We start from the raw sequence: 288,358 nt of genomic DNA on the forward strand, positions 1-288,358 counted from the left end.
GGAAGAACTTGCTGCCTACGAGGGAGGTGGAAGTGGAGATGATTAATGATTTCAAAAGGTAATTGGATGAACACTTGGAAATAAACTTGTTAGATTACAAGGATAAAGCAGGGGAATGGAACTGAGAAGATTGCTCTTCAGAGAGTTGGCATGGACTCAATAGGCTGAATGGCCTTGTTCCGCATCTGTTATGACTCTATGAATTTATTCATAATATTCTAACAATAAATTGCTCAAAATTTGACTTTGGTACCTATAAGGTATTGGATGATAGATGATCAGGAATAATTCGACTGCAAGGCTTGTCATTATCAAATACAGCTCCTCAAGTCATCCTCTGTTAATGAAACGCTACAAAACATAAAGGAGTGAGTCTTTTTTGAACATTTGATTGCCTTGGCAACAGAACAAAAGTTAAGCTTTTATAAAAAAAAGCATTAGAGTGTGAGTCATTTAATTTCACCAAGTGACAAAAGGTTCATGCTCTTTGGCTGCAAAAGATTCTGCTCGTTCATCTTCAATGCTCCAGTGATAAACAATGAACACATCAAGCCATTAGATTTTTGCCTAAAGGCACATTTCAATTCAGTGCTGATCACGGCTTATTGCTTGCTCAAATTTTCAAACTGCTGGAACAGTTTTAGATAAAATCATGGATGTGCAATAGAAAATGGCAGTTTATTGGGCAAATTTGTTAAAGTATTGCTAAAAGCAATGAATTATAAAACCATGCAGCATTTCACTGTTGCAGTCACTTTACCCCAGGCTACACCTGACATTACTGATCTTAATGAAGAGGAAGGTTTCAAAACCTTACTATCATAGTGAGAAAAATGAATAGTACACAAATGCGTTCTCCTCCAGCCTGTGAGTCTTTAGCATAGCTATAATAATGCATTAAAAGGAAGAGTAGGAGATGAAAATCCCTTTGATAGAGACATCTGATTTGTTGCACCTAAGCCCAGTCTATCTACCCTGAGTGTGTTGGAAGATTGCTGCGCAAGGAAGCTCAGTCCCTTAAGGGAGATTATGGCAGAGATACAGCATCTGGTAACTAAAAACATTGCATAAAGGCAACTATCCTCAACATGTGAACAATAACAGATAGGGAAAAATCCACTGCTCCATCTAAATCGCCCTATATAAATGTGAGGCAATATGTATTGAGAAACACACAGTGCCACCTGCCTAGGGTCTTGCAATTTCAAGGCAGATGCAAAAATTAAGATTTTAATCCAGGCCAAATATGAGATAAAGTCTCATCCTAACATCCATGTAAAAATAAACAGAACAAGAATCCCATTTCTCACTCACTCACAGACTTAACCCTCTCAATCATTGAGTGATGGACACAGTACTGACCCTCTCTGTCATTCAGTGAGTGATAGACACAGCACTGATCTCCCTCTGTTATTCATTGAGTAATGGATGCAGCTCCAACACTCCCTGTCATTCATTGAGTGATGGACACAGCACTGACCCTCTCTGTTATTCATTGAGTGATGAACATGACACTGACCTTGTCTGTCATTCCTTGAGTGATTGGCACAGCAATGACCCTTTCTGTTATTCATTGAGTAATAGACACACAGCATGGACCCTCTTTGTTATTCATGGAGTAAAGGATACAGCACTGACTCTTGTCTTGTTTTTGCTTTCAACGATGCACACAGGCAGTCGACACTGTAGCTGAGCTAACTTTACTGATAACACATTGTCCTAACATAAACACATATCTGCAGTAACTGAATCCTACCAATACAGGCTTCAACATGTGCTATCTAATCTTCAACCCCCAGTCAGGTGATCCCATCTCTTGTAGAGAGCTCCATGTTGTGTCGAATACTGGAGTCCACTACCACAATCAACTATTATCATGACATTTCCTTTCTCTTAAAAAAACAAACTTTTGTGTAACTCAAGTGCACAAAGTCTCTTATCTATCCTTTCTCTGATTTTGATCAGTCTGTTTTGTGCTTTACTGATAGAATCACAGAATCACACAGTGCAAAAGAGGCCCTTGAGTCTGCACCGACATGTGAAAAACACCTGACCTACCTACCTAATCCCATTTATCAGCACTTGGCCCATAACCTTGAATATTATCATATGCCAAATGCTCATCCAGGTACTTTTTAAAGGATGTGAGGCAACCCACCTCCACCACCCTCCCAGGCAGTGCATTCCAGAAAGTCAGCAGCCTCTGGGTAAAAAAAGTTTTTCCTCACATCCCCCCTAAACCTCCTGCCCCTCACCTTGAACTTGTGTCCCCTCGTGACTGACCCTTCAACTAAGGGCAACAGCTGCTCCCTATCACCCTGTCCATACCCCTCATAATCTTGTACACCTCGATCAGGTCGGCTCTCAGTCTCCTCTGCTCCAATGAAAACAACCCAAGTCTATCCAACCTCTCTTCATAACTTAAATGTTTCATCCCAGGCAACATCCTGGTGAATCTCCTCTGCACCCCCTTCAGTGCAATCACATCCTTCCTATAATGTGGTGACCAGAACTGCACACAGTATTCCAGCTGTGGCCTCACTAAGGTTCGATACAACTCCATGACCTTCCTACTTTTATAATCTAGGCCTCAATTGATAAAGGCAAGTGTCCCATATGCCTTTTTCACCACCCCACTAACATGCCCCTCCACTTCAGAGATCTATGGACATACACGCCAAGGTCCCTTTGTTCCTCAGAACTTCTCAGTGTCATGCCGTTCATTGAATACTTCCTTGTCAAATTATTCCTTCCAAAGTATATCACCTCACACTTTTTAGGGTTAAATTCCAACTGCCACTTATTTGCCCATTTGATCATCCCGTCTATATCTTCCTGTAGCCCAAGACACTCAACCTCACTATTAACCACCTGGCCAATCTTTGTGTCATCCGCAAACTGACTAATCCTACCCCCCTACATAGTCATCTACATCGTTTATATAAATGACGAATAATAAGGGACCCAGTACAGATCCCTGTGGTACGCCACTGGACACTGGCTTCCAGTCACTAAAGCTGCCTTCTGTCATCACCCTCTGTCTCCTACAACTAAGTCAATTTTGAATCCACCTTATCAAATTACCCTGTATCCCATGTGCATTTGGTTTCTTTATAAGTCTCCCATGTGAGACCTTGTCAAAGGCTTTGCTAAAATCCATATAAACTACATCAACTGCGCTACCCTCATCTACACACCTGGTCACCTCATCAAAAAATTCAATCAAATTTGTTAGGCATGACCTCCGTCTGACAAAGCCATGCTGACTATCCCTGATCAAACCTTGCTTCTCCAAGTGGAGATAGATTCTCTCCTTCAGAATTTTCTCCAATAGTTTCCCTACCACTGATGTGAGACTCACTGGCCTGTAGTTCCCTGGCTTATCTCTACAACCCTTCTTAAATAGCGGAACCACACATGTTCTCCAGTCCTCTGGCACCTCCCCCGTGGTCAGAGAGGGATTAAAGATTTGGGTCAGAGCCCCTGCGATCTCCTCCCTTGCCTCCCTCAGCAGTTTGGGAGGCAAGTCATTTGGACTTGGAGATTTGTCCACTTTTGAGCCTGCCAACACCACCAATACCTTGTCACTCCCTATATCAATTTGCTCAAGAACCTCGCAGTCTCTCTCTCCGAGTTTCATAACTTCATCCTCATTCTCTTGGGTGAAGACAGATGTGAAGTATTCGTTCAACATTCTAGCGTTGTCCTCTGGCTCTACCTATAGATTGCCCCCTTGGTCCCTTATGGGCACTACTCTTTCCCTGGTTATCCTCTTCTCATTGATATACTTATAGAATATCTTGGGATTTTCCCTACTTTTACCAGCCAGAGCTTTCTCATATCCCCTCTTTGCTCTCCTAATTGCTTTCTTAAGCTCCACCCTGCACTTACTGTACTCCACTAATGCTTCCACTGATTTGCTCCCCCTTGCACCTGCTAAAAGCCTCTATTTTCCTCCTCATCGTATCCTGAACATCTCTGGTCATCTACGGTTCTTTGGGCTTGTTGCTCCTTCCTATCACCCCAGAGGGAACATGTTGAGCCTGTACCGTCCCCATTTCCTTTTTGTATACCCCCCACTGCTCTTCTGCAGATTTCCCCACATGTAGTTGCTCCCAGTCTGCCTTGGCCAGATCTTGCCTTATTTTGCTACAATCCGCTCTCCTCTAATCCAAAACATTTTTTTGCAACTTGTCTATTTCTTTGTCCATAACAGGTTTAAACTGTACCATGTTGTGGTCACTATCACTAAAATGCTCCCCCACCACCACCTCAGCCACCTGTCTGGCTTCATTCCCCAGAATTAGGTCCAGCACTGCGCCATCTCTTGTTGGACCCTCTACGCAATGACCTAAAAAGTTCTCCTGTACACATTTCAAGAAATCTATTCCATCCAAGCCCTTAATGTTGGGAAAGTTGAAATCACCTCATATAATTACCCTATTGTTATTGTTTTTATACACCTCTGCAAATTGTGCACATTTTGGCTCCTCAATTTCCCGCTGACTATCTGGGGGTCTATAATAAACACCTAACAATGTGGCTGCCCCTTTTTTATTCCTAAGCTCTATCCACAAAGCTTCATTCAATGCTGCCTCCAAGATATCATCTCTCCTTACTGCAGTAACTGACTCCTTAACTAATACTGCAATTCCTCCTCTTCTTTTACCCCCCTCCCCTGTCTTGCCTGAAGATTCTATACCCCGGAATGTTAAGCTGCCAATTCTGCCCCTCCCTCAACCATGTCTCTGTGATGGCTACTATATCACAATTCCACATGTCAATTCTCACCCTTAACTCATCCGTTTTACCTGTAATACTCCTGGCATTAAATTAGAAGCCATCCAGCCTTGACTTACTCCTTTGAAACTTAATGCAGCTGTACTCCCTCTGACTTGATTGTTTTACTGTATTATGATGTGCCCCTATTCTGCTAACATTCTGTGTCCCCCTCCCCCTGCTGAATTAGTTTAAACCCTTCCCAATAGCACTAGCAAACCCTCCCGTAAAGGATGTTAGTCCCGCTCTGGTTCAGAAATAGACCGTACCGCTTGTACAGCTCCCACCGTCCCCAGAAATGGTCCCAGTGATCCTGGAATCTAAAACCCTCCCTCCTGCACCAGCTCTTAGGCCACGTATTCATCTGCGCTATTCTCCTATTTCTGTGCTCGCTAGCACGTGGCACTGGGAGTAATACAGAGATTACAACCCAAGAGGTCCTGCTTTTTAATCCACTGCCTAACTCCCTGAATTCTTGATGCAAGACCTCATCCCTCTTTCTACCTATGTCATTGGTACCAACATGTACCATGACCTTTGCCTCATCACCCTCCTCCTTCAGGATGCCCTGCAGCCGTTCAGTGACATCCTGGACCCTGGCACCAGGGAGGCAACACACCATCCTGGAGTCACGCTGATGGCCAAAGTAGCACCTATCTATTCCCCTAACTATAGAATCCCCTTTTACTATTGCTCCTCCTCTCTTCCTCCCCTCCTGTACAGAAATGTTGCTTATGGTGCCAGAAGCTTGGCTCTGTCTGCACTCCCTGGAGGTGCCTCCAAAATGGAATACCGATTTGTGAGCGGGACCCCAGGGGACTCCTGAACTACCTGCCTGTTTCTCTTGGACTGCCTGGTGGTCACCCAGTCCCTTCCTTCCTCAAGCCCCTTCAGCTGCGGTGTAACCAGCTCTCTAAACATGCTATCCACAATGCTTTCAGACTCGCGGATGCTCCACAGTGTCCCCACACTGTTCCAGCTCTGAAACCCGAGCTTCCAGGAGCTGCCGCTGGACACACTTCCTGCACACATGCTGGCTCCGCACACTGGAAATGTTCCCGGATTCCCATATGGAGCACGAGGAACCCACCACGGCTTTGAGCTGTCCTGCCATGACTTATCCCTTAAATTAAATCTTTTAAATCAATTACTCTAGGGCCATTCTTTCCTGATCCTCATTACTACAGAATATACAAACTATAATCCACAAAAACACCTTAAACTATAAGCAATAAAAGTAGTAAATAATTACCCGACCTTACCCACTACTTACCAGTCATTCCTCTCCCTTGTAGCCTCTACTGCTGCAGCAGAGCAAGACCACTCTCTGAAGATTTAACAAGTTGGATAGCAAAGAAAAAATGCAGAACACCTCTTTCCCTCTGCGTCGAATTCCCACTGTGCACCAAATTGCCAATTCCCACACTCACTCACACGTGTCTCACTCACGATGAGGTCTCTCCCCCTCATGTGCAACTACACTGATATAATGCTTGGCCTAAATAGCCAAATGGTTATGGTACTGGGCTTGTAACCCCAAGATCAAAAGTTCAAATCTCACAATGGCAAACAATGTAACTTTATCTGAAAAACAGATGGAAACCTGTTTGTACTCGAAAGAGTTACATCTTAACTTTTAGTTCTGGTATGATAGCCAAGTAGTTATGGTACTGGGCTTGTAACCCCAAGATCAAGAGTTCAAATCTCACAATGGCAAACTATGAAAAAATGTAACTTCATCTGTTACATTTGGAACAGATGGAAACATGTTTGTACTCAAAAGAGTTACACTGATACAATGTGCTTCTAATTGTCCCTTTCTTAAATCAAGCTGAGATGACTCACACTAGTTAAGCTTCAAATAGTAATCAACATCTATTCAGGCCTTAATTGGACTTCAGGTGATTGACAGTTAACTGTCACACAGTCAGCTGTGGTTTTTGTCACAATTCTTCCACTGGATATTCTGAATGGTAACACAGGTGATTTTGAAGGACAAGAGGCCTTCCCCAGCTCTGTGTCACTTTCACCCCTTGGATTGTTTTCAGGACTCTCAGGCTTTGCCTGGTTATCTGTTACTTCACTGCTGCATTCTGGAATTTGATCATCAGTGACTCTTTCTGGTTCAGAGCAGGGTTGAGGCTCGTTTGTTTTCTGTAAGAATTTCCAGTTTCTTCTGTACTGTTGTCTGTTTGGAGTCTGCGTAATGTAAGACCTTGGTTCTCCTGTGATTCCTGTGACAGCAGCAGGATTCCAGATCCCTTCATGTTGAATACTCATTGTCTTTCCCATATTCAGGTCAGGCAGAGGTCAGGTGCCTCGATTGAAGTATTATTTCTGCTTCTGCTGTCTCAGTTTGAGCAGGTCCTGCACACTGTAGCTCACTGGCTGTGGGAATAACAGTTGGGGCGTAGTTGGATGCTTAGTTCTTAGTCTTCTTCCCATCAGGCTCTGTGCTGGAGATGATCCAATGCCCTCTAATGGTATATTCCTGAAATCCAGCAGAGCCAGGTAGGGGTCTCTTCCATCCGCCTTCAACAGGTGTTTTAAGGTCTGTGTGGTATGTTCCATCATTCAGTTGGATTGTGGATATTTGGGACTTGACACAATGTGGCAAAACTCCCAGTCCTGTGCAAAGATGCGAAACTCAGTGCCTGAGATTTGTGGACTGTTATTTGAGATGAGCATTTTAGGTATGCCGTGGTGAGCAAAAATTGATTTTAAATGATCTATTATAGTGATGCTCTTACTACCATTTCTCAGCAGCACAGACTCAAAACACTTCGAGTAATAATCTACTGTTAGTAGGTACTCACTGTTGTCAAATGTGAACAAGTCCACTCCAATTTTCTGCCAGAGCCTCTCTGGAACACTGTGTGGTTGGAGAGGCTCTTTTTGTTGCGATTTACTGTACTTTTGGCACACTACACACGCATTCACCATTTCCCCGATTTGTGCTCCTATTCCAGGCCAATATATGACATCTCGAGCTCTTCTCCTGCATGTTTCTATGCCAGGGTGACTTTCATGTATGTGCTGCAGCATTCCTTTCTTCAGTGAATTATGATCTTTTCTCCCTTGAAAAGTATTCCTTCTGCTACATGAAGTTCCATCAAAAGTTCCATTACTCTTGAACAGCTGAAGGGGCTCCACTCCAATGTGTGGGCCAGTCAATTTTCACAATCTGCTGCAGTTTCCTCAGGGTGACGTCGTTCTTGGTCTCATCCAATTTTGTTCCAGCCACAGGTAAGTTCCTTGTCAGCATGTGAACCTGTGCTTCCATTTCTTTATCCTCTTCCTCCGTAATGGGTAGATATGTATGTGACAGAGTGTCTGCGATGTACATTTCTTTGACCAGTTTGCATTTAACTCTGACCTGGTACTTCTGCAGATGCATTAGTAATCTTTGGATTCTGGGTGGTGCACAGTTCAGGGACTTTTTAAGTATAGCTTCCAAAGGCTTATGGTGACACTCTACCTCCATGTCTTTGCCATAGACAAACTGGCGGAAGCGTTCTAGGCCAAACACAATTACCAGCATTTCATTCTCTATTTGGGCATACCCGCTGCTGTGTTTCAGTCATTGCCTTTGAAGTGTATGCCACTGGTGCCTCATTTTGCAAGAGGACAGCTCCCAGGCCAGTCTTTGAAAAATCTACTGAGATTTTGACTGGCTGACTGACATCGTAATACTTTAATACTGGTACCTGGTCAGTGTTCTCTTCAGACTGGTCAAAGCTTCCTGGTGACTTTGTTCCCAGTGCCATTCCACATCATTTTGTAGAAGTTCTCTGAGGGGTGCTATCAGGTCTGACATGTTTGGAATTAATTTCCCTAGACAGGTCACCATTTCCAAAAACCTCTCCAAGTCTTTCTTACATTCTGCGGGTAGCATGTTCAAGACTGCTTTGATTTTACTCTGGTCCACTTCAGTCTTTCATTTGTTAGCACATGTCTCAAGTACTTGATTTCATGTAGTCCTATTTTGCACTTTTCCTTCTTCATTTTGAGGTTCCTTTCTCTAGCTCTGGCCACCACCTGCCTCAGTCTGTGGTCATGTTCTTCTTGTGAGGCTCCTCAGACCAGCACATCGTCCGTATAGCTTTCCACGCCCTTTAACCCTTCAAACAGCTGACTCACTGTTCTGTGGAACTTCTCCAAAGCCGAATTAATACCAAAAGGTAAGCATAAAAACCTGAATCACCCATATGATGTGTTGAAGGTACAGAGATAGGAGCCGCGTTCATCCAGCTTGACCTGCCAGAAGCCTGCACTCACATCCAAGGCTGAATAGTATTTAGCATCAGCTAGCTTACACGTGATCTCTTCTACTGTGGGCTGCTGGTTACTCTCTTTGTACTGCCTGGTTTGGGTGTCTGGGATCCAGACAGACTCCCAGATTCCCATCTGATTTTTCTACAATTACAATTGGATTAACCCATTTTGTCGGTTCTTCAATGTCCTTGATGCTGTGAAGTTTCTCCATTCTTCCAACTCTGGTTTCAGTTGGTCTCAGCATTACTGGTACTTTCCTGGTTGGGTGTATTTTGGTGTCACAATTTCATCAATCTTGATGGTGTGTTCTCCTTTTAGGCAATCCCCTGGAACATATTTATGACTCAGGATGTCATCAGTGGTGACAATCATTATTCTCTTGATTAGCTTCAGACTTTCACAAGCTTTGATTCCAAGAATAAGTTTTGCATCAGTTTTCACCACTATAAATGGAAATGCTTGAAATTGTTTTTTGTACCATAGAACCATAGAAAAGTTATGGCGCAGAAAGAGGCCATTCAATCCATCATGTCTGTGCCAGCCAGAAAAAGAAACTAGTCACTCATTTTAATCCCACTTTCCAGCACTTGGTCCATAGCCTTGCAGGTTACAGCGCTTTAGATGCAGATCCGAGTAACTTTTAAATAGGTTGAGCATTTCAGCCTCAGCCACTGATTTTGGCAGTGAATTTCAGGCACCCACCACCCTCTGCGTGAAAAGGTTTTTCCTCATGTCCCCTCTCATCCTTCGACCAACCACCTTAAATCTATGCCCCCTGGTAATTTACCCCTCTGCCAAGGGAAACAAGTCTCTACTTTCTGCCCTATATAGGCCCCTCATAATTTTGTACACCTCAATTAGGTCACCCCTCAGCCTCCTCTGTTCTAAGGAAAACAACCCTAGCCTATTCAATCTATCCTCATATCTACAATTTTCAAGCCCTGGCAGCATTCTTGTAAGTCTTCTCTGTACTCTCTCCAGAGCAATTATGTCCCTCCTGTAAGCGGTGACCAGGACTGTACACAGGATTCCAGCTGTGGCTTAATCGGTGTTTTATATCATTCTATCATTACATCCCTGCTTTTGAATTCAATACCTTGTCCAATAAGGAAAGCATTACATATGCTTTCTTTACCACCTTAGTCACCTGTCCTGCAACCTTCAGGGACCTGTGGACATGCACTCCAAGGGCCTCTCACTTCATCAACTTCTCTCAATATCCTCCCATTTATTGAGAATTCCCTTGCTTTGTTTGCCATCCCCAAATGCATGACTTCACACTTTTCCAGATTGAATTCCATTTGCCGTGTTTCTGCCCACTCAAGCAAACCATTGATATCATCCTGGAGACAACAGCTATCCCCTTCACAATCAACTACATGGCCAATTTTTCTGTCATCTGCAAATTTCCCAATCATACCTCCCATATTTATGTCCAAATCATTAATATATACAACAAACAGCAAGGGCCCCAAAATTGAGCCTTGTGGAACGCAACTGGAAACCATTTTCCATTCACAAAAAACATCTAACAACCACAACCCTTTGATTCCTGTCACCGAGGCAGTTTTGGATCCAAATTGCCATCTTCCCCTGTATCCCATGGGATCTCGCTTCTCTGACCAATCTGCCATGTGGGACCTTATCAAATGCCTTACTAAAATCCATGTAGACAACATCCACTGCACTACCCTCATCAATTCTCCTTCCTCAAAAAATTCTATGAAGTTAGTAAGACATGATATTCCCCTGTCATAAACTCTCTTTCTCTACTTTATCTTGGCCTGTATGCTTCTGGATAACCAGGGTCTCCAGATTTGCCAGTACCATCCATTTTTGAGGGGACATGTCTACTGTGCCCATAGAATCTCGCTTTTGAATGCCTCACATTGATTTGACACTGTTTTCCCTTCTAAATGCTGTATCCAGTCCACTCTTACCAACTCACCTCTGAGCTTCATAATATTTGTCTTCCCCCAATTTAGAACTTTCACTCTTGTTCTTTCTTTGTCCTTTTCCATAATGATGCTCATTGGGCTTATTACGTGCTGGCTAAAAAAGTTCTCTTGAATGCAGTTCAAGAATTTTGTGCCCACTGTGCCTTTCACACTGTTCATATCCCAATTGATATTAGGGTAGCTGAAGTCCCCAACTATTACTGCCCTATGTTTTTGCACTCAGAAATTTGCCTACATATTTGCTCTTCTAACTCCTTTCCATTATTTGGGAGTCCATAATACATTGCTAGCAGTGTGGCTGCCCCTGCTTTATTTCTGAACTCAACCCATATGGCCTCATTTGATGCCTTATTTAATACATAATCCTCTTCACAGCTGTAATTGATTCTTTAACCAATAACTCTACACCCCCACCTTCCCCAGAACTGTTCCCAATGCCCTATTGCCGTTCACTTTAAGAGTGCACTTACCTTCTACAGCAATATTTTCACCTGTATAAGTAGACAGCTTCACTTTTGTTTTAGTTAGCTATTTTTCTTTGCTTATATTATGATACAGGCTTATGGCAATGGCATTTGCTTGTGCACCTGTGTCAAGCTTGAAATTCACCATCATGTTGGCAATTTTTAAATCAACCTCCCATTTGTTGTCACTGCACCAGCAAAAAGTTCAGTTTCAATATCTGTGTCAATTGTGTGCACTCTCTTCGATGTACACATCTTACTGAAGTGATTTAGTTCATCACAGTTCTTACGCTGCTTTCCGTTGGCTGGGCAACTACGTGGCAAATGCTATGTTCTGCATTGGCTGTATTTAAATGTTTCAGTAGAAATTTTTACGTTCAGACTTTGTTCTTTCCTAGGGCTGTTTCTGTTTAACTACATCCAACTGCTTGACCACGTGCAGCTTATCATTTTCTGTCATCTGTTTAATCTGGCATTTTGTTGTCTGCCACCCTGCAGATATTTATTGCTTTCTCCAGCGTGAGATCAACTTCTTGCAAAAGCCGTTCTCTCAGAGAGTAATTTATGATTCTGCAAATTATTCTGTCTTGGATGAGTGATTCTTCAAGCTCTCCAAATTCACACGATATAGCCTGTTTTCTTGGCTCAGTTACGTACTGACTAATGTTGTCACTGCTTCGCGTGCAAGTAAAAAATCGATATCTTTCATATGTGATGTTTTTCTTAAAGGCTGCAGTAGGCTTCGAATATTTCCATTATTTCTTTCAAATCATTTCGTTTCTTATCACTTTCAAATGTGAATGCGTTATAGGCTTCCAGGCCTGTTTCCCCTGCTACATGAAGGAAAATAGAAGACTGTACCAGAGGGTCTTTTCTATCACTCTCCATTGCTGTGAGGCAGAGCTCAAATTGCTGCCAGAACCTCTTCCAGTTTTATGTGAGATTTCCCTCCAATCTGCCCTTTCAGTGGTTTCAGAACCTCCATTGTTTTGTTTAGTTTACTTCTGACACCATGTCTTGATTTTGTTTTCAATGATGCACACAGGCTGTTGACATTCTACCTGAGCTAACTTTATTGAAAACATAATTTCTTAACATAAACACATATTTGCAGTAACTGAATTCTGTCAAGGTAGGCTCCAAAATGTGCTATCTGACCTTCGATCCAAGGTCAGGTGAACCCATCACAGAGTACTGTATGATATCTAATACTGGAGTCCAGTACCACAATCAACTATTTTCATGACAACCCTCTCTGTTGTTCATTGAGCAATGGACACAACACTGACCCTCTCTGTCATTCATTGAGTGATGGACACAGCACTGATACTCTCTGTTGGGCATTACCCAAGTTGCCCTTAAAGAGTTGGTGATGAACTGCCTCCTTGAACTGCTGCAGTAGGTACACACACAGTCTTGTTGGGGAGGGAGTTCCAGGATTTTGACCTATCAACAATGACGGGACAGTGATTGAATGATGGACACAGCACTGATCCTCTCTTTTATTCATTCAATGATGGACACAGCACTGACATTCACTGTCATTCATTGAGAGGTGGACAAAGCATAGACACTCCTTGTCATTCATTGTGTGATGGACACATCACTGACGCTCTCTGACACGCATTGAGTTATGAACACAGCATTGGCCCCCTCTGTTATTCATTGAGTGATGTACATGGCACTGAGCCTCTCTGTATTCATTCAGTGATGGATACAGCATTAACCTCTGTTATTCACTGAGTGATGTACACAGCACTGAGCATCTCTGTCATTCATTGAGTGATGGATACTTCAATGACCCTCTCTGTTATTCGTTGACTATTGGACACAGCATTGACCCTCTCTGTCATTCATGGAGTTTTGGACACATCTTTGTTATTCATTGAGTGATTGGCATAGCACTGATAATCTCTTATTAATTGAATTGCTATTAATTGAGTGTTGGATACAGCACTGACATTTACTTTTATTCATTCAGTGATGGACACAGCATTGATCTCCTCTGTCATGCATTGAGTCATAGACACAGCACTGATCTTTCTGCCCTTCAATGAGCAATGGACACAGCACAGAACATATCTGCCATTTAGTGCTGAACACAGCAATGACACTCTCTGTCATTCATTGAGTGATGGACACAGTACTGATCCTCTCTGTCATTCATTCCATGATGGTCACAGCGCTGATTCACTCTGTCATTCATTGAGCGATGGGCACAGCACTGACATCGCTGTCATTCATAAAGTGATGGACAAAGTGCATGATCTTCTCTGTTATTCATTGTTTGACAAGCACAGCACTGACCCTTTCTGTCATTCATTGAGCGATGGATACATCAATGACCCTCTCTGTCATTCATTGAGTGTTGGACACAGCACTGATCCTCTCTGTCATTCATGGAGTGATGGACATATCACTGACCCTCTATGTCATTCATTAAGTGATGACACAGCATTGACCCTCTTTGTAATTCATTGAGTACTCAACAAAGCATCTACCCTCTCTGTTATTAGTTGAGTGATGGACACAGGACCAAACCCCTCTGTTATTCACTGAGTGCTGGAAGCAACACTGAACCTCCCTGTTATTCTTTGAGCCATGGACACAGCACTGAAGCTCCCTGTCATTCATTAAGTGATGGACACACACTGACAACCTCTGTCATTCATTGTGTGATGGACACAGCACTGCACCCCTTTGTTATTCATTGAGTGATGGATACAGTACTGACCATCTTTGTTATTCACTGAGAGATGTATACAGCACTGAGGCCTCTCTGCTCATCATTGAGTGATGGACACCGCACTGATCCTCTCTTTTATTCATTCAGTGATGGACACAGTATTGACTCTCTCTGTCATTCATTAAGAGATGGACACAGCACTGACTGTCTCTGTCCTTCATTGTGTGATGGACAAAGCACTGACCCTGCCTGACACTCATTGAGTGATGGAATCTGTAGTGATCGTCTTTGTTATTCATTGAGTGATGGAATCTGTAGTGACCCTCTTTGTTATTCATTGAGTGATGGATGCAACAATGAACCTCTATGTTATTCAAAAGTGATGGACACAGCATTGACACTCTGTTATTCATTGAGTGATACAAAGCACTGATCCTCTCTGTCATTCATGGAGTGATGGACATTGCACAGAGCTTATCTTTCATGCATTGATTGATGGAATCAGCATTGAACTTGCTATTATTCATTGAGTGATGCACACAGCAATGACCCTCTCCATTTTCCATTCAGTTTTGGGCACAGCAAAGACCCCCACTGCCATTCATTGAGAGATGGACACAGAACTGATCATCTCTGTCATTCATTGACTGATGGATACAGCCCTGACAATCTCTTTTATTCATTCAGAGATGGACACAACACTGATCCTCTCTGTTATTCACTGAGTGATGTACACAGCACTGATACTCTCTGTCATTTATTGAGTGACGGAAACTGCACTGACCCTCTCTGTTATTCATTGATTGTTGGACACAGCACTGAACATATCTGCCATACAGTGAGTGCTGAACACAGCACTGATTCTCTGTGCCATTCATACCATGATGGTCACAGCATTGATGCTCTCTGTCATTCATTGAGCGAAGGACACAGCACTGACATCTCTCATAGAGTGATGGACAAAGTGCATGATCCTCTGTGTTGTTCATTGAATGATGGACACAACACTGACCTTTTCTGTCATTAATTGAGTGATGGATACAGCACTGATGATCTCTTTTATTCATTCAGTGATGGACACAACACTGACCCTCTCTGTTCTTCATTGTGTGATGTACACAGCACTGATACTCTCTGTCATTCATTAAGTGATGACACTGCATTGACCCTCTCTGTAATTCATTGAGTATTCGACACAGCATTGACCCTCTCTGTTATTAACTGAGTGATGGAATCAGCATTGAACCTTTCTGTTATTCACTGAGTGCTGGAGGCAACACTGCACCTCTCTATAATAATAATAATAATAATATAAAAACAAAAAACTGCGGATGCTGGAAATCCAAAACAAAAACAGAATTACCTGGAAAAACTCAGCAGGTCTGGCAGCATCGGCGGAGAAGAAAAGAGTTGACGTTTCGAGTCCTCATGACCCTTCAACAGAACCACTGAACCGCTCTGTCATCCATTAAGTCATGGACACAGCACTGAAGCTCTTTGTCATTCATTGGGTGTTGGACACAGCACTGACACTTTCTGTTATTCATTGAGTAATGCAAAAAGCACTGACCCTCACTGTCATTCATGGAGTGATGGACATGGCATTGAGTCTATCTTTCATGCATTGAGTGGTGGATACAGCTTTGAACTCTATTATTCATTGAGTGATGGGCACAGTATTGACCATCTCCATCAATCTTTGAGTGATGGACACATCACTGACCCTCTCTGTGTTTCATTGAGTGATGGATACATCTTTGTTATTCATTGAGTGATTGGCATAGCACTGATCATCTCTTATTAATTGAATTGTTTTTAATTGCGTGTGGGATACAGCACTGATGTTAGCTTTTATTCATTCAGTGATGGACACAGCAATTACCCTGTTATTCATTGAGTGACAGACACAGCATTGATCTCCTCTGTCATGCACTGAGTCATGGACACAGCACTGATCTGTCTGCCCTTCAGTGAGCAATAGACACAGCACAGAACATATCTGCCATTTAGTGCTGAACACAGCAATGACACTCTCTGTCATTCATTGAGTGATGGACGCAGCCCTGACCGTCTCTATCATTCATTCAGCGATGGACAGCACTGACATTCTCTGTCATTCATTCAATGATGGACACAGTACTGATCCTCTCTGTCATTCATTCCATGATGGACACAGCACTGACTTACTCTGTCATTTATTGAGTGATGGGCACAGCACTGACATCACTGTCATTCACAGAGTGATGGACAAAGTGCATGATCATCTCTGTTACTCATTGAATGATGGACACAGCACTGACCTTTTCTGTTATTCATTGAGCGTTGGACACAGCATTGACCCTCACTGTCATTGATTGATTGATGGATACATGACTGACACTCTCTGTCATTCTTTGAGTGATGACACAGCGCTGCCCCTCTCTGTATTTCATTGACTGATGGATACAGCAATGACCCGCTCTGTCAATCTTTGAGTGTTGGACACAATACTGACCCTATCTGTTATTCATTGAGTCATGGACACAACACTGACCGTCCCTGTTATTCATGGTGTGATGGACATGGCACTGAGCCTTTCTGTCATTCATTGAGTGATGGAATCAGCATGAACTTGCTGTTATTCATTGAGAGTTGGACACAGCACTGACCGTCTCTTTTATTAATTCAGTGCTGGACACAGCACTGATGATCTTGGTTATTGATTGATGAGGGACACAGAACTGACCCCTTCTCTCATTCATTGAGTGAAATAGACAGTAGTGAGCGTCTCTATTATTCATTGAGTAACGGACACAGCACTGAGCCTCTGTTATTTGAGTGATGGACACAACAACAACCCTCTCTGACTGTCAGTGAGTGATGGACATAGCAATAACACTCCCTGTCATTCATTGTGTGATGGACACAGAACTGATTCCCTCTGTCATTCATTGACTGATGGATAGAGGACTGAGAATCTCTTTTATTCATTGAGTGATGTACACAGCACTGATTCTCTCTGTCATTCATTGAGTGATGGACACAACTCTGATCCTCTCTGTTATTCATTGACTGATGGACACAGCACTGAACATATCTGCCATTCGGTGACTGCTGAACACAGCACTGCTCCTCTCTGTCATTCATTCCGTGATGGTCACAGCACTAATGCTCTCTGTCATTCAGAGAGTGATGTATACAGCACTGATACTCTGTCATTTATTGAGCGATGGACACAGCACTGGCTCTCTGTTATTCATTGAGTATTCAACACAGCATTTACCCTCTCTGCCATTCATTGATAGATGCACACAGCACTGACATCTCTAGTCATTCACAGAGTGTTGGACAAAGCGCGAATGACAGAGAGGATCATGCGCTTTGTCCAACACTGTTATTCATTGAGTGATGGACACAGCACTGGATCTCTCTGTTATTCATTCAGTGCTGAACACAGCACAGACCCTCACTGTCATTCATTGAGAGATGGACAAAGCAGTGGCCCTCTGTTATTCGTTGAGTCATGGACACAGCACTGGAGCTCTGTCATTCACTGAGTGATGGATACAGCACTGAGACTCTGTTATTCATTGAGTAATACACAAAGCACTGATGCTCTCTGTCATTCTTTGAGCAATGGACATAGCGCTGAGCTTTTCTGTCATTCATTGTGTCACGGAATCAGCATTGAGCTTGCTGTTATTCATTGAGAGTTGGACAAAGCACTGACCCTCTCTGTCACTCATTGAGTGGTGGGCACTGCACTGTACCCCTATGTCCTTTATTGAGTGATGTACACAGCTCTGATCCTGACACTCGATGAGTGATGGACACATCTCTGTTATTCATTGAGTGATAGACAGGGCACTGATGATCTCTGCTGTTCCTTGAGTGATGAATGCAGCACTGACAATCTCTTTTATACATTCAGTGATGGACACAGCACTGACCCACTTTGTCATTAATTGAGTGATGGACACTGCACCGATGATCTTGGTTATTCATTGAGTGAGGTAAACAGCACTGACCGCCTCTCTCATTCATTGAGTGAAATGGTCAGTAGTGAGCCCCTCTCTTTTTCATTGAGTGATGGACACAGCACTGGCCATCTTTCTTATTTTGTGAGTGAGGTACACACCCCTGGCCATCGCTGTCATTCATTCAGTGATGCACACAGCACTGACACTCTCAGTTATTCATTTTGATCAATGGACACAGCACTGACCCTCTTTGTTATTGGTTGAGTGATGGACACAACACTGGCCCTCTCTGTCATTCATTGAGTGATGGACACCGCACTGATGATCTTGGTTATTGATTGCGTGAGGTACACAACACTGACCACCTCTCTCATTCATTGAGTGAAATGGACAGTAGTGAGCCTCTCTCTTTTTCATTGAGTAATGGACACAGCACTGACCCCCTCTGTTAATTATTGAGTGATGGATGCAGCACTGACATCTCTGTCATTTATTGTGTAATGGACAAAGCACTGACAATCTCTGCCATTCAGTGAGTGTTGAATACCGTGATGACACTTTCTGTCATTCATTGAGTGATGGACACAGCACTGGTCATCTTTATTATTCCATCAGATGGACACAGCACTGAAGTTCTCTATCAATGGACACAGCACTAACCCTCTCTTTCATTCATTGAGCGATGGATAGGGCACTGAGTCCCTCTGTTATTCGTTGAATGATGGACACTGCACTGACCCTCTCTGTTCTTTGTTGAGTGACGGACAAAGCATTGATCTCCTCTGTCATGCATTGAGTGATGGACACAGCACAGGCCCTCCTTGTTATTAATTGAGTGACAGACACAGCACTGATCATATTGGTTATTGATTGAGTGAGGGACACAGCACTGACCCCCTCATTCATTGATTGTGTGAAATGGACAGTAGTGAGCCTCTCTCTCCTCCATTGAGTAATGGACACAGCACTGACCCTCGCAGTTATTTATTGAGTAATAGACACAGCACTGACCATCTCTGCCATCCAGTGAGTGTTGAATACTGTAATAACACTCTGTCTTTCATTGAGTGATGTACACAGCACTGGCCACCTTTCTTATTCTGTGAGTGATGGACATGACCCTGACCATCTCTATCATTCATTCAGTGGTGGACACAGCACTGACCCTCTCTGTCATTCATTGAACGATTGATACAACAGAGTGTCTCTGTTATTGATTAAGTGATGGACACAGCACTGACATCTCTGTCGTTCATCGAGTGATGGACACAGCACTGGCCATCTTTCTTATTCTGTGAGTGATGAACAGCACTGACACTCTCTGTCATTCACTGAGATATCCACACAGCACTGAAGCTCTTTATCAATCATTCACTGATGGACAGAGCACTAACCCTCTCTGTCATTCATTTAGCGATGGACTGGGCACGGAGTCTCTCTGTTATTCAATGAATGATGGACACAACACTGACCCTCTCTGTTATTCATTGAGCGACAGACAAAGCATTGATCTCCTCTGTCATGCATTGAGTGATGTACACAGCACTGATCATTCTGCCTTTCATTGAGTGATGGAGACAGCACTGGCCCTCTCTGTCATTCATTGAGTGAAGGACACAGCACTGATGATCTTGGTTATTGATTGAGTGAAGAATACAGCACTGACCCCCCTCTGTCATTCATTGAGTGAAGTGGACAGTAGTTAGGCTCTCTCTTTTTCATTGAGTCATAGACATAGCACTGACCCTCTCTGTTATTTACTGAGTAATGGACACAGCACTGAGCATCTCTGCCATTCATTGAGTGATGCGCACAGCACTGGCCATCTTTATTATTCCGTGAGTAATGGACAAGCCTTGACCATCTCTGTCATTCATTCAGTGATGGATACAGCACTGACATCTCTGTCATTCATAGAGTGGTGAACAAAGTGCATGACCTCTCTGTTATTCACTGAATGATGGACACAGCACTGACCCTGTTATTCATTGTGTGATGGACACAGCATTGACCCACTCTGTTCTTCATCAAGTGATGGACACAGCACTGACCATCTCTGCCATCCAGTGAGTGTTGAATACTGTAATAACACCCTGTCTTTCATTGAGTGATGTACACAGCACTGGCCACCTTTCTTATTCTGTGAGTGATGGACATGACCCTGACCATCTCTGTATTCATTCAATGGTGGACACAGCACTGACCCTCTCTGTCATTCATTGAACGACTGATACAACAGAGTCTCTCTGTTATTGATTAAGTGATGGACACAGCACTGACATCTCTGTCGTTCATCGAGTGATGGACACAGCACTGGCCATCTTTCTTATTCTGTGAGTGATGGACAGCACTGACACTCTCTGTCATTCACTGAGATATCCACACAGCACTGAAGCTCTCTATCAATCATTCACTGATGGACAGAGCACTAACCCTCTCTGTCATTCATTTAGCGATGGACTGGGCACGGAGTCTCTCTGTTATTCAATGAATGATGGACACAACACTGATCCTCTCTGTTATTCATTGAGCGACAGACAAAGCATTGATCTCCTCTGTTATGCATTGAGTGATGCACACAGCACTGATCATTCTGCCTTTCAATGAGTGATGGAGACAGCACTGGCCCTCTCTGTCATTCATTGAGTGATGGAGACAGCACTGGCCCTCTCTGTCATTCATTGAGTGATGGACACAACACTGACCCTCCCTGTCATTCATGGTGTGTGGGGCACAGCACTTCCCCTCTCTGTATTTCATTGATTGATGGTTTCAACAATGACCCTCTCTGTCAATCATTGTGTGTTGGACACAGTGCTAACTCTCTGTTCTTCATCAAGTGATGGACAAAGCAGTGGCCCTCTCTGCCATTCATTGAGTGAAGGACACAGCACTGATGATCTTGGTAATTGATTGAGTGAAGAATACAGCACTGACCCTCTCTGTCATTCATTGAACGATTGATACAACAGAGTGTCTCTGTTATTGATTAAGTGATGGACACAGCACTGACATCTCTGTCATTCATCGAGTGATGGACACAGCACTGGCCATCTTTCTTATTCTGTGAGTGATGGACAGCACTGACACTCTCTGTCATTCACTGAGATATCCACACAGCACTGAAGCTCTCTATCAATCATTCACTGATGGACAGAGCGCTAACCCTCTCTGTCATTCATTTAGCGATGGACAGGGCACTGAGTCTCTCTGTTATTCAATGAATGATGGACACAACACTGACCCTCTCTGTTATTCATTGAGCGACAGACAAAGCATTGATCTCCTCTGTCATGCATTGAGTGATGCACACAGCACTGATCATTCTGCATCTCATTGAGTGATGGAGACAGCACTGGCTCTCTCTGTCATTCATTGAGTGAGGGACACAGCACTGATGATCTTGGTTATTGATTGAGTGAAGAATACAGCACTGACCCCCCCTCTGTCATTCATTGAATGAAGTGGACAGTAGTTAGCCTCTCTCTTTTTCATTGAGTCATGGACACAGCACTGACCCTCTCTGTTATTTACTGAGTAATGGACACAGCGCTGAGCATCTCTGCCATTCATTGAGTGATGGGCACAGCACTGGCCATCTTTCTTACTCCATGAGTAATGGACAAGCCTTGACCATCTCTATCATTCATTCAGTGATGGGCAGCACTGACATCTCTGTCATTCATAGTGTGGTGAACAAAGTGCATGACCCTCTCTGTTATTCATTGTGTGATGGACACAGCACTGACCCACTCTTTCATTCATTGAGTGATGGACACAACACTAACCCTCCCTGTCATTCATGGTGTGTGGGGCACAGCACTTACCCTCTCTGTATTTGATTGATTGATGGTTTCAACAATGACCCTCTCTGTCAATCATTTTGTGGTGGCCACAGCACTAACCCTCTGTTCTTCATCAAGTGACGGACACAACAGTGACCCTCTCTGTTATTCATTGAATGATGGACACAGCACTGACCCTGTTATTCATTGTGTGATGGACACAGCATTGACCCACTCTGTCATTCATTGAGTGATGGACACAACACTGACCATCTCTGTCATTCATGGTGTGTGGGGCACAGCACTTCCCCTCTCTGTATTTCATTGACTGATGGTTTCAACAATGACCCTCTCTGTCAATCATTGTGTGTTGGACACAGTGCTAACTCTCTGTTCTTCATCAAGTGATGGACAAAGCAGTGGCCCTCTCTGCCATTCATTGAGTGAAGTGGACAGTAGTTAGCCTCTCTCTTTTTCATTGAGTCATGGACACAGCACTGACCCTCTCTGTTATTTACTGAGTAATGGACACAGCGCTGAGCATCTCTGCCATTCATTGAGTGATGGGTGCAGCACTGGCCATCTTTCTTACTCCATGAGTAATGGACAAGCCTTGACCGTCTCTATCATTCATTCAGTGATGAGCAGCACTGACATATTCTGTCATTCATTCAGTGATGGATACAGCACTGACATCTCTGTCATTCATAGAGTGGTGAACAAAGTGCATGACCCTCTCTGTTATTCATTGAATGATGGACACAGCACTGACCCTGTTATTCATTGTGTGATGGACACAGCATTGACCCACTCTGTACTTCATCAAGTGATGGACACAGCACTGACCCTCTCTGTTATTCATTGAGTGTTGGACTCAGCATCGAACCCCTCCATTATTCATTGATTGATGGATACATCACTGACACTCTCTGTCATTCTTTGAGTGATGTCATAGCACTGCCCCTCTCTGTATTTCATTGACGGATGGATACAGCAATGACCCTCTCTGTCAATCGTTGTGTGTCGGACACAGCACTAACCCTCTGTTCTTCATCGAGTGATGGACACAGCACTGACCCTCTCTGTTATTCATTGAGTAATACACAAAGCACTGACCATCTCTGTCATTTCTTGAGTGATGGACATAGCACTGAGTCTTTCTGTTATTCATTGAGTGACAAAATCAGCATTGAACTTGCTGTTATTCATTGAGAGTTGGACACAGCACTGACCCTCTCTTTTATTCATTCAGTGCTGGACACAGCACATACTCTCACTGTCATTCATCAAGAGATGGACAAAGCACTAACCCTCTCTGTCATTCATTGAGTGATGGGCACTGCACTGACACCCTCTGTCCTATATTGAGTGATGTACACAGCACTGATCCTGACATTCATTGAGTGATGGACACATCTTTGTTATTCATTGCATGATAGACACGACACTGACAATCTCTGTTATTGATTGAGTGATGGACACAACATTGACCCCCTCTGTCATGCATTGAGCAAAGGCAGAGGTAGATATATGCTTGATAAGCAAGGGGGTGAAAGGTTATTGTGGGTAGGTGGGAATATGGAATTGAGGTTACATTCAGATCAGCCATGATCTTATTGAATTGCAGAGCAGACTCAAAGGATCAAATGTCCTACTCCTGCTCCTAACTTGTATGTTTGTATGCCCGTATGTTAGAAGACCGGTGCAGTTTGAAAGGATGGGAGCATGCAATGGGGCTGAGATCAGCTACAGCAGGTTTGTTTTCCTTCTTGCACCATTGCAAGTGTTGTTGAAATGAAGGATGTAATACAAGTGACATATTTCTCATTGCGTCCCTGTTGATAATTGCCTCAAAGGTCATGGTGATTATAGGTTAAGTGCAAGAGTGATTGATTGCATTAGTGAAACTGTATTATTTGAAAACTGGGCAGCTTCATAATTTTAAAAATTCTTTGGCTAGGACCACTTGTGCAATTATTTGTATCAAGTTGTTGCATGCATTCATTCCCTCCGCTGGAGGGGCTGGCCTCAATGCTACCTTAATTGATGCTAGAGCTCAGTAGAAATATTTTGTCCCTTATATGTCCCTTACGCTGCAGCTTTGTGTGGAAGGTGTTAATAGAAGGAGTCCCATCACATTTAGACACTGAGGTACGAGCAGACAAAAATCTGAGCCAATACCTAATCTAATGAAGTAAGGAGCAGCATTTGCAGGGAAGTGCAGGTTATGAAATGCTGGAGATTTTCCAATCTGAACTCTCTCTCACTGCAAGCATCTAATCATGGAAGCAGTTCGGTTGTCTCTCCCTCGATAGTGCCCATGGTGAAATATTCCATACTCGATTAGACATTTGAGTAACAATATTTCTTCTGACTTGCTGTTTCATTTCAGGAATTTTTGACCACTTTCTACAGAATGTATTTGGAAAAATAGTTATTTTTAATGCAAGGCTTCTAAAACTAAAATTCAATAAATGGGACTGCCCAGATGAATAAACTAAATGGAAGCAGTTTTAGCCAAAAGTTATATAATAAATGATCTGTTAGCTTTTTTGTGCTTACAATACTCTTAATTATGATTGTTTTCTTCATTCTAATTTCATAAACAGATACCAACATAGACAAAAGAGAAATAAAATCTGCTATTAACACATTCCATCTTGCTTTTAGACAGTGCTGACCTTTATTCCACTATTAATACCTGCTTTAGTCTTTAATACTACCATTACTCTTTGTCTTGTGTCTATGACATCTTTGTCTCCTGACTTCCCACCTATCCTGACCTTCTATTTTGCTCCATCTTTTCCATCCGCTCCCCCCCGCCCCACTTTTCAACAGCTTAAAACCATCACATTTTTATCTCTCTTCAGCTCTGAAGAAGAGTCAAACAGACTTGAAATGTTTCTTCTGACTTGCTGTTACCATTCCAGGAATTTTTGAAAATGAGCAGAATTTTACAGCCCGCCTGTCAGTGAGATCTTCCATTTTCAATGAAGTCAATGGAATTTTGAACAGTTCACAGCATTTTACGCCCCAGCCCCCGCTGCAAGAGGGCTGTAAAATCCCATCCGTTAACTCCATTTCTCTTTCCACAAATATTGCCAGACCTACTGAGTTTTTACAGCATTTTCTGTTTTTATACCAAAAAAGACACGGAAGCAGATAAAGGTTAGATATTCTACCCTGAACTAGGGACAAAGTTCAGATAATATAACTGTTTTACATCAAGCTAGGAAAGCTGTGTAAGTGTGGGAGTAGCAATTTCATTATTTTCATATAATTGCATAGAAGAATGAAGTATGAATTAAACTAAGCAAAACTGATCACAGTTACTGATCTGTGCACTTATTTATTTGTGGAAACAAGCAGATTAATACTTTGAATCAAGTTCTTGCTCGTTGAATGACTGCTGGGCTTACAATTACAGAAATTGAAGAAATACATGTAAAAGGTTGAGCACTAGCTCAGGTCACAAGCTCAGGTCATTGTTATTCCATTGGATTTTGTTATCATATGTGTAAACATAGAGCAGTGTGAATCAATTTCCATAAAAAATACCCATTAAGCTATCTATATCAAACCCAAATTTATAACACTTCTATTTTTTCTTGTGATAATTTGAAGACAAAACTTTGTTTTCCACCTTGACAAATATTTCATTGTTTTATCTTCTCAAACACTTATTTCATTTCTAAAAGCTGATGTCACAACCTATTCAGAATTTTATTGTTTTCACTAGCAATCTGACTGAGCCCAAATTTCACAGTGCCATTTGACAAAATGTTGCTTCTCTGAGTTATGACCCTTGTGCGTCTTTCCTATTGAACAGTCAATGTGATGATCCTCAATCACAGGCTCAGCACATTGGCAAATCCATTGACTTTGGCTGGACACAGCTCCAGTATAACACATGAGTACTGCACTAGAGGTAATGAGAATGATCATTTGCAGTCTTTAAAAAGCTGACAGTGACTGAAGATATGCAACAGAAATCTGGGGGAGCACCAGGTAAGTATTAAATGACAGGCTACTGGAAAGATAATCTTCAATGTCACAGGACTCACCTCCTATGAAGAGCAAGCCATAAATTTGGTGGACAGATGCTGAGATTGTGCAGGCTGCAGCTTAGGGCACACAGGCCTAGAAATGAAACAGTACTAACCAGAACCTTGTCTGCTTTCTTAATCCCGTCGTTAGTTTATCCATTATTTTCTGCAGATTCATCACAGCACTGGAGACAGAGAATAAAGAAGAGAAGGAAGTTGATCAAAGGAAGGAAGAATAGAAAGGAATAAATGTTTTCTGTGTTGAATAAGAAAGGGGTAAAGAAGAAATTAATGTTGAGGACTGGGCTACAAAGATTCTCTGGGGCAAGGTCATGCCTGTGATCCTTAGCTCTTTTTGCTCTCACCTGCATGTCATTTACTTTCTTAAATCAATGAACTAGCAAAATTATTTTCACTTGGGGGAATTAGATAGGGTTATCTATTTAGTGGCATCAATGAATTTATATAACATGAAGGAACCTGAGGCATGGGGAGCGGGTGCAAACGTGTCACTTTCTGGTGCCAGGGTTTAGGACATCTCCTCAGTGCTGGAGTGGAACTTGGAGTGGGAGTGGAGGGATCCAGTTGTCGTCATCCACATTGGTACCAACAACATGGATAGGACTAGAAAGGAGGTTCTGCTAAAAAAATTTGAAAAGTTAGGAGCTAAATTGAAAAGCAGAACTTCCAAGGTAATCTTGGGATTACTACCTGAACCAAGGGCAAATTGGCACGAAGTAAATAAAGTCAAAGGGTTAAATGTGTGGCTGAAAGATTGATGTGGAAGGAATGGGTTTCAGTTCATGGGACACTAACAGCAGTACTGGGGTAGAAGGGAGCTGTTCCGGTGGGACAGACTTTACTTGAACCATGCTGGGACCAGTGTCCTGGCGGATCGAAGAACTAAGGCTATAGAGAGAGTTTTAAACTAAATAGATGGGGGGAGGGTTCTGGAGCAGGGTAAGTAACCTTACAAAGCAAAAGGATATGGCAGCATTGCAGGGCAGCTATTTAGGTAATGTTACCCAGAATGGGACAGGAAGGCAAAGAATGCATAAACATAAAATAAAGCAGCAAATAGGGTCAAAGGGGGAATAAATGGTAAAAAGGCAAAATTAATGGCTCTTTACTTAGTATTTGGAACAAAATAAAGGAATTAACAGCACAAATTGAGGTTAATGGTATGAGCTTATAGCCATTACGTAGGCATGATTACAAGGAGATCAAAGCTGGAAACTAAATATTCAGGGGTATGTGACTTTTCAAAAGGACAGGCAGGAAGGAAAGGGTGGTGGGGTAGCTTTGTTAGTATGAGATGGAATAAGTACGATAGCAAGAAATGATCTTGGATCAGAAGATGTAGAATCCATATGGGTGGAGGTAAGAAATAATAAGGGGAAGAAGACACTGGTGGGAGTAGTCTATAGACCCCCTAACAGTAGCTATACTGCAGGACAGAACAAAGGGGATAATGAGGGCATGTAAAAAAGGCAGCACATTAATCATGGGTGATTTTAATCTTCATGTAGAGTGGGAAAATCAAATTGGCAGAGGTAGCCACAAGGAAAAATCCGTAGAGTATATTTGGGACAATTTCCTAGAACAATATGTTGTGGATCCAACCAGGGAACGGGCTATTTTGGATTTTGTAACATGTAATAAAGCAGGTTTAATAAATGATCTCAGAGTAAAAGATCTCCTAGGAAACAGTGACCATAACATGGTAGAATTTAGCATTCAGCTTGAAAGTGAGAAACTTGGGTTGGAAACAACTGTGCTAAATTAAATAAGGATAATTACAAAGGAATGAGGACAGAGTTGGCTGGGGTGGACTAGGAAAGGAGTTTAGCAGAAAAGACAGTGAACAATGGCAAACGTTTAAGGAAATAGTTCATGACTCATGCCAAAGATGGAAGGCTTCCCAGTGAGGAAGAAGAATTCTAGGAAGGGGATAAACCAACCATGGTTAACCAAGGAAGTTAAGGATAGTATCAAATTGAAAAAACAACATAGAATGTGACAAAGATTAGTGGTAAGCTAGAGGAGTGGGAAAGTTTTAAAAACCTATAAAAGATGACCCAAAAAAAGAGGGAGAAAATAAGCTTTGAGGGTAGCAAGTAATAGAAAAAACATACGGTAAGAGCTTCTTTAAATATATAAAAAGGAAGTGAGAGCCCAAAGTGAACATTGGCTCCTTAGAGAATGAGGCTGGGGAAACAATAATGAGAAACCAGGGAATGGCAGAGGAGTTGAATAAATACTTTGTATCAGTCTTCAAGGTAAAATACACTAAAGCATTCCAAAAGTACTAAATAATCAAGGGGCATAAGGTGGGGGAGGAAATGAATACAATAGCTAACACTAGAGAAAAAGTACTAGGGAAACTAAAGGTGCTAAAGGCAGATAAGTCCCTTAGATCTGTTGCATCCTGGGATACTAAAGGAGGTAGCTGCAGAGATAGTGGATGCACTGGTAGTAATCTTCCAAGGATCCTTAGATTCTGGAAAAATCCCAGAGGGTTGGAAAACTGCCAATGTAACACCCTTATTCAAAAATAGAGGGAGACAAAAAAACAGGTAAGAATAGGCCAGTTCACTTAACGTCTGTCATTGAGAAAATGTTAGAGTCTATTATAAAGGATGTAATAGAGCATTTAGAAATACATAATATAGTCAAGCAGAGTCAGCATGGCTTCATGAAGTGGAAGTCATGCTTGAAAAGTTGATTAGAATTCTTTGAGGAGGTAATAAGCAGGATAGATAAAGTGTATTTGGATTTCGAAAAGGCATTCAGTAAGGTACCACACATAAGTCTACTTAATAAGATAAGAGCTCATGCTGTCGGGTGTAGGACATTAGCACGGACAGAGGATTGACTAACTAATAGAAGACAGAGAGTTCGGATAAGGCGGACCTTTCCAGGATGGCAACCTGTAACTAGTGGAGTGTCGCAGAGTTCAGTGCTGGTTCAGTGCCATAATTATTTACAATATATAATAATGACTTGGATGAGGGAAGTGAATGTACTATCGCCAAGTTTGCAGGTGACCCAACATAGGTGGGAGGGCAAGTAGTAAGCCTACAGAGGGATATAGACAGGTAAAGTGAATGGGCAAAAACTTGGCATATGGAATATAATGTGGGAAAATGTGAGGTTATGCGCTTTGGCAGGAAGAATAGAGAAGCTGAATGTTACTTAACTGGAGAAAGACTGCAGAAAGCTGCAGCACAGAGGAATTTATTGAGTCATAGAGGTCTACAGCACAGAAAAAGGCCTTTCGGCCCATTGAGTCTGCACTGGTCAAACAAGTACCTAACTATTCTAATCCCATTTTCCAGCACTAGGCCCATAGCCTTGTATGCCATGGCATCGCAAGTGCACAAATACTTCTTAAATGTTATGAGGGTTTCTGCCTCCACCACCCTTTCAGGCAGTGGGTTCTGGATTCCCACCACATTCTGGGTGAAAAAATTCTTCCTCACATCCCCTCTAAACCCCTTATCTTAAATCTATGCCCCCTGGTTATTGGAACCTCCACCAAGGGGAAATGTTCCTTCCTGTCTACCCTATCTATATCCCTCATTATTTTATACATCCCAATCATGGCCCCCTCAATCTCCTCTCCTCCAGGGAAAATAACCCCAGTCTATCCAATCTCTCCTCGTAACTAAAACTCTCCAGCCCAGGAAACATCCTGGTAAATCTTCTCTGCACTCTCTCTAGTGCAATCACATCCTTCCTATAATGTGGATTCCAGAACTGCATGCAATACTCTAGCTGTGGCCTAACCAGAGTTTTATACAGTTCCAGCATAACCTCCCTGCTCTTATACTCTATGCCTCGGCTAATAAAGGCAAGTATCCCATGTGCTTTCTTAATCACCTTATCTACCTGTCTCGCTACCTTAAGGGACCGGTAGACATTTACACCAAGGTCCCTCTGATCCTCGGAACTTCCCAGGGTCCTACCAGTCATCGTGTATTCCCGTACCTTGTTTGTCCTGCCCAAATGCATCACCTCACACTTATCTGGATTAAATTCCATTTGCCACTGATAAGCCCACCTGACCAGCCCATCTATATCCTCCTGTAACCTAAGGCTATCCTCCTCCCTATTTACCACCCCACCAATTTTCGTGTCTTCCACGAACTTACAGCTCAACCTTTCTACGTTCAAGTCTAAATCATTTATATATATCACAAACAGCAAGGGACCCAACACTGATCTTTGTGGAACCCCACTGGACACAGGCATCCAGTCACAAAATCACTCTTTGACCATCACCCTCTGCTTCTTGCCACTCAGCCAATTCTGGATCCAATTTGCCAAATTGCGGGACCTTATCAAAAGCCTTGCTGAAGTCCAAGTAGACTACATCAAATGCATTGCCTTCATTTGGCGTCCTTGTGCACGAATCACAAAAAGCTAGCATACAAGTTCAGTGGGTAATAGGGAAGGCAAATGGAATGTTGGCCTTTATTTCAAAGGGAATGGCATATAAAAATAAGGAAATCTTGATAAAATTATGCAAGGCAAAAATAAAAATACTTGGAAAAACTCAGCAGGTTTGACAGCATGTGCGGAGAGGAACAGAGTTAATGTTTCGAGTCCGTATGACTCTTTAACAGATCTGTTCTGTTGAAGAGTCATACGGACTCGAAATGTTAACTATGTTCCTCTCCGCAGATGCTGTCAGACCTGCTGAGTTTTTTCAGGTGTTTTTATTTTTGTTTTGGATTTCCAGCATTCACAGTTTTTCGCTTTTATCTTTTAAAATTATGCAAGGCACTGCTCAGACCACACCTAGAATACTGTGAACAGTTTCGGTCCCCGTATCTAAGGAAAGATATATTGGCACTGGAGGCAGTCCAGAGAATGTTCACTAGATTGTTCCCAGGAATGGAGGGATTTTCTTACGAGGAGAGGTTGAGTAGGTTGGGCCTGTACTCCTTGGAGTTTAGAAGAATGAGACATGACCTTATTGAAACATATAAGATTCTTAGGGGCTTGATAGGATAGATTTTGAGAGTCTGTTTCTTGTGGGAGAGTCTATGACCAGAGAACATAATCTCGGAGTAAGGGGTCTCCCATTTAAGACAGAGGTGAGGAAGAGGATCTCAGAGAGTAGTCAATCTGTGGAATGCTTTACCGCAAAGAGCTATAGAAGTTGTTTCGTTAAGTATATTCAAGGCTGAGATAGACAGATTTTTAGTCAGTAAGGGAATCGAGGGTTATGGGGAAAAGGCAGGAAAGTGGAGTTGAGGATTATCAGATCAGTCATGATCTTATTGAATGGCAGAGCAGATTTGATGGGTCAAATGGCCTACTTCTGCTCCTATGTCTTATGGTCTTATGGTCTTTCCAGCAGAAGTCGAGCCTAATGCTTCAGAAACATACAACCCAAAACTCATGGGTTGAAGAAAAGGGTGTTTCTCTGCTGTCTCTGAGGTCAGTGTCTGAGAATGTGTGGCAACTAACAGGTGTGGCTAGAGTCTATAAAGCTCATATATGAGAACTTCAGGAAACATCTTTATTTCCGACTTCACTGATGCATGTTTCTGCTTCACTGGAGACTGGTACAACTCTTCAACCATTTGTTACCTCTGTTTCAATGGCTTCAAATGAAACATGGGCAAGTAAACCTCCTGCTGATAACCACCTGCCCTCTCTCAGCTGATGAATCAGTACTCCTGCATATTAAGCAACACTTGAAAGAAGCACATAGGGTAGCAAGGGTACAAGATGTACTTGGGGTGGATGACTTCAATACTCATCACCATGAATGGCTTGGTAACACCATCACTGTCCAAGCTACTCAAGTTCTGAATGACATATCTGCCAGACCTAACCTGCAGCAGGTGGTGAGAGAACCAACAAGCAGAAAGAAAACCTGTTTGACCTCATATTCACCAACATTGCTTGTCGCAAAATCTTCTGTCCATGACAGCATTGGTAGGAGTGACCACGACACAGCCTGTGTCAGGTCCTGTCTCTACATTTGACGATACCCTCCTTTGTGTTCTGTGGCACTGGGCGGAATTTTCCCAAATTTGCACCAACTGCAGTCCTGGATGTTTTACCTGCCGGATGCGATGGTGGGTTTTTAATGCAGTATTGTCCCAAACCTGCCTCATTATTTAGGCACTCCTGGAAAAAACGCTGTTTCCATGGCAGGCAGGCTCTCATTCACCCACCACGCCATCACCTTGCTGCCACATCTCGCCAGGCACCATGTTTAAAGTCCAGCTGCAAGCACACATCTCAGTGCTTCCAGCTCATCACTGCTGCATGGAACGCATGACCCTGAAACTGAAAAAGACTGCAGCCCCAGGTTCAGTGTTGCATCTCTCAAATGATTTTTGGATGCCATGGGGGGCCCGCTGGGATGTCTTCTATACCCACTATAGCCGCAGGAGGGCAGCAACAGCGCTAACCCAGCTTGGGTGGCGGTGGCAGTGGTGGTCAGTGCCACCTCCCTGCAAAAGAGGACAGCTACCCAGTGCCATAAAAGGATGAATGATCTCCTCCGTTCCACCAAGGTAAGTCACTCAGCTCATCACTCACAAACCCATCACACATCCACAGGGCCCGCACTCACTGCCAGTTCAAGGGACATCACCATTGACTATCTCACACTCACTGTCATTGTCCTCATCCCGTCCATGGGACCATTCAACACCTGCACAGGCCAAGCATACTTGTCATCTGGCCTGGCCAGTGTCCTGCTTACACTTTCTCCATCTCTAGTTATGCAGGAGAAGAGAGAGAGGTCGCAGACCGGTGGCAGGATGCCCGAAATTAAGTTCCTCACGGACTTTGAAAACAGAGACATTAAGCTGGCCAGTGAGGATCTAGACTGGTCCTGTGCTGACAGTGAGGTTAGTGCTGCTTTACCAAGTGAGGATCCAGCAGTGCAACATCCATCAGACAACCATGCTTTGAGTGATGTGTCCTGTTTCACAGGCCACTGCCATGTATTAATTATCTCCCCTTGCCTTCACAGGCACATCTGACAAACAGATGACAGAGTCCATGACCCAGGGCCTCCAATCAAACTCCAAAGAAACCCCTGAAGAGGAATCTGGAGGCACCCACCCTGAAGTCCCATCACAGCGCTCACCCATACACTCCACCAGCACAGAGACACATACCTCGGTGGGACCTAGCTTCAGAGTACAATCTGGGTACATCGCACTGTCTGAACCACAGCAGACAGCAGCAGGGATTCCCAAGTGTCCAACAATCGGAGGACTGCTGGAGGCTAGAACATTGATGACTCTGAGTCAGATGATGAGCCTCTGAACTTGGTCATGTCACAGTTGCTGGAGCTGCAAAGGCGAGCTTGGGAGCATCAGGAAGGGATGTCCGCCGCACTCCTCAGATTGCAAAGCATGATGGAGGAGTCCGTCCGCCTTCAGTCTGAGGTGATATCGCCGGCATGCCAATGCACCGAGGTCATCACTAGTAGGATGGCGGCTGCCATGGAGACCTTGGTCCAGGACTTCACTCCTGCACTACTGCACGGGATCAACTCCATCGCCGATGCCATTGTTGGTTCCAACAATGTTTACGTGAGAGTGGTGCTGGGCAGCTCAATCTCACTCTAGCTACCCCTGCTCCTCAAGGAGTCAGCCTAGGGCTCCTGGGCACCTATAGGGAGGAGGATCCGCAGGTGCACACTCCAGGCCCATCCATCCAGATGACTCCGAGAGTGTCCGGCCCGTCCGACTCCCCTCTTGCTTTGACCTCAGCAGCTCCAGCTCCACAGGCCGAGGAGGATGCCACTACCACACAGCAGTACCCTGAAGGCAGGCCGGGGCCCTCCAAGTTTCAGCCCTCCAGCGGATGCCCACCAAAGTCATCACAGACAGGGCATCACAGTCAGCAGGCTGCCTCCACCTCCACTGTAAATGTCCGGGGACCAACAAGACGTAGTGGCAAGGTTAGGACAGTTAAAGTGAATTAGTTTCACAGCTTGGGCATGGGTGTTAATCACTTGTACATACTGTTCCCTTTGGTCAACAAACTCCCAAGAATGTCTCCCTGCCTATGGCTCCTTGTTCTGATGAGCAGTGTTCATGTTACTCTGATGTGAAACCTTTCTGCACAAGATAAAGGCAGGTATCTCAGTCCAGTGCCACTTCCCTTTGCTCTGTGCAGCCTTCAGACCAAAGTGATGGTCCGGCCTCACAGTCCCTGGAAACCTTACTGATGCCTGCACCTCGGCAGTGCTGGTCATTGCTGCCAGAATGTAATGGGCAGGCACCACAGAGTTCTCTCATTCTTTCAGTGTGCTCTCAGCACTGTTAAGGAGGGGCTCTCCCCCATCTTTTCAGTATCTGTGACCACTGATGCTGTGCTCCAGCTCCCGAAGGGCTCAGGTGCTGAAGGTGGACGCAGCATCAGATGCTTCTAATGTTTAATGGTCATGTCGCTATGATATGACCCTGATCATAGAGTGCAAGCGAGCTACCCTTGGCCAGACAGGGGTCAGACATTCTCAAAGGCCGTGTGAAGATTTATGGAGTGTCCTCACTGCGTGTTGTCATTATCCTCCTGCAACTGAGTGACTATTAAGGCTTCCACCACATCTCCAAGACAGGAACATTATCACAGAGGGTATTCATGCTACCATAACCCAGTCTGGAGTCAAACATTCACAAATGTGGTGAGGAATTATGGTGTCTCCTCACTGCACATTGTCATCATCCTCCACAAATCTAACAGCAATGAAGGCCTCCCGAGAGCCGCCTTCCTCGTCTAGCCATTGTGAGGGCCTCACCCCCGTCATCGTTGCCTTTGAGGACCGCCTCAGCCTCATCCCCATTGGTGTCCTCATTGGAGGAGACATGCAGCTCCCCATCTCTTCCTCAGCCAGCTCATCTCCCCGTTGCAGCGCCAGGTTGTAAAAGGTGCAGCAGACGATGATGATGTGTGACACCCTCTGTGATCTGTATTGCAGGGCTCCCAACAGACTGGCCCAGGCACTGGAACCTCATCTTCAGCATCCTAATGTTCTGCTCCACCAAGTTGTGAGCTGCAGCATGAGCCTCATTATAGTGTCGCTGTGCTGCAGTCTGAGGCTGCTGCATGGGTGTCACCAGCCATGGCCTCTGTGGGTAGTCCTTGTCCGTGAGGAGCCATTCCTGCAGCTTCTGTGGATCAAGGAATACTCTAGGAATCTGTGATCAACTGAGGATGTAGGCATCATGCACATTCCTTGGAAACCGTGCAGACACCTGCAGGATGTATCTGTGGTGGTCACATACCAGCTGCACATTCAGCGAATGGAAACCCTTGCAGTTGATGTAGTCCATTGTGTGTTGTGACAGAGATCTGAGCACTGCATGAGTGCACTCAACCACACCCTGCACCAATGGGAAACTCGAGATCTGGGCAAATCCAATCGCTCTTGTGTCCTGGCTGCCCTGGTTCCGGACAAAATGCATAAAGTTGCGTGCTCTCGTAAAGATGGCACCTGTGATCTCATGGACGAATTTGTGGGTGGAGGCTTGAGGGATCCCACAGAGGTCACCTGTGGAGCCTTCTTCAAGAATTAATTTTTCAGCAGTGTGAATGATCCAAAAACATCGTTCTCAGAGGATTTTAACTGTGGAGGTGAAGGCCACCAGAGTCCACATCTTTGTAGCTCTGATTCCTTTTAGCCATCCACTGTAGCTCTGCAATATCAGTGAGTGAAGTACAAAAGCCTGCATTCAACATGTGTCACATGCCTTCCTCATCTGAATTCTTTCAGTACAGCATGACTGCTATGGAGCAAAGGGACAGGGCAACCAATTTCTACAGGACTCCTTCGGGCACAGGGCCAATTGATGGAAATCATGAGATGCTTATGTCTCCAAATAATGATGCAGTCACATTCTTTAATGGTAAGGTGTTAAATATGTAAAGGGATCCGCATGTCAACAAAGAATATCAGGGAAGCTGTCAAGCCACCTTCATCATAGGGACATAGAAACAGGTGTAGGCTATTCAGCCCATCAAATATGTTCCACCAGTCATTTAAATCATGGCTGTTAGCCATGACTCAGTGGATCAACCTCATCTCTGGATAAGGTTGTGGTTTCTGGTCCTGCTGAAGAGAGCATACAATCCAACACTGAGGGACTGGTGCACTGTTGGAGGTGTGTCCTTTGTTTGAAATGTTAAACTGCCTTTGAGGTGGATGTAAGAAATCCCACTGCACTATTTTGAAGAAGAGCAGGGAACTTTTGACCAATATTTGTCCCTCATGAACATCACTAAAAGACAGATTATTATATCATTGTCACGTTGCTGTTCTTGGGACCTTACTGTGACTTGATTGGGGGCCACATTTCTTACATTACAACAATGCTTCAAAAGTGCTTCATTGTCTCTAAAATACTTCAGGATGCTCCAAGGTAATGAAAGGAACTATGTAAACACAAGTCTTTCTTTTTTATGGCTGATCTATATCTTAGCTGCATTCACTGCCCTTTGGTCTTCCTTGATACCCTTGATTTTCAAAGACCAATTGGGGTGGAAAAGGAGGCGGGACAGCCTGAAATGTCCAGTCATTGGCTGACATATTAGTTTGCTGGCATGGTTCTGCCCCCAAGCCATTTTCAATAAGACTGGGTTGGGGCAGGTTGGCTACCTGCCTGTAAGGAAGAGGTAGCTAGTAAAGGTAATTAAAGGGGGCCATCAAGGCCCCTCTCCTATACAAACAGGAATTTTTCAGTCGTCAGGCAGGTCTCCTGCAGTGACTGAAACACAGCAAGTAAGAGGATGCTGCCTCTTGGCAGCAGATCAGCAACACTCCAGTGGGCTTTTTCAACCCCCTTCCTGCAGTCAGCGTCTGCGGCCGCAAGACACCCATGGCTCCTCTTCCACTAAGACAGCCTGGCAACTGTGGCCTCTTTCTATTTTTAAAAAATGTTCAGCAGACACCTCAAGATGGAGGCACCCTCTCTCTCTCTTATGTATATCAGCAGCTCCCACCTTGGACAGTGGGTCTTTCAACGTGTTGTTGCAAGTGGGCCTCTTATTGACCCTCCAGCCTCAGGAGCCTTCGTGCCATTCTTAATTGGATTATGAGTGTGCTCGCTGGCCATTAATTGAGCTGCATTGAAAAATCACAACAGGAGTCGACTTCTAATGCAGTGGAGGGTCTGGGTGAAGAAATTCTCCCAACGTCGGGTCCCTGATCCCAGAAGGATAATACTGCCCTATATATCTCAGCCTTGAAAATATCAAATAACTTAGCCAAACCCTTTATAGGGGAAAGTGCCAGATTTCCGTTACCCTTTGTTATTTGGCTGTTACCTACATTTGACAGAGGAGGGATTACTTTGTGATGAATCCTGGAGACAAAACTCACCCCCTGAAGTCATGGCTAATGACACTTTTCTACATCACCCATAATGCCACACAAGAACAGTACGCATGCAGTTTCAATGATAATAAAGTGGATCATCAGGGCCCTGAAAGCCACTTCAGATGCCTGAATAAATTGTGGGTCTCGTACAGTGGGTCCCTGAGAGGAAGACGAAGATTGTTTTGGCCTGCTGTGGAGTACAGAACTTTGCATTGCAGGAAGGGCACTGAGAAACTCTTGATGTCTTGAGGGCCTGTCTGTCATGGAAGAGCTGAATATCAAATTCATAGTGGAGTGGCCTAGCAAAGGCATTGACTCACTTGCCACCGGCAAAGCTCTAGGTGCTGACGCTTTATTACCTGAACTCATCAAGCACAGGAAAGCGATACTCCTGTACAAACTTCCCTGTCTCTGCTGGAGGGTGCAGTGCCTCAGGATATGCATGATACAAAGATTGTGACATTGTTCAAGAACAAGGGTGACTGGAGTGGGTGTAACCATCTCCTTACGAAACAGCATGGGAAGAGTATTTGCCCATGTGGCCTTTGTCAGGCTGCAGATCTTGGCTGAATCTCAGAACTGAAAGCTCCACAATTGTTATGATCCCAGCTGATGTTACGACTGGACAAGCCAGAAGCCAGGATGGAACCTGACTTGATATATCCTAACTTTTATTTTTTGCTCAGAAACATGGGGCTGAATTTTGTGCTTGACAGGCGGGCGGGCAGATGATCGCTGCCGCCGAAACGGGCTATGCCGCCATTTTGCACGGGTGGGCCAATTAAGGCCCCCACAGCGGGTTAGCGACTCCCGTGTTCATCAGGAAAATTAAATCGGGAGCGGGTGTGTTCAGACCACCAGTTCCAATGGGGAACCAGCAGTCTGTATAAAGAGCACCAGGCTGCCTCCTTTAGGTTGTTCACCATGGCCAGTTACCAGGCAGCACAAGATGTGAGGACAGAGGAGGAGGAGGAGGGTAGGCCAGCAGGGGGCCACTGTACCCCTCGCTTCTCAGATACCTGCCTTGCTGTCCTACACGAAGAGGTGTCGAATCATCGGGATGTCTTGTTTCCGGAGGATGGGAGGCAGGCGTGGCAGGAGGTGGCAGAGGCCGTTAGCTCTCATGATACTGTGTAGAGCACAGGAACGCAGTGCCGCAAGCGCTTCAATGATTTGCTGCGCTCTGGAAGGGTGAGTACCATGTCAGCCTTGGCCATTTGACCCAGCAGGTAGCCTTAGCCTTTGAGCCCCCCTCACCAACGATTTAGTGTCGTTACTGCATTGGACATTTGGCACATGCTGAGTGGGCAAACAGATAGTGACCATGCTTACATCAGCCTTAGTGGTTGAGGAGAAGATGGGTTCTCCCACAGCATATGTTGGTGTTTGTCGCATTTGAGTAGTCTGGGGGCAATCTGCAGGGGAGGCAGCTAGACACATACTCAGAACTCCAACACATGTCATATTGATGGTGATGAGATGGTGGAAGGGGAGCCTCAAGGTGTCGTGGACAAGAGCCATCTGCTGGCCTTGGTGCCACACCCAGTTGTGCCTCCTTGCCATGGGCGCTAAGACCCGTGTGTTATTTAAAGTGATGGACGCCAAATGTGTCCAAGGTGGCCATTGGGGGAGGGGGTTGGGACCAGCTGTGCTATCGTCTGGGGACTGATCACCAGTAGTGTGGACAGGAGCAGCTGGAGGCCTCAGATGGGCCACTGTGGTTGGGATGCGGCGTGCGCGTGCAGAGTACATGAGCGATCAGCTCCAATAAATGCTCTTCTATGTTCTACAGGCAAAAACTGAGAGCAATATCTGGGAGCGGCAGTGGACTGGTGGTGGGCACGCCGTGCTGCAGCACCTCACCAGGTATGAGGAGCAGGCCATGGAGCTGGCGAGGAGGCAGGCGACAGGTGTCAGCGAGGCTGGGGTGCAGCGGCCAGGTATTTGAGGTCCACAGTCCCATCCACTCTGTCTCCCCACCATCCAAACCACTGATGATTGTTGCAATCGTTAATGCAGCAACACTGCTCATTCACAGACTGATACAGTCAGACGTGTGGGTCATACACAAAGGTCCCTTGTCCCCTTGAGGATGCACATCTCTAGCAGCTTCCAAAGTCACCTTATCCCATTTGAGACCACTATCCCCATGGCCTAACATGCCATGGCATCGCTGGTGCACAGCCAAAGACGTTTTACATCTTAGGAGGGTTTGTACCTCCACCACCTTTTCAGCCAGTGCGTCCCACATTACTCTGTCCAAAAGGTCCTCAGCACCTCATCTGTCAACCTCATGGCACTCAACTTAAATAAATACCACCACGTCAGTCATCCCTGCACCAAGGGGAAATGTTGTCTTCTGTCCAGCCGTTCTATGCCCCTCATAGTGGTATGAAGGTCAACAATGTGACCTGTCAATCTCCTGTGCTCCAAGGCAAATGTTGCAAGTGTTTGCAATGTTTCCTCATCACTCCAACTCTCCAGGCCAGCATGCATCCAGGTCAGGAACCTCTGCACTCTCCACACTCCAATGTCATCCCTCCCGTGAAGCACAGGTCACAACTGGACACAGAAGTGTAGATTGGCCTTGACAGCGTTTTCTGCACTTGCAACATGACCTCCCTTTTCCTACATTCTATTCCTCGGCTAATGAAGGCACGTCTGACTTCGACCTTGTTAAACGTCTTATTTTCCTGTTCTGCTACCTTAATAGGTCTGCCCAGCAAGGTCCCTGTGATCGTTGTGACTTCCCACGGTCCTACCATTACTCATGTATTCCCGTACCTTGCTTGTCCTGCCCAAGTGCTTAACCGAACACTTATCCACATAACATTCTATGTGGCATTCCTTAGGCCATCTGACCAGCCTGTATGCACACGTAATGTTTGGGCCTCCTCTTGACCACCCCACCAATGTTTGTCTCCTTAGGTTCTTGAAGGTTGAGCGACTTATGAGGCTGGGGGGGAAAGGGAAGAAAGGTGTTACTGACTGAACGCTAACTGATGCACTGTGCTTGTTAATTTCAGCATCACCACTGCATGGCTGCCACCAACAAGTCCAGAGCACCCCCCTCCAAGCCTGAGGGCCAAGAATGCAACTTGCATCACATCCTTTCAACCAGCCAGGCACAAGCGCAGCGACAAACACTTCGGTGGGGAATGTATCGTTGGCTAGTGTCCCGGGTCACAGTGGAGGAGGTACTTCACAATCGCTCGAGGAGATGGCATGGACAGAGAGTGCCGATGGCGCCAGCAGCTAGAGGACTGCAGGGGACCAGGCACATGCTGAGTCAGGCAGTGATGATGTGCCTCTGGCAATGTCACCAATGCACCAGCTGCAGGACAAGTGACAGCGTGCACGGGAGCATCTGGCAAGGTTGCATGAGGGTGTGCTTCAGTTGGTCTCTGTGGTGGAGGAGTCCAGGCAGAGTGTAAGTGAAGGTATGAACCTCAGGACAGAGCGTCAGGCTTCCTCCATTGAGAGATTGGCGACTCTCATGGAGAAGGGCTTTGATCGGATTGAGACTTTTCTGATTGGGTTATGCTCTGACCTGCAAGCCCTCACAGCGGTAATGGCCACAGGTGGTCAATCCCAATGTGGGAGATGTTCTGGGCACCAAGTGTCACTGCTCGGTGCCCATCCACATGCGGTGAGCAGGGAGGTCCGATGTGACCTCACATCGGTGCAGCAGCTGCCTGTCATCGCTGTGGGCTCCTCTCAGGGCGCTCCGGATGAGGGCAGCAACTCGTCCGCCCCTTTGCCAGTTGCATCCGTTGAGGCTGCGAGAACTGGGGAGGTGCCAGTTCTGGAACTGGCCACTCCCTCCCAGGCAGGGCCAGCACAGGCTCCACAGTCCGCCAAGGTCTTTGAGGCCAACAGGACAGCAGAGCCAGCAGGGTGTCTCACAAGCCACTCCGACCGATGGGGCAGCACCTAGACATAGCACCCACAAACAAAAGCATAAGGCACGTTGGGCACTCCACGGGTTTGTCACTAGATGTGTTGGCCCTAGATTAGGAAAAATATAATTATCTGCATCAGAGTGAAGTTTGTGCCTTATTTTGGTGGAAATAAAGTCCAATTTTCTGACCATGGCTGAGGGTGTTTCCTTTGTGCTGCATTTGTATGTTTCACAGACATCTCATGAGTGTTTGAGTGGACATTGATGTTTCTGTACTAAGCCCTTAGTTGCAGCTGGTGAGGTGGAAGATGTAGCATCTAAGTGCCACGTGTGGAAGCGCCAGGCAATGCTGGTCCTGCAGATCCATGTGTGTGGGGCTAGCTGATGTTCGTTGGATTAAATTGTCCCGGGTGTCCCTGCCTCCTTGGTGTAGTAGCGGGTCGACATGCTGCCCCTCATCATTCCCCTGTGCTTCCTCATCCTCTGTGGCACTGCTGGATTCATCATGTGCAGCCTCATCCAGTGCGTCAAAGTCTTCATAATCAACTGCATCCCCCCTTTCCAGCGCAAGATTGTGCAGAGAGCAGCATACAACCACTATCACAGAGACACGATCTGGGGGATACTGGAGTGCACCCCCTGAATGGTCCAGACAACGGAAGTGCATCTTGAGAAGACCAATGGCTCTCTCCACCACAACACTTGTGGAGGCGTGGCTCCTATTGTAGCGCTGCTCAGCTTCTGTTCTTGGACGGCAGAGAGACGTCATGAGCCACCATCTGAAGGTATAGACCTTATCACCCACCAGCCAACCATCCAGCTGAGCCGGAACACTGAAGTGCGTCAGCACCTGGTAGTGTCTGAGGATGTAGGCATCGTGGGAGCTGCCTGGGTACCTTGCACAGACTTGCAGAATCTGCATCTTGTGGTCACACACTATCTGCACGTTCATGGAGTGGAAGCCCTTCCTGTTGACGAAGACACCGGGCTCATCTGCTGGCGCCTTGATGGCCACATGTGTACAGTCTATTGCACCCTGGACGTGGGGGAAGCCAGCAATGGCCGCGAAGCCTCTGGCTCGCTGTGTCTGACTTGCCTGATCGCAGCGGAAGTGGATGAAAGTCAATGCCCGTCTGAACAAAGCGTCTGTAACCTGCTTGACACAAGTGTGGACCGCTCTTTGGGAGACACCACAAAGGTCACCCACCAACCCCTGGAAGGAGCCAGAGGCATAAAAGTGGAGGGCAACTGTGACCTTCGGAGCTGTTGGCATGGGATGTCCGTCCACAAGTTAGGAGAGATCTCAGGGCCAATCATCTGACAGATATAGTTGACTGTCTCCCTTGCGAGTTGGAGCCTCCTTCGGCACTGCACTTCACCGCGTGTATACCCTGGCAGCAGGATAGTGGCATCTTCTGCAGCCCCTTCCACCTTGGACAACCTCTTGGCTCTGCGCCCCTTGTGCCTGCGCCTGGCCTCCCAAAGCTTGCTCCCCTGGAGGCTGATTGGCCAGTCCTGGCCTCCTCCTTATTCTATCCCTCCCTTCCTCCTCAGAGGAGCTGCCTCCAGTGGAGATGACAGAACCCATACCCCCAGGCTAAATGGAGGCCTCCGGAAAGCTGCAGGCCTGATAAAGATTACTGTCTGCAGACTGGTGAGTTGAATCTTCAAAGTACAGAGAAAGCTATTGGAAATCGATCTGAACTGCTAACAATCACACAGGCAAGTTTTAAACACTTCCTGCATTAAATACTTACGATAAAGCATGAACAACGGTCTACCCCCAGGGTTTTGAACTCTCCAATGTCCCTTCCCACTGGATTGCCACGTGCATTCAAACCTTGCCTTCCACGCACTCTCTCTCAAATACTCAACTATGCCAACAGAACACCACTGCTTCACATGCCTCCTTGGATCTTCTGGCTTCTCACAAGCCTATTTTGCTTTAAGCTTGTGTTAAGCTTTCTTCCCTTAAACTTGGAGACTTCCTCTGCTCCTCCCTCTTACCTTCACTTAACAGGATCTTTTCCAGATTCCTGTTATTTTCCTTTGACTAGACTGTCCTCTTAGGGCCTTCCCTGTTCCACTCCCTGGTTTAGGGACATTCTTCTTTAGTTTTTGCAACCTGCTTCCTGCAGTTCCCTCTCCTGTATCCTGCTTCTCCTAGCAGCTGGCTTCAACTCCAGTTTGGAACTTACCAACTGTCCCTCTTCTGTGCCTATTCTGCTGGCAACTCCTTTCTGAAACTGAAACCACTTTTATGTTTCTCTCTGTGCCCAGATATCCCTCTCGTGGATGAGGTCTGTTAAAAAATCAGTTACCCACCTGCCCGTTGGGCCCATCCACCGAGGTGAAGATCACACGGGCTCCTCAAAACCAGCGTCAATTGTCGAGTTAAGGGCCTTAACAAGCCCTTTAATTAATGGCGGGCGCGCGTTGTGCTTCATAGCGCTCCCGCCCAGCTAAATATCAAGATGCTGTGCACTGATGTCAGGATGCTCGTGTGACATTTTAAGTGCTGATGTTTGGGCTCCGCCACTCACACATCAGCCATAAAATTCTGACCATGGAGGGCAGTTACTGAACAGAATCACAGGAATCAGCTGATGAACTTTTAACAAAAGAATAAAACATTTATTAAGAAAGAAAAGATGAATTATATTATAATATTCCTTCACCCACAACTGTGCTTTTACAGATATATACAAGTTCGTAAGGATAAATCAAGTTACATGAGCTATTTTATACTCTCATGTTCACAGTAAGTACACAGTCCATGTAAACCAATAGGTGACTGTAGTCAGGCACACCACATTCTGAAACCAAGTGACAGATACCACCCTAAACAGATGCTTTGGATCTCCCATCACCTCTCCCCAGACACTTGTCACACTATGAGCCGATTGGTCTCACTGAACTCCGTCTTTCACACAAGGATCTCTGCTCTCGAAGAACTCACTTAGGAATCTTCTACCAAATGATGTTTTCTCTTGCAAACCTTTCACAACGGTCTACCCCCAGGGTTTTGAACTCTCCAATGTCCCTTCCCACTGGATTGCCACGTGCATTCAAACCTTGCCTTCCACGCACTCTCTCTCAAATACTCAACTATGCCAACAGAACACCACTGCTTCACATGCCTCCTTGGATCTTCTGGCTTCTCACAAGCCTATTTTGCTTTAAGCTTGTGTTAAGCTTTCTTCCCTTAAACTTGGAGACTTCCTCTGCTCCTCCCTCTTACCTTCACTTAACAGGATCTTTTCCAGATTCCTGTTATTTTCCTTTGACTAGACTGTCCTCTTAGGGCCTTCCCTGTTCCACTCCCTGGTTTAGGGACATTCTTCTTTAGTTTTTGCAACCTGCTTCCTGCAGTTCCCTCTCCTGTATCCTGCTTCTCCTAGCAGCTGGCTTCAACTCCAGTTTGGAACTTACCAACTGTCCCTCTTCTGTGCCTATTCTGCTGGCAACTCCTTTCTGAAACTGAAACCACTTTTATGTTTCTCTCTGTGTCCCTGTTTGGGCCTCCTATTGCTAGGTAACAGCAGTTTTTTTCTCCCTGTATTATTTGTTTTAATTCCCTTTCAAGGGCCATGAGACCTCGTTAGAATGCAGGCATCTTTTAAAGTGAAACTAAAACTCAAGTCCCCCCTTTTCTTAACACACCAACACAGACACACAAATCAAACTTCAAGCTAAAACTCATTTCTAATGCCCACAAATACACATATAACTTACTTAAACTATCTCTAGTTCCTAACGTAATCAACATAATCTCAGTTTGGCAGCTGCAAGAGAAATGCCCTGAACAAAGGACATATATTGCCTTCATTTATCTCATCAAGTCATTCGATCATGTGAGCAGCTATTTAGCTGCTGAAGAAAATTACCTGCCCATATGAGCTGCTCAATATAATCTCATCTTTCCATGGCAATAGGATGAGTAAGGTCAGCTACGACAGGGCAACATCAGAACTATTTGAAATCTGCAAACAGAGTCAAACAGGTTTCTGTTCTGGTGCCAACACTCTTCTTCTGTTCACCGTGGTCAGATTCCTTCAGTTCTACACAGAGTGCCCACTTACAGAACTAGCAGCAAGCCTTGCTTATCTGAGATCCAAAAGTGCACCATCAGAGAGTTGCTGTACGCTGATTATGCCTCACTAGCAGTCCATACTGAGGAACGCATTCAACAGCAAATGGACGGACTATCCCACACCTGTGAAGAGTTTGGATTGATCATCAGTATCAGGAAGATAAAAGTCATGGTCCAGGATGTTGCCAATACCACCATCAATCAGCAATGACAATGTAACACTGGAGGTTGTTGATAGATTCACATATATAGGCTCCACAATCACCAGCAATCTGTTAGTAGATGCTGAAAGCAACATGTGCACTGCAAAAGCTGTAGATTTATGTCCAAGCTGAGTAAGACAGTTTGGGACAATAACAACCTGACTGAGAACATCAAACTCCAAACAAGCCTGTGTCCTCAGTGCATTCATTTTTAATGGTAAGACCTAGACAACATACACAAGGTAAGAAAAGGCTGAACAGTTTCCACCTTCACTGCCTCAGATATATCCTCAGCATCTCTTGGCAGGTTACTAACTCAGAGATCAGAGGTCCCTGGGGTGAAGGGCTGGCATATCCTATGAAGAAAAGTTGAACAGGTTGGGCCTATACCCATTGGAGTTTAGAGGAATGAGAACCTTACTGAAATATATAAGATCCTGAGGGAACTTGCAAGGGTGGATACTGGGAGGATGTTTTCTCTCGTGGGGGAGACTAAAGCTAGGGGACACAATTTAAGAATAAGAGGCCTCCCTTTTAAGATGGAGTTGATGTTAAATTTTTAACCTCAGAGGGCTATGAGTCTATGGAATTCTCTTCCCCAGAAAGCAGCGAAGGCTGGGTCATTGAATCTATTCAAGGCTGAGTTAAACAGATTTTTGATCAACGAGGGTGTCAAGGGTTTTGCGGGGCAGATAGGAAAGTGGAGTTGAGACCATGATCAGATCAGCCATGATTTTATCAAATGGTGGAACAGGCTCGAAGGTCCGAGTAGCCTATCCCTGCTCCTATGTTTCTGTAGAATCGTAGAAAGTTTATGGCACAGGAAGAGGCCACTTGACCCATCGTGTCTCCTGTGGCCGAAAAATGAGCCACCTAGCCTAATCCCACTTTCCTGCATTTGGTCTGTGGCTCTGCAGGTTACAGCACTTGAGGTGCATATCCAGACATCTTTTAAATGAGTTGAGGGTTTCTGCCTCTACAATCCTTTCAGGCAGTGCATTCCAGACCCCCACAACCCTCTAAGTCAAAAAACATTTCCTCATCTCCCCTCTAATCCTTCTACCAATCACTTTAAATCTCTGCCCCCTAGTCACTGACCTCTCTGCTAAAGTGAATAGGCCCTTTCCATCCACTCTATCCAGGCTCCTCACAATTTTGTGAATCTCATTCAAATCTCCCCTCAGCCTCCTCTGTTCCAAGGAGAACAATGCCAGCCTATTCAATCTTGCCTCATAGCTGCAATTTTCCAGTCCTGGCTACATCCTCATAAATCTCCTCTGTACCCTCTCTAATACAATTAGATCTTTTCTGTAATGAGGTGACCAGAGCTGCACATAGCACTCAAGTTGTGGCCTGACTAATGTTTTATACAGTTCCAGCATAACCTCCTTGCTTTTATATTTTATACCTCGGCTAGTAAATGAACAGATTCCATATGCCTTCTTAACCGCCTTATTCACCTGTCCTGCTAACTTCAGGGACCTGTGGACATTCACTCCCTCATTTCCTCTACATCTCTCAGCATCGTTCCACTGCTTGTATAATCCTTTGTTTGACCTCCCCAAATGTATCACCTCACACTTCTCTGGGTTGAATTCCATTTGCCACTTTTCTGTCCATGTGTCCTGAAGCATTCTAATTCCATCTTAGGAAATTCATTAATAAGCCAACATGCTGGTTCAGCCACTTTTATCAGATGGGTGATGGCCATGTAGCCGAATACCTTCTGTGCAGTGAACTGGCCTCCGCTACAACAACACCTGCAAATGAGATGAGATATGAAGATGGTGGACGTTGACACAAACAACTGGAAGGGCCATGACCTCTGGAGACTGACCATTTGGAGAGCATTGGAGTGGGAAAGGTGAAACAGAAAGCTCAGCTTGCTGAAAAGAGAACCCAGAGAAAACAGAGGCCAACGAATCCTGCATCTTCTCAGCCCACTGACTTCATCTGCAGCAAATGCACCAGAGACTGCCATGCCAAAATGAGGCTCCTGACCCACACCAGGCAATGTTTAACAGAGTTGACCACCAAGGCACAAATCATATTCTCAAAAGATGGAAGGCTGCCAAAGAGGCGGGAGGGCACAACCTCAAGATGTGAACAAGGTGCCCTTGGAATGTGAAGATTTTGACCTGCAGTCCGTGGAGCCCAAGGATTAAAACTGCTTAGAAGAGCCAATGTTTAGAGCTGCCAGGGAACTCAAAGTTTGGATCTTGGTAAAGATAATCTCCAACTTCAGCACCACTTTCCAAGGCATTGGCAACTGATATTAGCATATGAACACGTGCGGGCCATTCACTGTGTCACTGTTATCTCAAAGACTGATTCATCAAGCATGTTAAGAAGCAATTACATTTTTAGTCAGCAAACAACATAAAAGGAATAGGCTCTCATTAGTCACAATGCACAGAAGTGAAGTTTTACCCAGAAAATACTGAATGTAAGTTCCCGATTAGTCTCCATAAAACTGTATAGTAACAGAACAGGTGAACTGTTATAATTCAGACTGTCAGTGCAGGTAATTCAGAATGTGAAAAATATTGTAAATTTGAAAACAAACACTATTGAAATATTTGTCCAAATTTCTTTGGACAAGCAAGGTTTCATCCATGAGTCAAAGCAGATTAATAGCTTTACCACAGCCAAGTATTGCAGATGCTGGAAACCTGAATTAAACACAGAAAATACTGGAAATCCTCAGCAGGTCTGATAGCATGAAGAGAGAACCAGAGTGAACGTTTCAGGTTAATGACGCTTCTTCAGAACTATTAGCTTTATCAAATTCTGCGCGATTGCATGTAAAATTAATATCAAAGGACTGTTTAAGGTCCCATATACTAAACTGGAGATTACATGGTGGGGAGGGAGCTCTGCTTGGGATTCTGTACAGCCATCAACAAAACTTTGTATTTGAATTAATAGAAAGCAAACAGGTGAATCTAGTAGAAGAAGGAGAATTGCGCCGGCTCCACATTATTCACAACAACCCCCCTAAATTTCCGCACTGCTGATCCAAGCGGTCTTCCATCCAGATATTTACATTGGATGCTATAGGCAGCTCTTCCAATTATTGTTAAACAGGCTCAGGACCAAGTTTCTAGTTGGCCACAGTCCTCTCAGTTGCGCTGGAAATGGTCTGGGAACCTCAGTCCTCTGCACTTTTGAACTCCTGACAATAGGAGACAATTGAAAAGCTAAGTGGCACATTTATTAGGGTGACGTCTGTTATGAGGGAATATAAATCTGAAGGAATACTTAAAAAGTTGCACCAATTTTCATTAGAAGAGATTGAGGGGAAATTTGATTGATTTATTTAAAATTACAAATAAATAGGACAGAATCTTTAAAAACATGCTATTTACAGTGGTTGAATGAGTGGACATAGATATAAGGTTAACTGACAAAGATCAAATGAAATCTTTTACACAAATGGTTGTAAGGGTGTACAATGTACTACCAAAGTTAAAGGCAAAGCAGTGACCATGTCAGCATTTAAGAATAGGTTAGAGAGATGTGTGAAGGAAATGGGGTTATGGGGACACAGTGTGAGCAGTTGGACTGCAGCATATGTGGAGGGTCAATAACACTGATTGGTTAGGCTGAACCGCCTGTTTCCCTCATCTAATTTCTATGCAATCTCCTTTGGGCATTTTATATATTAAAGAAGCTACTTAAATGAAAATATTTATTGAACAATCAGATAATCTGTCTTTTGTGAGGTAGGCTGAGGGGAGAATTTGCCTGGGATACCCAAACAATTGGCTGCTGTGTTACTTGACTTTGAATATTGCTAACATTTTCCAGAGGAACTACAAAAAGTAAATTATTCTGTTTGATCAAACATGCTTGCATGGCTGGTCTCTTACCTATCTATGTTACTGTTGAATGCTGCAGGTGTAGCTGCTGCTAAGTCTGCTGTTGAACGGATGTGGTGCATGATGAAATGAAGCAAAGTTAAAGCTAACGTTAGTGCTGTGGCTCATTAACTAGCTGTTGAGCACAGCTTCCTGTACTGTAGTGATACTGTGGAACCACAATTGCGGAATAAACCGTGATGATCTGACATGAAAACTATGGCTACACAAGCAAAACATGGCCATCCTCCACTTTGTCTCTTTGTAGTGATAAATCTTGTTCAGGGTAAGTGTTCCCATTTTCCTTTGAACTCTTTTTTCATGTAATGAAAGAAATGCAGACATTTGTGTGTACTAATGGTTTCTTCTCTGAGGGAGTTGAAGTTACATTCATCATTCTCTAAATGTGTGTTGTACGATGTTAGGTCCATCAGTGATTAGAAAACATATCTGTGACACTAACGTTCTGTATTTTGTGTGCTATGATGTTGCTCTGATTTTCCTGGTAGGAAGTTATTGGTCATGCCTTTTTGATGTAAAAATCTTACTGATGGCACAAGGAGAGAAGACAGAGCAAGACAGGAAGAAGGACGTTTCCTTCTGGCTCTGTGATGATCAACCAGATCATGAACAAACTTGACAAATGAGGACAGTTCAAGCTCTGAGCAGTTTCAAAGAACAATAACATAACCAAGAATAAGTGAATACATAACGTATGTTTGTAATTATAAAAGCAGCATTCAGCTATCCCAGTATGAAGAGTGTAAACCAGGTGTAAGGTAAAATCAGTATGAAACTGACATTAAATGATACGGTTAATTTGATATAATTGTGATCACGCCCAGGGACAAACTAAATTTTCCTAAGGAAAATGTCTAATGATATTAATTTCATCATGCTCTATCTCAAACACACATACATTTAATGGGATGACAAGCATGAGTGTATATAATACAACATAAAGTTCTGTAACCGAGCATGCATTGATTGGAATCAATGTTGAATCATTGCAAGGAGTTTTAGTGCAAATAGGAACAGAGCAAATTGTCTGCATTTGTAACAAAATGCCAGTTACCATTTTGCAACAGCGGAGTAATTTATGTTGTTAGCTCTTTAGTGTGGTCTGGTCAAGTAGAGCGTGGTTATGTTGTTCCAATGGGCTACAAGAGCGGATCAGAGGCTGGGAATTCACCTCCTGACTTCCCAGCTGTCTACAAAGCACAAGTCAGGACTGTGATGGAATACTGTCCACTCGCTTGGATGAATGCAGCTTTGACAACACTCAAGTAGCTCAATACCATCCACAACAAAGCAATCCAGCTGATCGGCACCCACCCATCATCTTAAACATTCATCCCCTGCATTGCAAGTGCACAGTGGCAGCACTGTGTATCTTCCACACAATGTACTGCAGCAACTTGCCAAGGCTCCTTTGACAGCACCTTCTAAACCTGCAGACTCAACCACCTAGAAGAACAAAGGCTGCAGACACATGGAAAGATCACCACCAACAAGTTCCCTTCCAAGTCACAGACCATCCTGAACTGGAACTACATCGCCATTCTTTCACTGTCACTGTTCTTAACAACATCATGGTGTACCCACACCACATGCATGGACTGCAGTGGTTCAGGAAGGCAGCTCACCACCACCTTCTCAAGGAGGAGTGTAAACCAGGTGTAAGGTAAAAATCAGTATGAAAGTGACATTAAATGATACAGTTAATTTGATATACTACTGATCATGCCCAAGGACCAAACTAAATTTCCTAAGGAAAATGTCTAATGATATTAAATTCAACATGGGCAATAAATGCTGGCCTTGCCAGTGATACCCACTTCCCATGAACAAATTTTTAAAAATCAGTTTTTTTTTTACTCCTGCCAGGAGTTCTGTTGTCATGGCATTCCACATTTTGTGCCATCCACACACATTCACTGCAGCTCATTTGCAACCATTCTGTGACATCCGCCATCCAACACTACTCTCTACTTTGCCCTCCAAAGGAGACTCTGTAGCTTTTCAGCTTTGATCAAATGGCCTCAATACAGACATTTTCTTTTCTGGATGCCACTTTTTAAGAGTTCTTTTTGCTCTTGCTATTTCAAGCACCTCTTCATTTTCTCCTGTATACGGAATTTTAAAAATACGTCTTAGCGTCGACATTTCAAAGGCCTCTACTTTCTTCCACTGATCTTTACTTATTGTCCATGTTTCTGAGGTATACAGGAAAGTGGATAGAATGTAGCATCTTATAGGAGTCTCTACCTTGTTACAAACGTAAGTTTTCTTGTTGTTAGCATATCTTTTGTCTTCACATTAGTACTTCTAACTATTTCTATACTTCTAACTTTGCTGAAAAAAGAGACAATTTTTGTCAAAGTTTTCATCTTGCTTGAAAGAACATATCTATACTGTGTGAGAAGAGAATGCTGATTGGTTGGCAAGTGGACTCCGGTTGGACAAAATATTGACCTGTGGAATGAACCTGCGAATGGCTGCCACTTATTTTGTTTAGGGCCCTGTTCTTTGCAGACAGAAAGAATATGTACACACATTGCACCTGTTTCAGCTAAACAAAATAAGTGGCAGTCATTTGCTGGTACATTCTCCAGGGTACTGTCCTGATCAATCAAAGTCAAGCTGCCTGGTTTAAATTTCAAACAATGCTTGGCAGTTAACTGTTAGTCACTATTAGCTGGTGCATTCTCCATGGCAATGTCTCTACCAATTAGAGTCCACTTGACAAACAATCAGCACTCTCTTCTCATAAATACGTTGTTTCCCCTGACATTGGTGTTTTCTTGTGAATTGTCCTGATGAGTGCAAGACAAAAAGCTTCAACAAAAATATATCTCTTTTTTTCAGCAATACTCAAGTCCTGTGCTACCAAATGGCTATCTTCCAACTTTGGTACCACACCTACCATCTTCTATTATCATCTATCCTATATATACATATTTATCAACTTGTTCTAGTGTGACACGATCTACTTCAATCTTTACTCTAGTTCAGGTTTGTCCAACCCACGGCCATGAAGCCCCTCCATGTAGCTCCCGGAACGATTGTTGAAAATGCCAATAGGACGGCTGAGTGAGTTTGAAGATTTCTTCAGGGGCCTGTTCCTCCAGTCACAGCCTGTTTTTCTCCCACATTTGCTGCTGATCGCCTCACTATTGAGTCTATCAGCATCAAACATGGGAGAGAAACAGACTGTGTTTGGAAGAGCAGCGAACACCAGCAACTGCGACTATTTGAAGATAGAGAAAGAGAGACTCTGGAGTGCACGTTCATCATGCTTTCCCGTGCCTGCCAGTGTTCTGATCTGGCTGCTTTCCCCTGGCTCTCCCACCGTTCCCCTGGCTCTTGGCCCTCCCCTCAGTGGGCACCCATGTCCGGGCACTGCTAGGCCTTAGGCCTCACTCAAGCTCCCATCGCGCCCCAGCCCCAAGCCAATTTCGTGACTGATGGTGAGTAAGTGAGTGTGAGGGTGGATGAGCAGGTGAGTGTGAGTGTGGGTGTGAGTGAGAGACGGTGAGTGCATGTGTGCACGTGCGTGTGTAAGAGAGGGTGATTGTGTGCATGTGCGCATGTGTGTGAGAGACAGGGTGAGTGTGCACGTGTATCTGAGAGAGAGGGTGAGCATGTGTGTGTGTGAGAGAGGGGGAGGTGAGAGGGAGGGGTGAGTGTGTGTCTGGCTCACTCCCACTCTCAGGGTTCTCATTCACTTTCACCCACTGCAGGGGTGAGGGTGAGTGAGTAAGTAGTACCCTGAGGGTGGAAGTGAGCTAGACACACACACACTCTCATTCTTTCACACTCAAAGTGTTACCTTTATTTATTACTCATTTTTTAATTGTCAAGTTATTGTTGTGAGGTTTTTTTGCTCAATAAGTTGCTCCTTATCATACATCAGATTTTTTTTTTAAATTCATGTTTAACGTTGTACCAAACCTTATCTTTCCAAAATTTGCTCATCAGTCCCCGAAGTGTGAGAGAAATTGAAATGTGGCCCCCACCAACAAGAAAAGGTTGGACAAGCCTGCTCTAGTTTCTTCTAGTGATTTCTTTCTAATTACCATTATTTTTTGTCTTCTTGGCGTTCATACACAATCCATATTCTAAATTTCTAGACTTTAGTTGACCCACAATACTTTTTTAGGGCCTCTTACAATTCTGCAAGTGGCGCTGTGTTGTCAGTATAACGCAACTTTGTTATGTTTTTGCCTCCAATTTTTATCCCTGGAAGTACATCTAATTCTCTGAATATTTGATCTGTGTACAGATTGAATAATTTTGGTGACAGTACACAGCCTTGTAGTACTCCTCTCTTCGCTTATAACATGCCTGATTGTCTCTCTTCTAGCCTGAGGCTCGCTATTTGGTCCCCATAACTTCACATCTTTACTGTCAATGCCAAACTTCAGCAACATGTCTATTAGCTTTTGGTGGTAAATGCAATCAAGTGCTTTCTCATAGTCTATGAAGTATATATAAATATCTTTTTTACTTCCAGATATTTATCGAAGATTGTTTTAGGTTAAATATTTGTTCTCCTGTTCCTACTCCATGTCTAAATCCAGACTGTGTTATACCAATTTCCACTTCATATGTATTATTATTTCTTTCTATTATGATTTTCAAGATCGCTTTAATGAAAATGATTCATTGAGCTTATAGTTCTAAAATGATTGCTCTCTATCGCTTTAAGTTTTGTAGGTAACAATGAATAATGAATGCTTCAAGTCACTTGTAATGCATCCTTTGTATATATTTGATCACAAATTTCTGTAATCACTTTTAGATGTGTTTTCTGTACTTATCGATTTCAAAGCATTCTTCACCACTGAGATCATAATGCATGTTCCTTCATTTACCTCTATATTTTGAGGACTCCCTCGATTTGGATCATCATAAAATTCATTTATATGTCCTGTCCATTTTTTTTGCGACTACATCCCTTTCAAACAATATTTTCCCATCTTTGTCTTATATGTCTGTTGTTTTCCCTTTCTTTTTAACTGTCCAAAATTTCACCTTCTGGTGCAGAACTCCTATTTTGTGATTTCTTTTCAGCTCCTGTACTTCATGGCACATCTCATTATAGCACTTCTCTTTAGTCTGTATTCTTTATTTTCTTTTCAATTTCATCATACTCTTTTCTTTCCTTTTTCTCTCATCATGCTAATATCTCATCTGTTATCCACTCTTTGTCTCTTTGGCTTTTATATTTTTGGTTATATTTCCTTTGCAACATGTTGCATATTCTTTTTCATGTTTTTCCATTTGCTTTCGATTTCTAGTTTGGAGACCTCTGTTTGTTCTGTTTTTTCAATCCTGAATCATTGATGGTTGTTTTTACTTTGAGAGTGAATGCCTCTCTGATGTTCTCATCCTTCGACATGTCAAGGTCTAAGTGGTCACACATCTTTTTCTTTCTTGGAGTTTTCAGTTTCATCTTAATTTTTGCCACAAGGAGGAAAAGGATCTGAGTTTATGTCCACACTGGGTTATGTATTAATGTTCTTTATACTAATTCTAAAGCATTGATCCACCATCACATAACATATTTGATTTCTATACACATTGCCCGGGCATCTCCAAGTCTACAGCTTTCTTTTTGGTTGCTTAAAAACAGATGTTTGCCACCATCGATTTTTTAATGAAATTGTTTCAGTCTGTCTCTTCTTTCATTTCTCAATCCAAGGCCATATTGACTGACAAGTGTTCCTGAAGTTCCTTCACCAGCTTTAGCATTTAAATTGCCCATTACAATTGCCATATCAGTTGATTTGCTTTGATCATAACACTAAGGGTGTCACCATAAAATGCATCTATTTGATGCTCACTGTGATCTTGTGTCAAGACATAAACTTGTATGACAACCAGGTCCAAAGGCTTTTCTTCGATCTTAATCATGATCACTTTTTCTGTTTGGCCAGTAACTTTGAACTTATCTTTTGTATCTTTTGAATGTTGGGATTCCTACTTCATTCCTGTGTTTCCTACTTCCTGAGAAGTAAAGCTCACGACTTGTCTTAAATTAAAGCAAAATACTGAGGTTGCTGGAAATCTGACATAAAAACAGAAAATGCTGGAAAAACTCAGCAGGTCTGGCAACATCTGTGGAGAGTGAAACACAGTTAATGTTTTGAATCTAATATGACCTTCAGAACTGGAGAAAGGTAGAAATGTGATGGATTTTATGCTGATAAAAATGGGGGAGAGGACAGGTGGAGCAAAATAGATGGTGAGGGATAGGTTGGAGGGCAGGAGAGATTAAGTGACAAAGATGTCATGGACACAAGACAAAGGGAGTGATCTTGACAGTATTAAAGACTAAATGCGGAATTGTCCCAGATTTGCACTAATATTTGCAGTAGCAGGTGTGAAAAGGGACATTTTAACTGCTGGCCGCAATGGTGGTTTTTGCATCGTATTGCTTTCAGGCGCGTCCCATCTCGTTAATAATGCATTCATGGGAAACACACCAGATCATTGCTAGGCGGGCTCAGATTTGCCCACCATGCCGTGACTTAAGTTCTTCATTGCCCCAGGTGCTTTTTTAAAGCGCACCAGAGGGCAGCGTACTTCATGTCTGCAGACCAGGACTGCTCCAGGCCACAGGTGGCCCCAAAAACCAGGGAGACAGCAGCCTCCAAATTATGATGCCTCTCTGGGGCATCTGCTGGACGCAGTGGAAGGCTACTGTGATTTCCTCTACCTATACTCTGGCTTCAGGGATCACCAATCGGCCTGGGTGGTGATGGTAGCAGTGCACAGGGGAGGTCAGCCATCTTGTGCAGGAAGAGGATGAATATTCTCATCTGTTTCACCAGGGTAAGGCAACTGGCTCATCAGTTTCAACTCACACTCTCCCATACCCATCACACATCCACAGGGATCTCACAGCTCAAGGGACAACACCATTAACTCTCACACCCACCCTCACATCTCCAAAAGGCTCATATCCTCTGGAGCTCACATCCTCATCAAGTCCATGGCTCCGTTCACCACACAAACATTCCATGCAGTGCCATGTGTCCTGCTCACACTCTCCATCTGGCTCACAACAGCAGGGAGAGGCCCCATCTGGGGGTGGAGTGGCTCACATTAGACCTCTCACTCACTTTGAGTCAGCTATCATGCTGACTGGTGAGAATGTGGACTGCGCCTCTGCAGCGATGGTGAGGTCGGTGGCAAACACCCTTGTGAGGACCCTGCACCACATTATCTCTTTCTCAATGTAACTGTGAGTGCTCTCTCTCCTGCTTTTGACTCTGCAGCCATACACTAATTATCTCTACTTTGGTTCACAGGGAGCTCTGCCAAGCGACCAACACCATCAGCCGGCCAGTCCCTCAGCTTCATGCAGGCCCTCACCTCCAGCCAAGAGGACACATCCTCCATTGAAGAGCTGGAAATAACCAGTCTGGAAGACCCATCACAGTGCTTACTCACACCCTTCACCAGTGCAGAGACACACACCTCAGTGCGACTCAAATCTAGAGCAGGCTTGGGTTCACAATCTGGTGGTCAACACATGGACACGTGTCCACAACAGGAGGAAGCAGGTCAGCTGAGCTCCCTGGCACTTGGAGCACTGTTGGGGAAGAGGCACTTGTGAGGTCCAAGTCAGATGATGAGCCTCTGGATTTAGCCTTCTAACTCATCATGGAGAGCCAGTTTAAGGCAGGGGATCATCACACAGAGTTGTTGGAAGCCCTCAAAAGAGCAGCACATGCGTTGGAGGAGTGCATCAGCCTGCTCTCTGATGAAATGGTGTCCACTTGTGTGCGTATGGAAATCTCAATGGGAATGATGGCGGACGCCATGGAGACCTTGGTCCAGCAGAATGCGGAGATGTGCGCTGACCTGCACTCCATCGTGGGAGCTGTGGGTGAGTTCCTGCAGTGGTAATGCGAGAGGGAAACAGGGCACCTTGAGATCCCTCCAGGTTCTCCTTCCCCTCAAGGAGTCAGGCTGGGACCCTCAGGCACCCAAAGGGAGGAGGAGCGGCAGCTAGACACCCCTTGGTCACCCACTCAGGAATCTCAGAGGCTGTCCACTCCCTCCAAATCCCCTTTGCCTGGGAGCCCTCAACCTCATCCTCTGCCACCGCAGAGGGAGCAGCTGGCCCACGGCAAAACAGCCAAAGCAAGCCGGGGCCCTTAAGGCCTTGACTCTCCAGAGGATTCACATCGAAGTCATCAGAGACAAAAGGTCCTCCTGTTGCATAGGCTGCATAAGCTGCCTCCATCCCTGCTGTGGATGTCATGGCAGCACCCAGAAGAAGTGGTAGGCCTAGAAAAGTTAAGAAATTCTGATCACTAGTGGTTGCACGGGTGATTGCACAGATGAACACATTTTGTCACTTTATAATCTAAAAATATATTCACTTTCACTGAACAATGGCTAACGTTGTCTTTCAGCTTCATTATCAGGCTTCGTGAGTCTTCCCACTGCATCCCCCCTGCCACTAGCAGTTCAGCTGCAAGCAGTTGGACCATGACAGATTCAGGAGGGATAAGTGACAGGCCCTTTCAGAACCTCGTGGAAGCATGCTCCCACACACTTGGAGCCTTCCTCCATCACACTCGTCATGCTTGTGGACTAAGCAAAGGTGTTCCATAAAGCATTCACCCAGTCTGTGTTTAGTCTCCCCAATGGAGAGGAAACCATATTGTGAGCAGCGAATACAGTGCAATAAATTGAAAGAAGTACGAGTAAATCTCTGCTTCACCTGGAAGGAATGTTTGGGGCCTTGGCCGGTGAGGAGGGAGGGGGTAAAGGGACAGGTGTTACACCTCCTGTGATTACGTGGGAAGATGCCATGGGAAGAGGATGAGGAGTTGGGGGTGATAGAAGAGTTCACTAGGGTGTCACAGAGGGAATGGTCCCTTTGGAATAATGACAGAGGAGGCGAGGGAAAGATGGGTTTGGTGGGGGCATCATGCTGGATTTGGTAGAAGTGGAGGACGATCCAGATAATCAAGACATGATTTGCCTAGCCCATCTGATCAGATTCTTCTGCAAGTCCTAGGAATTCAATATTATGTCTATCCATTACCTCTATGCAATTATTTAGCTTTTCCGACTGGCATATATGGGGGATGTTTGTGAAGGCTAGTATCCTTGAGCCCCTGCCAAGCCTCACACCCACGTCAAAAGGGGTGTGACTAGGGGAAATACGTGTCCCACAATTGAACACAAAAGGCCATACCCCAGGATCTCGAGTTGTCATCCATGCAAAACTAAGTGAGAGGCAATCAGCTTTTGGCTGGACATGTCGCCCTTTCTAATGTGCACAAAGACTGTGTTACGATCCCAGCTGATTTTAATACTGGACAAATCAGATCCCAGAGTGAAACCTGGCTTGATAGATCCTAATTTTTTTTGAAACCATAAAGCATAAACCATAATCACATATTTACTAAAACAAGAAAAATGAACGATAAGACAATATGGCCAGCCGCCTGTGAAGTATCTGGGACTTCACACAGTTTAAGCCCTATGTTTAGTCATGGCAAGTCAAAAAGAATAGGAGATACAGAAGAGTTTGGGCCCCGTACAACTGATACTGTTTTAAACAGTGAAAAGTAATGTGAAGCTCTTGCCCAATGCAGTAACAAGCAAATTTATGACAACATTGACCTAAACTCAGAAGAGGTCAGCTTCTGAGCCCATTGATATGTGGTTTTGATGCATGATGCTGTATACCAGGAGCACCAAAGGGAAAGTTTACTCCAAACTCTAGAAGGTGAATTTTGCACAGTTTGCATTCATTGTGCAGCTGGTGCAAAGTTGAATCTGGATATAAGTATCACAACTCAAACTGAGATCTGAGTGCATCAAACCATTTCTTGGTTTACATGTTTCACCTACTCACTGAGTAAGCTGATTGAGGCTCTGAGGAATGTTCCAAAACTGTTGACTGTGTTGAGATTCATATAGAAACCATTGTGTTGTACAATGCTGTATTTTTATACAATGGTTGTTTATTATTAAGATTTTGATACAATTGAAAGACAGATTGATCCATTGGCCTCCTAATTCCATGGTTAATTTTGACCAACAAGAAGGTTGGAGAAAAAAACATTTTGTCATGAATAAACTTTGACAGGTATGACTTAAATCCTACACATTGTTTAAATTGGCTTAGAACCTAAAGTATTGAAAATGTTTTTACTGACTTTTCAGATCAATTTGTACTCAAATCCCATAAACAGTAAAGAGAGGAATGACCAGTTGACCTGTTTTTTGTCATGTTGGTAAAGGAATAATTGCTGATGAAGATACAGGGCGAACATCTCTGCTTCTCTTTGAATAGGGACATTTAACATCCACCTGAGCAGCCAGACAAGGCCTTATTTTAGCATTGTATCCGCAGGGCATAGCCTGATACTTGCAGGTCAGTATCTGTTCATAGTGTGATATCTGTAGGATGAAGCATGCTGCAAAGTATTTTTTTCTTAATAGAATGTAATTTCTTGAAGAATCACTTGGTCATCAAGAATAATTGTACAACTGTGACATCCATCAATTTGTTTAGAATGAGTTTATTCATCAACCATAAAACTTGATATTCTAATTGCCTGCATTGGCAAAAAGTCTAAGTTTGCATTCACACATTCACCTGAGATGTCTGTGGTAGTTTCTCTGATTTATTGCTCTAACTTGGACTGTGATCATCAGGTCTGTGAAATTCTAAGAGAAATGGTGTAATCAGCTCAAAGCGGCTTTCTCCATTGTTCCTCCTGGGTCTTCAGCAGTCTTAGTTAAAATTACGATAAGATATTTGGCAGAATCTCACAGAGATTATACTCCATCTCTTTAGTATCACAGTGATGTGGTTCCTGGGAAAGATGGCATGAAAACACAACTAAAGACACATAGGAACGGCCTCCAGACCTGACTGCTTACCCTAGCACCTGATGATTTAAGATGTTAACAATAGCTCTCAGAGAGTGGTGTGAACAAGGCCTTCTGCAGCTTGCACCCCAAGTTCAGCAGGGATAGGGTAGAAAACATTTCAACAATAACTAAAATTGACTAACCTGGTACGCATGCACTATGGCATCACATGACACAATATTTTTTGTGCTGCCACTCTGAATCCTTGACCATGAAGCAAACACAAAAGTGATTCATTCTGAGTTTGAATGTCGGTATGACTATGCAGGAAATACAGCACCCATATGTTGGACCCTTTAGATAACCAAACTAATGCTTTCCATCGGGAAATTCCGTGAAAGATAACCCACCCACTATCTTTTCTATCCTCTCTCTATCATTGTCTCTGAAGCATGATGAAAATAAAAATCACCTTTGTTAGGAGTCAATAAATGGATTGTACATAATGAGCAGAAACCACCAACAGGGCTGTCTTCTTTTTAATTAAGACCAGAGCAATGGAAAATATGATCGATCTGAAATTTCCATTCATATAGCATCAATCTAGGTATTTCTCAGTTTTGGGCTTGTTCAGCATTTAGAACTAACAAGCAGTTGAGGTGGAGGCTGTGGTGTACTGGTAATGTCATTGGACTAATAAATTAGAGACCCAGGTTAATCCGCCGGGACAGGGGTTCAAATTCCACCATGGAATCAGTGGAATTTAATTTCAATTAATAAATTTGGAATTAAAAGCTAGTCTCAGTAATGGTGACCATGAAATCATTGTCAATTGCTGTAAAAACCCATCTGATTCACTCATGTCCTTCAAGGAGAGAAATCTGTTGCCCTTGCTAAGTCTGGCCCACATATGACTCTAGATTCTGAAATAGTCAAGCAAGTTGTATCCAACTGCTACAAAGTCGAAAAACAATGAAACTGGATAATCCATCCGGCATCGACCTAAGCACCAGAAGCAAAAATGGCAACCTGTCAACCTTGCAAAGTCTTCCTTACTAATGCCTGGGGGCTTGTGCCAAAATTGGGAGAGCCATTCCACAGATTATTCAAGCAACAGCCTGACATAGTCATGCTCACCAAATCATACCATACAGACAATGTCCCAGGCACCACCATCACCATCCCTGGGTAGTTATGTCCCACCAGCGGGCCAGACCCACCAGGGGTAATGGCACAGTGGTATACAGTAGAGAGGGAGTTGCCCTGAGCGTTCTCAATGTTGACTCCTGACCCCATGAAATCTCATGGCAGCAGGTCAAACATGGGCAAATAAGCCTCAATCTGATTGCCAAATACTGAGGCCCCCCACCCCCTCCACCACCACCACCCACTCAGCTGGCTAATCAGTACTCCTCTATGTTGAATGCCAATTGGAGGAAGCACTTAGGGTGGCTAGGGCAAAGAATGTACTCTGGGTGGGGGAACTTTGATGTCCATCACCAAGGGCTGAGTTTTATGCCTTGCGGGCGGGTGCGCGTCCAACCCAATCGGGTGTAAAATGACCAGAGATGATGTCGGGAGAGTGTCCCAAAATCACCCTGCGCTCGCGCGATATTTCAGTTGGCGGGTGCGTGCAACAGTCAGAAACACACGCACTGACAATTAAGAAGGCAATTATGTCCATTAATGGCGCAGTTGACTCCGATTTTTTGTTGTCTGTCCAACCTTACAGTTGGCGGATGGGTGAATCGGCCAGGGAGCCTTTGCAATTCTCATCAAACCTCGTACACAGGCAGGGTGAGATTTCCTTAATAAAATAAAATATTAAAAAATTTCTGTGGATATCATTTTCATTAGCTAAATTTTCAGGTGATTGATTGTGATGCATGGCCACTTTTTCACCTCTTGAAACCTTTACTTTTGCTTTTTCAGGTCTTCAGCTCCCTGGGGCAACTCTCTGCCTTCAGGGAGTTTTCTGTCAAAGCTGGCCCATGCATGCATTGACACCATTGCCTGCCCTCTTCCACCTCCTACCCTGGCAGCGCTGAGCTTTTCAGTGCGCATTTCATGCTGGCTGGCCGTTAATTAGCCAGCCAGCATGAAATCACGGTCGGCGGTCCATTTCCCGTCTGATCCACCCACCTGCCAATCACGCCCATCCGCCAAGCTGAAAATTCAGGCCCAAGAATGGCTCAGTAGCACCACCACTGACCGAGCTGGCTGAGTCCTAAAGGACATAGCTGCTAGACCCGGTCTATGGCAGGTGGTGAGGGAACCAACAAGAGGGAAAAATCTACTTCACCTCATCCTCAGCAACCTGCCTGTCATGGATGCAGCTGTCCAGGGCAGCATCGGCTGGAGTGTCCTTGTGGAGACAAAAGCCTGCCTTCATGTTGAGGATACCCACCAATGTGCTATATGGCACTGTGTCAGATGGAATAGATTTTGAACAGATCTAGCAGCTCATAACTAGGCATCCATGAGGTGCTGTGGAACATCAGCAGAAGAACTGCATTGAACCACAATCTGTAGTCTCATGGCTTGACACATTTCGCACTCTACCATTACCATCAAGCCAGGGGACCAGTCTTGGTTCAATGACGAGTGCAGGGGGGCATGTCAGGAGCAGCACCAGACATACCTAAAAATGAGGACTACTTGCATAACAAACAGCGGAAGCAGCTTGTGATCCCACAGCCAATGGATCAGATCTAAGCTCTGCAGTCCAGACACATCCAGTTGTGAATGGTGGTGGACAATTAAACAACTCACAGGAGGAGAAGGAGGGTCCACAAATATCCCCATTCTCAATGATGGAGGAGCCCAGCACATCAGTGTAAAAGATAAGGCTGAAGCAGCAGTTCATGAAAGCAATACACCACCACCTTCTCAAAGGTAATTAGGGATAGACAATAAATGCTTGCCTAGCCAGCAACATCTGTACCTCGTGAATGCATAAATGAAGAAAGAAAATAACTAATAATGTCTTCAGAGATTAAACAGAACATTGTATATTAATTCATAGAAATATAGAAAATTGGAGCAGGAGTAGGCCATTCAGCCCTTCGAGCCTGCTCTGCCATTCAGTATGATCATGGCTGATCATTCAATTTAATAGCCTGCTCCCGCTTTCTCCCCACATCCTTTGATCCCTTTCGCTGCAAGAGCTATATCTAACTCCTTCTTGAAAACATACAATGTTTTTGCCTCAACTTCTTTCTGTGGTATTGAATTCCACAGGCTCACCACTCTCTGGGTGAAGAAATTTCTCCTCATCTCAATCATCAGACTGTGACCCCTGGTTCTGGACTCCCCCACACCATCGGGAACATCCTTTCTGCATCTACCCTGTCTAGTCCTGTTAGAATTTTATAAGTTTCTATGTGATTCCCCCTCATTCTTCTGAACTCCAGAGAAATAATCCTAACCGACTCAATCTCTCCACATATGTCAGTCCCACCATCCCAGGAATTAGTCTGGTAAACCTTTGCTGCACTACCTCCATAGCAAGAACATTCTTCCTCAGATAAGGAGACCAAAACTGCACACAATATTCCAGGTGTGGTCTCACCAAGGTCCTGTATGATTGCAGCAAGACATCCCTGCTCCTGTGCTCAAATCCTCTCACTATGAAGGCCAACATACCATTTGCCTTCTTTACTGCCTGCTGCACCTGCATCAGCGACTGTTGTACGAGAACACCCAGGTCTCACTGCACATTCCCCCCTCTCAATTTATAGCCATTCAGATAATAATCTGCTTTCCCGTTTTTGCTACCAAAGTGGATAACCTCACGTTTAGCCACATTATACTACAATTCATCACCCCAATGATCCAAGCGGGAGCATGGATCAAAAAACAGGGTCTATAGTTTGAGCTGCTCCCCTTTGGGTGCTTAGGATGGTTAAATATTCATTATTGTTGCATATATCTAAAAGTCAGCAGCACAACCCAGCCGAATGACGACAGCACAGAAGGAAACTCAAACATTCCACAGTTTATGGAGAAAGTATTAGACAGATGGGGGTAAAATTGATTATTGATCAGATTCATAATGAACAGTGCACCAGCAGTGGGCACACCAACTTAACCAGTCCAGAGAAAGCTCAAATTTCAACTGCACCATTATTGGATGAGCTGTGGGTGCCTGTCATGTATATACAGAGCCCAAGCTCCTTCATTCTTCTACTCTTGGCTCTGTAGCAAAAGTTTCTTATGTTTTTAAAACAAAATTATCTTACCTTTAATTTGTGATAATAGTGACTGTTAAAGAATTCTAAGCAGTCTTGGTCCCTCTGCTGTGTATCACTAAAATAAGTACTGGGTCATTCATTTGTATATTTAAATCCCTCCACCGCCTTGTACATCCCCATCTCTGTAATCTCATTCAATCCCATAACCCCACTTGCGCTCCACCAATTTTGGCCCCTTGAGCGTTCCTGATTTTACTCACTCCGCCATTGGCAGCTTTGCATTCAGCTGTATACACCCAAAAGTCTGGATTTCTTCCCTGTTTCTCTTGATCCCTTTACCCCTCTTTCCTTCTTTAAGATTCTCCTTAAAACCTACATCTATATTGGTGTTGACAATTCCAGCTGGACATATTCCGGGAGATGTTAGCAGAAGTGACATCATGGAAAAACAGTGAGGGTGATGCAAGCGACCTCTAAGGAAACACAACATAGGAAAACCCATCAACTTTAATTAGGCAAATGAGATGAATTTGCAGCAAGGGTGAGTAATGTTTGAAGCTTAGAGGACGAAAAAGCTTTACTCACTCATAAGAGGTTCAATATGCAAGATCTGACACCATGGTTTCAAATCACGATATTAAAAGCTGCTAAAACTCTCGCTATCTCTGAGTTTTTAATGAAAAGATCTGAAGTGATCCAAACCCCATCTTGTGCCAATTACACTCGGAATATCGCTCACTGGTCACACCTGATCTCTCAATGAAATGCAAACCCCACCAATCCCATGGCAGGCTGCCAAAGTTCCATCCAATTGGAGTCCTTTTTCCCGCCAGTTTAACATTTGAATTTGACTGGGCAGCTCTGGGCCAGGTGTGCTGTCAGCACATGGCAATGCCTCATGATGGGAGTTGCAGTTTCTTTCCCTTCTTGGTGGTTGCTACTGATGATTGGTCCAGCAGTGGCTCAGAAGTACAAATTATTTGACTGATTTGCTTAAAGCATAATTTCAAATCTCCCGGATTGTTTTCTTTGGCTACCGGAGACTGATACCAATTCTGGTAGACTCCCAGTTATTCTGTGAAGGTTGGCAACCGTAATTTTTGACCCAGCTTTTTGTCACTTGGCCTAATAACTCCTTACATGGCTCAGTGTCTGGTTATGTGTCATAATGCTCCTGTCAAGCATCTTGGGGTGGATTATTACATTAAAGGTGTTTGTTGCAGTTCCAAAGGAGAGCCATATTGGGCTCGAAAAGCTAAAACATTGGCCAGAATTTTACATCCCACGCGCGCCTAACCTGAACCGGTGTAAGATCACCCAAGATGACGTCAGGCGAGTCCAAAGTCAGAAGAGCGCCACTGACAATTAAGCGGGCAATTAAGCTCATTAATGGCCCAATTGTAAGCAATTTTCTGTGACCCATCCAACCTTAGAGTTGGCGGATGGACCAATCGGCAAGGCGGGCTTTACATTTTTGATCAAAGTTCATCCAAGGGCGGGATAAAATCTCCACTAGGAGTTAAAATAAAAAAAACTATCTGGATCTGGGGACTGTTTTTTTCATGAGGTATGTTTTCAGGTGCTTGATTGTGCTGCATGGACATTTTTTGTAGCACTTTTGTGCTTTCTTTTACTATTTGGAGGTCTGCAGCTCCCTGAGGTATCTGCCTGCCTTCAGGGAGCTCAGTGGAAACGCTCACCAGCACCCTCGTTGATGTCAGTGCCCATCCTCTTCCCACTCCCACCAGCAGTGCTGAGCCTTTCTCAGTGTGCGTTTCACGCTGACTGGCCATTAATTGGCCAGCCAGCATGAAAACGTGGTCAGAGACCGATCACAGTCAGGGGACGGTTTTCCATCTGCTCCAGGGCCCGTCAATCACGTGCCTGACAAGCACAAAATTCAGGCCATTAACTCTCCTTCTCTCTCCACAGATGCTGACAGACCTGCTGAGCTTTTGCAGCACCTTGTTTTTATTTCAGATCTCCAGCATCCGCAGTATTTTGCTTTTGTTTATGCAAATTTTTGTTGTACTTCTTTTAACTGGTCACTCAGGATACCTGGAAAACTGACCCAGCATATTGAGCAGTGCTTCAAATCCAGTTGCAAATAGGGCACAAGCTGTCGCACTGCTAAGTTAGTCTTTTTTTTTACCGGTGTGAAAGTTTATTCCTTAGTATATTACGACATTATTTCCTTTCACTGGTGTGAAAGGAAAATGATTACTTCCAATCAGCAATAATCTTGTTCTGAACAGGAAAGATTTTTGGTCTTAATCTTTCCGAAGAGACAGTGATTCCTGTCTAATTCCATCTTTTGTAATGATGCAAATCTTCAGAGTGTCACCGGTGTAAACATCTCTCTTGGCTGCAGAGATAAAAACATCTTTTACCAGCTGTAGGGCTTTTTCCAGTGTAAGAGGGACATGTTCCATGTTCTCCAAGTTCTTGGATCCAATCTGGTTGTCTAGAAGTGGCTGGAGCAAGGCACTGGCCAAACCGCCAGCTTTGTACGCATCTGTTAGGATCCTACAGGGTCAAAGCTGTACACTGCACCCTTACCTTCCTCATCAAGGCCACTAATGATCTTGTAAACATAATAAGGGGAAAAGTGTCAAGAGTACAGAATTGTAGAGAGCATTGCTCCTATTGCCCCACTTGTCATTGTCTTATTGTTTAAATGTTTGTACATCTTTAATCCTGCATCAATAGTCATTGTTGCACTCATGTCACAACCAAAAGACAACGTATATGAATAGATTAAGTGAGGGCCTAACTGAGATGCCAGCACTAATGCCTACACAAACAAATATTATGTGTTTCACTTTCCCTTGGTTTATGCTAATGATACTTTGCAAAACATTGAAAGGAATGACTGGGAAATTTTAAAATTCAAAGCTTTTTTCAATGTAACAAAAGGAATGTACTACCCAGAAATGAAAGGTTTCTCCCAAAAGTGCTGTGGGAGGAATAGGAATATCTAAAAACTTACAGAAAAAATTTTGGGATGAATGCACTGAACATTAACTGTAAGATCAAATAAGCTGCAAATCTCCCCTTCCGAAACATCATTGGTTTCCATGACGCATGGTAGTGGTTAATGGGGCTTTAGCTGTTGCTATGTCAGAGAGTATTAGAAGTAGCTCAGAATTCAAAGCAGGATGAATTGAATCAGATTTGTTTCATTAAAGGATTAAATCTGATTAAAGGAGATGGAGGAGTATAAACCATCTAATCAGATTGGCTGTACACTTCTATCACCTTTAATCGGATTGAACATTCACATCATCTGGCACAGCTCAAATGCACCTCAGCCAATTCTTAACCCAGGAAATACATCTATTGGTTATCCCTTGCTAGTAAGGCTGATTGTTTTACATGAGTCCGAAAATGGCTGATGAGGCTAATTTGGGGTCTGTAGACTTTGTGGCACTTAGGGCATTTGTTGCCATGTGAGATGTCTGGTTGTGTGTTATCAGTTTGGGTCATGGTGTGTTCTTTTCATTGATCTCGTTTTTTGTCTTTATTTTGTCATTGTCGAGTCTCAAAATACTGGGATCCTTCTCAAAGACTCTGCTGCCATTTGGTTCGGGCCAAAGTGTTCCAGGAGTTAATGTCAACATTACATTTCTTCCTGCTGACTTTCAGCACATCCTTGAAGTGCTTCTTCTGTTCCTCCTCTGGTGCATCTGCCATGATTGAACTAGGAGAAGGAGACCTGCTTTGAGAGCCTGGTATCTGACATCCAAACAATATGATCAACACAACAATGTTGATGGTGGATGATCATAGCCTTGATGCTTGCTTGCTTGTGAAGAGGACACTGATGTTGGTGCGCCAGTCCTCCTGCTTAATATGGAGGAGTAGCTGCAGGCAGCATTGATGGTATGACTCCAGTGTTTTGAGATACCTCCTACATGTTGCCCATGTTTCAGCCCCACACAGTAAAGAAGGGATCATGACCGCATGGTAGACCAGGAGCTTTTTTTCACTTTTGATGTCGTAATCTTCAAACACTCGCTTTTTCAGGCGGCCAAAGGCTGCCGAGCAGATTTCAGGCAATGTTGGATGTCTTCGTCAATTTCAGCCTTCTGTGAAATATAACATCCAGATTAATGGGAACATTCCACGTTTTCCAGGCACCCATCATGAATCCCAGTCATTGGAGCTGGGGCATGTGCATTTGGAACTTGCTGATGGAGGACTTTGGTCTTCTGAACATTAAGTGTAAGTCCCAACTCCTTGTATGGCTCAGTAAATATGTTGATGATTGTCTAGAGATCCATTTCTGACACAGAATTTACTGCAGCATTATCAGCATATTGGAGCTCAATGACAGGTCAGGGTGGTCTTAGTATTTGATTGGAGTCATCGGAGATTAAATAGTTCACCGTCCATTCGATAATTAAGCTGCACTCCAGCAGGGAGCTTGTCTCTAGTCAGATTGAACTTGACAGCACAGAAGATCGAAAAAAGAGTTGGAGAGATGACACAACCTTGTTTGACTCCTGTCTTAACCTCAAAAGGGTCTGTAATAGATCCGCTGCTAAGGATGACTGCTCACATATCATTATGAAGCAGGCGAAGGATGGTAACGTGTTTTGGAGGACATCCATGTTTCAGCAGAATCTTCCAGAGTGCCTCATGATTTACAGAGTCAAAGGCCTTTGTCAAGTCTACATAGAGAGGTTGATGTTGTTTGCGACATTTTTCCTGCAGTTGGCGAGCTGTAAAAACCCGCATTGTGGTTTGGGGAGTAGCTCATGAGCAAGTGCAATATGTCGGTTCAAAAGGGTTCTTGTAATGCTCTTTCCTGTGATGAAAGCAGGGAGATGCCTCTGTAATTTCCACAGTTGGATTTGTCCCCTTTCTTGAAGATTGTCACGATAATGGTGTTGTTGACATCATTCAGGACTTCTTCTTCATTCTAGATCTGTAGAATAAGGATGTGGACCTATAATGTTAGTTCGTGTTGTAGCGTGGCTGAGCCACCTAATTGTAATAGAGTTGATCTGCAGACAACTTTCTAAGTGGAAACTTTAGGTTTATTTACAACATAGCCACTACACATATGCTTTCAACTCCACCTCTATCTCTCCACTGACTGTGGAGGTAGCCCGTGTTCATGTGATCTTACATCACAGGACTATTCTTAAAGATACAGTCCAACATTTAACAAAACCATAATTACTACAGTTTGTATACTCCATGCTTAAAGATTTCAATGGGAGTTCCATTACCTCCTGCTGCTTTGTTGTTCCTCATTTGTGTGATGACTTTCATCACATCCATAGGCATTGGCAGAGTTCCTAGCATGTCTCTAACAGGGTGTTATGGGATGGAGTTGAAAACACTCTCATCAACAATTGACTCTTGATTGAAAACGTCTTCAAAATGCTTCCCTTTCCTTGATCAGATCTCTCCCATCCTTAGGCCTCTGTGGACCTGGTCCTTGAGTACTTAGCCCATAGCCATAGATACCATTCATGTCAGAGAGATGTTGAATTTCCTTTGTCTGATCTGCCCACCACATGTTCTTCATGTCACAGGTGCACCCTTGTACCTCAGCCTTTACTTGTTGGTAAGCCAGTTTCTTTTGCTGTGAGTTTGGGTCATCGCACCAGGTGCAGCAAGTCTTCCACTTGCGATCAAATTGTTGATATCCTGGTCATTTTTATCAAACCAAACCTGATGTTTCCTGACAGAAATTCCAAGTGTCTCTTTGCAGGATTTGATGATATTGGACGTAAGGACATCTCCAATATTGTGGACACTTCTTTTCTTGATTGAAGTTTGAAATGTTTTCCCGAAAGCATTGTTGGAATTGACCTCTTATCATTAGATCCTTTAGCATGTCGATGATGATCATTCGTGGACACTTCTTCTGTTGCACTCGTCATTTGGGAGTCAGTTTGATGGACAAAATTGAACAAATAAGTTAGTGATTGGTCCAACAGTCATCAGTCCCTGTCACTGGTCTGGTGGTGTGGGCATCTTTTCAGTTCAAGGCACGGACAATGACATAATCAATCAGGTGCCAGTGCTTGGACCATGGGTGTTGCCAAGAAATTTTATACCTGTTCAGCTGGCAGAAAGCTCCTTAAGCAGACCCTCTCCAGCTGGATGATTCTCACTCAGAGTGGTGATGTTGATCTCATAACACTGGAGTTTTCAGGGGACAAGCGCAATATGGCACTCTGTGGTTGTGTCCATGAGGGTCCTGAAGTTCCAGGTCTCAAACTTTACTATTTTTGTCTTTTGTGTGTTTCTACCAGAAGGTGATCCCTCTGAATGTGGCTATCCAGTTGGAAGAGATGAGGCAGATTATGTTTAGGGCACCTTTTCTAGTCCCCCCTCCCCCACCCCCCCAAATAAGGGATGACCCTGAAGCTCAGTTGCAGTTTCAGCTGCTGAAAGGCACCCCTGCCTCATCCGAGTGCTAGACAACCATCTTGTAACTGCTGCCTCTGTGCCAGATCATGACTAGAAGCTTCCAGGCAAAACAATCTTGCTCCCGTTGTCATTTGCTGGTTGCCACAGGGCTTGGGAGATGTGATTAGAAAGAAAATAGCCCATGGGTGACATCTTTGAGCGTGGGCAACCATTGCACACCAGCTTCCAATTGTGTCTTGATAGAATGAAACCTTGATCCAATGGCAAGGAAACCATGATGATTAAAGATTTCATTCTACTGCAGGCTTCGTCCACCAGAACAGCCTCTGAGATGCTTGGGGTGGCACATCTTCCTCTACCTCTCCTGCTGCTGAGGACTTTGTTTTCCAGAGCCCCATCTGCTGAGTATTTCTTGGGTTCCTTAATGGTCTTCATTATTACTGAAGTGGCCTAGACATAAGGAGTCCCACCATCCTTCACCCTGTTTGAGTGACACTTTCTTACTCATTTCCCAGGTTCCATGGCAAGGATGAGGGGGTGGACTTTGGAACTTGGAAATACATCTGTATATAACTGAGCAGCAAAGTATCTATGGGCACTGAATACATATGAGGATGAGTGATAAGTTGTGGCAACAATTGGTTGCATTAGGATAGAATTAAATATGAATAAAATCAATCAAAGTCGATTCTTACAAATTGGGTCCCTATTGGGGTGGGCACAGAGGCGGGCAGATGTGAAAACTAGCGCCGCTGGCTGGCATAATGGCTTTACATCGCTTTTTCGGCTGCTAGTGATTTCCCTCAGGACGGGAGCAGATGGGCCCAAAGCCCGCCAATTTTGAAATGAGGCCATTTAATCCTGTTAATGAGCTTATTTGAAGCACATTAAGGGCCAGGTTGGAATTTAGGTGGATGTGCATGGGTTGTGTGATGGATCAGGGACAGACCCTAGCCAGAATTTTTCGCTCAGCGTGCAGGCATGCGCATGACATGGTTGAGCATGAAATAGTGTGTGATGACGTTGGGCGAGCATCCCAACATCATCGCGCACTGTCACGACATTTCAGTTGACGGATGGAAGCAAAAGTCGGCAGCAAGCCCGCTGACAATTAAGAGGCCTATTAAGGCCATTAGAGTAGCAATTGACGGCGATTTTCTGCTGTCCATCCAACAATACGGTTGGCAGGCGGGCAAATCAGCCAGGCAACTTTTGCCATTTTAAGGAAACTTCATCCACAGGCGGGCTTAGGTTTCCGAGCATAATTTTTTTAAAAGATTAAAACGTTTGGACAGAATTTTCAGCATCCATATATTGAGGTGACTGATGCATGGTAAGTTTCTTTTTTACGGATTTTAAATTCTGTTTTTATTAATTTTAACTTTGTCAGTTCCCTGAGGCAGTTTTCTGCCTTCAGAGAGCTTTCCTTCCACGCTGTCCGGCATGGAGCCTTTCAGCGCGCCTTTACGCTGACTGGACATTAATTGGCCAGCCAGCATGAAATCACGGTTGGGGGCTGATTATGATCAGTAGTCCGTTCCCCAGTCCACCAATCGCGGCCGGCCGCTGACCCCAAAATCCTACCCGTGTGTGTGCAAGCAGAAAACACAGTGCAGGATCCAGTCATGGATAATAAGTGGGTCCATGAAAGGGATCACGGCTGAGAAAGGCATGAAGCCAATGGCGCACAGATGTCATTGGATGCATAAAGGTTGCGGGAGAGTTGTCTGTTCGCCCTTGGGCAGTGAAGTGAGTCATGACCCTCTTGACATTGTGGGCACATTAGGGGATCAGCTTACAGTTCCAGATATTGTTGGGAGTGCAGCTGAGTACCAGTAAGGCAACCACTGGTAATGGAAGCATGATTCTCAGGTCAAGTAATAAGATCCCATATTCTTTCTTAACAATCCTCTCAATACACCTTGCTACATTCAAAAATTTATGCACATGAATCTTTAGGTTCCTCTGACTTTATACCTTCTTTAGAACTGTGCCATTAAGTCTATATTGCCTCTTCCTGTCCCTTCTGTAAAATGCATCACCTCACACTTCTATGTATTAAGTTCATCTGCCAGTTGTCTGTCCGTTCTGATAGCCTGTCTGTATCCTGTTGCAGATTATTGGTATCATCCCCATTGCTTGGCCACACTCCAAGCTGGTATCATCAGCAAGTTTTGAAATTCTATTCTGTATTCCAATACCCAAGTTATTTCACCTTCTTGAGCTCTCTGTCCGAAGGCAGGTCTGACCCATAACACCATAAGCTCCACCACAGGTAGGGCAAGAAGTTAGGTCCCGAATCCACACCAGCCAAAATGGAGATTGAACCCCGATCCATACTGGTTGCCCAGCCAACTGGGCTAACCAGCCTCCCAAGGAGTCCAAGCTGTTGTTGCAACACTCCCCATTACATATATAGAGCTATAGCTAGTGATTGTGGAGACTCCAATTTTTTTCCATTATGTGGCTGACCAATAATCTCTCATTCTCTTACCACATGACACTGGTGTATGTTGGAAGGATTTAAAGTTGATATTTAACCTGTTTGGTCATGTTATGTTCCTTGGCCATCATGTCCAGGAGTGGGACTTGAACTTGAGGCAGGGGCCTACCACAGCGTCCTCACAGTTTACATATCAAAAAAATCAATGGTCCTAGTACTGAACCTTAGGGAACACCACTGTTCACCATCCACAAGTTTGAAAAACAATCATTTACCACAACTCACTTTTTTGTCCTTAAGCCAATTTTTTTATCAAAGCTGACACCAACCCTTCTATTTGGTGAGCCCCAATTTTGTTAACCATCCTTATGTATTGTATTTTATCAAACAATATTATTCCAATTGTTGTTCCAGTTCATTGAGATACAGAAGTTACTGAGCAAGCACAAAATCTCGGGCTTCATGAAAAAATTTTGTGAAGATGATTAAGAACAAAACTTTTCTGAGAATGAGAGAACCTTACATTCCTTATTTGCTCAGGAAAAAAAGGAACAGTATGAAATATTTAACTATTTATAATGAATGATGGGTGAAATTAAGTTGAAATAAGTGAGAGCTACTATAACTGTTACTCTGTACACCCATTTACTGACTAAAATAAAGTAGCTTGCCAAATTGTGTCTGGCCTTGTATCTCTAAAGAGTTAATCAGTGTGACTTTTGGAAGTTAAGCGAAGCACCGCATGCTTTCCCAAGAACTGAAAGGTAGAAAACATAACCTCGCTACTTAAGAGAGGAAGTAGAGAGAAAATGAGTGAGAAAAGCTGAGCCTAACACTTATAGTTACCAAAATGCTAGAATCTACTATTAGTAAGTTGTAAACAGGGTACTTAGATCATAATATTATGCAGAGCCATGATGGATTTGTGAAAGTGACATTGTGTTTTGCAAATCTGTTAGGGTTTGCTGAGAAGTGGGATGGAAAAGAAAGGGTCAGTGAACGTAGTATTTTTAATTTTCAGAAAAAAATATTCAATAAAATGCCACTAGAAGTTATTACACAAAATTAGGACTCAAGGTACTGGGGTTAATATACTACGATATATTGGCATTACGCTTGGTGAATGGACAGAAAACACACCAGGAATAAATAACACATTTCAAAATGGTGGGGTGTAGCCAATGTAGTGCAAGGATCTGTTTTTGTATTTCAGCTATTTGCAATCTATATTAATGACTTAGGTGAGGGGAGAGAGTCTAATGTATGCAAGTTTGCCAATGATACAAGGGTGGGGAAGCAGTGAGGAGCACAGAAAGCATATATGGACTATACGCTATAGGTTAGTGGACAAGAACTTGGCAGATGGATAAGTTGTCACAAAACGTTAAGTTATCCACAATGGTAGGAAAAGTAAAATCAAAACTATGGCCCCATGGGGTTTGGCGTTTATATGGTGATAGCCCTTTGATAACCTGCCAACCTTGATGTGAAGAGCATGGTACTTTAGAACCCCTTTAACTGTCAAGGCCGAGTGTAAGAAAGGAATTAATCTACCAGTTGGCTCAAATATACATTTACTAGAACTATAACTAGTTCAGAGATTTTAACCTCTTGAGAGTAAGATTTAACTTGAAAGTGACTTTTTAATTTGAATGCTACCAAGATCCTTCCATGGAAATATAATCAGTATTCCAGAAACAGATCATCCATCGATATGGAGAAAGCAATAGTTTAATGTTGGACCGAAATATAGAGTGGATTCGGTGAAAGCCAAAGATTAGGCTGGGCAATGAGATTGACACAGAAGAGCTCGGGGGATAAACACTAATTATTGGTTAAGACAAGGCATGTTAAAAATTAAATTGAATTTAATTTTTTACACAAAAATAAGACTTTTGAAAACGCCATGAATTTAATATGTGGCAGGATTCCAGCAGTATTCATATCAACATCCTATGGAAAGGCTTGGGTGCTGAAATTCAGCAGGGCTGTTGTGAAGATTGCCAGGTATGTAGTTTTCTTCTTGTTAGAGGAGATTATGCTCACTCATTTTACCAGTGTGATGTCTTATTCCTATTACGAAGTGTGATTAAATGATGACACAGCAGTGCTGATAAAATTGTGGTACAGTCAAAGTAAACTAAATCAGAAAAGACAGGAATGCAATTATCATGTCTGGATCCTATACTGTACTGCTCTGCAGTATACAAACATAAACTCCAGTCGACATTGTATGAGAAGTGTAACCCACTGAACATGCCAGTCCTTTAATGAGCCCTTGTATTGTACCAGGCTCCGCCTCACTGAGTGTACTTCTGATTTAGCCAATACAGCTACTCACATTTTCTCTTCAAAGAGGGCTGCCACATTATTCACATTATTCACTGTGGTTCACAGCAACTAGATTATTTTTCCAGTTTATCTTTCTGTATTTTCCACATTCCTAACTCATTTGCAATTTCTTGGATTTCTTTCTTCTCTCCCATTTTATCTGATTCTTTTAGTATGCATTGCACCTATGTCTTTGCTCACACACTGCTCTCTCATTTCTACTTACTATGTTTCCAGGCTGTATCCCTGACATGAACTGATTCAACTTCGCTTTTTACCTAGATACCTAAACTGCTTTACTTAGCTGTGCTGGATTCTTCAGACCAAAGCTACCTGTGGATGAGGTTGTTTGTTGTTATTAGAGACCACAGTTACCAATGTCTCAATTGCTGCTTTTTCCTCAGAGCATTGGTTTTACAACAATTCGGTTTGAATTTTTTTCTCATGTTTATTGTAATAAACAATTGTGAAGAGTGCAGCACTAATGAAGACTTTTTGACCCATCGTACCTATGTTGATATTTACTTTTTGATAGAGCTGTCTACTGTAATCCCATTTCCCTGCATTTTCCCTGTATCTTTTTATATTCTTTTTTAAACTGTTATCACTTTGGATCTAAGAATAATAGATCAGAGTATTTTCTAAATGATGAGAATCTTGAAACAGCAGAGGATCGGAGAGATTTATGGATTCGAGTTACGTGTAGTTCTGATTAGAGTGCATCCGGCATACTGTGCTCAGTTCTGTTCTTTAATCTGATCATTTTGTTCTGGGATCTATTGCATGCTGTTTTCACTATTTGGGATGCATGTTGCCTGTACTGTGAATTGTGTTGTAAATTCACAAGGTTGGCATCTCATTTTTAGGTATGCCTGCTGCTGCTCTTGGCATGTTCTTCTATATTTCACATTGAACCAGGATTGATCCCTTGGTTTAATGGTAATGATAGAGTGAAGAATTTGCCAGACCATTACATATTGTGGTGTAACACATTTGCGCTGCTGCTTGATACCAAGATTTGAACTGCAGGATCTGTTCTTTATCTATTCCAGTTACTATGGTGGTAGTACAATAGATTAGATTGTTAAAAACTTTTAGAATTTTACACTACACTTTTAATACATCCTTCCAAAAATACTACTCTATGTGTGGTCTTATTCAACAACATTTAATAATTTCTCAGCCTTTTTAAAGCATCCTTTTTTCTATCCTTCCTACCAAAGTGATTAATGTCACATTTCCCCAAATTAAACTGCTGTCTATATCCCTCTGCAGGCTCCTTGAGAGGCATTTCTATTTCCCAGACCTGCAGGGAGTGGGTCGAATGGAAAGTCATAGGGATCCCACAATTGCGATACCCCTACATGCTGTCGAGTTAAAACTCCACAATGTGTCAGTGATATTATCAATCAGTTCTTGCCGAGGCATCAGCCTGATTTGAGTGGGTGAGGAGCTTATTGGATGGTTGGATGAGGGGCTTTATTAGAGAGGTTGGAGGAAGGGGGTTCATTGGAGGGATTGATGATGGGTGTTGATTAAGAGGGTGAGGGGTTTGATTCAAGAGGGTGGTGGGGGGTGTTGATCAGAGGGGGCTTGTTCAAGGGTCTTTGATCAAAAGAAGTTTGGTTGATAGGATCTTCGATCAGACGATGATTCTATTGAGGTTGTTGATCAGAAGAGGGTTCGATTGAAGAGGAGCTGATCGGAGAGGGAAAGGGAGAAAGGGGTTGATTCGAGCAAAGCGGTCAACCATGGCTGGTAGTGGGTGGGCTCTTGTTCTGGGAGGTAGGGAGACCTGTAGGTGGGGGTAGAGGTCACAGGCTTCATGTAGCCTCAGGGAGAAGGCCATTTCTGGGTGTCCAATCACGGAGGGTCTTCAAGCTTGCAAGCATGCACCGGAACCCAGGAGGTAGGTGTGAAGATCATTACCTCCTGAATCCAATAAGTCCTTGCCTCGACACTTGGGAAATCCAAGTTAACGTGGAAAACCTGAATGACAATGGGTCTTTAAAGTTTAAAATTCCAACCCACCTCTTTGAAGTTGTGTGGTAACCTGCCCTCCCTTTAGCTCAGTCAAAGCTGGAAATGGGTTGGTTTGGAGTGAGGTTTGGATTGGGAAACATTTCTCAGACTTTAATGCTCCCATCCAGCCCAAAGCTGCCTTTTTTAGGTTAGAATTCTCCCCCTTGTGACTCCTGACAGCTTAATTTCCCAGATAGCTTTGCAGTGTCAGCCAACTTGGATACATTACACACAAGCCCTTCATCTAAATCATTAATACAGAATGTTAATAGATGAGGCCCCAATACTGATACTTGCAGCATGTACTAGTAATAGCCTGCCAACTCGAAAATGGCCCATTTACTCCTACCCTCTGTTTTTTGTCATTTAACCAACCCTCTGCCCAAGCAAATGTATTACCATGAGAAGTTAACTTGTGTTTGTCCCTTTTGTGTGGCTCCTTGTTGAATGCCTTTTGAAAATCCAAACATACTACTCATTCCCCTACTACCCTACTAGTTACTTCCTTAAAAAAAACTAATAGATTTGCCATAAAAATGATTTCCCATCCACAGAACCATATTATGATTTTCTAAGTGCCCTGTTAGCACTTTCCTAAAAATGGATTTCAGCATTTTTTGGTGGTCCTCTTGTTATCTCTCACCTTCCTTTCTTGAATGAGGTGTTACATTTTTTATCTTTTGATCTACTGGAACTGTTCCAGAGTCTCAGGAACCAACATAGATAATTGCCAGCTGACGTCAATTTGAAGTAGAATGATTACTGTGAAACCACAGTTCTGTTTATATTAAACTCACATGTATTCCTTCCAAGTATAATGTGTTGTGTTCATTCCTAATTGTTTTTCAAAGTATTTCAGTTGTTTTCAGAAAGGCTAACACATTGACCATCAGTTTTTGCCAGTGGGAAAAACAGATCAATAAAAAAGATTATCAATTATATATGTATGAGATGCAGATTGAATGTACATATTTTAACAATGTTATGTAATTGTACAGCAAATTTACACACATTGAGGAATAAAGGGAGCACTTTTCTACTTTACAGGGGTTAATAGAATAGACAATAATTTCTTCCTGCAATATGTGACCCTTGCCTAGGAAGGGTATAAATCCAAACACTGCACACAATGCTTTATGACGAAGCTAGCAGATATTCTTATGAATATATAACTTATTGCACTGAAAATCTATTTAAGTAATCAATACAGAGCTTCAAGCTCACCATATTACACAAATTAACTTAACCAGAGCCTCCTAATTTAAAAATGTACAGAAATTAATGATATGTCATCAATTATGTTAGTACATTTCTTTGCAGAATACATATCTCTGGGAATATTGTTTATATGCACATTCTGATCTGTAGGAACAATATGGAATTATCGAGGCAAAAGTTCAGAATTCGGAGGCAACAAGAGAGCTGAGCAGACATGTGAAATATGGCTTCAAGTGGTGTTTTAATGCTACGCCATTTTGCGGTTAACTGCAAGCCCCTTATTTTAAATATATATGAAAAACATGTTCCCAATCACAGGACATAATCCGCTGATCTGAGCCACAGTCTCATTCTTTCCAACAAGTTGCTACATCTGTGTTTTGTGAACACTATCTGATTCAGGATGTGGTCAAGACACTAATGTCCTGAATACGTGGAACAGACACCATTAGCAATAGCAAGCTCAAAGGTTTGACAGGAAACTGTGGTGACTAGCTCATTATTGGTTTCATCCTGAAAGAGTTCAACTTTGTTATAATTTGCATTATATTTTGTGTTAGCGCTAGTTCAAACATATTTCAGCGCAATGGTTGTATGGCAGTAGACTGATCAGAGTTAAAATAAAGGTAATAAAGAATTATTAGGGAGCAGTGGCAAATCTCTGTTCATTATTCAAAACAAAATTGTAACTGCATCAGGAAAAATGTTGCCATGTCACTGGCTACAACAAAAATGTAATTGCCTGCTTTGTATCAGTTCCCAGCATGCACCAACCACCATTGTGTACTAACCCCCGAATAGCTTCCCGCTTCATACCTTCTGTAAATGTGAGCTCATTCAAAACTCTGCTGCCTAAATCCTAGCTTTCATTAAGTCTCGTTCAACTATCACCCCTGTTTACTAACCTACATTAGCTCGCAGCCTAGCAGTACTTTGATTTCAGTATTTTTATCCTTGTTTTCGAGTCCCACCATGGCCTCGCTCCTCCTATGTCTGTCACTTTTACCAGCCCTATAAGCTTCTGAGATCTCTGCATTTCTCCGATTCTAACCTCTTGCACGTCGTCGATTTTCTTTGTTCCACCTCTAGTGGCCATTCCTTCAGCCATCTGGGCCTTAAATTATGGAAATTCCTCTCTGGGCCTCTTCTCTTCTTACCACTCTCTTCTCTTTCAAGATGCCTCTTAAAATCTACTTCTTTAATCAAGCTTTTGGGTACCTGCCCTATTAATGTATCTTATTAGTTCAGTGTCAAATTTTCTTTGATAACATTTCTGTTAAGCACCGCAAGATGTCTTACTGCAATAAAGATGCTATATAAATGCAAGTTATTGTTGGATCCATCCCCTTGAAGATACCAGTACACAGTGGTGTGCCTGCCCTACCGCCCATGTGTACTAATCCCCTGAATGTACTAATCCCTAGTGTGTAACTGTGCCCTGTCTGTATTAACTGCTAGTATTTGCTCACTATAGAATTTTTCAGTCATCAACTACAAAGTCTTTTTTTGATCAACATGCAGTAATTATTTCTCAATCCTGTGGGCCTGACCATGTATGGACAGGGCAACAGCAGTGATCACAAGATTTTATACTTTCCAACAGAGTTCATATCTCAAGAAATCATTGACTTGCAGCCTTGGGAGCTCATGAGATGATTCCTTTGTGAGCACTGCTCCCAACTGGCAGCTCCAGGTTGTGGATTTCTTGCATTAGTAGTCAGCAATCCACTTTGACTTGTGTTGTTGGCATAGAACATACCTAAAATAATGAACACACTTAACAAATGAAAAGGAAATATTAGGGATGGATTTCCTTCCAGTTTCTTTCACTCCAATCCTGTAACTTCAGTAAGATGTATGGCACAAACCCTATTTATGCATGCAAACAGTTAGCTCCAGTGCACTTCCATTGGATTTATGACAATGGAGTGGGAGAAAAGCTGAACAAATTCACTCACATTACTAATGATAACAGCTTCTGAGGGATGACATCACAGCAGCAAAACTTGAATAGTTTTAAGTTGTTCCAGTTTTACTTTTATAGTTTATGATGTGTGCAAACCACAGTATTAAATAGCCAATATAATTCCTTTGGGCTTCCTTCTTTCCAACTGATACCATGAAGAAGAAGAAGAAATAAATGGGTAACAATGGGTGGAAGTTATGTTATAGTTATATGAATTTCTGGTTAAACCTCATTTAGAGCATTGTGGTCAGCTCTGAGCACTGCATCTCAGGAAGGATATATTGAGGTGGGGTGCAAAATGATACCATGGATAAAAGGACAGATTACCATAGACCAGGGCCAAGATTTTATTGGGACCCAGGGAGTGTGCTGGGAGGTGGGGATGGAGTGGCAGGGTGTGTAAAATCAGTTATAATGGCACGGGGTGGCATTTTACTAATGGTGGGAAGGTGACAAATGACCCACCCATCTTTAAGCCAATTAAGGTCCTTAGGTGGCCATTAATGCCCATATAAGGGCCTCTTCCCATCACCACTGGTATTATATCAGTGGCAAATGGGCACCATGGGGAGACCACCAGGTATATCCTGATGGCCTTTTTGCAGGCTCGGGTGGGCGCCTTCCTGATCAGGCACCCTGAGGCAAGGGCTGCCCTTGCTGAAAGATTTACCCCTGTCCTCACAACTGGCCCACTTCCTACCCTCACTGGGGCCTGTCTAACTGGTCCTGCCGAGTACCACAACTCATCTTAATTCTGGGGCTTCCTCAATGGTGGCTGCTGCAGGTCCTAGCACAATTCCAGTATTGGCCACCACTCCAGGTGGTGCTGCTGGAACTAAGGCGTTACTGTCATTCCAGCACGACTTTGTGTTTAAAGGGGAAATTCCTAACTGCAGGCAGTTAGCTCTTTGATAAAAGTAAAATGCAGTCGGTGTTTCCATGACCTGCTGACATGGGATTGCCCTCATCTTTCAAGGGCTATGGGGAGTTGATGCCACAACCAGATCAGCCATGATCTTATTGAATGGCAGAGCCGGCTCAAAGGGCTGAATAGCACACTCTTGCTCCTAAGTCCTATGTCGTTTCCAACCAGTGATTGGCTTCAACTCCTTTGAGCACAGAAGAATGAGTTGATTTAATTGAGGTGTTTGAGATGATTAAAGATTAAAGAATAAAAATAAACTATTTCCTTTGGCATAGAAGTCTAGAACAAGGGGACACAACCTTAGAGCTCTAACTAATTAGTTAAAGCGAAGAAGTTCAGAGATAATGTCAGTCACTTATGTCCAAAAAGGTAATGGAAACTAAAACTCATTCGGCAAACAGCTGTTTAAGCTCAGTCAATTGAACATTTCAGAACTGAGTTTGGGGTTTGTTAGGCAAGGTCTTTAGAGATTATGGAACCAAGGTGGGTAAATGAAATTAAGGCTTAAATCAGCTATTATCTAATTGAATGGTACAAGCCAGTGGTTGAATGGTTTATTCCTCTTCCTCTGTTTCAAAGATACTAAATAAACAGTTTTTCCCCGAAAGAGCTTTTACTGCTGCAATAAGTACAGGAAATCCTGAGTACTAACTCAACAAACTTTGCTGAGTAATATGTTGTTTTTGTAATCCTTGTGTTATTTTGAGATTCTTCCTGAGCTCTGTGTTCTGCATCCACTGGTCTCTGCAGAGCAGACAAGCTGGGGGGTTTGGATCAAAAGTTAAAAACTATAAAGTTGCTCCCTTACAAAATGGTCATTGCATCATGTTAATGTCAGCTATTTTGTGACACATTGTCAGTATCTTTGTGAGAATCGCAAGAGACACTGGGGTAAATTTTCAATTTGTTATCTAGGTGTGAAATTGCATATTGGTCACCCATTATAGAGAACATGTTCCAAGGTTCTCTGATGCAGCTCGGGAAACCTTGGTACAGGAGGAGGAAATAGATCTTCCCTTAGGGGCCAGGAGGTCCTCCAGGCAGAGGTTAAGAGGGCAGTGAGGGAAGCTAGCTGTTGGGTCAATGGCAGCAGTCTAACCTCCAGGACGTGCAGACAATACCAAAAGAAAATTAATGATCTGACACAAGTGGTCATCTTCACAGGTAATATCTTTGCAAATAAACTTCCAACCTCAGACACTTCTCTATTCAATATACCCACTTCAGTCACCTACCAACAATGTCCAGCACCCTGACTGATACTTCATATTCGTAGTCTTGCCTCACTCTCACACACTTATGGCTGCTGCAAGCCACACACTCATATTTCACAACCTGCACACATTTCCAGCTATTCAGCTTTGGCAGGGACATCACCCAAACATATTACACCACAATCACTGACACAGTTCTGTCTCTCTTGCAGGACAAGGTGGCCTGTATTTTGGTGGGGTGGGATACAGGAGATCACTGATCAAAATACAGAGAGAAACGTTTGGCACATTGGCTGGCCTGCTAGTAATTCTGCTGTTACTGGCAGGGAGAATAGAGGAGCCCAGTTTCAACTTGGCAGCGCTTGGAAGGATCCTTTCCATTGTGGAAGTGATGATCAACATCATGAGAACATCACTGTTGCTGAAAAAGGAGGCATGTCAAAGCTTTTCGTCTTGCGCTCATGAGGACACTTTGCGAGAATAAGGGAAAACAACAATTTATGCTGTATCAGATCTAAGCTCTGCAGTCCTGTCATAACCAGCCGTGAATTGTGGTGGACAATTAAACAACTCACTGGAGGAAGAGACGGCTCCACAAATATCCCCATCCTCAATGGAGGAGCCCAGCACATCAATGCAAAAGATAAGGCTGAAGCATTCGCAACAATCTTCAGCCAGAGGTGCTGAGTGGATGATCCACCTTGGACTCCTCCGAAGGTCCTTAGTTTCACAGATGCCAGTCTTCAGCCAATTCGATTCACACCACATGATATTAAGAAATGGCTAAAGGCACTATATAGTGCCAAGGATATGGGACCTGACAATGTTCCGGCAATAGGACTGAAGACTTGTACTCCAGAAATTGCCGTGCCCCTAGCCAAGTTGTTCAGGTACAGCTACAACATTGGCATCTACTCAGCAATGTGAAAAATTGCCCAGGTATGTCCTGCACACTAAAAGCAGGACAAATCCAACCCATCCAACTATTGCCCCATTAGTCCATTCTTGATCATCGGTAAAGTGATGGTAGCTGCTCTACAGTTTATTTGGAACTTGCATGTGGCTGACAAACCTGTGATAGACTGTACCATTTGGTGATTCATAGTTCTCCAAGAGCTCTGATCATTGATCTCATTGCTGTTTGTGCTGTTTCCTCTAAGGGCCAGACTTTTGTGTGTGTGGGAATTGGCAAAGCTGAGGACATGGGGCTGAAAAATTGAAAAGGAGCTTCACACAAACTTCCCACAGGCATGAAGAGGTTCAGGTTCAGTTGAGGTCATTACCCCACACGCAGGTCCTGTGAGGTCAGAGTCACCTCTGACAGGCCTAGAGAAATGTTGTTTTTAATACCCCACAGTGTTTTTATTGGGTTGGACAGGTTTTGGAAGCCTTTAGGAAACCTGCCAGGTATATGGGTTCAGGACCCTTGGGGGAAAGCCTACTAAGGAGTTGGGAACACACTGAAATGTAAGTATTAAATGTCCTGACAACATCAAATACCATTATTAGATGCTATCATATAACTTGGGTGTGTTTTTACTGCAGTGATTGACCATGGGGTGCTGTCCTGAAAAGGTATGTTGGTCATTACAATAACCAGCATTGTGTAGGTTTTGAGGTGCTTTGGAATACTTTTCCCATTCAAAAAATTGCTACTGTTCATTCAAAACTTTAGAAAATGGCATTTTGGAACTCTAGTGTCGTTGATATGAAGTGATTTGAATGTCCACAATGCTTTAACTTTGGAAAAAAAAAGCCTGCTGCTTTAACTTAGAGAAAAAATAAACTGCCAACTGCTCCTGGAGTTCTTGGCATGACAGGCCATCTTGTGTAGAAAAAAACTGAGACATCTGTTCTTTCAGTTTTAATAAGTTCCAATGTTTGGAGCTGTAATGGTTTGTTTTAAAAGCTGAGCCTATTGGGAATGCTTGGCTACAAAGGCCATATCTCAGCATCTGGCTGTGTACATTATTTTATTAAAAGTTTTAAGAGTTTATTAAAGGATTATCTGTCTTTGATGTGGTTTCTGTATAAATGCTTGCTTGTTTTTACAACTCAATGACCACTTGAGGGAAATTAACTTTTTTCAGTGGGTCTGTTGATTTTATTTCTGTGCAGTATGAATAGAGGTTGTTTAATAGCTTTATTAGATTGTTAGAGGATTATATTTTTTCATATTAATTTCAAAGCCTTCCTATCGCTATTACTTGGCTCCTGAGATCTATCCAAAGTAGATGTTGCATGAGTGGCTATGGAGGATACATGGGGCACATGGAGGGGACACGGGGGTTATGAAGGGGCATGAGGTTGGGTAGGGGGTATGAGGGGTGATGCAGCATAGGAATTATATGGAGAGCTTGGCCAAAGCCCTTGAGAACTGAGGGGTGCCCTATAACCAGCTCACCTTGGTGTCCACACTCACCTGATGCAAGGGCTTCCATTCACTGAATGTGCAGCTGGTGTGCAAACAAATATATGCTGCAGGTCTGCGCACAGTTCACAAGGAGTGTCCATGACTCCTACATTCTCAGTAGGTCTCAGATCCCTGATGCCTTCCAGGGTCCACAGAGGCTGCAGGGCTGGCTCCTCGAGGGCAAGGGCTACCAGCAGAGGACATGGCTGATGACACCTGTGCAGCGGCCACAGACTGCAGCAGAGCGAAGGTACAGTGAGGCTCATGCTGCAATGTGCACCTTGGTGGAGCAAACCATTGGGATGCTGAAAATAAGGTTCTAATGCCTGGACTCCACAGAGGGTTTCACGCATCGTCATCGCCTGCTTTACAACCTGGCACTGCAATGGGGAGAGGATGAAGAAGAGATGGAGGAGCTAGAGGTCTGCTCCAATGAGGAGGACATCGATGGGGATGAGGGTGAGGAGGTCTTCGACGGTGAGGGTGATGGCAATGAGACCATCACACTGGCCAGACAAGGCAAGCAGTGCAGAAGGCCCTCATAGCTGCTAGATTTGTGGAGGATAATGATGACATGCAGTGAGGAGACACCATAGATCCTCACATTGCACCTGTGATCATTTGACTCCAGTCTGGCTGACGACAGCGCACACACCTTGTGTGATAAGGATCCTGTCATGGAAATGCAGCAAAAGCCCTAATAGTCGCTCGATTGCAGAAGATGATGATATGCAGTGAGGACACTCCATAAATCTTCACATATCATCTGAGAATGTCTTACTCCTGTCTGGCTGAGGGCAGCTCACTTGCGCTCTGTGATCGGGGTCATATCATAGAGATACAGTCATGAAACTTTAAATGCAACTGTGTCAGCCTTCAGCACTGACTCCTTCAAGAGCACAAGATCAGTGGTCACAGATTTCAGGCTTGAAGCAGACACTTAAAGTCCAGAATTGGGTGATTATCTTTGCATGAACATGGCAAATTGGTTATGGGAAATTATTTTGATTACATTCGCAAAGTTGTGTTCTCTTGCATATTGAATTTAATTAACCCTATCTCCTCATTAAGCTTTCTGTATCATCGTGTACCTTAACATATTTTCTCCCTGATTGGTGGAATGGGCAGATAATTGGCAGATAAAGTTCAATGCAGAGAAGTGTGAGGTGATACACTTTGGTACAAAGAACATGGAGAGATCCTAAAGGGTGTGCAGGAGCAGAGAGACCTGGGTATATATGTACATAAGTCATTAAAGGTGGCAGGACACGTAGCAAGAGCTGTTTCTAAAGCATACAGTATTCTAGGCTTCATTAATATGGGCATGGAGTACATAGAGCAGGGAGGTTATGATGAACTTATATAAGAACTGGTCAGACCTCAGCTGGAGTATTGTGTACAATCCTGGCTGCCACTGTATAGGAAGGATGTGAATGCATTGGAGAGAGTGCAGAAGATGTTTACAAGAATGGTTCCAGGGATGAGACACTTCAATTATGAGGAAAGATTGGAGAAGTTGGGACTATTTTCCTTGGAGAGGAGAAGGCTAAGAGGAAACTTGAAAGAAGTTTTCAATATCATGAGGGGTAGATAGGGAGAAACTCATAAGTGGATCGAGAACCAGAGTGCACAGTTTTAAAGTGTTTTGCAAAAAGTAGCAAATGCGAGGTGAGAAAAAGCTTTTAGACACAGTGAGTAGTTAGGGTTTGGAATGCACTGCCTGGAGGTATGGTGGAGGCAGGTTCAATTGAAGCAATCAAGAGGGCATTGGATGTACCAAAAAGAGCAATGACCCTAATACAAGAACAAAAATGCCTGGAAAAACTCAGCAGGTCTGACAGCATCTGCGGAGAGGGATACAGTTGACGTTTCGAGTCCATATGACCCTTTATCAGAACTAAGAAATATAGAAATGAGGTGAAATATAAGCTGGTTGAGGGTGTGGGAAAGGTAGAGCTTGATAGCGGGCCAGTGATAGGTGGAGGCCAAGAAGAAACTGCCAAAGATGTCATAGACAAAAGGACAAAGGAGTGTTGACGATGGTGATATTATTTAAGGAATGTGCTAATGGGGACATTAAGGGTAGCAAGCAGGACAAGCTAGTGGAAGATGGCCCTAGTGGGGGTGGGGTGGGGGAAAGGGATTGAAATGGGCTAAAAGGTGGAGATGAAACAATAGATCAAAATAAATTTAAAAATAGGTGGGAAAAGAAAAATATATTTGTAAAAAAATTGTAAATTATTGGAAAAAAGGGGATGGGAAAGGAAGTGGGGATGGAGGAGAGAGTTCATGATCTGAAATTGTTGAACTCAGTATTAAATCTGGAAGGCTGTAAAGTGCCTAGCCAGAAGATGAGGTGCTGTTCCTCCAGTTTGCGTTGAGCTTCACTGGAACATTACAGCAGGCCAAGGACGGATATGTGGGCATGAGAGCAGGGTGGTGCGTTGAAATGGCAAGCGACAGGGAGGTCCGGGTCATGCTTGCAGACAGACCAAAAGTGTTCCGCAAAGCGGTCACCCAGTCTATGTTTGGTCTCTCCAATGTAGAGGAGACCGCATTGTGAGCAGCGAATGCAGTAGACTAAATTGAGGGAAGTGCAAGTGAAATGCTGCTTCACTTGAAAGGAGTGTTTGGGCCTTTGGACAGTGAGGTGGGGGGAAAGTAAAGGGGCAGGTGTTGCACCTTCTGCAGTTGCATGGGAAGGTGATGTGGGAGGGGGTTGAGGTGTAGAGGGTGATGGAGGAGTGGACCAGGGTGTCCCGGAGGGAACAATCCCTGTGGAAAGCCGCCGGGGGTGTGAAGGGAAGATGTATTTAGTGGTGGCATCATGCTGGAGTTGGCGGAAATGGAGGAGGATGATCCTTTCAATGCGGAGGCTGGTGGGGTGATAAGTGAGGACAAGGGGGACCCTATTATGGTTCTGGGAGGGAGAGGAAGGTGTGAGGGTGGATGCGCGGGAAATGGGCTGGACACGGTTGTGTGGAACATTCTGTGTTCCAGTCCTACTCAGGCCCGCAACCTCCCACAACTCTTTCTCCGGTACATTGATGATTGCTTTGGTGCCGCTTCATGCTCTCGTCTGGATTTGGAAAAATTTATTAATTTTGCTTCCAAGTTCCACCCCTCCATCATTTTCACGTGGTCCACCACTGACACTTCCCTTCCCTTCCTTGACCTCTCAGTCTCAATTTCTGGTGATAGACTGGTGATATTGATTACAAGCCCACTGACTCCCACAGCTACCTCGATGACAGCTCCTCACACCCCGTTTCCTGTAAGGACTCCATCCCATTCTCTCAGTTCCTTCGCCTCCGTCGCATCTGTTCTGATGATGCTACTTTCCAAAACAGTTCCTCTGACATATCTTCCTTCTTCCTTAACCAAGGTTTTCCACCCACAGTGGATGACAGGGCCCTCAACTGTGTCCAGTCCATCTCCCGCGCATCCGCCCTCACACCTTCCTCTCCCTCCCAGAACCATGATAGGATCCCCCTTGTCCTCACTTATCACCCCACCAGCCTTGGCATTCAAAGGATCATCCTCCGCCATATCCGCCAACTCCAGCATGATGCCACCACTAAACACATCTTCCCTTCACCCTCCTAGTGGCATTCCGCAGGGATCATTCCCTCCGGGACACCCTGGTCCACTCCTCCATCACCCCCTACACTTCAAGCCCCTCCCATGGCACCTTCCCATGCAACTGCAGAAGGTGCAACACCTGCCCCTTTACTTCCCCGCTCCTCACCGTCCAAGGGCCCAAACACTCCTTTCAAGTGAAGCAGCACTTCACTTGCACTTCCCTCAATTTGCTGCTCCCAGTGCGGTCTTCTCTACATTGGAGAGACCAAACGCAGACTGGGCGATCGATTTGTGGAACACCTTCGATCTGTCCATAAGCATGACCCAGACCTCCCTGTCGCTTGCCATTTCAACACACCACCCTGCTCTCATGGGCCCGCATGTCCATCCTTGGCTTGCTGCAATGTTCCAGTGAAGCTTAACGCAAACTGGAGGAACAGCACCTCATATTCTGACTAGGCACTTTACAGCCTTCTGGACTTCATATTGAGTTCAACAATTTCAGATCATGAACTCTCTCCTTCAACCCCACCCCCTTTCCGATCCCCCTTTTTCCAATAATCTATAATTTTTTAACAAATATATTTTTCTTTTCCCACCTATTTTAAAATTTATTTCGATCAATTGTTTCATCTCAATCTTTTAGCCCATTTCGATCCCTTCCCCCCACCCCACCCCCACTAGGGCCATCTTCCACTAGCTTGTCCTGCTTGCTACCCTTAATGTCCCCATTAGCACATTCCTTAGATAATATCAACACTCCTTTGTCCTTTTGCCTATGACATCTTTGGCAATCTCTTTTTGACCTCCACCTATCACTGGCTCCCTATTGAGCTCTACCTGTCCCACCCCCCTCTACCAGCTTATATTTCACCTCATTTCTATATTTCTTAGTTCTGATGAAGGGTCATACGGACTCGAAACGTCAACTGTATCCCCCTCCGCAGATGCTGTCAGTCCTGCTGAGCTTTGCCAGGTATTTTTGTTTTTGTTCTAGATTTCCAGCATCCGCTGTATTTTGCTTTTATCTTAGTGATCCTAATACCCTGTGGAACCATACTATAATCTCCCTCTAGCCTGTAAAACAATCATCCAACACTACTCTTTGATTTCTTTCTCTTTAGCCAATTTCATACCAATATTTCCACTGTTTCTACAATCCCATGAACTTTAATTTTGCTTATAAGTCTATTATGTGGTACTTTGTCAAATGCCTTTGAAAGTTCACATACATAACATGAACCACATTAACCACACCTCATCCACACACTCATTTATTTCATCAACAAACTCAAATGTGTGATTTACATTTATTAGCTCATATTTGTTCTGGATTAATGTTCCTAAAGGTTTCCCCACATTAAGCTGACTCATCTAAACTGACCTATCTCTCTCCCCTTTTTAAACGAGGGCTTAACGTTTGCAATCTTCCAGTCCTGAAGCATTAGTTCCATACCCAAGGAGGATTGAAAGATTGTGCCAAAGCCTCCCTAATTCTCACCCTTACCTTCCTCAGTAACCTAGAATGTGTCCTATCAGGACCAGGTGATTTTTCTCCTTTAAAGATTGCCAACCTTTGAAGTATCCCCATTATCTATTTTTATCCTATTCATGTCTCCTCTACCTTCTCCTTTACTGTGACATTAGAAAGGAGGATACTGCCAATGAAAACAAATTGGGGAATTTATTACCCCAACTGTGCCCTCTGCCTGCACAAGAATATCTCCATTTTTGCCTTTAATCATTCTCATCTTCTTTTGGCATTCCTTTTACACATGGTTATATGGGTGGAATTTTATGCCAAAGGGGTTTTACGGTCAACAGACTTTTGAATGGCTTGTTGCATTTTACGGCCCCCCCACCCTTTCCCCACCGCAGTGATGGGGCAGTAAAATTCCACCCTATATTTATATAAGACTTTTTTGTTAGCATTAGTCTATTCTTATAGAGTGTCTTTGCCCCTTATTCCTTTTATTGGATCTCCCCAGTACTGTCTACATTCAGCTTGGTTGTCTTCTCTATTAAGAACATTGAATGGCTTGACTATAAACTTGGTGATAAAGTTCTGAATTTTCTGTTTTATTGTTGAATTCACCATGCTATCACATTCCATATTGCATCATATTGCTAAATGAATGCAGAAGGTGGGATTTTAACTCCTGGGTGGAAAGGACAGGTTAGACAGGAGTGTCAGTGCGCAGTGGAGATACTTAATGAAAACTTTGCCTCACTTGTCACTCTTGAAGACATAGTTTAACTGACAGTGTAAGTGGTGCTCTTAACAGAGTTTTTCTTTGGTTTTAAAACAGCTGATGATATTGTTTTAGATAGAATATGGAACATTAAATTAGGCTGCTAGCTTAGACAATGTCCACTTAAGGCCCTTAGAAAAATAAGATGAGAGCTATTGAGTTCCTTGCCCTTACCTTTACTAGCTCATTAGATTTTGGGATTACTCCCTTAGTCTGGCAGCGACTAAATAGTTCCAATTTTTCTTAAAAAGATGATAAAGCAGAGTCAGGTAATTAGCTTGACTTCAGTAATGGGCAAAATGTTTGACAATGTCAGTAGAAATGCCCTTTTTGACATTAGATAGAGAAGGCCAAATTTGGAACATTCAACCTAGATCCTGGAAAAGGAAGTCCTGCCAACAGATTAGTGGATGAAGGTAACTTGGGAGATATTGTCTATCAGGGTTTTTAAAAAGCATTGTGAAAATATCTCATGAGCGACTTCCATGCAGGATAGAATCTTATGCAAATAGGAGCAATCTGCTATTGTGGATTGAAAATTGGCTGAATGCCCATAGCCTGCAAATCATTATGAGCGGATTTGAATGGGTGACATGCAGAGATTGTTTTTCAGATCTATGTTGTTCACTATTTTCATGAATGATCTAGATATGGGTCTTTGGGAATGAATCACAATTTGTGGATGATATCAAGGTATATGCGAGTGTTAGGACTGCAAGTGCATGCTTAACTACAGCAAGCAGATTTTTATTATGGGAAAATGGACCCATGATTGGTAAATGATATTTAACTTAAAAAGTGTTATGGCAGGACTAATGCTAAATATACATACACTTTAGAAGGAACAGAACTGAAAAAGATTTGTATATTCTAGTGCTCAAAAGGTTTTATGTCAGTGGCGGGCGGCTATAAATAAAGCAATTCCAGGTCCTTGGTTGTATACACACAAAACAATTCATCATAAAACAAAGGATGTAATTTTTCCTCATACAAGACATTGAGCAGAATCGCCCCAGATTTGCACTAAGTGCCATAGCAGGTGGGTAAAATGATGTTTCACCTGTCAGCAGCGATGGCGGGTCTTCATGCCATATCACCCCAAACTGCTACATTATTTATGCATTCCCGGTAAAAATGCCATTTCAATGGCATGACGGGCAAATGGGAGCCTGCCCACCATCAACTCACCGCTTCATCACACCGGGTGCCATATTTAAAGTCCAGTCATGTGCACACATCTCAATGCTTTTAGCCCAGGACTGCTGGAGATAAGATGTCCACTAAAGGCAAGAAGTCTGCCATCCCTAGGTTTAGCAAAGCATCTCTGGAATGCCTTTTGGATGCAGTGGAGGCCCGCTGCGATGTCCTCTAACCCCCCCCCTCACCCCCCATTCTGACCACAGGATGGGCACTGGCAAGACCAACCAGGCTTGGGAGGTGGTGGCAGTGGTGATCAGTGCCAGTGCCAATGCTGCACAGAAGAGGGTGGCCATCCAATACAGATAGAGGATGAATGATCTCATCCATGCAGCCAGGGTATGGTAACCATCTCATTACTCTAAACTCACACACTCAAACCCATCACACATTCACTGGCACCTCATTCACTGCCAGCAGAAGGGACATCACCACCCATTCTCACACACATACCCTCACATCTCCATCTGGCCTCATCTCCTCTGGCACTACAGTGCCTCCTCAGCCCTCACCATTTTGAGGCCACTTGCACAGATCAAGATGTGCCCCCGCCACACACCCTGGGTTACCCCCCACCTCCCCCAGTATAGCTCTCTCTAGTCCTGCAGCCTCTTCCTTTGCCTGAGGCCACTTCTCCCCCTTCAACAAGCAAGCCCTAGCCCTGCAGCTATTGAAAAGCCACCCATATATGGCTGATCTGGTAGGTAGAGGCCTGCATGTGATCGTCCCATAAAAGTGATGTGGTCCTGTCTGTGAAGTCTGGTGCTGACGACTGTGAGCGCTGATCGAAACAAGGTAGGCAAACAAACCTTGAATTCCTGAGCTAAGTGCAGCCTGCCAGCTGCAAGTTGCTTATGTGCTGTTGTGAAACACGTCAGCGTGTTTTTCCACCAACGTGGAGAATAATTCCAGCAGGCTGGCCTAATAATGATATGCTGATGTATTACAATGAGGTTCCCGATGTCAAATGGCATCAATGGGCTGACCGGATGATCGCAAACTGGTTTCACGTCATCATGAAACCAATCGCGCCATATTGTCTACTCACGCCCCGAAACATGCCCGACTCCAGTGGACATGGAAAATTCCGGCCTTTGACTCAGCCTTGTTAGAATGCCATACCCAGTTTTGATCTTCTCACAAGGTGGGGGATTTTGCAGTTTTGGAAACTGCAGAGGCAGCATTACAATTATATAAGACAGGCTATATGGACTGTTTGGTCTTTTCCTGTCAGCTATTTTCATATGAATATAAGTAAGCCTGCAGAATATGTGGACCAACCAGGTGCTGAGAGAAGCTTGGTCCATTTTGATGGCTGGACCTCATTTAAATGCAGCAAATGAGTTCCTGCCTAAAGTGGGCATTCAAGGGCAGCTCTCTAGCTTCCAGCAGCTAACATCTGAGCCCCTGGACCTGCAGGTAGATAAATTATCAGTGGGAGGCTTGGGGGTTGGGGTGGGGGTGAGGGAGTGGCGGTGGTTTCAATTATGGAAGGGAGTGAATCTAGAGAGTGGAATCTGCATTCTTTGTGGGGCAGAAACATTCCTATTTCTCATGGCCCAACAAAACAAGCTTTGCACTTAACTTTTGGGGCCGCTGCTCTGCTTGGACTGCTCCGACTGAGTGGATGTCCAAGGTGGACACCCCAACCTAGTAGCCATTAAAATGGCCTTGAGGTCCTACTTGGATGAAAAGTCCCCTATTTCTATATATTCGTGAAACCACCACTTGAGTTAGGTAGTTACCTGAACCACCCAGGAAAACAGCAGTCTAGAAAATGCTGTGGGGCAAAACTAGAGCAGTAACTGTGCCACTTTCATTGATTCCTGATCTGCCTGATTTCCACCAGGTGGAGAGAGTTAAAATTCTCCTTTTAATGTATCATTGAACCAGCACATAATTGTTGGATTTGTTCTTTTCAATTTAGCCTCAATTCAGATGGATAATTTATTTCAGATTAATGCCTGGCATCTTTCTGCAAATGGTTTGATGTAATAGTATCTTTTTCATTTATTCATTCATGGGATGTGGGCATCGCTGGCTAGGACAGCATTTTTGCCCATCCCTAGTTGTCCTTGAGAAGGTGGTGGCGAGCTGCCTTCTTGAATCGCTGCAGTCTGTGTGGTGTAGGCCCACTCACAGTGCTGCTAGGGAAGGAGTTCTAGGATTTTGACCCAGGGACAGTGAAGGAACGACGATATATTTCCAAGGCAGGATGGTGTGTGGCTTGGAGACGAACTTGCAGGTGGCGGTGTTCATTGTGCTTCTAGGTGGTAGAGTTGTAGGTTTGGAAGGTGCTGTTGAAGGAGCCCTGGTGAGTTGCTGCAATAGTACACACTTCTGCCGCTCTGTGTCAGAGGTGGATGGGGTGAATGTTTAAGACAATGGATGAGGTGCCAATCAAGCGGTTGCTTTGTCCTGGATGGTGTTGAGCTTCTTGAGTGTTTTTGGAACTGTACTCATCCAGGCAAGTGGAGGGTATTCCATCACACTCCTGACTTGTGCCTTGTGGACATGCTTTGGGAAGTCAGGAGGTGAGTTACTCTCCACAGAATTCCCAGCCTCTGATCTGCTCTTGTGGTCACAGTATTTACTTGGCTGGTCCAGTTCAGTTTCTAGTTAATGGTAACCCCTAGGATGTTGATAGTGGTGGATTGAGCATGCTGAGGAGAGGGTAGATGGTTAAGTTCTCTCTTGCTGGAGATGGTCACTGCCTGGCACTTGGGTGGTACGAACATTACTTGCCACTTGTCAGCTCAAACCTGAATATTGTCCAGGTCTTGCTCCATATGGACAAGGGCTGCTTCAATATTGTCAGTCAGGAGACATTTCTTTGGACTGAATAATAGGAAACATTACTAGTTTTCAAACTTACACAGAGTCTCTTTTCAGTATGATACAAATTGACTGTAGTAGGCTCTTGATTTGATTTTTTTTGTGCGACAAATAGTTCATGAAGTTTCAATCCAATTAAACAAGTCTTTTCTCTGGTGTACTTGGTTATTGCAGCTGCTTTGATTAAGTACCTATGTTAACATATATTATTGTTTTTTCAGCTCTTCAAGGACTCAGCATTGAGCATGATCGAGCTGTTGCTACATCCCCTGGTGAGAATATCACTTTAAAATGCATCCTGCAAGGAAAACAAAATACTGCAGTTGTGCAGATTCAATGGAGCAAAGAAACCAATAATAACTCAAATACCTTTATAGTTGCTAATCATAGATTTGGCACCTTTCAAGATATGAAGTCTGTTAAGTTTGAATCACAATTACCAACCAATGGAACAGGAAGCATTCATTTCACAAATGTACAAGTGTCTGATTCTGGAACATACACGTGTTCGTTTGTCACTTTTCCAACTGGAAGTCTAAAGGTGTCAACCATTCTCACTGTTGTTAAAGAAGGTAAGGCACTCAGTTTATAGAACTATTATTACTCAGCACAGGTTGTATATTCAAGCAAATAATTGTTCAATATAAGTAATGTGCAATGTGAATTATTTTCCTCAGCTTCAAGAATAAAGGGTGATGTTTGATAAGTTGAGAGAACGTTAGGTAGACTTTTTCCGCATTTACTCTTCACAGAATCATAAAAGGTTACAGCGCCCATTGTGCCTGTGCAGACTCTTTGAAACAATATCCAATTAGTCCAGTTCCCTGCTCTTTTCCCAGTTTATCATTAATATTTCCCACTGAACTATTTATCCAATCCACTCCTGAAGTTTCCACCGCCCTTTCAGGCAATGCATTTCAGGTCATCATAACTTATATTAAGAACATAAAAAATAGGAGCAGGTGGAGGTCATTTGGCCCCTTGAGCCAACCCTGCCAATCAATAAGATTATGGCTGATCTGATTATGGCTTAACTCCACTCGCCTGTCTGCGCCCTCTGCACCATCACCCCCCCCCCACCCCCGCGCCCCACCCACCCCCCCCCCCCACCCCCCCCGCCACTCCCACTGGCCCACTTAACCTGTGACTCCACAACACTCTGGGAGAAGAAATTCCACCTCATTTCCATCTTAAATGGGACACCATTTATTTTGAAACTGTGCTCTCTAGTTCTAGATATCTCCATGAGGGAAAACATTCTCTCAGCATCTACCCTGCCAAGACCCCTCAGAAACTTTTAAGTTTCAGTAAGATCACCTCTCATTCTTCTAATCTCCAATGAGTATAGGCCCAAAATGCTCAACCTTTCCTCATAAGACAAACCCCTCACTCCAGGAATCAGCCAAGTGAGCCTTCTCTGAACTGCTTCCAATGCAAGTATGGTGACCAAAGCTGTACACAGTATTCCAGGTGTGGTCTCACCAATGCCCCATCAGTCTACTCTTGATCATCAGTAAAGTAATGGAAGGGGTCATCAACAGTGCTATCAAGTGGCACTTGCTTAGCAATAACCTGCTGACTGATGCCCAGTTTGGGTTCTGCCAGGGCCACTCAGCACCTGACCTCATTATAGCCTTGGTTCAAACATGGACAAAAGAGCTGAACTTCCCAAGGTTAGTTGGGAGTGATTGCCCCTGATATCAAGGCAGCATTTGACAAGGAGCCCCAGCAAAACTGGAGCCAATGGGAATCAGGGGAAAACTCTGCTGTTTGCAGTCATATATAGCACAAAGGAAAATGGTTGTGGTTGTTGGATGTCAGTCATCTCAGCTCTAGGACATCACTGCAGGAGTTCCTCAAGGTAGTGTCCTCAGTCCAACCATCTTCAGCTGCTTCAATGACTGTCCTTCCATCATAAGGTCAGGAGTGGGGATGTTCATTGATGATTGCACAATGCTCAGCACCATTTGCAACTCCTCAGATACTGAAGCAGTCCATGTCCAATTGCAGCAAGACCTGGACAATATCCAGACTTGGGCTGACAAGTGACAAATAACATTCACACTGCACAAGTGTCAGGCAATGACCATCTCCAACAAGAGAGAATCCAACCATCGCCCCTTGGTGTTCAGTGGCATTACCATCACTGAACCACCCGCTATCAGCATCCTGGGGGTTACCATTGGCCAGATACTGAACTGTACTAGCTATATAAATACTGTGTCTAGAAGAGCATCAGAGGCTAGGAATCCTGCAGTGAGTAACTCACTCCCTGACTCCCAAAGACTGTCCACCATCTACAAGGCACAAGTCAGGATTATGAAGGAATACTCTGCATTTGCCTGGATGAATGCAACTCCACCAACACTCCACCAAGAGGGACCATATCCCTCTTTCTGCCTTTTTCCTTTGTACCAATATGGACCATGATTGCTGGCTGATCATCCTCCCCATTCCGTGTGCTCTGCAGCTGTTCAGTGACATTCTTGACTCCGTCACCAGGGAGGTAACACAGCATCCTGGATTCATGTCTGCAGCTGTAAAAATGCCTGTTTTTTTCCCCTGACTAATCAGATCACCTGTCACTACTGCTCCTCCAGTCTTCCTTGTACTCCCCTGTAAAGCTGAGCCACCCATGACGCTATCACTTGGCATTGGCTGCACTCCCTAAACATCAGTATTCCGAACTGAATACTGATTGGAGTGTGGGATGCATTCAGGGGACTCCTGCATTACCTGTCTGTTTCTACTTGACTGTCTCATTGTCACACATTCCCTCTCTACCTGCATACTCGACCTTGAAGTTGTACTGATGAAGAAAATCTGACCATCTTGTAGACACATAGAGGTCAATGACGGCATCCTGATGTGGCTAACAATGTAGTCAGTGTTTGGTGATCAGTCTGGAGATACATGTGCCAATATTCACAAGCATAGATGCAGGATATTTGCATTAAATTTTCAAATAAGGGTGTGAAGCATACTTGCTTGCTTCAATGCACTGTGAAAGTATAGCTCCAATAACATTTCCTGATGCATCTGTTGTGTTATATGTTTCTGAATATGGGTTGAAATGCTCAAGAACTGCTATCTTCACCTTTAACATGTCAATTTTTTTTGCTGTGCTATTGGTCATTCCCATTGTGCATCTTAGCATAGTAGTTTTCAAAGCTGCTTCACGAGCTCTGCATACTTAGGAATGAATTTGTGATAGCGATTGGTAGCATCAAAGAACAATGCCCACTCTTTCATGTTTGATGGGGCCAGAAGTACATGAACGGTGTCGACATTGTTATGTGTAGGCTTCACTCCAGTTGCTGTTACTCTGTACTCTAGAAAAACAAATGAATGTGCATTTGTCCTTATAGAGCATCAAATTGTATTGTCGAGTGAGCACCGCTGATAGCCACTGATCATGTTCTGCTTTGTCCCTTCCATGGACAATGTCTCATCAAGTAGGTGGCATGTCCTCTCAGTGTCATTGAAGACTGTAGAAATAATATTCTGGAATGTACTAGATTCTGAACTTTAGTCCATTGAGCATTCTGCAATACTGAAACACACCTTTGAGAGTAACAAAACCTGAAAGATATTGACTTTGCTTAGCAAGTGGTAACCTGAAGATAGTTCCATCACATGTCGAGTTTTGTGAAGACTGTGGAGTCTTGCTGATAATTCTTGACTCATAGGAAGTGTATACTTGTGTGAATGATTGCTTTATTTACCACCTTAAGGTCGACATAGTCTTAAGTTCACCATTTCTGTGTCATGCAATGACTAGGCTCGATATCAGTGGGGATGAGTTGATTTGCTCAATGATACCATCTACTTCAAGTCATTTCTGCTCCTGTGACACTGTCATGGATTGCAAATAACAACTGCCTCAAATATATGAAATTGGTGGAATTGATGTGTTGATGCAAGGAGCATGACAGTATCTCTTAATCTCCTCAAACCAGGTAAGCAAGGAAGGATATGGGTGTGCATAGTCAGTGTCATCAATCATGTTAATAGAACAAAGAAAAGTACAGCACAGGAAGAGGCCCTTCGGCTCTCCAAGCCTGCGCTGATCATATTGCCTGTCAAACTAATGGGTCTCCAGATTTGAAGCTAAGCTTATTGAAAAGGTTTACTCCCATATGACTTCTGCCTTTAGCTACATGGAACATGACTGGGTGACATTTTTGTAGCACCTTGTGGAACAGTGATCATTCCCAAAACTGGAATAATCGATTCAACATAAGCTTGAAGAATGTCTGTCGCAGAGTAAAAGCTGTGAAAGGTAACAATATCAGAGGCTGTCACTCAATATTGACACTTTCACACCAGCATTGATGAGGTGTGACACTGCAATGGCCTTGAAAACTACTGAGTGTTCCTTAAAATGACCTGATACTTTACAGTTTGTGATACTCTACACTTACTGTACTTCACCCTTGGGAATAGATTCCTCCATGTGTTGATTACACTTTTTTCCCTCAAGCTGGACATGGTGTTGCAAATCAATGGGTATGTCCACAACTTGGGAACATTTTTGAGGGTATCTGACCATAATGGGGCAAGTGTTGATGAGCTTGCTGAGGCCTCTTTGTCCGTAATCTTTTCACTTGAGCTGATTGGGCAAGCTGTGTCAGAAAACCTGATTGTGAAGGTGTATTTCTGTGTAACCCCTTTGAATAAAACATGGCAAATACGATTAGGACTGCTAAGGTCATGGTTTTTTACCATGGTTAAATCATTATCCTCCATGAGGAGACATTCCCTAATCATGGAATTGAAGTTTTTTAAACAAGTTGGTCACAAATTAGTTGGTTGGTTTGTCTGCCAAATCTACATGAGGAAGGAAACTGCCACAACCCTGCCTCATATTGTTTCATGGACTCACCATTTCCCTGGCACTTTGGCAGAATGTGTATCATCCAATCATATTTTTCTTTAGCCCAAAGTATTTTTTGAGAGCACTTGCTGCTGTAACAACATAGATGTGTCTTCAGTGATTTCTTGAATGCCCACCAGCCTTCTGGACTGAGGCAATGGGCAATTATCACCTTCTTGTGGGTCACTGCTACCTGCAGCACCGTCCTCTGCAAGAACTGCAAACAGGAAGGGCACCAGACAAAAAACTGCAAACAGGCTAGATGCTGCAACCTGTGTGGCAAGGCAGGTCACCTCTACAGGACCTGCCCCAAACACTGCCGTACTGATGCACAGGCAGCCAAAGCCAATGAGGGGGAAGCAGAAGAAATGCTTCGTGTCATTCCAACCACCAAGGCCCCCAGGGAGAACAACGGGACAAAGGAGGACACAGAGAGAGACAAGGTGGAGGAAAAGATTGAGGCAACAGACAGCCAATCAACAGCACTGCCCCCTGAACCTCCCGCTCCTCAGAAGAGCGAATCAATGGAGGAGGAGGAGGCAGCAGTGGGAAAGCAGCAGGGGGAGTGGCAGATGGTGAAGAGAGCCAAAAGGAAGAAGGGGCTAAGAAGGGACCAAGCCATTTCCCAGACAAGTGGCAAGAGGCGTCTCCCATCCAACATGGATGACAAGGGCAGCAGCTTTTCGGACGAAGGAGTGCCGGGGGGCACCGACAGAAGAAGCGGCAAAGCTCTAGGGAGTTGGAGGATGAGACACCCAAGCTCCAGAACATTGGAGACAATGAGGAGACCAGCGCACCCCAACTTTGCCTACAACCCGAAGAGACCAGGGCACCACAGCCCCAGGAATCTTGGAGCAGTGAGACGCTCAGCGCACCCCAGCTCCGGGAAGCCGGGAGCAGCAACGCCCCAGAGGGGGAGAGGATTGGAGAAGCTTCTCCAACAAAGGTCATTTCAAATCCCGCTCTCTGCACGAAGCCCCAGATGCCACCTGAGCAGAACACCGCCAATGGGGAGTTTCAGGACAGTTTCCTCAGCCCATCCAAAGTGAGGCAATTTGTGCACCCTATGGGTATGAAGGAACAGACTGAAGGTCTGGGACTCTCAGAGAAAACAGGTTTGGTAAGAGAATAAATGCTTTAAAATGGGTTTAAGGATTGTATCCATAAATGTGCGTAGCATTAAATCTACAATGCAATGTGTTGCGACCTTGGACTACCTTGCCAAGGTCAAAGCTGACCTGTTGTTTCTGCAGGAGTGTGCGATACCGCACCTCAGCTCCTACAGGCAATGGTCACGATGGTGGTCCCACAGGCCATCGATCTGGTCGGGCGGAAACGACTCTCGTTCCTCCGGCCTGGGTATTCTGCTGCGGGGAGGCAACTTCACCGTCTCCCAGGTTAAGGAGGTGGTGGGCGGGCACCTCTCATAGCAGACGTAATGTACAAGAATGCTCCACTCCGGTTAATTAACGTGAACGCCCCGTCACAAGGGGCCGAGCGGCTGGAGGTTTTTCAGCAGCTCCCACTGCTGCTGGCGACCTCCAGACCGGTTATTCTGGGCGGTGACTTCAACTGCCTCATTGATGCGGCTGGACGATCCAGTAGGGCCGACAGCAGATTGGACGCTACGTCCAGATCCCTGATGGAAACAGTTAAGGATGCCAAGCTGCATGACGTCTTCAGCAACCTTGCAGACGGAGCGCAGCGTAGATACACCTGGTCGTGGCCAGACGGGTCCATCTGTTCCAGGATAGACTTCCAGTTTGTGTCCCGTGCATGCGCAGTCAGATCCACCGACGTCAAGCCCGTGTTCTTCTCTGACCACTGCCTCCTACTGGCTGACTGCCACTTAGAGAAGGCCCAGAGGGTGGGCAGGGGGGTATAGAAGCTAAACGTGCAACTGCTGACCCCAGAGAACATTGAGGAGCTCAAGAGGAATTACAATGGTTGGAGAACCGTGAAACCCCTCTTTGAGTCCCTGACACACTGGTGGGAAGCGATCAAGGGAAACATCAAGAGGTTTTTCATCCTCAAAGGCACCCAGAAAGCTAGGAAGGAACAGAGGGAAATGTCCTGACTCCAGAAAAACATGCAAAATCTGCTCCGGCTGCAGTCAACGGGGGTCAATGTCAAGGAGGAACTCCAAGAGGTGACGAGCCAGCAAGCCTCGCTCTTTGCTTCGGAGGCCTCCAAGATCATCTTCCATTCCAGAGTCCACTCTGTGGAGCAGGATGAGATGTGCTCACATTTCTTCTTCCAAAAGGTACACAGAGAGAGCTCTATGATCAGCAGCCTGAAGGAAGAAGATGGCTCAGTAAAGTCATCACAGTCCGATATTTTGAGGATCAGCAAATCCTTTAAAGCCGGATTGTATGACGTGAAGCCCACAGACAGCACGACCTCCCAGTCCTTCCTGTCCTCTATCATGGAGGTCTTAGATGACAGTACACGGGAGAGCCTGGACAAACCGCTAACTCCTGACGAACTGACTAAGGCCCTTGAGTCCTTCGAGAAGATCTAATATTTGGTGAGAAGCTCTGGGTCTGGATTCTTGGTCTACACCTCTGCTGATACTGGAACAATCTGAAATTCTTGCAAGTGAAGAAGCTTTTTACAGCTTTTCCAGGCAAAGTCCCTATTGTTCTGTTTCAGAGGATCTGCTCTTGTGGATGCTGGCTAATGGGAATTCAAGAGGGATGTTAGGCAATCAAATATGAATTATTCTACATTCTCTGACATCACCTCATGTACTGATGGCCTTGCATGGATTTACTCTGATCTTGTGACAGTTTGATCCTGCTTTATTTTTTGTGGCTGCTCGGTGCTCTCTTGACGTCGACATCTCCATTTTATTTTTGCCAGGCAGAATCAAAAGCAAGGCATGGCCAGAAAATCAACTGTTGTCACCATTGGTCACCGAAACCCCATCTGGTGTGATTATGGTCTGCTGCAAAGCTGGTTTTCTTACTGAATGGTCCCGCATTATCTGACTGAACTATAGCTAGGAACTGTTGATCACTGTACATAAAGAAGCTCTGAAGAATCTAGTTAAAGTCCACAATTTCTGCCTGATTATAAGGATAGAAAATCAGGCAGATCTCTTACTGCTGTCTACTTAGCTCTTCAATTTTCCTGTATCTGTTGCAGCAAGGTATCAAGTACACTCAGGGGCAGGAAAAGGAAATTCCACCTTCTAACCAGTGATTTTCTTACTCACTAGACAAATATTTGCACTGTGCAAGTGTATAGGTTGCACATGAATTAAAATCTTGCCCACTCTGCTTGCCATGATGCCTTTAAATAGGAATACGAGACTAGAAATTACCATAGGCCATATCTGCAAGTAAACATGTAATGTGATGGACTGCCATTTCTGTATGTAAATATGTTAACATCTGTTAAAATGGGGGCCTGTGGAAAATCATAGGAATGCATTAAGTGATTATCAGTAACATGAATTTTAAAGTTACATCTTTCACACTACATTACGACTTTTTTGTGACTAAGTTTTCTGGTTTGCAGTGAACCTTTATAACAAAAAACAAAAATCATGCAACAGGGTGCATTGTTGCTTTTAAAATTGAATGTTGCTGATAAAAGAGACATGTCAAAGCTTTTCATTTTGCACTCATCAAGACACTTCGCAAGGATACCAAAAAAGGGGCAAAACAACAATTTATACTGTATGAGAAGAGAGCACTGATTGGTTGGCAAGTGGGCTCTGATGCTAGAGTCATTGCCCTGGAGAATATACCAATTGGTGGTGACTGACAGTTTACTGCCAAGGATTGTTTGAAATTTAAACCAGGCAGCTTGACCCTGATTGGTCAAGGCATTGCCCTGAGGAATGAGTCAGCAAATGGCTGTCTCTTATTTTGTTTAGCTGAAACAGGCACAACGTGTACATGTTCCCCTTGTCTGCGAAGAACAGGGCACTGTGTATTAATATATATAGCTTCTAATACTCCCCTTCCTTGAAATACTAGTTGAGAAATCTGCCAGGGGGTTCTCTACCATGGTCTACTGCAAGCTGATCAATGTATGTGTTGGGATTCTTACAGTTCCACATGCTATAAGATTGGTCTTACTGGCAACCTTGTAAATAGGCCCAAGCCATTTGCTCACCATGCAAGCTGGATGCTGAAATGGGGCACATAAAAGGCATCCTGCAGGATAATGGCTACCCTGATCAGATCATTTTGTTTTGTATATCATGAAAACTCATGAATGGGCCTAAGGCTTTCACTTTCAGCCCTGAAAGTGCCCAGTCTACCTCAGATGACCCTGAAAGTGCAATGTATCTCAAAAAATTTTTTTGAGCAACAGGTGAAGCTAGCTGTTTCACATTGCTACTGTACTGTAGCAACACAAGTGGCATTCGCCACTAACAGGATGCTGCTGTAAAGCCAAAAATATGTTCTGCCTATCACGCAAATGAATAATGTGGTATATGGATTTCAGTGCCATTGTAATGCTAGGTATGTAGGTTTTATGTCCCAAAGACTGGCAGATTGTATCAAACAGCATGTCTCTGTTGCCTTTCGCAGTAAGCAGGGTACAGACCATACCCAATCAGCCTGTGCCTGTAAAACACAAAATACAATGTCCAACATTCGATGTGATTCCATGATTGGACAACATTTGCTAATTAATCCTCAGTGTGCTACGAATTACACTGACAATCAATTTAAGATTGTCAGTTGGGCTTGCAGTTTGGCGCATGCATGTAGTGAAAGCTACATATATTAATACACAGGGCCCTGTTCTTTGCAGATGGAAAGAACATGTACACACATTGCGTCTGTTTCAGTAAAACAAAATAAGTGACAGTCATTCACTGACTCATTCCTCAGGGCAATGCCCTGACCAATCACAGTCAACTGCCTGGTTTAAATTTCAAACAATGCTTGGCAGTAAACTGTCAGTCACCATCAATTGGTGCATTCCCTCTGGAAACCCCTCTACCAATCAGTGTCCACTTGCCAACAAATCAGCACTCTCTTCACATACAGTATAAATTATTGTTTTCCCCTTATATTGGTATTCTTGAGAAGTGTCCTGATGAGTGCAAGATGAAAATCTTTGACATGTCTCTTTTCAGCAATATTCAAGTTCTGTACTACCAAATGACTGTTTTCAAATTTTGTAGTGTTGGGCCAGTTTTTTTACAATGTGTTTAACCTTTATATATTTTTGGCTGTCTACTGTGCAGCAGCATTTCATATGAAACCTAGCCTTTTCTGGCTGCTGTGTGTCTGTGCACACTCATAGCTTAGCAGAGACATCGATAAGTGTGCACAACTATACTTTCTCTTAAGATTTTTGCTTATGCTATTCTGTCAATCTTCATCCTTGCAAATTGCAAGGTCTATATTTCCCATTTAATATCAACTGCCACAAGTGTAATTGCAGGCTCTTGTCACTGGGTGATTCAGTGGAGTAATTTTCTGGAATTGTTTCCTCCTTAATCGTCTTGTACTTATCAAAAAACTTAATTCCAGCTATGGCAGGGCAGGGTGATCTGGATCAGAGAGAGATACACCAGGACTGGACAAACAGGGAGTACATTGAGGTTATCACCAGCAGCATCAAGAAGATCGCAGATTTCCTCAATTTCTTCAACATGTCCTGCCATTTCCGGTTATCTACACTGAATGAAAAACTGACAGCACTAGAACGAAGGATTGAATACATCAAACCAAGGGGGAGACTCTGACTTAAAACAAGTGCATCTCAAGAACTGCTTGGAGTGTGGACTTGATGTAATCATGTCTGTGATAAACCAATACCATCACAAGTCTAGCCATCAAACGTCTGTCCCTCTCTCTTAACTGATCATTGGAAGCTTTTTACAAGAGTTTGAAATAATGAGGACTGCGAATTCCATACTACCCTGGTTAGCTCCCACAATTGTAAAAAGGGGGCACTGAATTAAACGGGTGGGAGGGTATTGTGCCAACTGTGTTTGTGGTGGTGTGTTTTTTTTTTAAGTTTCTAGAACTGTGTTCTAGCTGAGTCCTTTCTTTCCATTTTATTCTTTGAGTAATGTCTAACTATTTATAATGTTCAGCCTGCTAGCTATCCAGCTAGCTCCCGGATGATGGAATAACTACACTGTTTCTTAGCATTACATGTGTAACAATTTTTTTGGCAGGGGAAGAGGGTATCACACATAAAGTATCATGTTGTGGTTTATTTTCATTGCTCCAGTGTGGTTCATTGTATATAGAAAATAAATACGTGGAATAAAACTTTTTTTGGTTATTAAAAAAACAACACTGGGTCTTCAAAGCTGAGCATGGCTTTAGGTAGGGCTTGAAATCCTCAGCAATAACTTATCTACTCCTGTTCAGCTGTTTGCTATTGGGAGATGTCATTAATTGAAGTGCTAGTTACTAAAATGATGTCCTGCCTCTTTAATAAGCGCTAGCAGGCAAGTTAATTGCCAATCAGATCTCCACTGCTCCATGGGGTGGCATGAACTTGAACTTCTTTACCAAGATGGCATCTTCTGCTAAACAAGAACTAAACAGATGTTAGCGTTTAAGACCCCATCTTGTGCACCTTATAGACTAGCCAGTGACTATCGTATCTGGGGAGAATCACTTTCTTTGTGTTTCAGATTTTTGGTTGAATGTTTAATAAGCTGAGCAAATGCGCATTCTCACCACAGTCACAGTTTTGTTTTAAAATCATTTCTGCACACTTACTAATTGTGGATCTTTCCTCAGTTATTTCACCGATCGCACTTGAAGTAATGCTGAACAGCAAAATACAACTCCCCTGTGGCTTCAACATTCCTGCAAAGCACGATATTAGACTGACATGGTTTAAAGTATGTGACTGCACTTAACAATCCTCTACATAATATATAATAATATTGAAGAAATGTTACAAACAAGAATACTTTCTGCATGGTTCTATATTAACTGTTTCATTGAATCACTATAGCAACTGCATGAATTGGGAAGTACTGAAAGGTTTGATTAGTGATTGGCTGAACGTTAAAATGTGTACAGTGCTTGTGTTACAAGAAGACAAGGGTATTTGGAGCTGATGTGGTCTTTTGATATCACCTAAGGTTATTGTTTCAGATCCAGTACAGGCACTAGAAATAGACAGATAGTCACCTCTCCAACTAGGATAAATGCCTCTGCTTAATCCAAGATATTCATTCATTTAAGATAACATTCTGTTACTGTTTCATAAAAATTGATATAAAGCCAGGTGAGCCAATTTAAAACCACTTAAAGGATGCACCTGGAAACCATACATTTTCTGCTTGCCTCAATGTATTGCCAGGGCACTGCATTGTGGGCAATGGTCTGCATGCAGCCTGTGGTTTGCCATTCATTAGCGTTAATAGACAAGAAATCTTGGGAACCAAGTGTACAATCCCCCTGACTGCTCCCTGCAATGTGCTTCTGCTAAGCAAAGTTCTGTATCAGGAGTACAGAATTGTGTAATTCCCTTTGTGTGTTAAAAATATATTTGACGGTTTTAAATAAGCCAATATTTTCTTTGAAATTGACTTACTATTTCACCATGTGGCCTTAAAAGAGAGACAACAGGGACACACATTGTCTCTATATCATGTTAACTGGTTGCTTCTAATTTGATGTTTAGAACCAACTGCCATCATTTATCTTATACATGAAGGAAGCATTTCTTGAGATGCAAAGGCCCCAATATTTTTGTTTGGGTAGGTGGGTGGGGGAAATGTGGGTAGGGGTGTTTACACCCAGAAATGCTCAGAACACAGAGATCCTACCAAATTAATGGCAGGACCTCATAAGCAATTTTTTATTTTTTACTCAGTTTCCCACCTTGCATCTAGTCAGATTGACAGAAGATCAGGACATGTTGGGGGCTCAGAACGTTGAAGCAAGGAAGAAAGAAGAGGGGGAAGGTTCGAGGCATATGGGGATGCGACGGGAAGATGATGCTGGGATTAGAAGATCAAGAAGTTTGCTCTAAAAAACGCTTAACTACTATAGTCAGGAGCTGTCTCTCTTTAGCTGCCAGAATCTCTAAGCCCTTGGAAGCTCAGTGGTCCAGCTTTAAAAATTTAAAACGCTGCCAAAATCTGAGGAACAGTGTCTCATTTAAATATTATAACCACAGACCTGTCTCTCCAGAACAGGTTACTTGGGCACTCCAAAACCCATACCAAATTAAACTGGAAGTTGTGCTAACAGCAGGTCAGGTTTCATATTTACTGATTAGCTCCCCCCTCAACCCTTTCATGGTAGTCAAAGGGTGTGATGGGTTATAGATATCGCAAAAGTATCTGGTATCTGAAAGTAAAGTTTTGAATTAAACCAGATTATGGTACTCTAAATGTAATGAAGACAAAAGGTGAAAATGTAACTTCTTTGGAATCTATAGATTTTTACTGTGGTAACTGAGCTGCTGAACTTGTTGTGACCCAATGATGGCAGCTCCCACCAGCTTCTAACAGTTTGAAGAAGGCGGTAAAACGTTTTTTCTCTGTTTAATTTTACCTATCTCACCAAAATCACAACTTTGTGGGCAGAGTTTAAGCTAAACCCAGGAAGGCAGAATAAGATCACCATTGCAGTCAATCAACATATGATAAGCTAAGGCTGTGGCCACTTAAGGTACTGCAAGTCAGGGAGCCAAACTAAGCTCTAAAGGCCTCAAAAAGCCTGAATTGTGGCTCCTGTTCCAGATAATCTTAATAAACCTGCAAAAAGCCACAGGATGACCACAACATTTCTAACACTCGATTGGAAGGCAATGGACCTACTGTCTGAGTTCACTTTGTTCCGACCACACAAACAGTTCCTTTTTTTGTAGCTCAATGATGCCAAACTAGATAATCAAGTCATTAAGGTTAAAATCGCTATAGGCAATGGAGACCTCCACATACTGAACAATTCAGTTCTGTCAGATGATGATCTTAAAAATCCAGATATGGTCAACGCTCAAAAGATTAATTACAAATGCAGCTCAACTTCCAAATACACCATCTAGAATTCATGTCTTTTAGGCAACAACTGACAGAGACCATTGAACAGTTCTTAAGTGGATGCTGAGATAAAAGGCGTGATTATGACTTAACGGTGTCACAGCTAGTTAGCAGAATAAATTGAGATTATGCTCTACCTTAATAGAGGCATTCCAAAAGGATGTCTTGGAACAACACAAAGGTTACAACATGGAAGCACTATTAAAAAGTGGATGCAAGTATGAAGCCAGACAACTAGGTAGACAGTCGACGGGCAGGATTTTCTCCTCATTGGTCGGGTGCGGCAGGCTGTGAAATGGACTGCCACCTACGATTTGGCCCCAACTGCAATTTCCTTCTGGTTAGCCAATTAATGGCCATCCAGCATGAAAGGCATGTGCTGAAATGCTCGGTGTTGCTGGGGTGGGGGCAGGAGGGGCTCAAGCACTGAAGTCTGCACATGCGCGAGGCAGCGCACACTGAAAACTCCCTGAAGGCACAGAGCTGCCTCAGGGAGCTGAAGATCTTTAAATACAAAAACAAAATATAGCAAATTATATAAACATGTCCCCACATGTGACTCAGTCACATGAAGAGGGACATGTAAAAAATGTTTAAAAATTTTTTTTTTAGTAGCCATTGGAACCCTCATCCTGCCTGTGGATGAGGTTTCATAAAAAATACAAAGGCTGCCTGGCTTATTTGCCCACCTACCAACCGAATGGTAGAGCGGGCAGCGAAAAATACAAATCAATTAATTGCTTAAGGGCCTTAATAAGCCTCTTGTCATTGGGCTTGCTGCCACCTCTCGTGTATGCCTGCCAACAGAAAGATTGCAAGAGTGCGTGATGATGCCAGGATGCTCGCCCGATATCATTGCGCACTGTTTCACTCCTAATTGGACCAGGTGCATGCCTGCCCGTGGGACAAAGAATTCTGCCCTGTGTGTAATTCATCCACCATTGCCAATATAGACAAGTCTAGGAAGGAATGTAGCTGTTGTGGCCTCACACATGCATCCAGAAATTGCCCAGCTTTTAATGATATATGCAAGGCATGTGGCCCAAAGAACACTGGAAGTACCAATGCAGAAAGCAAAGACTTGAGTAAATGGTTTGATATCAAGAGAAGCCACAACCAGAGGCTAGACATATACAGCATTCAAATCAGCTAAGAGCACGCATCAGACATTGTTAATATATGATCCATGAAATGTCTAGCCAAGTTACATGGTCAGATGTTGTGGATAACCAGACCATCAATACACAGAGTGAGCAGACATCTGCACAATGAAAATCAAAGAATATATGCGCACAGTGGTATCTTTGCCACCATCCAGATTATATGCCCACAGATGCAGGTTTGGTAGAAATTTTATGTAAAATTGGATACCGGTGCAGGTGCAAAATGCCTTCCACTTCGCACACTGAAATGTTCATACCCACAAAAATGGCAAGTGATGCTTTAACCAACCACAACCAAACTCACTACGTACAATGGCTCAGAGATTCCATCCCTGGAATCCATTACACTCAAGTCTCGCTAAAATAACTCACCCTGTCACCCCAGATATTTTATATTGTGAGCACCAGTGGTCCAGTGATTATAGGCTGACCAGCATTTAGGGACTTGTCCTTGGTGACCATCCATGATATCATCAAGACAATGACAAAGACCACAAGAAGCATCATTGGAAGCCCTGTGCCTGTGCATACACTGGGAGAAAGCCACCTAACTCTGCAAATGCAGATCATCCACCATCAGGCTACATGGCACAGTTGGAACTAAATATGCACACCCATTCTGAACTTCCAACCTTCATCAAACTGTGGAATTAATGTGGAGTTATTATTTGGTAGACAAGTGCGGATAACCCACCCTCATCATCACTCGTTGATGCTTCCAGGCATACAAGATACATTAGATAGTGGAATTTGAATTCAATAAAAAGAAAGTCTGGAATTAAAAATCTAATGATGACCATTAAAAAAAAGTCTATTGTTGGAAAAACCCACCTGGTTCACTAATGGCCTTTAGAGAAGGAAATCTGTGATCCTCACCTCGTCTGGCCTACATGTGACTCCAGACCAACAGCAATGTGGTTGACACTTAAATGGCCTCTGAAATGGCCTAGCAAGCCACTTAGTTCATGGACAGTTAGGGATGGGCAATGAATGCTGGCCTAGCCAGCGACACCCACATCCCATGAATGAATGAAAAAAAATGGAAAAACAGGGGACTGTAAAATGTGCCCATTTGAATAATGAATTACCCAACTTGACCATCAGACAAAAAGGTTTTGAGTACAACACCCAACTGATGGAACATGGAATCCAGCAGAAATTGTCAGCATATGCCCAGAAACAAGATCAAATCAAATACAAACAGTATGCAAAAACAGAAGCCAATACCACAGCTAAAAACTAGAGTAATTCTATTGCGAAGGGAATATGGATCTAAGATGTAAAACTACACTCTTAAACAGCCGTGGTGATATTGTAAGATTGTCAATGCAAACAATGAGGTGTATCTTTAAGAAGCTGCATAGTGACATTACTGTGACCTCACCATGTGAGAGACTGGTGTATAAAAGTACAGTCTCAGTGTTAGATGCTCACTACTGCCTGTGACCCTGTATCAGCAAGACTAAATGTGCGCCTTATGAGTCAGGCATGTAGAAGTAACCAGCCTATGTAACTCTTAGGTCCCATGCCAGATCAAGACATGTGCAGAGGTGCACATAGTTATTGCAAGTAATAAACTTCAGATACTTGCGTTTGACCAGAACCCTCATCAGTCTCAATATCTTTCTTACTATAGATAGCATAGAGACAGATCCCTTGAGGTCTACCTCAAGATCCTCAAGATATACAGTGATGACAGATTGGACATAGCATGTTATCAGCAATCTGAAAACATACTGCAGCCTCCAGCCAAGATCACCATAACTAAGTCTGGATGCAAAAGCAAATTGCTGATAAGTTTCAGAGACTTGTAAATCTATTGCTTTGTATTAGGGTATATTCAGACATAATGTTGTTTTCTTCAGCTTTCCTGTAAATAGTTTAATTCTTTAAGGGTAAACTTCTAGTTTAGATAAAAAGGGTATGTTGTGGTATGATGTGCATGTACCTGTAAGGTCACATATCTTAAACTGCTGTCAATCATTACTCATCTCTAGACAGAATGTGATTTAGTAATCCCATGATTCTGTACTCAGCATATAGTAGCAGCCGTCAAGGCAGATGTACCTCCTCAGACTCACAGTTAATACTGTATCTGCATAGTTCTAGCTTCTAATAAATAATCTACATTATCGTTTTACCGATTGGTGTCATATCATTGGTACATTTATGATAAACAGAAGAACGCAGCAGACTCTGATTACATGGGCCTGATTTTCAAATACCAACAGGTCAGAATCCAGGATGGACACTATCTAAAAATCGCAGTCCTGGAGGTCATCTCTGAATCCTGATGCCTGTTGGGCAGTCTGGCATTTGTAAAGTGAATCAAAATTCTGGAACTCCCTTCCTAACAGCACTGTAGGTGTACCTACACCAAATGGACAGCAGGGGTTCAAGACGGCAAGTCAAAATCACCTTCAAGGGCAGTTAAGGCTTGACAACAAATGCTAGTCATGCCAGCAATACCAAAATTTCACAAAAGAAAATAAATTTATAAAATGAAAAAAATAAACTTACAAACAGCCAAATGTGGAACCCTTCCCTTAGATTGACTTATTGTCATTTACTGGAGTAATTGAGGTGGTTGTAAATTTTAAATATTCATATGTTGTAGATATTGGAGTTATTAAAGGATTAAAAGCATTCTTTTGATTTACCTTTTTAGTTCTTAAGAAATGCTGGTTGGCCTTCCACTTGAAGTGCTGCTGTTACTCTCAAGATGGGTTTAATTAGGGAATTCCAGAATAATGAAGCAAATTGAATTCTGGAGTAATTCATTGTGAATGAGCAGCAAATTTGGGATGGCATGTGGCCTGTAGTGAAACATGAGGTGATTTGTGCTGCTCTGGTAAATGCCTATTTTGACGAACTCTGATCCCACTATCAAATTTTAAGCGCTGCGTCTAAAGATTCCCTGATGTTGATGTGGTTAGAATTTATGTGATGTAGAAACATCACATCAAAGGATAGTGATGACTGCAAATCAAGAGAAGTTACCTATGGCCTGAATTTTCAGCTTGGTGGGTGGGTGCGATCGGGAAATGGATCACCAACTGTGATTGGCCCCCGATCACGATTTCACACTGGCTGGCAAATTAATAGCCAGCCAGCTTGAAACGCACGCTGAAAAAATCAGCACTGCCAGGGTGGGAGCAGGAGAAGGGTGGGCAAAGATGTTTCCTGGGCACAGGTGAGCGCTGAGAAAGCTCCCTGAAGACAGAGAGCTGCATCAGGGAGCTGCAGACCCGAAAACAATGAAATAAAGTTATGAAAATCAGGAAAAAACTGTCCAAGCATCACAACCAGGCAGCTGCAGGCACATAAACATATCGATGATAAAAATGCTGTCCATAGATTTTTATTTTACTTAATAATGGAAACCTCATCCTGCCTTTGGATGAGGTTTCATGAAAAATGCAAAGTCCGCCTGGCCGATTTGCCCATCTGCCTACTGAAAAATCAGAGTCAATTGTGCCTTTAATGGGCTTAATTGCCCTCTTAATTGTCAACGGGCGTGCATCCAACTTTTGCATGCGCCTGAGTGCAATATCGTACAAGATGACGTTGAGGTCTCGCCCAATGTTTTAGGGCACAATTTTATGTCCCACAGGCAGGACATAAAATTGTGCCCTGTTTGTTGCGTGTCCCCAGAATGTAATATTATGGAGAGAATATAGTGTATTAGTATTGAGCACAGTGCCACATAATTGATAAATTTATGCAGAAGAATTATAGAATCCTTAGTGATGGTTGAATATTTGTCTGATAATTAACATAGCAAACCTGATATAACTTACATTTTCTCTTCTTTATTTTAATAGAAAAGCAATGGAACTTTTAAAAAACTTTTTCATTCAAATGGTCTTGGAATTGAAATTAATAATTCCAGTCAATACAAAGATAGAATTCAACTGGATGCAAATTATAGTTTGGAGATCAATCCTGTCCTGGCAGTGGATGATGGAGATTTCATATGTCAGGTGGTGACATTGCATGGTCAAGAAACCAACATCACAACTAAAGTTTATGTATTTGGTAAGTCGGTTGAAAAATAAAATATTTAAATTATACTGAAGTTATTGCAATGGTAAATGATCCATAACTGAGTTTGAAAGTGATTCAGAAGACATATTTGTGATGTTGATAATGTTTTGGGACCAGCTTGACATTGTCTAGCCCTCTAGGGAACTTTCCATGGTCCTGCTTCTAATAGGGAATATTGCTCGATGGCAATGCACATCACGGAATGGAGTGTAGGGGTCATCATGCATAATTCACAGCACCCCTAATTTTCCAGGATTAACTGGAAAATCAAGAGCACCACAAACCAGATACATGGACCTCCTTTCACAATTCTCTTCTCCTTGTTTTTGTTGAGCAAGACTTGAAGCTAGTAACAAAGATTGCTGGGAACTGTAGTGTAGTTATTATGCTACTGAACCTGTAATCCAGAGCACAAGAGATCAAATTCTACCATGGCAGTTTAAATTCAGTTTAAATAATTTGGATGTAAAAATGCTGTTTTTGTAACCATTGCCATGAAGCAGTCAGCTTGTCATGTAGAGAAGGGAACCTGCTGTTCTAATTCAGTTACGCCTATATGTGATTCCAGTCCCACACCAATCTGGTTAAACATTAATTGTTCTCTCAAGTGATCCAGCAGACCATTCATTTCTATCAAACTAGGGATGGGCAATAAATGTCATCCTTACCAGCGATGACTACATCCTGAGAAAATGAATAAATTTTTTAAAAAGTGCATTCTTGTGAAATAAAAACAGAAGATGCTGAAAAACTCAACAGGTCTGGCAGCATCTGTGGAGAGAAAAACAGAATTAACATCGAGTCCATATGACTCTTCTTCAGTCTACCTTCTTTTGATGTTGATGCACAGACACTCAGCCTTCTCATTGCAGTTAAAGGCACACTGCCCAACAATTTCAACTGCACAGTTGATGAATTCACTGCCCATTATGCAATTAAGACAAGTGGAACAGGAGCCGCCAGCATCAATTCCTGTCCTCTCTGTAGTTAACCGATCATAGCTGGAGGAGGGTAAAAAAGGAAAGGGCCTTACAATTTTAACCTTATTGCTCAGGCTAAGGAGAGTAAACATTAACCCAGATTGCTATCTAGCAGGTCTTGCTGGAAAATCTATGTGTGGATATCAGGGGGAAGATTTTTGCTTTGATCATCTGGGCAGTAATCTAGCAGAACAGATCACCCACCTGTTAAAGCACAGTCTATTTTCATTGCATTCATTTCAAGGAATGAAAATTGAGAAGATTTTATAAAGGGCAGAAAATCTGCTCTGCCAAATTTTCAGCTGGGGAATGAAGATGAAAATCTATTCCATTGTGCTGTTATGACAAGGTGAGGAGGAATTAGCTAGATTTCCTTTCATTCAACCCCCTTGGTTGGTCGCGACAAATTTGTTTAAAATTATTTTCCCTGTGGATACCTTTTCCAGTCTAAATTTAACTTTTAACAAGTAGTCAATCAAACCAGGTTTTCCTGAGTCAAAGAAAGAATAAGTTTATTAGTTACTCAAACCCAAGGAAAAATAATAAAGGACGCGATGACACACACACAAACACACATAGACACGCATGCACAGACATCAGAAATAAAGAAGTTAAGAGTCCAAGTAAAAGTTCAAAGAACATACGGGCAAGTCCTTGTCTTGTGCGTGAGTCGTAGCTAGTGGAATGGTGTGGCCGTTAAGTTAGGTGATTTGGGTAGAACTCTGGAGTTGGCTTTGTTCAGTTTTGCACTCTGTCAAAGAAGACACTCTTTGATTATTTCCACGGAGGTTTGTGTTTGAGAGATGGTCTGCTCTGTAGGGTTGTTGTCCTTTACTTCCTTCTTGCTTGTTTTGTTTTTCAGAGCCAGTTTTTAAACTCATCTGTGTATTCCCAGAAGGGAATTCAATTGACACATCTTGCATCCAATTCCATTTCAATCTTTCATCTCTGGAACCTTTTGACACATTTTGAGATATAAATCAACGGGAGATGGGAGTTCTGTCATACTCTACAAGGGTTTTGAATGTCTGGTGGTGTGTAGCTGGCTGTCTGGCAGTTTCCATAGTCTTCACAGAATTTCAGTGGATTTCAGCAGTTTGCATTTTTTATACTTTCTTTTCAAGCATCTACGTTTGAACTGGGCCTTGATATGCCCACTCCTCTCCCCCCACAACCCCACCACCCCACACGCAGGTGCAAATTCCATGCAACATCTCAGAATAGGCCTGTAGTACAATCCAAAAGAACTTTCCAGGAATGGTCATTTTACAGTATCAGCCATCTTTTGATCTGTGTCTTTTCTTGTACTTTTTAAAAAAGATCTTCTTTAAAGGTCTGTGGTTAGTTAGTTAGTTGTAGTAGCTCCCACTCCATCATTGTTATGACAGTGTGGGCAGGAATAAACTCAATTAAATTAAGATTGTGATCATAGTCTTGGAGTTGGTTGAGGGATAAACATTGATCAGGATATTGGACGATTTCACTGCACTTTCTTGTATAGTGCAATGGGATCTTTTTTATCCAGCTGAGCAGGCAGGCAGGATCTCAGTTTAATGTTTCAACTAAAGGTGGCATCCCTGACAGTGCAACATCTGCCAGTACTGCCTAGGTGATATGCTTAAATCATGGGGTGAGACTTAAACCCTTAACCTTCTGCACAGAGACAAAAGTGCCACTACTCAGTCAAGCTGGCAAATGCACAACTGGCAGATAATTTTCTGAAGCAGTTCCCTCCAAATGTCTCAAACACACAAAATACTGTAAGTGGTGTCTTTTATCGGAATTAAGAGCAAATTGACAGTTGTCATTTGGCTTTTCCCATGGCAGTATTTATGTCTGTTAAGTGCAATTAGATTATTTCTGTCATGAATAAAGTAACACCTTTTTGAAAATATAAATTTTGGAACATTCATATTTCAGCTGAACCAATGAGTCCACAGATTCATGGGGAATTAAACTATTTTCCTTTGAACAAACTACACTTGGTAAGTATTGTAAACTTCTCCACTAATAAAGAACAACATGAAAGTAGCACAATATTAAGAGTCCCCTCACAATTTGTATTGATGTGATTGACCTCTATTGCTGATGGTTGTACGTAATAACAGATGTTATGTTTTAAAAGTCTGTGGCAGTTTTGTTAATCAGAAAGGTCCAGGGCATGCTTTACACGCACATTCACACAGACACACTGGTGCATATAAATGTGCACACACACACACAAAACTGGTATTTAATGCCAGCAACGGGGTGTCTTACCCGCCGGCTGAAGAGTGGTGAGAGCTCAAGGTCGTCTCCGTTCAGGAAGGCCTACCATATTCAGTACCTATCAAGCATATAACTGGGCAATAGTGGGCTTTCCCTGGGATCAAGTATTCTGGGGGAGGAAGACCCACCCCGCTGAGTGTTGCTGGCCCGTCAGAGGCTGTTAGCTCTTCATTGTTCAGCAGTGTCATTAGGGAGGCAGTGGCTACTGCAAGTACTGCACCTACTTGAGGCATAGGATCACTGATGAACCATGCCGCAAGTGAGTGATGGCAGGACGGGCGTCGGGGCTGTGGATTGCTAGCAAGGGGTGTGGGTTCAGCAGTAAGAGTGTGGCTCTCAGTGGGCCCCACCACCCACCTTCCCAATGTCAGTTCCCTCAATCAGGCACTGAGTCTCTTTGAAAGAGCAAGCCCCTCCCACTGCCTCCCCCTCCGGGAGCTCACATGGAATTCTGACGGGGTCTGTTTTTCATGTTTCTTACATAGCGAGACCCCTGTCTGCCACTGATATTCACACAGATGAGGACTCAATTGGGGCAGTGGTGGAAAGGTGGTGATTTCCCCATCCATCACACCCCACCACCAAACTCGCCAGAGGGAGGGTATTAAAATCCACCCGCATACACACACACCTCAGAGGAGAAAAAGGAATCAATTCAATTGGACAATCGCTTTCAAATAGCCCATCCCCCCCATCTCTCAACCTTTTCCATCAAGGTTGCTGTAATGTTAGTGCACTATGTTTTGACTACCAAGCACTGTCTTGTGAACTGAATGTTACATTACATCTGACATTTCATGTTGCCCTCCTCTAGTGAAAGGCACTCAACAGTGAGGTGATTGGCATGACAATATTGCTGATGTTGACAGTTCAGCAGCTTCAATATTTCAATGTTATATACCTTTGTTTAACAAGTGAACATTATTTGTCAAGGCACATTGCCTTTGCTAACTCAGTCTTCAGGAATATTTGATAATTCGTTAATGTTCAAAGTTTATTATTTTGTACACAACCTTCATCATCTAATGACAATTGAAATTCCACTCCCAACAATGCACTTCTTAGACGAGGGATCCCAAACAATGCTTCGCACAAGCTCCAAGATAGCAATGGTGGCTGCGGAGCAGAGACTCAGATTTGACAGTCCAGGAATTGGTCGCGAGGTCCCTTTAAATCTGTGATTTTTGTGCCTATGCACATGGCCTAATCCAATGAGCTCTGAGGCCTGACTGCTGACACCAACAGAGCCTGAAAAATGGCTGGTGTCTTAGTTGTTTTCTGTGCCTGAGGCCCTCCTGTTTGAAACAATCACCCCCACCCATGACCCTTGCTCAACAACTCTCCGCCCGCCCCTGCCCCCCAGCTCAAACCCTGCCTGCTGCAAATTTCACTCTGGGATTGCACGAAGCATGAAACATTAGAATGGGGTTGCAGCAGAAGAAAGTTTGGGAAGCACTGTCTTAGACGATTAGTGAAAATGTAATACATCAAATTATTCTGTTGGAATTTTAAAATTCTCTAATACATCTGAAAACTTAAACATACAAAAGCACTACCAATTGCACTATTCTGTTCATTTGAATGTTTTCCTTGTAATTATAAAACATTTTTTTTTGATTCAGAATGCTACCTGTATCTCACAAGAAGCATATCCAGAGCCAAATATCACATTCTACTTGGATGAATTTCCTCAAGATGGGGATAATGGTATGAAAACTTTGCATTTTACTATAAGCATAGTTATTAGTGATTGTATAAATATTACCCAGCCATTCATTGCATAAACAATGGTAAAAAATGTAGCGACTATCCCCCCTCACCTTTCTTCACCTGCATGATGCTTTGACATAAGTGACCACACGATCCTTCTCCTACAGCTCCCCACTTTCACCAGGCTGGTTGGAGCTGCATTCAACTTGGTCCATTCTTATTTAACTAATCCTAGCCAGAGTATTACTTGCCATGGCCTCTCATCTGCTCCCGCAACAATAACTCATGTGCCCCACTCCAGGAATCTACCCTTGGCCCCTATTAGTTCTCATCTGCATGCTGCCCATCTCACAGAACTAGTATTCACATTCAGCTCCACCTCAGCACCACCTCTGAACTTCACCACTGTTGCTAAGTCATACTATTTATCCAATATCCAATATCCAATAATGGATAAGCAGAAATGTTTCTAATTAAATATTGGGAAGGCTGCAGTAATTGTCTTTGGACCCCACTAAAAATTCCATTCCCTAGCAATTCCTGTGCTGGTAACTGTGTGAGAATAAACCAGAGTGCTCACAACCTTGCTGTCATACCGGACCTCAAGCTTCTGACCACATATCCATGCAATCATTAAGCCCACCTAAGCACTGATTTCCAACTTTTTAGAATTGCCCAACTTCACCCCTGTCTCAGATAATCTGCTGCTAAAATCTTCATTCATGCCTTTGTGACCTCTAGACTTGACATTTCCAGTGCATTCCTGGCTGGTCTCCCACATTCTACCCTATGTAAACTTGAGGTCATCCAAAACTCTGCTGCCCATACCTTTACTTGCACCATGTTCTGATCACCTATTTTCCTTGTGCTCAATGAGCTACTTTGCCTTCCAGCCAAGCAATGCTTTGATTTAAAGTTCTTATCCTTGTTTACAAATTGCCCTTCCCGATCTCCTCCCCAGCTCCACAACCCTTTATAATATCCGAACTCATCTAATTCTAGCCTCTTGAGCATCCCAATTTTAATTGTCCTACCATTAGTAGCCATGTCTTCAGCTGCTTAGGTTCTAAGCCCTGGAATTCCTCTCTAAATATCTCTGATTCTCAACCTCTTTGTTCCTTGAAGATGTTTTTTAAAACCTTCCTCTTTGGCCAAGCTTTTAGCCATTTGCCCTCACATAGCCTTATGTGACTTGATGTCTAATTTTGTTTTACAATGCTCCTGTGAAGCACCTTATGAAATTTTATTGCACTAATGTCACTATTTTTAAAATTCTTTCATGGAGCACTGTTGGCAAAGCCAGCATTTGCTGCTCATCTCAAATTGCCCTTGAGAAGATGGTGGTGAGCCACTTTCTTGAAACACTGCAGTCTATCTGATACAAGTGCACCCATTGAGCTGTTAGGAAGGGAATTCCAGGATTTTGATCCAGTGACAGTGAAGAGACAGCAATATTGATCCAAGTTGAGATGGTGTGTAGCTTGGAGGAGAACATGTAGGTGGTGGTGTTCCTATGCGTATGCTGCTCTTTTCCTTCTAGGTGGTAGCGTTTGCAGGTTTGGAAGATGCTGTCAAAGGAGGCTTAGAGAGTTTCTGCAGTGCATCTTGTATATGGTACAGACTGCTGCCACTGTGCATCAGTGGTGTGCAGAGTGAATGATTAAAGTGATGGATGTGGTACTCATCTAGTGGGCTACTTTGTCATGGATTGTAATGAGTTTCTTGAGTGTTGTTGGAGCCACACTCATCTAGGAAAATGAAGACAATTTCATCACACTGACTTGTGCCTGGTGAATATGGACAGGCTTTGGGGAGTCAGGTGATAAGTGACCATACTTACTGCAGAATTTCCAGCCTCCTGAGCCTATTATACCCTCTGCACTCCTTGGAAAAACTCACCTTCTCCTGCACTGTTGTGGTGAAAACTACTTCCATGTCTGTTGAATACTCAACTTTTAATCTCTTTTCTTAATTGTGCCCAGTGAACTTAATACGCTCTGAACAACCATGCTTTATATTTTTTAAAAACATATTGTGGATATTCCTTAAATGTAGGGATGTCCAAATCATTGTCTTCATGATCTATGTATCTGTGTACCTTGGAGCCTCAGGGGTCAAATATAAAAGTTAAATCTTCCCAATGACCTGAATTTGCTGATTCTAACTGACCTAGGTATTCTGATTTAAAATTAATTCACCAAAACAATGCTTCTAAAAACTGTCCCTTCCCAAACGTCCATGCACCAGGCTCAAATTCAAACTGGACAAAACACCAATGCAAAAAAAACCCACAAAGGATTGTGTTGCCAGAGCTGGAAGTAAAATGTGACCCTAAACCTTTAGATTTCACACTCCTACTTTAATCCCTTTAGGAATGAGAATGCTCAAAGGGACACTAAAACCTGATGAAGAGTCTTCTGCTGCTTTCTAGATTTATTCCACTATTTTAAAATTGTACTTACTATTTTGCTAGTTACTGAATTTCGGCTTCATTACCTTGCAATTCAGCGAGCAAAATATTGATATGAAAATACAAAAAGGGCAAGCAACAAGCAGTAGGTTCATCAAACTCATCCAATCCAATATATGGTATATATATCTGCCTACCTAGCCTCTAGAAGTATTAACTGCTATGACGACCGATAACCTGGAATAGCTTATTCATGTGGTGGCTTCTAGCATACATGGCTTTTGAATTTTTCACGTGATGCATGCACAAAGATTTACCCTTGGCTCTCTAGTGTCATTCTCACCTTTGAGTCAAAAGGTTGTCAGTTCAAGTCATACTCCAGAGGCTTGAGCACATCATCTAGGCGGACATTTCAGTCTAGTACCTTAAAATAATGCAGTTAAGTTTTTTAAACCGAAGATTCCATATGCCCCCTCAGGTAAACATGCAAGATCACATGAAATTATTTGTAGAAGTTTAGGAGACTTCTACTGGCCTTCTCACCAATTGTTGTCTCCCAACTAGCATGTTAAAAAAAAGACTATCTGGCTATCATTTTCCTTTGTGCAATTGTCAAAAGTCAGGGACACTTCCAGTGTTCATTGCGACCAAGTGTGTAGGAAGTGTCTCCAGCTGCAGCTACTTGAAACCCACGGTTCGGAGCTGGACCTGCATCTGGAGTCACTGTGGAGCATCCACAAGGATAAGATCTTTGTAGGTAGCATGTACAGCGAGGTAGTCACATTGATGGTAAAGATTGCACAGTCAGAGAGGGAATGGGTGACTGCCAAACAGAGTAAAAGCATTAGGCAGGGGGTGCAGGAGTCCCCTGGGTCCATCTCCCTCTCTAACAAATTTTCCATTTTGGATACTGCTGGGGGAGATGGTTTCTCAGGGGAATGCAGTGAGAACCAACTCCATGGCACCACAAGTGGGTCAGCTGCATGATGGGGTTGGGGGGGGGGAGGGGTGGGGGTGTGTGAAAAGAGTGGGATCCTATCATAAGCAGAACAGATAGATGTTTCTGAGCATGCAGATGTGATTCCAGGATGGTATGTTGCCTCCCTGGTGCCGGGGTCAAGGATGTCACTGAGTGGTTGTCGGACATTCTGAAGAGGAAGGGTGAAAAGCCAGAAGTTGTGGTCCATATCGGTACATAGGTAAAAAGAGGGATGAGAACATAGGGAGCTAGGAAATAATTAAAAGCAGGATCTCAAAAAGGTAGTAATCACAGGATCACTCCCAGTGCGATATGGTAGCAAGATCAGGGATAGGAGAATAGACCTGATGAATGTGTGGCTGGAGAGATGGTGTAGGAGAGAGGGATTATGTTCCTGAGGCATAGGGGCAGATTCTGGGGAAGATGGGACATGTACAAGCTGGACAGCAGTACCGCGACCAATCTTCTCATAGCAGTATTTGCTAGTACTTTGGGGACGGTTCAAGCTAGATTGGTAGGGGGATGGGAACCTGGGTGGAGAGACACAAGAGAAGGAAGCAAAGATAGGGATGCAAGACAGAAAAGTAGAAGGCAAAAGTAGAAGGCAGAGGAAACAAGGGCTAGCAGTAAATAGCCATAGTACGAAAAAAAGGTATAAAAATGTTACAAAAGTCTAAAGGCATTGTGTTTGAATACATGGAGCATTCGGTATAGGGTAGATGAATTAACAAAGCAAATAGGTGTAGATGGGTACGATATGATTGCGATTATGGAGACATGGCTGCAGGGTGACTAAGGCTGGAAATGAATATCCAAGGTACACGATATTTAGGATGGATAGGCAAAAAGGAAAAGGAGGTAGCATAGCATTGTTTGTTAAGGATGAAATCAGTGCAATAGTGAGAGAGGATATTGGCTCAGAAAATCTAGATGTAGAATCAGCCTGGGTGGAAATAAGAAGAAACAAAGGGCGGAAAACATTAGTGGGAGCTGTCTATGGGCCTCTAAACAGTAGTGATAAGGATTGTCATATGAGGAGAGATTGGGCTGCCTAGGCCTGTATTCACTGGAGTTTAGGAAAATGAGAGGGGATCTCATTGAAACATATAAAATTCGGACAGACTGGATGCAGGGATGATGTTTCCTCTGGCTGGAGGCTCTAGAACAAGGGGTCACAGTCTCAGGATACGGGGTAGACCATTTAGGACTGAAATGAGGAGAAACTTCCTCACTCAGACGGTGGTGAACCTATGGAATTCTCTAACACAGGAGGCTGTGGAGGCCAAGTCACTGAATATATTTAAGAAGGAAATAGATTTCACGACTCTAAAGGCATCAAGGGGTATGGGGATAGTGCAGGAGTATCAGCCATGATCATATTGAATTGCGGAGCACGCTCGAAGGGCTGAATGACCTACTTCTGCTTCTATTTTTCTATTTTATTGCTATTTGTGGAATCTTGTTGTAGACAATTTGGCTACCAATGTTCCTGCATTACAGCAGTGCTCGAACTTCAAAACAGTAGTGCCATTGGTTGTAAGGTGCTTTGGGATCCTAAGGTCATGAATTGTGGATTCGTCCTTGGCCAGACCCCAAGTTGTTGGTGAAAACACTTTATTTAAGTTAAAGAAAGTTTGAGATCCAAGACATTAAGTGAATAAAGCCACAAGATTCCATGGGTTTTGAACAAACAAAAATAAAACTTTACCGTACAAGCTTAGAAAGATAAAACAATTAACAATATCTATCCTATATAACATTCGGTGTATGAGCTATGTGTGAATTAACAAGCCCACTGTGGTCAAACACACCACATGACACAGTAAATGCCAATTGCAGCCAAAACAGATTCCATGGATTTTGCAATAACCCAGACCCCTGTAATACTGTGAGTCAACCAATCCCACTGAAACTTAGTGTCTCTTCTGAGAGTTTCCAATCTTCACCTTCGAAGATCTCACCTTAGAATTCTCTCCAAAAGTTCCTCCGACTCTGATGGCTTCAATGACAGCCTACCTCACAAGCTTTCAAGCTCGCCATCTGAGATTTTATTCCCCTGTATTCTGGAGTACACTCAAGCATCAATTTACAAGCACAATTTCAGAACACCACTGCTCCAGAGGGGTGCCCTCGTCCCAATGGCCTGCATCATAGAGTCACCAACCTTTGGCTGCCTTCTCGTATCTTCACGACTTCCCTGAGCCCACTTTAAGTCTGCTCCCCAAAGCCCTTTTTCTAATTGGAGTCCGTTTCTCTGCTCCTCTTTTTATTAATTTAACTGGGACCTGCTGCTGTTCCTCGTCTTTGCCCCTCACCTGGAACACTTGCTGGCTGACTGACTATAAAACTGATTGCATCAGACCTGCTGTTCACTGACATTTTAACTAATCTGGTGACCTATCCAAACACTCCCAAGAATGTCCCGCCCTTCCTACTAGGCAGGAACAAATGTAACAAACATTGGGACACCCTATACCTTAAATATTACAATCTCCACAGACTGCTAACTTAGGCAGACAAAAATGGATTTCATAACAGGCTATATAAGTGCAAATTCATTCCTTCTTCTTTACCCTACACATTATATCTAGTTTGGTTGGAGCATTGAAAAAATACTGAACCTTGGCTCAAATGTTTTTCAGATTCTGTTACAGTATCAGAAGTCTTCCAGGACTCAAACGGCTTTTATGATGTGAAGAAAAGATTGTCCATAGAGCTTAAAGCAGACCAATGGAGGTTTGTTTGGTGTGATGCTGTGTTCTCACTGCCGGGAAATAAGAGCAGAGTTATACAGTCTAAAAAGATATCCCTCAATAACTGTGAGTATTGATTACTATGAAATAGCTACAATTGTTCAGTTAGTAATGGAACATTGAAAGATTCGCTTATTGTCAAACCTTGTAGTTTCAATATAATATAGCAAAAGGCTTTCTCAAGGTCCTTGATTCCTGCATTCCTTGTTATTTCTATACACCATTGATGTTTGAAAACTTTGGGCCTGATTTTCATCTTGGAGGTGGGAACAGGAAGTGTAGGATTCCCAACATCGCAATCCTGCTTCCTGACTGGCAGTGCCACTCACACTATTTCATGGTGGACAGTCAGGGGCGAGCTGGAGTTGAGCCTGCTGTCTCCCATGGAAGGCCCAAAGAGGAAATGATGCAGACCTGTGCCAAGGTGATCAGGTTATAAGGCCCAATTCCATTCGCTGAGACATTGGCTCAGCTCTGGAGATTAGTGTGAGGCCTCCTGACCCTTACCCCCTACCCCTCTCACTCCTTGGTGCTTCCCTTATCCCTTCACCCCCTCAGCCCCTTGCCTAATAACCACTCTTACCCCATATTCCCTTACTCCATCACCTCCTTACCCACTCACTCCCTTACCCTTGACACACTTCTCAACCCACTCAATCTAGTATTCAGTATAAGCAGAACTTACAAGCCTTATAATAACACTGGGATGTTATTAACAGGGTCCTAACTCTGTTAAAACAAACTGTACTTGAAAAAAAAATGCTGAAAACCATAATCCTCTTAATAGTTCATATATCTGTCAAAATGACCAGGCTCACATTCCCCTTGACAGTTGTGCCAACAACTCCTACTGAGCAGTACCCATTTGTGACTTTGGAACTCAGACAAGCATTAATAATGAGTTCACTGAATGACATGACATTATTAACAACTCCTAATGTGATTAATCCATTTGTGGGTTTGGAACTCAACCAAACATTCATAATGAGATTCCATGGAACAATTGTAGCAACAAAACATCTTAAGCTGACTATATTGAAGCCTTTAAAGCCAATCAGAAGCTCAGCCATTTATCACAGTTTTGGAATAGCCAATCAAATGGCTCAGCTGAATTTCAAGGAAAACATGAAAGCAGAGGGGATGCTTCACACAATAAAATCCAAATTTCACTGTTGTGCAATGCAGAATAGCACTCTATCAAGTGGATATTGCAGCTGAAGATTTATCCACTTCCACAATGCTGTTCAAAACAAAACCCTATAATCATTATGTTAAAAACATATATATCTTAAGGTACAGCAATTAACTTTGACAAGTAAAGTTGTCAACACCTTTAGAACTTAACTTTCATATGGTTCCCAACTATAAACCCTTGTTTTGCAACACCTCTGAACTGATGTGAAATATGTTGCCTTCTGAGGCTACTTGAAAATTATGAAGGATCTGAAACACCCACTCTTGCACTGGAGCTGGCAAAGTAGGGACAGCTGGGTGTGGGCTAATGACCAGCCCCCTTTCCCATGCTGATGAAAATTGCCAGCACCAGAATGGAGAAATTCTGTAATGAAGTCCTGCCTATCATTTTTCAAATCCAACTGACAAGATTCAGCAGTGCATCAGGAAGGAACAATCCAGGGCACTATGTTTATTTACATTGTGCAATTGAGAAGCAGTGTCATTTTTGCATCATAGTTATATTAAGTTAATAACGTAGTTGAGGTAATCTACAACCCACCTAAGCCTTGTGTCATTAAGGCATATGAAATGCCTGAGAAACCTACTTACCAGTCAAAATCTGACTTTCTGGAAATAGTACCTTGGGGTCATTTATATCTACCTGAAAGGACAGACTTGGATTTAAGCTTTGTCAGAAAAGTTCTTTTGTCACTGCAACAAACAAGCATATTGCATTCTGCACATAACTATTTAATGTCTGCAGCTATATCATAACTTCGGTTTAAGAGGATTAACGTTAGATCATGGGAATGTGGGTTTGTCTCCTGACATTTGAGTATTTACAATAGTATTTATGTTAGAAGATTGATTACCATCCTCTCCTGATTTCACTGGACATAAGTGATTTACAGGGTTTTGTGTCAGAGATGGTTTAGAAATAACTTGCTGCTGTTTTCACCTTTAACTGATGACAAAGGCAACTAAAAATCCCTCCTAAACTGGCTCTGGAAACTTCAAAGTGAGACATCACTGCACCCATCTGAGAAAACAATAAATGGATAGATGCTTTCCAACTTGATTTGTGCGTGTTGTGCCAATGGTAGTATGTTACAGTGTTAAATTACCAAATACCTTTTGATGAAATTAAAATATTTAAATGGGTGTCTTATCTTTCCAGTTCGTAGTCAAGAAAGCAGATGAAACAGAGGAAGTTACTTAAACTGCCACCCAAAACTAGACCTCATAATATAATCTACTTTGACCAAATAAATATTGTTTATAACACAATTGATATAATTGTTGTCAGTCCACGTAGACAATGAAGAGAATATTTTCAGATCTGAGATTCAAATATCATAACTGCCTTCAGGTATAAGCAGATTACATAAAATCGCTTGGAGACTAGGAACAACGGGGAATATTGTCATTGGCCTCAGAACCGATAGGATGGATGAGAAGTCTCATTTTAATTCCACTTTTGGAATATAACTTCCATCAGCCAGGTTTCCCAAGCATCAGGAAATTGCAAGTTCCCCATGATTTTCTGACCAACCAGTTGGTCAGGTAAGTCAAATTTCACTCCTAAATCTTTCTGCCTCTCTCCATGTCTCTGTCCACCTTTAAGACCATCCTTAAAACTCAGTTTCTTAACCAATTTTTTAATCACCCATATTCTGTGTCAGCATCCATTTTTCCCATTCGCCTTTGAGAAGTGCTTTAGAGCGTTTTTCTACATTAAAGGCTATACATTGTATAATGCCCATTGCTTCTGTTATGTTTCACCACATTATTTTGCCGATTTAACAGCAAACCGCTCTGACAGATACACTGTATTAAAACAATTGTCTCTTTGATTTATGGTGGTGTTAGTCAATATTAATTTGGCTGTACGAGGATAACAAGGGTTAACGTGGAGCAGTACAGTGAGAATCTTCATCAGCACCACTTTCAACTTAATTATTGTACCTTTGAATATAATCCTCATGCATGTTACAGAAAAACCCCGTAGGGAGATGTGGAAAAAATTCAAATTACAATCTATATCTAATCTTGTTAATGGACATGTTCATGAGGCCCTCCTGGCCTTTATCATTATGATGCATTCATGTTAATAGAGTTGGTTTAAAATGCAAGCTGCTGCTGAACAACTTCAGGGATTTACAAAGAAGCCCTTTAACACCATCCACTAACAATAAAGTGATGAAATAAAAACAGAAAATGATAAAAAAGCTCAGCAGGTCTGGCAGCATCTGTGGACAGGGAAACAGAGTTAACGTTTTGAGTCTGCACGAGTCTTCTTCGGAGCTTTTGCTTTGATAATAAAATGATGGATGTAGTTTAAGCTGCTGGGAGCTTTGTACCAGTCAGTGCTGTACCTGCAAATGTTCTTCAGTTAAATAACTCCTTGGGTTTCAGAAGTGTTGTTTATACAATTTGTCTTTAAGCATCAGTTAAAGTCAAGTTTAGTGAAGTGCCAATCAGCTAGTTTCCCTCTATTAAACAATCTGATAAAAAAAGGAATTGCATTTATATGGTGCCTTTCATGATCTCAGAAAATCCTAAAGTACCCTACTGTAAGTGAATTACCTCTAAGTTACAGAAACCAACCAGTTAAAGTATCATTTCAGAGGCTTGAGCACATTATCCAGGGTGACACTTCTGGGATTTTTAAGGGAGTCTTATAGGTGGTATGTTAAACATAGTCTGCTCTTTCAGGTGGATGTAAAAGATCCATGGCACTATTTGTGGAAGAACAAGACAGTTCTTATGATATCCTAGCCAATATTCATCACTTGACAGCATCACTCGATCAGATTATATGGTCATTATTTCATTGTTGTGGGACTTTGTGTGTGCATCTGGAGCAAAGATGGCATTGAACCTATGGAGAAATCCATGGTATTCACTCTGCTGCTTAAAAAGAGACATGAAGATATCGTAATGATTTACAAAACATTGTACAAAACATGTTTACATTGTTGTTGTAGATTATTCCCCCCATTGGGCTGTTGTCTAAAATCAGCAGCAACCCCCTTGTAGGATGAACAGATCTATTGACAATCATATGCACCAATGCATTATGCTGCTTTTAGCCTGTTGCCCTGCCACTTTGCCCCTGTATTAAACAAAGTTCAGCCTGCCATATCAATAAAATGACAGTTTTCACTTGTGTTTTTTATTCACCATCAAAATAGCATGCTCACAGCCACAAATTACAAAGCAGCTTCACTGCTTTTCACTAAAGCAATATCTCTATATTGTGGCCATACAGGAATGTGCTGCAGAAAATCTGGTTACATAGACCGCTTATTAAAATGTATTGGTTCTAGGATAGCACGCAACTTGCATAGTACATAAATTATGGGAAAGTCTTATAACTCACTGAGGTGGATTTTAGTAAGGGATGCAAAGAAGAATCATGCAGTGAGCACTACACACTAGTAATGGAATTAAGTTAATGGAGGAAATCAGATTTTGGGGGTGTAATTCTCCCACCAAATTTTCTGAACTTATTTCTACGTTTCTGAAGTTATCGCACCTTGTGTTTTACACTCTTTGCTGTGTCCCCTGTACCTATCAGCTGCATTTCTTTAATATATGGTCTTGACCATTGTTTTCAGATCTGAGTAACATTGAGTTTACTCCTGAGGGTCCCTATGAGGTGTTTCTTGAAGATGCTCTGAACATTTCATGCCATGTCAACTGTTCAGTGATTCCACGTTACAGATGGACAAAGGTAGTGGTCTCATCAGTGTCAAAAAGGAGAATACTTTAAAACCATTAAAACATGAATGATGTAGTTTTACATTCTGGAGAAATCATTCACTATTGTTGCTTTTTTGTTGGTCTAAGCAGATGTGGATTAATATGGAGCAAATACAGGATCTCCAGAACTGTTACTTCAGCACTCAAACTTTTGTTATTTACAGGAGATTACAAAACACTGGAATAGTAGTTTTCAATATAACTTAACCTATCCCCTGGACTAATGAGAGATTTATTGCATTATTTCCTTTCTATTAACATTTTAAATTAATGGTTTATTCACAGCACACATTTAGTGCTGGTATGATGCGGAAATGATTTTATATTAGTATTGCTGAAAAAAATAGAATTTTTTGTCTAAGCTTTTTGCCTTGCAATCATCAGGACAATTCACAAGAATACAAAATGTACAGGGAAAAACAATTTATTAGTTGATATTACCATATATTAATACACAGGGCCATGTTCTTTGCAGACAGAAAGAAAGAACATGTACACATATTGCACATGTTTCAGCGAAACAAAATCAGTGACAGCTATTTGCTGGATCATTCCTCAGGGCAATGCCTTGACCAGAGTCAAGCTGTCTGGTTTAAATTTCAAACAATGTTTGGCAGTTCACTGTCAGTCACCATGAACTGGTACATTCTCCATGGCAACACCTCTACCAGAGTCCACTAGCCAACCAATCAGCACTCTCTTCTCATACAGTATAAATTGTTGTCCCTATTATATTTGGTATTTTGGCAAATTGCTTTGACTGCAAGATGAAAACTCTAAACCAAAAAAAGTCCTTTTACAGCAATACTCAAGTTCTCTACTACCAAATGACTATTTGTATTTCACATTAATACTAAAGCTGTGGGGCACGAATCTCAGAATTTTAACAGCACAGAAGGAGGCCATTTGGCACATTGTGTCTGCACCGGCTCTCCAAATGAGCATTATGACCTAATGCCATTGCCCTGCCTTTTCCCCATACCCCTGCACATTGTTTCTGTTCAAATAATCATCTAATGCTCTTTTGATTGCCTCAATTGAACCTGCTTCCACCACACTTCCAGGCAATGCCGAACCACTTGTGTGAAAGAGTTTTTTAATCACGTCACATTTGCTTTTTTTGCAAATCACTTTACATCTGTGCCTTCTTGTTCTTGATCCCTTTACAAGCAGGAACAGCTTCTCCCTATCTATTCTATCCAGACCCCTCATGATTCTGAGCATCACTATCAAATCTCCTTTTAACCTTCTTCTCTCCAAGGAGAACAGTCCCAACTTCTCCAATGAAGTTTCTCATCCCTGGAACCATTCTTGTAAACCTCTTCTGCAATCTCTCCACTGTGTTCATGTCCTTCCTATAATGTGGCAGCCAGAACTGTACACAATACTCCAGCTGAGGTCTAACAGTGTCTTATATAAATTCAGCATAACCTTCTTGCTCTTGTACTCTATGCCCCTATTAAAAAAACCCAGGATATTATATGCTTTATTAACTGCTCTCGCCACCTGTCTTGCTACCTTCAATGATCTATGCACATATACACCCAGGTCCTTCTGCTCCTGCACCCCCTTCAAAATTTCACCCCTTATTGTATATTGTCTGTCCATGTTCTTCCTACCAAAATGCATCACCTCACACTTCTCAACATTTTACTTCATCTGCCAACCATCTGTCTACTCCACCAATTTGTCTATGTCCTTTTGAAGTTCTATACTGTCCTTCTCGCAGTTCACAATGCACTCCCAAGCTTCGTATCATCCGCAAACTTTGAAATTGTCCCTTGCACAAGATCTAGATCATCAGGAAAAGCAAGGTCCCAATACCAGTCCCTGGAAAACTCCACTACAAACCTTCCCCCAGTACAAAAAAAAATCATTGACCATTAGTCTCTGCTTCTTATTTTTCAGCCAATTTTGTATCCACGTTGCTGCTGTCTCTTTTAGTCCGTGAGCAATAATGTTTCTCACAAGTCTGTTGTGTGGCATTGTGTCAAATGCCATTTGAAAGTCTATGTACACCACATTAACAGCATTACCCTCATCGACTTTTTCTGTTAGCTCTTCAAAAAACCCAGCAAGTTAGATAAACATGATTTCTCCTTTAGGAACCCATGCTGGCTCTTCCTTATCAACCCATATTTTTCCATGTGACTATTACTTCTATTCCAAATAATTGTTCCTAGAATCTTGCCCTCCACTGAAGTTAAACTGACTGGTCTGTAATTGCTGGGATTATCCTTACAACCTTTTTTGAACAATGGCATAATGTCAGCAATTCTCTAGAATCAGGTGCCATGATTTTTGGGAAGGCTATGAAGGGCTTAGAGGTGGTGCAGTAAAGATTTACAAAAATGGTTCCAGCGATGAGACACTTCAGTTATGTGGATAGATTAGACAATCTGGGGCTCTTCTCTGTAGAGAAATTTGTGAGAATATTTGATAGGGGTGTTCAAAATCCTGACGGTTTAACAAAGAACAAAGAAAAGTACAGCACAGGAACAGGCCCTTCGGCCCTCCAAGCCTGCACAGATCATGTTGCCTGTCAAGCTAAAACATGTTGCACTTCCGGGGTCCGTATCCCTCTATTCCCATCCTATTCATGTATTTGTCAAGCTGCCTCTTAAACACCACTATCGTACCTGCTTCCACCACCTCCTCTGGCAGCAAATTCCAGATACTCACTACCCCCTGCGTAAAAAACTTGCCCCGCACATCTTCTCTAAAGTTTTCTCCTCTCACCTTAAATCTATGTCCCTGAGTATTTGACTCTTCCACCCTGGGAAAAAAGCTTCTGACTATCTACTCTGTCCATGCCACTCATAATTTTGTAAACTTCTATCAAGTCGCCCCTCAATCTCCATCGCTCTAGTGAGACCAATCCGAGTTTCTCCAACCTCTCCTCATAGCTAAAAACCTCCAGACCAGGCAGCATCCTGGTAAACCTCCTCTGAACCCTCTCCAATGCCTCCATATCCTTCTGGTACCAGAATTGCACGCAATATTCCAACTGTGGCCTAACCAAGGTTCTATACAGCTGCAGCATGACTTCCCAGCTTTTATACTCAATACCCCTGCTGATGAAGACAAGCATGTCATATGCCTTCCTGGGCTCTGAAGAGCAGATAGGACAAGATTGTGGAAGAGTTGTGAACCAGAGGACACCAATTTAAGGTGAATGATAAAAGAACTAATGGTGACATGAGAAAAAAAGTTTTTTTGCAGTCTATATTTTGTATCTAGAATAAACTATCTGATCTAGAGATTTGTCTTGAAGTTTAAGTAATGGAGTTATGGTTATTTCCTTTGGCAGCTTGTTCCACAGGAAAAAGGATTATTGAGTCACCATCTTGGAAACAAATGGCCTTTGCAGTTTGTATGGATGGCTAGAGTGGTTTTGTCATTGCTAGAGGGCACTTCAGAAGATCAGCAGGAAGCCTAAAGTAATATCACTAACTAAAACTATGACAGATTGTTGGGACTTATGAAAGCTTAGGGTAGATTAGTATCATAAAATTGTACCTTTTAAAAAAAATTACGAAGTAATTTTATCTTTTGCTCTCCAGGTATGGAGTGCCACCCACTGGGATTTCAAATTTGACAATCCAGATATTTCACTTGAGAAAGTTGGGAGAAAAATCACACAAGATTGTTATGTTTAAAAAGGCAACATTATAGTTCATTCCTTAATATTACCTGAGGTGATATTGGTGGAAAAGTTACAAAATTCAAATGAAGTGTAAGACAGGAAGTGACAACCAAGTGAGGAGTTGGGGAAGAATCATTTAGAGATAGGATGGATGTTTTGGTTGGCTTGACCTGAAATATTAACAATTATTTTCAATCTACATGTGCTGCCAGGCCTACTGAATATTTCCAGCATATTCTTTTTCCATTTCAGATTTCCAGCATCAGGACAATAGTGCTTCTCACCCTAATCTGCCTTCATTGAGCTTTGACACAGACCAAAAAAACTAAATTTGTAGTCTGAGTTTTTTTTTATTAATTTAGATTTGATTTGCAATCCTTGTGACATACCAAGCTCTTCTGTGGGATGAATTACAAAATGAGCTAAGGCAGCCAAGGTTGGGAAAATTCAGTGTTTTGGCTCGACATTGTGCCCTCCCTGCTGGGGACTGATGATAGTGACAGGCTGAAACAAATTCAAACTTCTCAACTCTTACACCTGATTCGATTGTTGAAATATAAGACTCCATTTTAGTTCCTTTTTAGCACTTACATATAAATTCTTAATTTTTTTGAAGGTTAATGGGACAGTATCAAATTCCAATCTGTTGATCTTGAAAAATATAACTGAAGAGACTGCTGGAATGTATATCTGTGATGCTAATATTCCAGGGACGAATCTACATCACAGTTCTTACATTAATGTCACCATTAAAGGTAAGATCTGAGGTGTTAGTGTCAGTTAGGACAAAGAAGCATTTGGAGAAAAATCACACATGATTGTTATGTTTAAGGAGGCAACATTACAGTTCATTCCTTAATATTACTAGGATGATATTGATGGAAAAATACAAAAAACTGAAGTACAAGACAGGAGAACCAAATACGGACATTTCTTATGCAGACGTTTAATGGGGACTTATTACAATATTCAGCTTGGGGTTCTATGATGTATATAGGATCTTAACACAATTTTAAGGTACCAATTGGCAGGATGTGCTCCATGCATACTCTATCCATTGCTATTGAAGCAGATCAACCTAACCAGGAGTCCATAAAAGAGATACCTTTAATGGGCATTTGACCTTAAAACCAATACTCAGCTGAGCCTTGTTCTCCATTGCATGAGAAAATAGTTAATAGGATGCCCCTTCAATTGGCCCAGTAGTCCTGAACTCCTCCCACATGCCATGAGACCCCTCCCATATCATTACTTTCAAGCTTGTTTATCCAAAGGTATCACTACTCAGTAAAGGTGAAGGTTGTGCTGCTAACATTTGAGAGTGTGATTAACACCTTCCAACCTCCCCATCACCCACCAATTTCCTCCACAGTCACTGCCTCCTAATTCCACTTCTTCTTGTGACCATCTAGCCTCTCTCCATTACCCCAGGCCCCATTATTCTGGTTCTCACTCTATTTCCTTCGAAGTTGATGTCCCCATTCCCTTTGTTTATCTGACCCCTCCTTTTCTTGAGGCCACCTGCACCTTTATTTTCATGGACCCTCCGCCATGATGCCATCACATATCTCCCTGTGGCTTTAGAATTACCAACTTACTGGGTACAAACACCTCCCTTGAAATGTTACTGTGCCCTCAGCGTCCCAGTACCAGGTCTTGAATCCCCAGGACCAAATGCCTTTGTTGACTGACTGCGCCCAACACATCATTCTGTGCACGACTGTCACTGCCCTGAGAAAGGGTCCTTCCACTACCCAAGACTGGAACCAAGATATGCATGATATGCCAAGCCTTCTAACAGTGGCCAGTGTGGCTTCATTCATCAGACAATCTCTTAAACATCCCCCAACAGCGTGGCCTCATTCCCAGGACAGTCTGTTAAACTTGCCCCCGGAAAGTGTATCACCCCTTCCCGGACAGTCCATGATAACCACCACCCCATCCCCCCCAACCCTGCCCACCATTGTCCATCCTCCATTACACATTTCCCCCTCTGGTCCATTCTCCCCCTGCCACCTGTAGTCCTGCCTCAGTCTCACCCCTCCCTGCTGGTTGTGCCTCCCAGCCCAGTCTTGGCTCAGTTCTTGCTACAGGCACCTGTTATGTATCAGTAATGGTGTAAAAGGAAGCCAAATGCAACTTGTCAGGTATGTGCCACTTATATGTGCCAGGTGTGGCCTCATGCCCAGGACAGTCTGTTAAATTTGTCCCCTGGAAAGTCTATCACCCTTCTAATTAGCCACTGACGGGGAACTTAATTTAAAGAGGAACATGATTCCAGTGAGTTGGCCTTTTGATGAGCTTTCATCAGACTGAAAATGAATGCAAATGGAGTCCCAACATTGCTCAGCAGGAAACATGACCTACCATTAACCCACCTCAAAAGTTGGGAGAACAAAATTCCAAATTAATTTCCTGCTGTTGAAAATTATTTTTTTCATTTATGCCAAATTAAATGCCCCGCCCACCACAATTCCTGCTGTTGGGAATGGAAGATTCTGCCCATAATTTTCCCTGAAGGAATTTTATCCAAAGACTTGTAGTGACTCCCAAAACTTTATTTATTTGCATTGCTCATATTATGAAACATATAGGGCACAATTTAACAGTGGCCCACCACCAAGGATTTGGCAGGAAACTCATCCCCACTGATGTCAGCCATTTAATTCAGAGGAGCATTAATTGGCTGGAGGTGAAATTTCCACCCCCTCACTCAGGAGAAAGGCACACCTCAGAATTGCCAGCCAATCTGATTGCTGGGACTACAGAGCTGCCAGCCAGAGTCAACAAATGCTGGCCACTGCTGGAACTGCAAGCAATCCCACGAATCAGACCCTGAGCCAGGATAGAGGTAAGTGCTGGGCATTGGCAGTGGTGCTGTGGTGTGGACAGGATGGTCTGGGAGAGAGATGGGGTTAAAGGGGGATGGGGTCTTGATGGAAATGCTGGGGGCAGAAGACAGACCATAGGAATGGCCCTCCAGGTCAGGAAAGGGGGTCCATGATGGAGGCATCTCCCTCACCTTCTTGCCTGAGGCCCCAGTAGGCTAACCTGTTGGACTTCCCCAGTGTCCCTAAAAATTTAGGCCAGTGGGAAGTGGCACTTAAGTGGTTGTTAATCAGTCACTTAAGGGTTTCAACTGCAACAAGGTGGGCAGGCTGTCCTCAGCCTCACTCACCACCTGTAAAATTGAAGACCAGTCAGGGGCAGATCAGATGACAATGGGAAGACAACCCTGGTAATCAGCACATTCACTTGGTGAAAAGAAATAGGATATGACTTTCTCTATTCTTAAATAGAATAAAGGCCATATGTAATAGATTGTCTATACTCTGCTGTTGAACTTGTGAAGTTTCTACTTGGTGATCAGCCAGTGATCCTTAGATTCCAATTGAATCCCATCACTGCATTGAATGATAAGTATTGACTCTTGTTTCTCGGTGAATGCAGTGTCATTTTGTTCATCTTTCCTGGTTCTGGAAATTCACTAAGCTGAAAGTACAAAAGTAGGTGTCAGTGGTAAGTGTTTTGATGAGAAAAACTCCCATTAAAAATGAAATAAAAGTAAATAAGTTGGTTTGTAGCAAACAATGCTTCCAGCAATGCCAAGGGAGAGCTGCTCCTCTTCTTAAAAAATGAAGAAATTCATGCTTGAAAGCTGCAAGGTGATCACGCTGAAATATTCAAGACCTAAAGAGAATGGAAAGATAAACATGAGAAATATAGTCACAGATTCTGGAACAAGCTGGCATAAAATTAAACTGAGGAGAGGTTAAAAAGACAGATTATAAACTATATCAAAGGATATTGAAATCATAGGATGGACTGCCAAGCGAGGCATTGGGCTGACCATATCAGCAAGGTGAAGAGATAGTTGTATACGTATCTGATGGAAGATGTGATTGAAAGGTGTCAGAGTATTGTAGAATATATGTCCTAAACTCTCATGGTCAGATTTTTTTTGGATAATTTAAATTAATCTCTTTTGATTTGTACTTTTACAGAAAACTTCACTATATTTGCATTCCACTACATCAGGGTCAATTTAATCTTACCTAACCAGTAGAAAACAAATTGGTCAAATTTGTTACCTGCATTACTCTCCATTCCAATTTAACTTTCACTTGAAGTCAGTAAAATTGAGGAGGTTTAAAGCAAATGAATCTTCCCAGTCCTGCAGGGGCATGCTTGAGGGGGGACCGAGAAATAACTTGGAGTTTAGGGTGTTGGGTCAGCAGTCCGTGCATTCTCATCTATGGGTCATCTTGCCAAAGGTAGTTGAACATTGGCAGCAGCTACCTCCAGACATTGATACCCTCCAGACATTGACATGAGCCAATAATGTGCCATTAACATTCTAATGGGGGAAATGGGGAGGACTCAACCAGAATCTTCCCACCATTAGAGTGGACTCCCACTGAGTGCTGAGCCAGGCAGCTCCATGGAAGTGGCCTCCATGCCCCAACAACTGGGCTGCAGGTATGAAAGGCCATACCTGTGGCCCAAACAAATCCTATGGAGGCTTCATTCCTATTCATATTTCAAATTGATGCCTCCTCCTAAGCCCAGGACATCTCAATGTTCTGCACTCTCCTTGCTGCCTGAGCAGCACCCACCTCTTTCAGTGGGGCTGCCAGCCTTCCAAAGCTGGGAGTCTTTTGGCCTGCAGCCTTAGGGACCAATCCATTATCTGCAACTGGATGGTGGATGCGGAGGTGGACAATGAGGAGACTACTTCCCAGAAGATCGTGCTGGAGTGTACACTGCAGACTAGTACACAGTCGAAACCTGGATATGTTCCCACTTCCATAAAGAAAACCAACATAAGATTCTACACATGGTCAGCTTCCTGTTGGACAGGTTAGATTAAAATTATCCTCATCTACTAGAACATTTGTAACCAGAAAAACATAAAATCAGAAGTCTCAGCTGTTGCAAGAACTGTTTCCCCATGTGACTGAAACACTCCCTTTCTCATTGCAGCCTTCGTTGTGTCACCACAGTCCCAGCATAGTCCTGCCCACTGACCCAGATTCTGAGAAATAATAAATATTCCACATTAAAAAATGTCTAATCAATGAATTCTAGCCTAGATTTGTTTGTAAAGTTTTTCTATTTAATAGATGTTGCTGTATAACTGTTACAATATTACTGGTTAAATATTACTGGTTAAATATTACTGGTTAAATATTACTGGTTAAATATTACTGGTTAAATATTACTGGTTAAATATTACTGGTTCAACAACTTTCAGGCCATCTGGACAAGGGAATCACCTCCATTTAAAACCTGCTGAAAAATCTGATTGATTTACAACAAAAACTTCCTTTATTCTTGCAAATCTCCCATGGCACTGAGCTGAGTGAATTGCAAGATACTATCCACTATCCACTAAATTTGACAGGGAAAGTGTGAAAGGAAGAGAGCAATAGAGATCCTTTCACAAAGTCAGCATAATTTTTTTTTTAAAGAATACCACCCCTCCTCATCACACTGCCACGTACTGAACAGGACCAGTGCATCTGAAATGCACCTGTCAGGTTAAGCTGTGGATAGTTTTTGATAGCTCAGCCCATTCTCATAGCCCAAGGTTTGTCCACAGCACAGGCCAGGCAGCACACACTTGGCTGCCTGCCTCACATCCCTCTAGGGATTGCTGGAGAGCAGAAGAATCCACTGCATAAGGAACTATTTGAGAGAGCATTAATAATTCTACTTAATGAATCTCTCCTCTAGCTCTATATCCTTTTTGAAAAATTTTGGCTTAATTAAAAGGGCCCCTGGTTAAATAAATGCAAGCTGTTGCAAGTATTGTCATTTCTGTAATCCTCAAGCTTTCTCAAGCAGTCCTGCCTTATACCATTTGGCCTTATGAGAATGTGAGTGGCTCCAACATATGCCTTAATGTCTGGCAAAATAGAGGTGGGAAAACACTCCCTACCATTTCATTAGTGTTTTAGTGATGGGACTGTATCTATTGCAAACAGAGGCCCAGCTCCACCATTCAATACAAACAAGGTTGATCTTCTAACTCAATTCCACTTTCCAGCACAATCATCATACCACACAATTTCTTAGTATCCAAAGTCTATCCATCTCTGACTTGAATGTATTCAATGGCTATGCATCCATAGTTCTCAGGGTAGAGATATATAACCCTTTGTGAAGGAATTTCTCCTCACTTCACTCAGATGGCCAATCCCTTATTCTGAGACTGTAATCCCTAGCTTTAGGCTTCCACTCAGGAGAAACCATTTAGGATCTACCCCATTCAGCCCTTTAAGAATTTACATGTTTCAATGAGATCACCTTCATTCTTCGAAATTCTAGGGAATATTAGGTCCAGTTTACTCAGCTCTCCTTTTAGGACAAACCCCTGATCCCAGGAATCAGCCTAGTGGACCTTCAGCATGGAGGGTATGTGGGGCCATTGGTGGTGAGTAGAGGGACATGAGTTGGCATGGAGGCAGCTTGGGGGAGGTAGGTGAGACGGTTTCACCTTGCCTTTCAAATGGGTAACCCAGCCACACCATGAGCAGAATTTTCTGTGCTCGCTGGCATTGGATGTGTTCAGCAACGTGAGTGAAAAATATGATGAGAAGGCTAGAAATCAGTTTCACAATGTCATAACACCAGTTTGCAATAGTGCACTCAGCCAGTTGTTGGCTGTTTCTCATCATCGGATGTGGGATCTAGATTGTAATACATCAGCATATTATTATAAGACCAGCCTGCCAGAATCACCCCCACTGCTGCTGGATCGTCTGTCCATGTCAGCATGATTGCATGCTGGTGGAGAACACATCTTGACAGGTGTGACATGCAGAAGTCAGGACTTACCGCCAGGGTCTTGCTCACATCATGGACATCCGAGTAGCAGAAGATGCTGGAGCCTGATGGCCTGGGCAATAGAAATTGGCCAATTGGCAGTTTAAACTTCCCATGCAATTACCACGCATGTGTCGGGTCAAGACTTCCAAAGGGCACAAAGCGCAACAGTGGTGAACATCTTAAAATTTGCAGCTGTTGGCAACAGAAGATCGGCTGTTTCAGGTTCATGACCTTTCATTAGAACATCTGCATGAATTTGGTGACTTGTCCCTAGTTGATGATTCTAATCTTCAATGGATGCTGTCCTATTTCTATTTGTGGAGAAATACTTAATTTAAATCAAACACCTCAAAAGGGTTTATTTTTTGTGCTTTGCTTTACATCAGATCTGTTTGTCTGTTTTATCACAGGTCACTTGAAGATCAGATTTTACTGGATAACATTTTCAAACTGGAGGTATTTTCCCCCCAGAATACCTTCCGCACAAACATTATAATTACCTTCATGAAAGAACATAAGATCAGGCAAGGTGAACGAAAGGTCTTTCAAACCCAGTTGCAGTCATTTCTGATATCAAATCATACCCAGCCTTACACTTAAACAGCCCAAATATATTGAACTCTAGTACCCTGATTTACAGGGCGTTTCTATACATTTAAAGCCCTTTGAGTAAAGAGCATCTTTCAAAAATCTACTTTAACTTTATGTTCTTTTCATTTAAACTGATGTCCATGAACACTCCCCTCACTTGCCCGATTTAGTTTTTATATATTTTGTGTTCACCTTGAACTCAGTTTATGTTAAAATAAATCAGGCAAAGAGCATTAATACTTATAAACCTCAGTGAAGTCACTGTTAACATTTTTATCTTTACAGATTAGGCCTTATGCCTTCCTCACAGGCTCATATAGGCCATTCATATCCTAGGAATCATTCCAGTTGCATTTCTCTGCACCATCTTCAATGGTGGAGATTATTTTATGTCTTGTGCTCCCAGCTCTGAAAATTGTAAAATGGCCTTACATATTGGATTATCAAATACAGAGTGTAATTGCCTTGCTGGAAATTGGACTAAGTAGTGACTAACCTGAAGGCTATGCTATCCATTAAATCTGGTAGTTCAGTATACGCTCTGACGTTCCATATTGAGAACTCCACAGCAACCAATATATTATGAAGGAGAAGAAAAGAGTTGACGTTTCGAGTCCTCATGACCCTTCGACAGAACTGTTCTGTCGAAGGGTCATGAGGACTCGAAATGTCAACTCTTTTCTTCTCCGCCGATGCTGCCAGACCTGCTGAGTTTTTCCAGGTAATTCTGTTTTTGTTTTGGATTTTCAGCATCCGCAGTTTTTTTGTTTTTATATTAATATATTATGAAGCCTCAGCACCAACTCTGAATGCTTGCACTGCACTGATCTGACCAGCTATCTGGATATCTCAAAATATAGATTAATCTTGGGCAGCCTGAGATATGCCTGCCTAATATTTGGTTCCAAAGATATTGAGCAGAGCAATAAAATGGAAAGCCAACATTATTGGTTTGTGTTGTTGTTCATGATTAATTCCTGCTCTTCCATTCTAGCTCAACTGCTGTAGGACTGCCAATTGCATATTTATGCTAGTTTTATGTCTTCCATTTATCAGTCATTTTATTATATCAGGTGGGTGTTAGATATCAAAAGGGGTCGCTACGATCCTCCCTCTCAACTCACATTTCAACTGCTGGCAGCCCACCTTTTCAGACACAAAATGGATGGCTGCAGGTTGAATTTCTCCCTCCTCAACTAGTTCACTAATGTCCTTCAGAGGAGACCTGCCTTACAGGTGATTCCAATCTCATTGTGGTTAATTCTTAAAGCCCTTGAGAAGGCCTGATAGCAAGTTCAGGTAGCCAAGGATAATAAATGTGGCCATGCCTATGATGCTGATATTTTGAGAATGAGACTCTTACTTTAGTATTGTAATTGGTTTAATCATTTACATACACAAGAAATAACAGCACAGTCTTACAATATTTTCACTACTGGAACATCAGTCCTTACATCCACCGCTGAAATCTTTCTCCATACTTTTGATCAATTTTATTGCATCAGTTCCTTCCTTGTTCTATCCTGATTATTCCTATTCCTTTGCCAGCCTCCTATCCTCCAATCTCGGTCCTGCGATACCTGGGATGGGGGATCTGGTAGTAGGGTTATCTAAATAGGAAAGGTTGGACATGCTGGGCCTGTATCCATTAGAGTTTAGAAGATTGAGAGATGATCTTATTGAAACAGATAAGATCCTGAGGGGGCTTGACAGGGTGGTTGCTGAAAAGATATTTCTCCTTGTGTGAGAGACTAGAACCAGGGGACAGTTTAAAATTAAGGGATCTCCTATTTAAAACAGAGTTGAGAAGAATTTCTTTCCCCCGCACCCACCCACCCCACCCCACCCCAAGAGGGTTGTGAATCTTTGGAACTCTCTTCCCCAGAGGGTGATGGGGCCAGGGTCAATGAACATTAAGGCAAAGGTAGATAGATTCTTGACTATCAAGTCAGTCAGAGGTTATCAGGGTTAGGCTGAATGTGGAATTTTTAAAAATTCATTCATGGGATGTGGGTATCATTGGTTAGGCCAGCATTTATTGCCCATCACTAATTGCCATGAAGGTGGTGGTGAGCTGCCTTCTTGAACCGCAGCTGGCCATGTGGTGTTAGTACACCCTGTGTAGTGCTGTTAGGGAGGGAGTTCTAGGAATTTGACCTTGAGGCCACAGTCAGATTAGTTATGATCTTATTGAATAGCAGAGCACGCTTGAGGGGTTAAATGGCCTACTCTTGGTCCCAAATCGTATGCCCCATATTGTGCAAATGCCACCACCTGCAAGTTCCCCTCCAAGCCACACACCATCCTGACTTGGAAATGTATTGCTGTTCCTTCACTGTCACTGAGTCAAAAATCTCTTCCTAACAGCACTGTGGGTATGCCTACAGCACAGACTGCAGCAGTTCAAGAAGATGGCTCACCACCATCAGCTCCTCAAGGGCAATTAGGGATGGGCAATAAATGCAACCTATCCAGTGACACCCACATGCCATGGATGATTTTTTTTTTTTTAAAAAGGGTCTAATTTTCCCCAACACTTCTGTCCTCCCCATATCAGTCTGCCCCTCCAAAAATATCCCTATCTTGTATATCAAGCTTTCAGCTATTCTCTTAATTGCTCCTTCATTGGGTCCCTACCTTGAAACGTATTCAAGCTTCTCTTCTTCATCATCTTTAAATCCCTCCACAACCTTGTTTTTGCAGCTTTCCCAGTCTTATTGCTCCCAAATGATATCCCTCAGCTGTCTGACCTGGTGTCTTTGCTCATTTCCCAACTCCCCCCTTCATTCCTGAACAGTGGCAGAAACTGCCAATGACATTCACTCCTTCCCCTCCACATTCTGGATTCTTTGTCTGATGCTTCATCCCAAGCTGTTTTCTTGGCAGGTTGCATCTGCTTTTCCATTGCCTTTCATGCTGAGCTTGAAAAGGAATCAAAGGCTGTTAGCATTATTCTGAACCACATGCTAGCCATTCTTGCCAGCCCCCTATACCATGTTACTTTGAAATTTATAGCAAGATCAAAAGGAAACAAAAAATCTATTAAGTTAAAGCTGCCAATCATGTATTATCTGGAAATACATAAAACAGCAGTTAGGTGGATTAGACAGACTGAAAACCTTCTCGGCACTGAAACTGTTGCTGTTATTCTGTTGCATGTACTTAAAGACAGGCAAAATTTCCATGGAAGCATCCTACCACTAGCCCACCATACCTGGAGGAAGATCAGTGAGATTGGCCATTTATGTCATTTCTCCATGGACTCAATCTTCCGCAAAAGTTATGGCGAATAATGGAGAGAATTCCTGTGGAAATTTCAAATAGCCAGGAGCGTCCACTATTCTAGGGACTACAACTCAGTATCAGTGTCTATTGAACATGTATTCCGCAGATTCATTTGTTATCCAACTGGAATTTCCTTTCGCTTTAATGGTCATTCGAACAAAGATGTAATAAAAACATTGAAAATATTCTGGTGTTGTCAAACTAAACAGCTTTGCAGTTGACCAGCATTAAAATATTAAAACATGAATTGATCACATCCAATTCAGATAATTGGCCAGAATTTTCCAGCATCCCCACGGCAGGGCCAGCAAGCCATTGAAATCTGTTTACATCGGCAGGACCAGAACATCCTGCCAGTGGGAGGGGCTGGAAATTCCAGCCAATGAAACGTGGAACTCCAAAGCTGGTTAATTTCTTTAAGCAAACCTAATTTAATGTGAAGTGAAAATTAAAAATAAAATATACAATAGATAAATAATGCATTGTCTCACCACATGCTGCTGTAAGTTCTATGAATGAATATATTTGCTCATTTATGAAAACAGTTTACACAACTGATATTATTCATCTTTAGATGGTCCATGGGATTCCAATACAACTAGTCCCAATAAAATGGATTACTGTTCACATGGGGCATTTGTCCCAGGTTACTTTGAACAGTCATGTTTTTCTTCATAGGCAGCATGAGCTTCCATATGGAGATAAAGTTTTGTAACTGACTAGGAAGAAAGCATGTTACCTGAAGTAAGCACAACCTATAACTAATACCAGTGCCATTAACAATTCACCTGCACAAACTGCCTTTAGTTTAATGATTTAGATTTGTTCTTTTGGTTAGATCCACATGGAACATCTACAGGACCAACTGTGTTCACTTCCGATTCTGCAACGAATTCAACAGGTAAGGATATATCATGCTTCAGTTTCTCTCCTGAAAGAAAAACTTATGGTATTTGGCAATGAGTCACAGCACTTCAAGAAATATCACTTTGCACTTGGACAGTTTAGAAAACATTTCAGTAGATGGGTGCAGAATAAAAATGGTTGAAGGCCCACTGTGCTACCCGTCCCCCCCTCCATTTCCCAGTACAAGACAGAGGTAGCCAATTACAAATTCAAATAATGGAAACATACCAACTTTGTATCATCTGTTGTGCTCTGTAGTTTGTCCCTGGTATCAATATATATATATATATATATATATAATATGAGGGCTGAAGTCCTACCACAATGGAGGTTCATTTTATCCCAATCTCAAGTGCTATGTACAATAATGCTAGATTTTTAAAGTTGTGCTTATGTATATCTATTACTATACAGATCAATAATAATTAATGCTGGAAATTCTCTTTAGGCATTGAATCCTATACCAACACCGATTTGACTACTAGCATTCAGCTATCAATTGCCACTGGCTCATCCACCATCTCAGGAGACTCTACCAGCACTGAAGTATTTACTAGTGCTGGGTTGTCCACCACTATGCAATCATCTGAAACAGTGACTGCCCTTGGACCATCTACCAGCATTGCATCATCCAGCAGTACAAGATCACCAGTCACCATTGAATTATCCACCAGTGAGACACAGCATACCACCATCCAGTCATCAACTAGCTTTGAGTTAACCAACAGTACCAAATCTTCAATGGAAGATACAAAAATATCAACCAATAATACCAAATCATATACAACCATGAATTATTTCAACCAGACAAGCACCATTGGTAATCATGTTACTACCAAAGGTAAATATTACTATTGTGAGTGTAGGTAAAGATATTTGGCATCATGTGACTTTAACATTACTTACCACCAATCATAGCATGCAAGCTGTACAAGCCAACCCCATTTTTCTGGCCCCCAGAATCACAGTGCAGAAGAGGCCCTTCAGCCCATCAAGTCTGACCAACATGTTTTTTGCACATACACTTACCTCCCTTTTCAGCCACAACATGCTATACTCAAATTTTCACCCCACAAATGGATGTTTTAGTCACCAGCACTTTAAAGCTTTATGAAAGGGATCAATCAGGCAAATTAGGCTGTATTGTGAAGATCCACAGGAGTTAAAGACTCACATGTCTTATAGGTAAATATCCATTAACCAAATCAGGCAGCAGAAGCCATTCTGTAATTAACAACTGTTTTGTTGCTAAACTATAACTCAGTACAAATACAGTTTCCACAATCCACTCCTTCTGCAGCAGCATTCCCTACTACTGGGGAAAACCCAGCTCTTAAGTGCAGGCTTAATGAGAATCACCTGCTCTCAACTCACTTTGAAGATTGTCCTGGTTTACTGTTAAAGGGACCTGCATTTCTAACATTGCCACACAGACAGCCAACCCTGCATGGTGAACGACAGTTCACTTTTAGACTTGGCATAGAAGTGAACCCCTGTTTTTTGAGAGATTTTTCAAGGCTTCAAACGTTGACTTATATGCCCACATCTACAGTAGTAAAACAAGATGGCTCCAACAACTACAGTAATCTTCCTTTGTAATAAGTATAACTTACTACATCCTTCAAGACTCAACCAGCAAGGTCAGCAGTTGTGCTACTGAGCCTCTCTTGCTGATGGACATTGAAGTCCCCCCACCAAGAGAACATAATTTGCCCTTGCTACCCACAGTGATTCTTCCAAGTGGTGTTCAACATGGAGGAGTACTGATTCGTCAACAAGGGAGTGAGCGCTAGGTGGTAATGAGCAGGAGGTTTCTTTATCCATGTTTGACCTGATGCCATGAAACTACATTGGGTATGAAGTTAATGTTGAAGACTCCCAGTACTATTCCCTCTCAACTCAATGCCACTGTCTCATCTGTTACTGAAGAGGACTTTGTAGGGTTGACTGGGCAGAGTGTGCCATTGTCCTTTCTGGTCCCTAGGCTGATGCTGGGTGGTCCATCAGATTTTATTCTTCTTTGCCTTTTCTATGCAGTTTTATATAACTCAGTGGTTTGCTAGACCATTTCAGAGGGAAGTTAAGAGTCAACCGATTGCTGTGGGTCTGGAGTCACACGTACGCCATGTTGATTGATGATGGCAGATTTTCATCCCTAAAGGGATGCAGATTTTTTTTAAACCAATCTGGTAGTTTCATGATCACTATTACTGAGACCAGATTTTTTTTAATACCAGGTTTTATTCATTAATTGAATTTAAATTCCACCTTGAGTTAGGGCTTCTGGGTTACTCATCTTGTAAAATTACCACAATGCTACCATTTCACTTTCACCATCGTCCATTTTGCTCATGATCTAACAGCAATTTCACTGACTGGATCTTCAGTTTGGTGTAATTTTTTTCTGTTGGGTTTGTCATGACAAGAAATAGTGTGTTAGAAGTAACATTAGCCAGGATTTTCCAGAGATAATAATGGTGAGGCTCACAGCTTACCATTATATTGGAATAAATCAGACAGCATCTGATGCTATCCAAAAATGTGCATTTAAATGCAAAAATCAGAATTTCCTGTTGGAGATTCCTTGTTCCTCCACAGGATGTGCTGTTGTAGTCCTCGATGACAGAATTGTGACTAAAATGGCTGCACTGGCTTGAAGTTGGACACTAGTTCTCTTTTGAAAATGTCATTAAAAGTTAGAACTGCTGCATTCAGAAGTAAATGATATGTAATGGCATGATAAGTTCTAATTACTGTGAAACAATTTTTCTAATTCTGAAAATTTAGTTTTACAGCTGTTGTGTCTCTTTGTTGCAGAGATTAATTAGTGTTGGAATATAAAGTTTTTTTTTCCTTTTTTGTTGCATCTTTTATGTCTCTTTTAACCTCAACTACCTTTCCCAGTCTTCATTTTGCTTCCTGTACAACATTTATTCTAACTTGTACTTTCGGTTTTATACATCCTGGTTTGGGCTTTGCGTGGCTCAGTGAGGATTGTTCAGTCTGATTAATTGCAGAGCTGCACTATTGCTCTCCCTGCTGGCAGATGCCACAAATACCCTTCAGAGGGATCAAAACTGAATCAAATACAAAATTAGTGCAAATCTCCATTCAAAAGCTCAAGGAAACTTGTGGGCTGTTATCAGTGACATAATGCCAAGTGCCGTTCCTTCATCGCTGGCTGCAAAATCTGGGTCAAAATGTTTAGCAACTGAATAAGTGCTGTTATTTAATTTTATATAGCTGCTCAGGAACATTTATTAGAAATTCTATCAATCAACCCTGACCCTGCCCCCGATCCCCAACAATTAGAACTAGTGTTCCTACAATACAATTTTCCTTGCTAAGTCCCCAAAGATAAATCTCGCCTGATAACAGAGGCTTTCCATCCCATCGACTTTTCCTTCTAGTTTAATCTGTTCAATTTTACTGCAAGTTTACCCAAGTTTACTTATGATATTTTTTCCGAGTTGATCCTGATGCGGTATTGCTCCATGCAATGGGAAGCGAACCTTTTAAAACATTTTACTTAGGGAATATCGCCAATGCTGACAATGTTGCATGTATGGTCCATCTGTACTGACACTGACAAGGTTGTGGTGAACCTTTTCCTTGAAGTGCAGCAACTCTAGTGCCTGGATATCTGAAATGCACTCCTGTCATGTGAAGCTGTGATCTGGGAGCACAGATTTATAATGAATGTGAAAGTACTGAGTCTCTCCAAGTAACCTATGCCTGAGTAACAAATGGCATATTTTCCCCAAACTCTTAATTCCTGTTTTTTTTTCTTATTAATAAAGCATTTTGGCCCTGATGAACCACTAAATTTACCTGATCTCCTGCATAACTTCTTTGGGACATTGAAATTCACCACTATTAGATTTAGTATGGAGAGGTAATTTTTTTAAGTCCTCCCAATACCAACATGAATTTCCAACTTATTCTGATGCTATGCGGAGGTTAATTCAATATTGAAAATTTACAACTAATTCCCATTTTTGGAATTTTGTTTATCAATATGTTATTCTGTATTTTTCAGACTCTGAAGACACTGTGTCAGTGGCAGTGGTGGTAACTGTAATTCTGATCTTGGTGATCTGTACTGCTGTATTATCATATCTCATCAGACACTGGCAAGTCAGGAAGAAACTGTATGTATTGTTTTGTCAATCTTCATATTAATGCAATTCAACTTTTAATCATATATACAAACTACTCGTGGAAAGAAAAATATTCTAGGTGCTAGAAATCTGAAATAAAAGCAGAAAATGCTGGAAACTATTAGCAGATCTGCGGAGCGAGAAACAGATAACTTCCAGGTTGACATCCTTTTGTTAGAAACCTTTATCTGTGTAAGGCTTTTAATAGATTATCAGTGTACAGTCAATCCCCAGAGATAGAGAGGTAGAGGAAGAGAAGAATCAGGAGTGGATGGACCAGAGGTAACTGTGGACTAGAGGTTTGAAGTAAAATTAATTAAATTCTCCAGCTCAAGGCTAGAATGGAAAATAGAAACAACACAGTCATTTATGTATGAAGTCATGGAATCATGGAGGGAATCTGAGTAGGAGTGGAACAAGAAACCACCCAAGCCATGAGCAGGTTGGCATAAGGTAAATCAGATTAGAGAATTAAATGCGTGACTCAAAGATTGGTGTGGCAGAAATAGGCTTTGATTCATGTGGCACCAGCACCAATTGTGGGGAAAGTGCAAGCTGTACTGTTGGGACGATCTTCACCTGAGCCATGCTGGAATGAGTGTTCTGGCGACTTGTACGACTAAGACAATAGAGTGGGCTTTAAACTAAATTGTGGGATGAAGATCAAGTTTGGGAAGACTTGATAAATTAAATGGAGAAAACAAGACAAGAGAGCAAGGTAGGAATAAGGGAAATGATGATCAGAGCATGGCAGGAAGCGACAGAGTGTACAAACCTTAAAGTCACCAGCAGATAAAGGCTAGAGGTTACAAAAAAGTAAAAAGACTGAACGAACATCTCTGTATCTGAATGCACATAGATTCATAACAAAACAGATGAATTGACAAACAAATAGAAATAATTATAGCAATTACAGAGACATAGCTGTAGGATGACAAAGATTGGGATCTGAATATTCACGGGTACATGGCATTTAGGAAGGACAGGAAGCTAGGAAAAGATTGTGAGGTAGCTCTGTTAATTATGGATGATACTGGTACAATAGAGAGAGATGACCTTAGTTCCGGAGATCAGGATGTCGAATCAGTTTGGGCATAGATGAGAAATATTAAAGATAATACGTTACTTGTGGAAGTGGTTTAAAGCCCCAGAATAGTAATCACACTATAGGACAGAGTATACAGGAAGAAATAATAGGGGCTTGTGAGAAAGGTATGGTGATAATCATGGGTGATTTCAATCCACATATAGATTGGACAAATCAGATTGGCTAAGGTTTTTGTTTTTGTTTTAGCACCAACCAGAGAGCAGGCTATACTAGATTGGATAATGTGCAATGAGACAGGATTAATTAATGACCTCTTGGTAAAAGAAGCCCTTGGTAGCAGTGATCATAATATGATTGAATTTCATGTTCAGTTTGAGGGAAAGAGGAGTGGATCTAAGACAAGTGTTTTAAACTTAAATGAGGGCAATTATGAAGGCATGAAAACAGAGCTGGCTAGAGTGAATTGGGAAATTAGGTTAAGGGATAGAGGTTAGTAGAGATGCAGTGGCAGAAATTTAAGAAAATATTTCAGCATACTCAGAAAAGATACATTCCAGTGAGAAAGAAAGACTCTAAGGGAAGGACACACAATCCGTGGCTAACTAAAGAAGTTAAAGAAAGTATCAAAGTGAAAGAAAAACATAAATTTCCACAAAGATGAGTGGCAGGTCAGAAGATTGGACAGTATGTAAAGAGCAGCAAAGAACGATGAAAAGATTAATAAGGAAGGAGAAATTAAAGTATGAGATAAAGCTAGCTAGGCATATGAAACAGATACTAAGAGTTTCTACAGGTTTTTAAAAGGAAAATAATAAGTAAAGTATGCATTGATCCTCTAGAGAGTAGAATGGGGAATTAATAATGAAAAATAAAGAAATGGTGGATGAATTGAACAGATATTTTGCATCTATCTTCACTGTGGAGGATACAAATAACATCCCAGAAATAATTGTGGATCAGGCGGTGATAGGGAGGGAGGAACGTAAAGCAATTACAATCACTGGGGAAAGGGTAATGAGAAAATTATTAGAACTAAAAGCTAACAAGTCCCTAGGATGGACTTCATGCTAGGATCTTAAAAGAAGAGGCTGATGAGATAGTAGATGCATTGGTTTTAATTTTATAAAATTCCCTAGACATTAGAAAGGTCTTATCAGATTGCAGAATGTGACTCTAGTCAAGAAAGAAGGGATTTGGCTGGTTAGTTTAACATCTGTCATAGGAAATGTTTTTTAATTCATTCATGGGATATGGGCATTGTTGGCAAGGCCATCATCTATTGCCCATCCCTATTTGTCCTTGAGAAGGTGGTGGTGAGCTGCCTTCTTGAACAGCTGTAGTCCATGTGGCTTAAGTAAACTCACAGTGCTGTTACAGAGGGAGTTCCAGGATTTTGGCCCAGTGACAGTGAAGGAACGGTGATATATTTCTAAGTCAGGATGGTGAGTGTCTCAGAAGGGAGCCTCCAGGTCCCTTGTCCTTCTAGGTGGTAGTGGTCGCGGGTTTGGAAGGTGCTGAGTAACAAAGCTTGGTGAGTTCCTGCAGTGCATCTTGTAGACTGTACCTATTGCTGCCACTGTGGATCATTTGTGGATAGGATATCAATCAAGTGGGCTGCTTTGTCCTGGATGGTGTCAAGCTCCCTAAACCCCGCTGTTTAAGAAGGGAGTGAGGCAAAAGATGGGAAATTACAGGCCGATTAGCCTGACCTAGGTCGTTGGTAAGGTTTTAGATCCATTGTTAAAGATGAGATTTCAGAGTACTTGGAAGTGCACGGTAAAATAGGGCAAAGTCAGCATGGTTTCATCAAGGGGAGGTCATGCCTGACAAATCTGTTAGAATTCTTTGAGGAGGTAACAAGCAGGTTAGACAAAGGAGAGCCAATGGATGTTATCTACTTGGACTTCCAGAAGGCCTTTGACAAGGTGCCGCACAGGAGGCTGCTCAGTAAGATAAGAGCCCATGTAGTTAGAGGCAAGGCATGGATAAAAGATTGGCTTTCTGGCAGGAGGCAGAGGGTAGGGATAAGGGAGTCCTTCTCAGGATGGCGGCCAGTGACTAGTGGAGTTCCACAAGGGTCAGTGTTGGGACCTCAACTTTTCACTTTATACATTAATGATCTAGATGAAGGAACTGAGGGCATTTCTGGCTAAGTTTGCAGATGATACAAAGATAGGTGGAGGGACAGGTAGTATTGAGGAGGCGGGGAGGCTGCAGAAGGATTTGGACAGGTTAGGAGAATAGGCAAAGAAGTGGCAGATGGAATACAATGTGGGGGAAGTGTGAGGTCATGCACTTTGGTAGGAAGAATTGAGGCATAGACTATTTTCTAAATGGGGAGAGAATTCAGAAATCTGGAGTGCAAAGGGACTTGGGAATCCTAGTCCAGGATTCTCTTAAGGTTAACTTGCAGGATGAGTTGGTAGTTAGGAAGGCAAATGCAATGTTGGCATTTATTTTGAGAGGACTAGAATATAAAAGCAGCGATGTGCTGCTGAGGCTTTATAAGGCTCTGGTCAGACCACATTTAGAATATTGTAAGCAATTTTGGGCCCCGTATCTCAGGAAGGATGTGCTGGCCCTGAAGAGGGTCCAGAGGAGGTTCACGAGAATGATCCCAGGAATGAAAGGCTTAACATATGAGGAATGTTTGAGGACTCTGGGTCTATACTCGATGGAGTTTAGAAGGATGAGGGGGGATCTGATTGAAACTTATAGAATACTGAAAGGCCTGGATAGAGTGGACGTGGGGAAGATGTTTCCATTAGTAGGAGAGACTAGGACCCGAGGGCACAGAATCAGAGTAAAGGGAAGACCTTTTAGAACAGAGATGAGGAGAAACTTCTTTAGCCAGAGAGTGGTGAATCTATGGAATTCGTTGCCACAGAAGGCTGTGGAGGCCAGGATAATGTGTGTATTTAAGAGCGAGATAGAAAGGTTCTTGATTGGTAAGGTTACGGGGAGAAGGCGGGAGAATGGGGTTGAGAAAGTTATCAGCCATGATTGACTGGTGGAGCAGACTTGATGGGCCGATTGGCCTAATTTCTGCTCCTATGTCTTATGGTCTAAGTTTCTTGAGTGTTGTTGGAGCTGCACTCATCCAGGCATGTATTCCATCACACTCCTAACTTGTATCTTATAGGTGGTGGACAGGTTTTGGAGAGTCAGGAGGTGACTTATTAGCTGCAGGATTCCTAGCCCCTGACCTGCTCTTGTAGCCACAGTATTTTTATGGCTAGTTCAGTTCAGTTTCTGGTCAATGGTAACCCCCAAGATGTTGAAAGTAGGGGATTCAGTGATGGTAATATCATTGAATGCCAAGGGGCAATGGTTAGATTTTCTCTTGTTGGAGATGGTCATTGCCTGGCACTTCTGTGGTGCAAATGTCACTTGGCAGGTCTTGTTGCATTTGGCCATGGACTGCTTCAGTGTCTGAGGAGTGGCGAAAGGTGCTGAACATTGTGAAATCATCAGCGAACATCCCCACTTCTGATCTTAAGATGGAAGCAAGGTCATTGATGAAGCAGCCTAAGATAGTTGGGCCGAGGATACTACCCTGAGGAACTCCTGCAATGATGTCCTGGAACTGAGAAGATTGATCTCCAACAAACACAACTATCTTTCCTTTGTGCAAGGTATGACTCCAACCAGCGGATCCCCCTGATCCCAATGACTCCAGTTTTGCTAGGGCTCCTTGATGCCATACTTGGTCAAGTGCTGTCTTGATGTCAAGGGCAGTCACTCTCACCTCATCTCGGGAGTTCAGCACTTTTGTTCATGTTTGAGCCAAGGCTGTAATTAGGTTAGGAGCTGAGGGGTCCTGGTGGAGCCCAAACTAAGTGTTAGTGAACATAATGAACAGGCTATTGCTAAGCAAGTGCCACTTGATAGCACTGTTGATGACCCCTTCCATTACTTTGTTGATGATTGAGAGTAGACTGATGGAGTTGTTATTGGCCGGGTTGGATTTGTCCTGCTTTTTGTGTACAGGACATATCTGGTCAATTTTTACTTTGCCGGGTAGATGCCAGTGTTGTAGCTGTACTGGATCAGCCTGGCTAGGGGTGTAGCAAGTTCTGGAGCACAAGCCTTCGATCCTATTATTGGAATATTGTCAGGGCCCATAGCCTTTGCAGTATCCAGAGCCTTCAGCTGTTTCTTGATATCATGTGGAGTGAATCGAATTGGCTGAAGACTGGCAGCAATGATGCTGGGGACTTCCAGAGGAAGTCAAGATAGATCATCCACTTGGCACTTCTAGTTGAAGATTGTTTCAAATTCTTCAGCCTTGTCTTTTGCACTGATGTGCTGTGCTCCTCCATCATTTGAAGATGAGGATATTTGTGGAGCCTCTTCCTCCAGTAATTGTCCACCATCATTCATAGCTGGATGTGGCAGGACTGCAGAGCTTAAATCTGATCTATTGGTTGTGGAATCATGTAGCTCTGTCTATCACTTGCTGCTTATAATGTTTGGCATACAAGTAGTCCTGTGTTGTAACTTCACCAGGTTAACACCTCATTTTTAGGAATGCCTAGTGCTGCTCCTGGCATGCCCTCCTGCACTCTTCATCCCCTGGCTTGGTGGTAATGGTAAAGTGTGGATATGCTGGCCCATGAGGTTCTCGATTGTGGTTGAGTACAATTCTGCTGCTGCTGATGACTCACAGCACCTCATGGTTTCCCAGCCTTGAGTTGCTGGATCTGTTTGAAATCTATCCCATTTAGCACAGTGGTAATGCCACACAACATGGTGGAGGGTATCTTCATTGTGAAAGCGGCACTTCATCTCCACAAGGACTGTGCGGTGGTAACTCCTACCGATACTGTCATGAACAGATGCACCTGTGGCAGGCAGCTTGGTCAGGATGAGGTCAAGTATGTTTTTCCCTCTTGTTGGTTCCCTCACCACCTGCTGCAGACCCAGTCTAGCAGCTATGCCCATTAGGACTTGACTAGCTTTGTCTGTAATGGTGCTACCGAGCCATTCTTGGTGATGGACCTTGAAGTCCCCCTCCCAGAATACATTCTGTGCCCTTGCCACCCTCAGTGCTTCCTCCAAGTGATGGTCAATATGGAGGAGTACTGATTCATTAACTGAGGGTGACGCGGTATGTGGTAATTAGCAGGTTTCCTTACCCATGTTTATCCTGATGCCATGAGACTTCATGGGGCTGAGAGTTCCCAGGGCCTCTGCCTTATAAATATTAATTTAACCTGCCTCCTCTGCTCTCTGGGAAAGAGCATTTCAAAGATTCACAACCCTCTGAGAGAAAAAATTCTTCTCATCTCTGTCTTAAATGGCAGACCTCTTATTTTTAAACAGTGACCCCAAATTCTAGTTTCTCCCACATGGGGAAACATTCTTTCAACATCCGGCCTGTCAAGTCCCTTCAGAATCATATATGAATCATTAAGATCATCTCTCAATCTTCTGAACTCCAATGGATACAGATCCAGCCTGTCCAAACCTTCCTCTTAAATGAACACCCCATCCCAGGTTGAATGAACTTTCTCTGAGCTGCTTCTGACACATTTATATCCTTTCTTAAATAAGGAGTCCAAAACTGAACACAGTACCCTAGACATGGTCTCACCAGCTCCACCTTTAGCAAAACATTCTACTTCTTTATTCTACTCCCCTTGCAATAAAAACAACATTCCATTTGCCTTCTAATCACTTGATGTACCCGCATACTAACTTTTCTTGATTCATGTACGAGGACACCAGAGATCCCTCTGCACCTCAGAATACTGTAATCTAATTTAAGCAATATGCTGCTTTTCTATTTTTCCTGCCAAAGTGAATAAGTTATACTCCAACAGCTAAATTTTTTCCCACTCACAACTTATCTATGTGCCTTTGCAAACTCCTGATGTCCTCTTCACAACTTACTTTCATAAGAACATAAGAACTAGGAGCCAGAGTAGGCAATTCAGCCCCTCGAGCCTGCTGTGCCATTCATGGCTGATCTCAATTCGGTCTCAATTCCAATTTCCTGCCCTCTCCCCATAATCTTTCAACCTGTTACTAATTAAAAATCTGTCTATCTCCTCCTTAAGTTTATTCAGCATCCTAGCATTCACTGCACTCTTAGGTAGTGGATTCCACAGATTCACAACCCTTTGAGAAAAGAATTTGCTCCTCACCTCTGATTTAAATCTACCACCGCTTAGTCTAAAACTATGGCCTCTCATTCAAGAATGCCCCACAAGGGGAAACATCCACTCCATATCTACTTTGTCTATCCCCTTTAGCACCTTATTTACCTCAATTAGATCTCCTCTCACCCTTTTAAACTCTAGTGAGTATAGGCCTAAACTGCTCAATCTCTCCTCATAAGACAAGCCCCGCATCTCTGGAATCAACCTAGTGAACCTCCTCTAAACCTCCTCCAGTGCAATTACATCCTTCCTCAAGTAAGGGGACCAAAACTGTGCACAGTACTCAAGGTGTGGTCTCACCAATGCCTTGTACAGTTGCAACAACACTTCCCTATTTTTATACTCTATTCCTTTAGCAATAAATGCCAACATTCCATTTGCCTTCCTTGTTTCCTGCTCTACCTGCGTACTAGCTTTCAACGATTCCTACCCATCTTTGTGTCATCAGCAGTTCAGATCAGGTGATGTGTTAATCTGAGTACCTGTATGTTTAGATGGACAAAAAAGATTCTATGATACCCTTATTAAGAGTGGGGAGTTGTCTGTGCATCTTGGGCAGTGCCATACTAAGTAGTATGTCATAAATGATCAGCTGTCCTTTATTACTAACTGGCAGCTTGATGTTCATTCTTGATCATGCACAACTTAGAATTATCAGAAAGCAAAGCATGATTTTCTTTTAAAAATTTAAAAAAATAAAGTTCAGGATTAAGATCATCAGTTTTTAAGTTATAGCCCAAAAAGAACAGTGCTCTGATCAGCATCATTAAGATTCAGCCCTGTGTTTCTCAGTGAGGATTCTTCAATCCCTGTGGTTGAAGAGCCTCGCTGTTACTTGCCCTATTCCAACACACCACAGATTGCCTTGTGGAGGGCACTGCACTGGAAAAACACCAAATTTTCAGAAATCTCGACTGACAAGCCCATGAAAAATCTGTGAGCAGCTGACAGTAAAGTGAATGGCAAATTCTGCTCCTTCACCACTGAGAGCAAGATCTGGGTCAGCATGTTTTTGGTGATGTTGGATAAGGGATAACTGTCAGGCAGGATGTAAGAAAGTTTCTTCATTTTTTGACTAATTTCATGGGACCTATTATAAACGCATGAAAGTTTTGATGTAACATCTCAGCTAAAGAATGACACCACAGTTCTAGACTGAAATGTTATTCTGTTAATCTAGATAATGTGCTCAAATCTCCAAATTGAGAGTTGAACTTATGACTCTGACTCAGAGGTGAGAACACTACTGTTTAACATAGTGCAAAAAACTGACAACCAGCAGAAAAAATGAAGTATCTCATATAATGAACTTTTCAGTGTCAAACTTCATACAGTGCGACGCAAAGATAGGTAGGAAAGTAAGTTGTGAAGAGGACATAAGGAGGCTACAAAGGTATATAGTTACGTCAGGTGAGTGGGAAAAGATCTGGCAAGTGGAGTAGAAATGTAGAAAAATGTGAGTTTGTCCATTTTGGCAGGTCAAATGAAAAATTAGCATATTATCTAAACGGTGAGAGATTGCAGAGCTCTGAGATGCAGAGGGATCTGGGTGTCCTAGTGCATAAATCACAAAAGATTAGTATGCAGGTGCAGAAAGTAATTAGCAAAGCTAATAGAATGTTATTGTTTATTAGAAGGGGAGTCGAATAGGAGGACAAGGGCAGCAAACAGATGGGAAAACCACCAGCTGGAAGTCCCCCTCCAAGTCACTCACCATCCTGACTTGGAAATATACTGCCGCTCCTTCATTGTCACTGAGTCAAAATCCTGGAACTCCGTTCCTAACAGCACTGTGGGTGTGCCTGCACCACATGGACTGGAGTAGTTCTAAAAAAAGGCAGCTCACCACCAACTTCTCAAGGGCAACTAGAGATGGGCAATAAATGCTGGTCCAGCCAGTGAAGCCCACATCCTGTGAATGAATAAAAAATAATACAAGAGTAAGGAGGTTATGCTTCAGTTATGTAGGGCATTGGTGAGATCACATCTGGAGTATTGTGTACAGTATTGGTCTCCTTATTTAAGGAAATATGTAAATGCATTAGAAGCAGGTCAGAGAAGGTTTACTGGATTAATACCTGGAATGGGTTGTTTATCTTATGAGGAAAAGCTGGACAGGTTAGGCTTGTATCCACAGGAGTTTAGAAGAGTAAGAGGCGACTTAATTGAAACATATAAGAACCTGAGGGGACTTGACAGGGTGAATGTGGAAAAGGAGAATCTAGAACTCGGGGTCACTGTTTCAAAATAAGGGGTCACCCATTTAGGACAGAAATAAGGAAAAATAAATTCCTCAGAGAGTTGTGAGACTTTAGAATTCTCTTCCTCAAAAGGTGATTGAGGCAGAGTCTTTGCACATCTTTAAGGCAGAGGTAAATCAATTCTTGATAAGCAAGGGGGCGAAAGGCTATCGAAGTATGCAGGAATATGAGGTTAAAATCAGATCAGTCATGATCTGATTGAATGGCAGAACAGGCTTGAGGGGTCCAGTGGCCTACTCCTATGTTTGTAGGTCATTGTCAGACTTCCTTTTATCATTTGACATATTATGGGGATGGTTTCCTTCCAGCATTTTGGTGTATTGAATCATCCAGAGGCAGCAACCAGTCTCCTTTTAGCACGTAGCCATCTTGGATAATTTCCTATATTTGCTACGCTTGGGATATTGCATTGGATGAACGTAATGAGTACCATTTTATGGGCATGGCTAGCACCCTTTCAGATTTCCTTGTATTTGCTGTGCCTTGGCATTCCAATTTGTCCCAGGAGCAGGAGAAGGAAAATCTCGCCTATGGGGATCAGGAGAAATTATGAAAATCAGATTTAAGATTTTTACAGCAAAAAAATAAATTAATCAATTTAGAGTATGAATAACAGGGTTTATGATTTTTTTTCCCAACAGTAACGGACCACCACCATTCAAACCCCCTCCTCCACCGATAAAGTACACAGCTATTCAGGTATCGCCACAGGGTGAAGTCAACTAATGAAGAGGATGCTGATGTATTTGGATTTTCAGCATCATACAGTTTCAAATTGTGGTTTTTTGGTGCAATATCTACATCTTTTTTAATGCTTTTAGCATAGCAAGCATTTATCATTAATACTCTGCCATTCAGAGGAAATATTTGCGTTCTAAAACACCTGTATAGTTTTTCACAAAGTATTTGTACACATTAAAGTTTCATGTTAATTTTTCTGAATTCAATGAAGAATATTATATATAGTAAGCATTTAGGTCTGTAGGAGAAAAGGATTAAAAGATCAATGAACTTATGTTGTATGCTTATTTCTTCAGCTATAACTGATATCATAGTTCCCCAGTCACAGTATTACACATTTGAGGCCCAACATTGTGAAAAGTTGCTTGAGGGAATGAAATCTCAAAATTTCAGAGGTCTTGCTTAACTCAAAACCAACGTTTAACTTGTAACCTATATTTGTAATAAGGTAATCTCCCAGTGTGCTTTTATAAGACACTTTACTGTCACGCCATAAAATTGAACAATGGCACAGTCATTTCAATGGTTTTAGGACTGCAATTCCAATGGTCTAGTGCTTTGGAATGATGACCATGAAGTCAGCATGGCTAATTCCAATTGAATGAATTTCGGGCTACTTGCCTGTCAGCAGCCTGAAAGTCGGTGCCAGGAAATGTGTACGGCAGGGTGACGGTGGGGGCTAGTGGGAGCGGGAGGACAGCTGGAGTGATGGGGGGAGGGGCAATGTTTGGGGGATGATCATGGTTGGCAATGACTATCAAGGGCATTTGAAACCATTCCTCCTGACTCTATATAAATTAAAAAAACATTTCTGGAGGCCATTGTATTTACACCTAGAAAACCTGAGCAAAGAAGCTTGACATCTTTCCAGCTTACAAATTTCCATGAGACATGCTAAAACAGGATTTCAATGTCTCATTTGTATATGTAAGTTTTGAACGTTTTTCAGGCATCCTTGGCATGCAGATGTCATTCTCCAAAATGGGGTCTTGTGTCATCTTACACCAGTTTCCTTTTATCTGTGACTAGGATTAATTCTATTTGTACATGATCCAACTGAATACTGTGGTAGTCTCTCAACAGTCACTGTCAGTGAACAGAGGTTTTGCATCTTTTAAAGTGATAAGTAATCAATAATTCAATGGGGTAGTTCTGTTAAGCACTCTTCATCACAGACCAATATTTGCTATGTTCACCTAGTCAGAATTCATCTCCTACACATGTCCAAGCAGCTGCCTCATAATCTGGTGTCCAAAACAGGCTCTGAGATGTGGTTGTCATGCGCTCTTGAATCATATAGATTAGTTAAGATGCCTCAGTTTTCACAGCTAATTGAAGACTTGGTGAATGCACTGCACATGACATTAGTCTACATTACCTCAGCCTCACTCTGTGCAGACACAAATTACAGCACAACTTTATCATCTTGGTACAAATTTGTAAACTTGGCATTTTCCACATAAATTATTTAGACTTAATTAAACTCAGGATCATAAAATCAATCCCCTAATGTAAAACCAAGGCTGTTCAGAAGGATGGCAAGAGAGTTCTCCCAGTGTCTGTCTTCCTTGCTTCCTCCTCTCCTTCCTTCCTCCCTTCCCTTCCTCCATCTCTCATTCCTTCCTTTCCCCTGTAGTGATTGTAGGTATAACCTTTCTTACTGCCTTTAGGGGTTATGTGACTGTACTGACGAATAAGCCCTAAGCACGGGTAATCTTAGGGGCTGAGCTTTCTAGTCATGGACCTGGTTCGAGCATGTAGCTTCTAAATGAGCTCTGTATAAAGTTATCTGTTTCAAGTAAGAAACCTGCCTGGTATACCAAGTTTATTACAATTAGTGACAAAGATAAATAGCTCCAATGCTGCAACTCACCTTGTGAATGTGAGCACATCAATTCTTAAGGAAAGAAAGAAAAGTATACTCACCAGTCATGCCACTCTTTGGCAGAATTGACACTTATGACTCATCCATGGAAGACTGGAGCCAGTACCTAGAGTGCCTGGGTTTTTATTTTGTGGTGAATTAAATAACAGCAGAAGAGAAGCAGAAAACAATTCTTTAAGTATCTGCAGTAGCAAGAATTATAATCATATATGTAGTCTGATGGCCCCAAACGTGTCCAATTCTAAATCTTTCAACGAGCTGGTAGTCTTCGTGAAGATGCATTTTCAGCTGAAGCCATTGGTAATTACATGGAGTTCAACTCCAGAGTGAGGGCCCCAGGTGAGTCCATCCAAACGTATTTTGCGAAGTTGAAACAGGTGACTGAGCACTGCGACTTCAGAGCTACGCTCAATGACAGGTTGCGGGACTGGTTGGTTTGTGGAGTCCACAACGACACCATTTGATGCTGTTTACTTGCAGAAGTTAATATTGATCTGAAGCGTGCCATTGAAATAGTGCTGGTGATGGAAAGTGCTGTGAGGGACTCACAGGCTTTACAGAGTGTGCAACATGGCGCAGTTCTTCAGTTAGGTCGAGAACCTATCACCGAGCGTGGCATGAAAACCAGGGAGACAACCGTGAAGCGGGAGACAGTCTCTTTTGGTCAAAAAATGAAAAGGCCTAGTGGATGCACCTCACCAGCAATTCAGAAATTAATCTGTTACTGATATGGGGTAACCAAGTACCGGAAAACTGGGGCAGAATTTTCTGGTCGGCATGCGGGGGCGGGCCCAGCATGCCAATGAGTAAAATGATGCAAGATGACATCGGGCATGCATCCCGACATCACCACGCGCCATCGTGATATTTCGGAAGGTGAGCGTACTATGAATTCTGAGGCGGCCGGCCATTAATTACTGGGCCAGTTAGGACTCTTGAGGCAGAAATTGAAGATGATTTTTCGCAGCCCGTGCAATTTTCAGTGCGTCGCATGGGCAGGATGGGTGGGTGGGTAGGCCACATTTTTAAAAACCTCATCCATGGGCGGGATAAGAGGGGTGAGTGGGCTCACCAATGCGAGTTGTTAGAACTTTAGTTTATTGCTTACTGCTACTTGCTTGTGTGAACAGGACAGCTTCATTTTGCTTCAGAGCTGCTTTGACAGAAATAACAGGCTTCAGTTCAGGACTCTGGAGGAATCATAACACTTGGGGCCTTCCAGGTATCAGAGAGCCTTCCCTTACCCTGGGAATGGGGATTGTGCTCCCCGCGAGAGGCACCTCCTCTGAGGAGGAAGGGAGGGCCAGAAGGGGGAGGAGGCCAGGAGTCCATATTCAGCCTCCGGGGGAGCTACCTGTGGGAGGACAGGCACAGGCACAAGGGGTGCAGGGCCAACAGGAAGTCTAAGGTGGAAGGGGCCACAGAATACACCACTATCCTGCTGCCAGGGTTTAATGGCGATGATGCAGCTACCTCAATATGTTTGAGATGCAGTGCTGAAGGAGGCTCCACCTCTCAAGGGAGACAGTGACTTCCATCTGTCAGATAATCGGCTCTGAGATCAGCTCCAACTGTGTGGGTGGACACCCCATGCTAGTGGCGCTGAAGGTCATGGTTGTCCTCAACTTCTATGTCTCCAGCTCTTTCCAGGGATTGGTGGGTGATCTTTGTGGAGTCTCCCAATCAGCTGTCCACAGTTGTGTCAAGCTGGTGATAGGCGCTCTGTTCAGGCGTCCATTGACTTTCATACACTACCGCAGGGACAAGGCCAGCCAGGCAGAGTGAGCCAGAGGCCTCGCGTGATTGCTGGGTTCCCCCGTGTCCAGGGTGCAATCGACTGCACACATGTGGCCATCAAGGCACCAGTGGGTGAGCCGGGAGCCTTCGTCAACAGGAAGGGCTTCCACTCCATGAACGTGCAGATAGTGTGTGACCATAGGATGCAGATTCTGAAAGTCTGTGTAAGATACCCAGACAGCTCCCATGGCGCCTACATCCTGAGACACTCCCAGGTACCAAGGCTCTTCAGTGCTCCAGCTCGGCTGGATTGGTGGCTGCTGGGTGATAAGGTGGCTCATGACGCCTCTCCGCCATCCAAGAACAGAAGCTGAGCAGCAGTACAATAGGAGCCACGCCTCCACAAGGGCTGAGGTAGAGAGAACCATCGGTCTTCTCAAGATGCGCTTCTGATATCTGGATCGTTCAGGGGGTGCATTCCAATGCTCCTCAGATCGTGTGTCACTGATAGTGGTTGCATGCTGCAATCTCCACAATCTGGCGCTGGAAAGGGGGAGCAGTGGAGGAAGACGATGTAGATACAGATGTTTTAGCAGTAGATGATGAATCCAGTAGTGAGTCCGAGGACGAGCACGCACAGGAGAACACTGAGGGGATAGACGCCAGCCCAGGCAACTTCCAGGGAGGCTTTGATCCAACGCTCCTTCAGCTGGCCTACCAAAGATGAACCACGAACACATGTCAAGGCTGCAAGCTTCGTACTCGATACCTGAGAGCAACATTTGCCTGGTCAGCAACATTAAATATGTGCAATTTCAATAAAGCTCAATGACAGACAAGTCACTCATAACATCATGGATTCCCCTTCACCTGCAGGACCAATGAAGCACCCAGAGGCTTGTTGAGAACAAAAACATTTAATGATTGGCAACTTGGCATATAGAAATCAAAGAACATAAAAAGGTGTTGAACAGCACACCAATTTAACAGTAACTTAAAAGTGAGGCAAAAGAAAACCACTAATAATAAGCCCGTAGATAAAAACAAAAAAACTGCGGATGCTGGAAATCCAAAACAAAAACAGAATTATCTGGAAAAACTCAGCAGGTCTGGCAGCATCGGCGGAGAAGAAAAGAGTTGACGTTTCGAGTCCTCATGACCCTTCAGCAGAACTGGGTGAATCCAAGGAGAGGGGTAAAATATAAGCTGGTTTAAGGGTGGTGGGGGGGGGGTGCGGTGGTTGGGTGGGGATAGAGAGGTGGAGAGGGTTGGTGTGGTTGTAGGGACAAGCAAGCAGTGATAGGAGCAGATAATCAAAAGATGTCACAGACAAAAGAACAAAAGAACACAGGTGTTGAAGTTGGTGATATTATCTAAACGAATGTGCTAATTAAGAATGGATGGTAGGGCACTCAAGGTATAGCTCTAGTGGGGGTGGGGGGGGCATAAAAGATTTAAAAATAATAGAAATAGGTGGGAAAAGAAAAATCTATATAAATTATTGGAAAAAACAAAAGGAAGGGGGAAGAAACAGAAAGGGGGTGGGAATGGAGGAGGGAGTTTTCCGTTCTCTCAGGTCCAACCCCAACATTGTCATCAAACCCGCTGACAAGGATGGTGCTGTTGTTGTCTGGCGCACTGACCTCTACCTCGCAGAGGCTGAGCGTCAACTCGCAGACACTTCCTCCTACCTCTCCCTGGACCATGACCCCACCACTGAACATCAAGCCATTGTTTCCAGGACTGTCAATGACCTCATCTCCTCTGGAGATCTTCCTCCCACAGCTTCCAGCCTGATAGTCGCCCAACCTCGGACGGCCCGCTTCTACCTCCTACGCAAAATCCACAAACAGAACTGTCCCGGTAGACTGATCGTGTCAGCTTGCTCTTGCCCCACGGAACTCATTTCTCGTTATCTTGACTCCCTTCTCTCTCCCCTTGTCCAGTCCATCCCCACCTATATCCGTGATTCCTCTGACACCTTACGTCACATCAACAATTTCCAGTTCCCTAGCCCCAACCTCTTCCTCTTCACCATGGACGTCCAATCCCTCTACACCGCCATCCCCCACCAGGATGGTCTGAGGGCCCTTAGCTTCTTCCTCGAACAGAGGCCCGAACAATCCCCATCCACCACTACTCTCCTCCGTCTGGCTGAACTTGTTCTCACACTGAACAATTTCTCCTTCAACTCCTCTCACTTCCTGCAAATAAAAGGTGTGGCTATGGGTACCCGCATGGGCCCCAGCTATGCCTGTCTCTTTATGGGGTATGTGGAATATTCCTCGTTCCAGTCCTACTCCGGCCCCCTTCCACAACTCTTTCTCCGGTTCATCGATGATTACTTCGGTGCTGCTTCATGCTCTCGTCGGGACTTGGAAAAATTTATTAATTTTGCTTCCAATCTCCACCTCTCCATCATTTTCACGTGGTCCATCTCTGACACTTCCCTTCCCTTCCTTGACCTCTCTGTCTCAATCTCTGGCGATAGGCTGTCCACCAATATCCATTAGAAGCCTACCAACTTCCACAGCTACCTCGATTACAGCTCCTCACACCCCGCTTCCTGTAAGGACTCCATCCCATTCTCTCAGTTCCTTCGCCTCTGTCGCATCTGTTCTGATGATGCTACCTTCAAAAACAGTTCCTCTGACATGTCCTCCTTCTTCCTTAACCGAGGTTTTCCACCCACGGTTGTTGACAGGGACCTCAAACGTGTCCGGCCCATCTCCCGCGCATCCGCCCTCATGCCTTCTCCTCCCTCCCAGAAACATGATAGGGTCCCCCTTGTCCTCACTTATCAACCCAACAGCCTCCGCATTCAAAGGATCATCCTCCGCCATTTCCGCCAACTCTAGCATGATGCCACCACCAAACACATCTTCCCTTCACCCCCCCCGACGGCATTCCGTAGGGATCGTTCCCTCCGGGACACCCTGGTCCACTCCTCCATCACCCCCTACTCCTCAACCCCCACCTATGGCACCTCCCCATGCCCACTCAAAAGATGCAACACCTGCCCCTTCACTTCCTCTCTCCTCACCGTCCAAGGGCCCAAACACTCCTTTCAAGTGAAGCAGCATTTCACTTGCATTTCCCCCAACTTAGTCTACTGCATTTGTTGCTCCCAATGCGGTCTCCTCTACATTGGAGAGACCAAACATAAACTGGGCGACCACTTTGCAGAACATCTGTGGTCTGTCCACAAGAATGACCCAAACCTCCCTGTCGCTTGCCATTTTAACACTCCACCCTGCTCTCTTGCCCACATGTCTGTCCTTGGCTTGCTGCATTGTTCCAGTGAAGCCCAATGCAAACTGGAGGAACAGCACCTCATCTTCCAACTAGGCACTTTACAGCCTTCCGGACTGAATATTGAATTCAACAACTTTAGATCTTGAACTCCCACCTCCATTCCCACCCCCTTTCTGTTTCTTCCCCCTTCCTTTTGTTTTTTCCAATAATTTATATAGATTTTTCTTTTCCCATCTATTTCCATTATTTTTAAATCTTTTATGCCCCCCCACCCCCACTAGAGCTATACCTTGAGTGCCCTACCACCCATTCTTAGTTAGCACATTCATTTAGATAATATCACCAACTTCAACACCTCTGTGTTCTTTTGTCTGTGACATCTTTTGATTACCTGCTCCTATCACTGCTTGCTTGTCCCTACAACCACTGCTGAAGGGTCATGAGGACTCGAAATGTCAACTCTTTTCTTCTCCGCTGATGCTGCCAGACCTGCTGAATAATAAGCCCGTGTTGTGCCTAAGGTGATTTATGCTTATGCTTGAGGGTGCTAGGTCTAGGTGCTCCCCCATTGCTGGCACTGGCATTGGAGGCAGCCTGCGCACTCTGCTGTCCTGTTGGCCTTGATGACCTTGGTGGGTGTCCTCTGGCCTGTGGAGCCTGTGCTGGCCCAGACTAGGAAGGAGCAGCCAGTGCCTTGGCTGGCATCTCTCTAGTCGCCGCAACTTCATCAGATGCCTTGGTCATTCGCAGAGGGTCAGAGGAGCTGCTGCCATCATCCGGAGTGCCCTGAGAGGAGCCTGCGGAGATGACAGGCAGCTTCTACGCCAATGTCAGGTCGCTTTGAACCTCCCTGGTCAGCATTGATGGATGAGCACCTAGCTGGGACACTGGGTGCCCAATCCATCTCCCGCAGTGACACTGATCATCTGAGGTCTTTGCTGCAGTGAGGGCTTGCAAGTCCGAGCGCACCCCCAGGAAACCCCTCTCCATGAGGGTCGCCACTCTCTCCATGGGTGAGGCATAACGCTTGGTCATGAGGGTCATTACATTGCTCATGCTTCGCATGGACTCCTCCATCGCAGAGACCATGGCATGCATTCCCTCATGTATCCCTGCCAGATCCTCCCGCACATCCTGCTGGACTTCCAGCATCTGCTGCCTCAGGGAAGACTCCAGAGGCACATCATCAGCCACCGACTGAGCATGTTCCTGGTTCTCAGCAGACCTCCTGCTGCCGGTGCCCTGGGCACTTTCTGCTTCCACCTGCACCTCAAGTGATTGTGAAGTGCCCTCACCGCTGTGCACCGAGATACTAGCCAATGATCACATTCCCACTGAGGTGTTAGTGTCTGCGCTGGTGCCTGCCTGGCTGAGAGGGTGTGACGCTGGTGCATTTACATCTTCTTTGCCCTCAGGGGTCAGCGGCAGTCCCTCTGCCTCCTGAGTCCGGGTGTGTTCTGGTGAGGCTGAAAGGAAGAACAAGGACATTTGCTTAGTTGAAGTCGTTACACTGTTAATGTGCAAGCCTGGCACCCGGATCAGTACGCACTCCCCCTTCCATTCTCAATGGGCAACCCATGTTGGAGGCTGAAATCAATATACAATCAACAGTGGAATGTTTGCACTGACAGACATTGTGACCTCAGTGCACGGCACTCTTACCTCCCAATGGCACCTCAAACTCACCACAGCCGTTTGACCTGGGCTCAAGGCCCCTCTCCAGCTCCAGTGCCTCCTGCTCATATCTGGTGATAATGAGAGGATGGGGCTGCTCTCCGCCAGTCGCAGCTGCTCTGCATTATTGTGTGTGGTCTTCTCCTGAAAGGAGAGGGGAGCATTGATTTGTCTACCCTGTAGCTGCATTGCCATTGTAGCCTTGCCACCCCCACCTGATGGAAACCTTTCAGGGCTCATCCGATTCTTGACCCTGGAACTGTCACACACTCATTCCAAGCAGACAAGGCTCACTCCCTTGCCCAGGTGCTGCCTCCATCAAATTTGCCACTCACACTCTAAGAAATTCCAAACCCACAAATACTACCACTTAAAAGGACAAAGGCAGCAGATAGATGGAAACCCCACCACCTGGGAGTTCCCCTCCAAGTCACTTAGCATCCTGACTTGGAAATGTTTCACTGGTCCATCACTGTTGCTGGATCAAAATCTTGGAGTTACCCCAAACAGCACTGTGAGTATTCCTGCACCACATGCAGGGGATACAGAAGACAGCTCACCACCATCTTCTCACGGGCAACTAGGGGTGGGCAATAAATTCTGGCACAGCCAGCAATGCCCACATCCCATGAATGAATGAATACAAAAACAAAATTCTGAGGTTTTTGGGGGGTGGGGAGGGTGCCGGGGTAGGGGCCAACCTAACTCCTGTGCTAAGTGACCCATGCCAACACGGTACTCACCCTTCCCGATCACAGGAGGTCATTAAACCGCTTGCGACACTGCACCCAGCTGCGTCTCACCACATCATGGGAGCTGACCCATCATGCCACCTCCTGCCAGGCATGTTTTGTTAGGTGGGGGGGGCCTCCTCCTGTCCCCTGGCACCAGGATCTCGTGGCGTGCTGCCATCTCCTTGAGGAGGGCAGCAAGGCACTCAATCGAGAACCTTGGGGCTGACTGCACCTTTGACCTGCCCTCCTGCCTGGCCTGCTCTCTGAGGACATTGTCCATGGACCCAGCAGTCATTGGCCTCCCGCCCCTTCCGGCTGATCTCAGGAGCCACGATTTACGCTGGGTGGGCCTAATTGGCCCACCCGCGTAAAATGGCAGCGCAGAGCCGATCATGGGCGGCAATCAGGTCTGCGCCCACCCCTGCCCTCTCCCGCCAAGCCTGCCCGCCAAACTAAAAATCCTGCCGCTAAAGGTTTAAAGAGGCAGAATGCCACTACTGCCACAAAAAAGGGCATGTAATAAAGCAATACAGGATGAAATCGAGGCAACCAATCAGACAGCAGACCAAGATGATTGAAGTGCACAATATGACAGAACCAGAAGCTGCTGAGACTGATATCTATTCCATATACAATCTCAAAGCAGTAAAAACTGAACCAATCGCCATCACCCTTCAAGCGAATGGGCAGCCTCTAGTCATGGAGGTAGACACAGGAGCATCAGCCACAGTGGTGGGAGAGCGTACATTTAAATACCTAAATGCAAGTACCCAGATTGAATCTGGAGCAAACCATGGCTCAGCTGAAGACATACACTGGAGAGTCAATACAGGTAAAAGGCATCGCCATAGTACCTGTGTATTACAGGCAACAGACAGCCCAGCTTCCAGTGATGATTGCAACAGGTGAAGGATCTAGTCTTTTGGGCTGCGATTGGTTACAAACATTAAGCTCAGCTGGTCAGAAATATTCCAAGTGAGAACAGGAGGGATTCCTGCACTGTTAAGGAAGTACAACAATGTACTTTGTGATGAATTGGGAAAGATAAAAGGCAAGCAAAAATATATGTAGATTTGGAGCGACACCTCAATTTTTTAAGGCCAGACCTGGGCCTTATGCCCTAAAGGAGAAGGTGGATGCAGAATTCTGCCACTTAGAGAAGTTTGGCATAATCCAGCCAGTCCAATTTCAGAATGGGGAGCACCCATTGTCCCTGTGATGAAACCAAATCAAACTATTCACATCTGTGGAGACTACAAATTACCGGTGAACAAGGCTGCTAAATTAGATAAATATCCTATCCTGAGGATAGAAGATTTGTACACTAAGCCACCTGGAGGAAAATTCTACACCAAACTGGACATGAGCCATGCATACCAACAGCTACAGCTGGACAGCACATTTAGAGGGTGTGTAACCATCAACATACGCAAAGGCCTGTACCAATATACACACCTACCCTTTGGTGTATCATCTGCCTGTGCAATCTTCCAAAGGGCCATGGAAAGCCTATTGCAAGGACTTCCCTGAGTAGTAAGTGTACCTGGATGATGTCCTGATCACAGGATCAACAGAAGCTGAACATTTGGCAACCTAGAAGTTTTAAGAAGATTTTTGGAAGCTGGTGTATGATTGAAGAAGGAGAAATGTACTTTCCAAGGGACTGAAGTCACTTACTTGGGTCACCAAGTGGATGCCCCGGGGTTGTATCCAGTAAAGGAGAAAGCTAGGGAAATTAAGGAGACACCCTCTCCTATCAGTGTCACTGAACTCAAGTTTTTTTCGGCATGATGAATTATTACTGTTTCTTCTTACACTAATCATGACACATCAAAAGAATTAATATTAACTTGTGACACATATCCTTATGGGGTGGGAGCAGTGTTATCAAACAGGATGGAAGATGGTTCCGAAAGGCCAATAGGCTATGTCTCCAGTACCCGCTCTGCAGCTGAGAAAGGTTATTCACAACTTGAAAAAGGTTTATCAGTAATATTTGGAGTGAAGAAATTCCATCAATATCTGCATCGTCGACAATTCACCATGGCATCAGTTCATAAGTCATAAGTGGATTTATTTAGTGAAGATAAAGCCATTCTGTTGATAGCCTCAGTCAGAATTCAATGTTGGGCTTGTTGGTGTATGTGTACAAATTTATGCACCGCCCAAGTGTGCATATTGCAAATGCAGATGCACTAAATCATCTTCCGTTACCAGATAACATTGCACATGCTCCGGTGCCACAAGCTGCACTTGTGTTGAATTTCTTGGACTCTTTGCTAGTCTGTGTGAAGCAAATAAATAATTGGACAAACAGAGATCCAGTTTTGTCAAAAGTCCGAGACCAGGCATTGCAAATTCACCAGTCTCCTAAGAGAGAAGACCATTCTATGCCCGCAAAACGGGTTAAGCTGTCAAGATGGGATCTTGTTGTGGGGATCAAGATTCAACGTTTGCAAGGAAGGGAACGACTCTTGACAGAGCTTTACAGTGTACATCCGGGCATATCGAAGATGAAGATACTTGTGCGAAGCTATGTCTGATGGCCAGGTATAGACAGTTTCATAGAAAACACTGTCTCCAATGACAGCAACAACAGAGGTTGCTCTTTTCAGCTCCACTGCATCCGTGGGAGCGGCCTGATCGCCTCGGGTTAGACTACATATAGGCTATGTAGGTCCATTTTAGGTACCATATTTTTATTGATCATCGATGAGCATTCTAACTAGATGGATGTATATGAAGTTAAACCACTGACATCATGTGCAACTATTGAAAAGCTGCACCAATGTTTTAGTATATATGGCCTACCAGAAGTAATTGTTTCAGATAATGGTACTTCCTTCACTGGTATGGAATTCCAGAGATTAATGAGTTTAAATGGAATTAAACATATTAAAACAGCACCATATCATCCCTCATCAAGTGGGTTAGCAGGAATATCCATGCAAATTTTCAAATCAGGAACAAAGTTATCTGAAGGTATGTTAGAAATTCAAATTTAATGTTTTCTTCTCAATTATCGTACAACTCCTCGTGCAACTACAGGATCAACATCATCTGAATTAATGATGAAACACCACCTTCATACAAGGTTAAGCCTGGTGTTTCCAAACTTAGTGGGGAAGGTAGGGAAGAAGCAGACTAGTCAGAAATTGAATCACAATATTCATAGCAAAGCTCGAAGATTTACCGTGGGAGAGATAGTTTTCATGTGGAACGTTGGAAATGGACCTAGTTGGGTTCCTGGTATAATTGTCTCTGAAACTGGATCTTTGTCATGCCAAGTGGAAGTGGAAGACCAGATTGTCCGAAAACATGTGGATCATCAAAGGAGTAGAGAGATATTCCAGCAACCAGCTATTCCGCCTGTAATTGATGTTGAACCTTTAATTCCTGAGGTGACAGATCGACTTGGAATAGACATACTTGATATCTCTGTTGAATTACCTAATCCTGAACTGCCATTGTCTAAGGATGTCCCTGATGCTGCAGTCCCTCATCATGTCGATCCAGTGGGAGAATCTCAAATGGTAGAGATACACCGCTCTAATTGAATTAGAAAACCACCTCAGAGCCTTAATCTATAATCGCATGATCCCCTGTATATGTACATGTTGTGGATGAAGATATTATTTGTAAATAAGAAATGTAAAAAAAAACTAAAGGGAGAGGAAAAGTTGTGATTGTAGGTATAATCTTTCTTACTGCCTTTCGGGGTTATGTGATTGTTGTGACAAATGAGCCCTAAACGCGGGTAATCTTAGGGGCAGAGCTTTCTAGGCATGGACCTGGTTCAAGCATGTAGCTTCCAAACAAGCTCTGTGATAAAGTTATGTTTCAAGTAAGAAACCAGCATGGTACATGAAATTTATTACACCCTCCTTACTTTCTCATTCCTTTCTTCACCCCCTTATTCGTCCTCCTTTCCTCCTTCTTTCTTCCCCTTCCTCCTTCCTTCCTTCCCTTCCTCCTTGCTTCCCTCCCTCCATTCTTTCTTCCATCCTCCCTTCTTTTCTTCCCTCCTTCCCTCATTCTCTCCTTTCCTCCCTCTTGTAGTTGTTCTGTGTTTGATTATGAGTCTGTTTACTATTGATTTGATTAGTTAAGCCTCAGTGTGGACTCAGAGAGAAGCATGGAGCAGATTTTTTAAAGCACTCTCAATAAAATCTGTTCCAAACATAGAAACTAGAGTAATCTCTCATAGCTCTGAGGCATATAAAATACACAATAAAGTGGCAATGAGGATGATGGAGAAAAGTTAAAATTTACTGACTCCTGCACCTTTATTCGCTGGGAGATACACCCATTGTTGTAGTTCACCTCAACAGACCACCAGGAGACTCAGGTACAGCCCACGATTGTTTAGTAATCATTCAAGTGTACGCAGGGAAAGACAGCCTTGGACAGTCCAAGACCGTACGCTAAAATCTTACAAGTGTTCTCTCCTTATATACACCTTGAGTCACGTACAAATATTCTAATCTTTTCAACTTACAGTCTCCTGCTTCTCCGGTCTCCGTTATTTGTTTCCCATGTATACATATATCAATCGTTCTCATCCATGAAAGACCACCATATCTTGTTGATTGTGCAGGAGTCTGGGGCCCCCAGATCTCAACACCCACTCCCTGGTCTTGTTCTTTGTTTTACTAGCTTTCCTGCCTCATTTCTTATCCTGTCTAAAACACATCTGCTCTTCCCAGTTCTGCTTTTCTGCTTATATTTTATTTTTACTAAAGGACATATCTAACTAAAATTGTTTAATCCATTCAGTCCTCTCTTTTGGCCCTTGGCCTAGCCTAAGGTAGTTAACTCAGTGGTGTTGCCCCTTTTTCTTATGCTCCGCCACTGATGATACTGGCCCTGCACTTAGAGTTATAATGATATTTGGTTATACCATCTGTACAGGTTGGCCCTGCAATACTGGCACTTGCCTCTCTTGTTTAACCCCCATATTCCTGAAATTCCATACTCTTTGCCATCCCTTGTGTGTCCTAATGGTGTGGTGAACAAACTACATTATGTATGGAATCAATACCAACTAGACCATAACCAAAACATGGGAGATGATCCTAATCCACAGGTGCACTTGGATATTCAACCCCCAATTCCACAAGTCTTCCCACCATGTGGTATTGTCTATCTGTTCGATCTCGTCTGTCAGCGTTTTAACCTGTTGTTGATGTGTATCATAAGTTCTGTACACTCATTGGGTCTCATCACGGATACCTGTAAGGTGTTCAGGTAACAGTGGGATTACACAGGAGAACTGTATCAGGCTTTCTCTTATGATTTCTTCTGCCTGCATATTAACTGTTCCCCTCTTGTAGGTTTCCAACACTTCTACCTTTCCCACTCTGGCTGGTACCTGTGGGTGTAGACACACCACAGGGCTGGTTATAGGACAAGATCGATTGTTCCCATTTTGATACTCTCGTTGTGATGTGGTGATGCAATATCTCTCAGCACCCAGGTATGCAACATAGCCCATATAGCTTCCAATGTACAATTGGCTGTTGCATTAAACCCGCACCTCACTTCATCTGTTTCATATATTGGATGTGGACACACTACCAAAAAGGCCTCTGCACTGCATCCCTCTAAAGTGGTGCTTACTATATTACCCACTATCTCTGAAGCATATGGCGGCATATTATGATACCTTACATAATAATTCCCCTTAACTACCCCAATGTTCTCTACTGTATGTAATGTCTTCATGGGTGTTGATTCTGGAATAACTGGGATTTCCAAAATAATGCCGATCAACATATTATTATTCACAACACGCTTAGTTTCATATCTATATATTTCAGAGACACATGTCAGACCCCTGAGCTGGCAACCGATCAAACTATGATTCTTGTGCTGTGAAAGGTTAAACATGCGTGCATTTGTTATCCACAGGGGGCGATGGCCCATTTCCTGGCTGCTCCCAGGCCTGCCCACTGCGCCCATCCAATGACCTGAAAATCCTGCCCCTAGTTATTCAAAAGTAACCTGCTAAATTACACTGCACTTTTCACACCTCAAAATTAGCCCAGACTCAAATAACAGTGCTGTTGGGATGCAGATTTCCTTTCCTATTTCAAAAGAAACCCCTCTTTATCCACAGATTTTATTTTTGATTTTTCCTAGAATCCTTTTGAATTTCAGGTAACTTTTTCCTCTGAATTTTTATAATATCAACTCATATGAACTAAAATTAATTCATTAATTCCAATCAGTATGGAAGCTGGTGGAAAAAGTTACTCCCTGCTAGTCTGCAAGGGGGTGTTGCAAATATAAAGGCAAAATACTGCAGATGCTGGAAATCTGAAACAAAAATAAAAAATGCTGGAAAAACCCTTTGTGCATCTACACTTTCTAATCTCTTACCATTTAGGAAATACATTGCACATCTGTTCCTTCTATCAAAGTGGATACCCTCACATTTTTCCACATTATATTCCATCTGCCATGTTCTTGCTCACTCACTAAGTCTGTCTAAATCCTCCTGTAGTGGCTTTACATCTTCCTCACAACACACAAAACCCATCTGTGGAGAGAAAGACAGAGTTAACGTTTCTAGTCCATATAAACTCTTCTTTGGAGCGGGTGTTACAAAGGCTGGTTCATCTCAAACAAAGGAAAACCCTGTTTTATCTTTACAGTACTTTTGAATTGTGATTTTTGCCCGAAATCTCAACTTGCACCTTATACTCAAAATAATGGAATGTTTGAGTAAACTTTTCCTTTAATCTAATGTGAGGCTTTTGGATCTAAAGTGCTGAACTCCACACACAAATGACAATTTAAGGAAGAAAACACATTAAAGCTTACATACAAATTCGTCTTTGCACACAAACACTTCATCACTCACAAACACACACATATATAAAGGTATGTATTTCCATTCTTATAACATTTATCTTAAGAACTTTAAACTTTCATACTCTAAACGAAAACTTGAAGTAGCAGTGGAGGGAATAAAGGAATTTTCAAGGCTCCACCTACAGAGACAATTGAAATGACTGAAGCTCATATTTTCTCTGTTCCTGCCTGACACTGCCCCGTCTTTCAATATGATCACTGCTGATCTAACACTTCAATCCCTTTTACCCACATCATTCCCATAACCCTTTACGCTATTGTTAATCAGAAATTGATCAATCTCTACCTAAGTATACTCAATGACTGAGCTTCCATGGCCCTCTGGGGGAGAGAATTCCAAAGATTCACAGCCCTCTGAGTAAAGAAATTTATTTTCATCTTGATCCTAAGTGGCTTCCCCTTATTTTGAAATTGTGTCCCCTGGTTCTAGACTGCCAAACCATTGGAAACATCTTACCTGCATCTACCTTGTCTATTCCTTTAAGTATTTTGTAGGTTTCAATGAAATCACCTCTTATTCTTCAAAACTCTAGAGAATGCAGGCCCAGTTTCCCCAGTCTCTATTTATCAGACGGTCCCGCAATGCCCGGAACAAATCTGGTGAACCTGCGTTGTACCTCTTCTACGGCAATAATATCCTTTCTGAGGTAAGGGGACCAAACTGCACACAGTACTCCAGGTGCAGTCTGACCAATTGAAGCAAGACTTCACTACTCCTATACTCAAATCCTCTCATGATAAAGGCTAACGTTCCATTAGCCTTCCTAATTGCCTGCTACATCTGCATGCTATCTTTCAGCGACTTATGGGCAAGAACACCCAGGTCCCTTTGTGCATCTACACTTTCTAATCTCTTACCATTTAGGAAATACATTGCACATCTGTTCCTTCTATCAAAGTGGATACCCTCACATTTTTCCACATTATATTCCATCTGCCATGTTCTTGCTCACTCACTAAGTCTGTCTAAATCCTCCTGTAGTGGCTTTACATCTTCCTCACAACACACATTCCTGCCTAGCTTTATATCATCCATGAAGTTGGAAATATTACATTTGGTCCCTACATCCAAATCATTGATATATATTGTGAACAGTTAGGACCCAAATACTGATCCTTGCAGTACCCCACTAGTCACAGCCTGCCAATGTGAGAATGACCCATTTATTCCTACTCTCTGTTTTCTGTCTGTTAGCCAATCCTTAATCCATGCCGGTACATTGCCTCCTATCTCATGTGCTTTTATTTTGCTAAACAACCCCTCCTCTGGGGAACTTTATCAAAAGCCTTCTGAAGATCCAAGTATACTACATCCATCAACTCTCCTTCATCAGTTTTATTAGTAACATCCTCAAAAAACTCCAATAAGTCTGTCAAACATGATTTCCCATTCACAAATCCATGCTGACTATGCCCAATCAGATCATGATTATCCAAGTATCCACTTATCACATCCTTTATAATAGGCTCGACCATTTTCCCTACTACTGATGTAAGGACAACATGTCTGTAGTTCCCTATTTTCTCTCTCCCTCCCTTCTTAAATAGTGGGGTGACATTTGCTTCCATCCAATTTTCAGGGACCATTCCAGAGTCTATAGAATTTTAGAAAATGATCACCAATGCATCCACTATCTCTGCAGTAATGTCTTTCAATACTCTGGGATGCAGAATATCAGGTCCCGGGGACTTATCAACTTTCAGTCCCATTAATTTCTCCAATCAACCTTCCCACTTACATTAATTTCCTTCAACTCCTCATTCTCCCTAGTCCCTTGGATCTCTAAATCTGGAAGATTTCCTGTATCTTCCTCAGTGAAAACAAATACAAAGTAATCATTTAGCTTTTCTGCCATTTCTCTATTCCCCATTATGAATTCTCCTGGCTCTGCCTGTAATGGACCCACATTTGTCTTAGCCAAACACTTCCTTTTTACATACATATAGAAGCTGTCCCAGTTGTTTTTATGTGTTTTGCTAGATTGTATTCATATTCTATTCTCCCTTTACCAGTTTTTTGGTCTTGCTTTGCTATATTCTAAAAACATGCCAATCCTCAGGATTACTATTACTTCTGACTACTTTATAAGCCTTTTCTTTTAACCTTATACAATCCTTAACTTCCTTTGTCAGCCATGGTAGACTGACTTTTTTGGGGTTTTTACATCTTGAAGGAATATATAGGTGCTGTAAGCTATGTAATAGTTCTTTGAGGAGTATTCATTGCCTATGTACAGCCATACCTTTTAATGTATTTTCCCAATCCACCTCAGCCAATTTGTCCTTCATGTCTTTATAATTTCCTTTATTCAAGTTTAATACCCTTGCTTCAGAGTGAACTACCTCACTTTCAAATAAAGTAAAATTCTATCATATTGTGGTCACTCATCCCTAAAGGTTCTTTTATAACAAGATTATTAGTTAGCCCTTTTTCATTACATTATACTAGATCTAAAATAGCCTGCCCTCTAGTCAGCTCCTCAACATACTGCTCTAGAAAACCATCCCTAATACACTCCAGAAATTTGTTTTCTGCAGCATTAGTGCTCAGTTGGTTTACCCAGACAATATGCAAATTGAAGTCACCCACGATTACTGTATTGCCCATGCTACATGCTTCTCTCATCTCCTGACTAATACCATGCCCCACATTACTGCTGTTTGGTAGTCTATAAACAACTCCAACCAATGTCTGCTACCCATTGCTGTTTCTTAGCTCCACCCAAACAGAGTCCACGCATTGTTCTTCCAATCTGAGATCCTAATGCACTGATCCCATCCCTTATTATGAATACAACTCCACCCCCTTTCCCTTCTTGTCTGTCCTTCCTAAACATCGAGTATCCTTGAATATTCAGTTCCTAGTCTTGGTCACCATGCAACCATGTTTCCGTAATGGCAATTATATCATGCCCATTTATCTCTATTTGTGCCTTTAGATCATCTGCGAATACTGCGTGCATTCAGGCAGAATGTCCTTAACTTTGTCTTTTTGACATCACTTAGCATTCGAAGCAGAATCAATGATCAGCTTTGCTTCTCCTGCCTTGTAGTTTCACTATTACTTCCTGACCAACTTTACTTTCTTCCAATTTGGGCCATTCGTCAGGTTCTTGCCCCCCCTGCCTCCCCCCACCCCCCCAACCCCCCCGCCGCCCCAGGTAAGCTAGTTTAAATCCACCCCAACAGCTTAGCAAATCTCCCTGTGTGTACATCAGTTCCAGTTCTGTTAAGATGTAACCTGTCCAGTTAGTACAGGTCCCACCTGCCCCAGAAATCTGATGCCTTCCCTACTACACCTGTTCTCCAGCCATGTATTTAATGGATCAATCCTCCTATTCCTAAACTCACTAGCACGTGGCACTGGGAACAATCCTGAGATTGCTGCTCTTGATATCCTGCTTTTCAATTTCCTTCCTAATTCCCTAAAATCTGCCTTCAGGACCTCATTCCTCTTCCTACCTATGTCATTGGTATCAATGTGGATCACGACTTCTGGCTGATCCCCCTCCCCCTGAAGGATGTCCTGCAGCTGCTCTGTGACATCCTTGACCCTGGCACCAGGGGGGCAACACACCACCCTGGAGTCACATTTACTGCCGCAGAAATGCCTGTCTGATCCCCTGACTATGGAATCCCCTATCACTATTGGCCTTCCATTCTTTTTCCTTTCCCCATGTACAGCTGAGTAGCCCGAGGTGCCACAGGCTTGGCTCTGGCTGCACTCCCCTGAGGAAACATCGCCCTCATCAGCATCCAAAATGGAAAACCAATTAGCAAGCTGGATAGACTCAGGGGTCTCCTATACTACCTACCTGGTTCCCTTAGACTGCCTGGCGGTCACCCTTTCCCTCTCTGGCTGTATGCCTCTGACCGGGGGTGTGACCATCTCCCTAAACATGCTATTCGCATAGTCCTCTGCCTCGCAATGCACAACAGTGACTCCAGCCGCTGCTCAAGTTCCGAAACCTGGAGCTCAAGCTTGTGCAGCTGGTGACACTTCCTACAGATATGTTTGTCAGGGACACAAGGTACGTCCATGACTTCACACATACTGCAGGATGTGCACTCCACTTGGCCGAGCTGACCTGCCATCCCATAAATCTAAAAACTATTTATTACACTTAGAGTAAGTAGAAGGAGTGGAATAAATTACTAGTATTTGACTTTACCACACTTACACCAACTTTATCTTACTTTGGTTTACTTTATTACTTTATTTCACTTTGACTTGATTTAACCTTACTTCCCTATTGCTAGGGAATCCAAATAGCTCCTTCTTTATAAATTATATGTTTTTCTAGTTTAAAGCTATTTAAACATAGTCCCTAACAGCAGCTTCTCACCAGCCAATGAACTTACAGTTTTCCTATGATGTCTGTTTTCAAACTCAGCCCACTGCCCAAGTAGAGGTGCCCCTTGCAGGTCCGGCTGTCTCCGCTCCTGGAAGGTGAGTAAAGGCCCCAAGGCTCACCCTCTTTTTATCTGCGGTCCAAGTGGAGGTGTTCCATGCAGGTCTGGCTGTCTCTGCTCCTGGTAGGTGAGTCTCTCTCTATCTCTCTTTCTCTGTCCAGAACAAACAGCTTTTGTGACTTGGATCAATTTATTTTTAAATTATTTACCAAAAATTCAGTGGGGGATCTTTCGGGCCCCACCTGTCTTTCCACATTTTCTTAATAAGTTTTTTATGATGTTCTGCTATGAACCTTGTAATGGAACCTTCTTGTCCCCAATCGAGGTCCATGGTATCCTCTTTCTCCTTCATCTTATCTCCTGAAAACATCCTGTTTTTTTTAATCCCTGTACGCTCTAAGTTTCCTGACCTCTGCGGCTCTGACTAACTTTTGTTCTGCTAGCAGCCTTGAGTGGTCTGACTTATCTGCCCAACTTTGGCTTCTTAGCCCACCAGTGCAGTTCTGCCTCCTCTCCTGGTGCCTCTTGATCTGAGTCCTCCTTTCAGATTCTTTGGATACCCAGCCGGACCTTTACTTGGGTAAGTTTATTGCTTTAACTATAGGTAGAAAATAAAGGTACTCACTTGTTTGCAGTGCCGCTCCGATGAACTGGCACGATTACTCTGCTTGCAACGCCAATTGTAGTTCATCTCGACAAACTGCCAGGAGGCTCGGGTACAGGCCATGATTGTTTATTAATCATTCAAGTGTACACAGGGAGAGACAGTCGTGGGCAATCCAAGACCATACTCTAAAACGTTACAAGTGTTCCCTCCTTATATACATCTTGAGTCATGTACACACATTATAATCCTGTCAATTTACAACCACATGCTCCTCTGGTCTCAGTTACTTGTTTCCCGTGTGTACATACATCAAGCATTGTTCTCATCCATGCAAGACCACCACACCTTGCTGACTGTGCAGGAGCTTGGTCTCCCTGATTTCACCAGTCACTCCTGGCCTTGCTCTTTGTTTTATTAGCTTGTCTGTTTCATTTCTTATCCTGTCTAAAACACATCTGCTATCCCCAGTTCTGCTTTTACTCAAACATAATTCTAACAAAATAAAATTATAAAGTTGTTAACCTTTTCATCCATGATGTATGATTAATTGATTTTGGGGTTCATGACATACTTGTTCACTATGGGGATGGACAGCCCGGATGTAGCAGTGACCCACAAGAAGGCAATACTCATTCATGGTCTCAACAGATAGCCAGTGAATATTCAGGGAAGCTCATAGAAGACACATCTATGTTTGATATTGTGGTAAGTGCTCTCAAAAAATACTTAAGGCCAAAGAAGGTTGTGATGATCAAACAATATATATTTTGCCAGAGTTGCCAGGGAAGTGGTGAATCCAATAAACAATATGTGGCAGCATTGCAGCAATTGGCTTCTACATGTAAATTTGGCACACTAACCAACAAACTAAATCATGATTAATTAATTGAAAAGATTTCAATTCCACAAATGAGTGTCTCCCCTTGGATGTTAATGATTTAACCTTGGAAAAAGCCACAACCTTGGCAGCCCAAACCAAATCTGCCATGTTTGCTTGGAAGAGGTTACACAGAATTCACCCTCAGGGGTACAGACACTGCATGCCTAACCAGCCCGAATGCAAGGGTTATGGACGAGGAGACCCCAGCAGTCTCATCAACATGTGCCCCATCATGGTCGGGTACTTTCAAAACAATGCCTAAATTGTGGAAGTGCGCACTGGTTCAAAACACCATGCCCAACTCAATGGGAAAAGTGTAAATCATGCTTCAAGTGGAATCATTTTGCAAAGATATGCAGTCGTTGAAGAGGACCTCATCGGTTTGACACATGGAGGAGTCTCTTCCTGAGAACGAGGTGCAGTATGTATAAACCATCATGGATGGTAAAGCACCAAGGAAGGTTCAGTTGAGATCATGGGAGCCTCAGTGTCACTTTTCATTGATGTTGGTGCAAAAGTATCTATATTGAGCGACAGATCTATCATTGGTATTTTTCACAACTTTCTCTCACTCTTTCAACAGGCACTCTTCAAGCTTACAATAACTATTATTTCCATTTTGGATTCAATCACAGTCCCAGTACACTACAAAAATGTCACCCTAGACAGATTTATGTTCTATCTACCTAAAGGCAGAAACCTTATGAGGGCGGTGGGAGTGGCGGATGGGTGGGGGGTGGTGATGCAAACCTTCTCAACAGGCTTGGATTAAAACTTGAAGAATTCACCAGAGCACACATTAATTAGATTGATTATGCAGACTACGCACATCGGTATCCTCCCTCATTTACTGGACTCGGAGAGATTAAGGGGTACTGCTATGCTCCTCGAGTCAACACACCAATTCTGCCAGTTTCACAAGATTTGAGACAGCTGCCATTTGCAATCTATGCTCAAGTGTCACAGAATCTGAAACAACTAGAAGTAGATGGTGCATTAAGCAAATTGACTCATTGCCATGGATGTTGGATCGAGTCATTGCATAACACAAAATGGTGAACTTAAAACTATGTGTTGATCTTAAGGCAATCAACAAAGCCATCAGACCAGACAAGTATCCACTTCCTATAATCCAAGAATGATCAGCATCATTTCATGACTCCACAGTCTTCACAGAGGTTGATATATAATAGAACTACCTTCAGATACCACTAACAGGGCAAAGGCGATATCATAAAGCTTTATTATTCACAAATGTGTGTTTCAGTACCCCAGAATGCCCTATGGACTATGTTCAACACCTTGCACATTTCAGAAGATTGTTTCAGTCTTGTCAGGTTTTAAGGGGATGCTCAACCTATTTGAGGATGTTGTTGTCCATGGAAGGGACAACTTAGAACATGATCAGTAGTTATCAGTGGTGCTCACTTGGCTTGCAGAACACAATTTGACACTCAACAAGGACAAATGCACATTTACAGCATCCAGGATTGGCCTTCTGACTCTGCAGAGTGACAGCAACTGGACCAAAGCATACACATAACAAACTCAAAGCCATCGTTGCACTTCCAACCACTTCTAACATGAAAGAGTTGGCATCATTCCTGGGTACCACTAACTTTTATCACAAAATTGTTCTCAAATACGCAGAGATGGTGGTGCCTCTTTGGAAGCTACTGTGCAAAGATGCACCATGGAGATGGACAATCGCACAGCAAACAGGGTTTGCTACATTAGAGGTGCAGATAACATCCCTGCCAGTCCTCATGTATTTCAATCCACATGCAGAAACATATGTCACAACAGATTTTTTTTTTTTTATTCATTCATGGGATGTGGGCTTCGCTGGCTGGGCCAGCATTTATTGCCCATCCCTAGTTGCCCTTGAGAAGGTGGTGATGAGCTGCCTTCTTGAACTGCTGCAGTTCATGTGGTGTAGGTACACCCACAGAGCTGTTAGGGAGTTCCAGGATTTTGACTCAGCGACATTGAAGAAATGGTGATGTATTTCCAAGTCAGGATGGTGAGTCACTTGGAGGGGAACTTCCAGGTGGTGGTATTCCCATCTATCTGCTGCCCTTGTCCTTCTAGATGGTAGTGGTCATGGGTTCAGAAGCTGCTGTTGAAGCAGCCTTGGTGAATTACTATAGTGCATCTTGTAGATGGTACACACTGCTGCTACAATGTGTTGTTGTTGGAGGGAGTGAATATTTGTGGATGTGGTGCCAATCAAGTGGGCTGCTTTGTCTTGGACAGTATCAAGCTTCTTGAGTTTTGCGGGAGCTGCACTCATCCAGGCAAGTGCGGAGTATTCCAACACACTCCTGACTTGTGCCTTGAGGATGGTGGACAGGCTTTGAGGAGTCAGGAGGTGAGTTACTTGTTGCACGATTCCTAGCCTTTGACCTGCTCTTGGAGCCACAGTATTTATATAGCTAGACCAGTCAATGGTATCCCCCAGGACGTTGATAGTGGGGGATTCAGTGATGCCATTGAACATCAGGGGTGATGGTTGGATTCTGTCTTGGTGGAGATGGTCATTGCCTGATACTTATGCAAATGTTATTTGCCACTTGTCAGCTTAAGCCTGGATATTGTCCAGGACTTGTTGCACTTGGACATGGACTGCTTCAGTAGCTGAGGGGTCGCGAATGGTGTTGAACATCATGCAATCATCAGGCAACATCCCCACTTCTGACCTTATGATGGAAGGAAGGTCATTGATGAAGCAGTTGAAGATGGTTGGGCCGAGGACACTACCCTGAGGAGCTCCTTTAGTGATGTTCTGCAGCTGAGATGACTGACTTCCAACAACCACAACCATCTTCCTTTGTGCTAGGTATGACTCCAACCAGTGCAGAGTTTTCCCCCCGATTCCCATTGACTCCAGTTTTGCTAGTGTTCCCTGATGCCACACTTGGTCAAATGCTGCCTTGATGTCAAGGGCAGTCACTCTCACATCACCTCAGGAGTTCAGCTCTTTTGTCCATGTTTGAACCATGGCTGCATTGAGGTCAGGAGCTGAGTAGCACTGGCAGAACCCAAACTGGGTGTCAGTGAGCAGGTTATTGCTGAGCAAGTGCCACTTGATAGCACTGTTGATGACCCCTTTCATTACTTTACTGATGATCGAGAGTAGACCGATGGGGCAGTAATTGACCAGGTTAGATTTGTCCTGCTCTTTGTGTACAGGACATACTGGACAATTTTCCACATAGCCGGGTAGATGCCAGTGTTGTAGCTGTACTGGAACAGCTTGGCTAGGGGCATGACAAGTCCTAGAACACAAGACTTCAGTACTATTGCCAGAATATTGTCAGAGGCCATAGCCTTTGCAGTATCCAGTGCCTTCAGCAGTTTCTTGACATCACATGAAGTGAATCGAATTGGCTGAAGACTGGCATCTGTGATATTGTGGATGTCCAGAGGAGGCTGGGATGGACCATCCACTTGGCATTACTGGCTGAAGATTGTAGCAAATGCTTCAGCATTATCTTTTGCATTGATGTGCTGGGCTCTTCCATTATTGAGGATACGGATATTTGTGAAGCCTCCTCCTGCAGTGAGTTGGTTAATTGTCCTCCACCATTCACAACTGGATGTGGCAGGACTGCAGAGCTTAGGTCTGATCCAAAAACAGAATGCTAGAAAAACTCAGCAGGTCTAACAGCATCTCTGGAGAGAAAAACAGAGTTAACATTTCGAATCTGTATTACTCTTCTTCAGAGCATTTGCGAATCATACAGACGCAAAACATTAACTCTGTTTTTCTTTCCACAGATGCTGTTAAACCTGCTGAGATTTTCCAACATTTTCTGTTTTTGTTTCAGATTTCCAGCATCCACAGTATTTTGCTTTTATCTTAGATCAGTTCTGTTAGCTGTGAGATCGCTTGGCCCTATCACTAGCTGCTTATGCTGTTTGGCATGCAAGTAGTCCTGTGTTGTAGTTTCATCAGGTTGACACCTTATTTTTAGATATGCCTGGTGCTGCTCCTGGCATGTCCTCCTGCACTCTTCATTGAACCAGCGTTGATCCCCTGGCTTGATGGTAATGGTGGGGGATATGCCAGGCCACAAGGTTACAGATTGTGCTCGAGTACAATTCTGCTGCTGTTCATGGGTTGCCCAGTCTTAACTTGCTAGACCTGTTTGAAATCTATCACATTTAGCATGGAGCGTATTCTCAATGTGAAGACAGGACTTCATCTCCACAACGACTGTGCGGTGGTCACTCTTACTGATACTGTCATGGGCAGATGCACCTGTGGCAGGCAAGTTGGTGAGGATGAGGCCAAGTATGTTTTTCCCTCTTGTTGGTTGCCTCACCACCTGCTGCAGACTGTCATTTAGGACTCTGCCAATAGTGGTGTTACCAAGCCACTCTTGAATTCCCCCACCCAGAGTACATTCTGTGCCACCCTCAGTGCTTCATCCAAGTGGTGTTCAACATGGAGGAGCACTGATTCATCAGCTGAGGGAGGGCAGTGGAGATTTCCTTCCTTTCCATGATTCCATGAGGTCTGGAGTTAATGTTGAGGACTCCCACCCAACTGTATACCAAAGGATCGATAGGGCTGAGATTGCTGTTGTCCTTTTTGGTGCCTCAGTCGATGCCAGGTGGTCCGTCTGGTTTCATTCCATTTTTGAGACTTTGTATACACCACTGTGCTGCCACCTCTTACTGGGCCTGTCCTGCCGGTGGGACAAGACATACCTAGGGATGGTGATGGTGGTGTCTGACACATGAAAGGTGTGATTCTGTGAGAGAGCTCTCGTAATTTTTGGCACTAGCCCCAGATGTTAGTAAGGAGAGTCTTGCGGTATCAACAGGACTGAGATTGCCATTGTTGTTTCTGGTGCCTCGGTCGATGCCAGGTGGTTCATTCGGTTTCATTCCTTTTTTGAGGCTTTGGAGTGGTTTGTTACAACTGAATGGCTTGCTAGGCCATTTCAGAGTCACGGCATGACCAGGTAAGGATGATAGATTTGTGAACCAGATGGGTTTTTATAACAATCGGCAAAGGTTTCATGATCATCATTAGACTTTAATTCCAGATTTTTATTGATTCAGATTCCACCATCTGCTGTGGCAGGATTTGAACCTAGGGTACCCTGGGTCTCTGGCTTAATAGTCCAACAACAACACCACTAAGCCATCACCTCCCCAGTGCATCAGGAAATGGGGTTGGAGCTATACTCTCACAGTACATTGAAGCAAGGAAATGACCAATCACTTATGCATTACACTCGATGTCAGAATCTGAACACAAATACTCCACTGAGGAGAGGGAAGCACTAGCCTGCATCTATGCTTGTGAAGAATGAGACTTTACTGAGCATAGTGGGGCTGTAAAGAGTGAGATTTCAGTGAGCAGAGTGGGGCTTAAATTTAAGGAAATAGTCTTTTAATTAAAAACAAACAGAAAGTATGACAAGGGAGCTCAGTCCGGTGTGTTGTACAGCCTGCAGTGTGTGGGAATTCTTAGACACTCCTTGTAGCTTGGATGACCACATATGCCAGAAGTGCCAGCTTGAGCAATGAGTTTCGGAGCTTGAGCGTCAGCTGGAGACACAGCGGTGCATCCGTGAGGCTGAGGGTTACGTGGATAGCATATTTTTAGATGTGATCACTCTGCAGCTTCAGTAAGTGCAGTCAGGGAGGGAAAGGGTGGCCACCAGTCAGAAGGACGGAGGCAGACAGGTAGTCAGGAAAGCCCCAGAGTGCATCTCACTCAAGAATCGTTTTTCTGTGTTGGAAAACAGTGAGGGTGACAGTTCCTCTGGAGGGTGCAGCCAGAGCCAAGTTCACGGCATGTGGGTGGGTCAGCTGCACAAGAGGGGAGGAGTAAGAGTGCAAGAGTAATGGTGGTAGGAGACCCAAGAGTGAGGAGTGAAGACATACTCCTCTGCGGCTGTAGACGTGACTCCAGGATGGTGTGTTGCCTCCTGGTGCCAGGCTCAAGGATGTCACAGAACGGGTATTCTGAAGGGGGAGGGTGAACAGTCAGAGGTCATGGATTACATTGGTACCAACGACATAGGTAGAAAGAGGGATGAGGTCCTGCAATAAGAATTTAGGGAACTAGGTAGCAGGACCTCAAAAGTTGTAATCCCTGGATTACTCCCTGTGCCATGTACTAATGAGTATAGGAAAAGGAGGATAGAGAGGATGAATGTGTAGCTGAAGAGATAGTGCAGGAGGGAGGGCTTTAGTTTCGTGGATCACTGGGCCTGTTTCTGGTGGAGGTGGGGCCTGTAGAAGTTGAACCGGAACAGGACCACCATCCTTGCAGGAAGGTTTGCTTGTGCTTTTGGGGGGGTTTTAAACTAATTTGGCAGGGGATGGGATACAGAATGGAGATAAAGTAGGGGGTGATGCACAGCCAAATATAGAAGAGAAACTAAGCCAGACTGGAAGGCAAAGCAAATATAGACCTATTAAGGCACAAGGGACTAATACAAGGCTGGATTGCATCTATTTTAACACAAGGAGCCTTACAATGAGACAGATGAATTGAGGGTGTTGATTAACACATGGGAATATATATTGTTGCTACACAGAAACATGGTTGAGGGAAGGGCAGGACTGGAAGCTCAATATTCCAGGGCATAGAATCTACAGACATGACGGGGGTGTGTAAAAGAGGAGATGACATTGCACTATTGATCAAGGAGTTAATGAGTGAAGTAAGGAGGGATGGTATCTTAGAAGATTCATCAAATGAGGCCATGTGGGCAGAACTTAAAAACAAAAAGGGGGCCATCACTTTGCCAGGAGTGTACTATAGGTCTCCAAACAGTCAGGTGGATAAAGAGGAGCAGATATGTAGGCAAATCTCAGAGAAGTGTTAAATAATAGGGCAATAATAGTAGGGGATTTCAACTTCCCCAATATTAACCTGGATTGTCTTTGTGTGAAAGGCTTAGAGGGGACAAAATTCTTAAAGTACATCCAGGAGAGCTTTTTGAGCTAGCACGTAGAAAGTCCTACAAAAGAAGGGGCCGTACTAGACCTAATCTTAGGGAATGAAGCCGGGCAAGTGGTAGAGTGGTAGAAGTGGCAAGTGGGGGAAGCATTTTGGGGATAGTGACTATTAAGGATATTATGGAAAAGGACAAAGGTGGCCTGGAAATAAAGGTCCTAAATTGGGAGATGGCCGATTTCAGTATAAGATAGGATCTGGCCAAAGTGGACTGGGAGCAGCTACTTGTAGGAAAGTCTACATCAGACCAGTGGGAGTCATTCAAAAAGGAAAGAGTGAGAGTTCAAGACCAACATGTTCCCGTAAAGGTGAAGGGTAGGACCAATAATCCAGAGAACCCTTGACGTCAAGGGATATAGAGGATTGGATGAGGAAAAAAAAGGAGACTTATGGCAGATACAGAGGGCTGAAAACAACGGAAGCCCTAGAGGAATATAGAAAGTGTAGTGGTGTACTTAAAAAAGTAACTAAGGAGATGGAAGAGGGGGCATGAAAACACACTGGCAGGCAAGATAAAGGAAAATCCCAAGGCATTTTATAAATATATTAAGGGTAAGAGGATAACCAGGGAAAGAATAGAGCCCATTAGGGACCAAAGTGGCAATCTGTGCGTGGAGCTGGAGGACATAGGTGACGTTTTGAATGATTACTTTTCATCTGTGTTCACTATGGAGAAGGATGATGTTGGTATAGAAATCAGGGACAGAGACTGTGATATCGTTGAACAAATTAGCATTGAAAGGCAGGACGTATTAGCAGTTTTAGCGAGCTTAAAAGTGGATAAATCCCCAGCCCAGATGAGATATATCCCAGGCTGCTATGTGAGGCAAGAGAGGAGATTGCAGGGGCTCTAACACTAATTTTCAAATCCTCTCTGGCCACAGGAAAGGTGCCAGGGGACTGGAGGACAGTGAATGTGGTACCATTATTCAAGAAGGGTAGTAGGTATAAACCAGATAATTACAGGTGAGTCTAACATCAGTGGCAGGGAAAATATTGGAAAAAATTCTGAGGAATGGGATTAATCTCCATTTGAGAGGCAGGGATTAATCAGGGAGCATGGCTTTGTCAGGGGGAGATCATGTCTAACAAATTTGATTGAGTTTTTCAAGGAGGTGACTAGTTGTGTAGGTGAGGGTAGTGCAGTTGGCATAGTCTACACAGACTTCAATAAGGCTTCTGACAAGGTCCTGCATGGGCGAATGGTCAAGAAGGTAAGAGCCCATGGGATCTGGGGCAATTTTGCAAATTGTATCCAAAATTGGCCTAGTGGCCGGAGGCAGAGGGTGATGGTCCATGGCTATTATTGGAGGCCTGTGACAAGTGGTGTACCACAGGGATTGGTGCTGGGGCCCTTGCTGTTTGTAGTATACATTAATGATTTCATTGTGACTATAGGAGGTATGAGCAGTAAGTTCGCAGATAACATGAAAATTGGTGGTATCGTAAATAGCGAGGAGGGAAGCCTTAGATTACAAGGATGATATAGATGGGCTGGTAAGATTAGCAGAGCAGTGGCAAATGGAATTTAATCCTGAGAAGTGTGGTGTGATTTTGGAAGGACTAACACAGCAAGGAATACAGAATTAATGGTAGGACTCTAGGAAGCGCAGAGGATCAGAGGGACCTTGGTGTACATACCAATATATCCCTGAAGGCAGCAGCACAGGTAGGTAAGGTGGTTAAGAAGGCATATGGGATACTTGCCTTTATTAGCCGAGACATAGAATATAAGAGAAGGGAGGTAATGTTGGAGCTGTATAAAATGCTAGTTAGGCCACAGCTGGAGTACTGTGTGCAGTTCTGGTTGTCACACTATAGGAAGGATGTGATTGCACTGGAGAGGGTGCAGAGGAGAATCAAAAGGATGTTGCCAGGGCTGGAGTGTTTCAGCTATGAACAGAGACTGGATAGGCTAGGGTCGTTTTCCTTAGAGCAGAGAAAGTTGAGGGGGGACCTGATAGAGGTATAGAAAATTATAAGGGGCAAAGATAGGAAGACACTTTTCCCCTTAGCAGAGGTGTCAATAACCTGGGGGCATAGATTTAAGGTAAGGGGCAGGAGGTTTAGAGGGGACTGAGGAAAGATTTTTTCACCCAGAGGGTGGTTGGAATCTGGAACACAATTCCTGAGGGGGTGGTAGAGGCAGGAACCCTCACAACATTTAACAAATATTTGGATGAGCACTTGAAACGCCATAGCATACAGGGCTATGGGCCAAGTGCTGGAAAATGGGATTAGAATAGATAGGTGCTTGACAGCCAGCAAGGACACGATGGGATGAAGGACCTGTTTCTGTGCTGTGTAACTGTATGACTCTATGTCTCTAACATTGGTATATGCATCCCTATGGTAAGAAGTTTATTCTCTACCCCGATCACCAAGTGCTGTCTACATCGTTAGCCACATCAGGATCTGATCATCGATATCTACACATCTACAGATGATCATATTGTCTTCATCAATAGAATTTCGAGGTCAAGTATCTCACAGATTCATGCAGTCGAGTACAAAGAGCAAAGAGAAGTACAGCACAGGAACAGGCCCTTCAGCCCTCCGAGCCTCCGCCAATCATATTGCCTGTCAAACTAAAACATTTTGCACTTCCGGGGTCCGTATCCCTCTATTCCCATCCTATTCATGTATTTGTCAAGCTGCCTCTTAAACATCACTATCGTACCTGCTTCCACCACCTCCTCTGGCAGCGAATTCCAGACACCCATTACCCTCTGTGTAAAAAACTTGCCCCGCACACCTCCTCTATAGTTTTCTCCTCTCACCTTAAATCTATGTCCCCGAGTAATTGACTCTTCCACCCTGGGAAAAAGCTTCTGACTATCTACTCTGTCCATGCCACTCATAATTTTGTAAACTTCTATCAAGTTGCCCCTCAATCTCCGTCGCTCTAGTGAGAACAATCCAAGTTTCTCCAACCTCTCCTCATAGCTCCAGACCAGGCAGCATCCTGGTAAACCTCCAATGCACCCTCTCCAATGCCTCCATATCCTTCTGGTAATGTGGCGACCAGAATTGCACGCAATATTTGAAGTGTAGCCTAACCAAGGTTCTATATGGCTGCAGCATGACTTCCCAGCTTTTATACTCAATACCCCTTCACACATTCTGCTTTCTTACCTTTATGCCACATATTGCACCTTCTTTAGCCCTTACCATTACCATTAACATTCCATTTGTCTTGTATCCATGAAGGCAAGCATGCCATATGTCTTCCTGACTACCTTATCCACCTGCGTTGCCACTTTGTGACCTGTGGACCTGTACACTCAGATCCCTCTGCCCTTCGATGCACTTAAGGGTTCTGCCATTTACTGTATAATTCCTACCTGTATTAGACCTTCCAAAATGCATCACCTCGCATTTGTCTGGATTAAACTCCATCTGCCATTTCTCCGCCCAAGTCTCCAACCGATCCATATCCCGTTGTATCCTTTGACAATCATCTTCACTATCTGCAACTCCTCCAAACTTAGTGTCGTCTGCAAACTTACTAATTAGCCCAGTCACATTTTCCTCCAAATCATTTACGTATACTACAAATAGCAAAGGTCCCAGCACTGATCCCTGCAGAACTCCTCTAGTCACAGCTCTCCATTCAGAAAAACACCCTTCCACTGCTACCCTCTGTCTTCTATGACCAAGCCAATTCTGTATCCATCTTGCCAGCTTACTTCTGATCCCATATGGCTTTACCTTCTGTACCAGTCTGCCATGAGGGACCTTATCAAAGGCCTTACTGAAATCCATGTATATAACATCCTCTGCCCTTCCATCATCGATCATCTTTGTCACTTCCTCGAAAAACTCGATCAAGTTAGTGAGACATGACTTCCCCTTCACAAAACCATGCTGCCTCTCACTAATATGACCATTTACTTCCAAATGGGAGTAAATCCTGTCACGAAGAATCTTCTCCAATAATTTCCCTACCACTGACGTAAGGCTCATCGACCTGTAATTTCCTGCATTATCCCTGCTACTCTTCTTAAACAATGGAACAACATTGGCCATTCTCCAGTCCTCTGGGACCTCACTCGTAGCCAGTGAGGATACAAAGATTTCTGTCAAGGCCTCAGCAAACTCCTCCCTTGCCTCCCTCAGTACTCTGGGGTGGCTCCCATCTGGCCCTGGGGACTTATCCACCTTAATATTCTTCAAGACACCTAAACCTCTTTTTTGATCTCAACTTGATCCAGGTTATCTACACACTCTTCCCTAGAAAAATTGTCCGCTAAGTCCTTCTCTTTGGTGAATACTGATGAGAAGTACTCATTTAGCATCTCTCCCATTTCTTTCAATAGTTGCATGCTTAGCCATACTAACAGCACAGACAGCATTAGCGATAGGGAAGCTACTTGCAGTGCTGGAGACTTTGTGATCACAGTGATTTTGCACATGACCGTGAATCTTATTATATGAGAGGAGGGTAAGGTAGAATCGGTGACAGATGCCATACCGCAGAAAGTAGGCCAGTACCTAAAAACCAAGTAGCATTGTGAAAATAGAGGATTAATTGGTCCCTTATTACAGAGTAAGATCTGAGTTCCCATTGTTTGATGAAACAGTGTCGCACATTTGTGCTACAGCAGCATGTAATGCATCTTGTCCATGAAGGGCATCTGGGTGTTGTTAAGATGGAACAATGGTCTTGTGAAGCAATTTGGTGGCCAGCAATAGATTGCTGTGTCAAAGAGTTCACTAGGCATTGTGTTCACTCAGTGAAAAATCTGTTCAACTGTCCCACATTTCTCCAACTGACCCAATGGCCAACAAAACCATGGCAACCACTCCAAGTAGATATTTTTGGAGAAGTGCAGATCTAGCGGTTGATTGGTATCAATGCTTATCTGTTGAATGATAACACAAAGTGGAACACGAGATGCTTAATTGTGAGCAGACCAGGATTTTTCGAGGACAGTAATTATGAAGATACACTTCCTTTTTCGATGAGTGACTGTAATGTTGCTGATCCACCTCATCGAGTTGAACACTCTGAACCACAAACTCAAATTCATAGATCTCAGCATAATTATCAGAGGCCTTCATATCTCAAAGACTACTTCTGTGCTAAGAGAAAACTGACAAGCTGAACTCTCAGAAAAGATTCGATATTTGTTGTTTAGTGTTGACTTAATTTAAAATAGTGTCTTTAGTTTTCCAAGGAGAACAAATGTATGCCAGGCATTTGTCAATGGCTTGCCATTCCTATGCTGGATCCTGGGACTGTGTGGCATTTCCGCTTTCTTGCTTTTTCCTGTTTCCCACGTGATTACAACTCAAATTTAAAGTGCCAGCGGCATGCGTAGGAAACTCATGCAATTCCGTGGCAAGGGATGCTTTTCAATGGTGAAACCCACCATCAGCTGACAATGCAGCAGCTACAGGTTGACAATAAAAGAGCCTCCTGGACAAACAATGTGTCTGTGCATCATGGACAAATCTTTCTTGCCAAACTCTATTGTCATTGACATAAGACTTATTGAAAGCACAAAGATGTTTTTCAAAATTAAATTTCACTTCTAAATAGGAACATAGGAACAGGAGTAGGCCATTGGGCCCCTCGAGCCTGCTCCACCATTTAATTAGATCATGGTTGATCTTCTACTTTAATGCTATTTTCCTGCACTGACCCCATAACCCTTGGTATCTTTAATATCTAGAACTATCGATCTCTGTCTTGAATATGCTCAATGACTGAGCCTTCACAGGTTTTTTAGATGAAGAGTTCCAAAGATCCACCACCCTCTGAGTGAAGAAATTCCTACTCACTTCAATCCTAAATGGCCTACCTCTTATTCTAAGACTGTGTCCCCTGGTTCTAAACCACCCCTCCACCAACCAAGAGAAACACTCTTCCTGCATCTACCCTGTCGAGCCCTGTAAGAATTATGTACACTTCAATGAGATCACCTCTCATTCTTCAAAACTCTAGAGAATACAAGGCAGAGTATTTTCAATCTCGTATCATAGGACAATCCTGCCACCCCAGGGATCATTCTGGTGAACATTCATTGCACTCACTCTATGGCAGGTATATCCTTCTTAGGTAAGGAGAACGAAGCTGTATGCAACATATGTGATATGACCAAAGCTCAATACAACTGTATCAAGACTTCCTTACTTCTGTACGCAAATTCTTTTACAATAAAGACTAAAATACTTCTTATTTAAAAGCAAAATACTGCGGATGCTGGAAATCTGAAATAAAACTAGAAAATGCTGGAAAAACACAGCAGGTCTGACAGCATCTGTGGAGAAAGAAACAGAGGTAATATTTCGAGTCTGTATGACTCTTCTTCAGAGCTAAAAAGAAGTAGAAATGTGATGAAATTTATATTGCTTAAGAGGGATGGAGCAGGTGAAGCTGGATAGAAGGTCAGCTAAAGGTCGGTAAAAACAAAAAACTGCGGATGCTGGAAATCCAGAATAAAAACAGAAGTACCTGGAAAATCTCAGCAGCTCTGGCAGCATCGGCGGAGAAGAAAAGACATGATGTTTCGAGTCCTCATGACCCTTCAACAGAACTAGGTGGTGAATCCAAGGAAAGGGGTGAAATATAAGCTGGTTTAAGGTGTGTGTGTGTGTGTGTGTGGCGGGGGGGTGCGGTTGGGTGGGGGGAGAGAAGTGGAGGGGGGTGGTGTGGTTGCAGGGACAAGCAAGCAGTGATAGAAGCAGATCATCAAAAGATGTCACAGACAAAAGAACAAAAGAACACATGGGTGTTGAAGTTGGTGATATTATCTAAACGAATGTGCTAATTAAGAATGGATGGTAGGGCATTCAAGGTATAGCTCTAGTGGGGGTGGGGGGAGCATAAAAGATTTAAAAATATTTAAAAATAATGGAAATAGGTGGGAAAAGAAAAATCTATATAATTTAGTGGAAAAAACAAAAGGAAGGGGGAAGAAACAGAAAAGGGGTGGGGATGGAGGAGGAAGTTCAAGACCTAAAGTTGTTGAATTCAGTATTCAGTCCGGAAGGCTGTAAAGTGCCTAGTTGGAAGATGAGGTGCTGTTCCTCCAGTTTGCGTTGGGCTTCACTGGAACAATGCAGCAAGCCAAGGAAAGATATGTGGGCAAGAGAGCAGGGTGGAGTGTTAAAATGGCAAGCGACAGGAAGGTTTGGGTCATTCTTGCGGACAGACCGCAGGTGTTCTGCAAAGCGGTCGCCCAGTTTACGTTTGGTCTCTCCAATGAGGGAGAGCACATTGGGAGCAACGAATACAGTAGACTAAGTTGGGGGAAATGCAAGTGAAATGCTGCTTCACTTGAAAGGAGTGTTTGGGCCCTTGGACGGTGAGGAGAGAGGAAATGAAGGGGCAGGTGTTAGATCTTTTGAGTGGGCATGGGGAGGTGCCATAGGTGGGGGTTGAGGAGTAGGGGGTGATGGAGGAGTGGACCAGGGTGTCCCGGAAGGAACAATCCCTATGGAATGCCGACAAGGGGGTGAAGGGAAGATGTGTTTGGTGGTGGCATCATGCTGGAGTTGGCGGAAATGGCGGAGAATGATCCTTTGAATGCGGAGGCTGGTGGGGTGATAAGTGAGGACAAGGGAGACCCTATCATGTTTCTGGGAGGGAGGAGAAGGCGTGAGGGCGGATGCATGGGAGATGGGCTGGATACGGTTGAGGGCCCTGTCAACGACCGTGGGTGGAAAATCTCGGTTAAGGATGAAGGAGGACATGTCAGAGGAGCTGTTTTTGAAGGTAGCGTCATCGGAACAGATGCAAATGAGGCAAAGGAACTGAGAGAATGGGATGGAGTCCTTACAGGAAGCGGGGTGTGAGGAGCTGTAGTCGAGGTAGCTGTGGGAGTCGGTAGGCTTGTAATGGATATTGCTGGACAGTCTATCACCAGAGACTGAGACAGAGAGGTCAAGGAAGGGAAGGGAAGTGTCAGAGATGGACCACCTGAAAATGATGGAGGGGTGGAGATTAGAAGCAAAATTAATAAATTTTTCCAAGTCACGACGAGAGCATGAAGCAGCACCGAAGTAATCATCGATGAACTGGAGAAAGAGTTGTGGAAGAGGGGTGGAGTAGGACTGGAACAAGGAATGTTCCATATACCCCATAAAGAGACAGGAATAGCTGGGGCCCATGCGGGTACCCATAGCCACACCTTTTATTTGGAGGAAGTGAGAGGAGTTGAAGGAGAAATTGTTCAGCGTGAGAACAAGTTCAGCCAGACGGAGGAGAATAGTGGTGGATGGGGATTGTTCGGGCCTCTGTTCGAGGAAGAAGCTAAGGGCCCTCAGACCATCCTGGTGGGGGATGGAGGTGTAGAGGGATTGGATGTCCATGGTGAAGAGGAAGTGGTTGGGGCCAGGGAACTGGAAATTGTTGATGTGACGTAAGGTGTCAGAGGAATCACAGATGTAGGTGGGAAGGGACTGGACAAGGGGAGAGAGAAGGGAGTCAAGATAACGAGAAATGAGTTCTGTGGGTCAGGAGCAAGCTGACACGATCAGTCTACCGGGACAGTTCTGTTTGTGGATTTTGGGTAGGAGGTAGAAGCGGGCCGTCCGAGGTTGGGCGACTATCAGGTTGGAAGCTGTGGGAGGAAGATCTCCAGAGGAGATGAGGTCAGTGACAGTCCTGGAAACAATGGCTTGATGTTCAGTGGTGGGGTCATGGTCCAGGGAGAGGTAAGAGGAAGTATCTGTGAGTTGACGCTCAGCCTCCGCGAGGTAGAGGTCAGTGCACCAGACAACAACAGCACCACCCTTGTCAGCGGGTTTGATGACAATGTCAGGGTTGGACCTGAGAGAACAAGTGCAGTAAGTTCAGAGAGAGAGAGATTAGAATGGGTGAGAGGAGCAGAGAAATTGAGACCACTAATGTCGCGCCGACAGTTCTCAATGAAAAGATCAAGAGAAGGTAAGAATCCAGAGGGAGGGCTCCAGGTGGAGGGAGAATATTGGAGGTGGGTAAAAGGATCCGTTGAACGGGGAGAGGACTCCTGCCCAAAGAAGTGAGCCCGGAGACGAAGACGGCGGAAGAAGAGTTCAGCATCGTGCCGAGCCCGAATTCATTGAGGTGAGGGCGTAAGGGTATGAAATTAAGTCCTTTGCTGAGCACTGAATGTTCAGCATTGGAGAGGGGAAGGTCAGGGGGTATAGGGAATACATGGCTGGGACTGGGATTGGAAGATGGGGTGGGGACGGAGGGACAGGCAGGGTTGTAAGGTCCTAGATGGGTGTTGGTGTCGATGAGTTATAGGTAGGGGCTAAGGAGAGACTGACAAAGATGTCATGGATACAAGACAAATGGAATGTTAATGGTAATGGTAAGGGCTAAAGAAGGTGCTATATGTGGCATAAAGGTAAGAAAGCAGAATGTGTGAATAGCAGAACAAGGCTCAGCACTCTTTGAAAGAACAACATGTAACAAGTAACAGATGGCCCTTTTGGGGGTGGGGTGGAGGGAGGTTGGGGAAAAAGGCTAGAAAGGGATAAAAAATGGTATTAAACAAAAGGGGATAAAACAATGAATAAATTAATAAAAATAAGAATAAGTAAATTAAAAATAAAAATACATTTTACAAAAGGGATTAAGAAAAGAAGTGAAGATAGAGGACAGTTCATGTTCTGAAGTTGTTGAACTCAATATTAAATCTGGAAGGCTGTAAAGTGCCTAATCAGAAGATGAGGTGCAGTTCCTCCAGTTTGCGTTGGGCTTCACTGGAGCATTGCAGCAGGCCAAGGACAGACATGTGGGCATGAGAGCAGGGTGGTGTGTTGAAATGGCAAGCGACAGGAAGGTCTGGGCCATGCTTCTGGGCAGACCAAAGATGTTCCGCAAAGTGGTCACCCAGTCTGAGTTTGGTATTTCCAATGTAGGGGAAACCGCATTGGGAGCAGCGAATGCAGTGGACCAAAGTGAAGGAGGTGCAAGTGAAGCTTCACTTGAAAGGAGTGTTTGGGCCCTTGGACGGTGAGTAGGGAGGGGGTAAAGAGGCAGGTGTTGCACCTTCTGCTGTTCCATGGGAAGGTGCCGTGGGAAGGGGATGAGGTGTTGGGGGTGATAGAGGAGTGGGCCAGGGTGTCCTGTAGGCAACGGTCTCTACGGAATGCTAAAGGGGGTGTGGGGGTGGGTGAGTGGAAGATGTGGTGGGGGCATCATGTTGGAGTTGGTGGAAATGGCGGAGGATGATCCTTTGAATGTGGTGGCTGGTGGGATAAAAGATGAGGACAAACCTATCATGGTTCTGGGTGGGAGGGGAAGGTTTGAGGGCAGAGGCATGGGAGATGGGTTGGACACAGTTGAGGGCCCTATCAACCACACTTGGGGGGGAAACCTCGGTTAAGGAAGAAGAAAGACACATCAGAAGCACGGTTTTGGAAGGTGGCATCATTGGGACAGAGGTGAAGAAATTGAGAGAATGGGATGGAGTTCTTTCAGGAAGCAGGGTGTGTGGAGCTGTAGTTGAGGTAGCTGTGGGAGTCGGTGGGCTTGCAATTGACATTGGTGGATAGTCTATTATCAGAAATGGACACAGAGGGGTCAGGGAAGGGAAAGGAAGTGTCAGAGATGGACCATGTGAAGGCGATAGAGGGTTGGAAGTTGGAAGCAAAATTGATAAATTTTTCCAGTCACCTAATTTTACTTCCTAGCATGACCCAGGCCTTCCTGTTGCTTGCCATTTCAACACACCATCCTGCTCTCATGCCCAAATGTCTATCCTTGGCCTGCTGCAATATTCCAGTGAATCCCAACACAAACTAGAGGACCAGCACTTCTTCTTTTTATTAGGCATTTAACAGCTTTTAGGACTTAACACTTCAACAACTTCAGACCATGAACTCTCACCTCTACCTTCATTCCTTTTCCTAATTCCTTTTTAAAATTTATTTTTATTTTTCATTTACTTATTTTTATTAATTTATTCATTGTTTTATCCCCTTTTTTATCCACTTTTCTACCCTTTTTCCCCAACCACCGCACCCCCCGCCCCACCCCCAAAAGGGCCATATGTTACTTGTTCCATGCTGTTCTTTCACAGAGTGCTGACCCTTGTTCTGCTATTCACATATTCTGCTTTCTTATTGTTATGCCACTATCAGCACCTTCTTTAGCCCTTATCATTACCATTAACAATCCCTTTGTCTTGTGTCCATGGCATCTTTGTCAATCTGTCCTTAGCCCCCTCCTACTACTGACCTTATATCTTGCTTCACCTGCCCCACCCCTCTTAAACAATATAAATTTCATCACATTTCTACTTCTCTTTAGCTCTAAGAAGCGTCATACAGACTCGAAACATTAACTCTGTTTCACTCTCTGCAGATGCTGTCAGACCTGCTGTGTTTTTCCAGCATTTTCTGTTTTTATTTCATACTTCTGAATTGCTTGTTGAACCTGCAAATCAACTTTCAGTGGCTTATGAACAAGGGTTTGCAGTTTCCTTTGGACATCAACACTTCCTAATCTCTCACCATTTAAGAAATACTCTGCATTTCTGTCTTTCCTACCAATGTGGAAATTTCACATTTTTCTACAGTATATTCCATCTGCTATGTTCTTGCCCACTGACTCAGCCTGCCTAAATCTCCTTGAGGCATCTTTGCACCCTCCTCACAACTCACATTCCCACTAAGTTTTGTGTCATTAACAAACTTGGAAATTTCACATTTAGTCACCACATACAAATCATTGATATAGATTGTGAATAATTGGGGCCTAAGCACTGATCCTTGCAGTACCCCACTAGTCACAGCCTGCAAACCTGAGAATGACACATTTATATCAACTCTCTCTCTGCTTTCTGTCTGTTAACCAAATCTCAAACTAAGCCAGGATATTAACCCCACTCCCATGTGCTCTAATTTTGCTTACTAACCTTATGTGTGGGACCTTATCAAAAGCCTTCTGAAATCCAATACGCCACATCCACTAGTTCCCCCTTCTCTATTCTGATAGTTACATCTTCAAAGAACTCCAACAGATTACGTCAAACATTATTTCCCGATCATAAATCCATGTTGACTCTGCCCAATCCTCCAATAATTTTCTAAATGTCCAGTTATCACATCCTTTTTAATAGATTCTAGCATTTTTCCTACCGCTGATGTCAGGCTAACAGGTCTACAGTTCCCTGTTTTCTCTCTCCGTCCTTTCATAATTAGTAGGGTTACATTTCCCACTTTCCAATCTTTAGGAGCTGTTCTTGAATCCATAGAATTTTGGAAAATGACCCAGCAATGCATCCAATATCTCGACAGCCATCACTTTCAATACTCTGGTATGTAGATAATCAGGTCCAATGGATTTATCAACTTTTAGTCCGATGAGTTTTTTACTAATAGTAATTTCTTTCAGGTCCTCAGTCTTGTTAGTCCCTTGGTTCTCTTGTATTTCAAGGAGGTTTTTTTGTATCTTCCTCTGTGAAGACAGAAATTTCATATTCCATTGGTTTCACTTTATTCAAGTGTTCTTTGTTGAGGCTAGCTTAATGTCCTGGAAGGTCTCATGGTTGGGATGTGCTGATGGCTACAGGGGAGGTAGGGACATTTGTCTTATTATGAAAGAAACAATGTGTTTTTTGTTCATTCTTTATTGACTGTTCATATTAGTGCCCAGAGTTAGACTTGCCACTTTTTGGAACATGGCTGAACCTGCAGGCTCAGCTAGCCCTCCCTTCGATACATTGTACAGGACATTGTCAGAGATCACTCTCAGCAGGGATAATTGAAATGTTATAGGTGAACTCAAAGTCCTGTAAGGACTCTGCCAATTAACAACCTGAGATTGACCCACCTTTGGATAGTACTGACACCACCCTTTAGGCATCTTATTTTCTTACCTTGACTGGACAGAGTACAGAGGAGATCCACAAGAATGATTCAGGGATAAACAACTGTAGCTATGAGGATAGACTATTGAGATTGGGTTTGTTTTCCTTTGAGAAAAGAAGACTGAGAGCAGACTTGACAGAGGTATTCAAGATCCTTAGGGGTATGGACATGGTAAATAATGAGAAACTGTTCCCACTCAACAGTATATCAAGAACTAGAGGGCACAGATTCAAAATAATGGGCACAAGGAGTAGAAGTGATGTGAGGAATTTTTTTTTTTCACCCAGAAGGTGGTTGGAATCTGGAATGAACTTCCTGAAAGGGTAGAGGAGGCAGGTTCGATTGAGGTATTCAAAAGGGAATTGGATTGCTACCTGAAAAGAAGGAATGTACAAGGTTACGGGGATTAGGTAGGGGAGTGGGATTAGGTAGAATGCATTTTCAGCAAGCTGGTGCATACTCCTTGGGCCAAATAGCTTCCTTCTGCACTGTAAAGATTCTGTGATTCTGTGACTGTTCCCACCACAACCCCCCACCACACCCAATACACCAGTCCCTTCTCACTTCAGTCCCTGATGCTGCAGACCCCATCCTCTGTCCTCCCTTGATTCCCTTTCCACTCCTCCATGCCCCTTACCCCATTGCACAACCCCCCCCTCCAACATCTCTGACTCGCCCTTGCATGTCCCAAACCTTCTTACCAGCTGCCATTCTCCTTCTCCCCTCCCTTGTTGCATAGAATTAATTAAGGAAAATGACTGACCTTACACATAACAGCAAAAAGCTGACTGGTGCATGCCACCTTTGAACAAACGTGAACCAGGTACCACGAGATTCTTGTATGCCACTAACTTTATCTTGAAGGTCAGATATAATTTTAAAATGTTTTATGCTAATGAGTATTCATGGCATGCAAATATATACCCGCCACAGCCTGGCACGAGGCTTGCTATTCCATAAACACACTGCTGACTTTATCTTTGCACTTTAAGGCACCAGTAAGAAATCAAAATTTCCAATCTCCTACCTAATTTAGTCACACTACTGGCCATGTTTTCTGCTTTTGTGGCCTCCATAAAATCGTCCTCCCCACCATCCAGTAGTGTTCAATTGTTCTGTGTTTGCTTATGTGAATCTGTTTACTATTGATGCTCACTGTGCTTGATTAGTTAACCCTTAGTGTGGAATCAGAGAAAAGTAACTAAACTGTAGAAGCTGCCGGAAGATATTGCTAGAATCATGGAACAGATTTTAAAGCAGTACGGATTGAACCTATTACACACATATAAACTACTGTCATCTCTGCAAAGCTCTGAGGCAAATAAAATATACAATACCTCCTTCATAGTTGCCAAGGAGCTTTCCCAATTTCCACTCCAGATCAACTAACTTGGTAATAAACACAAGGAACATTGATGTACTGTGTTATTCAATGACGGAACAACAAAGTGCTTGACCAATTATCCCAACCTTTTACTATAAAACACTCGTGCCAAAAGTAACATTAATGGAAATAAGTGCATACTTAAAGCAAATACCAATTATTAGCAAAGTGTACTTTATGTTCATGGAACAAATTTGTGTTACAAGTTACCACTTAATAAATCAGAATGCTTCTCCTCTAACAGTGTTTAAATTAACAACTTCTAAACTTCTAGTTCAAATGCCTCCATCACTCTTCTTGTTTCTTTTGTGTAATTTAACGTAAGTTAAACTGTCCTTGGCTTGATCTATCTTACAAAGAGCTGAATCATATCACCATTAAGAGCAAGCCTTTAGACTTCCCAGCATATTTATATTATTAAAATGTCTTTAAAAATATGCAGAAAAAATCTTGGTGTTTGATACATTGAACTTCACTTTTCCAGGTCAATGATTCACAAATCATTGCTCCAGTACAACTCTGCAATCTCTGCAGTTATTCATTTGTATCTTTGCTTAACCTCCTCTAGAACTTTAAAACTATAGAGCTGCTGCAGCTATGATGCTTGTCATATTGGACAGACATTATCACAGGACCAAATTTTAGAAAAAAATAAGGTGAATGGACTCGATGTTTGGGCTGAGATTTTCCCCGAAATGTGCAAAGCCCATTAGTGGGCAGGAAAATCGGCCTTCCACTCGCTGGCTGCAATGGCAGCTTTTTGCGGCAAATTATTTGCATTGCAGCTGATTAACTATTCATCCATGGGGAACACACTCTTCCATTGGCAGGCAACATCTGATTCACCCGTCCCGCCATGACCTTAGCGCTCCCTAACTCCGGGTGCTAAATTTAAACAGCGCCCCTGCACAGTGTTCACACTCTATGCAGTAGCTCCAGTGAAGACATGGCTCCCAAAGGCAGAAAGCATGCTGTGCCCAAATTCAGTGACGCTTCAGTGGAGCACCTGTTGAACGCAGTTGAAGCTCACCATGATGTCCTCTACCCCCACTCCGGCCACAAGCCTTCCACCAAGGTGACCAATCCAGTTTGGGAGGCGGTCACAGCAGTGGTCAGTGCAAACACCCCTCAGGAGAAGTCAGCCACCCATTGTAGGACCAGAATGAACAATCTCATCCATTCCGCCAGGGTAAGTCAATCGTCTCATCACTCTCAATTCACACACTCACAGGCTCATCACCCATTCATAAGGATTTTACTCACTTTCATACACCCTGACATCACCATCAGGCCTCTTCTCCTCTGAGTTTGAGTCCTAATCTTGCCCAGAGCTCCACTCACCACCCACACATGCCAGGCACGCTTATCATCTGCCCTAGCATGCGTCTTGCTCACATTCTCTCCATCTGTCTTCATGAAGGGTAAGCTGGCTCACAATAAAGCGAGGTCTCAGATGGGGGTGGAGTTCCCAAGATCAAAGTTCTGACGGACTTCAATAAGAGAGCCATAGAGCTGGCTGCAGAGGACATAGGCCGTGCCTGCGCTAATGGTAAGGTTGGTGATGCACACCCAAGGGATGATCATGCACTGCAACACATGTCAGACAACCATACTGTGAGTAATTTCTCCTGTATCAGAGTCACCTGCCGTGCACTAATTGTCTCTCCTTTCTTTCGTAGGCACCTCTGGGAAGCTGCCGAGGGCATCCACGAGCCGGGCCCCCAGCTCCAGCCCAACGACACCTCAGATGAGGATTCGGAGTACAGCTCCTGTGGAGACCCATCACAATACACACCTACACCCTCCACCAATTCAGACATAAACCTCAGTGGGACTTAGTTCTAGTGTAGCCTCGGGGTCACAATCTGGTGAGCATAGTGCATCATCTGGTCCACAGCAGGCGGAGGCAGGGACACCAGACCTCTCTGGCTCTCGGAGGACTACTGGAGGCCACAATTCTGCTGAGTCTAAGTCAGATGACAAGCCTCAGGACTCTGCCCAAAATCAGTTGCTGGAGATGTAAAGACAAGCTCAGGAACATCAGCAAGGGATGTCGGCTGCACTCCTCAGATTGCAATGCATGATGTAGGAGTCTGTCCACCTTCAGTCAGGGAGGATAGGGCCGGCAGGTCAATGCACTGAAGTCCACAATGGCAAATTGGCAGTTGCCATGGAGGCCTCGGTCCAGGACATCAGTCCTGCACTGCGTCAAAAGCTGCACTCCACCACTGGAGGCATTGGTGGCATCCATCAGTGTCCACCTAAGGGTCTGTGGGGCGCCTTGATCTCACTCCAGCTGCCCTTTCTCCTCAAGGAGTCAGCCAAGGACCCTCGGCCACTCATAGGGAGAATAATCAGCAGCTCAACACCCTAGGGCCATGCACCTAGGTGAGCCTAGGAGTGTCTGGCGGATCCAAATCTCCTCTTCCTATGACCCCATCAGCTCCAGATCCACAGGCCGAGGAAGGTGCACTTGCCCCACAGCAGGACATCTAAAGCAGGCTGGGGCCTTCCGTATCTCGGCCCTCCAGAGGATGCCGGCCAAGGTAATCACAGACAACAGGACGTAGCAGTCAGCAGGTTGCCTCCACCTCCACTGTAGATGTCGGGGAAGCACCAAGCCCTCATGGCAGGTTAAGGAAAGTGATGATGATGTTGTTGCACAACATTGGCATGGGTGTTAACCACTTTTATATATAATGTTCATAAATATAAACAAACTTGCAATCATTTCATATCCCTTCTTGTCTATGCCTCCTTCTTATGATGAGCTGTGTTACTGTCAATCACATGGAGGAAGACACAAATAACCTCCCAGAAATACTAGGGAACCAAGGGTCTAGCGAGAAGGAGCAAGTGAAGGAAATTAGTAATACTAAAACAATAGTGCTGGAGAAATCAGTGGAACTGAGCACCGATAAATTCCTAGGGTCCGATAATCAACATCCCAGGATACTAAAGGAGGTGGCCAGGGAAATAGTGGATGTGTTGGTTGTCTTCTTCCAAAATTCTGTAGATTCTGGAATAGTCCTGGCAGATTGGAGGGTGGCAAATGTAATCTCACTATTTAAAAAAGAGGGAAGGGAAAAGCAGTGAATTACAGACCGGTTAGCCTGGCATCAGTAGTAGGGAAAATGCTAGAGTCTATTATAAAGGATGTGATAAAGGACATTTAGAAAATATCAATGGGATTAGACAAAGGCAATATGGATTTATGAAAGGGAAATCATGTTTGACAAACCTATAGGAGCTTTTGAGGTCGTAACTAGCAGAGTAGATAAGGGAGAACCAGTGGATGTGGTGTATTTGGATTTTCAGAAAGCTTTTGATAAAGTCCCACATGATAGGTTAGTGTGTAAAATTAAAGCACGTGGGATTAGAGAAAAATATTGGCATGGATTGAGAATTGGTTAGCAGACAGGAAACAGAGAGTAGGAATATATGGGTATTTTTCAGAGTGGCAGACGATGACTAGTGGGGTACCGCAGGGATAAGTGCTTGGGCCCCAGTTATTCACAATATATAATCAATAATTTGGATGAGGGAACCAAATGTAATATTCACAAGTTTGCTGACAACAAGAAACTTGGTGGGAATGTAAGCAATGAGCAGGGTGTTAAGAGGCTTCAAGGTGATTTAGACAGGTTGAGTGAGTGGGCAAATACATGGCAGATGCAGCATAACATCGATAAGTGTGAAGTTATCCACTTCGGTAGAAAAACAGAATGCCAGAATATTATTTAAATGGTGATAGATTGGGAAATGTTGATGTACAAAGGGACCTGGGTGTCCTTGTACAACAATCACTGAAATCAACCATGCAGGTGCAGCAAACAGTTAGGAAGGCTCATATACTGTCCAGCACCATGTGCCTGCTGTCTCTTGGCAGGGTTATAATGATATGAGCCTATACTCAGAGATAATGTGCGCTGCCCTCAACCAAACAGGTTTTTGAAGTGCTCAGTGTCAATCTGCTGAGCTCAGCAAAAACTGGGACAACCTTGCCACCTCAAGGTAATGAAGCAATTGGACATTTGTGTGTAGGCGCTGAGACATCCAACCTTGAGTGTCCCTCATCCTGTAATTGTGACTATTGCAGGGAGAAGGGTCTGGTCACAAAGTTGGTAGACAGTGCCGTGCATCCCATCACCTTGATACTCTAAGAGGTTAATGATGCTATTTCCAAATGGTGATTTCTGGTGGCCACACACATCGTTGTTTCAGACAAGTGGAGGGGAGCAATGGGCTAGGAGCAAGTATGTGATAAAACAGAACAATGCTCCTCATTAGTAATGGTACGTGCCCTTGAGGGCTTCATGTTCTCTGATCATGTTGGACTTCGCTAGGGCCAGGGCTGGCCATGAGAGCAGAGGAGGCATCTCAGTGTCAGGCAGCCAAGTATCTGACCTCATCATGCACAGGTGCTCCGCCTCCATAGTAGGATTAGGAGAAATGCAGCTCAGGATCCCTAACTTTAACTGCCGGATGTCCGTGTCATTTCAGGGAATGTATCACAGACGGCTGAGTCATCTCTAAATGTAGTTACAGCAGCGATATTTCATCAACTGCCTTGTCCCAAATGTTATGTTTCTGTGTCACCATCAATGTAACTCTTGGTGAGTGGCTGCATTGGTTCTGATAGATCTCCAGGAGGAGCCTTGCCAGATTGAAGGCATGCAGGCACTAGGCCACTGAGGATTGTAAAAGAGCCCCTACATCGTGGGGAATGTCAATCCAGGGCTCTCATTTCACTGGGAAATCTTCTGAGAATTCCAAAGACTCCTGAAAGCTCATGAAATTTCCAGAAGGAAAAACCTGTTCAAAATGTTCAAGTCCCAGTAAAAATCAGTAATACCGGCACCAGCAATACTGGAGTTCCTATTTAAGGTATACAAAACCATCCACGATCATTGGGGAATATACAACCCAGCTGGGCCCTGATAGAAGAACATAAGTTGAGTCCGGGAGGTCAGAAATGATGCGACACAGCTAGAATAGAATAGAGGTCACATGTGCCCTGCATAGAGGCTAGATCATTGATTGGGTATCTGCATATTTTGCAATTATATCCTGTATGCCCTAGTCCAGGTCATTAATACATATCAAAACTGCAGATGTCCTCAAAGGGGCAACCAATCCTTAAAACAATGCTAAAAATGTTTTGTGCAGACTACCCCACACAATGAGTTAAAATTTTTACAATCCACATAGAGACCGATAACTTTTAAAAGAAATTCAAATTCCCAAAGATCAACTAATGGAATTGCACAAAAAGATTTCAAGTCCTAAGACTTTTACTGTAACAAAAAAACTAAAACCACCAATTTTCCATATCTTGGGAGGCTGCGCTCGCCAAAGTCAGACATAGATGACGAAATTCATCATCGTGTGCAATGTGCCAGCTTAGCCTTCAGCCAACTGAGGAGAAGAGTATTTGAGGACCAGGATCTCAAAACCAAGACTAAGATCATGGTTTACTGGACAGCAGTGATCCTCATGCTCCTATATGCTTTGGAGACCTGGGCAACCTACAGGACGCACCTCAAAGCACTGGAGAAATACCATCAGCAGTGCCTTTGCAAGATCCTCCAGATCCGGTGGCAAGAAAGGCAGCCCAACAGCAGCGTCCTCTCCAGGCCAACTTGCCCAGCATAATTCAAAACCAGTTCCGCTGGGTGACATGTCATTCATAGGCGTGGCACCACACTGAAGCAAAGGCTCTACTTGGAACTTGGTCACAGCAGGAGAGTCCCAGGAAGACAGCAGAAATGCTTTAGGGATGTCCCCAGGCATCCCTTAAGAGGTTGAACATACCCATGCTGTTTATACCCACTCTACTCTCACTGAAACTCTGACTCTTTCCACACTGTCCATAACCACTAAACCCACACTTCTCTTCACTGTTTATACTTGCTATCACTTTCTCCATGCTGTTTATACCAACTTTGCTCTCACACTCTCTGCACTGTTTAGATCTGCTCTGCTCTCATTCTCTCTGTGCTATTTATACCAACTCTACTCTCACTGGGACTCTCATTCTCTCCATGCTATTTATATGTACTCTGCTCTCACTCACTCCATGCTGTTTATATCTGCTCTGCTGTCACTCTCTCCATGATGTTCACACTGCCTCTGCTCTCACTGGGACTCTCACTCTGTGCTGTTTATACCCACTCTGCTCTCACTCTTTCTGTGCTGTTTATACCAACTCTGCTCTCACTGGTACTCTCTTTCCACACTGTTTATCCCCACTCTGCTCTCACTGGAACTCTCATTCTCTCTGTGCTGTTTATACTTGATCTGTTCTCACCTTCTCCATGCTGTTTATACCCGCTCTGTTCTCACTCGCTCCTTGCTGTTTATACCCGCTCTGCTTTCACTCTCTCCTTGCTGTTAATAACTACTCTGCTCTCACTCTCTCCATGCTGTTTATACCCACTCTGCTCTCACTCTCTCTACACAGTTTATACCCACTCTGCTCACTCTCTCCATGCTGTAAAATATTACATGAGCCAGTGCAATCGAGCAGCTCAGATTTTAGAGTGCAATCGATCATTTATTTTCTTGCATTAAAATATATTTACAAGTGCTAACCTATTTTAGTTTTATTAATACAACTGAAATTGGGTTTAATCACAACATTTTTAGTGAGTAAAACAAAAACAGAATTACCTGGAAAAACTCAGCAGGTCTTGTTGAAGGGTCATGAGGACTCGAAACGTCAACTCTTTTCTTCTCCGCCGATGCTGCCAGACCTGAGTTTTTCCAGGTAATTCTGTTTTTGTTTTGGATTTCCAGCATCCACAGGTTTTTGTTTTTATTTTTAGTATGTTGTCCACCATCTGTGACATAATTTTGCAGAACTAAAACTGACTTTAAATTGTGCAGAACTATTATTTGCATTGGTTTACAGTAATCAGTTTCTTAGTAAATTTAAAAGGTGCCTGTTAGCGCCTGTTAGGCGCCACCATGAAGCGTTTCAAATAGGTGCAATCAAAAGAAGCTTATCACCATGATTGACTCAATTTGGGGTGTGGTCAGGTTGTGGATGGTGCCAGATTCCTTTCTAAACCATTGTAAAAACTCAATCTGCACTGGACATATTGGGCCCTTAACATTCCTCAATCTTCTGCACTAATTTAGCTGATGTTTGGTGAATTGTGCCTCCATTGGAAACTCTACCCCATCCACTCAGGGTGGAAGAACAAAACAACTCTATGGTACTTTAAATTATTAACAGTTTGTAGTAACTGAAGGTATAGTCTCTCCTGTTGTCTATCAGTGGTCACGTAATGTTCTGGAAGGCTCTGACCAATGAGCCCTAAGCACAGGCAAACCGGGTGGTGGGGCTTCTTGACTAGAGTTCTGGTTGAGTAAGTAGCACCTGAAAAGCTCTGTAATAAAGTTTCTCTGTTTTTTATTGAAACCTGTCCACTCTGTGGAGTCATTGCACAGTTATTTCTAATAGACAGGGGGCATGCTGTGTAAGCTTTTTGTCTTGCAGTCATTCAGACAGATTGCAAGATTGTCAACAGTAAAGGGATAAACAATTTATAAAGGGATAGTTATTATGAAAGGAATAGTTAACTGTCAAGAAATGCCCTGCTGCATTCTCCATAGCAATGTTCCAAAAAAATCAGCACTCTCTTCTTATGCAGTATAAATTGTTGTTCCCTCTAATGCTGGTAATCTTGCGAACTGTCCTGATGCATGCAAGACAAAAAACTTAGGCAGCATGCCCCTTTTTTCAGCAATACTCAAGTTTTGTACTACCAGTTGACTATATGACTTTTATTTGTAAGCTTCCCATGCAGCAGTCAAGCAAAAAAAAAAGTGAAGTAAAATTTAAAAAGTTGCTTAATGAACAAAGTAAGGAACATATTTGGCACAATGAAGCCTTTGTCCAACAAAAACATTCCATTAAAATAAAACTATTAATACTGTACATCCATTCTGAATTCCAGAGTTATAAAGTGGAGGTCTATTTTCTGATCAGCAAAGTTTGGGAATGAACACTTAACCTACTAGTCCTCCATTCCTTGGACTGCTCTATTTAGCTAAGTGTTAACCTAATAATTTCAAAGGAGTTAACATCTACTTAAAAGAAGTGAACACAGAATTCTAGTCTGAGCACATTAAGCAATCACTCCTGAACGATGCTGATCAGGAAGCATAACCTGCAAAGACATGCAGAATGCTAAACAAGTTGAAAAATGTTTTCACAAGCAAAATCAGCTAGTCAACCACAAAAATAAAAAATGAACATGATCTTAAAAGTAACTTTTAAAGTAATCTTTCAGTGGAACCAAGAATTGTTTGACCATTTTCATATATGTATTTTTCGAGTCTCTTTTTCTCGTCTCCCAAGATGGGTTATACATATCTGCAGCAAATTTACTGAAAAGATATGGAAAATAAATGGGTTACTTTAGGACAATGTGTATCACCACTCTTTACACACTGAACATATTGGTTAAATACAGTGCAAAGAAATGGAACATTTTCCACTTTGGACACCAAGCATCAGCACTAAACCAGGTCAGGTACAGGGCAGTTAGTAAATCTGTATCCATTCTCCCCCAAGCTCAGAAGAATACTTCCTAAATGTGATCTTGCCCATTTTCCTCATCAGCCATCCAGAGTGAGACTATAGTGATAGTGTTACATAAACTCACAGGTTTGGCACTGAAGCAGTTAAATCAAGGCAGTAGTGAGATTTTCTCTGATTGCTCACAAATTTCTTCGTGGCTCCAGCAGAATAAAGCGTTGTTAGTCCTGGGATAATAATTTTGCTTATGATTCACTCATGTGTGGTTACTCTAATAACAAGCTTTGTTACGTTGACCAATAACAATTAGATTTTTTATGAATATTCTATAATATTATATTGCATTACAAGTCAACATGCAAATAATAGTACTTGGTTCCCAGGCCCAAGGTGATCCCTCCAGTGTGTTTGTGTGAGTGTCTGCCTTCTCTCTGACCGAAGGATATTTATCTGACAGCTAACATAAGAATGGGACACATTTTTCCTATTTGGTTACCTCGAGCTACATCTGCCCACACACATGACAGCACTGATCCCCAATTTAGTGTTTACCCTGCTTACAATGTTTTGGGGCTTTGAGTCTCTGATATGTGCTTTGTTCAAAATAGTGAGTGCACCTCTTACTAAATTTCAGTGTGTGCTGAAATTCAAGCTGCTTCTTGTTCCTATGGACAGAATTTTTTGCTTGTTGGGCGGGCTCGTGCCTGACCTGAACGAGCTTAAAATGACGTGATGACGTCGGTCCCGCAATATTTCAGTTGGTGGGAGTTGGCAGAGCACCTGTCGTAAATTAAAAGGCTTATTATTGCCGTTAAAAATCTACTTGAGTTAAATTTTTCACTGCCTGGTCTGTCCGCAAGCATGACCCAGACCTTCCTTTCGCTTTTCATTTCAACACACCATCCTGCTCTCATGCCCACATGTCTGTCCTTGGTCTGCTGCAATGTTCCAGTGAAGCCCAATGCAAACTGGAGGAACAGCAACTCATCTTCTGATTAGGCACTTAACAGTCTTATGGACTTAACATTGAGTTCAACAACTTCAGACAATGAACTCTCTCCTCCATCGCCACCCCTTTTTTTTATCCGCTTTTAAAAATGTTTTTATTTTTTATCTACTTATTATTTTTATTCATTGTTTTATCTCCTTTTTATCCCCCTTTTTAATCCCTTTTTCTATCTTTTTTCCCCAATCACTGTCCCCTCTCCCCACCCCATCCTGTTCCATGTTGTTCTTTCACAGAGTGCTCACCCTTGTTCTGCTATTAACATGTTATGCTTTCTTACCTTTATGCTACCATCAGCACCTTCTTTAGCCCTTACACTACCATTAACACTCCCTTTGTCTTTTGGTCCATGACATCTTTGTCAATCTCTCCTTTGCCCCCGCCTATCGCTGGCCTTCTATCCAGCTTCAACTGCTCCACCTCCCTTAAACATCATAAATTTCATCACATTTTTACTTCTCTTGAGCTCTGAAGAAGGGTCATATGGACTTGAAACATTAACTCTGTTTTTCCCTCCACAGATGCTGTCAGACCTGCTGAGTTTTTACAGCATTTTCTGTTTTTATTTCAGACTTCCAGCATCTGCAGTATTTAGCTTTAATCTTATGCAGGTCAGACGACTTCTGCAGCCATTTTAAAGTAAGTGCAGCAAAAGTTCTTTTAAAGAAGGTCAGCCGAAGTGACCAGCCGACAAATTGAAGATTAGTATTCCACATCGCACATGATACCTTGTCCTGGCAACTTTCAGTGATGACATAATCTTTGTACACTTGTGAGAGCAATAGACATTTCACACACAAAGCAATTACCCAAGTGAGCTCAGTATTTCAGTATTCAATCCAGTTAGTCCATGTAATGCTGTTGAAGTTTCACTCATATGTGCTGATGAATTGCTCCCTTTCCCCGTTCCTCTCCCTGGTCCCTTTCTCCTGTTCCTCTCGCCTGCCCCTCACCGGTCTCTTTCCCCTGTCCCTCGTCCTATCTCTCTCGCCTGTCCTTCTCCCTAACACCTGTCCCTCACCTTTGTTCTTCTCCCTCACCATGTCCCTCACTCCTGTCCTCCTTCCTCACCTCTGTCCTTCACTCCAGTCTCTGTCCATTTCTTATGTCCCTATCTCCTATCCCTGTCCCCCTCCCTTGTGCCTATCCCTCTCTCCTGTTCAGGCACATGGCCATAGGAAGGTTCAGGGTTGGCCAATGAAGGGCCAGGGGTGACCATGGAAGGTTGGGGCCAGGGTTGGAGGTGGCCATGGAAGATTTGGGGCCAGCCATGGAAGAGCCCAGTTAGGGATGGCCATGCAAGGTCAAGTCAGCCATGGAAGGGTCAGGAATGACTATGGAAGGGTCAGAAGTGACCATGGAAGGGGCAGGAGTGACCATGGAAGGGGCAGGAGTGACCATGGAAGGGGCAGGAGTGAACATGGAAGGGGCAGGAGTGAACATGGAAGGGGCAGGAGCGAACATGGCAGGGGCAGGGGTAGCCATGGAGGGCTTTTATGTTTGGGATTCAGGGGGTGCAGTGAGAACTGGGCCGAAACACTTTGAAACCCACAAATTTGAGTTGCATCCTTCACCTCCGGGTGTTTCCACTGATGCCAACAAACAGATCTCTCTTTACACAAGGTCAGGGAGAAATGAGGGAATGGGAAATCTGGTGCTTAGGTTGTCTCTAATTAACAATCTGCTTGGCCTGTCATTGCTGTGGATATGGCAGTCCAGTCTCCAAAATGTCTAATCAGTGGTGGCAATGGGTGGGATCAGGCAGCAGGAGATCAAAACCCATCCTGGATCTAATACATCATGGCTCGTGCCAAAAGGCTGGCCTGCTGCCTCATGCTGAGATTTTATAAAAGTTTTTTTAAATTGACGAATGCCATTAAGTCAATTTTGTCCAAGTCAAATCATAAGTCAAAACATTTGACTTGAGTCATACTCAAATCTAATTCAGATTTGACTCAACAACTCTATTGGAAAATAACTAACAGTTGTGAAATAGCTCTTATCCATGGGTATATCAAGATATAATTTATGTGCCTCCACCACGATTTCCACCATGGCCCTTCAATCTCCATTATCAAATTTTGATTTTCCCAATGTGGATTTTTTGACTTCTTGCATGGATTTGAGGTTCGCTGATGTATGTTGCCCAACCCTAATTTCCCTTGAGAAGGTGACAGTGAGTTGCCTTCTTGAACCACTGCACTCCATCTGGTGTAGGTCTACCCACAGTGCTTTTAGGGAGTGGTGATAGCACTGTCAATGATACCTGTCGTCACTTTCCTGATGATTGAAAGTAGACTGATGGTGATAATTACCAGTTTGGATTTGTCTTTCTTTTTGTGGACAGGGCAATCCTGGGCAACTTAGCATATTGTCAGGTCAGTGCCAGTGATGAACTATACGGGAACACCTTGGCAAGGGATATGGCTAGTTCTGAAGCATGTGTTCAGTACGATTATCAAGATGTTGTCAAGGACCATAGCCTTCAACCGTTTCTTGGTATCATGTGAAGTGAACTGAACTGGCATCTGTGATGGTGGGGATCTCGAGGAATCTGAGACGGATCATTCACTTAGCATTTCTGGCTGAAGATGATTGCAAATGCTTCAGTTGGTATATGTACCTTACTGTGATTGGAAACGTTATTGGCTATTTTACAGGACTCGTAATCTGGAAACCTGGGTTAATGATCCAGAGACAGGAGTTGAAATCCCACCATGGCTACTGAGAAAGTTAAATTCAGTTAATTAAATAAATCTGGAATAAAAAACAAGTATCAATAATAGTGATCATGTAATTATCAGATTGTCCTTAAAGCCTATTTGGCTGACTCCTGTCCTTCAGGGAAGGAATTCTACCGTTCTTACCCACTCTAGCCTGTATACGACTCCAGAACCACGATAATGTAACAAGCTACTCAAGTGTCTAGAAGGTTGCTTATCATTCTCAAGGGCAATTGGGGATGGACAATAAATGTTGGTTTTTGCCAGTAACACCCACATATCATGAAATAAATCTTGGTTTGTTATATTATATCTTAGATATAGTGCCAGGGAATGGGAGGTTTCAATGCATTTTACATCCTTTTTAAGTCCCTACAATCACTAGTCTGTGATTTTGGCCCACTAAATGGTGAATGGATGAAAGATTACAGTGGGGAGCACAGCAGTGGAATTTTATGCCTTTCTCTGCCTGTTCCTTTGAGCTTCCTTTTCCAATCCCCTATTCCTACTCCACCACTAACACTCCCCCATCCCACCCGCCCCCCCCAATCTACTTTGCAGCTCTGATTGTGAATGCATATTCCCATTCATTCAGCATTCCCTATCATTGCTAATCTTGGCAGTTCCTTTCATTACTTTTCTGTACAATCTGATGACTTGTCCCTGAAGCCCACCTCTCTCTTTTGATAGCCTGGTTTGTTTAATGTACTCTATCCCACTGACAGGTTTTTCTTGTATCCACAAATTCATGATTTCATGATCAATTATCCTCACCCATGACAGCTCTTGAGTGCAGATACATTTCCAATCACTTACTGGTTCCTCACCACCACCCAGATCCTCCTATTGCCTTCCATCTACAAGTACTTCAGTGTCTCCTTAGAAAGAACTTCCCACATTACTCACAACAAAGTGTCTACCTTTTGGTTCTCCACTTACCATGATATGTCTGTAGCCATTGATTTATTTAGTCACTCCTTTTCCTCCACTTTTCTCTCCAGAGAAACCTTTGCTGCCTCCTATGCAAGTTGATCACCTGGTATTGCCTTCATCTTCAATACCTCAAAACCAAGTGGTGCAGACTTGGGTGCAATTGGCACACAACGGGCATCAATCGCTATATCTGACTGGAGCACATTAAACTCTACCAGATCTTACCCTCCTGCAAAGCCACCGACTATTCCAGTATCATACTCCTCCTGTCCCCCACTATTAACCATCTCCTCAAAGCCCTCTCCCCGTTTTTGTCACCCTGATCTTCAGTAACAAACACCAGGAGGACACTAAATTCTTTGTATCCAAAGTAAAGACTATCTGTTCAGCTGTTTCTGCTAAACCTAGTCCATGAAGTTAAGTGTCACACTCACCCTAATTTTGAGCCCCATTTCTCTCCCATCTCTGCCTGTGTTTTGCCTTGGATTCGGGGTCTAGATGGGGTTTCTTTAGAGTTTGCCTGTTACCCTAAGAATGCTACCATAGACTGTGATTCATAAATTCTTGTTTATTTACAGATATATAGACATCTCAGTATTTTATACAACATTGTACTTCTGCTTACCACCTGGCCTGTTACTTAATCATGTGACATTGCATCATAGTTACATCAGTATCAGATGTTAACCCTTTACTCTACATCAGCCCTAAATCTTTCCCCCAGCTATATACATCCTCCCACATCTCCCCCCAAGTCTCAGACTTCACAGAGTTAGCCTCTGAGATTGTATTGTTTGTTGTAGAGCTGGGAGCTTTGTTCACAGCCGTCTTCCCATCAATAGTTCTGATGGCGCAAACACATTTTTAACAGTGAGGTTCTGTAGTTAAGAAGGACTAAGTTAATATTTTCATCAATTTCTTGATTGTTTGAACTCCTCTTTCTCACTATTACATCATCTACAATAGCTTCTACTGCATAGAGTAAAGTACTGACCTGATCCTTTTCTTCCTTATATAAATCTGAAGCTGTTCTGTACTTGGGGAACCTCTTTCTCAAACTGTACCAATGTTGAACCTTCAGCACTTCAGAGAGGTTCTGGGAGTGGTAATGTAGACTCCATGTTTGTCCTAAGCTCTGGATCTTTTGCTGCTTCAGTAGTTTGGCTGTTTAACCATGATCTGTACTCATTGCTGTCTGGACTCCAGGTCTGTGTGTCTGCTTGCATCTATGGCACCCACAAATGGCCTGTTCTCAGGTGAGTCTTCAATCTTGTCTTGCCCTTTTTCCAAAGTTTTGTAGGTCTTTCAGGTCTGTAGTCTTCTCTTGGAGTTTTTCTGGGTCTTTACACTCTATTTGCTGCCACCATCTTTCACCTTGAGTTCAGGATCTAGATTGGGTTTCCTTATGGTTTGCCTGTTACCCTAAGAATGCTACCATAGACTGATATTCAAAAAAAAATGTTTATTTACAGATCTATAGACACCTCAGTACTCTACATGAGGTTGTACTTCTGCTTCTCACCAGATCTGTTACTTAATCAGGTGGCACTGCATCATATTTACATCAGTAGTTACATCAGTATCAGGTGCTCCTCATGTTAACCCTTCATACTACACCATGCTTTCACTGAGCACTTTCTGCTCCCTTAAACTCATTCCTATTAAACTAGTTACCACCCAACTTCCCTTCATACCCTCTAAGCTAACATGTTTTTTTTTCTCCTCAAGTATCATTTCTCACCTTGTCAGATCCATGTCTGAATCTCTCTAATCAAGTTTCCACCCCATTCACAGCACCAAAATGACACTAACCTGTCATGAACAAATATTTCCATAACTGCAACCATCGTGCATTATCTCTCCTTGTCATCCAGAATCTCTTGGCTCTCTCATCTTCCTCATCTACATACTTATCATTCATGACATCATGCATAGACATGGGCCAGGATTTCAAATGGAGGTGTTGGTCCTGCCCAGCAACCAGAAAGTTAGGATAAAGCCCACCTCTGAAGACCCTGGAAGTCATAAATTCATGAATTTTACATTATTCAGGCAATTGTCTGCCTGCAGTCATGTTTTCTGTCCCTGTGAGGCAGGACGTCTCACCTCCAAGAGTTGCTGGCTAATCAGAGGGCCAGTAGCTCTTCAGTCCCAGTAGTGCCACATGGAATGGCAGCCACTACTGGAACTGCAGAAAGCCCCAGACAAGTGACCATGGAGGAGGCCCACAGTGGAGATAAGCAGAGTCAGTGATCACCAGGGCCAATGACGTAGACCCCAGCAAAGGGGCTGGGCACCAATACTGAGGGAACAGGTAGTCTTCGTCGGGGGCATTCTTTGCCATTGGGAGAGGTTTCTGTGGACCATACGGTGCTAACTCAGGAAGAAATCACCTTCCCCTGCCTGAGTCCTCAGGGACGCTCCCAAGTTAATGTGTGGTGCCCCCAGGTAGCGAGGTGCCCATCCACTGCTGGTGAATTAGCCACTCAATTGCCTAAGGATGAGCCACTACTCCACCACTGGTAAAATACCAGTGGAAACGAGAAACTGACGGACACGACAACCCTTCCCACCACCATCGCACACCCCCCACCCCCCCACCAACCCCCCCACTGTCCCACACCATCACATCCAATTTTATGCCTTCCAACCAGCTCCTCGCAGGAGGAGGTGGGTCATAAAATTCCAGTCATGGGATCAGCTTTCACACATACACTGACATCATGTCCATCTTTCATGTGCTGGATTTTTGAAAGAACTATCCAACTCATTCCTCTTCCTTAATTTCCCCTAAAGTTCTGAAAAATCATTATAGTATAAGTGTCTGGTACATACAGGGTTAATGTGGGACTGAGTACAGCAGCCATTGTGAAACATTCTTCTTGCAGAAGCATTCCACTGCTATTTTCCGATGCCTGGCAAGGGCAGGAAATCCATTGTTCAGCAGTGAACGATGATGTCAACTTGGAAACCTGTAAGCTCTTGAAGTTGTACCCACTCTTTATAAGTCTTCAACATGAATCACAATTCCACACTTCCAACTCCACTGGGCCTCCCCAAAAGCCCCAGTCACAACATTGGAGCCTTTGGAGGAAATGATTTTTAAAAAACAGCATTGCTTCAGGTTTAAATGAAAAATCGGTCAAAAATAAGGTCGATTGCAGGTGACATCATTGCACAATAGGATATTAGTGAGTCATCTGCCAAATTTGAGGAGGTTTTAAAATCCTTTGATGTTTATTTCAACTTGAGATTGAGCAAAACATTGAAAAGAGTCCAACTGCATTGGGAACCTGTTGATTCCTTCATTCCTCTACAGGATGGCAGGGAGGTGTAAACATGGAGATTCAAAGCCTGAGCTCATCTGAGATGGAATCATGAGGGGTGTTGCAAACTATTCACTCTCTAACCCTAGGTAAGGCAATCCAACTAAATAGACTGAGCTATGTGAGCAACACAGGACAATCCTAAGGGGAGAGAATACATTATGGGGCAGAAGCCAACCCTCAGTCTAACTTATCAGGTCACAAAGACACAGGAACAATCCGAGTAAGGGAAAGCAACTCCCGAACTGGCCAGCAGAGTGACCTTGCCAGCACTGTGGTGCAAAGTGCCCTCACAGGAAAGAGATCGGTGTCCTCTGAACACAGCCCAATGCTTCCACTGCAATGGACAGAGGCACTTTGGTAAACTGTGCAAAACTAAACCACAGCACCACACGGACAGCCCAAAGGTAATCCATGAGGTTGAGACCGAAAACCTAGAAGACACACATCCATGCTTCTTGGCTGAGGTCTGTGACTCTTTGTTTTGTAATGCTGATATCCTGGTCAATGGTCACCTAACAGATTTTAAATTAGATTCAGGTGCCAGTGTGACAATCCTGTCAGACAAGGATCCTGGCTCAAAGACGTCTGGCTTCGAACAACGGACACTCTACTTTAGGGGGCGGGGGAGTCCCACTCTCGGTCATCAGCATAATCTTGCAGCCACTGAGCTATGGCAGCAAACAGATCTTTGAGCTGAGATATGTCATCCGTAATCCAGCCTTTCTCTCTCCTAAGCAGGGATGCCAGCATAGTCCTGGAACTCCTCCAGGCAACAGAGGGTGTCAAGACTACCAGTGCCATTAGCCATCCAGAACAGCATGGTCCTGAGTACTCAAATACTAAAGAGTATTCAGACTTGGGTTTCACCTGCAATCACTCTTCTCTCTTTGTGGAGCAGGTTTGTCCATTATCATTCCAGGTTTCAGAAAGCCCCCACTGGCCAGACCAAACTACCACCACTTAATTACCATTGCATCTCCGGTGGAAGTGGTGCCAGAGAATAATCAGCCATCTGAGAAGCCTCTACCCCCAACTACAACAATGGTACAGCTGGTCGACACAGCAACCAACTGTGCACACACTGCAACTTCCAACCAGCATGCCACAACCACGTGGGTTGCTGGAACCTGATACCAGTTTTTCACCATCAACAACAAAATGCAGAGGTAAGCGTACTGCTAAACCTTCTTCTCACCACAGCAATGCTCTTCCTCAGCTCAAGGGGCTTTGAGACAAGCCAAACAGAAAAAGAAGATGGAAAAGCAGCACCAATGAGATGAATGACATGTTTGTCCATCCCGCGAGAGTAACAGCAACCTCGGATCACCGCAACAGCAGAACCAATCAGGCATGGGTCAATATATAGCAATGGAAGAAAAGAATGAAAGCATACCCAAAGGCCAGTCCAACTCCAAGCCAACAACAGGAACCAGAACCAGAACCAACAGAGCCTGCCACGCTTCTGACAGAATGGCAAATGAGTCGTGGAAGTGTTAGAAGGACTCCAGACTGCCTGAACCTCTAACCTCAAGAAATTGGAGGGGAATGAGGAGGCAGTGAGAATGTTGTTAATACTGTAATAGCAATAATTTTGGAATAGCATTAATGTTGTAAAAATAAGGTAAATGCATAAGGCTTATAACAATGTAAGACTTGAAGTAAACTAATGTAACTCTCTATCCATTGGGTAAAGTCTTGGCAGAATGTGTAGTATAAGGGTCTGATATATACATGGTTAACATGGGACTGAGTACATTACCGGCCACACAGTGGTGTAAGAAGGCACATGACCCAGAGCTAGGGGCGGTGTGGTGTTGCCCGGAGATGTGTCAAGACCTAGACATGGTGATAGTTCCTTGCCTGTGCCCTTTACTGCATATACATATATAGTTACAAGCAGTTAATAAAGACTCGCTGTTAACATACAGAAGGCTATGAAGACTTTCTTAACAAACGTTCTGTAACCAACACCATTACAACAATCATCTCTGTCCTTGTTGACCTACATTAACTTTTAGTTCTCTAATGTTTCCAGTTTAAAATTCTCATCTTCATGTTTAAATCTCCTCGTAGCCTCGCTCTCACCAATGCTGTAATTTCTACAGGTACTGCAAGACCCCGAGTTCTCCATTTGTCAATGGCCTCTTGTACAACCCTCCCTTTGCCCATCATCGGCAGTCATGCCTTAAACTACATAGGCCAGAATTTTGCCTTTGACGGGCGGGTGGGCCTGACCAACTCGGTGGCAGGCGGGCAGCCGATCGCTGCTACCGAAACGGGCCGCGCCGCTATGTTCTGCGGGCGGGCCAATTAAGGCCCGCCCAGTGGGTTAGCGACTCCCGTGGAGAACAGGAAAATAGTCATGGGGGCAGGCGGCTTCAGACCACCAGTTCCAATGGGGAGCTGACAGCCTGTTTAAAGAGTGACCAGGCAGCCTGCTTGAGGCAGTGCACCATGGGGAGAGAAAGAGGCAGCTGTGGTTCCACAGGGCATGAGAAGGAGAAGGGGAGCAGGCTGCAGGAGAGGCCAGTGGGGGGAGGCCAGTGTGCCCCTCGATTCTCTGATGCCTGCCTTGCTGTCCTCCTCCAAGAGGTTTCCAGCCATCCGGATGATGGGAGGAGGAGGGGCCCCCATGTCACCAGTCAGGCGTGGGAGGAGGTTGGTGATGCTGTCAGCGTCCATGATGATGTGCAGCGCACAGGCACCCAATGCCACAAGAGATTCAATGATTTGTTGCCCTCTGGACGGGTCAGTACCATGTCGGCCTTGACCATTTGACCTAGAAGGTAGCCTTAGCCATTGAGCACCCCTCCACCCCCGCCCACGTCTTGCTGTCGTTATTGCATTGGTCATTTGGCACACGCTGGGTGGGCAAACAGATACTGACCATGCTTACATCAGCCTTAGTGGTTGAGGAGAAGATGGGTTCTCCCCGCAGCATATGTTGGTGTTTGTGGCATTTGAGTAGTCTGGGGGGAACCTGCAGGGGAGGCAGCTAGACACATACTCAGAAGTCCAACACGTCATACTGATGGTGATGAGATGTTGCGAGGGGAGCCTCAAGGTATGGTGGTCAAGTGCCATCTGCTGGCATCGGCGCTGCACCTGGTTGTGCCTCCTTGCCATGGGCGCTAAGACCCGTGCGCTATTCAAAGTGATGGATGCCGAATGTGTCCAAGGTGGCCGTTGGGGGAGGGGGTTGGGATCAGCCGTACTATCTTCTGGGGACTGATCCCCAATAGTGTGGACAGGAGTCGCTGGAGGCCTCAGATGGGCCACCGTGGTTGGGGTGTGGCGTGCGCGTGCAGAGTACATGAGCGATCAGCCCCAATAAATCCTCTTCTCTGTTCTGCAGGCAAAAAGTGCTTACAATCAGCGTGAGCACCAGAGGACCTGCACCAGCACCTCACCACCTTTGAGGAGCAGGCCATGGAGCTGGGGAGGAGGCAGGCGGCCAGTGGCAGCAAGGCTGTGGTCCAGCGGCCAGGTATTTGAGGTCCACAGTCCCATCCACTCTGTCTGCCCACCATCCAAACCACTGATGGCTGCTGCAATCATTAATGCTGCAACACTGCTTATTCACAGACTGAGACACTCTGATGTGTGGGTCATACACAAAGGTCCCTCATCCCCTTGAGGAATCGCGCCTCCACCACCTTCCAAAGTCACCTTATCCCATTTGTGACCACTATCCCCATGGCCTTGTATGCCATGGCATCGCTGCTGCACAGCCAAAGACTTATTGCATCTTAGGAACGTTTGTACCTCCACCACCCTTTCAGCCAGTGTGCACCACGTTACTCTGTCCAAAACGTCCTCGGCATCTCAGCTATGAACCTCATTGCACTCAAATAAATGTCACCACGTTACTCATCCCTGCACCAAGGGGAAATGTTGCCTTCTGCCCACCCAGTCTATGCCCCTCCTAATGGTATAAAAGTCAATAATGTGACCTCTCAATCTCCTGTGATCCACGGCAAATGTCGCAAGTGTTTGCGATGTTTCCTCAGCACCGCAACTCTCCAGGCCAGCATGCATCCAGGTCAGGAAGCTTTGCTCTCTCCCCACTCCAATGGCACATAACATACCATGTGGCATTCCTGAGGCCATCTGACCAGTCTGTCTGTATATGCGTGTAATGTTTGGGCCTCCTCTTGACACTTTTCTACCCCACCAATGTTCGTCTCCTTAAGGTCTTGAAGAGTGAGCGACTTATGAAGCTGGGGGGGGGAAAAGGGATGAAAGGTTTAACTGAGTGAACGCTAACTGATGCACTGTCCTTGCTGTTAATTTCACCATCACCACCATATAGCCGCGCCCATAGACACCGCAGTCCCCCCTCCACACCTGAGGCCCAAGATGTGCAACTTGTGGCACATCATTTCAGCCTGCCAAGGCAGCAGCACAGACACAAACACTCGGTGGGGAATTTACCATCGGCTAGTGTCCCGGGTCACAGTGGAGAGGGCACTTCACAATCGCTGGAGGAGATGGTAGGGGCAGAGTGCGCTGATGGTGCCAGTAGCCGGAGGGCTGCAGGGGACGAGGCACATGCTGAGTCCGGCAGTGATGATGTGCCTCTGGAGTTGTCACCAATGCAGCAGCTGCAGGACAAGTGGCAGGAAGTGCATTTGCATCTGGCAGGGTTGCATGAGGGTGTGCTTCAGTTGGTCTTTGCGATGGAGGAGTCCAGGCAGAGTGCACATGAAGGCATGAACTTCAGGGCAGAGCTTCAGACTTCCTCCACTGAGAGATTGGTGACTTTCATGGAGAGGGGCTTCGATCGGATGGAAAATCTTCTGATTGGGTTATGCTCTGACCTGCAAGCCCTTACAGCGGTAATGGCCATGGGTGGTCATTCCCAATGTGGGAGATGTTGTGGGCACCAAGTGTTGCCGCTCGGTGCCCATCCATCTGCGGTGAGCAGGGAGGTCCAATGTGACTTTACGTCGGCACAGCAGCTGCCTGTCGTCATTGCAAGCTCCTCTCAGGGCGCTCCAGATGAGGGCAGCAGCTCCTCCACCCCTCTGCCACTCCCTCCCAGGCAGGGCCAGCACCGGCTCCATGAGCCAGAGGACGCCCGCCAAGGTCATCGAGGCCAACAGACAGCAGAGTCAGCAGGCTGTCTCACAAGCCACTCCGAGTGATGGGGCAGCACCTAGATGTAGCACCCACAAACAAAAGCATAATACACGTTAGGCACTCAACAGGTATGTCACTGGTAATTTTCTATTGGCCTTAGTATAGGGAACAAAATACTTACGTTTGCAATGGAGAAGTTTCATTTATATTTTGGACATAATAAAGTCCAGTTTTCTGACCGTAGCGGGGGATGTTTTCTTTGTGCTGCATTTTTCTTTTTCACAGACATATCATGAGTATTTGAGTGGACATTGATGTTTCTGTACTAAGCCCTTAGTTGTAGCTGATAAGGTGGAAGATGTAGCACCTAAGTGCCACATGTGGAAGTGCCAGGCAACGCTAGTCCTGCTGATCCATGTGTGTGGAGCTAGCTGAAGGTTCATTGGATTAAATTGTCCCGGGTGTCCCTGCCTCCTAGATGTAATAGCCGGTCGGCGTACCGCCCCTCATCATCGCCTTGTGCTTCCTCATCCTCTGAGCCACTGCTGGATTCATTATGTGCAACCTCATCCACTGCGTCAAGGTCTTCATAATCAACTGCATCCCCCCTTTCCAGCGCAAGATTGTGCAGAGTGCAGCATACAACCACTATCAGAGACACGATCTGGGGGGTACTAGAGTGTGCCCCCTGAGTGGTCCAGGCAATAGAAGCACATCTTGAGAAGACTGATGGCTCTCTGCACCACAGCTGTGGGCCACGGCTCCTATTGCAGCGCTGCTCAGCTTCTGTTCTTGGATGGCGGAGAGGCATCATGAGCCACCTTCGGAGGGGACAGCCCATGTCACCCAGCAGCCAACCATCCAGCCGAGCTGGGGCACTGAAGAGCCCCAGCACCTGGGAGTGTCTGAGGATGTAAGCATCGTGGGAGCTGCCTGGGTACCTTGCACAGACTTGTAGAATCAGCATTCTGTGATCACACACTATCTGCACGATCATGGAGTGGAAGCCCTTCCTGTTGACGAAGGCACTGGGCTCACCTGCTGGCGCCTTGATGGCCACACTGTGTACAGTCTATTGCACCCTGGATGCGGGGGAAGCCAGCAATGGCTGCGAAGCCTCTGGTTCGCTGTGTGACATGCCTGGTCACAGCGGAAGTGGAAGAAGGTCAATATCCGTCTGAACAGAGCATCTGTAACCTGCTTGACACAAGTGTGGACAGCTGATTGGGAGACCACAAAGATCACCCACCGAGCCCTGGAAGGAGCCAGAGGCATAGAAGTGGAGGGCAACTGTGACCTTCCGAGCTGCTGGCATGGGGTGTCCACCCACACAGTTAGGGGAGATCTCAGGGCCAATCATCTGACAGATATAGGTGACTGCCTCCTTGAGAGTCGGAGCCTCCTTCGGCACTGCACCTCAGTCATATTGAGATAGCTGCTTCGCTGCCTGTAAACCCTGGCAGCAGGATAGTGGCGTCTTCTGCAGCCCCTTCCACCTTGGACAACCTCTTGGCCCTGCGCTCCTTGTGCCTGCGCCTGGCCTCCCAAAGGTGGCTCTCCCGGAGGCTGATTGTCCAGTTCTTGACTCCTCCTTTTTCTATCCCTCCTTTCCTCCTCAGAGGAGCTGCCTCTAGTGGAGATGTCAGAACCCATACCCAGGCTAAATGGAGGCCTCCGGAAAGCTGCAGGCCCAAGAAAGATTACTGTCTGCAGACTGGTTTCAAAGTACACAAAAAGCTCTTGGAAATCGATGTAAACTGCTAATAATCAGACAGGCAACTTTAAAACACTTTCTGCAGTTAAAACTTTGTGGAAAACATGAACAAGCCCTCTGAGTCCACATATCCCGCTTGTGCATGACTTTTATTAAAAAAATCTCCTACCCGCCTGCCCATTGGGCCCGTGTGCCAACCCGAAGTTCGCACGGGCCCCTCAAAATCCTGGACAATTGGCAAGTTAAGGGCCTTAATGAGGCCTTTAATTAATGGCGGGCGCACGTCCCACTGATGTGCGCGCCCACTGACCTAAATATCGCGATGCCGCACGCTGACGTCGGGACGCTCGCACAACATTTTAAGCGCTAACGTGTGGGCTCCACCACCCAGACGTCAGCCACAAAATTCTGCCCATAGTCTGCAATCCCTTTCCTGGACCCCTTCAATTCTCTCTCTCCCTTTAACTCTCTCTTTTAAATTCGTATTTTTAACAGACTTTTGACCAACCTCCTAACATCTCTTTTAGCTCAATGCCCACTCCTTTTCATTATTCCTCTGAAGCGCAGTGGGATGATTTCCTACATTAGACACTACATCAAAGCAAATTGTTACTGTTGATAAACTTACCAAGGTGCCACTTCAAGGGGAGAATTTTCTCCCTGTTAGGGGGGGTTGTGTGGGGATTGGCAGGTGCACAGCCAATCGACGCCTCTGATTGGCTAGGTGCCACCATTTTATGTGGGCCAATTAACACAAGCCTGGAAGTGCTGAGCGCAGAGCACAGAGGTGCCTCAGGGAGATTAGTTTCACGTATTAAATATTGAATAATGGGAGAAAAAAATTTTAAGGACAAGTCCCCTTATGTGAAACTGTCACATGAGCTAGGACATGTCCATTAATGTTAATAAAAATTTTTTCCAACACTTTAAAAACGTTCATGAAACCTCATCCCGCCCGTGGATTAGGTTCCGTGAAAAATGCAAAGGCCGCCTAAGCTCTTCACCTGCCCACCAACCTTAATGTTGGATGGGCAGCTCAGGTCAATGATTTAATTGATTGTTAAATGGCCTTAATAGGCCTTTGACAGTTTGGTGGGCACGCAGCTGACTCCACTGCGTGCCCACCGAACTGAAAATCTGAATGACGCGTGGTGAAGTTGGGACGCACGCCCGACATCAGCCCACTTCATTTTACACCTTGGCGAGCAGGCCCTGCACCTGCTTGCTGAGCCAAAAATTCTACCCCAAGTATGATTTCCCTCATGACAGGAATATGAAGTACAGAATCAGACATGGACACAAATGCACCCAATTCATAATTCTCCCAATGCTCTAGTCAATTATTTAACATATAATTAGCATATTACCTTTTGAGTGAGGGTATATTACTCCACAATCGAACTGCTGAGTCACAGAAATCATGAATAATTACCGGATCACACTGTAGAAAAGGAGCAATTTTTACAGTCATATGTTACCATGGTGATGACAGTCATTGTATTATTAAATAACTCAGAAAATCCACACTCCATTTATGTTTTGCTTTTTATCTCTATCCTAATATATGCTAAATCCATCTCCTTTCTGAGTTAAGTTGTATAATTTAATACTTTCTACACTTTGATCAAAAACATAAGACTTGAGCAATTAAGCTTTTCTCATCATTAAGCAATCTTCCAGTGTGTGTAATTCTTCCCTCAGTAAGCTAGAACAGTTAGAATGCAGTTTATCAAAATGTAAGCCTCTGCAGGTGCAGCAGGCAGTAAAGAAGGCAAATGGTATGTTGGCCTTCATAGCCAGAGGACTTGAGTACAGGAACAGGGATGTCTTGCTGCAATTGTGAGACCACATTTGGAATATTGTGTGCAGTTTTGGTCTCCTTATCTGAGGAAGGGTATACTTGCTTTACAGGGAGTGCAGCAAAGGTTTACCCAACTGATTCTTGGGATGGCGGGACTGACATATGAGGAGAGATTGAGTCGATTAGGCTTATATTCGCTGGAGTTCAGAAGAATGAGGAGGGGTCTCATAGAAACCTATAAAATTCTAACAGGACTAGACAGGGTAGATGCAGGAGGGATGTTCCCGATGGTGGGGGAGTCCAGAACCAGGGGTCACAGTCTGAGGATATGGGACAGACCATTTAGGACTGAGATGAGGAGAAATGTCTTCACCCAGAAAGTGGTGAGCCTGTGGAATTCATTACCACAGAAAGTAGTTGAGACCAAAACATTGTATGTATTCAAGAAGGAGTTAGATATAGCTCTTGGGGTGAAAGGGATCAAAGGGTATGGGGAGAAAGCAGGCGCTGGCTAATGAGTAGGATGATCAGCCATGATCATAATGAATGGTGGAGCAGGCTCGAAGGGCAGAATGGCCTACTCCTGCTCCCAGTTTCTATGTTCCTATGTTTTTCACGAATTTGTTTCTGTTTTGATTTGTTTTGACTGCATCTGTCATTTAGCCTGTAGCATTATGTGTCTGACCATTTGTCATTTGTTAACTCACATGTACCTCACACTGACCCTGAATGTTAGAGTATAAGATAGTTCTTCCAAACTCTTTTATCTTTCTGAACCCATTGAATCTTGTGGTTTTAGTGTAAAAGCAGGCATCTTGAATCTTAAACCCTGACTACTTAAAAAACTTTTTTGGTTCCTAACCAGATCTGCATCCCCGCCAACCATCCACCCCCACCCCACCACCCCACGTCTCAGGGTCTGGCTAAAGATCATAACACAATCTATATCAATGACTTGGGTGAATGGACCAAATGCATGGCAACTAAATTTACTGATGACACCGAGGGTAGGTAGGGGAAAGTAAGTGGTCGAGAGGAGGTGAGGAGTCTACAAAGGGATATAGACAGGTTAAGTGCATGAGTGAAAGTTTGGCAGACTGAGTATAATGCAGGAAAGTATGAACTTGCCCACATTGGCAGAAAGATTGAAAAGCATTATGCTACTTAAGTGGGGAGAGATTGTAGAACTTGATGTTCCATAGGGATCTGGGTGTCCTGGTACATGAATTACAAAAAGTTAGTAGCAAAAGATTAGGAAGGCAAATTTAATATTGGTGTTTATTGCAAGGGTAATGGAATATAAAAATGGGGAAGTTTTATTGCATCTGTATAGGGCCTTGGTGAGACCACATCTGGAATTTCTACACAGTTTTGATCTCCTTATTTGAAAACAGATATAATTGCATAATAAGTAGTTCAGAGAAGGTTCATATAATTCCATCCTGAGATAAAGGGCTCTTATTATGAAGAAAGGTTGAACAGGCTGGGCCTATATCCACTGGAGTTTAGAAGAATGAGAAGTGATCTTATTGAAAAATATAAGATCCTGAGGGGACTTTGTTGGGGAGTCTAGAACTAGGGGACACAGTTTAAGAATAAGAAGTCCCCCTTTTAAGATAGAGAATAGAAGATTGTTTTTCTCTCAGAGGATTATTAGTCTGTGGAATTCTGTTTCCTAGAAAGTAGTGCAGGCTGGGTCATTGAATTTATTCAAGGCTGAGCCAGATTGATTCTTGATAGACAAGGGAGTCAAAGGTTATAGAGGGCAGACAGGAAATTGGAATTAGGGCCCTTTTTTGATAAGGTGCCTCTTTCACCAGAACTGTTCCCAATGCCCAAAGAATCTGAAACCCTCCCTCCAGCCCTATGCCTCAAGCCATGCACTGATCCTCCTTATCTTCCTCTTTCCATTTTCACTGGTGAGTGGCACTGGGAGTAATCCAGAGATTACAACCTTTGAGTTCCTACTCTTTAATTTCCACCCTGACTCCTTTAAGTCTGACGCAGTACTTCAATACATGCCCTTTCTAAGTCGTTGGTACCACAGCTTCTGGCTCAATCCCTTTCCACTGTAAAATATTCCGCACCATCTCCATGTCACGAGGGAGGCAGCTCACCATGCAAGACTCAAGATTCTGGTTACAGAACTGCTTATCCATCCCTCTAATCGAATCTCCTATAACAATTTCAGTTCTATTTAGTTTGTTCATATGAATATCCGTACATTATTGCCATGTGATATTACAATACCTGATACCATTTCACTGAAGTAGCTGTATCAGGAATAATTAATAGCCATTAAATTACACAGCAACACTTAATTTAGTATCACACACTCACACACACACAAACGGCCTGATTTCTTCTCCCTGTGAGTATCAGTGGAACTGAGTCCTGAGCACAAACAATTATTAATTAAGCTTCATTCATAAAATCAATAGTGCAACCTGCACAATACCTCCAGAAAGCGTGAGGCATCTTTTATATCTTTTTGGGTTAAGATTTCTGGATCCACAAATATCCAAAAGAAGGGCCGCTCCTCTGCTTCTTTTGGCCTTGCATATTGAAGGATGCGGTAATATTGAAAGATGGTCCTGCCTGATGCTGGAAAAAGAGTAAGACTTCTTAAATAAAAAAACAGAAAATTCTGGAAATATTCAGTAAGTCAGGCAGTATCTACAGAGGAAGAAACAGAGTCAACATTTCTGGCAAGAGACTGAACAAGAGGAGAAAAAAAGAGAGCCCAGATAGAAAGAACTCCATGTTCAGTGGGGCATGAACAGTGGGGCATGAACAGGCAGAAATAATATACCTACCAGGGCAGTCCTGCATCTTGGGAAAGCTAGGTAAAAGCGAGCTGTTCGGGGTTGGGGGACCATGTGCTTGGAAATTGAGAGAGGAATTTCTCCAGAAGAATGAGGTCAGTAGTAGACCTGAAAATGATGGTTTGATGTTCAGTGGTCGGATCATGGTTCAGCTTTGAAAGGTAGAGATAGACTTGCCAGACAATAACAGTGCCACTCTTGTGACACTTGCTGACAACCAAACCATGCTATCATGAAGATAAACTGATTAATTCAGTGCTCCTGGCACTGAGCTCCACAAAATTGTAAGATTTCTGGATTGGGGCCCACAGATACCTAAATAGGCAGTTGACTATTTGTATGTAATTTTAAGATAGTTTACTGAGTTTGTTGAGAAGCAACAGTTTAGATATGATATATTAACTAATTAGAGAGAGGGAGGTATATGACCCATAACAGCTTGTGACAACAACATTCAGCTGTCTAGTCAAAGTGTTAGGAAACTCTTCCCTCAATCTCTCGATTTTCCTCCTCCTCCTCTGATCCATCTTCCATCTAAAGAAGGCACCTCACCACCTCAGCCCACTGCCACCAGTATGACACCCAGCTATATATCCTTTTTGGCGGGGCTTGTAGCTTACCCAATGTCAATCACCTATCTAACTATTCTGGCCGATGGATACAGGACTGCCAGTCACTCACTTACTCTACCTGTGTAGCCACAAGAAAAAATTTAAAGATTGCATGCATTGAAAAGCTGGCTATGCACAACACTAAAATTTTAAAGGCAACATTGATTTAGAGATAAGTGAATCCACTTGGTGACCCTCATAGCTGTAAGAATTCTATATTTTAATAGAGACAAAAATATAATGTGCAAAATATTTGTTTAAGTCAGATACTTTAAAAAGCCTGTCTGCTCCTTATCATGTTCTCAAAGGCTCTTCCCAATAATGCTGATAAGAAAAGCATTTGAAACACAGGCTTTGGGAATCGCAGCAAGGTAAATTTGAAATTACTTTGTTAATGGCCTTAATAGGTCTTTCAATTATCAGCGGGCACACAGCCGACTCCGGCGCACACCTGCCGAACAAAATATTGCGAGACAGCACAATGACGTTGGGACACACTCCCGACGTCGTTGCGTGTCAGTTTACTCTCCGGCATGAGGGGCCCACCCTTGCATGCCGACTTTAAAATCCTGGCTCAAGTTTACACTGCCCGTCCAAGCTAATGGTTGGCAGGCAGGCAAAAAGGCCAAGTGGCCTTTACGTTTTTTAGGAAACCTCATCCACGAGCGGGATGAGGTTTCCTAAAGCTTTTATGAAGTAAATAGAAAGTTTGTCAGAAAAGTAAAAATGTGTCCCATCCACAGTCACAGGAGGAGGCATGTTTCATTAATTTTTATTGCATTTATTTTTTTTTCAAAAGTGCTTCGTGCCTCAGGGGGATTGAAGCGTTTTTTCGTGCACATGCGTGAAAGAGCACTGGACGCGACTCTCCCTCCTCCCCCCGCCTGCACAGGTAGCTCACATATTACGCTGGGCGGGCCTTAATTGGCCCGCTCATGTAAAATGGCAGCGCGGACCCAATTGCGGGCGGCAGTCGGTTTCACAACTGCTCCCGCCGAGTGGGTAAATTTCAGGCCCATGAGTGCAAACATCACAGTCTGGTGTGAAAAAGTTATGAGACTTCTCATCTATTTTGGTAAAATATTTGAAACAAGTGAGTATTTATGATGTATGAGGTAAGGGTTGCATCTGGCAGGAAAAGGACTGTGAATCAAGAGCCGATAAAACTTAGCTAGAAAGAAGGAAGGAAAACTGCATGAGAGACCCAGGGGACTTGGAGAAACCATCCATGTGATTTCTTACTAAATCAATGGACACTGGGCTAAACTGTGGTGTGTATGGTTAGCTAGGGTGTATGTAATTACTGTTTTGTCAGTAATAAATGAAGTGAGTTATTAAACATATTGCAATGTCTAGTTGTGCACATGTTTTTAATGGATAAGAAAGGAATTATTCAGCAACTGGTCAGTCAGGCTGGAGCTAAGACAAGTAATTGTTTGAAAGTCAGATTGGGGTCAGACCAGCTTCAATTTGATAAGAACCAAAGTAGTAAATAGTCGTTTAGTAGTACAGAGCTTGAGTATTACTGAAAAAAGGCATTTTGTTGAAGCTTTTCATCTCACACTCATTAGAACAATTGGAAGAATATCAGTAAAGATGTTGCTTCCTCTGACTTGCTATTCTTGCGATTATCCTGATGAGTGCAAGACAAAATGCTTCAACAAAATGTTTTTTCCAGCAATACTAAAATAGTAAATGTGATAAAGTTGTTCTTTACAGACATTTGAATGAGTAACAAATTAGAGAGCATGTCACTCAGTATCTTGTTCAGTATGATAGTGGACCTCTTATGATCAGAAATCCTGTGGGTAACGCAACCCCCACCCCCACCACCCCTCCAGGCTAGTTGCTAGAGATCCTTGGGAAAGGTTTTTTCAGAAAACCCAGGAAGCACAGGAATAATCTTGCAGTAATACAAGGATTGTTTACTGTAGTCAGAGCTCTGTCAGATACAAATAAGTGTTTAAAGAAAGAACACAAGAGGCTGAAAGACAACTCCAAGAAGGAACAGAAGGAAAAGGAAAAATTGCTGGTGGATCTTCCATTAGCTATGGAGAACAACATTACCTCTGCAGACACTTTGATAGAGAGAAGTCAAAAATGTGAGTTATTGGGAACAGAATGTACTGGAATTACAGAATAATCTAGGTGAGGCAATATTAGAGAGGGGTGACCTGAGGAGTAGCTTTAGACAAACTATGCAAATCCAATAGGAATTAGGGCCAAGGGGCTTGCTGCACCAAATTGCAATATTAGAAGTCAAATCTGTATTGTTAAAATAGATCCCTCCTCCATATTACTCACAATCCGATCACAATCCTGTGACCCCCACCACCCCTGCAATTCTTTTTATCCACTGCACTCATATCCCATAGCCCTTCCATTTAGAAATAGGCCACTGTTATGTCAACAAGACACAAAAACAAATCATGTGCCAAAACATTTTTTTTTGTTAATTATAAAATGAACTTTCTGCTGAACCAAAAAGTTGGCTGCTACAAGTCACTTGACCACATGATTGATTTTATGTTATGGAAGCTACCAACTGGAGTTACAAGAAAAAAAAAACTCCTCTTGTCATCATCAACTGCTGTAAGGACATTATAGTCATGAAGCCAGGAGACTCACAGATTGAACTTCATTATTCATACAGAGTTTTTAACAGACCGATTACACTCCTGGGGTTGTCCATGTCCATTTCAAAGAGGGACCATTGAGGGGATAATGGATGACATCTGCATCTTGATAAGCTTACGACTCTGGTGGAGTCAGAGGGTTTGCCTACACAACCTCAATATGGATGTTAACTTTTTCAAACGCTAATGGCTGGGACATTATCAGTCCAGAAACCAAAAACAGTCCCAGGCAATATATAAACATCCCTTTTGACATCACTGTGGAGAAAAAAGGTCACATGACTCGAGTAACCATTTTGAAACCTTTATATTCCTTTGAGAACCGCAAAACCCTCAGGCTGCTGCTTTAACACCAATCAGAAAGAATTCCAGCAACTCCCGGATGAGCAAGAAGCCAGTCACCATCTCTCAACTCTGCCCTGCAGCCTGTTTGATTTTAAAAGTCTCTGATCATCACTTGCCAAGCAGTCTAAGCATAGAAAGTCCATCATGCCGCATTGTCATTCGTTTCGAGGACTCTCATTTGTTGTCTCCAACCAGAAACTCATCTGAATAAAATCTGCCACAAAGGAAACACCATCTGTACTTTGGCTTCTCAGGTTCTGGAAATCTTGTAAACTAATATTCATTTCTGTGGTTGTTCTTTTACTATAGTTGTAAGTCTTCCTCTTTTCTATCCTCACTGTGTATGTGTATATATATATATATGTGTGTTTATGTGTGTGTGTGTGAGGCTGCCAACACTTCACCACCACCCACCCCCCACAGCCACCACCCCCCCCCCCCCACAACCCCCTGGGTTTGAATGTGAAGAAACGAACGAAGGTCTAATATAGGTAGGAATTATACAGTAAATAGCAGAACCCTTAAGTGCATCAACGGGCAGAGGGATCTGGGTATACAGGTCCACAGGTCACTGAAAGTGGTAAAACAGGTGGATAAGGTAGTCAGGAAGGCATATGGCATGCTTGCCTTCATTGGCAGGTGTATTGAGCGTAAAAGCTGGGAAGTCATGCTGCAGCTGTATAGAACCTTGGTTAGGCCACACTTGGAATATTGCATGCAATTCTGGTCGCCACATTAGCAGAATGATATGGAGGCGTTGGGGAGGGTGCAGAGGAGGTTTACCAGGATGCTGCCTGGTCTGGAGGTTATTAGCTATGAGGAGAGGTTGGAGAAACTCGGATTGTTCTCACTAGAGCGACGGAGATTGAGGGGCGACTTGATAGAAGTTTACAAAATTATGAGTGGCATGGACAGAGTAGATAGTCAGAAGCTTTTTCCCAGGGTGGAAGAGTCAAATACTCGGGGACATAGATTTAAGGTGAGAGGAGAAAACTTTAGAGAAGATGTGCGGGGCAAGTTTTTTACACAGAGGGTAGTGAGTGTCTGGAATTCGCTGCCAGAGGAGGTGGTGGAAGTAGGTATGATAGTGGTGTTTAAGAGGCAGCTTGACAAATACATGAATAGGACGGGAATAGAGGGATACGGACCCCGGAAGTGCAAAATGGTTTAGTTTGACAAGCAATAAGATCGGTGCAGGCTTGGAGGGCCGAAGGGCCTGTTCCTGTGCTGTACCTTTCTTTGTTTTTTGAACCTTTCCAATTAATCATAATGTGAGTTTGCTGTGAGTGATCATTAAATTGGATCTCAGAAACTGAGGGTTTGGAGAAACAGCCAGAGCTTACTTTAAAAAAGTTCAAAAACACCTCTGCTTATGGACAGATGGGGAGAGGATAAAAAAGTTCAGCTTTTCTCTCTCCAGTCCGGAACAGCTACCCAGCATGCCCAGCAAGCCTGTTATCATCACTGAATCCATATACAGTCGACAGTGCACTCAAGTAGCTGATTGTGATGGTCGCTAGACCACTGCTGACATTCTTCCTTTAAGCCCACAGAAGTCAAGGAAGTGCCCCAGGAGATTGTGCCCATGAGGAAATTATGGTATGTGAGGTATTTCTGGGACCTAATGAAAATCACTACGCACATGATGACTGCCTGTGATCCCTCTATTAACATGGGCAATGAAGACAGCTCCAAATACACTTGGCTCTCGTTGGAGGATACGAGCCCCAAAATTAAGGGCCAGATTAAAGTTGTAAAAGCAAAGTACTGCAAGTAATAGACTCTGAAGTAAAACTTGCAAATGCTAGAAATACTCAGTAGGTCAGGGCGAACGCGTAGCGAGAGAAACATAGTTAACATTTCAAAACTGCAGATCCTGACAAATGCTGCCTGAGCTGCTGAATATTTCCAGCATTTTCTGATTTTCTGGCAATTAGAGTTAGGCAGTCCCCAGTGAGAGGACTGGGGGAATGGGCACAATTGTGAGGGCGGAGGGAGGAAGCAAATGGGGCAGCGATTGTTGTGACATGATGTCCATGCACCTTTAAGGGAGAGTATCTTAAACTACTATCAATCATTACCTACCTCCACAGAATATGATGCATTAGTCCCGTAACTTACAGTTAGTCTGCAAGCAGGAGTAGTAGAAATTAGATATTCTATATTTAACCTCTCTGTAAATATTATTTGTATGAAGTATTATCTTTAAATAAAAAACCCACATTATTACTTCACCAATCCTTGCGTATGATTGTTATGTTTACATCGAAAAGAAGAACAAAAGAGAAGAAAAATGCAGACAGGTGGCAGTAATGGCTGCACAGTTTTTGAAGATTAGACTTAACAGAATACAAATTTCAACCCTTTACAATCAGCAGAAGAAAATAGATGGTGCAAAAGTGAAACAACTATCAAAATTCACCATGTGCAAGTTATTCTGCAGCTCTCTTAGAATTAACACACTGTCCCTTCATTCTGGGATTGCACCTTGCTTTGGGCAGTAGGCATTAGGTCCTGGTAAAATCGTTCAAACCTGGGAGAGCTTAAATAGCTAAAGTCTACCTGCTGCAAAGTTGAAGTAGGAACAAGAATTAAATAACAGGCTCCAGATAAAATAATAAAAATAATAAAATAATAAACTTCAGCTATGAGGATAGATTGAAGAGGTTGGGATAGTTCTCCTTGGAGAGAGGAAGGCTAAGAGGAGTTTTGATATAGATGTTCAAAATTATGAGCGGGCTGGACAGAGTAGATAGGGAGTAGCTGTTTCTACTTGTAAAAGGGTCAAGAACGAGTAGGCGCAGATTTCAAGTGATTTGCAAAAGAAGCAAATGTGACATGAGAAAAATCTTTTTCACATAACAAGTGTTTTGGGTCTGGAATATACTGCCTGGTAGTGTGGTGGAGGCAGGTTCAATCGAGGCATTCAAGAGGATATTAGTGGATTATTTGAATAGAAACTATGTGCAGGGGTACGGGGAAAAGGCAGGGCAATGGCACTAGGTCAAAATGCTCATTTGGAGAGCCAATGCAGATACAATGGGCCGAATGGCCTCCTTCTGTGCTGATAAAATTCTGTGATTTTGTGATTCAGATCGTCCTGCTTTTAGAGAACTTGCGGACAGGAGTAACTCCATTACTGCTTAGGCTAAATATGACACACTTGGCTGGGAAGAAGAATCTACCCAGTAACAGATCCTGATAGTCAGGGGAAGCCTGTTAAAAATACCTTTTTACATTTTTGCTCTCACTGTTGAAGCTCTGCAGCCATTTTCCCACCTAAAGCACTGTTTTGTGGATGGAGATTTAGAAAATCCAGCAAAAATTAGAAAGAGTTCAACAGTACCACCATTGCTGTCAAGTAATAACCAGTGAAGGCAGTGGCCATTAAGGGTACTGCAACTCAGAGCCAAATTAACTCTAAAAGAGCTGGAGGAAAACCGAAGAGCTGTCAAAAGCTCCAGGTAGCATCAGAAATCCTGCAAAAATCCACAGGGCCGCAACATTTTCAACACTCAATTGGAAGGCAACAGACTTCCTATCTGAATTTACTTTGTTCCAACAACATGCTGAGCTGTGTTTTCTGGACCTCAATATTTCCAAACCAGATAAACAAGCCATTAAGATTAAAATTGCTATAGGCAATGGAGGTGTCCACAGACTGAACACATCAGGCCTGTCCAACAACGATCTTAAAATTCCAGAATTCAACGATTAATGTGAAGCTCTGCTTCAGAATACGCCCTCTGGAATCCATGTCTTTTATACAACAACTGACAAGAGACAAAGTAGATGCAGAGACAAGGAGCATGATTGTGACTTTACGATATCGAAGCTAGTAGACACAGGCATCCACCCTGACCCTAGCAAGCTAGAAGATGTCAGTGAAATGCTCACTCTTCGAGGTAAAATTGATCTGCAACATTGCCTTGTTTGTCTAATTCCCTTCCATCCTATTGACAGGGGGCTAGGATCTCACTCTATATTTTGATATTATCATGGCTAATTTATAAGATCTTAAAAACTGCACTACAGCTTTAAAATGACTGAGGCCATGACTGGCTATGACTTAAACAAAAGGAAGTTGCTGGCATTCAGAACAGCTGCCACCTCGTAATCTTTGAAGAGACGCTAATAACTACTGTGACTGTAGAGATCAAAACCAAGAGAATTGTATGAAAGCCATTTACATTTCTAAGGTCAGGCCCAGCCACCAGAGATGACCAGTCTAAGAGGACAAAGGACCCTGAAACCTCTTCTGAAATTATTGATGGTTGAAACATTACCAATCTTAAGAATCCAGACTAAGGAATATCCATCCCCTGTCCAAGCTAAAGTGTAGAGGTGGAAGTCAAATAATTTCTACACCACCCCCCCGCCCCCCCACCACGGCCAATCCCAAAGATGCTGGAATCTGTAATATTGCCTTGTGGAGCTGCAAAACTCAGTCTGCCACCTTCCATCAGCCAAGCTGCAGTTTAGAAAAAGGACTCTATCCAGGTTTGAATGCCTGGCTACCATCTATGCAGTTTCTACTGGAGCTCTTGAACTTCTGTACTATTTCCTACAAGGCTAATTCACCTCTGCATTCCCATCTCAACATGGAAGTCATCTCTACTGGATTATCCAGCACCAGTTTCAGCCTGCTGACCTCTGTGAAAAAACACACCATTGAATTTTTGATTCTGGACTCTGGATTCATGTTATCAATAATTCTTATTTTCTCTATGGTCTTTGCCCTGTAACTCTTCCTTTCTCCATCCCTCTTTTATTGAATTAATGTACTGGGATTATGTAGTGACACCACCCCCACCTCCCGCCATGCCCCCAACCACCACAGTTGTGTGTGTGAAAATAAACTAACCTTCTAATTTTACTCTACCTCAAGTTTGCTGTGGGGTTGTTAATAGAAATTGGATCACACCAAAACTGAGTGGTTGGAATAAATATGCCACCACGCATAAAGGGGGAAATCAAAATTAAAACACCCTTCTGCTTACAGATATATTTCACCCCTTCCTTGGATTCACCTAATTCTGTTGAAGGGTCATGAGGACTCGAAACGTCAACTCTTTTCTTCTCCGCCGAAGCTGCCAGGCCTGCTGAGTTTTTCCAGGTAATTCTGTTTTTGTTTTGGATTTCCAGCATCCGCAGTTTTTTTGTTTTTATTATTTTAGTTCCATGGTCACATCTGAGTCTCTAAGCCATCCATCCAACTCATCAAAAACTGCAGACATCTCCCCAGATCTTGTAACTAGATCTTGTGGACATTTAAATAGAAGATGTTCTACATGTCGACCTTATGCATTTTGGCTAATCTAAGTGCTTAGCACTGCAGCAGGAAACATCCAATGATCCTATACTACAGCAACTATGGAAGACAGTAACTGATGGATGGCCTGAATCCTTCCAGGAGGTTCCAGGGCCTACAAAACAATTTTGGCCCTGTAGAGGCAAACTCGAAATACCCTACAGGAATAACTTTAAGGGAAAGTAAGTCGTCATCCCAGGTCCATGCAGCCTGATACCCTCCAACAATTGCACAGGGAGGCATGGGAATTGATCGAAGCAGAAGATTGGCCAGAGAGATGGTATACTGGCCAGGAATCCAACCAGACATCAAGAAGGCCATGAAGGAATGCAAGGCATGTCAAACCTTCATGCCAGGCAACCAGAGGGAACCACTACTACCTCATAAATTTTGCATTATCCATTACATCTAGTGCAACTGTCGCAGACACATTAAGTTCAATCTTCAGTCTCTTGGGGCACCATAGGAAGTTGTTTTTGACAAAAGACCCCAATACACGGGACGGCCCTTTAAGGTGATGTTTAAAAAGTAAGAATCGATCATACCACTTCAACCCACATTAGCCCAGTTCCAATGCAATGGTGCAATGTATAGTTCGAACTGTAAATCCCTAATCATTAAGTGCCATCAAACAAAATGCAAGCTACACATTTCTATGTTATCTTAGAGTGCCAATGCTCACAGTGACCATACCCTCACCCTATTCAGTAGATAAGTGTGAACAAACCTCCCCAATCACTTGTCAATAATTCCAGGAGTACATGATGCATTAATTGAAGGACAAGGGAAGATGAAATTTGTTCACAAACGGCAGATTGCCCACTCTGAACGACATACAGAAGCTGAGTATAACAATCAACTGATAGCTCCAGAAATCCAGCAGAAATCGGCAGCATAGATCAGAACCAAGATCATATCAAGTATGAACACCAAATGGCATGACAGTGCGATGAAACAGATGCCAAATCGGAACAACACCAGGACCAGAAACAATCTAAGACCCAACACAAAGAGACGCCTAACCAACATTCTGAAACCATGTAGCAGCTTCCAGCAAAGATCATCATAACTAAAGCTGGATGGATAAGCCAACCGCAACTATGTTTCATAGACTTGTAAATTTATTGCTCTGTGTTAAATGCATGCAGACACAATGTTATTAGTTTTGCCTTCATGTAAATAGTTTAATCTTTAAGGTAAACTTTTTGTTTAGAATAAAGGGGGATGCTGTGATATGATGTGCATGTACCTTTATGATTGAGTGTCTTAAACTACTGTTAATCATTACTAACCTCCACAGGATATGATGTATTAATCCCTTGATTTGCAGTTAGTCTGCAAGCAGTAATGGTAGATATTAGATGTATAATACGTAGCCTCCCAGTAAACATTATCTGTATATAGTCTTATCTTCAAATAAAAAAACACACATTGTTCCATCAATCCCTGTGTATGATTAGTGTGTTTACATTGAAGAGATGATGATGTAACAGTGATCAATGATGGTAGGGCCCTCCATTGGGCACAGAGTGCCTAAATAGGAGCAACACCTGCACTCCAACCACCCCACCCCTACTCCTCAACAAACATGAGCCTGGGCATAACTGGCAGCTTTGCCACTTGTTGGTACCCCTTGCTGTTGGTAAAATAACAATAGTGGCGAGTAGGCAATTTGAACCTGTTTAGGAGGTACACAAGCAATGGAACCTGTGTGGAAGGTACATAAGTAAGTTTCAGCCATAAGTGGTCAGACCCAGAAAGAGAAAGATGCTATTGAACTGAAGCAAGGACTTTACCCCTCAAGAATATATAGGAGGTGATGGTCAGCAGATCTTAGAAAAGTAATCATTCCTGAAACCAGCTAGACAAGGATAATTATTTTTATTGTGTAGAAGGCAGGCCCTTGGGGTATATCTAATCTATATGAGTGATGATAATGTCAGAGTAGATAAAAGATTGCATTCATTGCAACTGAAATGGCCCTGCTGCTTGAAACTTCTCCTTCTCCTGATTCCTCTATTGCTCTCATTTTGATTAAATTCTAATCTCTGGAGTGTGTTTTTGATCAGACAGGTGGATTTATTTGACTGGAATTAATATTATATCACTGTTCATACGAACTCAGTTAATTTTTAACGGGTAAAAGGCTTTTTCAATAGGTCACATATTTACTGTTTAAGCTTTTCATGATACTTCTTTTATTACCTGCAACTGCTGTTGCACAGACTGACTCCTACTCTCAACATCAAAATGTTTTTGAACACAGTGATGGGAGAGATAATGGAAGAGGAATTGACTGAAAATAATTTGCAATTAAAGAACTTTCCTATTCTGTTACATTTCCCTTTTGTATATATTCCCTCTGATTTATGTACTTGTATGTATTTTAAACTTACTATGGGCTGCTAAAAGAAGTGACGCACAATTTTACTGAGCACAATTTGAAAGAAGATTGGATGAGTCGATAAAAGAATGCAAGTAAATGATAAATCAATGTGTAAATGATTAAAATGGACTATTTGCAGGGAATATTATAGGAGAAGGTGGGGGGAGGGTGCAGTTAGCTCAGATGGCTAGTATGTGGTTCAGAATAATGGTAAAAGTGCTGGTTCTATTCCCATCCCAGCGAGGAATAGAGCTGGGACCTGCATCCTTGCCCCAGCCCTGGGAGTGGAAGGAAATGGCAAACCATCACTGACAAAAACTGCTATCAGTGAAGCATCACTAGGCTATGAGCCAAGGAGCTGCCTTCAACCAGGGCACAAATGACAAGACATTACAGCAGAATAGGAAACGTTATTAAGGACAACAGATATCGAATGTACTATGTACAGTAATTTGTTTTTCTACTTAAATCAAGGGATAAAAAATTTAAGGGGCAGCATACTTGCACATCATCCCCGTACTCTGAAAAAATGTTAGAGGGAATGTTGGGCTTCACTGTGCAGGAAAAATTCCCTAACATGTTTATCATTAGAACTTAAAGGGAACTAATGTTCAGAGCAAGGAAGGTGTTGGGTTGCCAGCTTATTTATGGTCTGGTGAACAGGATTACTTCCTCCAAATAAAAGGTTTGGCTATGGGTACCCGCATGGGCCCCAGCTATGCCTGTCTCTTTATGGGGTATGTGGAACATTCCTTGTTCCAGTCCTATTCCAGCCCCCTCCCACAACTCTTTCTCCGGTACATCGATGATTACTTCGGTGCTGCTTCATGCTCTTGTCGGGACTTGGAAAAATTTATGAATTTTGCTTCCAATCTCCACCCCTCCATCATTTTCACGTGGTCCATCTCTGACACTTCCCTTCCCTTCCTTGACCTCTCTGTCTCAATTTCTGGTGATAGACTGTCCACCAATATCGACTCCCGATTCCCAAAGCTACCTCGACTATAGCTCCTCACACCCCGCTTCGTGTAAGGACTGCAAGTTCCTTCGCCTCCATCACATCTGTCCTGATGATGCTACCTTCAAAAACAGTTCCTCTGGCATGTCCTCCTTCTTCCTTAACCGAGGTTTTCCACCCACGGTCGTTGACAGGGACCTCAACCGTGTCCGGCCCATCTCCCACGCATCCGCCCTCACTCTTTCTCCTCCCTCCCAGAAACATGATAAGGTCCCCCTTGTCCTCACTTATCACCCCACCAGCTTCTGCATTCAAAAGATCATCCTTCGCCATTTCCGCCAACTCCAGCATGATGCCACCACCAAACACGTCTTCCCTTCACCCCCCACCCCCCAACTCCGGCGGCATTCCGTAGGGATCGTTCCCTCCGGGACACCCTGGTCCACTCCTCCATCACCCCCTACTCCTCAACCCCTGCCTATGGCACCTCCCGATGCCCACGCAAAAGATGCAACACCTGCCCCTTCACTTCCTCTCTCCTCACCGTCCAAGGGCCCAAACACTCCTTTCAAGTGAAGCAGCATTTCACTTGCATTTCCCCCAACTTAGTCTACTGTATTCGTTGCTCCCAATGTGGTCTCCTCTACATTGGAGACCAAACATAAACTGGGTGACCGCTTTGCAGAACACCTGTGGTCTGTCCGCAAGAAAGACCCAAACCTCCCTGTCACTTGCCATTTTAACACTCCACCCTGCTCTCTTGCCCACATGTCTGTCCTTGGCTTGCTGCATTGTTCCAGTGAAGCCCAACGCAAACTGGAGGAACAGCACCTCATCTTCCGACTAGGCACTTTACAGCCTTCCGGACTGAATATTGAATTCAACAACTTTAGATCTTGAACTCCCTCCACCATCCCCACCCCCTTTCCGTTTCTTCCCCCTTCCTTTTGTTTTTTCCAATAATTTATACAGATTTTTCTTTTCCCACCTATTTCCATTATTTTTAAATCTTGGATGCCCTGCTAGTCTTTCCACCCCATCCCCACTAGAGCTGTACCTTGAGTGCCCTGCCATCCATTCTTAATTAGCACATTCGTTTAGATAATATCACCACCTTCAACACCTCTTTGTTCCTTTGTCTGTGACATCTTTTGATTATCTGCTCCTATTACTGCTTGCTTGTCCCTACAACCACACCACCCCCCACCACTTCTCTCCACCCACCTCCCCCCACCCCACCATCTTAAGCCAGCTTATATTTCACCCCTCTCCTAATATTCACTCAGTTCTCTTGAAGGGTCATGAGGACTTAAAATGTCAACTCTTTTCTTCTCTGCCGATGCTGCCAGACCTGCTGAGTTTTTCCAGGTAATTCTGTTTTTGTTTAGGATTTTGCCTTCCACCAACCATAATTGAATTGGGGAGAAAATCAGTGGCATTCACCAGGATGTCATAGAAATTCAACAACAACTCATAATTATATAGTATCTTTGATATAATAAAATGTCACAAGACTCTTCACAAGAGCAAAATTTGACATTGAGCTACAGAGAAGCTATTAGGATAGATAATGGAAAGCATGCAAAGAGGTAGGTTTTAATGAACATCTTAAAGGAGGGTGAGAGGCAGAGAAAGTTAGAAAGTGAATTCCAGAACTTAAGGCCTGGGCAGCTGAGTACACAACCATCAATGGTGGACCAACTAAATTCAAGGAAGCTTAAGTGGCCAGAATTAGATGAGCACAGATATCACAGAGGTTTGTGGGGCTGGAGGGAATTTCAATGCAGGGGTGAGGTCATAGAGGGATTTGAATTTGAGGATGAGAGTTTTAAAGGAAAGTATTGTTTGACCTGGAAACAATGTAGGTCATGGAGCACATGGGTAACAGAGTTTTAGATGACCTCAAGATTATGAAGGGTAGAATGTGGGAGGCCAGCCAGGTAATTGTTGGAATAGCCAAGTCAAGAGGTAATGTAGGCATGAATGAGGATTTCAGCAGAATGTGAGCTGAGGCAGAGGTGAAGTTGGGGTGAAGTTACAAAGCTGGAAACAGGCAGTCTTAGTGATGGAGTGATGGTGTGGATATGTGGTTGTGAGCTCATCTCTGGGTCAAATATGACACCAATACTACAAACAGACTGGTTTAGTCTTAGACTATTGTTGGAGTCAGAATTTGTAGCAACATCTAAAAACAATGGTTTCAGTCTTCCCAATATTTAATTGGAGGAAATTTCTGCTCATCCCCTACTGGATGTTGGATAAGCATTGTGATAATTTAGCAACAGTGGAGGAGTTGTGGGAGGTGGTGGTGAGGTAGAGCTGGGTGTTGTCAGCGAAAACTAATACTGTGCTTTCAGGCCTTGTCACTGAGAGTCAAGCATATAGATAAGGAATAGGAGAGAACCAAGTATAGATCCCTTTGGTGACCCAAGAGGTAATGCGCAGAAGCAGGAATTCAAATGAACATTACCCTTCAGACAGGAATCTTATAAATTGTTGTAAATTTTAGCCATGTAACTGCATTCTTTAGAGAATTAAATTTATATAGCGTCATGCAAATACTCTCAGTGGCAATATTGTCATTATGCAAAAGCAGCATGGATGATATTGAATTGTCTGTTGAAATCTTGTGTAGTGAAGATTTGCATGAAGCAAAAGCCTGAGATTTGGTTGGCTCCAGCATATCTGCAGAAATTGGTCTTTTAAAAGGACACATTGTAAAAGACCATACAGCAGCTGGGTCTTGTGCTTGGCCTAAATAGTCAAGTGGTTATGGTACTGGGCTTGCAACCCCAAAATCAAGAGTTCAAATCTCACAATGGCAAACTATGAAACAATATAAATTCATTTGAAACAGATGGAAACAGGTTTGTACTCGAAAGAGTTACAACAGCTGGGTCACCATAGCAACAAGAAAGAGTCCAGGCCAGCAGGAGGTCATTTTGAACACCTTCACTGGTTATGTTGTGGACACTGAAATAAAACAAGTGAAACATTAATCAATCATGGATGGTATTTTTGGAAACACATTCTTGACAAGCTACTGCTCCAGAGGTGTGGATCTAAGTTAGAAAGGTTGCTTAAAAAGCCAAACTTCAGAGAAGAAGTGAGATGCAGCTCCTCTGCCATGTTCTAACCTGCATTTTGCTTCCTAGTGCCATCACCTCATCAGGTACCTCTTTCTGTATGTTACCAATCTTCCCAAAAAGCTTGCATCACTAGGAGTAGATGGTTTGTATTATCAGGTTACTATAAGACAGATGATTGATTTCTAAAGATGGGAAGAAATTACCCAACAATGACCTCCTAGTTTGTTTTGTTTGTTCATGAGATGTGAGCATTGCTGGCAAGGCTTTATGTTCCAGCATTAGTGCCAGCATCAGTGCTCTACATTAGTATAGCATTTCTCAGGAAGCACATGTTGTCTCAAAATGTTTATCATTAAGAACAGTGATCGTGAGCAGGAAACAAATAAGAAGAGTTAGAGTATGGGACAATGACCAAAGGCACATTTGATGAGTTTTTTCAAAGCATGGAGGGAGTGGGAAGGCAGGGAGAGGATTGGAACAGTGAACACTAATGGAGGAGCTGATGAGGGAATGGCGCTGTCAGGAAAAGGGCAACATTTTCCCATGTGATGCAATCTTAATTAGAATGATTTAGACACACATTACAACTTTGATTTCATAACTAAACCCTTCCAACTGTTAGCAGCCCTTACCTGAATAATGGTGCACAGAAGTGTTCTGTGGGCAGGCACCAATCACAAAGTCAAATGGTCCCCTTTGTTCTATCTGTTGTGAGGAAGTCAGAACATACAGAGCATATTTAAAACACATACATGGTGTAATGTTCCTATTCTAAGATCAATTTTGTTGTTCTTACATTTTGTCGAGTAATATTGTCCAAATCCTTTAAAAACATTAACATTTCTTGATCAGCGTTATGAACCTTGTCCAAAATTCCGATGTCCTGTAAATCTGAATCAGAAAGTAAATTTACGTAACACAGGGTATGACACAATTAATGGTAAGTTCACTGATCTTGTGCTTTCAAAGTGGAGCCACACTTTAAAGAGATAGGGATGTAATAATGCAACACTGATTCTCAAACTCATGCCCTCTTGAATAGAGACTACCTGCTGGCAACATGGAGTTAATGAGTTTGCTTTTCATAATCAGACAATGAGGAGAAGAAGACTAGAGATGAGTCTTTTTTAATTCATTAATGGATGTGGGCTTCGCTGGCTGGGCCAGCACTAATTGCCCATCCTTAGTTACGCTTGAGAAGGTGGTGGTGACCTGCTTTCTCGAACTGCTGCAGTTCATGAGGTGTAGGTACACCCACAGTGCTGTTAGGAAGGGAGTTCTAGGATTTTGACCCAGCGATATATTTCCCAGTCAGGATGGTGAGTGACTTGAAGATGGCGCTCCCATCTATCTGCTGCCCTTGTCCTGCTAGATGGATCACTAGATGTGGGTTTGGAAAGTGCTGTTGAAGGAGCCTTGATGAATTCCTGTAGTGCATCTTATAGATGGTACACATTGCTGCAATGTGCGTCAGTGGTCGAGGGAGTAAATGTTTGTGGATGTGGTGTCAATCAAGCGGGCTGCTTTGTCCTGGACAGTGTCAAGTTTTTTTTTGAGTGTTGTGGGAGCTGTACTCATCCAGGCAAGTGGGGAATATTCCATCACACTCCTGACCTGTGCCTTGTAGATGGTGGACAGGCTTTGGGGAGTCAGCAGGTGAGTTACTCATGACAGGATTCCTAGCCTCTGAACTGCTCCTGTAGCCACAGTATTTATCTGGCTAGTCCAGTTCAGTTTCTGGTCATTTGGTAAACCCATTGACCACTGCTGACCAATGAGTCATTAAAAATTTAATTGCTTTCTTTGCTCTCTCTATTTCTCTTCATTTTTCTTTCTCTTTTGTTTTAAATTCCCTGAAACTACCTGGTCTGGGGTTACAGTTTCACAGGTGCTGGAAGCCCACTGATATTTCTTCACAACTTGGTTCTCCCAGTGGGGATTGTTGTTCATTGAAAGCACAACCTGGAAATTCCCATGTTAGCCCTTTATCAGAGGGCAGATCAGATTAGGAGCAGAATGTTCCATGTGTGTCCTCATGATCTTGTCCCAAATGACGAGTACAGGGACATTAACATATGTTGAAAGGGTGTACATACTTTTTCTGGCACAGCTGAGGGAAAGGGGCGGGAGAGCTAAGCATCTTCAAAACAATTTTAAAATCTAATTTGAACCTGCTGCTTTCCCAAAGGGGATTGATTATTCTGAGATCCTTTGCCACAAAGAAACTTTCCTTTGAAAGGACAGGAAGCCTCACTCTTGCCAGGTACAGCTCCTGTGATGCTGGGGTACTCAGCATTGGGGACAATGGAGGCAGCACTGTCAGGAAATCTGGCAGGTGGGATCTCCTGCTAGCCCTCCCCTTTCTGTGGTGTCAGCATGCAGTCGGAGGGCACTGAGGTCAATTGCAGCTCCCATACTATCATTCTAGTTAATGCAGAACGTAGTTAATGTCAATCCCGACACCTAAGAGGCCCCCATGGTTGGGATGTAACATGGAAGCGGCAGCCCTGCTCACCGGCTGGACAGAGGTGAGGCTGCTTCCACTGGCCTGGCAAGCCACTATTTTACATGGCTCAGCCAATGGAACCATAGAAAAGTTACAGCACAGAAGGAGGCCATTCGGCCCATCTTGTCCATGCCAGCCCGAGGACACTCAGGTGCCCTTTCTAATCCCACCTTCCTGCACCCGGCCCATAGCCCTGCAGCTTATAGCACTTTAGGTGCAGATCCAGGTACTTTTTAAAAGAGTTTAGAGTTTCTGCCTCTACCACCAACCTGGGCAGCGAATTCCAGACATCCACTACCCTCTGCGAGAAAAAGCTCTTCCTCATGTACCTCCCCTACACCCCCTGCCACTTATCTTGAATCTACGTCCCCTGGTTCTAGAATTCTCCAACAAGGGAAACAATTTTATCCTGTCCACTCTATCTATTCCCCGCATAATTTTGTACACCTCAATCAAGTCACCTCTCAGCCTTCTTTGTTCTAAGGAAAATAACCCCAACCTATCCAATCTCTCCTCGTAGCTACTCTTTTCTAATCCTGGCAACATTCTTGTAAATCCCCTTGCACTTTCTCCACAGCTATGATGTCCTTCCTGTAATGTGGTGACCAGAACTGCACACAATACTCCAGTTGTGGCCTCACCAGTGTTTTATACAATTCCAACATTATATCCTTACTTTTATATTCTATACCTCTGCCAATGAAGGAGAGCATTCCATATGCCTTCTTTACAACCTTGTCTACTTGAACTGCTACCTTCAGGTACCTGTGTACTTGTATGCCAAGATCTCTCACTCCATGTACGCCTCTTAGTATATTCCCATTTATTTTGTAATCCCTGTAACTGTTTGACCTCCCTAAACGTATGACCTTACACTTCTCTATGTTAAAATCCATCTGCCACTTTACCGCCCAGTCAACCAACCCATCTATATCGTTTTGGAGATTATGGCTATCCTCTACACTATCCACTACTTGGCCAATCATCTGCAAATTTCCCAATCGTGCCCCTCATGTTCATGTCCAAATCGTTAATATATAACACAAACAGCAAGGGTCCCAACACTGAGCCCTGTGGAACACCACTTGAGACAACTTTCCATTCACGAGGCCATCCATCAACCATTACCCTTTGTTTCCTGTTACAAAGCCAACCTTTTATCCAGTTTGCCACATTACCCTGAATCCCATGGGTTTTTACTTTCTTGAACAATCTGCCATGTGGGACCTTGCTAAAATCCATGTACACAACATCCACTGCACTACCTTCATCAACCCTTCTTGTCACTTCCTCAAAGAATTCAATCAAATTTGTGAGGCAAAACCTTCCTTTAACAAATCCATGCTGACCATCCCTGACTACTCCATGCCTTTCCACATGACAGCGAATTCTATCTCTCAGGATTGATTCTACTAATTTGCTCACCACCGACGTAAGACTAACTGGCCTATAATTGTTTGGCATTTCCTTTGATCCTTTTTTAAACAATGGAACTATGTTTGCATTTCTCCAGTCCTCCAGTAACTCCCCTGTATCTAGTGAAGATTGGAAAATCATCCTCAGAGCATCTGCTATCTCCTCCCTGACTTCCTTCAGCAGCCTCAGAAACAATCCATCTGGCCCTGGTGACTTATCAACTTTCAAGGATTTCAACCCTTCGAGTACTTCCTCTCTCTTTATGACTATCCCTTCCAATATCTCGCAGTGTTCCTCCTGGACGACTATATCTACATCCTCCCTTTCCTTTGCAAACATGGAGGCAAAATATTCATTCAAAACCCTTCCCACAGCCTCTGCATCTACACACAAGTTTCCATCTTCATCTCTGATAGGTCCCACTTTTGCCTTAACTAACCTTTTAGCATTAATGTATTGGTAAAACACCTTTGGGTTACCTTTAACTTTACTAGCTAATTTTTTTTCATGCCCTCTCTTTGATTTCCTTATTTCATTTTGTACTTCGTCCCTGCACTTACTATATTCGTCTAGGCTATCTGCAGTGCTTAGTTCTTTGTGCCTATCGTACGCTTTCTTTTTCTGTTTGATCTTCCCCTGTATTCCTCTAGACAACTGGGGAGGTCTAACTTTGCCAGAACCATTCTTATTTTTGTAGGGGACATGTCTACTTTGTACAATTAGGGTCTCACTTTTTAGTGCTTCCCACTGGTTTTCCACTGTTTTATCCTCCAGCAGTGCTGTCCAGTCCACCTCAGCCAAGTCCCTTTGCTGCAAAATTTGCCTTCCCCCAGTTCAAAAATTTTACTCCTGTCTTATCTCTGTCCTTTTCCATGGTAATACTAAATCTAACTGAATTGTGATCACTGTCCCCGATATGGTTGCCATTAATTGGCCACTTAAGGGCCTCAATTGGCCTAAAGTTAGGCAGGCCACCAGCCACCTACCTCACTGCTGGTAAAATACCTGTGGAGACACGTAGGTGATGGGCATGGTCCTCCCTGCCATGCCACCCAATTTTACGTCTACTCACTTCCAGTCTTCTCCTGCAGGGGAGGGGAGGCTAAAATTTCAGCTCATGATTCCAGTTCACATTCAGTAGCACATTCAGCAGCTGAGTAATTGGAAAAGCTCATTGTCTTTTAGACATTAATTTTGTGTTCTCATCGATCTGTTTATTGAAAGTTGCAAGAAAGTAATCTGGAGATAATTTTCCATCCATCCAGGAACAGGAGTGACTCAACTACATGGAGACAGTTTGGTAGAAATCAGAAACTCAATGCATACCAGATAAATTCAGGGTTCCTATTCTCTTGGTATGGAACTTTGCTTGAAGGGTGTGAGAGTTGGAGACAGCTGCAGTGGAGATTGTGAAGTCACTGCGTGAACTTCATACCTGTGCACATTTATTAGCATGAAATAATCCAAAGAATAATAGGTTTTTATGTTTTTCATTAAGTTCAATTAGTGCTCACCTTTAGTCATATTGCTGAAGATGGATAGGACTCTAATTGGATTTTGTTTACCTATAGGGACTGGTGCATAGATTCGAATATGTTCCTGTTACAAAATGAATGTTTGACACAATACTGTTAAACTTCTGTGCATAAACTGCATGCATTTAGATGAAAATTATTAATTATTTCAAGAATCTAATTTTTTTCCCATTTGTGCAAATAACGCATTAACTCAGTGACATAACACTAAATAAGCAAAAACAAAAATACCTGGAAAAACTCAGCAGGTCTGGCAGCATCTGCGGAGAGGAACACAGTTAACATTTCGAGTCTGAATGACTCTTCAACAAAACTAAGTAAAAATAGAAGAGAGGTGAAATATAAGCTGGTTTAAGGGGGGAGGTGGTGGGACAAGTAGAGCTGGATAAAGGGCCAGTGATAGGTGGAGATAACCAAAAGATGTCACAGACAAAAGGACAAAGAGGTGTTGAAGGTGGTGATATTATCTAAGGAATGTGCTAATTAAGTGGGGTGTGAGGACTTGTAGTCGAGGTAGCTGTGGGAATCAGTAGGCTTGTAGTGAATATTGGTGGACAGTCTATCACCAGAAATTGAGACAGAGAGGTCAAGGAAGGGAAGGGAAGTGTCAGAGATGGACCATGTGAAAATGATGGAGGGGTGGAAATTGGAAGCAAAATTAATACATTTTTCCAGGTCCAGACGAGAGCATGAAGCAGCACCGAAGGAATCATTGATATACCGGAGAAAGAGTTGTGGTTGGGGGCCGGAGTAGGACTGGAACCAGGAATGTTCCACATACCTCCGCCGCCTTAGTCTCCATGCTCACTTCTTTGGGCAGGAGTCCTCTCCTCATTCAACGGATCCTTTTACCCGCCTCCAATATTCTCCCTCCACCTGGACCCCTCCCTCTGGATTCTTACCGTCTCTGGATCTTTTCATTGAGAACTGTCGGCGTGACATTAGTTGTCTCAATTTCTCTGCTCCTTTCACCCACTCTAACCTGTCTCTCTCTAAATTTGCTGCACTCCGTTCTCTCAGGTCCAACCATTGTCATCAAACCCGTTGACAAGGGTGGTGCTGTTGTTGTCTGGCGCACTGACGTCTACCACGCAGAGGCTGAGCGTCAACTCGCAGAAACTTCCTCCTACCTCCCACTGGACCAAGACCCCAACACTGAACATCAAGCAATTGTTTCCAGGACTGTTACTGACCTCATCTCCTCTGGAGATCTTCCCTCCACAGCTTCCAACCTGATAGTCTCCCAACCTTGGACAGCCCGCTTCTACCCCCTACCTAAAATCCACAAACAGGACTGTCCCGGTAGACCGATCGTGTCAGCCTGTGCCTGCCCCACGGAACTCATTTCTTGCTATCTTGACTCCATTCTTTCTCCCCTTGTCAAGTCCCTTCCCACCTACATCCGTGATTCCTCTGACACCTTACATCATATCAACAATTTCCAGTTCCCTGGCCCCAAACGCCTCTTCACCATGGACGTCCAATCCCTCTACACCTCCATCCCCCACCAGGATGGTCTGATGGCTCTCCGTTTCCTCCTCAAACAGAGGCTCGAACAATCCCCATCCACCATTACTCTCCTCTGTCTGGCTGAACTTGTTCTCACACTGAACAGTTTCTCCTTAAACTCCTCTCACTTCCTCCAAATAAAAGGTGTGGCTATGGGTACTCGCATGGGCCCCAGCTATGCCTGTCTCTTTATGGGGTATGTGGAACATTCCTGGTTCCAGTCCTACTCCGGCCCCCTTCCACAACTCTTTCCCCGGTACATCAATGATTACTTCGGTTCTACTTCATGCTCTCGTCTGGACTTGGAAAAATGCATTAATTTTGCTTCCAATTTCCACCCCTCCATCATTTTCACATGGTCCATCTCTGACACTTCCCTTCCCTTCCTTGACCTCTCTGTCTCAATTTCTGGTGATAGACTGTATACCAATATCCACTGCAAGCCTACTGACTCCCACAGCTACCTCAACTCTTCAAACCCTGCTTCCTGTAAGGTCTCCATCCCATTCTCTCAGTTCCTTCGCCTCCGTCGCATCTGTTCTGATGATGCCACTTTCAAAAACAGTTCCTCTGACGTGTCCTCCTTCTTCCTTAACTGATGTTTTCCACCCACAGCGGTTGACAGGGCCCTCAACCGTGTCCAGCCCATCTCCTGTGCATCCACCCTCACACCTTCCTCTCCCTCCCAGAAACATGATAGGGTCCCCCTTGTCCTCACTTATCACTCCACCAGCCTCCGCATTCAAAGGATCATCCTCTGCCATTTCCGTCAACTCCAGCATGATGCCACCATCAAACACATCTTCCCTTCACTCCACCTGGTGGCATTCGGCAGGGGTCGTTCCCTCTGGGACACCCTGGTCCACTCCTCCATCACCCCCTACACCTCAACCCCCTCCCACGGCACCTTCCCATGCAACTGCAGAAGGTGCAACACCTGCTCCTTTACTTCCCCTTTCCTCACCGTCCAAGGGCCCAAACACTCCTTTCAAGTGAAGCAGCATTGCACTTGCACTTCCCTCAATTTAGTCTACTGCGTTCATTGCTCCCAATGTGGTTTCCTCTACACTGGAGAGACAAACGCAGACTGGGTGACCGCTTTGCAGAACACCTTCAGTCTGTCCGCAAGCATGACCCAGACCTCCCTGTCGTTTGCCATTTCAACACTCCACCCTGCTCTCATGTCCACATGTCCGTCCTTGGCTTGCTGCATTGTTCCAGCGAAGGTCAACGCAAACTGGAGGAACAGCACCTCATCTTCTAACTAGGCACTTTACAGCCTTTTGGACTGAATATTGAGTTCAACAATTTAGATCATGAACTCTCTCCTCCATCCCCACCCCCTTTCCGATCCCCCCCCCTTTTTTTCCCAATAATTTATATAGATTTTTTCTGTTTCCATTATTTTTAAATGTATTTCCATCCATTGTTTTATCTCTACCTTTTAGCCTTTTTCGATTCCTTCCCCGCCCCACCCCGCCCCGGCTATCTGTACCTTACTTGTCCTGCTTTCTACCCTTAATTAGCATATTCCTTAGATAATATCACCACCTTCAACAACTTTTTGTCCTTTTGTCTGTGACATCTTTTGGTTATCTCCGCCTATCACTGGCCCTTTATCCAGCTCTACTTGTCCCACCTCCCCTTAAACCAGCTTATATTTCACCTCTCTTCTATTTTTACTTAGTTCTGTTGAAGGGTCATTCAGACTCGAAACGTTAACTGTGTTCCTCTCTGCAGATGCTGCCAGACCTGCTGAGTTTTTCCAGGTATTTTTGTTTTTGTTTTGGATTTCTAGCATCTGCAGTTTTTTGCTTTTATAACACTAAATAAAATTGACTACATCCTTTTTACAATGAACAAAGATAAATTTGGAGCTGTATAAAACGATAGTTTTTATTCTTTTCTTGTCTGGACTATCATTATCACAATAAATGAGTGGGCAAAACTGTGGCAAATGGACTTTAGCTTTAGGTCAATTGGCTTGAATCCAAGAAAAAACAAATTAGGATACTTATTAGTAACTAAAGACTAGAAATTTGGAGGAAGAAAGGGATTTAAGTGTGCATGTACAGAAATTACTAAAAGCTAGTGTGCAGGCACAAATGTGGCTGTTTATTACACAAGAGCTGTGAGTAGGCAACAGTTATGCTCTAGTTGTACAGAGCCTTCAGGCATTAAATCTCTGCAAGATATACCGGCAGAATGATAACCGGGTTTAAAGGGTAAAATAATGAGGATAATTTTTATTAAAAATGGTTTTTCCCTTAAATTTAGGAAATTGAAGGGTGATTTACTTGAGGCATTAAAATGACAAAAAGGATTAACTAAGAACTACAGAGCATAAGGTTTCTCCTCAGACAGGAAAATCCAAACCTTAAAGTCAGTAGGCCATTCTAGAGCAAAATTAGGAAACACTTTTTCCATGCAATGTGTCGTGGAAATTTGGAGCTTCCCCCAAAAGGCTGCAGATGCTGGGTTAAGTGAAAGTTCCAACACTGAGATAAATAAATTTTTATTAGGGCGGCATATTAGAGGGTATGGAGCTTAGGCAGTTAAATGGATTTAAGGAATAGGACAGCAATGATCTAATTGAATGACCAAATGGGCTTGAGGGGCTGATTGAACCACCTCTGATTCTACAAAGGAGGATATTTATTGTAATCATAAAACAGGTCAGAATCTTTACACCTTGTACTTGATTATTAAAGATCAACACTTTCTTTCAAAAAAGGAATAATTTTACTCCAGCTGATTTTATTTAAAATGGTAAAAACTGACCAAGCTGAACATGGTTGGTGAAGAGCAGCAAAACTCTGGGCTGGATTCTGCATGCCCTCACTGGGCTTGTTTTCGGCAGGAGGGGGCATGTAAAATAGGGTGGGTTCCGACCCTATCACCTGACTGCCCACTCCTGAAATCACTCCCATAATGTGGGGTGGGTGGGTGCTGAAAGCAGCAGGTCACCCACCATATTTAAATAAATAATCAAGGGTCAATTCAGCTTGATAACAAACCAACTGACCCCAATAATACACTGCCAATGCCATAATATGCTTGGCTTGGGCAGTTGGGTGGGAATAGGCAGGTTGGCCAGGATTGTCCCCTCGGCAATTTGGGGGCGGGGCCCAGTCACCAAGGGGAAAATGACGCAGGATGACGTCGGGAGAAATCCCCGACATCATCCCGGGCCATTTGAATTTTTAGGAAGGCGGGTGGACAGCGAAATCAGCTGTCTGCCCAACGACCTGTCAATGGCCAACTGAAACCATTGACAGGCTAATTAAAGTAATTAAAGATCTGCCTGGCCAACCTTAAGGCTGGCAGGCAGGCCAGGAGCCCCAGCGGGCTCCAGATTATTCATAAAACTTCCACTGGCGGGATGAACTTTCATGTCCACTTTGAACAAAAATAATAAAGTTTATGTGTTCTTTATTAACATTTCTCATCTCGTGTGACATTGTCACATGAGGGGGACATGTTAATAATTTTTTAATGTTTCTATTTTTAAAGTTTTTTCCACTGTCATTATTCTCCCTGAGACAGGACTTTGCCTCAGGGAGCAGTGCGCTCTTTCATGCGCATCCGTGAAAGAGCGCACTCTGACAGCTGGAGATTCCCTTCCCCCCCCGCATAGTGCTTCTTGTCGGGCAGGCTGTTGGGCGGGCCTTAATTGGCCCGTCCACTTAAAATGGCAGCGGGCACCGTTTCAGAGGCGGGGGTTGGCAGGCCACCTGCCGCCGCGCTGGTGGGGCCCGCCCACCATCCGAGGGCAAAATTCTGCCCGTTGTCTTTTAAATTTTTTTTTAAAAGGCCAGGAAAGTGGGGGAGGCTATTGGGCTTTGAGGTGACAGCAGCACCCCCCACCTCTCCCAGGATATTACCCCTCCCTCTTTGGTTCCTGCCCACCTGCCCTATAAAACATACCATCCCCATCCTCCTGCACCCTCCCTAAACTGCCCAAGCCCTTCCCCATGTAAGATCCTGGACTTACCTTGCTCTAGGATCCATAGGGCTGCCTACTTGGGACAGATTTGCAGTCCAGGCAGCACCCACTAATGTACCCTTGGTGCTCCTGTGGCTACTGAAGCCAGCTCCCCAGGGCATGGCCCCCTCCCCAGCGCAGGGGAGAAGTCCCACTGGCAGCCAATTTAGCCTGCCTGCAATACTGACTTTGCTTCCGGGGGCCACCTCTTGTAATATGCTGCCCATTGTGTTTTCTAAATGCAAATAGTGTTAAAAGATATTCTTTATTCCTTTCTCTCTACCATTAGTGATGTCTAACTGTGTAACAGCTCTTTTTAAGGATGCACTGAAGAGGTAAAAATGTGCAAGATTGCATTGTGCAACTTGATAAGGTGTAATGAACTCCTACATCCTTGTTTTTAGGAATGGCGTTAGTTTAATTTGTAGAAAATCTTTCACTCAAGCTAACATTTAAATTGACTTACCTGACCAGGCTGGAAGATGTACAAGTCTTCACCATGTATAGTCGGTGCTCTCAATTGATGATCTGAAGAATCGCTTGGCACAGTGAAGTGCTAGAGGGCCCTTTAAACTGTTGGCCTTTGCCTTGCTCCAGGGTGCCTGCAGCTTCTGAGACTGGACATCCTGCCCCCCCAGTGCACTTTAGGCAGGCTAACTGTCTATTGGCCATCATTGCTGCTAATTCACAGTTAGCATGTTATCGGCTGTCCTCCGATGTGGACCCGGAAGTTGGAATGCCACTGACTTCCGGGTGCAGAACCCACTGTCAGCAGTGACCGTATTACTCAGCTCTGGGTGTGTTGTGGCCCCACCCCCTCCCTCTCCCCCACAACACTCCATCCACCCAAACCCAAACTCAGGTCCATCTTACCTGGACTCGATGTTTGAATCCCTCCAAGCAGGTTTCTGATATAAAAATGAATTTGTTCAAAGTTACAGATGACATCCTATCTAACTGTGATAAAGCTATCCCTCCATTGCTCTATCTGCAGCTTTTGACACAGCTGATTTCACCATTTTTCTCCAACACATCTCCACTGTTGTCTAACTAAGTAGGACTGCACTTGCCTGGTTCCATATCTATTTAATCAGAGCCAGAGAATCGCCATCAATAGCTTTTCTTCCCATTCCCACAGTTACCTCTGGCCTCCCCCAAGGATCAGTCTTTGTCGCCTCCTATTTTTCTTCTTTAGATATTGCCCCATGGTGACATCATCCAAAAACACACACGTTTCTACATGTATGCTAATGGCGCCCAGTTCTACTCCACTACCAACTCTCTCCTCTCTGTCAATCTCTAAGTTGTCAGACTGCTTGTCTAACATCCAATGCTGGGTGAGCAGAAATTTCCTCCAATTAAATATTGGTAAGAATAAAGCCATTCAGTTTGGTCACCATCATGAAATCTGCTCCCTCACCATTGACTCCATCCTCTCTCTGGCAACTGCCTGTTGTTGAACCAGTTCTTAACCTTAGTGTCATACGTCATTTGTGCTCTGCCTGAAGGCAGGTCCTTGTCTCGCTGTCTGCTGATGTTCATCCTGAGCTGTTTTCTTGGCGGTTTTTATCAGTGGTGGTTTGCCATTGCCTTCCGCTCTCACGGGCCAGGCAAGCAGACAGATCACAAATGTACCTCAGCTGCAATGGGAATCAAACCCAACTGCAAGTGAGCCAGACACACACTTTCCCCCACCCCTCTCTCACACTCACACACACACACACGCAGACGCACACACACTCCTTCTCATGTCCGCGCACACACACATTCCTTCTCATGCACACACACACACACTCCTTCTTATACACACACACACACACACTCCTTCTCATGCACACACACACACTCCTTCTCATGCACACACACACATTCCTTCTCATGTACACACACACACACTCCTTCTTATGCACACACACACACACTCCTTCTCATGCACACACACACACTCCTTCTCATGCACACACACACACTCCTTCTCATGCACACACACACACACTCCTTCTCATGCACACACACACACTCCTTCTCATGCACACACACACACACACACTCCTTCTCATGCACACACACACACTCCTTCTCATGCACACACACATTCCTTCTCATGTACACACACATTCCTTCTCATGTACACACACACACACTCCTTCTCAAGCACACACACACACACACTCCTTCTCATGCACACACACACACTCCTTCTCATGCACACACACACACTCCTTCTCATGCACACACACACACTCCTTCTCATGCACACACACACTCCTTCTCATGCACACACACACACACACACACACACACACACACACACACACACACACACACTCCTTCTCATGCACACACACACACATTCCTTCTCATGTACACACATACACATTCCTTCTCATGTACACACATAAACATTCCTTCTCATGTACACACACACACATTCCTTCTCATGGACACACACACACTCCTTCTCATGCGCACACACACATTCCTTCTCATGCGCACACACACATTCCTTCTCATGCGCACACACCCCTGACACACACACACCCCTCACACATGCACACATACCCTTCACAGAAGGACATCCACCCCTCATTCTCTCTCTCGCATGTACACACACACAGACGCAACTTGTAATTAACATTATAGCAATGGTCAGTCCTGTATTTGCATGGGTAATAACAGTAAACATCAGGTCAGTCAAGTATCTGGATTGGATATTTATGTTAAAAATGTCAGTCATCCATATTGATGGGTATTCAATGCTTGAGTTTTGCCAAGGCAAATTAGGTCGCCCTGTAACAGACAATCTTAGTTGAAAATCCACCTACTGCATGGTTCAAGGACATTGTCTGTGTGTCACTGTCTGTATGTAAACTACCCACCCACTTTCACTCACCTACCCTCAGTCACTGTCCCTCACTGGCTCAGCCTCACGTCCTCAACCAATCACCCACCCTCACTTTTCCACCCTCACTTGCATTCACCCACGCACTCTTACTCGTTCTCACCCACCCACTCACTCAAACAGTACCTGTAGGTGGGGGGGGGAGGGGGGCAGGGGTGTGTGCGGGTGGGTGGGTGCAGTGGGTAGTGGGGGTAGGTATGATGAAAGTGGAAGGGGGTCTGAAGCAAAGCCTGAGGCCTAGCGGTGCCTGAAAGCCGAGGGGAATGTCGAGAGCCGGGGAAAGCTCTAGGAGCTAGGGGAGAGCACTGGAAGCCAGGAGAAAATGGCAGTAGATAGGGAGAAGTGTCTGGAGCAGGTGGGGGGAAAACAGTTGGAGCTGGGGTTCTCCACCCCAAGGTGGGGGGTGGGAAGCTACTGGATCTGGAGTAAAACGGCCACAGCAGAGAGGGAGGAAGCAGCTGGAGCCTGGGGAAAGAGGCACAGCCAGAGCCTTGGGAGGGAAACGGCGGGAGGAAGGTGGCTGGAGATGTGGAAAAGCAGCCGGAGCCGAAGGAATGTGCCCGGGGCCTGAGGAAAGCTGAAAGCTGAGGTGAGGGAAGTGGGCGGAGCTGGAGGGAAAGCAGCTGAATCTGGAGAAACTGACTGGAGCAGGATACATCATGCTTGAATTCCCAATATTGTTACTGATGGGTAAGGCTTCCATTTAGGATTGCTAACCCAGGAAATGGCTCCAATGTATGATAGAACTGAAGTCATTTGTAAATGAACCTTTTTGTTTATGGCGTTGATAGGGAAGAATTGAGTCAGTAGACATCCTTAGTCACACATTTGGCTCCCTACAGATTGGTTTTTGATCCTATCCCTTAAAAGCATTTTATAGAAAAAAATATTGGACTTATCTAGCACCTCATATTGCCCCAAGGATGTTCCAAAGAATGACATTTAAACTAAGTGCAGTCACTGCTGTTCTGTACAATGACACATCAACTGAAGTAGCAGTTACACTTACACTCTCCTGGTCGAAGAACTGCTTCAGTTTTAGCTGCCAGCTCCTCTTCCTTCGGAGCAGCCCGAAAGACTTAGCCGAACAGCACATGAAACATGTCCAGGGTTCCATTGCTTCAGCCTGTTCTGCAGTGCCAGGCTTCACAAGTGTATCCAAACACTCAAAGCAGTAACACCTGCAGGGCATTGGCATCATTGTCCAGTCATACAAAAATAAACAGGAGATTACCATCAGTTTAAAGCAGGTGCACGTTGCAACTGAATTGTGCTTGGCCTAAATAGCCAAGTGGCTATGGTACTGGGTTTGTAACCCCAAGATCAAGAGTTCAAATCTCACAATGACAAACTATGAAACAATGTAACTTCATCTGAAACAGATGGAAATGGGTTTGTACTCAAAAGAGTTGCAACTGAATTGTGCTGTTCCTGATACAGGAACAGTTATTTAAAAAATCAATAATCTATTACTAATCTACCTCTGCAACAGTGGTTAGACCAAAGCACATTTCATAATCTGAAATTTCCGTTGGCTGAGACATTTTCACTGTATAAACATACAAGTCATTGCACCTGACCACAGGAAAGATTTTCAAAGTTCATGCTGGCAGGGCAAAGCTTGCATGAAAAGGAAGCTTCAGGAACGTGGGCATGGCGACTAATGCAAAGTTCCCACAGTCTGCACTGACTTGACTCATCTGAATTCTCAACATATATTCATGGTCAGGATTAATATACATTTCTGTCATATGAAACACTTGTGTTTGGAGCACAAGTTCACAAAATCTATCTTCACCTCTACAGAATAAGCGGTGCTCACAGGGTTGCATTGGTGGTATTTTTGCTCCAGTGTAATGTGTTTGAGCTCTCTCTGTTGCATACTGGCGGTATCACATCAACTCCATGCCAACCGTTATGGACAGAGTCGGGAGAGAACTGAAACACCTGTAGCCTTTCCCTCACTGTCCACAATCAGTGTGGTTTTTGGAAAGAAAGATGGGTGTCTTTCTTAGCCCCTGGGGTGTCTGTGGTCAGCTTAAATAACAATAGCAAGCCTTAGTGGGTTTAAATAAAGAGGATTATTTATTCACACATTGAACCAAAGTCCAAATCCAATATCATTCAAGCAACCACAAAAAAGAGAAAGATATAATTCAACAGAATAGTGCACTTTTACAAGTTGTAAATAAAAGAATATTTCATAGTTCATGTGTTTGGCTCATCGTAGGAAAAACAGTTGGCAGTTGTGGGCCTCATGAAGGCAGCATTTTCATTCCAAAAGTGTAGAGATTAGCTGATTTAAATAACTGTATCAGGGGTTATTTTAGGATTCCCTACAAGAGATGGACAGTCACCAGGCTGTAAAGTTAGTCACTTGTAGTTTTTTCTTACTAGACGACCAAGTTTCTTTATAGGTGGGCTTGGAATAGGAATCAAGCTGGGAGGCCTTTTAGATATAATGTTCGCCAGGTTTAAAAAGGTGTGGGTCTACTGCCTTTTCTGCTCCAAATGTTTTGCAACTGGCAGTCTGTGTTAACTGACTGACTCGTTTCACTCTGGTTCTTGGAATCATAAAAGACTTGGCATCAGAAGCTAGTTTCACTCACATGATGGCAAGTTCCAGTGTCTTCCATTGTCCACATCATGAATTGAAGCCAGAGTGATTGATACACAATGAGGGAATGATTGATAACCCATCAAAAATACCATCGACAATTAATTCATTAAAGGATCTTATTTGATATTCCATCCCCTGATATGTATGGCAGTCATTGCTTGCTAGATCTCTTAAGCTGGTAAGGGTGGTCCCTTTGCACCTGAGAAACACATTTGCATTTGAGAACTTTCTACAGGCATCTTCAGACATGAATTAATCTTTTGTCTGCGAAGAAATTGCAAAAGTAACCTGAACCTGGGCAGCCAGCTTAACAGTCCTGTTAGTGTCTATTTTCAAATAAAAGACAGTTGCAGAAAATTATATATTGAGTGTGGTTCCACATTTAAAATTCGCTGGGTATGACATAGTCTTTACTATTCTGTACTAAGACAGAAACTCCACACTATTACTGCTCATTAACACAGGTACTGTATTGCTCATTATGATATTAAATGACAATATCTCTTTCCTGCATTCCACACTAGCATAGATCTTGTCATTTGGTCTGTCTTGCCTTTCCCCCTCTTCCTGCCTCTGGATGCATTTAAAACCTGCTATATCCCTAACTTAGGAGTTCTGATGAAATCAACCTGAAACTTTGTTTCTTTCACAGACAGTACAGATAGTGTATGTTTGGAATTTTTTGCCCTATAAGAGTCCAAGAGACAGAATAAAGAATAAGGCAATTTTAAAATTAATTCTTTGTTCAGGAAGCAACTTGTGAAGATGAGGCCAAAGAGACCAACATTCTCCTATAGGCCTTCTGCTAAAGCTTCTGATGAATAATGATTAATGTCTTAAAGACAAGGCAGATGTACCTCTTACACCCAGAATTTCCACACATCAGCACTTTGGTTCCACCACAGCAAATTGTGCAAAAGGACTGGTATCCATCCTGATCATATAAGAACATAGTCTCCAGGAGGTTGTCCTTGTGAAAGAAAACATAGCTGTTAGACTGCAAATAAAAAGGAAAACAGGAAAAGAAATGTGTAACCCTCAGTCAGTGTGTAGAAGGAACAAAGAAATGGCCAACGTTTTGGGTGTAAACCTTAGCCAGATTCTGTGTTTTTTGTATCTTGATAAAAGGTTATATCAGGGATGCCAACTGTGATGAACAAGATGTGGATTGAGCCTAGAGCAATTTACAAAAATATAATCCTAGAATGGAGGCTTACTTATCAGAATAATCTGGAAATGTTTGTCAGTAATATGCAAAAATGCACTGGGTGCACTATCTTGTACATTTACTCAGACAGACTGTTTTCTCCACTTCAGTTTTTAATTCAATATTAATTCAAAGATCTTTACTTTACAATCCCAGGATGTACAATAAATATTTATCTGAATTTTGAAAATAATTCAATATAGCGTTTTTAAAAACAATCCTAATCAAATATGTTACTAACCATATGGGACTGATTATAACACATCCCAAAGTGTGTGTTTTATTTTGCATTATTTATCCATTTAAGAATTAAACCACTGTAATGGGACCTGACAGCTAGTGTTTACATGGATATAGAATGTTGTGGCATTGACATTACAGATCTTTCAATCCATAACCTGCCATCTAGAATTCCCTTGGGGGGTTGTTGTTTCAATTGTAATTTTAGCAGAAGATTCTTGTAAAACCTGAATAATTCGCAAAAAACCCTCAACAATTACCAAAGACCAGTTTGATGTTGCTCTGGGAGGTCAGCAAGCTCCATGGATTGTGTACCTGCCCATGTTTGCCACATGTATTTGACTTTACCATTATTTAATAGTGCTTTTGTGGATTCGCGAAAACCAGGAGGTGGGACTCGAAGTCTAACAGTATTACTTTCAATAGACGTCAAATTTAGGAACTTTTGATCTTCCCTTCTTCACCAAAAGGTCTAGGATTGATTTATATTTAAATAGTCTGTTTTCAAAACAAAGTGAATTCAAAGTCACTGAGATTCAGGAGAGATAATGAGCCAACTACCCTTATTGCTGCCCACAATGTGAAAGAGCTTTAAGTAATATGTTATCAAGGCTCCAGAGGGTAAAAAAATTCACACATGATTATGTGTATGATTCTCATCATGTGGTCACATTTGCTTGAAATTGCAGTTTCAGAAGGAAGTAATTAGGTTGGTTGCCACTCCCAATGGTGAATCCCTGAATGGGGAATGACCTGGAGACATAGCGATCTCATTTTAAGGACAAACAGGAAGAAAAGGGAAAAAGAGAATAATTTACTGTGATTATAAACTGTGATGGGCAGGCCTGGGCACTGAGCTGAAATCTAAGGGGAGAATTTTCCCATATCGGGCGGGGTGTGCAGGACCGGGCGTGGGTGGTCACAGACCCAATCGCCGGTGACGATTGGGACCGCGCCGCCATTTTGCGCGGCAACTCCTTGGGTGGTAGGACTGGGCGGGCGCAGGTGGAATGGCAATTGTCGCCGGGTCCAATGGCGACCTGGCAGCCTGTTTAAAGGCCAAGCTGCAGCCGCACCAAGGCTGCTGTACATGGCCAGAGGTTGGGGGTAAAGGCAAGTCTAAAAGAGCCATGCAGGAGGGTAGAGCGGGTGGTCACTGTGAGCCCAGGTTCTCCGATGAGTGTCTTGCTGCCCCCCTCGAGGAGGTGGCAGCACGGCGGGATGTGCATGTCCCTGAGGATGGGAGGAGGAGGCCACTCCACTTAACCAAGCGTGTGTGGGAGGAGGTAGCAGAGGTCGTGAGCTCCCATGACGTGATGCAGCGCTCATGGACCCAGTGCCGCAAGCACTTCAACAACCTGCTGCGCACGGGAAGGGTAAGTAACATGTTGGCATCATTCACTGCATCCATCATGTAACCTTCTCCCCAGCTGGCACCCCTCCCATGTCTGAGTGGCCTGAGTACAATGAGTCATTAACGGCATGTGTCATTAGCTGGGCGTCCCAGCAGATATTCCCTATGTGTTCGTCAGCCTGAGAGGGTTGTGATGAGATGGGTTCTGCACCCGCAGCATGTGATGGACTGATACCCACATGACTGTGGTGGGGTCAACCTGGAGGATCTACACCCAGGCGCACTGCTCGAACTCCAGGACTTGTCGAAGTCAGGGTGATGACATGGTGGGAGGGGGTGTTTAAGGTCCTGTGGCACAGATGGACCTGCTGTCCTCTGTGCTCCAAGTCATTGTGCCTCCTTGCAACAGCAGGTACAACTGTGTGTTCCCAAATGTGATGAAGGCAGCATGTGGGGTGTGGGTGGGGGGGGGGGGGGGGGGGGGGGGGTAGAAAGGACACACCAGGCATCTTAGTGTGAATGCTGGCCAGAAGGGGGAAGGATGCACTGCAGACCTGCAGTGACCAACTTGGCAGGAGATTGACAGTACAAGTATCACTTATCAATGCTATTTTTTCATTTGCAGGAGAAGAATTCTCATAACAGTGCTAAGTGGCTGAGGAGTGGCGATAGGCCAGGCCAGATTTTGATGCTCAGCCAGAATGAGCAGAAGGCACTGGACCTGGAGAGGCGCCATGCACCCAGGTCCACTGCAGCCGGAGAGGTTGGGGTTCCACGAGCAGGTATGTATGGCCAGCACTCACGTCACCTGTAGTCTCCCAATATCCATGCCATTGCTGATTTTTCAGTGAGTGATGTTACCAATATGCCTTGCCCAGTGCATGTAGAATGATGAATGCTTGATGATCCGGGGGACAGGCATGTACATTGACATTGCCCGCAGGCTAACTTATCAAACGCCCTTACTCTTCCTTTCAGCATCGGTGGCGCAGGGCTGGGACCCGAAGCCCGGAGCAGCAGGGGCCCCCTCTGACACCTGAGGGTCATGAAGTTGCACCGTCAGAAGTGTCACACCATCGCTGCCAGACAGGCACTAGCGCAGGTACTGGCACCTCCACCGACATCACATCTTCGGCTAGTGTCCCGGGTCACAGCAGTGAGGGCACTTCTTTGGAGCAGCTGGCGGAGACAGAGAGTGCTGATGGCGCTTGCAGTTGGAGGACTGAAGGGGCCCAGGCACGTGCTCAGTCCGTGGCAGGTGATGAGCCTCTGGAGTCGTGGATGATGCAGCCAACTTATGAGATGCGGCCGGGTGTGCGGGAACATCTGGTGGAGATACATGAGGCTGTGCTTGGCTTGGTGTCAGTGTGGAGGAATCTATACAGACTGTGGCTGATGCACTGAGCATCGTGGCTGAGCGCCAAGTTTCCTCCATGGATAGATTGGCAACTCTCATGGAGAGTCAGCTCCAGGGACTGGATCAGGGGTTCCTGGGGTTGCACTCAGACCTGCACACTCTCGCAGGGGCATTTATCTCATCCAGTCAGTGCCCGTGTGGGTGGTGGTTTGGCTACCAGGTATCCCACCTCGGTGCCCATCCATCTACGGTGAGCAGGGAGGCCTGAAAGGACGTCATGTCGGCGGAACAGCTGCCAGTTGTCTCTGCTGGTGCCTCTCAGGATGCTCCGATGACGGTGGCAGCTCCTCTGCCTCTCTGCCAGTGACTGTGGCACCCAATGAGGCTGCGACGATTAGGGAGATGCCAGCTGCGGAGCTGGCAGCTCCCTCCCAGACGGGGCCAGCACAGGCCCGACGGGCCAGAGGATGTCTGCCAAGGTCATTGAGGTCAACAGGACATCAAAGAGAGCAGGCTGTCTCAGATGCCAGTGCCAGCGAAGGGGCACCACAAAAATGTAGCACCGCGCATAAAAGATGAAGGCATCTTAGGCACACCCTGGTTCATCGCTGGTGGTTTTCTGTTGCCCCCCACCCCCCAAGAGTTGATTAGAACTTTGTCTGAAGTCCAACACATTTTTATTTCTGTAATTTGACGAGGCTTTGGTAACAATATTAAATTAATGTTGTCTCAAATGGCTGTGGGTTCCTCTTTATTTGGAATGGCGCATGGATTCCTGAGATTGGATGAATAACTTGTGTGTCTTTCAAATTTATTGACGGCGCCATCGCCAATCCACCCATCCAGACAGATGAGGTCTCCAGGATGGAGGCTACAGGCCAGGCTTGTGTTGCACATCCACATGTGCTGTGCTAGCTAAAGGTTCCTTGGATTAGGGCGCCCTGGGTGTCCCTGCCTCCCTGGAGCATGCCTGGGTCAGCCTGTGCCCCCTCATCATTTCCCTGTGCATGCTCATCCTGGGAGTCACTGCTGGACTCATTGTGCTCGGCCCCAGCCACTCCATCTACATCTTCTTCATCCACAGTGTCCCCCCTTTGCAGAGCTAGATTGTGGAGAGCCCAGCATGCAACCACTATACGTGACTCTCGATCTGGGGGGTTACTGGAGTACGCCCCTGGAATGGTCCAGGCATCTGAAGTGCATTTTGAGAAGACCGATGGGTCTCTCCACCACAGCCCCTGTGGATGCATGACTCCTATTTTACCGCTGCTCAGCTTCTGTTCTTGGATGGTGGAGAGGCATCATGAACCACCTTCTGAGGGGATAGCCCTTGTCTCCCAGCAGCCATCCATCCAGCTGAGCCAGAGCACTGAAGAACCCTGGCACCTGGGAGTGTCTGAGGATGTAGGCGTCGTGGGAGCTGCCTGTGTACCTTGCACAGACTTGCAGAATCAGCATCCTGTGGTCACACACTATCTGCATGTTCATGGAGTGGAAGCCCTTGCTGTTGACGAAGGCACCAGGCTCACCTGCTGGTACCTTGATGGCCACATGTGTACACTCTATTGCATCCTGGACACGGGGGAAGCCAGCAATGGCCGTGAAGCCTCTGGCTCGCTGTGTCTGGCTGGCCTCGTTCCAGCAGTAGTGGGTGAAGGTCAATGCACGCCTGAACAGAGCATTTGTCACCTGCTTGACACAAGTGTGGACAGCCAATTGGGAGACACCGCAAAGGTCACACACTGAGCTCTGGAAAGAGCCGGAGGCATAGAAGTTGAGGGCAGCTGTGACCTTTAGAGAGATGGGCATGGGTGTCCACCCACACAGTTAGCTGATATCGCTGGACTGATCACCTGACAGATAGTGTTCACTGTCTCCTTTGACAGATGGAGCCTCCTTTGGCACTGCACCTCAGACATATTGAGGTTCGTGTTCTGTATACCCTGGCAGGGAACTGGCATCTTCTGCGGCCCCTTGCACCTTGGACAACCTCTTGGCCCTGCACCCCTTGTGACTGCACCTGTCCTCCCAAAGGTGGCGCCCCTGGAGGCTGAATGTGTACTCCTGGCCTCCTCCCCCTTCTAGCCGTCCCTTCTTCCTCATAGGAGGTGCCTCCAGTGGAGAGATCACCTCCCATTCCCAGGCTCAGGGAGGCTTGCTGAAACCTACAGGCCCCAAAACAAATCCTCACTGAAAAGTGCTGACCTGAAGGTAATGAGTGCAGACCAAGCAACTGCTATGCGTTTGAGACTTCCCCACCTCACACACGCAACTTTCAATAACTTCTGAGCACTAACCGTTGAATGTCTGGATTCGCAAAAACAATGATCCCTCTTTCCCAGCTGTGAATGAGGATTATTAAAAATTCAGATAGCCACAAGCCCGTTGTGCCCGTGCGACGAGCTGAATATCACACGGACTCCTGAAAACCCAGGACAATTGGAGCCATAACGACCTTAATTGGCCCAGCAATGACTGGCAGCCGCACAAGAGACATCGTCACGCACCCGCCCAGCGAAATATTGCGATGACGTGTGATGACATCGAGACGCGTGCCCGATGTCACTGCGTCATTTTACGCGTCGGCATGCAGGCCCTGCCCCCTGCATGCCGACAGAAAAATTCTGCCCTAAATTGCAAATTTTGGAGTTTGAAATAATTTAGAAAGGCAGTTATTTCCCAAATCAAATTAACTCATATCCAGGTAGGAAAGAGAATTCAGTGAGAAGAGAAATCATAGATATCTAGCCCAGAACCATTCAAAATCAGAAAACTGATAGGCAAAGTTAAAAGTACTTGCCAAAAGTGGTATTGTAGAACATTTGTTTTACTTTTCTTGTTCTGTATGTGAGTTCTATGGTTAGGTGGTTCAAGGTGAGATTTGTTTTCAATCGCTACTTTGTATTTTCACTTGCAGTCTATAAAACAACTAGCATCAGTTCCATTTAAGTAAAATGTTTCTAAGCCTGTCAACAGATATAAGACATCCCATTACCTGTCATTAACAGTGACAAAACCACAGCCCATTCATGAGTTAATATAATTGTGACACGCTTGTGATGACAACGGATCACAACCCCAAATTACTTACGGGCATATTGAGCTTTTTAAAGGAAGATATGTGTTTATTTTTAATACATACAAGCAAAAGCTGGCTGAGAATGTAAAGTAACCACTTTCTGGAAAATTCCCATGTGGATTATACTTGACTGACTAGCCTAGAGGGAACATGGAACGTCACACCTAAAAAGGTGTCAAAGTCTTCAGACAAACACTTGAAAGGAAGAGATGCAATGCAAAAGACTGAATTTTAATCTCCTGTGATTGCAGAGATAATGGAGACTGATTACCACATCTCAGCAGAAACCATCTCCTGTTGAGTGATTTTTTTTTGAAAAATATACTTTATTCATAAAATATCTGGAAGAGCATTCCAAAACATTTCAAAATCACCATCACAAAAGTACAATCAGATTCAACTTTTACACATGGATCACAAGGTGCATCAATAAAATCAATGAATATTACAATCATTTCAATATGGTCAATGCAGACATTCAGACAATGGGATTGGAGTTATGAACTTACATCATGTTGCACTCTGGGGTACTTCAATACAATTATAATACAATTAGTATTCAACGCATACATTCATTTTGAGCTCTACAGCCCGAGGGGCTCTCAACAGTTCCCAGCCCCTCGGTGCACTGTGGCAGAAAGGTCTTAGACAGCAACCTTTCCCCATTGTGCCTTTGCGGCGGCTGCCCCAAGCTTTAGTGCATCCCTCAGCACGTAGTCCTGGGCCTTGGAATGTGCCAGTCTGCAACACACGGTCAGGGACAACTCTTTGCGCTGGAAGACCAACAAGTTTCGGGCAGACCAAAGAGTGTCTTTCACTGAGTTGATGATCCTCCAGCTGCAGTTGATGTTTGTCTCGGTGTGTGTCCCTGGGAACAGCCCATACAGCACAGAATCCTGTGTCACAGAACTGCTCGGGATAAACCTCGACAGAAACCACTGCATCTCTCTCCAGACATTCTTTGCAAAGGCACAATCCACAAGGAGGTGAACAACGGTCTCGTCCCCACCACAGCCACCTCGAGGGCAATGTGCAGAGGGGGTGAGACTCCTGGTGCGTTGGAAGGATTTGATTAGGAGGGCCTTTCTTACCACTAGCCAAGCTATGTCTTGGTGCTTGTTGGAAAGTTCTGGCGATGAGGCATTCTGCCAAATGACTTTGACAGTCTGCTCGGGTAACCATCCCACAGAATCTAGCCTCTCCTTTTCCCTCAGGGCCTCTAAGACGTTACGTGCTGACCACTGCCTGATGGACTTGTGGTCAAAGGTGTTTCTCTGCATAAATTTTCCCACGAGGGACAGATGGTACGGCACGGTCCAACTACTTGGAGCGTTCTGCGGCAGCGTGGCGAGACCCATCCTTCGTAACACTGGGGACAGGTAGAAACTCAGCACGTAGTGACACTTGGTGTTGCATACTGAGGGTCTACGCAACGCTTGATGCAGCCACACACAAAGGTGGCCATCAGTATGAGGGCGATTTTGGGCACGTTTTTCCCCCCTTTATCTAGAGACTTGTACATCGCGTTCCTGCAGACACGATCCATTTTTGAGCTCCAGGCAAAGCGAAAGATGGCTCGGGTGATTGCCATCGCGCAGCAGTCTGGAATGGGCCAGACCTGCGCCACGTACAGCAACAACAAGAGTGCCTCACTCCTGATGACCAGGTTCTTACCCACAATGGAGAGGGAGTGTTGCTCCCACATGCCCAGTTTTCTTTGCACCATGGACATTCGCTCCTTCCAGTTTCTAACACATGCCCCGGTCCCTCTGAACCATATCCCCAGCACCATCAGGCCATCAGCCCTGACGGTGAAGGGGACTAAAGATCGGTCAGCCCAGTTCCCAAAGAACATGGCCTCGCTCTTCCCATGATTTACCTTGGCTCCCGAGGCAAGTTCGAACTGGTCGCAGATGTGGATCAGTCTGTGCACCGACAGCGGATCCGAGCAGAAGACGGCGACATCGTCCATGTACAGGGAGGCTTTGACCTGAGTGCCTCCGCTGCCTGGGATTGTCACTCCTCTTATGCCCGGATCCTTCCTGATGGACTCAGCAAAGGGTTCTATGCAACACACAAACAGGAAAACGGAGAGAGGGCAACCCTGCCTGACTCCAGATTTAATAGGAAAGCTATCTGATTCCCATCCATTGAATGAGACTGCCCTAATGATGTTAGTGTAGAGCAGTTTGATCCAATTGTGAATTCCCTCCCCAAACCCCATTTTGGAGAGCACATCCACCATGTAAGTGTGCGATATTCTGTCAAAGGCCTTCTCCTGATCTAGGCTGATGAGGCAGGTATCCACACCCCTGTCCTGTACATAGGCAATCGTATCCCTGAGCAGCACGAGGCTGTCAGAGATCTTCCTGCCCGGCACAGTGCAGGTCTGGTCGGAGTGGATCACCAATTCCAGAGTGGACTTGACCTGATTGTCGATGACCTTGGACAGAATCTTATAGTCCAAATTCAAAAGTGAAAAGAGTCTCGGTTCCAAGCGAGATGTCCAGCCGTAATTGGAGATAAACTGTTGCAGGTGGTCCAGGATTTTGTTGTGTCTTTTGATCCGAGCGTTTTTAACGAAAGGACAGTTACCAGAGATGTGAGCCAGTGATTCGAAAGGGGCCTCACATGGTCTGCATGATTTGTTAGCATGTTGTCTCCCCCCCGGTTTAAGGTGGATCTTGTTGGGTAGAGCTTGCACCGCAGTAATAAACTGTTAATGAGTCTGGATTGTTTGAGGCTAAAACAGGATTTGATCTAGGAGTTTGAGGTATTGCCGTAATACTTGATGCCTGTTCCTTGGCATTGGAGTTCGGTCCACTTTAAATATTCAACCTCCCTTCAAGCCGCGTATCTGTTGATGGGTTTCGGTCTGGACTTTTGGGTAATATCCGTCCATCCCATAGTGATACCAACTTCATCCGTGCCATTTCCTTCATGAGTCCCTCTTGGACCCTCTTTATCCTTGAGGGATTCTTCGATTTCCCTGAGCACTTTGAGATTCCTCAGGGAGTTGATTGTTTGTTTGTTTTCGATGCCACTGAATTCAAATGAGGCCTTTATCACCATGTCCGGTGAGGTCTCCAACACCTCTAGTTTCCAGATAATGGCTGAAGGAATCTGGACTTCAAGTCTCAGCATGGCTAGACCTTCATTACGGTTGCTGCTGTAAATTATTCCATCTGTTGTATGTGGTGGAAGGTGGAGGATTTCTGGTGTTGCATTTTTGATGGATTGATCAAGTTTAACCAGTTTGTTTTGTGAAAACTCTGCGAGGATTAAGTGAAAGTAAATTCTGGGAATCATATGCGTTTTAAGGATTTCGATCCTTTGGATAGGCCGAAGTGCTGCCTTCTTCAGATTCTCTACCCATACACTGATTTTGGATCCCCATTGCTCCTCAGTTACCCCTGCCCAGGGGTCGATTCTGGCACCCAGATATTTCTCCGTCTCTCCTGGTAATATGTAAGAGATCGGACCTCCTCTCAGCTGCCAGTTCGTCCTGCTGTTGTACAGGAACGTCTTTCTCTTGTGGATGAAGTGGAAGCCCTTAGTCTTCCCGACATTCATCTCCAACCCCGTCTTTTAGCAGAAGTCCTGTACAATGGCCAAGTTCTTGGTCATGCCGGCATGGGAGTCACTGAGCAAAGCAATGTCATCAGTGAATGCCAGAGCTGAACAACTAATCTGCGTTCCCCGAAAGGGCAAGTGGACACCCAACTGTGCCTCCTATAGGGTGCAGATCAGAGGATCCATCGCGATGTTAAACAGTATTGGTGATAACGAGTCACCTTGCTTGACCCCTCTCATGATGTTAGTGGGTTTTGTTTGGCCGTCTTTACATTCAATGTATGTGTTTGTTTCCGTGTACGGATCTGTTATCATTGTGAATGATTTAGGCAGCCCCACACTTTGAAGTGCCTTGATGAGCATTTTATGCCCTACAGAATCGAACGCTTTAGCCAGATCCACAAAGACAATGGCCAGCTCTCTCCTGTTGCATTTCACCCCTTTCATGGTATTACTGAGAATCGTGATGTTCTCATTACAACCAGGAGTCACCACCAGAAACCCTTTCTGCCTAGGGTTGATCTGGACTACTTCACTTAAGCATTTGGCGATGATCTTAGAGAAGTAATAAAATCGGGCCGATCGTTATTGGCTGCCAATTGTCGATGCTTTTAAGTTTCTTGGCATCGTCTGTCTTGGGAACGTTGAGTGATATCTCAGAATGTGAAAATGGTCTGAGTTGAAAGAAAGCAGATTCTGGGGGAAAGACATGGCTTCCAGGAATACACAAGAAAAGGGGTTAAAAAGACAACTGCAAACCTGATGTGTGTGTTCTTGTCTGGTGTGCTAGTGTGTACCGTAAGGGTCATAGCAGAAGAACATCAACTAGGCACCCCTGCAACTTGCAGGATAAGGTTTCTATCTCTCTCTGTTGCTGGAGGAAAGTCACAAGTCAGCAAAGCCACAGTCAAAAAAGGAAATAGGACAGCTCATTCAGCTAACCTGCAGAACCAGTGTCTCCAAACCAACTGCTAAACTGCCAGAGTCAGCTCTATCGGAATCACCCAACTTAATGGCCATGGCATTTTGCAATCTACTCCTCAAGGACAAACCAAATAATGATTCTTATATAAAAACAGAATTACCTGGAAAAACTCAGCAGGTCTGGCAGCATCGGCGGAGAAGAAAAGAGTTGACGTTTCGAGTCCTCATGACCCTTCGACAGAACTTGAGTTCGAGTCATGTCTTTGGACTCGAACTCAAGTTCTGTCGAAGGGTCATGAGGACTCGAAACGTCAACTCTTTTCTTCTCCGCCGTTGCTGCCAGACCTGCTGAGCTTTTCCAGGTAATTCTGTTTTTGTTTCGGATTTCCAGCATCCGCAGTTTTTTTGTTTTTATCTCTAATGATTCTTATATAACTGTTATTTTTGGACTCAACCTCTCATTTCTGATCAGTGTGTATGTGTGTTACATTTTTGTTATTTCTTTCAGGTTTTAATAACTAATAAACTTATTCTTTGACTCAAGGCTGGTTAAATTGGCTCCTTTTAAAACAAAAATACATTTGGACTGGGAAAGGGTATACATGAGGGAAGGGATCCCTTTTAAATTAACCTTGTGACCAACAGGGGGTTGAATAAAGAACGGGAGCTAGTTCATTCCTCCTCACCCAGGAGCATAACAAAAGTGGGGTCCCGTTCGGGAAGTTAACAATTTGGGGATCATAACAAATTGGGGGAGCTCACCTAAGGACCAGTCGTAACACACTTCAATTCTCATTTGCATTTACCGTCCAGTTTATTTTTTGCACAGTACCTTACATGGATCACAAAGCCCTCCTTCAAAGAGTGGATGTTGGGTAATCACATGTAGACTTCCACAGCTGATACAGATCTCTATTATATAAAAGTTAGAGATTTACTCCACTGCCTACAGCAAAACTATTCAAACAGTTAGCACAGTATCATATTGTTTACATTTACAAAGGGTTTTAGCTACATACGATAGGTAGAGTACATTTCAGAACATACCTGGAATTCAGGATGAAATTTTAACTCATTTAAAACTCACTCATTTACAGTGTTAAAATTGGGCCTTTAAAAGTGTCCATATTAACATGCAGATTGTTTCACGTCAAAAAATCTCTTCTGATTCCAATGTGCAATCATTTTGTATCATTTTTGTGTCCTGTCCCTTTTACCCCTTATGCAGATTATTCAGTCCCATTTCATATGAGACACAACTTAAAAGATTAAATAGCACCTCTAATATCGTAAAATGTCTCCAAGCACTTCACAAGAGCATTCGCAAACAAAATGTGACACCAAGATATATAAGGAGATATTAAGGAAGGACTCAAAGGATAAAATGCAGCATGTGTGGACAGACAGTGCTATTTCACCCTTCCTGTCTCATTTGCCACATTTAATCCTTTCAGTCCTTTTTTAAATTTATAATTTTAATTGCATATGAATTGAAATGCAATGCTTAAATAAATAAACTTTATATTATTCCATCCATGAAAAAACATTCAATTTTTACTTTGACAAATATTGCAATGTTAAAAAGATGCATTTTGTATAATTGAAATGAAGTCTCTTCACTCTCCCAATAATTAACTTGATGCTGACCTATGTTTTTAGTCCACATTTAAAATAATTGGCGAAAGAATCAAAGGGAAGCTGAGGAGATTTTAAAAAAATAACATAAGGAATTATGGTCTGGAGCACTGCCTGAAAACCATGGCAGAATCAGATATAACAACACCATTCAAAAGGGAATTAGATAAATAGTTGAAAAGGCAAGTATTTGTAGGGCTTTGGGGAAAGATCAGAGGTTTGGGACTAATTGGACAACCCTTTCAAAGATGGAATGGAACGGATCTTTCTATTGTATATAATTATATGTGCTTCTCTTCTTACCCCATTTGCAGGGTTTCCCTCCCAAATGTGCTAATTCTTTGCAGATTATACTTCAATGGGTATTCACAGCTTCACAGTACTTTGTTGAAATGATTATTACTATGTATAAGTCCAGACTGCAAGTTTAAACCTGCTAGTCTGCTATGGGGGCCACCACTGTTAAGTCTGACTCTCAACTCACTCCCAACTCTGCAAGATATAAGGTGTAATTTTTAGGCTTTGTAGCAATTGTTGTAGAGTGTTGGATATAATTCGGTAGGTCTGAAAGTCTCTGTTAACATACGTAGGTTAACTGTAAGCCTTTATTGACTCTTAGAACTATTTACAAATTCAGTAAAGCCCCTCTGTTCACAGTACTTCTATTCCCACAAAATCTCACGAACGCCGAGCATACTTTACAACGGGAGTCAATTAGGTTCAAATGCAAGGAAAAAAAAACCTATATTTTAAATAAATTTAAAGAGAAATTTACTGGAGAAATTGTTTATAAAGCAAGAAAAATGTAAAATTTATCACACTTTACTTGAGAGTTGGACTACTATCGGGGCCACCAGGAATTCTTTTTGCTGGGGCCATAGGAAGTTCTTGATCCTGGGCAACGGGGAGTCCATCTTGCCAGTGCCACAGGGGCTTCTTCTTGCCAGGGCAACGAGGGGTTCTTGTAGTCGAGGCAAGAGGGAGCTCTTATTGCCAGAGCCATTGGGGTGGAGAGTGGGGAAAGAAGCTGGCTGTAGGAAATACGTCATGACCACTTTCCCTTCTTTTAAACTTTTTTCAGGCAGTTTTCCTTTTCTCAGCATTTTCTAAAGATGGCTTCCATTTTTTATTTTTAAAACTATGGATTAGTGAATTTGGGCCTGCAATGGGTGAACAGGGATACAAAGACTTTTGCATGGCTAAGGGAATTTGTGAAAGAGGAAGTCGCAAATGGTGGGACTTTATACAATAAAGGGTCTAAGCTAGGAGCTGTCTCTATGCTTGCTGGTACACATGGCTCTGTCCAACACTGGTCTGACCCTGGGTGAGGGGTGCTTTCTTACATCACTGTGTGGGTGGTACTGTACTCAGTCCCACATTAACCCTATATGTGGCAGGCCTTTATACTACAGCAGTATCTCACAGTATTTTCTGACTGCCATGAACCACTAAGCCAAAAAAGTAGTACCATATTTCCCAGAAGAGAACAGTGTGTAAGATTGGGAGCAGATTATTTTCCTTTATAACTCAGATGAACTGATGAATTGCAGCAATAGTCTTGTGTCCTGGTCTAAATCAGTTCACACAACAAGACTGGGCAGGTAAAACCTGATACCTTCCTGTCAATATGGCTCACTGCTGCACTAAGCAGGAAATGTACTAATTCACTGTTTCTGATTCCCATCAGAAAACACATGTCAGTTTAAGATCACTAGAAGCCCTACACCTTAAGGGACTAACTTTCCAACTTTCTTCTCCCAGAGGGCCATTAGTGTCTGCAATTCAATTCCCACAGAGCAGTGGAGGTTAGGTCAATGAATATATTCATGGGTGAGTTAGACAGATTTTTGATCGACAAGGGAGTAAAGGTTTATGGGGTGCAGGCAGGAAAGTGGAGTTAGGGCCACAATCAGGTCAGCCATGATCCTATTGAAAATGAAGGCGGGCCATATCCTTGCTTTTCCAAACATTTAAACACATTGTTGGAAAATTGTTTAGCGAAGTCCTGAATTTTAGCCATGCACTCTCTGTGGATGAGACTCCCTCTGGGAGCACCAAGTCAAGGGCATGGCATTTTTAATCTGTAGCCCTTCAGAACTCCAATGTGAATGGGGGACTATGGTTGTTTCCTTCACCAGATCTCCGACCCCAGACCCACTCAGATGATAAATTAGGCTGAAGGAGTATGTTGCTGGGGTTGAGGTTCCATAAGAAGTGCTCACTCCAATTTAAACAGCAAAATTTTGGAACTTGATGAGGTTTGCCTAGAATGCATCAGCCATGGCTCAGTGGTAGCACTCCAACCTGAGTCAGAGGGTTGTGGGTTGAAATCCCACTCAAGAACTTAAACATAAAAATCAAGGTGGATACTCTAGTGCAGTACTAAGGGACATCTGTATTGTCAGAGGTGCTGTCTTTCCAAAAGACATTAACCCGAGGCATCGTCTGTCTTCTCAAATGGACAAAGAAGATCCCATGGCACTAATTTGAAGAAAAGCAGGGAAGTTAACCCTGATGTCCTGGCCAAAATTTATCCCTCAATCAACACCACAAAAACAGATTATTGGCCATTATCAGACTGCTATTTCTAGAAGCTTGCTTTGTGGTCCCAAAGTTTTCAAGGACAGAATCTATTTAGCTTGAGCTAGGGAACAAAAAAAGTTTTTTTTTAATTCATTCATAGGTGGGCTTTGCAGGTTGGGCCAGCATTTATTGCCCATCCCTAGTTGACCTAGAGAGTGATGGTGAGCTGCCTTCTTGAACTGCTAAAGTCCATGTGGTGTAGGTACACCCACAGTGCTGTTAGGAAGGGAGTTCCAGGATTTTGACCCAGCGACAATGAATGAATGGCAATATATTTCCAAGTCAGGATGGTTAGTGACTTGGAGGGGAACTTCCAGGTGGTGGTGTTCCCATCTATCTGCTATCCTTGTCCTTCTAGATGGTACTAGTTGTGGGTGTGGAAGGTGCTGTCTTAGGAGCCTTGGAGAATACCTGCAGTGCATCTTGTAGATGGTATGATGCTGCTACTGTGTGTTGGTGGTGGAGAGAGTGATTGCTTGTGGATGTGGTGCCAATCAAGTGGGCTGCTTTGTCCTGGACGGTGTCAAAGTTCCTGAATGTTGTGGGAGCTGCACTCATTCAGGCAAGTGGGGAGCATTCCATCACACTCCTGGCTTATGCCTTGTAGATGGTGCACAGGCTTTGGGGAGTCAGGAGGTGAGTTACTCATCACACGATTCCTAGCCTCTGACCTGCTCTTGTAGCCACAGTATTTATATGGCTAGTCCAGTTCAGTTTCTGGTAAATGGTAACCCCCAGGATGTTGATAATGGGGGATTCAGTGACTGTAAAGCCATTGAACATCGAGCGGTGATGGTTGGATTCTTTCTTGTTGGAGATAGTCATTGCCTGGCACTTGTGTGGCGCAAATGTTACTTGCCACTTGTTAGCCCAAGCCTGGATATTGTCCAGGTCGCTGCATTTGGACATGGACTGCTTCAGTATCTGAGGAGTCACAAATGGTGCTGAACATTGTGCAATCATCAGCGAGCATCTCTACTTCTAGAGCAAAGAACAAAGAAAAGTACAGCACAGGAACAGGCCCTTCAGCCCTCCAAGCCTGCACCAATCATATTGCCCGATAAGTAAAACAATTTGCACTTCTGGGGTCCGTATCCCTCTATTCCTATCCCAGTCTTGTATTTGTCAAGTTGCCTCTTAAACACCACTATCGTACCTGCTTCCACCACCTCCTCTGGCAGCAAATTCCAGACACTCACTACCCTCTGCGTAAAAAACTTGCCCCGCACACCTCCTCTATAGTTTTCTCCTCTCACCTTAAATCTATGTCCCCTAGTAATTGAATCTTCCCTCCTGGGAAAAAGCTTCTGACTATCTACTCTGTCCATGCCACTCATAATTTTGTAAACTTCTATCAAGTCGCCCCTCAATCTCCGTCGCTCTAGTGAGAACAATCCGAGTTTCTCCAACCTCTCCTCATAGCTAATAACCTCCAGACCAGGCAGCATCCTGGTAAACCTCCTCTGCATCCTCTCCAACACCTCCATATCCTTCTGGTAATATGGCGACCAGAATAGCATGCAAAATTCCAAGTTCTGACCTTACAATGGAAGGAAGGAAGGTTATGATGAAGCAGCTGAAGATGGTTGGGCCAAGGACACTACCCCGAGGAACTATTACATTACTCGGTGTAGTCTATAAACACCAACTAGTGGGAAAGATGTAACTCCTTTGAGAAACAAAGAACTGCAAAAGTCAGCTGCCCATGACCATCCTGAGGTATTGGCTCAGGTGAGAAGCCAGCTGAAACAGAGGGACAAATTATCCAAATATAAACTGGGATATTAGCACTATAAAGGGCAATGAGAGGCAAGAGTTCCTAGGGTGAGCTTAGGAGAATTTTCTACATGAATATGTTTCCAGTCTAATGAGAAAAGAGGGATTGCTGGATCTGGTTCATGAGATTGAGTTGCAATGAGTGGACCAAGTGTGAATGTGAGAACATTGTACAGTCAAGCTGCTCCTCCTGTCTCTCACCGCTCATCTCCAGGGACCTCACTCACAGCAAGGGTTCAGGAGAGGGAAGCAGTGAGTGGGAGAGGCAGGGAGCAGGAGACACCTCAATTCAGAGGACTGGCAACAAAATGGTGAGTTAGAAAATGGAAAAGGCTGCAAGTTGGAGGGTCAGCAGCAAGAGGGTGAGGGAGCATGAGAGGCCTCTCTAAAATGCTGCCAATTGGGTCACATGGCCCTACATCAGACCAGTGCGAAATAACTTTAAATCAAAACTTGTGATGCTAAAGAATAATGGCCCCATTAATTGATCGAAGCAAAACAATGTAAACCAGGGCAATGTTAAAAGAGGAGTCATTGTATAATGAGACGTAGTTTGGCTATGGAAAACATGAAGGAGTATTCCAAAATAACAATGATTAATTGGAAAGCCAACTTCAATAGGGAGAGAATGGATCTGGCCCAGGTAAATTGGAAGCAAAGCTTGGCAGCAAAACTATAATTGACTAATAGGCTGCCTTTAAAGAGGAAATACTTTTGGGTAAAGTGAAGGTATATTGTCATGAGGGGGAAAGGTAGGACAAACAAATCCAAAACTCCCAAAATGATGAAAAAGATAAAGAGTAAGATGGAGCAGAAAAAGGGTGCATATGATAGATGCCAGGTAGATAATATAATTGATAATCAGGCTCAATATAGAAGGTTCAGAGGGGAATTAAAAGAGCAATTAAGAGAAGCAAAGACAGAGTATGAAAAGAGACTGGCAGCAAATGTAAAAGGCGATCAAAAAATTCTCTGTAGGCTTATAAAAGGGTGTTAAAAGGAGTGGGGCTGATTAGGGGCCAAAGAAATGGAACATGGAGGCAGAGGGAATGGCTGAGGTATTAAATGAATACTTTACATCTGTATTTACCAAGAAGAAGATGCTACCTGGATCATGGTGAAAGAGGAGACATTTCAGACAATTCAAGGCTTTAAAATTGATAAGATGGTGGTATTGGATAGGCTGCCTGAACTAAAATTTGATAAGGCACCAGGAATGGATGAGATTCATCCAATGATACGAATAGAAAGTGAGGATGGCAATTGCAGAGGCACTGGCCATAATTTTTCAATCTTCTTTAAGATATTACACCCTTGTTCAAAAAGTGTCTAAGATAGGTCCAGCAACTACAGGCCAGTCAGCTTAACCTTGTTGATGGGGAAGCTTTTAGAAACAATGATTCGGTACAAAATTAATAGTCATTTGGGCAAATGCGAGTTAAATAAGGAAAAACAGTACAGATTTGTTAAGGTCAAATCACGTTTAACTAACTTGCTTGAGTTTTTTGAGGAGGTCACAGCGGGTGTTGGTGGGGGTAATACTGTTGATGTGGTGTACATGGAACTCGAAAGGGATTTGATATAAAGTGCTGTGCAACAGACTTGTGAACAAAGTTGAGTTCATGGAATAAAAGGGACAGTAGCAACATGGACACAAAATTGTCTGAGTGACAGAAAGCATATGGTAGTCATGAAAGGTTGTTTTTCAGACTAGAGGAAGGTTTATCGTGGATTTCCCCAGGAATTGTTGTTCGAACTCCTGCTCTTCCTGATATATACTGTGTTAATGTTTGAGGCCTTGGTGTTCAGGGCACAAATTTTGCAGATGACACAAACATTGGAAGTATTATAAACTGTGAGGAGGATATTGTTAAACTTGAAAAGGACATAGGCTGCTGGTATGGGAGAACAAGTACAGATTAAATTTGATGCAGAAAAGTGTGAAGTGATTCATTTTGGTAGGGAGAACAAGGAGAGGCAATATAAAATAATGAGTACAATTCTAAAGGGTTTGCAGGAGCTGAAGGACGTGCGGGATATGTATGCACAAATCATTGAAGGTGGCAGGAGAGGTTCAGGGAGCAGCTAATAAAAAATACAGGATTCTGGGCTTTATAAATCTGGGCATAGGGTACAGAAGCAAGGAAATTATGATAAAATTTGTTACAATCTCTGTAAAGACCAAGAACTTTTAAAAGAAAAAGAAATTTCCCAGTGACCAACAAAATAAAAACCAAAGGGCAGGATTTCACACTTTAAGACATTTACTGTAACAAACAAACTAAAATTAACATAAATTAAATGCTACTTAACAAACAATGAATACACTGAGCTGATGAAAGGTACTTTCATATTAACTAATTAACTCATTTCACTGTATACTGCACTACTGACAGATGTATAATGTTACAAGTTTCAGCCCCAAGATAGTCCCAGATTTTCAGTATGCTCACTTCTCCCTACTATGTCAGGTTGAATCTTGCAGTGTCCTTTGAAAATTATCCCACTCCACTTGAGTAAATCAACTTCCACCACCAATGCTGACCTCGGTGACTCCTTGTTCCCTAAATGCCCAAAAGTCCTGTCTGTTCCATTTTCTTCCTTTCAAACAGAGGGCCAGCTCTCTCCAGCATCCTGCCTGGCTGCTAACACCAATATAGGCTTTTCTGCTGTTCACAACAGCTGAATCCTCTCTCTTCCCCTAAGTGTCTCTGTACCCAAAAAAGCAACTGTCCCTTTCCTGTGTCAATGTGTGAAAACTCACTTCATTTTCAATAGATTTTGTTTTGTGTTTCTTTTCCATGACAACCAGATTACATGGGCCTGTCTTTGGGCAGAAGTTAAGATGGGCACCTTCCCCCCTATCCAGAACATTCTGTTTCACATTAATTTAAAAGGGGACATTTTAAAATATAACCATCTTGTTATAACTGGTTTAGCATCAACTTGGCTGATGCGTCCAGATCTAAGCACCACACTTTAGGAAGGATGTGAAGGCGTTAGAGGGAATGAAAAAAAGATTCACGAGAATGTTTCCACAGATGAGGAACTTCAGTTGTGTAGATAGATTGCAGAAGCAGGAATTGTTCTCCTTAAAGAAGAAAAGATTGAGAGATTTGATAGAGGTATTCAAGATCATGAGGAGACTGGGCAGAGTAGATAAAGAGAAACTGTTCCCATTGTTGGAAGGATTGGGAGTCAGATTTAAGGTAGTTTGAAAAAGAAGCAATGGTAACCCGAGAAAATCTTTTTAACCAAGTGAGTGGCTCAGATCTAGAACGCCTTGCCTCAAAGTGTGGTGGAGGCAGATTCAATCATGGCTTTCAAAAGGGAGTTGGGTGACAGGGAAAATACAGGGGAGTGCTACTAGGTGAACTGCTCTTGCTGAGAGCCAGCAAGGACACAATGGGCCAAATGGCCTCCTTTTGTGCTGTAATCATTCTATGATTCTATGATTATGAAAATTGGCTGTCTTGTTTCCTACATTACAACAGTGACTGCACTTCAAAAAATACTTCATTGGCTGCGAAGTGCTTTTGAATTTTTGATGGTCATGAAAGGTACGAGATAAATGCAAGTGGGCAAAAATTTAGCAGATGGAGAATAATGTGGAAAAATGCAAACTTGTCCACTTTTGCAAAAATAGAAAGGCAGCATGCTATTTAAATGGAGAGGGATGGCAAAACTTGGTAATTCAGAGGGATCTTGGTATCCTGGTACATGAAGTACAAAAGGTTTGTATGCAGTTACAGCAAGTGATTAGGATGGCAACTGGAATATTGGCGCTAATTGCAAGGGGGATGGAATATAAAAATTGGGAAGTTTTGCTACAGCTGCACAGGGCCTTCGTGAGACCACATCTGGAATACTGAGTACAGTTTTGATCTCACTTGAAAATATATAATTGCCTTAGAAGCAGTTCAGAGAAGATTAACTCGACTCATTCCTGGGATGAGGGTCTTTTTTTTTTAATTCATTCATGGGATGTGGCCTTTGCTGGCTGGGCCAGCATTTATCGCCCATTCCTAGTTGCCCTTGAGAAGATGGTGGTAAGCTGCCTTCTTGAACCGCTGCAGTCCATGTGGTGTAGGTATGCCCACAGTGTGGTTAGGAAGGGAGTTCCAGGATTTTGACCCAGCGACAGTGAAGGAATGGCAATATATTTCCAAGTCAGGATGCTGAGTGACTTGGAGGGGAACTTCCAGGTGGTGATGTTCCCAACTATCTGCTGCCCTTGTCCTTCTAGATGGTATTGGTCATGGGTTTGGAAGGTGCTGTCTAAGGAGCCTTGATGAATTCCTGCAGTGCATGTTGTAAAGGGTACACATTGCTGCTACAGTGCATCGGTGGTGGAGGGAGTGAATGTTTGTGCATGTGGTGCAAAACAAGCAGGCTGCTTCGACCTGGACAGTGTCAAGCTTCTTGAGTGTTGTGGGAGCTGCACTCATGCAGGCATGTGTAGAGTATTCCATCACACTCCTGACTTGTGCCATGTAGGGAGAGGACAGGGTTTGGGGAGTCAGGAGGCAAGTTATGCACCACAGGATTCCTAGCCTCTGACCTGCTCTTGTAGCCACAATATTTATATAGCTAGTCCAGTTCAGTTTCTGGTCTCTGGTAACCCCCAGGAAGTTGATAGTGGGGGATTCAGTGATGGTAATGCCATTGAATATCAAGGGGCGATGGTTGGATTCTCTCTTGTTGGAGCTGGTCATTGCGTGGCATTTGTGTTGCGCGAATGTTACCTGCCACTTGTCAGCCCAAGCCTGGATATTGTCTTGCTGCATTTGTACATGGACTGCTTCAGTATCTGAGGAGTCGCGAATGGTGCTGAGCATTGCGCAATCAGCAGCAAACATCCCCACTTCTGATCTTATGATGGAAGGAAGTTAATTGATGAAGCAGCTGAAGATGGTTGGGCCGAGGACACTACCCTGAGGAGCTCCTGCGGTGATGTCCTGGAGCTGAGATGACTGACCTCCAGCAACCACAACCACCTTCCTTTGTGCTAGGTATGACTCCAACCAGTGGAGAGTTTTCTCCCTGATTCCCATTAACTCCAGTTTTGCCAAGGCTCCTCGATGCCACACTCAGTCAAATGCGACCTTGATGTCAAGGGCATTCACTCTCACCTCAACCTGGGAGTTCAGCCCTTTTGTCCATGTTTGAACCAAGGCTGTAATGAGGTCAGGAGCTGAGAGGCCCTGGTGGAACCCAAACTGGGTGTCAGTGAGCAGGTTATTGCTAAGCAAGCGCTGCTTGATAGCAATGTTGATGATCCCTTCCATTATTTCACGTATGATAGAGTGTAGACTGATGGGGTGGTGATTGGCCGGGTTGGATTTGTCCTGCTTTTTGTGTACAGGACATACTTGGGCAATTTTCCACATTGCCGGGTAGATGCCAGTGTTGTAGCTGTGCTGGAGCAGCTTGGCCTGGGGCACAGCAAGTTCTGGAGCACAAAACTTCAGTACTACTGCCAGAATATTGTCAGGGCCCATAGCCTTTGCAGCATCCAGTGCCTTAAGCCGTTTCTTGATATCACGTGGAGTGAATCGACTTGGTTGAAAACTGGCATCTGTGATGCTGGGAACCTCCGGAGGAGGCCAGGATGGATCATCCAGTCGGCACTTCTGGCTGAAGATTATAGCAAATGCTTCAGTCTTATCTTTTGCACTGATGTGCTGTGCTCCTCCATCATTGAGGATGGGGATATTTGTGGAGCCTTCTCGTCCAGTGAGTTGTTTAAGCAGAGCTTAGATCTGATCTGTTGGCTGTGGGATCGCTTAGCTCTGCCTATCATTTCCTGCTTATAAGTAGTCCTGTGTTATAGCTTCACCAGGTTGACACCTCATTTTTAGGTATGCTTGGTGCTGCTCCTGGCATGCCCTCCCGCACTCATTGAACCAGGGTTGATCCCCTGGCTTGATAGTAATGGTAGAGTGGGGGATATGCCAGACTATGAGGTTACAGATTGTGTTCAAGTACAATTCTGCTGCTGCTGATGGCCCACAGTGCCTCATGGATGCCCAGTCTTGAGTTTCTAGATCTGTTCCAAATCTATTCCATTTAGCATGGTGGTAGTTCCACACAACACAATGGAGGGTATCCTTAATGTGAAGGTGAGACTTTGTCTCCACGGTGACTGTGGGGTGGTCACTCCTACCCATAATGTCATGGACAGATGCATCTGCAGCAGGCAGGTTGGTGAGGATGAGGTCAGCTATGTTTTTTCCTCTCGTTGGTTCCCTCACCACCTGCTGCAGACCCAGTCTAGCAGCTATGCCATTTAGGACTCACCAGTGCAGTCATTAGTGGTGCTACTGAGCCGCTCTTGGTGAAGGACATTGAAGTCCCCCACACAGAGTACATTTTGCGCCCTTGTTACCCTCAGTGGTGTTCAACATGGAGGAGTCCTGATTCATCAGCTGAGGGAGGCGTGGTAATCAGCAGGAGGTTTCCTTGCCAGTGTTTGACTTGAAGCCATGAGACATCATGGGGTCCGCAGTCGATGTTGAAGATTCCCAGGGCAACTCCTTCCCGACTGTATACCACTGTGCCGCCACCTCTGCTGGGTCTGTCCTGCCGGTGGGACAGGACATACCAGGGATGGTGATGCTGGTGTCTGGGACATTATCTGTAAGGTACGATTCCGTGAGGATGAATATGTCAGGCTGCCGCTTGACTAGTCTTTGAGATAGCTCTCCCAATTTTGACACTAGACCCCAGGTGTTAGTAAGGAGGACTTTGGCAGGGTCAACAGGGCTGAGATTGCCGTTGTCATTTCCAGTGCCTAGGTTGATGCCAGGTGGTCCGTCCGGTTCATTCCTTTTTTGTGACTTTGTAGCGGTTCGTTACAACTGAGTGACTTGCTAGGCCATTTTAGAGTCAACCACGTCCAGGCCAGGTAAGGACTACAGATTTCCTTCCCTGAAGGATATTAGTGAACCAGATGGATTTTACGACAATCGACAATGGTCATCATTAGACTTTTAATTCCAGATTTGTTTTTCATTGAATTCAAATTCCACCATTTGCTGTGGCGGAATTCGAACTGGGGTCCCCAGCACATTACCCTGGATCTCTGGATTACTAGTCTAGCAATGATTTGACTGGTTTTTTAAGCTTTTTCTTGCATGCTACAATTACTATAGTGCCCAGTGGTTCTGTATAGAGTCTATACTCAGTAAGTGGACATGTAAGTGCCCATTTGGTTGGCTTGGAGAGTTTGAAGGGCCATGAGTGGTGGGTGGGGGCAATAGACTGGCATGAAGAGTATGCAGGTGAAGAAGGTGGATGGGGGCTTGCGGTGGCATGAGTTGCATGATGAGGCTCGGACAGTGTGTGGGGGGTGAGCGGGTGTAAAGAACGAGGGCTAGAGCACTGTTTTTTTTTGTTTTATTGAATTACTTGCAACTGGGACAAAGTCCCAGAGCACCGAGGCAGGCCTTTTAAACAACCTACCTCAGCACCTGCTAGCCCATGGCTGCCTCTGAACTCTTTCTGGGGATGGTGGGGCCGACTCTAGTCAGCACCCACCTGCACCCTCCCCACCCCACAGAATAAAAATCTGACTGTTCAGTGCACTTTCTCCAGAGTCAAAAATTTTCAGAAGATAAAATAACATAAGAAAAAGGAACACAAGTAGGCCATTCAGTCCTT

The 288,358-nt window shown here is 43.7% G+C and overlaps 2 protein-coding genes across 4 annotated transcripts; both read left to right on the top strand.

The window, feature by feature from the left end:
• The first annotated feature begins 49,512 nt into the window (after positions 1-49,512).
• On the top strand, positions 49,513-160,229 carry si:ch1073-15f19.2 (T-cell surface protein tactile). 3 transcript variants are annotated; one of them, XM_041198577.1, is made up of 13 exons: positions 49,513-49,654; positions 95,425-95,775; positions 106,811-106,914; positions 114,059-114,272; positions 117,182-117,246; positions 119,152-119,236; positions 125,271-125,447; positions 130,178-130,293; positions 134,585-134,723; positions 145,514-145,576; positions 146,030-146,422; positions 149,621-149,732; positions 159,856-160,229. In XM_041198577.1, the coding sequence occupies exons 1-13, from the start codon at positions 49,579-49,581 to the stop codon at positions 159,938-159,940; spliced, it is 1,980 nt and encodes a 659-aa protein (XP_041054511.1). In that variant the 5' UTR covers positions 49,513-49,578; the 3' UTR covers positions 159,941-160,229. The 3 variants fall into 3 exon arrangements, with proteins under 3 accessions (XP_041054511.1, XP_041054512.1, XP_041054513.1); XM_041198578.1 differs by lacking the exon at positions 145,514-145,576; XM_041198579.1 differs by lacking the exons at positions 130,178-130,293; positions 134,585-134,723.
• On the top strand, positions 105,583-105,795 carry LOC121283818 (probable protein BRICK1). Its single transcript, XM_041198581.1, has one exon. The coding sequence runs from the start codon at positions 105,583-105,585 to the stop codon at positions 105,793-105,795; it is 213 nt and encodes a 70-aa protein (XP_041054515.1).
• Positions 160,230-288,358: the final 128,129 nt, after the last annotated feature.

This window comes from Carcharodon carcharias, chromosome 11 (genome assembly GCF_017639515.1).
Source record: "Carcharodon carcharias isolate sCarCar2 chromosome 11, sCarCar2.pri, whole genome shotgun sequence".
NCBI lineage: Eukaryota > Metazoa > Chordata > Chondrichthyes > Lamniformes > Lamnidae > Carcharodon > Carcharodon carcharias.

Coding starts and splice junctions, on each gene's coding strand:
- LOC121283818 (XM_041198581.1), top strand. CDS start 105,583: ATGGCAGGGCAGGGTGATCTGGATCAGAGAGAGATACACCAGGACTGG.
- si:ch1073-15f19.2 (XM_041198577.1), top strand. CDS start 49,579: ATGAAAACTATGGCTACACAAGCAAAACATGGCCATCCTCCACTTTGT. Junction 125,448..130,177: donor AAAGATATCCCTCAATAACT/GTGAGTATTGAT, acceptor CATTGTTTTCAG/ATCTGAGTAACATTGAGTTT. Junction 134,724..145,513: donor CATTAATGTCACCATTAAAG/GTAAGATCTGAG, acceptor TCTTTTGGTTAG/ATCCACATGGAACATCTACA.